Source organism: Schistocerca serialis, chromosome 9 (genome assembly GCF_023864345.2).
Source record: "Schistocerca serialis cubense isolate TAMUIC-IGC-003099 chromosome 9, iqSchSeri2.2, whole genome shotgun sequence".
In the NCBI taxonomy this organism is placed as follows: Eukaryota; Metazoa; Arthropoda; class Insecta; order Orthoptera; family Acrididae; genus Schistocerca; species Schistocerca serialis.
The window spans coordinates 14,360,585-14,648,942 of NC_064646.1; the positions used below are offsets into that span (position 1 = coordinate 14,360,585).

The window sequence follows — 288,358 nt, forward strand, 5'->3', positions numbered from 1 at the left end:
TCAAATACTGAAACTGCAGAAGAAAATTGTCAGAGACATGTACACTGCGCAGCAATACAGAGTCTTGTTGCCCATTATTTCAGAAACTACAAATCCTAACTATTCCCTCCATATACATTTATGAAATTACAATTTTCCTACATAACAGACAAAAATTATTTGAGGAGAATCATTTTAACCACACGTCTAACATGAGAAATAAAAATTTTATGCTACCTACACACCATTGAAATTATATGCACAGACTCCACAGTATATGGGGATGACAATATATGAGACCTTAATGGGCAAAAACATATTTAATATGAAGCCAGAGATCTTAAAAACAAGGCTACAGCAAATTCTGTTGGAGAAATGCAACAATTCAATAGAAGAATTCATAGAGGATGAAATGATAACTTGAGCAAGGGGAAATTAAGTGTTAATTTTATTTTTTATTATAGGTTATCTGTCTTGAACTGACTGCAATCTAATTAAAAATTAATTATTTACATTGCAGTCAGCTCAAGACAGATAACCTATAATAAATGATATTAACAGCTGCTGCGGAAGGTGACCACACAAATAAATGTTAATTTTATTGTAGGTATATATAACAAAACTGTGTTGTTATGCTGCTGTTTGTTAACATCAGCTGTTATATGTTTACACTGAAATTTCACCACAATTTTGACACATCTCCTGTACCTGAATCAAATGATTTAGATTATGTATGTTACAAGACTAATAAACCACAATTCACTAAACATGTGAGCTTGTGGTCAAAAGGCCTTCTTCTCAAATAGACAGAGAGAGAGAGAGAGAGAGAGAGAGAGTGAGAGAGTGAGAGAGTGAGGGGGGGAGGGGTGTCCACTTCAGGAGGCCTTTTGCCCAAAGACTCCCATGCTCACATGGGTTGGTTTGGGTTGTTTGGGAGAAGAGACCAAACTGCGAGGTCATCAGTCTCATGGGGTTAGGGAAGGACAGGGAAGGAAGTCGGCCATGCCCTTTCAAAGGAACCATCCTGATGCTCACATGTTTAGCAGTCTTTTTGTTGTGCCGGTCAGCAGTTCAACATCTCTATAAGGTGAGTACCAATCTATCCTTTTCATAATATTTTTGAACTTTAACTTTGAACAGCAATGTGGTATGCCAGTTTTTGTACATTCTTTGTTGAGTTCACAAACTGATCTGTCACACTCCAGTATTAAATAAGGGTTGCAAAACATTTTCATTGCTGAACAGTGCCCAGCTAGTGTTAAGAACAGTTATTCATTTCATCTCACCAACCATAATCCTGGCAGCAATTTATTACTTTATTACTATATCTTCGTCGTTTACCAGCCATGGCTGGACAGACTGCATCACAAGTACAATGTTCATCAACTAACATTTATACAACACCATATACAAACTTTATATTACAAATAAAAGAAAATATTTACGCAGTGCACAAAAACACATAGAACATAGAGAAAATGAAATATAACTAACAGGAAAGTAAAACTTCATAGCAGCAAATGAAAATACCATAAAGCAAAATGTTTACAAAACCATGTAGATCACACACATAAAGTTTCATTTTGGCAAAATACGTACTTTAAGTAAAATACAAAATTAAATGTGCAGTTAACTGAGAACATAAAAAGAAGATTAAATTTATGCGAAATTATATTTAAAACATAACAATATTTATTATTTTGTCCATTCACTAGAACCACTGTTGAAAAACTCTTCCAAAGAATATACTGGATGTTGTTTCAAGTCCTGAGCAATTTTTTTCCGAAATAGTTCAGGTGGCAGGGATTTCACTTCTGGGGGCAGTTGATTGCACATTTTTAGGGCGACTGTGGGAAAGCTATCTTGTGTGCTTGATAGGCGACACCTTGGCACTTCAATGTTCCTCTTACAGCGAGTGACATGATTATGTATTTCTTGTCTTATGCCAAATTTCCTTTGATTTTATTTTATATAAATGAGGCAGAAAAACACATACTGGCTAAAAACAGTCATTATGCCTAGCCTGGTGAAAATAGGCTTACAGTAGTCCAGTCTTTTGCTATAGAATATGATCCTGATGGCTTTTTTTTGTAATAGCAACACATCTTTGCAGCCTGAGGAGTGTCCCCACAACAACAGTCCATAGCTAATGTGGCTGTGGAAGAGTGCATGGTAGACTAATGTGAGAAACTGGTCAGTTATTTCCCTCTTCAGCTTCCTCAGGAGGTATATCACATGAGAAAGTTTGGTGCATACATATGCGGTGTGATCATTCATGGAGAGTTTGCTGTCAATCTTGAAGCCCAGTAGTCTGACAGTCTCCATGTTTTCTTGCTCTTCAATGTTGGTTAGACTGCATATCAAATGTTGGGTTTTTTCTTCATTGATCTTCATTTTATTTATGATGAACCATTCTTTTATTTCTTCAAACATCAAATTTGATGCACCAAGAGCTTCTGTGGCTGTATGTCCTTTGGCAACAAGGGTAGTGTCATCTGCAAACTGCAACATTTGACTATTACAGCTCGTATCATTGACATATATGAGGAATAGGAGAGGTCCTAAGACTGATCCTTGGGGCACTCCATGTTCCAGTTTTTGTTCGAGAGAAGTTATAGAAAGCTGACAGAATGCTGTCAAGGTAATGTGTCAGGTTTGTGGTCATCTTCTACATACATACATTGTGAATTATTACAAATCATGTGATTATGGTACAGGAGACACGTCCAAAATTACAAACTAGAATCTAACATTATTTTTTAAAACTATATTTAGTCTATGTAGCAGTATCTATATTTTATTATTTTCCAGCATAGGTAAATATCTTTCTTGATAATGGACAATTTGTTTTTTCTTTTTTACAATATAATGCTAATTTTCAGTTGGATTCTGCTCAAATTATCAGCTCATCTTCCATGAACTCTTCTAATGAGTAATAACATTTGTGTATAAGAATTTCATGTAACTTCTTTTTTAGTATCCCTAGATCAATGTTTAGAATGTTTTTGCCTTTAAGTTTGTTGTAGACCTTCATGCCCATATATTGTGGGGACTGAGCATACAATTTCGATCTATGGGCAGGAAGCATAAAATTGAAACTTCCTGGCAGGTTAAAACTGTGTGCCCGACCGAGACCCGAACTCGGGACCTTTGCCTTTCGCGGGCAAGTGCTCTACCAACTGAGCTACCGAAGCACGACTCACGCCCGGTATTCACAGCTTTACTTCTGCCAGTACCTCGTCTCCTACCTTCCAAACTTTACAGAAGCTCTCCTGCGAACCTTGCAGAACTAGCACTCCTGAAAGAAAGGATATTGCGGAGACATGGCTTAGCCACAGCCTGGGGGATGTTTCCAGAATGAGATTTTCACTCTGCAGCAGAGTGTGCGCTGATATGAAACTTCCTGGCAGATTAAAACTGTGTGCCCGACTGAGTGTGCACTGATATGAAACTTCCTGGCAGATTAAAACTGTGTGCTCGACTGAGACATGGCTTAGCCACAGCCTGGGCTGTGTACCGGGCGTGAGTCGTGCTTCGGTAGCTCACTTGGTAGAGCACTTGCCCGCGAAAGGCAAAGCTCCCGAGTTCGAGTCTCAGTCGGGCACACATTTTTAATCTGCCAGGAAGTTTCCTATCAGCGCACACTCTGCTGCAGAGTGAAAATCTCATTCTGGAAACATCCCCCAGGCTGTGGCTAAGCCATGTCTCCGCAATATCCTTTCTTTCAGGAGTGCTAGTTCTGCAAGGTTCGCAGGAGAGCTTCTGTAAAGTTTGGAAGGTAGGAGACGAGGTACTGGCAGAAGTAAAGCTGTGAGTACCGGGCGTGAGTCGTGCTTCGGTAGCTCAGTTGGTAGAGCACTTGCCCGCGAAAGGCAAAGGTCCCGAGTTCGAGTCTCGGTCGGGCACACAGTTTTAATCTGCCAGGAAGTTTCATATCAGTGCACACTCCACTGCAGAGTGAAAATCTCATTCTGGAAACATCCCCCAGGTTGTGGCTAAGCCATGTCTCCGCTATATCCTTTCTTTCAGGAGTGCTAGTTCTGCAAGGTTCGCAGGAGAGCTTCTGTAAAGTTTGGAAGGTAGGAGACGAGGTACTGGCAGAAGTAAAGCTGTGAGTACCGGGCGTGAGTTGTGCTTCAGTAGCTCAGTTGGTAGAGCACTTGCCCGCGAAAGGCAAAGGTCCCGAGTTCGAGTCTCGGTCGGGCACACAGTTTTAATCTGCCAGGAAGTTTCATATCAGCGCACACTCTGCTGCAGAGTGAAAATCTCATTCTGGAAGCATAAAATTATCTTTATTCCTTGTACTGTATGGATGATCAAATTGGTTTCTAATGAACAATTCCAGTTTGTTGTGTAAAAATACCATTAGCTCGTATATGTATAGGGAGGGGACAGTCAAAATTTTTAGTTTGTGTAATAATGGATGACATGATTCTCTTCGCTGTGCAGTGCACATATTTCTGATAATTTTCTTCTGGAGCTTCAGCACACGAGATATATTATTGGAGCTCCCCCAGAAAATAATGCCATATGTTATCACTGATTCAAAGTAACTTAGATATGCTACTTTGCGGGTGGACATATTAGTAGCACTTGATAAAACTACCCAGTTTGCTGCACAGGTACTCAATATGTGTGTTCCAGTTTAAATTCTTATCGAGGTGTAGACCTAGAAATTTGGCAGAATGCACTTCTGTTAATTCCTCACTTTTATGATTTATACTAATTTCCTGGTCTCTTGACTGTTTGGTTCTGAATTCAATCAAATTTGTTTTTGATATGTTAAGCTTCAGTCCATTTAACTGGAACCATGACTCTAGCCTATCTAATGTACCAGTGACTCTATAAGGAATCATTTCTGTTTCTTCGCTTTCTATCAAGACCGACGTGTCATCAGCAAACAGAACAGCTGGTGAATTTATGTTTAATGGTAAGTCGTTGATATACAATAGAAAGAGAATTGGACCGAGGATCAAACCTTGTGGGACACCCCGTGTTGTTGTTTTCCAGTCTGAATGGTAATTTACACCATCTGAAGAGATGATTGTTCTTTGTTTTCTATTAGATATGTAAGAAGTAAGCCATTGAAGTACTGCACCCTTAAGCCCATATTATTCTAGTTTGTGGATTAGCAAGGAATGATTTACGGAATCGAAAGCCTTTGTCAGGTCGCAGAAAATTCCGGCTACTTTACTTTTTTATCTAGAGCTGCACTAATTTTTTCTTTGAAATTATTTATGGCATCTGTTATTTTTTCCCTTGTTGGAAGCCAAACTGATTGCACAAAATAATCCCCTGTGATACAATAAAGTTTTGGATTTGGATAGCAACCACTTTCTCGAAAATTTTTGACAGCACTGGAAGGAGGCAGATAGGACAATAATTCCCCATATCTTCTCTTGACCCTTTCTTGAACTTTCAAACCAGTCACACACTTAGTAATCCTATTTGACACACAAGATACAGTGTGAGGAAAGACTTTAGTATGTTACATCTTCGTCAGCGAAGCGTGTAGGTATATATAGTGTTACTACAGCTGTTGGCCTCAGCTTAGTGTCTGTCTTGGCTATGATATTTTCACTATGTTGTTCATAGTAGTTCACTTGCATGCGTATTTCCAGAGTCCTTATTACATCTACTCCTACACTCCCCTTATTTTGATTTTTATTGTTGACTCTGTTTTCAGTTAAACATAAATCTTTTTTTTTTGCTGCAGTATAATTAAATCTCACTATATTTAACTCCAGCCTATTAATTTCTGTTTTTGAGTTCCCTGACCTACTTAACTGCTTAATGGATCTAATATTCCATGCACCAACTGTGACATCTCCTGGAAAGCCCAATAAAAGCTAAACTAAACGTATACCAGACTTGTAAATTTGAAGTATAATAAAAAAAGTACAAAACTAAATATATTTCTGTTGATAAAAACCATAGCTGATACAACTAATAGGTATACAACCTACAACTCATCAATATGATATATTTTTGTGTTAAATATGTAATAAAATATGTATTTTAGTATCAGAGAATAAGTACACAATGTAAAGACACTCTTTGTAACAATGGACATCTTATCTCATAGAGGTTAAAAAAAACTTGGTTGAAAGACCGAGGACTGCTTTTGTCTCTGCTGTTGAAGAATTAAGTCACTTAGCTGTTCTGATGCACTAGTATTCATTTTATAATTTGCAGTAAAAAGTGAATTTCCCTGTTCTTATTCAAAACCTCTCCCTCCCTGTGGAAATACTTAAGTGAAGGATAATTATTTAAAGTGCGTTATGTAGAAGATTGCCCACCCAGCTTTCTTTTGCCACAATGGCACACAGGTGGCCATAATGTTGAGCCTCACCCTCAACTTAGCATTATAAATACTTTCAATATTGATATAACAATGAAAATAATCAATTACTGATAATATAATGTAAACGGACAGATAAAAAAATCTACTCACCACGTGGTGGCAAGGGAACACACACATAAAGAATTTAACTTTTATAAGCTTTTGTAGCAAGTGGCTCCTCCTTCTGGTGGAAGAGTTGAAGGGGAATGAAGAGGGGTAGAAAGAAGGACTGGAGAGATTTAGGGAACGGTGTGCAGTTTAGAAAAGTCACCGAGAACCCCGGGTCAGGGAAGACTTTCTGGATGGGACAATAAGGAAAGGAAATAACTGATTATTTTCATCGTTATAACAATATTCAAAGTATTTATAATGTTAACTTGAGGGCGAAATCCAACATTTAGTATTTAATTAAATGTTAAGTAATGGCCACCTGTGTGCCATAATGACAAAAGAAAGCCAGGTGGGCAATCTTCTACATAACTCACCTTAAATACATTTCTGCAGGAAACTCCTCCAACAGCTCACAACAGTATCTCAGTACATTTTCTCTTTCATTTGATTCTTCTGTAAAAACCATTCCCTTTTTGGAATGAACAGCATGTATCATAACTATGACACTAGGGTAAAAAATTATCTACATCTTGAACAAAAGAATCTAAGTATGGTACAAAAAGGAGTACACTAATCTTGCTTAAAAATATTTAATGCTCTCCCTCAGGCAATAAAAATGTCAGTTACTGATCCACCTACTTTTAAAGATAAACTTAAACAATATCTTCTAAGTAAAACCATTTACTCATTGGACAAATTTATGTATGAGAATATGTGAATTGACTTTGATCTATTATAAGTCTGTTCAATGTAATTTTTTTTACAAAAACAATTCTTGTAAACATTTTTTCTATGTAATATATTATTCATTGTACAACCTATTATTATAAACAAATGTCTATAAATCTATGTACATGACACCTTCTACACCCAAGCGATTAATCGCTAATGGGACTACAGAGCACGAATGAAATAAATAAATTAATTAATTAAATAAATAAGACTTCAAATTTACAAGTCTGGTGTAGGTTTAATTTAATTTTTATTGGGTTTTCCAGGAGATGTCACAGTTGGTGCATGGAATATTAAATCCATTAAGCAGTTTCCTTCACATCCCGTCTGGTAAGTCTCCCCTGACCTGCGGTTTGTAAAAGTTAAATCCTTTTGTGTGTGTGTGTGTGTGTGTGTGTGTGTGTGTGTGTTTTCCCCTGGCACTGCTTGGTGAGTAAGATTTTTTAATCCATCCATTTATATTATATTTGAATATTGATAGTAATTTAGAAGTATTAATATTTTCAAGTTGATTTTATCAGAATTTTTACAGAATTGCATATGTAGATTTAACTGCAATAGACAACAAGCCTTAGGTTTGCCTTACAATACCTTTGAGTTTGCAATTAAATTTATTTCTGTCATGGAAATGCTTATCCTAAAGTGGAGCCAACTTGAAACTTCCTGGCAGATTAAAACTGTGTGCCCGATCGAGATTCGAACTCAGGACCTATGCCTTTCGCGGGCAAGTGCTCTACCATCTGAGCTACCAAAGCACGACTCACGCCCGGTACACAGCCCAGGCTGTGGCTAAGCCATGTCTCCGCAATATCCTTTCTTTCAGGAGTGCTGGTTCTTCAAGGTTCGCAGGAGAGCTTCTGTAAAGTTTGGAAGGTAGGAGACGAGGTACTGGCAGAAGTAAAGCTGTGAGTACCGGGCGTGAGTCGTGCTTCTGTAGCTCAGATGGTAGAGCACTTGCCCGCGAAAGGCAAAGGTCCCGAGTTCGAATCTCGGTTGGGCACACAGTTTTAATCTGCCAGGAAGTTTCATATCGGCGCACACTCCACTGCAGAGTGAAAATCTCATTCTGGAGCCAACTTATTCTCAATGAAAATTATGTATCACAAGTAAAAATCGTTATGCTACATAGGTGGTTATATCGTCTCTCTCTTCAGAACAATTAATTTGATGGGCAAAAGCAGTAATAGTTGCGTGCTACTTCTGACTATCTTTGAGCTAAATGCGAGTTTAAATAATATAATTCAACCATTAAAAACAAAACTGTACCCACTTCTATCAACATTTGTGCCTGTGTAGCAACCTTGATTATCATTGGCGTATATGTAAGCAGCAGTTACGAGCTTGCAGAATATATGCGACACCAACAATATATTAAATATATTCCTGACCACATCTTACATTTAAAAAATCAAAGAATTTTCATGCCGGAGAGAGAGAGAGAGAGAGAGAGAGAGAGAGAGAGAGAGAGAGAGAGAGAGAGACAACCCATAGGATGCTGGGTTTTGTTTCTCTGATGGTAATATCCTCCTAAGTATTCCCCATTCAGAAATACATATGGGGTACTATTATATCTCCAGAATATTTAATCCAAGAGGATGCCATATAGTAGAGTTTCATGTCCTGAGGAAATATAATGGCTGTAGTCTCCCCTTTCTTTCAGCTGTGCACAGAACCTAACTGCAGGCCACACCAATGCTTTGCGAGCATCAGTTGGCACCAGAAAAAGCACCGGTGCTCTGCTGTAGCAACTGTGGTGAGGGGGAAGGTGAAGGAGGCAGACACACTGTTGTGGCAGTGGTAGGAGAGGAACATAATGTGGCAGTGCTTAGCGAGGCAAGAATCTTCTTCTTGTTTGATGAATGGGCGCACATCAGGTGGAGTACCGGTATTTAAAAATAAATAATAAATAAAAAATAAATATAATAATTGTAATAATAATAATAATAACAATAATAATGCCAATTTTGTGTACAGACTAAAAGAATAGTTTTATTGTGCTCCTTATTTTTCACTAATTTACAACATTCTTTGTTTATCTTTGACATTGCTTTGAAGCCACTAATTTTCAGATGGAACAATTGTTCTGGCAGTTGCATTTTGAAGGATAGCTTCCAACAAAGCATCAGACAAACTAAAGCTTTTTTTTTTTTTTAAATTCATAGTTTCAAACATTTCTTCACAAACTAACATAGTTCCAAACATAGTAACACATTTCAGGGCAAGGGCATGCATCCTCGGTAATTGTTGATCAATGCCTTTATAAAATGAAATCGGATCACCATTGTAATGGTAATAGCAGTCTATCAAAATTGAATCACACTGTAATTTTATCAGCTCAACTTTGAGACTCAGTGCGGCACCCTCTGGGCGCACCGAAAAAGGAATCATAAAAACTTTGAGTGCAGGTTTTACTTGCTTTAATTCTTCAAATTCTTCATACAATGACTAACGCTTTTGTGTACTCACTGATATGCTCATAGGTACCTAAATTCAAAGATTTGAGAGAGGGCAAATTGTCCAAATTTCCTCCCTGAAGCTGACTTTTAAAAAGCAAAAGCTGCAATTTGAAACTTTCAATATAGTCACAAATAGTACCAATTAATTTATTTTTACCTTACAACGAGATATTTAAATCACATAAACACACCGTGATGTCTTTCCTGAAAGCTAGGTCAGAGATCCGTTGTTCATCATCCAAGTCTGACTGTGGAGAACCTTTCATATATGTGAATAGAGCTATTTCTTGTCTCAAATCGAAAAATATTGAGAATACTCTTGAGAAACTTAACCATCATGTGGCATAATAAAAAGGAGTGTCTTTGTGAATTGATTCAAGAGCCTTCAAAAAATCCTTTAAATTCACATGGATTCAAGCCTTGCTTTCTACAAAAATTCACAATTTTTGTAACTTTATCCATGATGGACCTAAACTTGTGGAAAATTTTTGCACCTAGATGTTCTTGATGCAAAAGGAATAGTATTGCCAAAATTGAAGGAAGCCCAGCTTCACACACTTTTTTTTTCATACTCCCTACAAAATCTACCCATTCTGACAACTCTGCAGGGCCTCCATCAGTTGCAACATTGTACAGGCAGTGCTTAAGTAACAGCTGCATATTGTTCAAAACCACCTCTACAGCCAGGAAAATATCTTCCCTGGTTTTGATACTTTTCAGAGAAATAACATCCACAAGTCCCTCAGAAACAGTGAACTCTTTTTTTGACACCTCTTATAAAAATTGCAAGTTGAGCTATGCTGTAACTGCCAGTGCTCTCATCAAGGGAAATTGAGTACTCTAGGAAGTTACATTTATCACGCAACTGCTCCTTTCATTCTGCGCCAATTTATTGTATGTTCAGACAAGCTTTACGGCTCAAATTTGGCCACTACAGATGGGCATATCACCTCTGAATACACTACAGAACACTCTTTTTACAAACTGGTCATCTGTAAAAGGTCTTCCACTTTTCACAATTTTAAGGGTAACAGTGTAGTTTGCCTCAAATGCACTTTCCAATGTGAAATTCAGCTCAGATGTCTGCGGGACAGCAACAGCAATTTAACTTTAAAATCTTACCACACAAAACAATCTCTTAATTTAGTTATCTAAAGAGAAATAGCACAAGTTTCTACAGATATGAGTACAATTACAAAAGGGTATATTTTTGTTTTCCTTTTAAAATGAACAGTATAAAGAGTCTCACCTCTTCAGATTGTGGCAATTCTGTTTTTAATTTAGTAATCAGTTCACTCCTCTTCAGTCCAACAATACCCTCATGTGTTGAGGAATGTTTTATCTTTGTAGTGACGGCGCACTGTCACTGCTTTCATACTTATGACAGAGTGGCATATTAAGCACAATTTCCCATCAGACTTTACAAGCAAATACGAATCTTCCCATTGGGCATTAAAAAATGGCACACCTAAATCTGAACGTTTTCTGCTCATGCTGAATGCTCGCAAGACAGATTAACAGTGTCCCATTTGATAATATTCTGAAAAGATACTTCTGTGCACCAAAGACAACACCAGAGAGAGCGTTGTGTGTCACACACATGCTGCTACAGCCACTATACTGGAGGGAAGATGGGAGGGAGGGAAAAAGCACTGGTCCTGCTCGACGTGGCACAGGGGCACGCAAGCACTAAGTCCTCGAGGTCTAGCACCTACAGAAAAGCCTGTCACCCCTCTTCAGGAACTGTGTGTTAGTCTGGCCCCTCCACAGAGACCCCTTCCATGTGGCTACACCGATATTATAGCTATCTGCATCAATGAGATACACAAGCCACTCCACCATGGCAAGACTCATGGTTCATGAGGGAGGACGTGGGGGAAGAGGCAAGTGTGTGACATGTTGTATTCATAAAATTACTGGATGAATAAATGCAGTACATTTCACACTTCAAAACAGTAATTTATTCATTTATTTGAAAACTAAATTAATCACGAGCTTACATTTATCAACAGTCACAACAATCTGGCACTGAAACAAATCTGCAGTTCACAAATTAATATTGTGGTTCATATTGTGTCATACAATCCATATAAAACAACAAAATAAATATCTGACAACGCATGTGTATTATTGGTCCTTTCTAAGAAGTTTCAACAATTAACAGCAGTTTTTATTTAAGTAGAACTAAAGCAGGTGAAACTATGAGTTGCAAACCAAATTTCTACAGAAACAGTTCAGTTACATGCAAAGCATATTGCAGAACATAACAGATCAGCTTTGACATGATATTTCTTTATAGATGTATGTTAATTAGCTACACTATTATGGTAAGATGCACTTAAGATGGACTGTGCAGTGCAATGACATATCACATCAAAACATGCAACATTTATTAAACTGTAGGAAAATATGAAATCCATACATAATAATATTTTACAGAGTTCCATGGAAAATCAACAGCAGTACCTTGGGAACTTTTACATTAAAGACATCTGGCAAACATATGAACCTCCAAAATATATTTTAAACAAAGCTAAAGCCAATCAATATAGTTGATTAAGTCACTTCAACATCAAGCACTCAACATCAGACAAATTATCTGCCGGACAGTTAATTTCTTATAATGGAAAATGTTTCTGGCTGTTGCATGCAGAACCTCAATCCAAAAAGGTGACAATTTTGATTGCCAACATATTTATAGAAATATGCCAGAAAGTAACACAGACTTTAAGACATAAGTAAAAGCGAAAAGCACAGCATGTACTTTAAAACACTAACTCATGGACAGAATTAAACAAATATTTAGAGCACATAATGGAAAAAGAAAAAGTATCAACTATTTCTCAGCACACATTACTTCTGCAACAAAATACACAGTCATTAAGAAGTTTTAATTCTTACATGCATAAAACACTGTACACACAATGCACATATCAGTTTATTTCACATGGCACAACCACTACTGGGTGGAATTCTCTCTCTCTCTCTCTCTCTCTCTCTCTCTCTCTCTCTCTCTCTCTCACACACACACACACACACACACAAACACACAAAGCTGACAAAGTCAGTCACATGAAACACACTGGTTAACAACTGGGCAAATATGATTAATTACACACTGCTAAAACTAAGACAATAGCTCCAGTCTAATGAGATAGTGCATGTGCTTAACATCTGGTGGAAATCTTCAAACATTTGCTGGTAAAAAAGTGTACAGGTGATACGAGCCTTCTAACCATTGGCATGTACAATATGAAATGCCAATAACTGAAATGGAAACATGAACTAGGATGACTGTTCAAATTGACATCGCCTCATCAAGAAAAGCAGCAAGTTCCCTAAGGTGAAGGACTCTACTACCAGTTGCTGAAGATGCAGAAGGAGGCCGCCCAGCATAACTGAAACAGACATATCAAACACATTGTTTTAAATACATAAAAACCAATGCATAATGCCCAGTTCCTGCAATATGTGGGAAGAGGACACACAGAAACCAGTAAAGGGAAGGCAATTGCAAAAAGTTAAAACTGTTAATTCAAACATCTTTTAATACCAAAACACTTACTAATTTCAATATAACCTTTTATCTATTTTTTTCCAAATATTGTAAATGCTACAGGAAAATTGAACCTTTTATCACTTTTAATCACATTTTTCTAACAAGTGTTTAGTGCAGGTAGTAGACACATCACTGCAACAGTATCACCAATATATCGAGTAAAATAGAGAAAGGGAACCACTAACATGTAGCTGAGTGTGGGGGAACAGAAACATACAACAGGTGTTTATACTAGCTTTAGAGCTCTTGTTCTTTCTCTAGCAGAAGTACACAAATCTGCATACACAACCACACAGACACCCAGACACCCAAATGTACACACCTGCAGTTGTAGCAGGTAAAATAAAGTATGCCACTTATTTGCAAATAAGACTAAAGTCCCTAACTGTATTAATCTGCACTTTTGAGATGAAGATTAAACCTAACTTTCCACTGCACCTCTCTGCCAAGGAAATTCTGAGACTGATAACACCATTTATGTGCTCTGACTCATCACATCACTAAAATAGTTGACATAAATCACACATTCAGGTTCAAATTGCATTAAATATCAACAGCAACCGCAAATACAGTTGTTCTCAGGACAGATGTAACAGCTTTGCCAATTCATAATTAAACTGTCACCTTCATCACAGGGAACTATTTGTCACATCTGTGCAAAAGGTCTCTGATTATTGCCTTTCAGTGAAGCTCAAGAACATGTCTGCTCATGCGTTCCCATTTAGTAGATCAGTTGTAATGAAACTTACACATATAACAAGAAACTCTGTAAAACACACACCATCAGAATGCAAGCTGGGGCTCATTTCATTGCTGTCTGGTCTGACATGTCACTGCATCAGAAATTACAGACATTACCCATGTCAGGTACAAAGAAAATGATATCCCTGGTAAGTTTACAACAAATTACTTCTATGAACACCTACACCTACATAATACTCTGTGCACTATATAGTGCTTGGTGTATGGTACCCAGTACCACCACTAGTCATTTCCTTTCCTGTTCCACACACAAATAGAGCTATGGGCAAATGCCTGTCTATATGAGTCCTATTTTTTCTTATCGTCTGGTCCATATGCAAAAAGTATGTTAGCATTAGTGGAACTGTTCTGCAATCAGCTTCAAATGCCAGTTCTCCAAATTTTTTCAATAGTGTTTCACAAACTTTACATTGTCTTTCATCCAGGGATTGACTTTACAAAGCATCTCCTAAATACTCACACATTGATCAAACTAATTGGTAACAAATCTAGCTCCCCGCCTCTGTATTGCTTTGATATCTTCCTTCAATCTGACCTGTTGCAGATCCCAAACACTCAAGCAGTACTCAAGAACAGGTTTTATTAGTGTTCTGTACGCATTCACCTCCTCATATGAACCACACTTTCATCAAATTCTCCCACTAAATCAAAGTTGAACATTCACCTTCCCTACAACCATCCTTATGTACTCATTCCATTTCGTATCTTTTGCAATGTTAATTGACCTGACTGCATGAAGCATCACACTATTAAAGCTGTATTCAAATATTATGGGAATGTTTTTTCCTACTCATATGCATTACCTCAAATTTTTCTACAGTTAGAGCAAGCCGCCATTCATGATACCAACCAGAAATTAAGTCTAAGTCATTGTGTGTGCTCCTACAGTCACTCCCAATGACACCTTCCAGCCGCAGATTGCTGCACACACTATCTGCCAAATCATTTATGTAGAGAGGTGACAACAACAGTCTTATTACAGTTCCCTGGGACACTCCTTATGATACCCTTGCCTCTGATGAACACTTGTCTCCGATGAATACTTGATGTCAAGGGCAATGTAATGGTTTCTATTACTTATGAAGTCTTCTAGTCATTAACAGCTCTGAGAACCTACTCTGTAAGCTTGTACCTTCCTTCACAGTTTGCAGTGGGGCTCTGTGTTGAACAATTTTTGGAAATCCAGGAATATGGAATCTGCCTGTTGACCTTCACGTAAGTTTCACAGGATATTGTGCGAGAAGAGAGCAAGCCAAGCTCTGCATGACCAAAGCTTTGTAAAACCGTGTTCATATGTGGACAGAATCTATTCCACTGGAAGGAAATTTATTATATTCAAACTCATAATATGTTAAAGAATTCTGCAACAAGTGCATGTTAGGGGTACAGGTCTGTAATTTTGTTGGTCCTTTCTTTTACCCTTCTTATAAACAAGAGTGACCTACACATTTTTTCCAGTGGCTTGTGACTTTAGGATGGGTGAGACTCTCATGATAAATGCAAAGGAAGTAAGGGGCCAATGCTGCACAGTACTCTCTGTAAAACTGAAATGAGATTCCATTTGGACCAGGCTCTTTTGTTTTAAACTCTTTCAGTTGCTTCTAAATGGCAGGGATCCTATTACTTTGTCGTCCCCATGGGAGTTGGTGTGATGGTCAAGCAATGGTATGTTTGTACAATCCTACTGTGCATGAATGATTTCTTAAACATGAAATTTAGAACTTCAGCTTTCCTTTTGCTGTCTTCTACTGCCACACCAGACTCGTCAATGAGTGGCTTGATTGAAGCCTTCAACCCACTTCGCAGTTCAACATAGGTCTAGAATTTTCTTGGGTTCCTGGCAAGATATTTTGCTAAGTTATGATGCTGGTAGTTCTAAGCTTCACTCCAATAGCTGAAAATATTCCTTCTTCTCCCCCTTTTGATACTTTCTACATTATATTGTGGTATTTGGATGGGGATTTTAAAGGTTTTTCCACAAATGAGGTAAGTGATGCACCATAGAAGCAAATATTGCAGAGTAGTTTTGTGTGTGCATGGAGAAACTATGTGCACAGAGAAGACATGAGTTGGATTGGTCTGTTCTTGTGTTACTTTGTTTTGCACATTGTTTGAGTTTCTAACAGTGTAAGTAATAAATAATTTACATGAACTCAAACCTAGTTTTTCCAACAAATTTTAGTGACTTGGTTGCAATCAAATGAATGAGTGACAATGCAGTTTTGACTGTCTATTTATATTAAGATGGACTATTCTGAGTGTTGCTTTGCTGCCAGTGGTACTGTGATGTCTGACTGAGTGGATTTTGAATCTATGTCAAGAATTCACATTTTAAAATTGATTAGCAGTAACAAAAAACACAAAAAGAAATTTTATATGTTGTAATGAAAGGAGAAGTATCCAATGTAATGAAGACTACTAGACAAAACAGGTTTGAATGTGGGGTACTGAGCTTTAATTCACAATGGATGGTTTATCTATGCATCAATTCTGATACATTATAACAGATTTGTTTGGTCTATTTTGGAATCCTGTGAAAAGCAAAACAAGGTGATAAAATATCTATAAATGACAGCTTTAGATAAAATCAAAGTAGCAAGTAAAAATATAACCTCTGCACCATTTAAAGCCATTAAATCTTTACACAAGATAATTTTGAAATCAGCTCCAAATGACAAAAAGAAAATGGAAACATTTGAGGGAATTTCTGGCTTTACTTTTCAATGAACAGCTGTCAAAATTGGATCTAAGAAGTCATTTATTGAAGCATCATTTTCAAAAGCGAGTTGGGAGCGATCTAATATATTATGTATTGATAACAGGATGTAAAATAGAATGGCTACGTAAATTCATTATTATGCAATGGAAAGTGCAAGTTAGAATATCAACAATATTATGAAAAGGATAGATTGCAATTCACTGTTAAGATGACATACAGAGTTGCAGACAAGCACAACAAAAAGATTGTTATACAATGAGCTGTGCTAATGCTAATAACAACTCACAATTCCAGTATGTGGCTGACAGGATAAAAGACAAATTGGGCACAAAACTTCTACTTTATGGTACTGGAAATGTAACAGGGTTTATGGAAAAAAAGGAAGCTTTACAAAAGAGCTGTGAAGTCACTGCCATTAAGAGTAACAAACATTACAGCAACGAAAAATCCAGAAACTCCATAACAAAGTAGCTGAAGACTCAAATAACAAAAACATGAAGTGCAGCTTGGGATCTAAACAGAACATATTTCAACTGTGGTTACAGCAGCCCCATATCAACTGATAATTACAAAAGCGAGGGAAGGAGATGCTTTAACTGCACCAAGTTTGGCCTTATCTCATCTGAATGCCCGAAGGAGAAGAATAGTCTAAAGATGGCAATGAAGGCATACACTGCTAAGTAGGGCAGCCTATTAATAACTTAAATTAAAAAATATCTGAGGAAGTAACTATAAGCTGACAGCATTAATTGACTGTACTATTCAATTTCTTACACAGTGTTTCTCACAAAATGGATGCTCCAAGATTGATAGATACAGAATTGTTTTTGACATGATTTGGGAAAAGCTCCCTTTCCACAAGGTTATTTTACAGATCCTGTTGAGATTGATGATGTGAAAATTGAAACATGGATTTATGTTTTCTCTAGAGACATTGTGAATTTAGAAATGGTAGCTGGTGAAGATTTTCTAGACCAAACTGAAATTTCAATAAACAAGGATGGAGTTACTATTAGGAAGTCAGAAGGCAAATCTCATCTCATGTGTATCAATACAGGAGATAAACCAGAATTTTATAACAAAAGCTCCTTTAGTGATGATGTGAAGGAACATACTGCAGATTTAATGAGTAATTACACCCAACAATGACCAGGTCTACTGCTGTTAGAATGATGACTGTTAAGAGAGAAAAGTAACCAATACATAGTGTATTTAAAAAAGAATGACCTGATTTTGGATTGTGGTAATTATGAAACATGGGACCTGCTGGAAAGGAAATGTGTGTTGTTTGAATGGTCATGCCCTAGAATTTCAGAAAATAAATGTTAGATGTCAGTCAATGTATCTTCTCAGTTTGCAGTCAATCAGAAGTAGTATGAGGTCCGCTCAACAGAAGGCATTTTGTGTGACACAGTTTGCAAAGAGTGAGTTAGTGATTTTGGTGCAGGGTACTTTTCATTGGCAGTTTGGCACTAATCTACCTGCACCCAAAAACATTCGTTGTTGGTGTCATCAATTTGGAGAGACAGGATGCTTGTGCAAAGGTAAATGTCCACAGTGACCTCGAACTTCTGATGACTTGGTGGAAAGAAATCAGCAAACGTTTAGTTTTTACCACAACTTCAGGAGTGCTCCAGTGATGTCATTTTCCAACAGGACCAAGCTGCATCTCACTCACAGAATAACATATGTCAGTTTCTAAATTACACTCTGTGTCAATGTTGGGTAGGGAACACGGGACACCAAGACTCTGCCCTGCATTCCTGGTCCCCAACATTACCAGGCACAACCCCATGCAATATTTTTTTTTCTTGTGGACATATTGAAGCAAAGTGTGTTCATCTCCCCTTTATCTTGTGACAAAAAAAATGAAGAACAGAACAGAACAACAGCCACCATAACTTCTGTAAAGGCAGATACACTGTGTAAAGTTTATGACAAATTTAGTTATTGTGCTGCTACTGCAGGACCAACAGAGCATTTGTAAAAGCATAACTAAAATTAAGATTTTCTGAGTATATTTCAATGTATTCCATGTTTGTAGTATGTTTTTCTCAATAAATATGGAATTTTGAAATCGGGCCTTTCTTTTTAAAACACACTGTATAATAGACTGAGCAGATTGCCACCAGGACCAAGAGACCCTTTTGATAACTACCCCCAGGTGTGGCTTGATCAAGGAACAATAGAACCTAGTTCATCTGAATATGATAGCCAGGTCATTGCTGTAAAAAAGAAAAATGCAGAGTATTTCCTCTGTATAGATCATAGTAAATTAAATAAAATTACAGTGAATGATTGTTACCCATTGCCTCTTATAGAAGAACCACAGATGAAGTACAAGATGCCTGTGTATTTTGCACACTGGACTCAATTTTTATGTTTATGATGAAGTGGAAGGCAACAGTATACTTCATTTGAGACAGTCAAAGCAAATCCAGTTCAAGAAAGTTCCATCTGTATTATCAATTATCACATTCACCTGCAGTTATCCATCTTTTTTTTTTTTTTTTTTTTTTTTTACATGGATGATATTCTAATACCAGGAAAGAATGAGGATGAGGCACTGTGGGGGCTTGGTGTAGTGTCAAAAATTGCAGCAGATATGGCTTGGAAATTAATTTTTCAAAATGCCAATTCTTGTATGTGTTTATACAGTATGAACAAATCTGACCTTCTCCTGAAAAGACAAAAGCTCTCTACAGCTTTCCAGCACTGAAATCTATTGCAGCAGTACAAAGTTTCCTGAGGTTAACAGGATCTTTTAAGAAGTTTCTCTCTAATTACTCTACGACTGCCAAATCTCTGAATGATTTACTGAGCAATGTTCAGGAATATAAGTTTGAAGAAAAGCAGAGACATCCTTTCATTGGATCCAGTTTTAAAAGTCTGGAAACTAAAATATGAAACTGAACAACACACATGCAAGCAAAGAACATTTTGGAGCTGCGTTATTACAAAAATCTCCAGATGATAAGTTCCATCCAGTCTGTTACATGGGTAAAAAAACACCTCAAGAGGAAATATATATTTATGAACTTAAAACCTTAGCTACTGTTAATATCTCAAGGGAATTTTGATGTTTTTACTAGGAATACATTTTAAAATTTAACAGACTGTGTCGCATTCTGAAATATCATGGATGAGGACAACTTGTCACCAAGAATAGCAAGATGGACTTCAGTGTTAGAAAAGTATTCCTAACACCATGGAATCTGGGTCTAGCATGACACATTTAAAAAATCTTAGAAATGTTCTCAATGTAACCACATGTACAAATTAATTTGTGATGTGAATGTAAAATGACTTGTTCCACATCATTACGATCTATCGTGCAGAATGATCCATGGAACATATAACTAGCTAAATCACTGTGTAAATGCACTGTTTGGTTTTGCAGATAGGTTAGTAGCTAGAATCCAGAAAGTTCAAGAGAAGAATGACGGTTTGGCAATGATCATGGACAGTCTCGGAGAATACCTTGTAAAAACTTTATTGAGAGAGGGAATTCTTTTCAAGTTCAGTGAGGGATGAGAGACTTAGAGACTCTAATACACAACATGAAATAATCAAGATTGCACCTGAGAAAGGACATTATGCTGTTAAACTGGAGAGGAAATAAAACATGATTATTATACACCAAAATTGAACGGCAAGGTGAAGAGCGACTTCTGATTGTGTAAAATGTTTAATTGTGAATAAGAAATCAAAAAGCAGAAGAGTTTCCTTTAACTCTTGTTCATAGAGATTGAGCCATTACATATTTATCATATGGATCATACTCCACCACTTCAGTTGACTAATGAAAGAGCCAAGCACTTTTTTAAGTATTATTGATGGACGAGAGCTATTGAAAAAGTAACTTACATTTTGCCGCTATACTGTGAGATGAGGTGTTGGAGTGGTGTAGGAGTGCCTACTGAATAATTATGCAATGGGTTGTGATAATTTGCAGTGCATGTTGCCTCTGCTTTGTTCACTGCAAATGTTTAAGACGTCTGCTGCAATAGACAGTGTAACTGTATCTGGCACGGGAATTCACTTACACAATATTCCTGGTTCCATTTATTGCTGTGTTGAATCTTGGCTGAACATATGTCCATGGACCTTGGTTCTTGTGTTCCTCTTGAGCCCAGCACAAAAGTGCATTTGGATACTTCGCACACTCATTCTTCACCAAGTCATAGGGGAAAGGGCATATCTGTAATTACAATACAAATAAATATTTTGTGATCTGAACTAGCTGTAAGAGTAATAGCCTAAAGTACAATTATGTGTAGTATTTATACAATTAAAATACCTGTTCAATCCTTGTAATGGCTATGTCATTGGTCAAAACTCTCTCATCACGAGCTTTTCGCAAGTCATAGAACACTTTGCCTGTGCAGAATATTAATTTCTTGACAGCATCTGCATTGTTGCTAGGGGCCCCGTTCTCTGGAATGACCCTGAAAATAAAAATAGTTTCAAAAAAGAGGATGAAGAAACAAATGTTAAACTATAATAAATGAAAACCATCTTCCTTGAATTTATAATTAGAGATCAGACTGAGGGAAATGGTTATTCGAAAAATCAGATAGGTAAATATGTAAGTAACACAAAATCTGAACAGCCTGAGTCTCACAGATTGGTGATTGTACGTACTTAACTGACAGTAGTATTCGTTACTTTAATGACAGTGTTATCCCCTCCCTATTGTATATTCTGAGAGGGAAATGATCTAGACACAAGGACAACTTAAATTGTCATTTGAATCACATAAAACCCTTTAATAAATATTAAATGCAGAGCATTTACAGTAATTCTTTACTTAAGTGATTATTCCTAAATTTTAAAACACCTGTGGGTAGATAATATTCTCCAAATGGCCAAATTCATTCAATTTCATCCCTGCTGCCATTTTGCTTCCACCCACCCACCTGCCCATTGAGGCCTAGCAAATGTTCTCAAGGGTGCATGACATTCACAATTATCTACAGTGAAAAGCAGTAGCTGATACAGAAGAACCTCAAGGAGGGGGTGCTAAAGACATCTTGAGCTGCCTTTAATTTTATCATAATAATCAAGTCACATGCAAAGTTTAAGAAAGTATTATTTAAACTGAATATACACATATACAAGACAATGTAATCATATGATATAAAAAAGTTACAAATGTGGTTCTCTTCCTTAAATGATGAATTCTATGCATCTATTCTTCTTGGCAAATTGGTTAATTACATCGTCAATAGGACAATCAAAGTCAGGGTGGGTGTTCAACAGAACTAAGTCATTAAGTCAATCCTCCTCAATCGTCAACCTCAGCCATGTCTCTGTATGCCGCACCGTTAAAAACTTCTTTCTACTGTAGCAATAGATGCAGGTAGACAAGCAAATATTTTGTACAGCGTGTGCAAAGTAGGAAAGTCAGATCTAGGATGAACAGTCAATGCTTGCATAGCAGAATCATGATCATTAAGGGTGTTTATGCTCATTTGCTTGTATTGAAGAATCTCTCCCATTAGTCTCTTTTTAATCACAAAGAGTGATTTTTCTTCAAAGAATAGTAGTTCAATTAAGCACTGATTCAATTCATGTGGCAGATCATTACCATCATGTTTCAGCAGTTATGAGGGCAAAAGTATGTCGAATTTAAATGATAAATATTTTCTTCAACAAAATGTTCTCTCATGTCAGTCGTCCCACGGTCCAGTGTTGGAAGGAAATTCTTCAGTCCTAATATTTCTGCTTCTGAATGTAAACTAGCCTCCTATTCAGCAAATAGTCCATATTTGTAACGCTATGTATCGAAGGTTGTCTGTACAAGAAAACAGTAGAATATTTGTGACTTTTCTTGAACAAGTGCCAGACAGAACAACATACCGAGATCACTAGAATGGCCACGACTTTTCTTGTAAGTATGTGTTAGCTATCTATGTGCCAGACAGAAATGTATAAATATTATGACGTGGATGTGTGTGCTACATAGGAAAGTACAACTATTCAGTAACTTGATTCAGTTGAGTCAACTGATGAAAGAAGTGAATGAATAGCGTGCGGACTGACTGGTGGGGGCAGCGTGGGTGGCAATGCGGGCGGCCCCACAAGGGGGTCGTGGTGACGACGACTGTAAATATGGAGGGAAGCAACAAATGGTTGTTAGTCCCTCCGTGTATCTGAATATGCAGGTATGACCCCCTGCCCTCCTCCCTCCTTCACCTTCTTCCTCTCTCTGTTAGAGTAAAAAAACTTCTATGTCTTGTACTAGATACATAAATGGATAACTAGCCTAGTAAAATTCAACTGTCAAAAATGAAACTAAGTACACAGCATAAAAGTTCAAATCACTACCTAACATACATAATTAGTAACATATGTTAGGAGATAGTGATGTCCTAGGTTCATTTGACACTGCAGATATTGGGTAGCTGTACAATCTTCAAGGAAGTGATGAACCACTGTTGTTCCTCCACAGACACACTGAGGATATTTACTGGTGTAGTGGAAATTCATGAGTTACTTTGCGATGTGCTATTCTGCTACAGCACAAGGCAATACCTTCTCCCCTTGAGCTTTGTAGCCAAGTCTGCCAGACCTTAGAGGTTTGTTTGATGGTTTCTTCAGGATGTGGCATCTGATGTGAGTCCATAAGTCAGCACTTAGAATATATATTTCACGCATTTCTATTCCCATTGCTTCTTTGGCTAGCTTGTCAATCAGCTGATTACTTGGAATGCTGATGTGACTTGGCAGCTAGAGAAAAATAGCTGACATACCTGTACTGCTGAGGGCATACAGTTTGTCATGGATGCAGGGACTAATGGGTGTTCTGGGCAGCAACTGTCTATTGTTTGCAGAACACTCAAAGAGTCACTGGATATAATGAAGTTCTGTTGAGGGAAAGTCAATATGTTTTGTGGTGCTCCAAGTATGGCTATTAACTTGGCGTATAAATACTGCACTTTCTTTGGTAGAGAATGTTGTTCTAGATTTCAGTTGTGTATTCATGAATAACCGATTCTTTCATTATCTTTGGTGCCATCTGTGTAAAGAAGATTAAAATGAGTATACTCTTGGATGACTGAATAAAATGCACAACGAGAAAAACTGGCAGTTCTTTTGTCTTTGGCATTGACCTTTATGTCCACCCTTCCTACTAGTTGGGAAACATACTGGGGATGCATTCACGGTCAAGAGTGTTATATATGGGTACTCAGAGCAAGCTGAAGATTTGGTCAGAGGTCTTCCAGTCTTACTGCTGTGGCTTACCCTTTTGTAAGACAGTTATTGAGTAATTGGGTCTTTGTATTGTGAAATTTGATTAATTGGGACTGCATAGTTAAATAAATTTTTTTTGTGTCATATTTTCAGTGTTGGTACTCCAACATCAACAAAAAGACAATCAGGTGAACTTGTCTGAAAAGCTCCAGTTGCCAACCCGATCTGATTATGATGACCAGGATCTAGTACTGATGGTGCTGCTGATCCATAAACAATACTTCCATAGTCCAAAAGGGATAAAGTTAGCACTTTATAAAATGATAATGAAACTGTTAGATATGGCACCCCAGGATCCATCAGCAAGGAAATGAGTACCAAATTTTTCCATGCAGGAAGTCTTGAGTTGGCGCATATGTAGAACCATGTTAAGTATATAATCAAAAAGAAGTTACTTCCAGTAACTGGGTTTCAAGGTATTGTCTGGATGATAATAGGCAGGCCATATTCTACAAAAGTCACAAATATTGATTTAGTTGGTTAGAAACAGGGAAACAGTCTCCACGATTTTGCATTCATTTTTGTGCCTTCTGCATAGCTATCTGTAGCTGGCACTCTGTTGTACATAACACTACTTGCTATAATATAAACAAAGATGACCAACATATAATACCAGTGTGATTATATGTCCCACTGCATTTACTATACCATTTACTGCAGCTGTAAAAAGTGTGGCACTTAAAAGTGATCCTTACTAAAACTGCACCTTCTTGCATGTATTGGTTACTAAGTGTGGAACCAACCTTGATTCTAAACAGTCTAAGAAATAAAAAAAAAACTTTGGATGAAGACTGGTAAATTTCCAAATGCAGAATAAAATGTGACACTATCATGTACATCTTGTGCAAATAAAAAAAAACTCTGTGATCATTTGTTGGTAGTTCACAAAGACCTTTTGCATCGCAACTCCAATCATATGAGATGATCTGTGGTAGTGTAAAATCTTTGGAATCTGCACTGGAATTGAAAAAGAAGATTTCCAGATTCCACACACACCAATGAAGCCACTCATTAACCATTCTTCCTAATAATTTTCCCAAGTTACTTGTTAGGTTGATCAGTTATGTAACTATTTTTAGTTTTGGGGTCTTGTCCTGGTAGGGGAAATTTGCTGCCTTGTCATATCTTGTGAAAAACTCTGTGGGACAGAGCTTTTAGTATTTTCACCAAGATGTTGAGACATTTAATTATGGATGTTGTCTGCTCCTGGGAACTTATCTCTACATTGCTTTAAAACATTATGTAGTTCCCAGACTGTAAAGTGTGCACTGCAGGTTGTCAAGTTTGTTAACATAAAAGATATAGAATTAAGTTCAGTTGAAAGTTGATGTTGAGTAAAATTAGTACGGTAATAGATGCCAACATTTCTGCATAATATATTGCTAAAATTTCAGGAATTTCACAGAACTTGCGTTAATTTCTCCTTCATCAAGGATTCCCTGGAGTCCGTTAGTGGACATCATGACACTAACCCACTGTAATTGGAACATCATCTGCGAAGCTGTGGTTTGTGCTTCCACAGAAGAAACATATCAATCCCAATATTCTTTTGCTTTTGCCCTTGACCTTTTAAAATTAAGTTTTAGGTAGAGTGGTGACACCTATGTCGTCATACAGCCCTTAATCATTCTATGATGGCATCTGCAATCTTCTTCCATCACCATGGAAAAGGTTTCCGTTTAGGAGGATGAGAATAGAATAGTATTATTGTGTTCACAGATTGACTGAATGTGTCTATTGCATCTTGTACTGTTTCTTTGAACCTTTTCTCTGTATTTGTTGTGGTGAAACCAGGGTTGCTAGCTGAAAGAAAAAAAATTGTCTGAATATAAAAGTTAATACAGTAGTCCATGAAAGTACTGCTTCGAATCTGTGTTTAAAATTTAACTTTAATAGGTGATACTGACATGTAGAAGAACAAATCTAATCTCAATGCTAATTATTTCATGTTGTGCAGGTGGGGTATCAAAACATACTTTCACGCAAATCATAAACAAATATTAATATTTTCTACAGAAAAATTATTGTGTGAGGGAGTTACATTCTTGCAAGAAGATATTGACTTCATTCTTCTCTTAGCCTCTTTTTAACAAACAAATTTAAGTGCCCCATGTTCTATTACATATATTTAGGTGCTACTAAACATTGTTCCTGTGTGAGAAATTCTGATTTGATTTGATTGTTTATTGGTCCAGTTTTATCATACAGCACAGATTGTACAATTGATATTGGACAGGTCAAAGATAAGTTATAATAATAAATAGTATTATCAAAATAGTAGACAAATTAAAAATAGGTACCTATTACAATTAATTTTGTTATGTATTCAGAAATTCTCTGACAGAACAGAAACAGTGCTTTATTAGAAATGCCTTTAGTTTAACTTTAAATATTGGATGAGTAGCATTTATGTTTCCTCTGGTATCTTATTGTGTAGTATTACACCAATGTTAATTATGCTCCTCTGATAGGTGGTTGTTCTGTGATATTTTTGATGTATATTTGATTTCCCTCTGGTACTATAGTTGTGTACATTTTTGTTCTGTAGCAGTTTGCCTGTTTTCAGGAGGTAGTCCCTAGTGAACACGATAGTTTCATAAATGAATAAACTTGGAACATTTAGAACATCAAGCTCAGTAAAATGGGATTTACAGGACTCCATCTTTTTAAGGCCACAAATTATTCTTAGAGCTCTTTTTTGCATTCTAAAAACCTTTACACTGTGAGTTGAGTACCCCCAGAAAACGATCCCATATCGGACTAGTGAGTGGAACTTTGTGCAGTATGCCTGCAGTACTGCTGTTTTGCTTGTTGTAGCCTTTAAAATTCTTAGGCCATAGCACACAGATGATAGTTTTCTAGACAAGTTATTTATACATGTGTCCCATTTTAAGTCTTGCTGAAACCATAGACCCAAAAATTTTGTGACGCTTACATTTTCTAGGGGATCATTTTTTAATTATGCTTGAATAGACATTTGATTAGGTGGTGGAATTAAATGAAAATTGACACACATAGTTTTTTCAGTATTTATAATGAGTTTGTTTTTTTGTGAATCACTCAGAAAGTCTTTTCATAGAACTTTCTGCTGTGGACTGCAAAGTTTCTGGACTGGATCCAGTGAGCAATATGATGATGTTGAAGGAGATATCAAGGTGTTAAGGTAATGACCACGGTTCTCTCTTCTAATCACCAATACTTTTATTACATGAACAAACGTACAGGTAGAAGACTAGGCGAGAACTGAGGTCCCGGAAGTATACAAAACAAAGATCAACTTGAAGACATAATACACATATGATGGTCTGGCCTATCAATCCGTGGATCGACGCCACATAGCCGCCCCCCCGCCCCTGCAGTATGGAGTACGTACTTGAAGGTGGTGGGGGGCGGGGGTTGGCAAGAGTTTAAGTGGGTTACAGTGAGTTCCTCCGCGTCTTAATGGCACGGGCCGTGTGGGTGTGGGAGGAGAGCATGGAGCAAATCCTGTAATGCTGATGCTGAAGTCTTGAAGCGACATCAATGGTCGTAGTCGTCGGCAGGTGTGGGAGCACTTGTGTGGAAGGGTGTCGTCGGCAGGGAACCTAATGATCACCTTTCCACTTGGCCTAACGTAAGCACGTAGGTTGCCACAAGTAGCACTTCGAGAGATTTTGAAATGCTTCACTACACATTTTGACATACCACCTAACAAGTCACACGAATCGTCACACGCAAGTAGCACTAATGCGGTATCACCATTAATGACAACAGATAAACCACAGATGTCATTAGGACAAACGTGGGTAGAGAGCTCATAAGTGGCACCTGCTAATGGAGAGGTATCCTGAACCAGTGGGGTGGGGAAAACCATAGCACGGTGAGGACGGTGTGCTGCGAGTAGAGAGGTGAGTGTCAGACGGTGAGGTCTGAGTGGGCATGGCCGGAACCTGCAGGCTGCACCGGTTAGAAGAGCAGCGTGGTGTGCTGTTGCACGAAGATGGAACTGTTATATTAGAGCCCTGGGAGCTGGGGCCTCTGCTATGGGAGCCGGGAGGCGGAAAACCCCAGAATGAGTGTGGGCTCATTGACGGGACCGGTGTAGGCATGAGTTTACGCGAATCATGAGTAGAGGAAGAAGGCCGAGGGTGGCCAGAGAGCATGGTCTCTTCAGCGGTGGGTGAGGTAGGGGAAAACTCGACATGAGCAGGTTTAACCCTGTTGAGGGAGACAGTAGTTACTGAGCCCTTAATTACGATGTCCATTGTGTTACTGGTTCATTTGACAACTCTGTACGGGCCTGTGTAAGGGAGCTGTAATGGTGCTTTTACAGCATAGTCGCGAAGGAACACAAATTCGCAAGTGTCGAGTGCCTTGGAAACATATGTGTGCGGCAAAGTGTGGCTGGAAGGGGACGGGGGTTGAAGCTTGTTACAGTGTAACCTAACCCGTTCTACCAAGGATGGCAGTTCGGACAGTTTGGCGACTGGAGTAGGAGCAACAAGTTCTCCTGGCAGTGTAAGGGATTGGCCATAGACGAACTCGGCCACTGAGCCTTTAAGGTCTTCCTTGAAAGTGGTCCCCAAACTGAATAAGGTGAATGGCAGGGCTTCTGTCCAAAGGAGGTCATGGCAATGTAGGGCCATCTTAAGTGTCCTATGCCAACGTTCCACGAGGCTTTGCTTTAGGGGTGGTATGCTGTTGAATGAATGTTCTTGATGTCTTGGAGACATGTTTCAGCATTGCTTGTTTAGCTGTAGTGTACTTCTTGTTCGGAGGAGGTGACTTAACAAGGTCATAAATTAAGTCGACACGGTCGTGGAGGTGGTTCATGAGGCATGTGTAACGGATGTTGTCATCAAGTGCACAGACACTGAAAGTTTGCTCGACCAGGTTGAACCAGAATTCTGGGTGAGCAGGTTTGAATGCCGGAAGTTTTGGTAGATTCAACGAACTGGCGGTCGAAGAATGCGGGCAGCCACTCGCGGATGCAGGAGTAGGCAAGTCAAAGTTAACTCTGTGTCATGAGGGCAGTAGAGAGGAAGCAGACGTGCCAGCTGTGTTCATAGTAGCTGGAGGGGAAGCGAAATCTATTAGCAGGAAGCCCGGCATGGAGCGAAGCGGGACCGGTTGTTGCAGCGGAAGGTCAAAGTGGTCACGACTGTTGCTCAACAGGTTATTATTATTATGCAATTGGTCCTTCACATCTGCAGCGAAATTGTCCATCACAGAGTCAGTGATGAGCTTGGTGGAACCTGACGCACTCAAATTACTGCACTGATGAACACTCGGAGTAACAGGCTGGCGAATGTCATTCATATAGTGTGCAATCGGCGCGGAGTGATACGCACGTCGAGCTTGCACATTCAAAAAGGCGTCCTGTTAAGGCACATTATGAAAACTCTGCTTCCCACTATTTACAGTACTTGCATTAAAGTTCGGTATCAGTGTGTAGTGGTTTCTTGTACTGCTGTGTGGCAAAAACTAAAGCGCTTCGGGGCTAACAAAGCCGGAGTCAGAGACCGCTGGCGACATGTTCAAGGCCACTGCACCTGACGAGGTCCCTGGGTTCTCGAGGCTATATGACTGTGGAAATTCACGTCAGGCACTGACTACAGCTGGCATGCTTGAATTTAGGTGCTGTTGCAGGTGAAAACCGGGCAGCAGTGGCGTGTTGTAGAAGGCCATTGTGTAGTAGACAAAGGCCCACGCGGAACGCGGAAGCCGGCGCGGTAGTCACTTTGTACTCAGTTCGACGGATTATTCGAACTTCGGGGTCACCACTGAAGGAGATATCAAGGTGGTAAGTTAATGACCACAGTTCTCTCTTCTAATCATTAATACTTTTATTACATGAACAAATGTACAGGTCGAAGACTAGGCAGGAACAGAGGTCCCGGAAGTATACAAAACAAAGATCAACTCGAAGACATATTACACATATGATGTTCTGGCCTATCGATCCATGGATCGACGTCACAGTGTCATCGGCAAACAGGATAGTTTTTGTGGGACTCATATATTCAACTATGTCGTCCACATAAATCAAGAAGAGTAGTGAACCTAAGATTGAGCCCTGCGCTACACCATATTTTATTGGTAATTCACTAGAAAAAAAAGAAGTTGTTTCTTGTTTTATTCATTTTGTTGAATTCATACTAAAGTGATACTTTCTGCCTGCAGTTTTTTAGGTGTGAACACAACCAGCTATGTGCTACACCTCTTAATCCTCGTCTTTCTACTTTTTCGAGGAGAATGTTATGGTGCACGACATCAAAGGTTTTTGATAGATCTAGAAAAGTACCTGCAACTAATTTATGTTGATCAAGGGATTTTAAAATGCAGTCTAAGAATTCGAAAATTGCTGTCTGTGTAGATTTAGACTTTCTAAAACCATTTCGTTGTACTGTAAGAGGTGCATATTTATTTATGAAACTTAAAAGCCTGTCATGGAAGAGTTTTTCTAGAATTTTTGAGAAGGAACTTAACTGTGTCATGGGTCAGTAGTTTGATATTTTTTCAGAAGAATTTTTTTGACAGTGGTGAAACTTTTGCTATTTTAAAAATATCTGGAAATACACCAGTTTTTAAAGACAGGTTGAAAATTTATGCCAAGGGGTTTGCTATGTGGTGAGCACATGCTTTTAATATGAAATGAGGTACTTTATCAAGACCACTTGACATTTTATTGCTTAATGATTTAATTTTACTTATAATTTCATTGGGGTTTGTTTCATAAACATACATAGAAGCATTCAAGATCACTGACTTGCTGGAGAAACTTTGTACTGGTCCTTGACAGTGTACTTGAGTGAGGTCTTCAGCTAGTGAAGTGAAGTATTCATTGAATTTTTCCACAACTGAATTTGGGTCTGTGGCTTTTGAGCCTTCTAATGTTAATGATACATTCTTATTCTTTGGAGCTGGACTACAAGTTTCTTTCTTTATAACTCTCCATGTGTATCTCATTTTGTTAGATGAGTTTCTTATCAAATTGTCATTCCATGTAATTTTTGCCTCTTTGACTACTCTACCATAGATTCTTGTGAAGGCTTTTGAATAACCTGCGAATTCTCAGGTTACTCTATATTTCTTACAACAGTACTGCAGAAATCTGTTTCTCTCACTGGAAATTTTTATGCCTTTAGTTACCCATTGCTTATTATTGTTAGGTTTTACTGTTTATACTACTTTTGGAAATGCTACATTAAAATAGTGAAGAAAGATGCTCTGAAAACTCATATACATGCTATCAACATTGTTCTGAGTGGCGATGCTTTCCCAGGTTTCCTTCGCCAGTAAAAGAGATTAAAAATTCTAATGTTATCTTCAGAAAAGGTTCTTTTTTCAACTACTTTTTCGGAACTACTACTACTACTTGTTGGCATTTCTATACACAGCAGCTGCGCCTCATGAACACTATAACACATGCTCAGTACTCTGCTCGTGAAACTGTAATTTGTATCTGATATGAATATTTGCTCAATAATGGAATTTGTGCATTCTGTTAATCTTGTTGGGCAGTGTATTGTGGGGATCATATTGAATGTGTTGGTCATATTTACCAAAGCATCTCTGCTGCTGAGGTCTTTTGAAAAATCAGTATTGAAATCCTCAAAAAGCACTATTTTCATATTTAGTGTACTGATCCTGTTCAGCAGAACCTCTAGTTTATTCATGAAGACTGGCAGGTTTCCATTTGGTGCTCTATATATGGTAATAACTATGAAATTAAGATCTGACAGTTTAATAATGGAAAGTTCAAAGTCTTTTTCAATTGGGTCAATATAACTTTTACTGACATCACAGAACTTTATTTGTTCTTTCACAAAGATAGCAAAGCCACCATGTTTGTAAAAATCTCAGCTAAAATGACTTGCTAATCTAAATCCTGAGATTGAGGTTACTTTTACTTTGTCATTTCATAGCCAATGTTCAGTAATGCAAATTATGTCTACATTTACTGCATACATGGAAATTTTATTTGTGAGTGACTGCACATTATGGTGCAGTATAGAAAAATCTGGGTATTTAGCAACTTTAGTTGAAACAGTTTCTGATTCTTTATCGAATGGCATTTCTAATACAGCACTTACCCTAAAAAATTTTCAGTATCTTTCTTGTGTGTGGCTTCTGTTTGCTGGTGGCAATCAGCAGGCGAGTTAACTTCTGGAGCTTGTATGAGTTTTGCTTCATCCACATCTGTCCTCTTCGGTTTAAACCATTTTGTAATTTTCGTTTGGCTGACAACTTTATTATTTGTTTCTCCCCTAATCGATTTAAACCACTTAGTAATTTGCGTTTGGTCGATGGAACAGCTTGTAACTCTTCTAAAGCAGTTCGTAATCTCCATGTGTTTGTCACTTATACTTTTTCCTTCACTCTTCTTCGAGATGTGAGTACATATTTTTTCGAAGCGTAATTTCTTTCCCGGCGTATTTAAATGAAGTCCATGGACTGTATGGAACCTTCGCTGCAATATGTTTATATCTACAATATCGACATTCTTAAAGTTAGTGCATATTTCAGTGATACGCTCGTTTGCAACATTAATTTCGCAGTTCACACACAACCAGGGTGGTAAATCATGACGATGTGGGATGTTCACCACGAGTACATTTGTGTGGGTTAAATTATTTAAACATTTTCTCATTTCTGTAATAACCTTGTATGTCTCGTTTCTATAGATGTCGTATGATGCTCCTATGAAAATAGTGAAATCATCTTTATCAAACTAGCTACGTCAGTTGATGTTGTTAGGTCCGTTATTTCACTCAATGGAGCCCCTGGCTTCATGAAACCAGATGCCTTGAAACTACCTGTTCTCGTCAACATTGCAGAAATTTCACAGTCGTGACTATCACCTAACACACAGATTGTTTTGTGTTTCACACTTTTTGTAACCAGAGGATTTAAGGTTCTTCTTCTCACCTGACTAGTGTTGTCTTTTTGCCACACGTGTTCTAAAGGTTCTTCAGTTTGCAGTTTCACTCGAGATACATTTTTCAACGTAGTTTCCTTTGTTGCATTGAAGTCTGTATTAGTGTAGGTGTTCGCACTTATTTTCGGAGTTTTTACAATATCTCCTGATGCAGTATTTTCACTGTTTGACCTACTTAAAACAAGCAACGGTATGCATACTTTGTTTTCCAACTTTTCAACCCTTTCCTACATGTTCACTGAATCCATGGCAGAAAGTGTTTTTTTTGCACTAAATTTTCACTGTCTTTCAAATCTTTTACCTTCTGAGTACACCTTCCTTCAGTCATTATCTTCCATTTTTCTGAGACCGAGTCTTCTTTTTTCATTAGCGTCTCACATTTTTCAGATTGTAGTTCACTTATTGCCACCTTTTGAGCATCGACTGTAAACTGTAGATTGGATATCCGTTCGTTCAACTTCAGTACTTCATTCATACAACTTGCACACATTTTCCTTTTACTACCGAAATTTATGTTCGACTTGGCTGCCATCTTTTCTTTCCTTTCCTTTGTTTATTCAAAAATTGTGTGTAATGCAGTAAACTACTGTCATCTTGATGTCCGAACTTCCCCAGAAAATTTCCAAGAAGGAGAAAAAAATTTTAAACACTTTAACAGGTGTTATCATCCAACAGAGCTGTAAATAAATTTAACATCATACTAATTCAGAGCCCTTTCCTGAACACACACTGATTGGCTTTTGATAAATGTGACACACATTTCTAAAATATAACAAGTAACAAATTTTCAGTTAAAATGTGTACGCCACTTCATTTAAAAAGATGTAAAGTTATCAAATATTACAAATAACAAAGGTAAACTATTATGAAATTATCTCCCCGCAGCAACAAGGAATACGACATTTTTTTGATCAGCATAAACAATGGATTCAATTACAAAATTCCCTTGCATACTTTTTGTTTATTACAATCAAGAAACTTATTTCCCCTTTTCTAGACTAATAAAATATGTATTTAATATACCTGAGAAATTGCGTTTCTTCAGTCATTTCATCAAAACTTGATCTGGCCTCAGGATGACGCAAAAGTGACTTTGGAGTCATCAAAATGAGGGGCTTGCGAAATGGAAGGGCTATCTGCCGACGGAGAATGTGGAAGTAGTTGGCTGGTGTTGAGCAGTTTGCAACCTGTTATAGGTGAAACAATATCCAGCTTTATATTTAAGGTCTGACACCATATATATAGAGGGAAACATTCCACGTGGGAAAAATATATATAAAAAACAAAGATGCTGTGACTTACCAAACGAGAAAGCGCTGGTAGATAGGCACAATAAAAAATACACGAACACACACACAAATTTCAAGCTTTTGCAACCCACGGTTGCTTCATCAGGAAAGGGGGACGGAGAGAGAAAGATGAAAGGATGTGGGTTTTAAGGGAGAGGGTAAGGAGTCATTCCAATCCCGGGAGCGGAAAGACTTACCTTAGGGGGAAAAAGGGACACACACACACACATGGATGGATGTGTGTGTGTGTGTGTGTGTGTACCTGTCCCTTTTTCCCCCTAAGGTAAGTCTTTCCAAAGAAACCACCCCCCCCCCCCCCCCCCCCCCCACTCACACACAAATTTGAAATAAGGTGAAGCAATGACTATGTGACAAGTTAGCATTGTGTGCTGGTGTGCTGAACTGTGGTCCAAACAAGGATCTTTAACTTTGACAGATAATGTACTATGAACTCTGCAATCCATGTGTTCCTTACAGACAGAATCAAGGTTTTAGCTTGTCATTCATTTATTTATTACGATATGGCACCGAGTCCAGAGTAGCAGGTATTTTTAACTTGTCATGAAATGTTCATCACAACATGTATTACACTAAAGTTAATAAAAATGTCATCTTTGAGGAAGTTAATTTATCTTTGTTAGTCTTGCACACTGGAGCATAAATACGAGGGCTATCCACAAAGTACATTACGTTTTGGAATTGAAAATAAATAAAGTATTTGAATTTTTTTTAATTATATACAGATGAAAGCCACACTCAAATACTACTTTTCTACATAGTTGCCATTTAAATTAAGGCACTTATCATAGCGATGGACGAGCTTGGAAATTCCTTCGTCGTAAAATTCGGCCGCCTGCGCCTTCAACCAAGTAATGACTGTCTTTTGGGACAGAAAAGGTGTGATTTTTGTGGATTTCCTGGAAAGAGGCAGTACAATAAACTCTCAAAGGTATTGCCAAACTCTGCACAACCTCAGAAGAGCAATACAAAACAAGCGCAGGGGAAGTTGGGCTCAAAGATCTTGGTGATTCACGACAACGCCTGGGCCCACACGGCAAATTCCACTCGTGAAGTTCTCGAATCTTTTAAGTGGTAGTTGTTTCCTCATCCGCCGTACAGTCCTGACCTGGCACTGAGCGACTTCCACTTATTCCCAGCAATGAAGATGTGGTTGGCTATGCAGCGTTTTGATGATGACGCACAGCTTTAAGAAGAGGTAACCACGTGGTTGAAGGCGCAGGCGGCCGAATTTTACGATGAAGGAATTTCCAAGCTCGTTCATCGCTACAATAAGTGCTTTAATTTAAATGGCAACCATGTAGAAAAGTAGTATTTAAGTGTGGCTTTCATCTGTATATAATAAAAAAAATTTCAAATACTTTATTTATTTTTAATTCCAAAACGTAATGTACTTTGTGGATAGCCTTCGTAGCAAGAAAGAAAATTAGCAAAATTTTTGCATACTGATCATTGAAAGTGTTTGTTTCATGATAGCAGCACTGAAGCAGAAGGAAGATTACCATTCCTGGACATCATGGTGAAGAGAAGAGCTGATGGTACCCTGAGCCACGGTGTGTACAGGAAGAAAACACACACTGACCTGTACCTGCATGCAGACAGCTGCCACCACCCTTCTCAGAGGAATGGAGTACTAAAAACACTAGAACACAGGGCACGCAGCATCTCATACGCAGAGAATCTGCCCCAGGAATTGGAACACCTCAAAACTGTGTTCCGAAAAAACGGGTACTTGGAATGGCAGATTAGATGCGCTCTCTGTCCCACCACCACAGCACAACCTGTGGAGACGCGTGAAGTTACGGAAGAAGAGGTAGCCACTGCCTTTATTCCGTACAATGGCGCACTATTGTGAAAATCGGCCGTATATTAAAGAAACACAGAGTTAAAATGATCTTCGGCTCGTCCAATAAAACACGGGCATTACTGAGAAGTGTGAAAGATGACAACAAGGAAGGCTGGCATATACCACATTCCCTGTGAGTGTGGGAAGACTTATATCGGACAAACAGTACGCACCATCAAAGATCGTTGCTGAGAACATCAAAGGCACACTCGACTGAAATATCCAAATAAGTCGGTGGTAGCAGAGCACTGTTTGTCCAAGAAACACGACATGGATTATGAGCGTTCAAGATCCTGGCTCAAATCTCTAAATATTGGGACGGTGTTATAAGGGAGGCTATCGAAATTTGCACCAGGGAAGATCTTATCAACCGAGATTGCGGCCACAATCTCAGCAAGGCTTGGGACCTGGCATTGAATGTAATTAAGAAGACTCTCAGGAAGAAGTATGAGCTGGCGACCAGGGCGGACGTAGCAAGCACATCGGCACTACGACAGATTCCGACGCTCATGTCTTTGCGACCGCCGGCGCGTGGGCTTGGACGGTGAAGAGAGCGGCCCGCAGGGGGAGGGGATTAAAATCGGCACCTGCCCTCAGGAGCTCAGTTCATCAGCGCACCTGACAATGGCAACATGTCTGACCGCTGAAATATTGTGCCCGTTGGACACTATGAACCGGCAGTATACCTGTGGACTGTTCGAGCAAGTCTTTAGTTCTCTGTTAGAAAGCTAACAAATCCAAATAAGCTTTTATTCTAGAGAAAATGCGTAATTTTTCATAATTTCAGAAGGAGAAGTTGGTAAGACATTCAAATGACTGGAATTTATAAAAGTTACTTTTTCAACCTACTGCTTTGATTTTTCTCTCGAACTGATCATCCCCATATTTTCTACTCCATTTAAGAAACAATTATCTAACTTTGCTGCTACCTGTCACTGATCACCTACAGCTCTTCCACTTAAATCAATAGTGATGTTATGTTCTGTGGCCTGTTGTCCTGTCTACATCCCATACAGACTTAAGTTTTGTGGGCATTACTCATTTCTGATACAGTGTACATTCCTTGATTTTTAATAGCTTTTCTTAGTGATTTTGAGTAGTTTTTGTAGTCCATGCCTACTGTAGGATCTTTATTTGTTCTCACCAACAAATACATCTCTCTTTTCTTTTCTGATTAGCTTATGTGAAAATTATTTTCAAATGATGATATGAATTTATCATGGAACAGATTAAATTTTACATGTGGCTCATTATAAATTTCATCTCAGGTCATCTCTTATAAAATATTCTTAGAAATATCTGCCCTGGAGTCAATTATTATCTCTGATTTCCACTGAGGAGTAGCTATACTGAAAAGCACTAACTTGTTCATCCAAACTAACTGCACCTCATGAGCAGAGACACCAGCTGTTACTGGGTATACATTTATTTTCTTCCTTTGAGCATCATCAAAGGAAACATCATCAACTAGTGTTCTATGGTCTTTATCCACTTGTGTTGGAAAATTAACTACTGAGATCACATTATAGGATGCAAATAAGGTTTCCAGACAATTTTTCATCTCAGAATCCTGTAGAAAATATACATTGAATTCACCGGGAGAATTTATTTTAATTCAGGTTTTACTCACAATCCAGTTGATATCATGTAACTGTCTAACACCAAACTCTTCACTTTCTGGTGGGAAATAATCCGAATCATCAGAAGACATCTGCAGGAACCTCTCAAGGCGAGCACTGGAATGCTCAGGCCCCTGAAACAAATGCAATACATTTAATCAAATAGGATAAATTCCAATGAGTCATATTAAAATTAAAATAACATTTTTTATCTTCTATGTGACATTCAGCAATAATAATAATAATAATAATAATAATAATTTATTAATAAGGTTAAAATATTCATTACACAGAAATTAATGACACATACAACACAGAACAAAATTATAAATGAAGAACAAAAAGGCTGCTGCAAAGGAGCATGAGGATGTAAAGAGCAACTGATAATAGTTGCAGAGGTGACATATCAAGCTAAAACTAAACAAAGGTCGCTACACTATGCATACATTGATTACCAAAAAGTTTTTGATAGTGTACCCCACTCATGGTTATTACAAATATTGGAAATATACAAAGTAGATCCTAAACTGATACAGTTCCCAAACATAGTAATGAAAAATTGGAAAACCACACTTAATATCTAAACAAATTCAAATAATATCACATCACAGCCAATACAGATTAAGTGTGGAATATACCAAGGAGACTCATGAAGTCCATTCTGGTTCTGCCTTGCTCTGAACCCACTATCCAACATGCTAAATAATACAAATTATGGATATATGAATATAATAGAGGGAAACATTCCACGTGGGAAAAATATATCTAAAAACACAGATGATGTGACTTACCGAACGAAAGTGCTGGCAGGTCGATAGACACACAAACAAACACAAAGATACACATGAAATTCAAGCTTTCGCAACAAACTGTTGCCTCATCAGGAAAGAGGGAAGGAGAGGGAAAGACAAAAGGATGTGGGTTTTAAGGGAGAGGGTAAGGAGTCATTCCAATCCTGGGAGTGGAAAGACTTACCTTAGGGGGAAAAAAGGGGTATACACTTGCACTCGCACACACACACATATCCATCCGCACATACACAGACACTTGTAAAGGCAAAGAGTTTGGGCCCAAACTCTTTGCCTTTACAAATGTCTGCTTGTGTCTGTGTATGTGCGGATGGATACGTGTGTGTGTGTGCGAGTGCAAGTGTATACCCCTTTTTTCCCCCTAAGGTAAGTCTTTCCGCTCGCGGGACTGGAATGACTCCTTACCCTCTCCCTTAAAACCCACATCCTTTCGTCTTTCCCTCTTCTTCCCTCTTTCCTGATGAGGCAACAGTTTGTTGCAAAAGCTTGAATTTCATGTGTATGTTTGTGTTTGTTTGTTTGTCTATCGACCTGCCAGCACTTTTGTTCGGTAAGTCACATCATCTGTGTTTTTAGATATAAATTATGGATATAATATTACTGGAACATACCAACACAAAATCACACATTTGCTGTACATGGATGATCTAAAACTACTGGCAGCAACAAATCAACAACTCAACCAATTACTAAAGATAATAGAAGTATTCAGTAATGATATAAATATGGTTTTTGGAACAGACAAATGTAAGAAAAATAGCATAGTCAAGGGAAAACACACTAAACAAGAAGATTACATATTGGATAACCACAGCAACTCCATAGAAGCGATGGAAAAAAACAGATGCCTCTAAATATCTAGGATACAGACAAAAAATAGGAATAGATAATACAAATATTAAAGAAGAACTAAAAGAAAAATATAGACAAAGACTAACAAAAATACTGAAAACAGAATTGACAGCAAGAAACAAGACAAAAGCTATAAATACTTATGCTATACCAATAGTGACCTACTCATTTGGAGTGGTGAAATTGAGTAACACTGACCTAGAAGCACTCAATACACTTACACGATCACAATGCCACAAATATTGAATACATCACATACATTCAGCAACAGAAAGATTCACATTAAGCAGAAAGGAAGGAGGAAGGGGATTTATCGACATAAAAAACCTACATTATGGACAGGTAGACAATTTAAGATAATTCTTTCTAGAACTAGCAGAAACTAGCAAAATACACAAGGCAATCACTCATATAAATACATCGGCTACACCACTGCAATTTCATAACCACTTCTACAACCCTTTAGATCACATAACATCAACAGATACGAAGAAGATAAATTGGAAAAAGAAAACACTTCATGGCAAGCACCTGTATCATCTAACACAGCCACACATCGATCAAGACGCATCCAACACATGGCTAAGAAAAGGCAATATATACAGTGAGACGGAAGGATTCATGATTGCAATACAGGATTAAACAATAAACACCAGATATTACAGCAAGCATATTATTAAAGATCCCAATACCACAACAGATAAATGCAGACTTTGCAAACAACAAACAGAAACAGTAGATCACATCACAAGTGGATGTACAATACTAGCAAATACAGAATACACCAGAAGACATGACAATGTAGCAAAAATAATACATCAACAACTTGCCATACAACATAAACTAATAAAACAACACGTTCCCACATACAAGTATGCACCACAAAATGTACTGGAGAGTGATGAATACAAATTATACTGGAACAGAACCATTATAACAGATAAAACAACATCACATAACAAACCTGACATCATACTCACCAATAAAAAGAAGAAATTAACACAACTAATCGAAATATCCAAACCCAATACAACAAATATACAGAAGAAAACAGGAGAAAAAATTGAAAAATACATCCAACTAGCTGAGGAAGTTAAGGACATGTGGCACCAGGATAAAGTTGACATTATACCAATTATACTATCAAGTACAGGAGTCATACCACACAGTACCACCAATACATCAACGCAATACAGCTACATCCAAACGTATATACAGGATGAGTCACCTAACGTTACCGCTGGATATATTTCATAAACAACATCAAATACTGACGAATCGATTCCACAGACCGAACGGGAGGAGAGGGGCTAGTGTAATTGTTTAATACAAACCATACAAAAATGCACGGAAGTATGTTTTTTAACACAAACCTACGTTTTTTTAAATGGAACCCCGTTAGTTTTGTTAGCACATCTGAACATATAAACAAATATGCAATCAGCGCCATTTGTTGCATTGTAAAATGTTAATTACATCCGGAGATATTGTAACCTAAAGTTGACGCTTGAAACCTCCGACGTTCAGTTGCGTGTTGTAACAAACACGGACCACGGTCGGCGAGCAGCTGCAACATACATCGCGTTTCTACAGAATGATCCACCAACGTTGCTCGAAAATGTCCCACTGGAAACGCGTCGACGTATGTGGTATCAGCATGATGGTGCACCTGCACATTCCGCAATTAACATTAGGCTGACCCTTGACAGGATGTTCGACGGGCGTTTCATAGGACGTGGAGGACGCATAAATTGGCCAGCCCATTCTCCTGATCTTACACCTCTGGACTTCTTTCTATGGGGTACTTTAAAGGAGAATGTGTACCGTGATGTGCCTACAACCCCAGAGGATATGAAACAATGTACTGTGGCAGCCTGCGGCGACATTACACCAGATGTACTGCGGCGTGTATGACGTTCATTACGCCAGAGATTGCAATTTTGTGCAGCAAATGATGGCCACCACATTGAACATCTATTGCCCTGACATGTCGGGACACACTCTATTCCACTCCGTAATTGAAAACAGAAACCACGTGTGTACGTGTACCCCACCCCTCATGGTAATGTACATGTGCGTCAGTGAAAAAGACCAATAAAAAGGTGTTAGCATGTGGTCGTAATGTTCTGTTCCAGTCTCTTCTGTACCTAAGGTCCATCACCGTTCCCTTTGGATCCCTACGTAATTCGGTGCTCTCCGATACACATGATCGAACAGCGGAGGAGTGGTACTCAAGCGTCAACTTTAGGTTACAATATCTCCGGATGTAACTAACATTTTACAATGCAACAAATGGCACTGATTACGTATTTGTTTATATGTTCAGATGTGCTAACAAAACTAATGGGGTTCCATTTAAAAAAACGTAGGTTTGTGTTAAAAAACATACTTCCGTGCATTTTTTTATGGTTTGTATTAACCAATTACACTAGCCCCTCTCCTCACGTTCGGTCTGTGGAATCGATTCGTCAGTATTTGATGTGGTTTAGGAAATATATCCAGCGGTAGTGTTAGGTGACTCACCCTGTATACAACTACAGAAATCTGTAATTATTGATACATGTTCAATTACCCAAAAGTTCCTAAATGCAATGTAACATATACCGACAGTTAAAAGGAAGTCACGCTTGATCAAGGTCCGCATCACTTTCCATTTTTAACCAGACATAACGTCTGAGAAAGGAAAGAAGTAATAATAATAATAATAATAATAATAATATATTTTCAAGCTCAGTCCAGAGATGGAATAAATTTCTACAACAGTTATTAGCAAAGCCCACATTGTTATATAATATGACACAATACAAGTAGACAGGCACACTCAGTGCTGCTTTTAGCCATTTTTGTGCACTTTTCAATAAACATTAATTTTAAGGCTATCAGAAGCAGCCATATTATCTCTGGCACTGTATCTACAGTTAATCTGCCAAATAAATTTACAGTTTCCCATGCAAAGTACTATGTGAAGTTTAAAGAAGTGGTGTTAGAGATAAGTAATGGAGGCAGAACCTTTAAATATGTTCACATTCTCCTAGCCCCTTCAGAGTACTTGGAAAATGTATGTAACAACAAATGAGTTCAAAAAATCCAGATAATCTTCTTGTTATGGTGTCAAGAAATATGTACTTTTAATATGGGTATCAGGGCATGGGAGATTTCATGACTATGAACAAGCATATAGTGCACCCAGACACATCACTGAAGTACACATAATGATATTGTGTGGCATTTCATCACACATTATTGCCACCCTCCTTTGAAGAGCCAAATCTCACTGCAAAATTAGAGAACCAAAAGTTGGACCACACAAAACAAGAATCTACACCAGGTGATGCATAAAAAAAACGCCACTGTGGGCATTATTCAAGTAAAACTGGAGGAAAGAGACTGCACTAACAAGAATAATGAATAGTACACTTCCCTATAGCAGAGGATCACAGCCACACGCTATGGCACAGTGCAGAGATGAAGGTACTTCATATCAATTTATAAACTTTGCACCATTCCATTGACACACGGAGTGAAGGAAAAATTACTTCTGTATGGCTCAGTACACATACTAATCTCTTATCTTATTCTCATGGCCCTTATTAGAGAGATATTGTGGGGCGGCAGGTGGTATAATTGTTAAATGTTCCTATTATTTATTTAATGCTGTTGTTTGCCGTTCTCAACACTGGCTCTCTAACTACAATATTGGCAACCAGAAAGTGAGTAGCAAAACGTGAAGCCTGTAATTAGAATTCCTAGTGCCCACTTCATCTGAGAAATACATTTATAGCTACAGCTTATAGCTCTGAGGAATTAGGAGATTGTCTGGGATTCATAATCTAAAACCATTCCCTCTAAATGTTCACTATATTCTGAAAGTCACAGACCAAAAAGCATCCACACAATCCAACTACCAGAGCAGTTCAGAGTCTAATGCGCTGAAGCAACTATAACTGTTCAAATTAAATGTTTAAGTGAATGCTCGCCATAATTTGATGATAATGTTCATCAAACGCCACGCTAATAATGGTAGAATGTCTGTCCTGCGGTGGCACGTGAAAGTACGACATACGCAAACTAAAGTTAGATCACTAACGTCATCCCAAAATTAACACTTCACTCGAAAATGATTTCATTGTTATGCGTATCCCGAGTAACTTATTACTGCATCCGAGGCTGTTTATATCAACGATACCAACGCGACGCGACTCCCGGCACAATATGATGGATGAAACAGAACTCTTGCAAGCTGCCTTCTCTGAATTTACTCAAAAAGAGTTCATGAGATCCATGTTAGTTCCCTTCGCATTTCCATTATATTTTTATATGGGCTGTACTGACATATTGTTGTTGTTGTTGACATTATGGTCTTCAGACCAAAGACTGAGTTGCAGGTTCAGTGGTCGAACCTGGGACTCCAGAGAGCGTCAAGGGGCAGTGCAGAGTGATACAGCAGTATTCAGTAGCATTACTTTATTTGGATGATTTATAGTATTCGATGGGTGCAGTGTAATGTTGGCGTGTCACACGCAGCTGTGCCTCGAGTCCAGCCAGCTAAGCAGACGCTTGGTATGCCAATGCCGCTGCTCCGTCATCAAGGCTGCTCAGCTGGAAGTCGGCCACGCTCTCCCCGGTCACCACCTGCCAATGCATCGCGTCTAGTGCTGCACTGCTTCCCACAACTCCAGAGACTCCTACAGTCCCTGGTCCTTGCCGCCCTCCGCCCCATTTGGCCTGGTCTGTCCGACCAGGGGACAAAGATGGATGTACTGGTCACCCGTGGCCCTCGAGCCGCTGCTGCTCCCAGGACAGAACCAGACTCGAACCCACGCACTCCTGGATGTGGTGCCACAACTTGCCGCTAGTGGTGCTTGCCACATGGCAACACTCGCCACCATCCCTGGCGCTGCTGCAGTGCTGCCGCACCTACCGCAGCGTACACCTCACCCGGACCCCGGTACGCCAGGTGGAAAGCGAGCGTGGCCCATAGACTGGAGTGAAACTGAGTCCTTCCTGGACCTGCTGAAGACCACTGTCACTGCCCTCATTCAAGCAGACCGTGTTATCTCAAAGTTCCAGGCTGCCGTTCCGTCCCATCCCGGTGTTGTGTCCCCAGAGGCGGAATATAGCCCGAACAAGTACATAGAATCAAAGAACAAGTTTATGTAGAATACTTATAACATTACTGCCAGACTGGCCCCCATAAGCGTAGACCACCACAGGTCCATCCCAACACTCAACTGACCTGGCACACTATCTCAAGCTAAAATTGCCCATCTATTTATACTGATTTTCTCCTCACTTCCGACGTAGTGTCAGATAGAGACAGAAACTATAACAGGAATAATTCCCACATATCAGCCACTTATAAATTGCCTCCTGGCTCTGGCCTAGTGCTCTGCCTCATACATCGCAATGCTTCAAATAATGCTGTGGTTTCCTGCCACGTTGTTGCACCACTCAAAAAATCATATGTGCAATACCGCCATCGCAGCTCCATGCCCACGAGTGCCATGTTTACCTTGCCTGGCCTGCTGGCTGTCGTCTGTTACCACATTCTGCCAGCTGCCCCAGATTTCATCGCCCAACTGCATCTTCATTGAACTTTGATAAAATTTCCCTTTCCCTCAACTAGAACTGACACTAGCTCAGCACACCCACCTCCTTTCAACAAGTTTTGTCCCAAATCGAGATAAAACGTATGTGGCCTGTGGCTGCATAAACATACCTTGTCCACAAAACTTACATTCTACAGACTAAAACTAATGAGGACATCAAAACATTAACTCTATACCTATACACTATTTACACTGGTTACCCAAGCCATAGGTAACTGATGTGTTGGTGCCTCCTCCACTGGTGTACGTTTCCACATTCTCCACAAAGTTATACCCGAGAAAAATAGAAAAATGTCACACGCTGTGGCTGAAATGCTCACTGTCATCATCCTGTTGCTCCAATGCTGTTGTAATGTTCGAACATGTACCAATACTTTATTAAACATGACTGATCCTTCCTGTGCATTAATAAAGGAATGTAATGTTTCCAAAAATTCTGGGTTTAACATGGAGTTCAAATATGTCAGATTCTGCACTAGTGATATCTCCAGAGCCCCTTCCAGGTAAAACAACATTCCCTGTGACAAGGTTAAAGCTGTTTCACCTGTAAATGACACTGGAAGACTGAAATCCTCCCCCACACAATGACAAAACTAAAACAACAAACAAGAAAAACTATTATCAGACCCACCAAAATGCGAGAAAAAGAGAGAGAGAGAAAAGAAAACACACACACAAAAACAAAATGCAAATTATCACTTGATACAAAAACATAAAATGTAAACATGCCATACAATATTACACGTACAATAATTTACTCCCTCCGTGACCATAACGCATACGGAACGTTATGCGCCCACTGTTGTTCTTCCGTCAAGACCTCCTTCTTCCGTTTGCTGTTTGCTTGCCTAGCCACTGCAATCAGGTCACTTCCTTGTAATTGAGGTAATCCATCCACCATTGTTTTAAAAGGCTTTACCCTACTCATGCGGATAATGGATGTTTTTATTGGCAGCTGCACTTTAACATTCACAGGCGAAGTAGTCTCCACGACCTGGTACTGTTTGTGGTACTTTGTCAAGAATTTTTTTCATCTTTCCCTTAGATGTATATGGATTCATGATTAATACCCATTGACCTACCTTGTACTGTGGTAAAGGTCCCAACTGCTTATTCGGTTCTTCCTGCCTCTCTAATGCTTTAGTATTGGCCTTCTGTACCCCCTTCCAGACTTCCCATATCGTTCATGCAAATTCCCTCACAGCGTCCCCTTTAGCTCCCGATTTCGGACATAGAATGTCAATGGCAATGGGATCTTTCTTCCACAGACCACCTCGAATGGTGACATTCCAACACTCGAATGTATTTTAGTGTTATAGCTCGATACCACGTATCATTCGCCTGTGGATGGAATGGACTGGTCCTTAATTTTTTAATTCTCACAACACAACTGTGACATTAATTCGGACATGACGTTCGTTCCCCAATTCATAATTATGGTGTCAGGCACACCAAACTTCAATAATGAGTTATTGACTAAAGCTTGTGCTACCATACTTGCCTGTTGGACTGGTACTGCAAACATGGCTAGAAAACGTGAAAATTGATCAAATATGTTGTTGTGGTCTTCAGTCCTGAGACTGGTTTGATGCAGTTCTCAATGCTACTCTATCCTGTGCAAGCTTCTTCATCTCCCAGTACCTACTGCAACCTACATCCTTCTGAATCTGCTTGGTGTATTCATCTCTTGGTCTCCCTCTATGATTTTTACCCTCCACACTGCTCTCCAGTGCTAAATTTGTGATCCCTTGATGCCTCAGGACATGTCCTACCAACCGATTCCTTCTTGTAGTCAAGTTGTGCCACAAACTTCTCTTCTCCCCAATCCTATTCAATACCTCCTCATTAGTCACATGATCTACCCACATAATCTTCAACATTCTTCTGTAACACCACATTTCAAAAGCTTCTATTCTCTTCTTGTCCAAACTATTTATTATCCATGTTTCACTTCCATACATGGCTACACTCCATACAAATATTTTCAGAAACGACTTCCTGGCACTTAAATTTATACTCGATGTTAACAAATTCCTCTTCTTCAGAAACGCTTTCCTTGCCATTGCCAGTCTACATTTTATATCCTCTCTACTTCGACCATCATCAGTTATTTTGCTCCCCAAATAGCAAAACTCCTTTACTACTTTAAGTGTCTCATTTCCTAATCTAATTCCCTCAGCATCACCCGACTTAATTTGACTGCATTCCATTATCCTCATTTTGCTTTTGTTGATGTTCATCTTATATCCTCCTTTCAAGACACTATCCATTCCGTTCAACTGCTCTCCCAAGTCCTTTGCTGTCTCTGACAGAATTACAATGTCATCGGCGAACCTCAAAGTTTTTATTTCTTATAGTTAAAACATAACGTTTCCCTGCCAGAGTTTTGTTCTATGGCTCGCAGATATTTAGACCAATTAACTCTAATGGTTGTGATGCCTCTGGTACCATTGCAATGGAATTCTTGCGCATGTCACATCCGCTCACTGCGCACACGGCACACAATTTCCTACGTATTGTTCCACATTCTTTCTCCGAGAGTGCCAAAAAATCGTTCTGCTACTCGTCTTCCCATTACTCGACAACCACCATGCCCCAAGAGCACATGATCATGGGCCTGCTTTAAGACTTCCTCTCTCAAACTCTTTGATACCACTACCTGTGGTCCACACCTGGTAACTCTACACAACAAATTTCCCTCCACAATGAAATGTGGTTGAGTTCTAAAATGCTGGCACTTCTCATCCTCTGCTTGTGCCCTTTTTCCATTCTGCGACACTCTTACTCATTACCTCTAATACGTCTAATTTGCGACTAATGCATCTGCATTCCCTTGTTTCTTCCCTGGCTTATGAATTACTTCAAAGTCAAACTCACTTAACTTTAGAGCCCACCGTGTTAGTCGACAAGAAGGATCCTTGAGTCCCAGTAACCATCTCAACACTGCACGATCTGTCGTGACCTTAAACTTCCTACCATAAAGGTAACAACGAAAATACTTTATGCCATATATTACAGTCAACATCTCCTTTTCTGTTGTGGAATAAATTCGCTCTGCCATATTTAAATGTCTAGAAGCATACGCCACCGGATGCTCCTGTCCATTCACCATTTGCCCCGAAACACATCCTACCCCACCATTTGAAGCATCCCATGACAAGATGATTTTTGGAAACATCACCACTGGACCAGAAACTAATCTCATCTTTAATTTATCGAAAGCTTCCTGACATTCCTCCGTCCACTGAAATTTAACCCCTTTCTTTAAAAGCTTTGTTAATGGCTCGGCTATTTTAGCAAAATCTTTTACAAATTTATGATAATATGAACATAACCTAATATACGATTGTAATTGCTTCATTGTACTTGGTGTCAGAAAATTTTGAACTGCCTCTGTTAACCAAGGATCGGGTTGAACCGCTTGTTCACTGATTACATGACCTAAATATTTGACCTGCGTTTGCGCAAAATCACATTTTTCTAAACTTAATGTCAACTGTGCTGACTGCAATCTTCTAAAGACTTATCTTAAACATGATACATGTTCTGTTATATATTTCAAAAATACTATAATGTCATCAAGATAAACCATACACAATGTGAACAGCATACATATATACTGATAGTGTCCCCCTGGAACAGTAAAAGCTGCCTTTGCTCTATCCTCTGGCACTACTTTCAACTAATGGTATCCACTCCGTAAATCCATCATCGTAAAATACTTACATTGTCCCATGTGTCCGTGATATTCGGAATTGGATATGCGTTCGAAATATTTTTTGCATTCAGAAACCTATAATCACAGCAAAACCTATATTTCCTTGTACCATCCACTAACTTCTTAGATACAAGAACTACATTGCTTGAATATGGACTATCGCTATGCTCTATGATTCTATCCTGTCGTAGTTGTTCTATAAACTCCTGTAGCAGCAGTTCCATATGATGTACTATCCTATATGGTTTCCTAAACACTGGTGTATTATCCTCCATTGGTATGTGATGCTTTGTAATCGGTGTTGCCGGTAACCTACCATCTGTTCCAAATAAATCGCTAAATGTCAATAACAATTCCTCCAACGCGACCCTGTCGTCTCCCTGCAAATTCTGTAATTTTCCCCTCAATTGCGTTACATCGATGTTTTGCTTATGGCTCACCACTAAATCCTCCCTATTGAGGTCATCTTCATCAAACACCCCCAATGTGGCCAATAACAACCCTTTCTATAAGCTAAAATACGCTCTGCCAATGTTATCTATACTTACAGGAACCCTATAATCTCCTTCCACACAACTTGCATGAGCTAAACTCCGCCGCACAAAACAGTTCACAATTTCCAACTCCTCATTACTGAAGGGTGACTCCACCATGTATGTTGTCTCCTTTGGCAACTCCATATTTATCGAAACCCAAACTATCATCCCTGTACTTACCAGTACGTTATCCTTTTGATTGACCTTTAATGAATCCATTCGCAGTTTAGCTGGCATCACCTCCATGTTAAGTGCACCTCACAACATACATCCATTTGCAACCATTTCCCCCATGTAAAACATTGTTCCACCGAGTTCCACTGTTTGTTCCCAAAGTCTATCTTTGACCGATGTTCGTTAAGGAAGTCCAGTCTGAGTATCACCAAATACCCCTCACCTACACATAGTAACACCTCTGCCTGCTCACTTAACTTAGTTCCTGCAATCACGAATTGAAGTACCGTCATACCCAATGACCCCACTTTATCACCTCCAACCCCATGTAACCTTTAAAGTGGTGGCTCAAGCCTTCTCCTGCTAACCAGGTCTAGATAATACCAGACACGTGTGCCCCCGTGTCAACCAGAAACCTTTGTCCCCTTCTGTTCACCATGCCTAATAAGCAGCATTCCATCTCTGCACCTACAAGCACGTTACCTAATTTCACTGGGACTGCTCTCCGACGGTTGAATCAATCCCGTTCTCGTTTAACGGCTGCTGTCACTAAGGTTCCCCCCTACTTTTACTCCTGTAGTTCACTGCTCGGTTACCTGTTTTCCCACATGAGTAACACCACAACTGACACTGACGTTGCCGCCTAATGTGCCCTACCTGGCCACAACCAAAACACTTAATTTCCGCTGCCAAGACACTATGCTCCACCCTTTGCTTCGTCACATAATCTACCTCCTCTAAGTATGTGGCAATCCTTAGAGCCGCCGCAAGATCACTGGAATTCTCCATTCTCACCCGATGTGATATCTCCGGCGGTACTCCCCACAAAAACACATCAATGCCCAGCTCTCAACCTCTTGTAACAGCACCCTATTAGTCTCCCCATTCTGTGACAGTTTGAATGTTTGTGCATTCAGTTTTCCAATCCTGTATGAGAAAACCTCCACAGTCTCATTTCTCCTCATAACTAACACACTTAACTTTTCACAAAAGAACCTGGTACTATTCTGTTTTTGGTACCTCTGGCATAACCCAGCCTCAAGCTCTGAGGATGTCCCCACATTGTTCAACGTTTCATGGTACAATATGTATGACTTGGCATCCCCTATTAAGTGTAACTTCACCACCTTCAACATTGCAACATCCGACCACCTATGAGCCTCGGCCATTGTGATAATGTCATTAAGGTATACTGACACATCCTCCATTGATTTACTCGGAAAGGGGTTAATCAATGCCGCGTCAAATGGTCTATGACACTCCATGACCTGTAATTTACTTTCACCCAACATCGCTTCCCCTACTCGCAATGCCTCAAATCTCCCTGCTAATTCTTCATAATTTTCTTTGTCACTTATCCTCATCTTTGACAATACCCGAATTTGCTCAGTTAGAACAGCTACAGCTTCCACTGTAGTTACTGCTGCAGCCTCTGCTGCTTGCCATGTTTCCACCATTTTTCCTTATAGCTCCACTGTTTCCATTAATTTCACTCTGCTACTCCTTAACTTAGTTTTTGCGGCGAATCATCATCCATCTACATTCTGAACAGCTGTGTGCCAAATGACTAAATCTCTTACAAATAAAACAATTCTTTGGCACCCACTTTGTACACGGTGATCTGTGGCCTGACAGGTTGCAAAAATTACAACGCTTAGGCGCTATGTCATCATGTCTCCCATTTCCCCTGAATCCACATAAATCTACAGGCTCCTCCGGCATTACAAAAGACACCTTTAAAGGGTCCATCCTAATTCATACTTAACCATTCAAAACTCAAAAGAATTACACAAATAATAAATCAAGTGTCACTCACCCATCCACATCGTGCTTGTGTGCAGGTGAACAGTACTACTTTCCTCCCTATACTGGTATGGACGAACACCTCCTGAACGACAAGACGTAACAAGAAGTGCATGACTACCCATCATGAATGCAACCAAACACCTCATCTACCCCTCTACACAGGCACACCTCAATGCTACTTGCTTGACATAAGATGTGGGAGGGAAAATCCGGTACAAGTGTTGTAACTGGCACCATTTCTGACACCACTGTTGCGGGATCGGTGGTCGAACCCGGGACTCCAGATGGCTGAGCTGAATCCGGGACCCATCGTGCCATATTTTGTGAGGAGGCTGAGCCAGTTCAAGAGCATCGAGGGGCAGTGCAGAGTGATACAGCGGTATTCGGTAGTATTACTTTATTCAGATAATTTACAGTATTCGATGGGTGCAGTGTACTGTTGGTATGCCACCTGCAGCTGTGCAGTGAGTCCAGCCAGCTCAGAAGACTCCTGGTATGAAGACACTGCTGCTCTGTCATCAAGGCCTCTCAGCTGGAAGTCAACCGCACTCTCCCAAGTCGCTGCCCACCAATTAGTCGTGTCTTGTGCTGCGCTGCTGCCCTTGATTCCGAAGACTGCTACAGTCCCTAGTCCTTGCCGCCCTCCACCCCGTTTGGCCTGCTCTGTCTGACCATGGGATGATGGTGGATGTACTGGTCACCCGTGGCCCTCAGGCCCCCACTGCTCCCAGGACAGGTCCGGACTCGAACCCGCGCCCTCCTGGATGCGGTGCCACAACTTGCCGCTAGTGGTGCTTGCCACATGGCAACACCCGCCACCGTACCTGGCGCTGCTGTGCCTCCCACAGCGTATGCTGCACCCGGACTCCAGTACGCCAGGTGGAAAGCGAATGTGGCCCATAGACTGGAGTGGAACTGAGCCCCTCCTGGACCCGCTGCACTCTGCTGTCACTGCTCTCTTTCAGGCAGACCGTGTGTTCTCAAAGTTCCAGGCTGCCATTCCATCCCACCCCGTTGTTGTGTGTCCCCAGAGGCAGAATATAGACCGAAAAAGTACATAGAAACAAAGCACAACTTTATGTAGAATACTTATAACATTGCTGCCAGACTGGCCCTTATAAGCGTAGACCAGCACAGGCCCGGCCCAACACTCAACTGATCTGGCACACACTATCTCAAGCTAAAATTGCTCATCTATTTATACTGGTTTTCCCCTCACTTCTGACAGAGTATCAGAGAGAGACAGAAATTTTGGCAGGGATAAATTCCCACACGTCAGCCACTTACAAACTGCCCTCCTGGCTCTGGCCTATTGCCCCATCTTATACATCGCAATATTTCAAGCAATGCTGTGGTTTCCTGCCTCATTGTTGCACCACTCAAAACAAATCGTGCACGCAATACCGCCGTCGCAGCTCCGCGCCCACGAGTGCCTTGTTTACTTTGCCTGACCTGCTGGCTGTCATGTGTTACCACACTCTGCAGTGGCCCCAGATTTCATCACCCAACCGTGCCTTCATTGAATTCTGATAAAATTTCCCTTTCCCTCGACTAGGTCTGACACTAGTGCAGCAACTGGTTTGATGTACCTCTCCATGCTACTCTGTCCTGTGCAAACTTCTTCATCTCCAAATAACTACTGCAACCTACATTCATTTGAATCTCCATATTGTATTCATCTCTCTGTCTCTCTCTACAATTTTTACTCCCAACACTTTCCTCCACCATCAATTGATGATCCCTCAATGTTGCAGCATGTGTCCTGTCAAGGTATCACTTCTTTTAGTCAAGCTATGAAGCTGTGCCACAAATTTCTTTTTCCCCCATTATATTCAATACCACCTCATTAGTTACACAATCTACCAACCTAAATCTTCAGGGTTCTTCTGTTGCAAGGCATTTCAAAAGCTATTGTCTTCTTGAATTAGATTTTCACTCTGCAGAGGAGTTTGCACTGATATGAAACTTCCTGGCAGATTAAAACTGTGTGCCGGACCGAGACTCGAACTCGGGACCTTTGCCCTTCACGGTCTCGAGTTCGAGTCTCGGTCTGGCACACAGTTTTAATCTGCCAGGAAGTTTCATATCAGCACACACTCTACTGTGGAGTGAAAATATCATTCTGGAAACATCCCCTAGGCTGTGGCATAGCCATGTCTCTGCAATATCCTTTCTTTCAGGAGTGCTAGTCCTGCATGGTTCACAGGAGAGCTTCTGTAAAGTTTGGAAGGTAGGAGACGAGGTACTGGTGGAAGTAAGACTGTGAGGATGAGACGTGAGTCATGCTTGGGTAGCTCAGTTGGTAGAGCACTTGCCCGTGAAAGGCAAAGGTCCCAAGTTCAAGTCTCGGCCCAGCACACAGTTTTAATCTGCCAGGAAGTTTCTTATTCCCTTCTTGTCTGAATTGTTTATCATCCACATTTAACTTCCCTACAATGCTACACTCTTGGCAAATACCTTCAGGAAACACTTTGTAATAAATCTCTAGCTAAAAATCTGATACAATTAATTAATTTCTTCAGCTTCATCATTATCGTAAATCAATATTTGTTGTTAATCTCCATTTGCTATTAACAAATTTCTCTTCTTAGAAATACTTTATTTTTCCATTGCCAGTCTACATTTTATATCCTCCCTACTTTTTCCATTATCAGTTATTTTACTACCCAAATAGTACAACCCATCTATTACTTTTAGTGTCTCATTTCCTACTCTAATTCCAATAGCAATATCTTCTGGTAAACCTTCCGGGATGTAAGGTCGTGGTCCATGAAACTCCTTCATGGACCACGACCTTACATCCCGGAAGGTTTACCAGAAGATATGTCATCCAGTCGTGAAAGCCTTCATACAATGCCTGATTTAATTCAATCACATTCCACTACCTTTGTTTTGCTTTTGTTGGTGTCCATCTCTTATCCTGCTTTCAAGACACAGCCTATTCTTTTCAACCGCTCTTACATCCACTTTGCTGTCTCTGACAGAATTATGTCATTGGCAAACCCTAAAGTTTTTATTTCTTCCCCCTTTGTCTTTAATTCATTCTACAACATTTTCTTAGATTTCCTTTAATGCTTGTGCTATGAACAGATTGAACAACATTGGAGACAGGCTACAACCCTGTCTCACTCTTCTCAACCAGTGCTTCCCTTTCATTTCTCCTGACTATTATAACTGCCGTCTGGTCTTGCACCCCGTATTTTACCCCTACCACCTTCAGACTGTCAACTTTGTCAAAAGCTTTCAACTAGTCTACAAAACCTCCTTTCCTTAACCTATATTAAGAGAACTCATATCATCAGTACTGCCTCATGTTTTTCTACATTTCTCCAGAATCCAAACTGATCTTCCCTGATGTCAGCTTCAAGTTTTTCCGTCTTCCATACATAACTCATGTCAGCTTTCTACAATCATGACTTGTTAAACTGAGGGTTCAGTAATATTCATTCCCACCAGCACCTGCTTTTTTTGAATTGGGTTACTGCATTCTTCTTGAAGTTGAGGGAATTTCGCCTGTCTCATACATCTTGCACACCAGATGGAATAGTTTTATCATGCTGGCTCTCTAAAAGATACCAGTAGCTCTGTTAGAATGTTGGATACTCCCTTTACTAGGAACTATCACTAGGAACCTAAAAATTGGCATTTGTGATAAAATTAACTGAAGCTTGTATTCTGTCTCAAAATGTGAAAAAGCAAATTTACGTAATAAATACTGAAACTTCCTGGCAGATTAAAACTGTGTTCCGGGCCGAGACTCGAACTCGCGACCTTCGCCTTTCACGGGCAAGTGCTCTACCATTTGAGCTGCCCAAGCTCAACTCATGACCTTTTCTCACAGCTTCTGTGAAGTTTGGAAGGTAAGCCATGTCTTCACATATCTTTTCTTCCAGGAGTGCTAGTTCTGCAAGATTCGCAGGAGAGCTTCTGTGAAGTTTGGAAGGTAGGAGATGAGGTACTAGCAGAATTAAAGCCATGAGGATGGCTCATTAGTTGTGCTTGGGTGGCTCAGATGGTAGAGCACTTGCCCGCGAAAGGCAAAGGTTCCGAGTTCGAGTCTCGGTCCGGCACACAATTTTAATCTGCCAGGAAGTTTCAAATCAGCATACACTCCACTGCAGAGTGAAAATTTCATTCTGGTAATAAATGCATTTCACAGTTAATTGTATCCATCTGAACTATTTTAGCACTGATAGGTTGAAACAACTTTATCTTCTGCATATAAGTATCAAAACAGTAACCAATTTTTGGTTTGGTGAAGCCCCATCAGATAAGATAATATGTGTAAAAACGCATTTGCAAAATAAACAGCAAGTCTCTATACAAACAAAGTGATGTACCAGTGCCCTCATAAGTTACTCTCTGAAGCCAAGTCAAGCAGTGTGTAGTTGATGATCTCTACTAGATACACACCGAGTATGGCTATGTACGACTCGTACAACAAAGAAATGCTTTAGTCTGTCTCCTAGGTAAAATTTATATTATGTGCAATTGCAGACACTTTAACGAGGAAATTTTGGATGTTACAGTTGTGTAACATACTGCAGAAGTTGGCCTGAACTACCTTGTCTACAATACTACCAACTTTGGCAAGCAATCATGCAATAGCTATTACCAAATGCATTATATATACTCAATTTTGATTTGCATTTGCACAGCTTCTTGCTTCTTTTCTTACTTTAAAATGAGTGAAGAGATTAATCCCCTCTTCATCACAGAGTTCAACTCTCATAACACCAGAAGGGACTGGCAATCCACATGACCATGTGGAACACAGAATGTGGGTGAAGGCTGGCAGTCCTGTGAGAGGGAGGTGGGAACTGTTCCCCCACACTACTCCACACCCTTTGAGCATTCCAAGTTGTCATCGTTCATGCTCGTGGCCACCTGTCACCTGTTTGTAGTTTCTACACTACAGTGACCAGAAAACAAAACCAGTCAATATATTTCGACCACACAGTCATCCTGAAGAACACAAGTAGAGTGACTTTCGGTTCTATTTCCCCTTTAGTTACCCTGTCAATTCTATCCATTTCATTGTCAATTGTGGTAATATGGGTCATGAAAGGGCATTGTAATTGTTAATCAGGGCTTACATGCTACATGTTTCAAATAAGTGTTTGGCATGTTCTGCAGTTACTGATCTGGGTGGCAAAATAAAAATAATGGCAAAAAAAGTTTAAATCAGAGTAGCACTCTGTTTACTAGTGAGAAAATGTTGCTGTCTCTCAACAGAAAAGCCTCTTGTTGAAAGCTTAAGTAGAGCCAAAAGAAGAAAACAAAAGACTACTCAAGAAAAAATACTGAAAGTTTTTGCAAAAGATATATTCCACTGAAAAGCTGTTTTCACAGAGAATAAAATCTATTTATTCCTTTTATTATTAATTTATTTTTAACGACTGTTTTTTAAATTTTTTTCATATCACTACTGAGGGGGACTAGCAATCCCGCACATCTATTTCTAAGGAGTATAAATGCTAATGGCTAAAACACCTGTGATGCATCTAAAACCATAACATCATTCATGCAAATGTTCTGAATTCCCAAACATTGGTATACAGTAATATTTATCTCTAAAATTCTACTTCGCGGACTGTTAATCCAACTATAGGAATATTTTTGTTTAGTCATTAACCATTTTAAGCATTTATTGCAACAATGAAATGAGTTTTATTCTGAATGTAATAGTTGCCTTTAAAAAAGAAACACACTGATTGAAACAAAAATTTAGTAAGCAAAATGTGTACTTCAGACAATAAGTAGGTTTCTACACTTTGTTTAATTAACTTAGAGCATTTCAGTATTTCATCAAGAAACATAAAATAACTAAAACCTACCATCCCTTCAAGACCGTGAGGTAGCAACATCACTAGTCCAGACTGTCGCACCCATTTTGCCTGACCCGATGATAGAAACTGGTCTATGATGCACTGTGCAGTATTGTTGAAATCTCCAAACTGAGCTTCCCAACAAACTAAGGCATTCGGATTTGTCATAGAATATCCCAGTTCAAAGCCTGAAATTACATTGTTTTAAAGATAAACAGAACAATGACAATTGATAAATTATAGACACAAATTATATTGCCAGCTCTAAGGGGTGATGGGGAAAGGGAGAGGCACAGAGGTGAGGGGGGGGGGGAGGGAGAGGTGGGGTGTGGGGAGGGAGAGGGGGTGTGTGGGGAAAGAGAGTTGGGGGTGGGGAGGGAGGTGTGGGGGTGGGGGGACAGGTGGGGGGTTGGGAGGGAGAGGTGGGGGTTGGGAGGGAGAGGTGGGGGTTGGGAGGGAGAGGTGGGGGTTGGGAGGGAGAGGTGGGGGTTGGGAGGGAGAGGTGGGGGTTGGGAGGGAGAGGTGGGGGTTGGGAGGGAGAGGTGGGGGTTGGGAGGGAGAGGTGGGGGTTGGGAGGGGGCAGGGAGAGGCAGAGTGGGGGTGGGCAGGGTGCAGGGAGAGGCGGAGGTGGAGAGTGGGGGGGAGGGAGAGGCGGAGGTGGAGAGTGGGGGGAGGGAGAGGCGGAGGTGGAGAGTGGGGGGAGGGAGAGGCGGAGGCGGTGGCGGAGAGTAGGGGGAGGGAGAGGCAGAGAGTAGGGGGAGGGAGAGGCGGAGAGTGGGGGGAGGGAGAGGCGGAGAGTGGGGGAGGGAGAGGCGGAGAGGTGGGGGGGGGGAGAGGCGGAGGTGGAGAGTCGGTGGGAGGGAGAGGCAGAGGGAGGGAGAGGTGGGGGGAGGGAGAGGCGAAGGCGGAGAGGCGGAGGTGGAGAAGCGGTGGCGGAGAGGTGGGGGGAGGGAGAGGCGGGAGGGAGAGGCGGAGGCGGAGGCGGAGAGGCGGAGGCGGAGAGGCAGAGAGGTGGAGGCGGAGAGGCAGATGCAGAGGCGGAGAGGCGGGAGGGAGAGCTGGAGAGTGGGGAGGGAGAGGCGGAGAGTGGGGAGGGAGAGGCGGAGAGTGGGGAGGGAGAGGCGGAGAGTGGGGAGGGAGAGGCGGAGAGTGGGGAGGGAGAGGCGGAGAGTGGGGAGGGAGAGGCGGAGAGTGGGGAGGGAGAGGCGGAGAGTGGGGAGGGAGAGGCGGAGAGAGAGTAGTGAAACAAAAAAATATATAATTAGTTATATTTGTTAACTATAGTGTTGCTGAGGGTAAGACTGGTCTACATAGGAGCTTGACAAAAAATTTTGTCATGCGTGATAATGTTCACTATGTGTGCTGCACAAATCTTGGTGGAGTTTTCTTTTACTAGAGAGCAGAGTCAGGATTACTGATCCTCTCAAGATTATCATTCACAATTCTATGTGCTAAGAAGACTGACGATGTAACATAAATTTTGAGAAAATTTTAACTTACCTAATACTGCAAACTCTGACAAAGAGCTATTACAAACAACATAAGAACCCTGGTCAGGGTAAAGGTAACATAGAGGCCTGTATGTAGCCTTATCTACTTTCCGGTGATGAAGTACATGGTGCCTGTGACTAAAAATAAAATAAAAAAGAAAAAAATTAAAAGTACATAGCAATTTTTTAGTATATTTGGTACTACTACTACTGCTACTACTAACAACAACATATCACACACAGCATCCCATAAATACCATTATGAAGGAGAGTTTTTAGGTATGTGGAACAAGAAAAGTTGAGCTGCTATACATTAATAGCCAGAGACAGCCACTGAGAGCAACTTAAATACACTATGAACAAACAACAACTAGTACTGACCTACTAATATTTTAGGAAAAAAGCAGTTGCTCTGAAAATACCATTGATTTTCTGTTATATTATTTCACTATTGTTTTGATGTGCTACATAAAACCATCTGCTACTTCGTATGTCATAGTTAATGTGCACACTGTAAAATGGAACTTACTCACAAATGTCCTGATAAATTATAGAAAGCTAATAACGTGCTCTTTTAATTTGTATTTTGATATCTTGTGTTTTTCAATTTCCTGTCGGATATCTATTCGCAATTTGTTAAAGGCTTTTGCATCAGAATATACGAATTCTTTCTGAATCCTAAAAGGGGCAAACAGGTTAAATGGAAATTATTTTTATTGCTTGTTTATGGCTGTAAATTATACAGCGCATACTAATTTCACTTTTATTATAAGACACACATTCTGTTATGAGTAAATGTACTGGCCCACAAGGGTTAAAATCTCTAAATTCCTGGAAGGGCTTCTGCAACATTTTCGGTTATCACCTTTACATGACGTTCTTAGAGCATGTGTTTGTTGAACAAATAATTTTTTTGTCTTAGCTAATTGTTCTGAACGTTAAGCCATGGAAATGAGGCAAGTGAAAGTATTCCAAGTAAGCTAGAAGTCCCATCTGTAGGTCAACTCAGCCACAGATTACTTTGTGCAAAGTAGGTAGGACTGAGCTATTTGATTAGCTCATTTATGTGCTTATGCCATCTCAGTATGTCTAGGTGGCCAGTGCAGACCTTGTGTTCTCACTTCCTGCATTGGCATGTTTCCTACATTGTGCTCTATTTTAAATTGGACAACCAACCTCTTAAAAGTTAAACAGTTTTATCACAAATGGACAAATAATGTGTGTCATCTACTGTTTATCTTCTGGTATAAATTATAAATTTGTAGCCCTCATGAAGTGGCTCTAATGCTGCAAAGGTAGATCACAAATAAAGATTTATCACACAGCTGAAGCATCCTTATTCATAATGGGTCAGTTCTACACCTGGTTGCCCACAAAATTTGCTACACTTCAATCTGTTACCCAACTTAATTCCTAGGAACTTCACCCATGGAATTTCATTTATGTATACCCACCAATCTCCCCACTTCTAGTACCTACAAGCCATCTTCTCTTGTCTAAAATTTTGTAGTGTGATTTTGTGTGTTTAAGAGCAAGGCTGCTTGCTGTAAACCACATGCATACCTGTTCCAGTAACCTCCCAGCTGTCTGATAAGAATATGTTTGAATCAGTCATCAGAACATTTTTTTCATCACAGCATTTGAAGACGCCTCCGACAGCTTTCATTAATAATTTGTGTAAAGCAAGAAGACAACTGGCTCAACTGACAAACCTTGCAGGAATCATTTTTAACGTATTCCCACTCCAAATTCCCGTAATTTCACTTGTTAATATGATTGACTGCTTTCTGTTGTTTGGCTATGTAGATCACAAAACCAATGAACAGGTACTTAGTCAAGTCAGGAAGGAAAGATTGTTATGGAACAACTTGACTAAAAGAAGGCAAAGATTGATGACACACATCCTGAGCTACCAAGGAAGAGATAATTTGGAAATGGAGAGAAGTACTGTGTATATAAATTTACATGAAGACTAAGTCTGCAGTAGTTACAGAGACTTGCAATGAAGAGATCTGGATAGGATAGACTAGCAAGGACAGCTGCATCAAGCCATTCTTCAGGCAGGATATCACCACCACCACCACCACCACCACCACCACCACGAACAGTAAAAATTTTAGCAACTAATCAATGACCTTGGCAATGTGACAGAAAATACCAAATTGGCAATTCTTGTTTGGTGGTGATGATGTTTAGCGATACTGTTGTCTACAAAAGGAGATTATGTATAAGACACTGGACAAGTCAGTTTGTAATACAGATGAAAGTGATTTCTATGCATACATATTTTAAATTACGAGTAATACACTTCGCACATTGAAGTATTTACACTAAAAAAATAAAGGTGTGTGTCACAAAGGAATTATCCACATGGGACAAAAAAGGCATATGTGACATACATGTATAGAAAAACAAATAATTACAATTTAAGAAAAATTGGATGATTTATTCAAAAGAGAGAGCTTCACAAATCTAGCAAGTTAGTAATGTGTTGTTCCAAGTCTGTCCCTTATGCAAGCAATTATTCAACATGGCACAGATTGACAGAGATGTTGGCTGTCCTCCTAAGGGATATAGTGCCAAATTCTGTCCAATTGGCGAGAGATCCAGCAACCTTGCTGGTGAAGGTAGGGTTTGGCAGGCACAAAGATGAGCAGTAGGAACTCTTACCATGTGCCATGGCCATTATCTTGCTGAAATGTTAGCCCAGGATGGCTTACCATGAAGAGCAACAAAACAGGGTGTAGAATATGTTGGTGTACCACTGTACTGTAAGGGTGGAACAGATGACAAACAAATGGATCCTGATATGAAAAGAATGGCACCCCAGACCATTACTGTTGGTTGGTGGGCTAAAAGGCAGGCCACAGGCAGTGTGGTATCCCACTACTGTCCATGGTGTCTACAAACACTACTTCAGACTGGAAATTCATTGACAGGAGTAGAATTATCTTCAGTGATGAGACCCACTTCAAAGTGAGCCATGATGAGCAGCAAAGATATGCAAAGTGCCGTTTTGGTACAGGGCTGTGTTGATTTTGATCACATTTAAGTTTTTTTTTCGTGTATAGTAAAGTGATCATAAATATGAAAATGTGTTCTCTCTTTTTTTGCAATCTATCGTCCTTATCTATTACACTTATTTTAAAGAATATTAGGTATTTCCATTATGTAAATACATAGGAAAGAATGATAAACAGAGCTCTTAAATACTGCAGCGTTTACAATTAGTCACTAGGTTTGCATACAAATATGATTCAATGGCCTTTTTGCAGTTTGAATGGGCTGGACGCCCTATTTACAGCAAGAATCAAAATAGGTATGAAATGCCTTATTTATTTTATCACTACAGCAGGATTTTAGTGAGCAACAAAGGTAGCAGGTCTTGCTCAACTTTGTTTATTCCATTTTACATTGCTTTGCAGCCACAGTCCTAAGAATTTGGTTTCTGTGCAGTTACCAATTGGTTTATTGTTGATATATAGAAATGGGATGTTGCAGGGATATCATTAATGCCTACAGTCCTTTTACTGCTTTTTTCGCTTCATCTTATGAGGCAGTGCTGACATACATTGACCTACTACTTGCATTTATTTTATATTCATTGGATTCAGTATTCTTATTTATGTTTGGTTTTTTTCATATCAGCAACAATATCAGTGAAAACATTTTAAATGTGTTGGCAATTATTAAAGGGTTTATTACTTTCTTATTTTCTTGTGACAGTATTGCATTTTTATGTGGTGCTCTGCTTTCACCAGATTCTTTTTTATAATACTCCACAGGCCTTCATTTCAGATGATGATTTTTTTCAAGTTTTTATGAAGTAGTTCCTTTTTCTGTCGTAAAATCCTTAGTCCCCTTGTGATCCAACTGTCTGTTCTGTAGTTGGCCCCTTATGGTTACAGTTTTCCATGTGAATGCAGTTTGAAAGAAATGGGATGTTTTTTTTAAAATAATGACGTAATATGGAAGTCACATCATTTTAGACATATTTCGCAATGGCAATATGTGCCAAAACAGCCTCTCATGAATGAAGATTAGTTATTATAAGCAACTATTCTGGCACAACTTCCTAATAAACGAAATAGCGCATTAATGAAGGTGCTGAATTTTTCCATGTAGATCATCGATTTTAAACCTTTGACCATTTTTCCTTGCTTAATAAGTTGCTGAGGTAGTTATGTTACCCTGACATGTGGTTCTTCAAGACCAGTTGTTAGCAATACTGCCTTTTATTTTCAAGCTTAGTAATTGAGATAGATCGTCACTAAAGTTTGCATAAAAATTTTTTTAGTGATGTTCTGTGTAAACTCTTCTTGACTAGAAACCAATCTGAAGTTATGCTGTTTATGTCATCTATACAGTGAGTCACAATCCTATCCTTTTGATAATATTGTTAATATTCCATCCTGGGCTTTCCATTGTTTGTTTGTACCTGAAGTTACATATTTCTCACTTCCATCATTACTATTTGAGATGAAATGAACATGAATATTGTCACATACTTTGACTTTCAGTTTATTTCTACTACATGTTGTAAATAATCTCTGCACCAGGGTAATGGAGTCTATAACATTTTCTGTTGGGGACCTGACACCTTTCAACACCATTATCTTGTAAATGTATTTACAAATCTTAAGTGAAGTACACCATTCAAAGGGCTGTTCAGTTCAGTACTCATTTATTCCACTTGTCCTGTATGCAGTTATTAACCTCCTCCCTTGTGTTGTGCATACAGTAATGTCATTCGACGTCAACAGTAATGTCATAACAACTTGTATCCAGTTAGGTGCATCTGCATGATTTCTGTGACTTTCAAATGATATTCTGCTATGTATGATACACCTGCAGAAATACTTTGAGTTTTTCCCTTTGTGTTGTCCAAGTTCCAGTTCTTAGGCTTCCATTAATTGTGTCATGCTGTGGCCCTAGTTATTATGCCACTACGTCTTTCACAGAACTTTACAACACTGGAAATCACAGGGTTTGGACATACAGTGCTTTGACTATACTGAATGCTTCCAGAAATTAGCCAAGCAAGTAATCTATTACTGGAAATATTCAGATGTAGATCATGTTGTTTCTGGTGTGACCAACAAAGTGCCATTGTATTCACCACCCCAATGTGTGATTGTCCCATCCCACTGAAATTCTCCTGAAGCTCTGCATTTACACATTTGAGAGCACCCTCCATCTAGGGCTTGTCAAAACACTCAAAGAGTGACACACTCTCCAACATTAGTGTGAGCAGAATTAACAGGAGCAGTATTCACGTTAAACATGCATGCATGCATCCTACATCACAAGTATACCCTGTGTGCAAAATACAACTGTAACAAGCTGGCAGAAAGACTTCATCTTGAGAATAATATTAACATAATGTCTCTGTTTTATTTAAATATGCTCAGTGTAACTATTGATGGACAGTAAATAAAAAGTACAACAAGATGTTCCACAAATCAGTGAATCAAGTCAAGGCAAATTCTGTCAGTCACTGAAGGTATTATCAATCATAAACTCTGTTGTGACTCGCCGATCTTTCAAGGTGCCGCCGCACAGTTATGCACGTCCTCTACATGCGGCGCTGTCTTCCAGCCATGCACCAGCAGCGCCACCTAAGTGGCCAGCCAGCCAGCAGCCGCTAGACTTGGACTCAGTTATGATTTGACTGTGAAAGTGTATAAACACCTTACTCTGTTTACTTGATCTGTGACTTTCATGTATTGCGTCTTCCTTGAAATATATTTGTTCAACTTGAAGTTATTACAATTGGCGACAAGGATGGGATTTTTCTCTTCCATCGTTGTTCCACTTGTTTCCCTGGCTACTTTAGAGCAACTATTGCGAGGTCTCATAGAACAGCAAACACTTCTCACAAATGCGATTCGTGATTTCGTCGCGACATCAAATGCGGGGCGTCTCTCGTCGTCATCTCTACCTACTTTTCCTCCTTACGACGAGATCGTCGAAGACTGGTCTGATTACGAAAAACGTCTTGGACAGCACTTCTTGGCATTTCATGTCACGGACGAACAAACATGTAAGTCTTAGTTCCTTTCCTGGATTTCACCTCAAATGTATCAGTTGTTGTCGAAATTGGCTCCTTTGAAAGATCCTGCGTCTTTGTCCTTTGCTGAAATGTGCTCACTTCCGTCTGTCTATTTTCAAAAGCAAATGCATGTGGTAGCCTCTCGTGTTGCCTTTTATCGTTGTCAAAAACAACTGAATCAATCCTATCATGCTTGGGCTGCCGAACTTCACGCCTCCAGTAGAAAGTGTCAATTTGTTACTGAAGTTCACAAAGAATCCTATGCCGATTCCATGGTATGGGATGCTATTATCCGATCGGCGCCCAACAAAGAAGTTAGGCAATGTGCCCTTCAGTTGGAAAATCCGACTCTAGTGAAGTCCTATCCATCGCTCAGTCTTTTGAAATTTCTCGCGCCGTTGGAGCGCAAATAGAGGCATGGGGCGACGTCGGGGAAATACAACCTCTGTGCGATGTTGACGAAGTGTGTGGCGCGTCCCCACCAGCTGACATGGCTGCAGTATGCTCCCAAGCACAGCTTCGGCCTAACCGTAAACAAACCTCTAAGAAATTGCAGCAAAACCCACAGCAACTTCCTTCATGTCCACGGTGTTTTACGAAACATTCACGAGAAGATTGTCCACAATGTTGCGCTGTGTGTCACAAATGAAAAAAAAAAAAAAAAAAAAAAAAAAAAAAAAAAAAAAAAAAAAAAAAAAAAAAGAGAGTTCATGTGTCATCCGTTTGCAAATCTGACTGCATACGTGATGGTCATGACCATGATGCTGATTCTGATTCTGTGTTGTCTGTCAACTGTACTTCTTCCCTTTCAGGGAAGTTATTCCTCACTGTCCAAATACTTGGTCGAGATGTTCGCATGCAGGTGGATACTGGTCCTGCTGCCACTATAATCAATTCTCAGAGGTATCTTCAGTTGGGTTCTCCAATCCTGTCACCTGTCACTAGGCAATTACGGACTTAACAATAAACAGAAGGTTTCTCTCTTGGGACAATTTGATGCCAAGGTATCTTACAAATCTGTCGTTCACACTGTTCCCATATTTGTGGTCGACCATAGTAATGCGGAGAATCTTTTTGGTTTCAATGCCTTTCGCGTGTTTGTGTTCTCCATTGATGACTCTGTCAATATCGTCTCTGATGCTATTCCTTATGCTCAACTGGATTCCTTGTCAACGACATTTTTGTTCCCTTTTTCTCCTGGGTTAGGCCGTGCAAACGACTCTGAAGCTCATATCATACTCAAACCCACTGCTCGGCCTAAGTTTTTTTAGGGCTCAGCCCATTCCTGTGGCCCTTCATGATCTGGTCAAATGGGAGCTGGATCATCTCACTGTTTCAAGGGTCTTGCTTCCTGTCACTTACAGTGAGTGGTCCTGTCCTGTCATTGTCGTTGCTAAGCCAAATGGTGATATTCATGTCTGTGGCGATTTCAAAGCCACTGTAAATGCTCAATGCCTTATCGACACTTACCCTATGCCTCGACCTGAAGAATTGTTCACTAAACTTGCTGGAGGCCAGTATTTTTCTAAACTTGACCTGTCAGCAGCTTATCATCAACTTCCTCTCGATGCTGCTTCCCAGCAGTTTCTGGTCCTTAACATGCCTTTCGGCCCCTATCAATACCAACGATTGCCATTCAGGGTTGACAGCGGCCCTGCTCTCTTTCAGTGATTCTTGGAACAATTATTGCTCACTGTCTCTGGGTGTATAAATTACCAGGACGACTTGTTGTCACTGGCTTCACCACTGACGAACATCTTCAAAATCTCTGCACACTTTTTCATGTCTTACAGATTGACGGTCTTAAGAGTAATATTCAGAAATCAAAATTTTTTCAGGCATCACATAATTGGGGTTTCAACTCTCTCGGGATGGTATTCGTCCACTTCAGCAAACTGTCGCTGCGATGGATGCCCTTCCTTGCCTTACATCTGTTAAGGAACTGCAGGCCTTCTTGGGGAAAATAGCATACTATCACAAGTTTTTACCGTATGCTGCCTTGATGGCTCAGCCGTTGCATCGCCTATTGCATCAAAATGTGCCTTTTCACTGGTCCACGTCAAGCGATGCGGCTTTCCAGAAATTAAAGACTATGCTGAAAAAGGCCCCATGCCTGGCTGCTTATTGACCTGGCCAACATCTTGTTCTTGCCACGGACGCCTCTCAATACGGGGTTGGTGCAGTCCTTGCGCACCATTTTTCTGATGGTTCTGAACAACCCATTGCTTATGCCTCCAAAACGCTCATGGATGCCCAACAAAAGTATTCTCAAACTGAAAAAGAAGCTTTGGCCATTATTTATGCTCTTCATAAGTTTGGTGTTTTTCTCTATAGATCCAAATTTCATCTTGTTACGGATCACAAACCACTTGTTTCCTTGTATCATCCATCAATGTCACTTCCCGACAAGGCTGCACACCACCTCCAGCGTTGGGCTCTTTACTTGTCTCGTTCCAATTATGAGATTCATGCAAATGCTGATGCACTGTCTCGCCTTCCCATGGGTCCTGATCTGGCATTCGATAGGGACGAACTTTCGTGTTTCCACCTGGATGTTGCCGAGCAGCAGATTGTGGACGGTTCCCCATCACCGGGGACTGGCTGGCGGCTGCTACGGGTTCTGACCCTACCCTCTCCCAGGTTTTACACTGTATTCAGAAGGGTTGGCCAGATCGTCCATCCGCTAAGACGGAACTACTACGCTTTGCCTCACGGCTAGGGATGGTGTTATCCTCCTTTCCACCGAAAACGCTTTGCCGCATGTTATGGTACCTGTGTCTTTGCGTGCTTCGGTCTTGCGCCTCCTTCACCAAGGGCACTGGGGTGTCTCTCACACGAAGTTGTCTTTGTCACTGTGACCTTCACCTGAGAAGCCCTGGGAGCGTTTCCATGCTGACTTCGCGGGACCTTTTTTAAGTACTTATTGGCTTCTCGTTATTGACGCCTACTCTAACTTTCCTTTCATTGTCCGTTGCACACCACCTACTACCGCGGTAACCACCAATGCTCTAGCTTGCATTTTCTCTTTGGAAGGCCTTCCCTCTACTCTTCTTACTGATAATGGTCCGCAATTTGCCTCTTCCGATTTTGCGGATTTTTGTGCCCGTCACGGCATCATGCATGTCACGGCCCCTCTGTTCCATCCCCAGTCAAATGGTGAGGCTGAACGACTGGTCCACACATTTAAGGCTCAAATGAGGAAACTCCTGACTTCTTCTGCTGCTGATGATGCACTTCTCCAATTTCTGGCTTCTTACCATTTCACCCCCATGGGCAACCACAGCCCGGCTGAGCTTTTACATGGCCAACAGCCCCGCACGCTACTTCATCTTCTGCGGCCTTCCACCTCACGGCCGCAAGTGCCTTCGCATGGCCGGTTCCTTGCCGGCGACCTTGTATGGGTACGGGGATATGGCAGGCAGCCAAAATGGAGTCCTGGCCACATCTTACGACACCATGGCCGACTCCTGTATGAAATCCAGACGGACACAGGTGTTGCGTGCGTCATTTGGACCAGCTTCGGCCTCGTGTGCTGGCAACGCTTGTTCCGGATGCCGTACACCACCTTCGGATCTACCTGACACTCGGAATACTGGAATCTCTCATTACTCACAATGCAGTCCTCTCACCATCATATCGGTGCCAGCACAAGAACTGACACCACCAGGAGACGTGCCCATGCAGGAACCAGGTGACCATCATCTGTCGGAGCAACTCTACTCGCCTCCTCCTCCTACAGACACGGACACATCGCCCATGTCTCCTGTTATAACAACCGGACTTGCCGCAATGGGCAGATTGGTGCACGGGGCCCCAGCAGATTCAACCCCCACGTGTCCTGACATCTCGACCCGCTATCATCGGGGACACTTCCGTCCGTACAGGAAGCCTCCTCCTCGAGACTTTATGGCCAGTCAAACAACACCTATGGACGTTAGCAATCTACAGGCCACCTCCATCAAGACCTGTGCAAAAAATTCAAAGGAGGGAAAAGTGTTGTGACTCGCCAATCTTTGAAAGTGCCGCCACGCAGTTACGCACGTCCTCTACATGCGGCGCTGTCTGCCAGCCAGCCAATGGCGGCTAGACTTGGACTCAGTTATGATTTGACTGTTAAAGTGTATACACATCTTACTCTGTATACTTGATCTGTGACTTTCATGTATTGCGTCTTCCTTGAAATATATTTGTTCAACTTGAAGTTATTACAAACTCACATACCTGAATGTGCCCCTCTCTACATCTTGTCCACTTAGGCGGACGTGGATTCCTTCCTTCAACAGAGAACCAAAAGCCATTGCTTCACCAAGAGCCCAATCAGCTTTTCTCGCCTTTACCATTTCCATTCGTGCTCTCAATATGCGTTCTAAACCTACAGCAGAAGAACATTAATGCAAAGATTGTGCTGTTTGATGCTTTCCTGATGATGTTTGTCTGCAACAAAAAGTAAAAAATAAAGAAAGAAAGGTAAAAAACTTTACAACAGAATACTGAATATGAAAGGACATAAGCTTCTTGTGCATTATATATGGGAAAAAGTTACTATTACATAACAAAGCCATGGCATAAATATAATAAAATTATTGCACTCTCTCTTTCATGATAAATGTTGACAGTAATATTATATTCCACATAAATGTGTATGAGGAGTGACCTGAATTCATTATATTCTAACAATATTTGTCCATGCAAATAAAAACTGGCTGTATTGAACTAGAGGACGACATAGAAAATCAGAACTAATGCCAAGAAACAGAGATTTTTGAAATGCAGAACTGAATGTTATACATAAACATTTTACTGTACCACTGGTTTATATATCTAAAGAGATAACTAAGTACACAACAGCCAGAACAGATACAGTCATATGTCATCTACATGGCATCGAACAGGTTTTGCATCTAGTCGATTACAATTTTGTAGGCTCAGTGGGTCTTATTATAAGACATTTGAATGACTTAATCATTTAATTTTGTATGTTCTGTGACGTGTGTATTGGCAATGAGGCATCAGATGATAGGCAAAAGTCCTAAACTCATCAGGTTAAGTGAATTTAACAAATAAAATGCTTAAAACAAACATATATTTGTTATAAGTGAGCTTTTGCCAGAAGGCCTTCTTCTAACACACACACACACACACACACACACACACACACACACACGTACACCCACTGTCTCTGGCCACCGAGGCTGGACTTTGAGCAACTGCATGTGACGGGAGAAGCAGTCTGGGTGGTAGGGGTTAGGACGAGGCTGCTGTGCAGAGGGGGAGGGGGAGCAGGGTAGGGGCGTAATATGGTAAAGTGCTGCTTGTGGGAGCATAAAGGGACAAACACAGATCTCCCATGCCTTCTCTCTCCAGTCACCGTCCACCTCCCAAAGTCCCAACATCCGACCACAAAGGAGCATTTGCCTCATGACTCAGTATCACCCAGGACTGGAGCAACTGAATCATATTCTCCACCAGGGTTTCGACTACCGCTTGTCATGCCCTAAAATGAGGACCATCCTACCCACTATCCTTCCCACCCCTCCCACAGTGGTATTCTGCTATCAAATGTGTGAAATCTTATGGGACTTAACTGCTAAGGTCATCAGTCCCTAAGCTTACACACTACTTAACCTAAATTATTCTAAGGACAAACACACACGCCCATGGCCGAGGGAGGATTCGAACCTCCGCTGGGACCAGCTGCACAGTCCATGACTGCAGCGCCTTAGACCACTCGGCTAATCCCGCGCAGCAGTATTCTGCTGTCCACTGAACCTACATAATATACTCGTCCATCTTTACACAACCCCTGCTCCCAATCCCTTACCTCATGGCTCATACCCCTGTAATAGACCTAGCTGCAACCACTGTGCTGCATTCACTGTAGGCTTGACAACCAACAAGCTGACTGTGCACATTAATGACCACCGACAAACTGGGTCCAATAAACAAGTGGACCACCCTGTTGCTGAACACTCTGCCAAAACATGATATCCTTAAACTCAATGACTGCTTCACAGCCTGTGCCATATGGATCCTTCCCACCAACACCAGCTTTTCTGAATTGTGCAGGTGAGAACTTTCCCTGCAATACATCCTACGTTCACATAACCCTACTGGCCTCAAACTTTGGTAGTCATTGTCCTCACCCATCCAGCCCCTTCCATGTTCCCATTACAGCACTATACAGCCGTCATCCCACCACCACCACCACCACCGCCACCCACCCAGTCTTTTAATTTCTCTCCTTTTCCACTCTATGACTTAGAGCACGTCAAAACGCTGCTCAGTCTTGCACACTTCTCGCTGAGTACGGGGCTCATTATCGCTGGCACAGGCGCGTGAGGTGGGGATGACTGATGTCACACTACAAAAATGAGCTTAGGCGAGGATTGTCGAATAGGACACGTGCTGGCCCGAGAGACTCGCTTTATTGTAACATATCGTTAGGCAGTAAATTATCATGGGACTAAACTCAGTACGAGTGGTTGCGGAACCAGGACCAGTGCAATAACTACCATCACAAAAGATGTGTTGGAGAAACTTGCTGATGGGACGTACATTCTGATAAATAAAGTGGGAGTAAGGAGTGGTAGTTCCAGTTGGGAAAAATTTAAGGTAATCCCTTCAATTATTACTAAGTAATTACAGAATAGAGCTTCTGAATTCGTGACATGATAGTATTTGATTAATCGAATCACTTCGTTTGTGTAGTATTTTTTAATGAATTGATACATTTGTTGTGTCTGTAAACAAAAAGAAAAATGGTCTTCATGAAACATACATGAAGGTGGTTATTAAGACTGTTTCAAGTGGTTGTTGAAAGAGATACACAGCTTCCAGTTGGTTACGTTAAGTGCCAAAATGGAAATTGTGGAGCATTGCTTGCTTACAAAGGAAGCACAACTGGAAGGAACATACATAAATGTAAGGATGATTGATGCTTGTCAAGCATTGCAGCTGCCAGTGCTGATAAAATATCTATTAGGGACAAATGTGTTTTAATGTGTGCAGCAGACCTCCGACCATTTCATATGGTAAGAGATGAAGGTTTCATAAGCTTAGCTCAAGAACTGATAAATACAGGAGCAAAATACGGACAAATCACCACCCAAGACGTGCTACCTTTCCCAAGGTCTGTAGCACGACATATTAAGAAATTGGCTGATCAAGTCAAGAGTGAACTTATTCCAGTAGTGAAAGACACAATTGGTAAAAACCAGTGTTCAATGACATGCAATCTGTGGACACAGTTATCATAAAACCCATTACCTGACTATCACATCCAACTGTATTGATGAGTCGACGGACAAATGGAAACTAAAAAACAGTGTACACTTAAGTATGAGGTTTCCTGATGTTGCCAAGACTGGTGAACATATCATTACAGAAATATATGAACAAATGTCAGAGTTGCAGAAAACGTCCTTGGAACTAAGACAGGTTACTTTTGTTACAGATCAGGGAGCTAACATCAAGAAAGCATGCAAACGACTCCCATGTGTGATGCACTGTATTAATACAGGACTGAGCCACACATTCAATGAACGTTTCTTAATGGATGAGATTCCTGCAGTGTATGACTCCATCCTAACTGTACGTAAACTAGTAGGCTTTATGAAACGATCTGGCTTAGTTGTGAGATTAGATAAACCTTACACTATGATGTAGAAACCAGGTGGAACAGTGTGTACATGATGTTAGACTCATTCCATTCACAGAAAGACCAAATAGAGATTGTTTTGAGTGATTAAAACAAACGCAAGATGAAGACATCATATCAGAATGTGACTATGGAAAGCGTTATTCAATTTTTGAAGGTTTTCAAAGAGGCTACGAACGATTTGGAAGGAGACAATGAGCCAACACTATCATTTGTAGTGCCATGGATTTTGAAACTGATAGGTCTCTGCGAAACTGGAGCTGACAATGTGACAATGTGTAAGCTAAATGAAAGGGCAGAACTGTTTATAAAACAGAAAGTACTAAATGAACTACATGACATTCATCATGTGGCAACGTTCTTGCATCCCTGTTTCAAGGAACTATTAGTTTTTCCTGAAGAAAGAAGAGAAAAAATTCATCAAGAAGTGCAAAAAATGTTAAATAATGTTGTTGACACAAACATAATCAAAGAAGTCGTGCCTTCTCCCACAAAAAAATTTCAAAAGTGGCGAACATCCACCTCAAAGTCGAAAGATGAGGTTGAGAAATATACGAATATGGAGAGTCCAAACGATGAGTTCACAGACCTTCTTTCATGGTGGAAAACAAATTCATGTGCCCTCTCAAAACTCAGCAAAGAGGTTTTCTGCATACCTGCCAGTAGTACCTCGAGTGAAAGAAATTTTAATAAGGCAGGGATGGTACTGGCTCAGAAAAGAAGTTTTCTAGATTCTGATCATGTTAATGATATTATCATCATCCATAACAATATGTTGTTGTTGTTGTTGTGGTCTTCAGTCCTGAGACTGGTTTGATGCAGCTCTCCATGCTACTCTATCCTGTGCAAGCTTCTTCATCTCCCAGTACCTACTGCAACCTACATCCTTCTGAATCTGCTTAGTGTATTCATCTCTTGGTCTCCCTCTACGATTTTTACCCTCCACGCTGCCCTCCAATGCTAAATTTGTGATCCCTTGATGCCTCAAAACATGTCCTACCAACCGATCCCTTCTTCTAGTCAAGTTGTGCCACAAACTTCTCTTCTCCCCAATCCTATTCAATACCTCCTCATTAGTTACGTGATCTACCCACCTTATCTTCAGCATTCTTCTGTAGCACCACATTTCGAAAGCTTCTATTCTCTTCTTGTCCAAACTGGTTATCGTCCATGTTTCACTTCCATACATGGCTACACTCCATACAAATACTTTCAGAAACGACTTCCTGACACTTAAATCTATACTCGATGTTAACAAATTTCTCTTCTTCAGAAACGATTTCCTTGCCATTGCCAGTCTACATTTTATATCCTCTCTACTTCGACCATCTTCAGTTATTTTACTCCCTAAATAGCAAAACTCCTTTACTACTTTAAGTGTCTCATTTCCTAATCTAATCCCCTCAGCATCACCCGATTTAATTTGACTACATTCCATTATCCTCGTTTTGCTTTTGTTGATGTTCATCTTATATCCTCCTTTCAGGACACTGTCCATTCCGTTCAACTGCTCTTCCAAGTCCTTTGCTGTCTCTGACAGAATTACAATGTCATCGGCGAACCTCAAAGTTTTTACTTCTTCTCCATGAATTTTAATACCTACTCCGAATTTTTCTTTTGTTTCCTTTACTGCTTGCTCAATATACAGATTGAATAACATCGGGGAGAGGCTACAACCCTGTCTCACTCCTTTCCCAACCACTGCTTCCCTTTCATGCCCCTTGACTCTTATAACTGCCATCTGGTTTCTGTACAAATTGTAAATAGCCTTTCGCTCCCTGTATTTTACCCCTGCCACCTTCAGAATTTGAAAGAGAGTATTCCAGTTAACGTTGTCAAAAGCTTTCTCTAAGTCTACAAATGCTAGAAACGTAGGTTTGCCTTTTCTTAATCTTTCTTCTAAGATAAGTCTTAAGGTTAGTATTGCCTCACGTGTTCCAACATTTCTACGGAATCCAAACTGATCTTCCCCGAGGTCCGCTTCTACCAGTTTTTCCATTCGTCTATAAAGAACTCGCGTTAGTATTTTGCAGCTGTGACTTATTAAACTGATAGTTCGGTAATTTTCACATCTGTCAACACCTGCTTTCTTTGGTATTGGAATTATTATATTCTTCTTGAAGTCTGTGGGTATTTCGCCTGTCTCATACATCCTGCTCACCAGATGGTAGAGTTTTGTCATGACTGGCTCTCCCGAGGCCATTAGTAGTTCTAATGGAATGTTGTCTACTCCCGGGGCCTTGTTTCGACTCAGGTCTTTCAGTGCTCTGTCAAACTCTTCACGCAGTATCTTATCTCCCATTTCATCTTCATCTACATCCTCTTCCATTTCCATAACATTGTCCTCAAGTACATCGCCCTTGTATAATAACAATAAGAGAACCAAATAAGCTAAATTTGAGGCACCGAAACAAAGGCAACTGACAACTGGTTTTCTGAGGTGTGTATGTAATCAAATATAATATTGAGGGGTGATAAGTAATGACTGCACAATTATGCAGTGGATATTACATACTTCATGCTAAGTAATGTAAATTATTGTATAACTATGGTACTAACAGGAGAACAGACTCAACTGCAGTGCAATATCTTTAGAAATGGGACTGCTGAATTAAGGTTTCAGATTAATTTGCAAAACTATAATGTACATCATTTGTTTTGACTATGTACACTTTCTTTTAATTACATCAATATAATAGAAGGAAACATTCCACGTGGGAAAAATTATATATAAAAACAAAGATGAGGTGACTTACCGAACAAAAGCGCTGGCAGGTCGATAGACACACAAACAAACACAAACATACACACAAAATTCAAGCTTTCGCAACAAACTGTTGCCTCATCAGGAAAGAGGGAAGGAGAGGGGAAGACGAAAGGAAGTGGGTTTTAAGGGAGAGGGTAAGGAGTCATTCCAATCCCGGGAGCGGAAAGACTTACCTTAGGGGGAAAAAAGGACAGGTATACACTAGCACACATGCACATATCCATCCACACATACAGACACAAGCAGACATATTTAAAGACCAAATATGTCTGCTTGTGTCTGTATGTGTGGATGGATATGTGCGTGTGTGCTAGTGTATACCTGTCCTTTTTTCCCCCTAAGGTAAGTCTTTCCGCTCCCAGGATTGGAATGACTCCTTACCCTCTCCCTTAAAACCCACTTCCTTTCGTCTTCCCCTCTCCTTCCCTCTTTCCTGATGAGGCAACAGTTTGTTGCGAAAGCTTGAATTTTGTGTGTATGTTTGTGTTTGTTTGTGTGTCTATCGACCTGCCAGCGCTTTTGTTCGGTAAGTCACCTCATCTTTGTTTTTATATATAATTCTTTTAATTACATGAATTTATAATTGTGTACTACGGTCATTTACATAGCTTGAGTAGAAGAAAATTGGTTGTGTATAAGAAACGACTTCTTCACTAAATAACAGATTAATTTCAACGTACTGTTTAGCAGGTGGATCAAATCCTCAGCTGCTGCTTTAAATCATTTTTCTTTTGGGTGCTACTGTACGACTGTCAGTACAACAGTCTTTGGTTGGTCAGTTAGTTAGTTAAATGTTTGATAAATCATTTGAATGTTTCTTTTATGGAAATGATGTGGAAAGAACATCTTTTTTCTCTGGCTACCACCTTTCCAATATACATTCATCAATGGAACAGAAGTTGTCCAGAAGAAGTGATTTTTAAGTTCAATTTAAAACTTACTTTGCTACCTGCCAGACATTTTATGTTATTGGGCAAGTGACCAAAGATATTTGTTGCTGCATACTGAACTCCTTTCTGAGCCACTGACAGCTTTAATAATGGGTAAGATCTTTTTTCCTTCTAGTGTCCTTCTCAAACTGTGATGGGCTGTTTATGACGAATGTCATTAACAAATATATGTATTTGACAGCGCAGCTAAAATGCCAACCCCCTTGAAGATTATTGTGCCTACATGATTTCTGTGAGTGAACATCACATATTATTTTTACTGCTCTCTTTTGTGGAATCAATACTTTCTTTCTAAGTGACGAGTTACCTCAGAACATCATTCCATAACGCATTTCTCTTTGTTGAGTTCAAGCACCGTAATCTTGAGTTTCTTTCAGCTTTAGCAACAGGTGGATCTGGCTTTTTGTAGTTTTTCTTATGTCCGTTGCTATGATTTGTATATTTTCAGTTAGAAAACACAGCATATAAAAATAAAATTGCAAGGCAGTGATGGTTAACAGAAGGGTATCAAATGATAACAAATGGTAATTACGTACAGCGATTAATACATTAAGCACCTATGACCTGAAGAATGGAACACCTCAAAAGGTGGTCGTTTCCTTCAAGCGTTCCAAGCATGTATCTAGAGCCTGCGAAAGACTGTTCGTAAGTCCAAAGCACCTGCTTTCTCGAATATTCTACCTGTACAGCATTGTTGCAAAAGTGAAATATCTTTTATAGAACTAGGGCCTACAATAAAATAAAAATGAAACATAAAAGTTACACAATTAGTTTTGATAGAAAAGTTACAAAATTAACTCAAACAGATAATATGTTAACCACCTTTCCCTAGTTGATGGCAATCTTTAATACTAACTGAGGTCGTAATAAATACAATGAACCGTATTAAGTCATCGAAGAGTGAAGAAACAGTGGAGTAATGAACCTGTAGCTAAGTAAAGAGGAAGAAATAAACACAAGCATAAAGGCAATAAACTTCAAAACTAATTCCACGAAAGGAAATCTTGCATATGCGCAGTTACACACAAAATAGGAAACATTTGTAAAATGAAATGTCACTCTAAAAACAACCACAAGTACAAAACACACACACACAAAATTCAACATTAATATCTATGGCAGGCAGGAAAGTGGGTGGCTAGTTTTCCTTGCTATTGCAAGAAATGACTTCATGTTAATGCTTAGCTTAAACCCCAAGATAATCTTATCTTCATGCAGAAAATATTTTACAGTCATCATCTCTTGCTTTATCATGTTGTTGTTGTTGTGGTCTTCAGTCCTGAGACTGGTTTGATGCAGCTCTCCATGCTACTCTATCCTGTGCAAGCTTTTTCATCTCCCAGTACCTACTGCAACCTACATCCTTCTGAATCTGCTTAGTGTATTCATCTCTTGGTCTCCCTCTACGATTTTTACCCTCCACGCTGCCCTCCAATACTAAATTGGTGATCCCTTGATGCCTCAGAACATGTCCCACCAACCGATCCCTTCTTCTGGTCAAGTTGTGCCACAAACTTCTCTTCTCCCCAATCCTATTCAATACTTCCTCATTAGTTATGTGATCTACCCATCTAATCTTCAGCATTCTTCTGTAGCACCACATTTCGAAAGCTTCTATTCTCTTCTTGTCCAAACTATTTATCGTCCATGTTTCACTTCCATACATGGCTACACTCCATACGAATACTTTCAGAAATGACTTCCTGACACTTAAATCAATACTGGATGTTAACAAATTTCTCTTTTTCAGAAATGCTTTCCTTGCCATTGCCAGCCTACATTTTATATCCTCTCTACTTCGACCATCATCAGTTATTTTGCTCCCCAAATAGCAAAACTCCTTTACTACTTTAAGTGCCTCATTTCCTAATCTAATTCCCTCAGCATCACCCGACTTAATTAGACTACATTCCATTATCCTTGTTTTGCTTTTGTTGATGTTCTTCTTATATCCTCCTTTCAAGACACTGTCCATTCCATTCAACTGTTCTTCCAAGTCCTTTGCTGTCTCTGACAGAATTACAATGTCATCGGCGAACCTCAAAGTTTTTATGTCTTCTCCATGAATTTTAATACCTACTCCGAATTTTTCTTTTGTTTCCTTTACTGCTTGCTCAATATACAGATTGAACAACATCGGGGAGAGGCTACAACCCTGTCTTACTCCCTTCCCAACCACTGCTTCCCTTTCATGTCCCTCGACTCTTACAACTGCCATCTGGCTTCTGTACAAATTGTAAATAGCCTTTCGCTCTCTGTATTTTACCCCTACCACCTTTAGAATTTGAAAGAGAGTATTCCAGTCAACATTGTCAAAAGCTTTCTCTAAGTCTACAAATGCTAGAAACGTAGGTTTGCCTTTCCTTAATCTTTCTTCTAAGATAAGTCGTAAGGTCAGTATTGCCTCACGTGTTCCAGTGTTTTTACGGAATCCAAACTGATCTTCCCCGAGGTTGGCTTCTACTAGTTTTTCCATTTGTCTGTAAAGAATTCGTGTTAGTATTTTGCAGCTGTGACTTATTAAGCTGATAGTTCGGTAATTTTCACATCTGTCAACACCTGCTTTCTTTGGGATTGGAATTATTATATTCTTCTTGAAGTCTGAGGGTATTTCGCCTGTTTCATACATCTTGCTCACCAGATGGTAGAGTTTTATCAGGACTGGCTCTCCCACGGCCGTCAGTGGTTCCAATGGAATATTGTCTACTCCGGGGGCCTTGTTTCGACTCAGGTCTTTCAGTGCTCTGTCAAACTCTTCACGCAGTATCATATCTCCCATTTCATCTTCATCTACATCCTCTTCCATTTCCATAATATTGTCCTCAAGTACATCGCCCTTGTATAGACCCTCTATATACTCCTTCCACCTTTCTGCTTTCCCTTCTTTGCTTAGAACTGGGTTTCCATCTGAGCTCTTGATATTCATACAAGTCGTTCTCTTATCTCCAAAGGTCTCTTTAATTTTCCTGTAGGCGGTATCTATCTTACCCCTAGTGAGATAGGCCTCTACATCCTTACATTTGTCCTCTAGCCATCCCTGCTTAGCCATTTTGCACTTCCTGTCAATCTCATTTTTGAGACGTTTGTATTCCTTTTTGCCTGTTTCACTTACTGCATTTTTATATTTTCTCCTTTCATCAATTAAATTCAATATTTCTTCTGTTACCCAATGATTTCTACTAGCCCTCGTCTTTTTACCTACTTGATCCTCTGCTGCCTTCACTACTTCATCCCTCAAAGCTACCCATTCTTCTTCTACTGTATTTATTTCCCCCATTCCTGTCAATTGCTCCCTTATGCTCTCCCTGAATCTCTGTACAACCTCTGGTTCTTTTAGTTTATCCAGGTCCCATCTCCTTAAATTCCCACCTTTTTGCAGTTTCTTCAGTTTTAATCTACAGGTCATAACCAATAGATTGCGGTCAGAGTCCACATCTGCCCCTGGAAATGTCTTACAATTTAAAACCTGGTTCCTAAATCTCTGTCTTACCAATATATAATCTATCTGATACCTTTTAGTATCTCCAGGGTTCTTCCATGTATACAACCTTCTTTCATGATTCTTAAACCAAGTGTTAGTTATGATTATGTTGTGCTCTGTGCAAAATTCGACCAGGCGGCTTCCTCTTTCATTTCTGTCCCCCAAGCCATATTCACCTACTATGTTTCCTTCTCTCCCTTTTCCTACACTCGAATTCCAGTCACCCATGACTATTAAATTTTCGTCTCCCTTCACAATCTGAATAATTTCTTTTATTTCATCATACATTTCTTCAATTTCTTCGTCATCTGCAGAGCTAGTTGGCATATAAACTTGTACTACTGTAGTAGGCGTGGGCTTCGTATCTATCTTGGCCACAATAAAGCGTTCACTATGCTGTTTGTTGTAGCTTACCCGCATTCCTATTTTCCTATTCATTATTAAACCTACTCCTGCATTACCCCTATTTGATTTTGTGTTTATAACCCTGTAGTCACCTGACCAGAAGTCTTGTTCCTCCTGCCACCGAACTTCACTGATTCCCACTATATCTAACTTCAACCTATCCATTTCCCTTTTTAAATTTTCTAACCTACCTGCCCGATTAAGGGATCTGACATTCCACGCTCCGATCCGTAGAACGCCAGTTTTCTTTCTCCTGATAACGACATCCTCTTGAGTAGTCCCCGCCTGGAGATCCGAATGGGGGACTATTTTACCTCTGGAATATTTTACCCAAGAGGACGCCATCATCATGTAATCATACAGTAAAGCTGCATGCCCTCGGGAAAAATTACGGCTGTAGTTTCCCCTTGCTTTCAGCCGTTCGCAGTACCAGCACAGCAAGGCCGTTTTGGTTATTGTTACAAGGCCAGATCAGTCAATCATCCAGACTGTTGCCCTTGCAACTACTGAAAAGGCTGCTGCCCCTCTTCAGGAACCACACGTTTGTCTGGCCTCTCAACAGATACCCCTCCGTTGTGGTTGCACCTACGGTACGGCTATCTGTATCGCTGAGGCACGCAAGCCTCCCCACCAACGGCAAGGTCCATGGTTCATGGGGGGTGCTTTATCATAAGGTTTAACAATTTCCCTTGTCGCCATTACATGACAGTTTCTGAGTAACCAGAACGCCGCCACTGATAGCACTTTTACAGGAAACTTTGGCAGCTTTACATTTATAATTACGTGGACTGGATTTGTTTGAATGTCTGTTTTGATTCATTTGACTAAAATGTGTCTTAAATCTCCCAAAATGCATTCATACATACCAGCACAACTGTGACATGTTACACACACATGTTCCTTATTAGTATACTTGTAACTCGGATTGCCGCACACGGTACGATCCACGTTTGGAACAGCCCCATGCGACCGGCGACACTGCAGGTGGCCAGCCAAGAGTGTCAGGTTGCATCATTATCAAGACTGCACTCCCGGAACATGATAATCTTGCAGGCAGCATTTTCACTGCTCAGTCCCGCTTACAAGAACAAGCGGGAATATGGCGACATCTGACGGCCTCTACTATGACTCAGCATCTCCACTGTATGGTAACAACTTTCCTTCTCATCGTATCATTACATTCCATCCTGGATTTTCCATTGTTTTATTTAAATTTTAAGAAGTCTGATTTCAGAAGTCTAATTTCAGAAGCACCCCTCCAACTTCCTGGAAGGTCACTGTACCAGAACTACTACTTTTACAAATCAAGCACTGGCCTTAGGTAATAAGCTTGCTATATATGAACTGTTTTATTCCACAATCTGTCAGCTGGTGTCCAACTGTTATGTTTGATATATTTTAACATTTAATTTCCCATTCATAAATGTCTCAGTTTGCCATGAAAATTCATTATACCTATCTCACTGTCTTAATTTATTTTGAAGCACTCCAACATTCCATTCATATCCATCATTCCTCTATATTAACTACAATCTTCAACTTCTTGTTTATTTCCTTATCTGGTGTCACAAAAAATTCTGTGATGTGATAAGTTGTCTTTTTATTCACAGCATTGCGAAGCAAGGGAGAAGGAAGATTTTGGTTTAACACCCTATCAACAGGGTTAACAAGACAAAGAAAAAGATCACATTGGAAAGAAATTGGCTACATCCTTTATGAAGGATCAGTTCTAGCGCTGACTAGGCTCCCATACATTTATCACAATGAAGATGATTGTTGTTTTATAGGAACTAAACTTTGAGATCATCAGGACCTCTATCCTAAGAAAACTCAGCTCTTTTCAATGTTCGAGGTCTGTTTACTATGGCCTGTTGCTGTGGTAAATTACTGGAATAAGGTGATAAAAAGAATGGGAGGTGTCAGTTTATGGAGGCTAAAACAGAAATAGTTTGGGGAGGGAGGATAATCACTGCAGGGAGGTGGAAAACTCGAGGAACAGTGAATTAGTACTTCACAGGTGATAAGTATCACGTCATTTATTTCCGACTCAGTTCCACAAATTCCCTTTTGATGGTTAATCTTAAACATTACTTTTGCACTGAAGGCTGCCCAGTTAACTTTTCTGTTGAGTGGTGGTTAAGAAAAGAGAGAGAGGGATCAAAGCTGCACAGAGCATTAGGGCTGCTCCAATGGCAAAAGGAGTGGTGGCTGTACTACATATTATAATGTCTATGATGGAATACACCGTGTAGGCTATGTTGAATTGCATTGGAGGTCCAATTTTAAGTAGCCCTAGAGCAAGCTTTGCAATTAATTTTCCAGTCAATAGACCAGTTCTGGACTTGTTTGTAAGGCCACAGAGTGGGTTCTTAGCATTATGATACACCCTGCAATAACAAGGGTAGGAGGAAATTGTTCTACTAGACCAGCTATATGTTGGAATGCTAGTTCCCTGTTTTGGGGAATGTAGATATGTATATTATACATACAGGTACCTGAAAACCAACAACTGCTTGGGTGGTGCTTTTCTAAGAGCCTTGTTTTCTTATTCATCACCAAGGCAGACAGGTAGGTCGTTAGCAATTAGAGACAAAATCAGTGTTCATGACAGCCATCAAAATTCCTTTGTAATAATGCCGTGGATGGAATTTTAGTATAATCTTCCGACAACAGTACAAAGAGAGGAAGAGCACAACCTGCAATAGGGATCAGTTTGTCTTGTCTTTCAATGGTATCTTTTAAGGTATGTAATCTCTTTTTCAATGCATCGAATGTAACATTACACACACTTTGAAATGACACTAACTTCTCATTAAATTCAGACTCTATATTGGTACACTTGTCCTCAATATCAAATTCTAATTTCTTGGTCAACCTCTGAAATTGATCATTCTGCTTTTTGTTAAAGTCTGTAAACATTTGATTCATCTGTACAGTTAAAGAATTACTTAATTCATTCATTAAATGTACTTGTAAATTTTCCACTTTATCATTTAACTTCTCAAATTTAGAATTTAAAGCTTCACCCTGTGCTTCTAGTTTCTCAAAAGCTTCACTCTGTGCTTCTATTGAACAGTTGAAATTACACTCTGTGCTTCTAACTTTAAATGAAAAGTAGTACTTACTTCATTTCTCAAAGAGTCAATCTGAGGAGTGGCGGCTACACTTTGCCCACCTATTTTTTCACTTAACGAAGAATTCTGAGCATCTAATTTGGTATTTAACTTAGTATTCACTGAGTCTAACTTCAGATTCAGTCCCTTAATTAAATTTGCTACTTCAGCCCAGTCTGGCATGAACTTAGTCACTGTCATCGTCATAGCTGGTTCTACAGCTTCTGTAGGTTGTTGTTCCTCCTCCATAGTCCTAATTTTCTTTGATCTTGTGATCATTAAAAAAAATCACCTCTGTGAATAATGACTACCCTAATTTACATTCGAATAGTTATTATCTTGAGCTCACCCGGCATAGGTTTGTAGGCTGCGTCGGTGAGGTGTATAAATGGCACCAGTGAAACACATGGGCACCGGCAGCATCATATGTTGCTTGCAGCATTGGTGGGCATGAAGTCAGCAACTCAAACAGCAACCAGCAATGATGGTGGGTTACTGTGACTACGTCAGCTGGTTACTGTGTGTGTGAGGATTGCTTCCTCCCCACAACCAAATCTTCTTAATCGAACCTTGCAGACCAATTTTTTCGTCTCATTATTATATGTTGCTATGGCAACTCTCAACTTTTGGTCATCTCAATCTTCTTAAAAAAAAATTCCTCCTTTTCATATCCTGCTCACTTTGGTCACCATGTTCTGGCAGTTTTAACATGAGAATTTACTTTAGCAGTAAACTGATCAATTACACAACAGCTATTGTACACTTCAAGTGGACAAAGCAACTATACACACTGAAATTCTCTCAATCCTTTGACACATGAATATTGACATTTAATAAGTTCCCATATGTCTTCTTAATGCTCGAAACAATAAATTACTTTTTAAATAAATACAGTTTCAAAATTATCTCCAGATTTCACAAGACAACTGTCCGGACCTTACGAAAGTAAGAGAATGAATAAGTAATTGTCTCTTCTGTTCTTTCAACAACATTCAAATGTTCACACAATAATGTTTGATGTCACACAGAGTACGGCGTGTTTATTCTTTGAGTTGGGCATATAACTTCTTAGGCGGGCTCGACGTCTACCTGCTCGCGCCGGTCATCCATCCAATACATGTCCGTCCTGCACACACATAATTGTGGTGCTGTAGACACAGTTCTACTTTACCACACTCATCTCTAAAATAACATGTGTTCAAGATGGTGGAAATACGAGGGTCTCTAGAATTTACCCCAAAATTCTCGTGGCACTACAATATGTCCCCAAGCTTATCAGAAGATTGATGCATCTCTGACTAAGCAGCATTTAACATACTGATCAAAAGGATGAACCTCATCTCTTCTAAGGCCACAACTTCACAAAAGTTTTTCAATGTGTTCAGTGAAGAAAATGGCTTTGTCAAAAAGAATTCTTCTTTGATCACACCAGATACTGGGAAGATTGCTTTTCTTCACCTGTTATCTGTCAACAAGGACAGGATCACCACAGGGACATAATTATCTATATCAAAACTTTTCTGCCTTCTCCTTGCACACATTTCAGCGCTGCCACCACTCTGTGCAAGTCTGAACCACTTCATTCCAGGTCATCTGGTTTGATGTAACTTACTCTTGTCAGAGGCTCTCCCCATCATCGATACCCCATCAAAACAATATCTACTTAACATACTAGCTGTTGAAGAGGACCACATATTATTTAAGTGAAAGTTGGGGGTTTGATGTATGATCTCAGGAATTCTTTGAAGCTGCTTAATTGAACAGTCAGATTCAGAGACAAAATATCTTACAAATTAATTTTACTTAACTACAGACCTGGATGAATTTCAAATTCTGCAGCATTTGGTGGTGGAGATGACATTTTCTTGCCAATGTGAATGAGTGTGTCTTCTTTGACACCTGTAGGAGATACTCTCATTGGATCTTTGCCCTCAAAGAACCCAGACCATGGAGAATCAAGCCAGTCCTTAAACTTGATGTGAGTCTCCTTTCTTGCATTTTCCAATGCTTCCTCACATATTTTTTCATACTTGTCATGAACATCCTGAAAGTAGGATTTACCACATTCCAAGTAAATACAACAAAACTAGGTTTATTTTTCAAAGCTACTGGTTATCACATGCTGGATCTTCATTATGTAATTTCACTACTACATTTGTGTAGCAGCTCAGTACACATGTTATAAGCAACTTACAAATATAAATTACAAATATAGTGAGAGGAAAATCAACACTGAAATGTTAGCAATAAATGAGATTGTAGACCTTCCAAATTAGACATGGAAAGGGCAGTCAACACAACACAGATTTAAAATGATTATCAATTGTTGCATATCACTGGTATATGACTTGGATCATTTCATACACAGCTGCAAAATTTACAGCAGAGAAGAATGACTGAGATTTAATAACTCACTGATGACAATCATTAGAAATAAAGTACAAGCTTGTATTGTAAAAATATGACTGGACGGGGATTTGAGCCTCTCTCTTCCAAAATGAGAGTCTGGTGGCCTATCCACAAGAGCACATCTCTTTGAGACCTTTTACAAAGAGTATTGAAGCTGTCAAGGATAGTGATACGAGTCTCACAATTTCTTATTCTCAGACTTCAATCTCTCTATCATCATCTTGGCCCTTATTGTCACTGGGGCACAGATGATGGGTGTAAGGAACAATACAGTATTCAAGGTACCTTTCCTAAAACTGCACTGCGAGTTTAGATGAATTCACAAGGAGACTGGAATGTAATTTTATCCAGAGTCTGCTGTACTCACCATCTCATTCAGCATTCTCTTATGTTAAAGTATATTTATTTCATAGTCACCTGCGTTCTGCACTTTGTTTCAGCTTTTGTGTGCAGCTCTTATTAGATTTCCAACACATATACCTTATGCTCTCCCTTCCAATATCCATTAGTTTTTATACATGTTGTATTTTTCCACATCTCCTTGAATTCTCACCATAAACCCGAGACATTAGGTTAATTCCTGCTTGTTGCTATTAGCATTTCACTCACCTGGCAGTATTATAACTAATACAGTTTAGAGAAAATACTTACCTTGACCTCTTCTGCTGTAACAACACCTTCATTTATTAGTTTATTTGCATATTTATCCAACACTGGTTTTGTTTTCTTGATCTTCTGGTACATTAGAGGTTGAGTGAACATTGGTTCATCAGCTTCATTGTGACCATTACGTCGGTAGCACACCTATCGCAGAAATGGTAGAACCACACAAGCCCAATAAACAGTTTGATAGAATTAAGGTATTACTAAGACAGAAGTAAAACAAGATTAATGGAATGCAGTCAAATTAAGTCAGATAATAATGAGGGAATTAGCAAATGAGAAACTAAAAGTAGTAGGAGAGTTTTCCTACTTGGGCAACAAAATAAATGATGATGGTTGAAGCAGAGAGGACATAAAATGCAGACTGGTAATAACAAGAAAATATTTTCTTAAGAGGAGACATTTGTTAAAATTTAATATAGATTTAAATGTCAGGATGTCTTTTCTGAAGGTATTTGTCTAAAATGTAGCCTTGCTTGGAAGTGAAATCTGAACAACAAACAGCTCACACAAAAAGAAAATAGAAGCTTCTAAAATGTGATGCTACAGAAGTTTAGATGAGAAGATCAAACAACTAATGAGGAGGTATTGGACTGAATTGGGGAAGAAAAAAATTTATGGTGCAGTTTGACTTAAAGAAGGGATTGGTTAACGGGACACATCCTGAGGCATAAAGAGTTCATCTTTTTGGTAATTTTTTTCTCTTTTATAAAAAGGCCAATAAGCAGGTTCAAATGAATGCAAGTTGTGATTATGACACAAAGGACATTAGCTCCCAGAGGGCAATGACTTGTCTCAATGGGGCGAATTGACAATTTGTGCTGGACTGGAATTTGAATCTGGGTCTCACAATTACTAGACAGATGCACTGACCACTACAACATCTGGACACACTGCAACTGCACGGACTACCCAAGCATGTCTCCCGTCAGAGCCAAATTCTCAACTTCACTACAGATGCAGTACCCTGCTCATTAGCCCCACTGCTTGCCAATTCCTGTAAGAATTTGAGCTTGGTGTGTTCTGCACTGAAGGGATCATTGGTGTCATTGCCTTAATTATATACGTTATGTCTGTTCTTTCAGATATGTCTGAAAGAACAGACATAACATATACAAGTTGCAGTAGTTACACAGAGATGAAGAGGCTTTCACTGGATAGACTATGGAATGCAGCATGCTTAATCCAAGTATTTAACAAGCTATAGCTAACTGTCATTACCTTATTATCATGACTGCACCTTAGGTGTACCTGTATTTATCAACTTTTCTGTCTGGCATTCTTATTATTGTAGATATAATTTCTCCAACCCTGAACATTGTGGGGAAATTGTTTTCACTTAAAGTTAAATATTTCAGGAGGTATCATGACTTGAAGACAACAAATTCATTATGATGCTCATGCGTCAAAACCAACAGCCTAGTCAGTTTTTCTGACCAATTGTTTCCGATTCAGAGAAAGTAATTGTTTTATCTTAAATATCCATATTTCAAAAGTTGTTAATGAGAGATGATTTCAAAACACCACCATTCTTATACCCTGTCAAGTTTCTAAAATCTGTTTTGATAATACTGAAACCCAAAATTTTATGAACATAGATATGTTCTTAGATGTCCCTTATTTTGGATTTCAAGGTAAATAGTTGAAATGTAAACATCTCTGAAATAATTTTACATGGCAACTCAATTGGAAGCCAGGAAAAGTTTCTCGTGCATCAGTTAATGATATTAAAAAAGTAGCATCTTGTGTTTTTGTAGAACACAAAAGATATAAATAGTCTGAGACGTGAAATCATTAGTTTTAAACATCCACACCACTATGATATTTTCTCTTTCATATTATTAATTGATATATCATTTTCATGTAATTGACAAAAAACCATGAAGTTATGAGTTGCTACTAAAGGGTAGTCATAAACAGCTGGAATTGAGAGCAGGCAACAGGCATTCACAAAGTGTATTCATGAGAACTACATCTACCTCTATACTCTACAAACCATCATGAGATGCACAGCAGAGGGTACATCCCACTGCACCAGTTATTAGAGTTTCTTCTTATTTAATTTACATATGAAGTGCAGGAAGAATGATTGTTTGAATGCCTCTGTGCATGCAGTAATTATTCCAATCTTATCTTCCCGGTCCCTATGTGAGCGATAAATAGGGGAGTGTAGTATAGTCCTGGAATCATCATTTAAAGCCAGTTCTTGAAACTTTGTTAACAGAATTTCTCAGGACAATTTATGTCTATCTTCAGGAGTCTTCCTGTCCAGTTCCTTCAGTATCTCTGACATCTCCCACAGATCAAACAAACCTGTGACCATTCGTGCTGCCCTTCTCTGTATATGTTCAATATCCCCCGTTATTCCTATCTCGTACGGTTCCCCCACACTTGATCAATATTCTAAAACCAGTTGCACATTTGATTTGTAAGCAATCTCTTTTGTAGGCTGGCTGTACTTCCCCAGTAATCTACCAAAAAAACAAGGTCTACAACCTGCTTTACCCACAATAGAGACTATGTGATCATTCCATTTCATATGCCCACAATGTGTTACACCCAGATATTTGTATAATCTGGCTAATTCCAGCAGTTACTCATTGCTATCATACTCATAGGATATTACCATTTTCGTTTTGTGAAACGCACAATTTTAGATTTCTGAACATTTATAGCAAGTTGCCAATCTTTGCACCACTTTGAAATCTTATCAACATCCGATAATATTTATGCAGCTTCTTTCAGATAGTATTTCATTATAAGTCACTGCATCACCAGCAAAAAATCTGAGGTTACTATTAATATTAACATGGGCAAGGCCAATTATAAGGGTGAACTTTTATGTGAACATTGTAAAGTGTATTGTGTAGAGATATTATAGAAGTTATTGATGGCTGTGTTAATGTAAAGACAACAGTGGGTGAGAATTAAATACTTTCCAGCATTATTTTATGTGCATGTATCAACCAGGGAACAATTACCATATTTGGCTAGTCAATATTATATATGTTGTGGGAATAAACTGCAAATAAATAGCAATGTTGTATGTCAGAGTTTTCAATTGACATACCTACAGTCCCATACCTCACTGCCCCACCACTGTTGAGATTTCAGATTTTCAGTCTAGATCACATAAGAAACAAATTGACCATCCACTTGCTCTGGCAGGCAACCCTCAACAGGGAGCAGTCACCAGACAGTGACAGCCATCACACCCTTACCTCTGGCACTAATGACTAGATGGCACTTCATTCAAGACATTTGCAGCAACCTTGCTCCAAGACAAATAGCTCCAAATTGCTTGCCAGTATCTGGCATCTGTGAAGGACAGTTGTGTCTGAGATAGTCTCATTAGTGGATCGAGTTCTCATACCAAGTGATCACAAGTACATCAACTGTGGAGCAAGCAGACAGGAAAGCCCTGGATTAAGAATGTTCAGTTTTGTTGACACAGATAAAGAATTACAGAAGTGGAGTTTTAATTCAGGTGATGAATCCATTATGGGTAGAATCCTAAGCAGTCTATCCTCCCAAAATGTTGTTGGTCTTAGACGTCAATACGAGTATAATGCAGCAACTGCACTTCCTGTACAGAAACCATATGATATTTTTAAATGAAATCATTGCTCCCACTTGACTAAGTTTTCATTATTTATTTAGCTCACTGTCATGATTTCAGCTGTAGAGCCATTTTCAAGTGTGAGATGAAAACTGAAAACAATAAAACATATGGGTAACATTTGATAAACACAATTTAAGGAACATTACTTCAGTCTTCACTTTGCACTTGCAAATGGCTCTATAGACAAAATAACAATCGTGAAATAAACAATAAAAACTTACATTCAAATGTTACCAATTATTTCATTTAAAAAATATGACCAAGGTTGCCAACCAAGGAGTAATCACACATATCATATCATGTCACATTTCCCTGTTCTAAAGCCTGCTGTGTACTAAAGCAAATGGAAGCGAACATGAGAGAAGGAGTGTAAAGCTTCATTTACACTGCAGCAAATGGAAGGAAACAAGCAAATATGCATTCACAGACAATTCACCAGAATTCATTTGTATCTGGCAACAAGCATTCACACTGGTGGGATTGGAGGTGAACATGAGAGAATGAACATAGCATGCCAATCCCATAAAGGTTTCACTTGACAGCACAATTTATAGTTGTGATGTAAATCTTTGTTATTGAGATAGTGTCATTTTGTGCAATGCTTTTAACAAATCAAGAAAAGCCGAGTGTGAAAATAAGTATGTAGGTGTCTGAATTTGTATGTAAGCATGAAACGCAAGGAGGTAATGCATTCAACAGTGAATTGAACCCCCAGCATTCTTTAGTATTATTAAAAAACTTTACGCATGTGTCAGTTGATGCCTTCACTGGCTCCTCATTACCAATGAGGAGAAAATTAAAAAGCTGCTGTTTGTTCACACTCACCCACAGTTTACACCAGGGAGAATTCCCATTTGCTTGTGTTCACTCTGGTGTAAACCAGGTTTAAGAGAGCAATTCATTAGTGCTCTCTGCCATTTGTTTCAATTATCAGCTGCCTTTTCCACAAGCATTTTAATGTTTTTGAATGAAAAGGAACACAACAGAACAAGCATTTAATCAAACACTTCCAAAAATTGAGATTATGCATTTGGTACTAAATTGTTTCTCATTGCACTAAAGGGTAAAAAACATTACAGACAGGATTTGTTTCACTTATGAAGTAAATAATGTTACATACTAGAAAAGATTAGGAATCATGTGACTAAACTATTGCAGAAAAAGCAGACATGGTTGACAGCAAATGAACTATGGGCCAAACACATCCAAATGTCATTTTCTCACACCTGCCTACCAATTACATGTGAGGGAATACAGTTTTCACAGGTGTTCCTTTGCTCAATGTTAACTAGGCTTAAAATACCCTTGCAGTAAAGACAACATTCACAGAATTTAAAGACTGAAATGTAATGCAGAATAATCTCTTAAATGTGATCAGTAACCTAAGTGTGGTCAAGTATTAACACATTACTCATGAAAGACATTATTTCAGTATAAATTGATGAAGAGTTTGCTATTAATGATGTCCCACAGATATTCAAAAGCATACGGGACAATCTGCTTCATGGCAACTTCACTTTCAACAGTGCTTTTGTTTCATTTGAAGAGTGAAAGACATAAGACAATGATAAGAAGAACAAATAAATGCAAACGATGTTAAACCACACTGACAGTCATTTGCAAGAAAATTCATTTCAGAAAATGAATGTGAAAATGGCAGTCCTGGTCCTCAATCACTCTGTTATGTGGCTTTCAGATCTTATCAATTTGATGTTTTGAATAGCAGGGCAGCATTTTCCTGTAACTCATACAGATGAGCATTACCAGACCACACAACTTGGAGCACAACGACTGTGTAAACTATGAGAATGCATGAATCTGGGAGTTTAGTAGAAAGCTTAAAGCTTTTATTGCAATACAGTCACCATTCAAATGTTAACTTGTAAGAACTGTTTGTAAGTGTACTTTTAATTAATTTCATGTTTTTTTCCACAGATAACTGTAAGGAGTATCACTGCAGTAGAAACAAATTTTGTTTGTAAAATTACAAGAGCTAATCTGCATTTATCAATTGAAAACCTGAGAAAAATTGCTCAGGAGAAACCACAGTCAATCTTCAGCTACATTCTTCTGCAGAACGAATGCAGCACTCAGCCTGAGCTGAGTTCTGCTAATCAGCTACAAACCTACCCTCATGAGACTGCACCAAAGAAATAGCAATGTCAGTTCCTTGACACATATAGGTCAATGAGCATTGTAGCATCACCTACAATATCAGTCACCTGGTTGACACAAGCACTCAGGTGATTAGTTTTTGGTGATATGCAGGCATTTAAGCTGCCTCACTGTCATATTAGTAGATTGGGGATGGGATTAATAAAGTCTATGAGAACTTACCCTGTTGAACTAATGATCAATGGAAAAAAATATGAGCTTGAGATAGAAGCAGTGAAGAAATGTGGACAGGATTTTCATGTCATCTCAGGTAGCTATTTTCTGCACCATTTTCAGGGTGCTGATGATCAATCGTGAACTGTTGAACTCCATGAAGTAATTCATCATTTGAAAACACACGACAGGAGCAAGGTACCCTGAGGAAATGCCCTATTCACTGAGATTCTAGTGAACCCTAGATCTGTGTGCTAAAAGCCAATGCCCCTGTAACCACGTGTGGGGGTAGGATGACAGTCAAAATACGAGAGCCTAACAGAACTATCTTTCTGATTGACCCGCTCAACCAGAATGAAGTCTTATCAATTTCAGGTTCATGTGAATCATTGCCTCTGTAAACCTGAGACTGAATAGTAAACTATGTGCCCCAGCTTGCACAGATAATTTCAGTACGAGAGATGATGTACCATGCGAGACTGTACTGGGCAGCATACAGATGATAGTTAATGATGAACTACCTTTGACAGGAGGAAAACAAATTCAAAAGAGCAGAAAACAGAAGTCATTTCCCCATGAGAAAAGTTTACAGTCATGCAACCCATTAGAAATCACTTACAGGAGAAATTGGCACACTCGCCAGTATCTGATCAAAGCCTTATCCAGTACTAGAAGAGTTTCCTGACCACAGACCTAACATACTGCAAAATTGCAACTTGGAGCATTAGACAGGTAGTGCAAAAACCCTATTAACCCATAGCATTTGCATTTAGTTGTAGAAGAGTATTCAGCAACAGCTCAATAGTGGAATTATTTAACCTTTCTCAAATCTATGGGCTTCACCTATAGCAAATGTGGCCAAGAAGTCTTAATGGTGAAAAATCCTGCTGCTTACACATTGATATGTGAATGGTAAATGAAGTCACAATATCTGACACATACCCGCTGCCTCGTATAGGTGAAACCCAGGACATGTCACAGAACTGCAAATATGCAGGTTGGGGCAAAAGCCATCGCAACTTTTTTTTGTTCTTGCTGATATGTTAGTGGATTGCAAACTGGTATTTGTTGCATGGGCGTTATGCAGGCATATTACGTATTCACAACAACAGATGGCACTGTGATTGCTGACAGTAGCACAGAGAGCATTGTGAAATCAGATGTGTGGCGAGTGTTGTGTGAGATGGAAGTAACTTGTGTTGAGCAATGTTCATACAGCAAAACAGCCTTTCACTGACGGAGAAATGCGAGATAATGTCACAGTGAATTGGTGGAAGACCTTGGGAATAATGCCTTCCCATACCATGCAGTGGAATGGTGGGTACAAATGTTTCAGCAAGGACATGTGGCAACCAGTGATCAGCAATGCTCTTGACTACCTCTCATTGGCTGGATTGAAGTGGTGTGACTTGGGTTTTCAGTTCGCAGTGATAAACAGAGAAACTTCACACGGTAAGGACAGAAAAGTTTCAGTTAGTGTGCAGGGCTGTATTCTACCAGTCTTCAGACAGAGAACAACAACAACAACAACAACAACAACAACAACAACAAATACAAATACCCTACATGTAGTGAACTGATTACAACTGTTCAGAAATTAGTGTTAGAAGTTCAAACATTCTTCTTCTTCTTCTTCTTCTTCTTCTTCTTCGCCTTTTCCTGTCTGTCTATGGGATCAATGTTGTTTTATGGGCTATGGTAATGATAGTGACACTGTGTGGCCAGACACCATTCCTGGCACCACCACTTCCAGGGGATGGAAAATTACACTCCAACTGCCTGCATCTAGAGTACATTTCTTGCTAAAGTGTGGGAATGTCTTCTAAGTGTCTGACAGGACATGGGTACAAGCTCAGTATTTACCTAGTTATGTTTGAGAAACTGCCTAGAAACCACATCCAGATTGCCTGGCTTACCAGCCCTCATTGTTAACCTGTGAAATAGGTTCAGTCTGGGGAGGGGCTGCCTCCCCAAATCGTGGACACTGTGCTTTAGTGCATGTAGCTATCTGCATGAGTTGTTACTTCAAACATTAAGTTCAATTAACAATTAATTTACAAAGCAACTGCAAAAGCAACCGACATTGAATGTTTATGCTTATCAAAATTTGAGTCCCAATTAAATCTCAAATGTTGTGACATATATAAATGGATGAAGAGAGACATCTTCACACTTTATCAAGTAAAGCATTAGTACTAATGTGAGCTCTAAAGTTATATTCCTCTACCGCCAATGTACTTGGCTATAATGTTAATGAACAGAAATAAGTTGGGGTTGGGGAGGAGGGGGGGGGGGGGGGAGACAAGCAAAAGTTGTATCTATTAAATCAATCATGCAGATGCATACAATGAACTTTTGCTGCCACTGCTGAAACTTTATTAACATGTAATGCAAATTTTGCATTTGTATCAAATTTGTTGCAGTGGAATGCACTTTATTTCCTAGAGAGAAAGGTGACTATGTTCATCTGTATCATCACCATACACAAATCAATTAAATGTAACTTGTTGTTTACTGCAAACATATCAGCAAATATGGATTTTCCAACTTTTTTTAGAAATACGACAGATGATTCACACAACTTACAATATCAATAACAACATCTTTGTGGAATGTTGCTCTCCACTCTGCAGCAATTTTAGACACATGTATGACAGCTTCAGGGTCATCCGAGTTGACATGGAAGATAGGTGCATTCACCACTTTGGCAACATCTGTAACGTAATTTAACAGTTACACTTAGTATGCATTATACACACCACTAGTGCATACACATAACCAAAAGTAACAGAATACAAACCAGTGCAGTATGGGGATGAGCGTGAATGCCTTGGGTCAGTGGTGAAACCAATCTGATTGTTGAGTACAATATGAATGGTACCATGTGTTGTGTAATCAGGCAAATCAGACAAGTGGAAAGTCTCATACACTATGCCTTGACCACAGAATGCAGCATCGCCATGTAACAGTATGGACATAACCTATTACAGGAATGTAACACATATTTTCTCATTAATTTTTTTAATTAAAAGATATACAGTTATCTGCAGCAAAAGATAACAGTGATGAACCCTACAACTATTTAAAAACAGACAAAATCAAAAACAACATTATGTAAATCAACATCCGAGTATCTTCATAACCAAAGAGAATAGACATGAAATAACATTCCATAATACTTCAGCAATCAAAAGTTCTCTTACCTTCTTTCCTTCTCCATCACCACGGTAGAACTGTTCAGCACGAGTCTTCCCCTGAACAACAGGATCCACAGCCTCAAGATGGGATGGATTGGCTACCACAGCTAGTCGCATATTTTTGTTAGTCACACGGTTCAAACGTTCAATGTAAGTACCCAAATGATATTTGACATCACCTGACCCCTAAAATTAGAAGCAGTCTCACTGCATGAGCTATGTACCATGTACTAAATTAGTCCACTTTTGCCATAAATGAAAGGCAACAAGCAGAATTTCAAAAAAGCTACTCAAAGCAATTACATATGCTTAATTAGTACTACAGATTAATTCTACATTTTCTGCTGGATACCAAGCTTGACATGTAAATTGCATTTTAGGGCAAATATCAACAACAGGTGAGAGGTAACACTAACAACCAGTCTCAAAAATTAGAGAAATATGACAGTAGTACCAAAAAAAAAAAAAAAAAAAAAAAAACTAAAGTTACTTTAAAATGGTTTACTGTACAAGATAAATAAACTGTGAATCAACTAATATTGCCAGTAAAACTGAGCACTGGATGGGGGAGGGGGGGAGGGGCAGTGACAGTAGGGGGGGGGGGGGGGGTAGGACAGTAGGGAAGCATTTGGGGGGAGGAGGGGGGTGCACACCAGAGTTGCTGTGAAATATCAAGAGAGGAAAAAGGAAACAAAACAGAGTCTGAACATCAAAAGGAAAAGCATCCTTTGTAGCAAACAATGGGAATCTGACATGAAATATAATAATATGAAATGGACAGATTGCTACTCACCAGACAGGAGGCATTTAGTGACAGAAGGGTACATTGAAAGAAGACTGCTCAATATTATCAGCTGTCAGACTAACAAGGTGAGGTCCCCAGTGGTAGGGTTGACTTTCTGAAATCATCTATATGGTGATGTAGATTAAGATACCAGGTATCATAACCTGCAGACATTCACCCTGGTGGGCTCTTGTTTGTAAGTAATCAACAGAAAAAAACTGAATTTTGTGCAACAGTAGTGTTGAAATAGTAATATTGTATGGACTGGTTGTGTGATGTAATGGACAGCGTAAGATCTTCACATGCAGAAGGTCAGGGGTTTGAATATTGTTGGGTGCATGAAATTTTTTTATTTTTAAATCTTTATCAAATATACTTTGATTACTGGTATTAATTTAATTGGTTTAAAGGTTATTTTTATTTCTATTCCTTTGTTATCGTTTTAACCATCATAGCAAATTCTTCATTTCCTCTCATTTTTCTTCCTGTCTTTCTTCCCACTTGAAATCTTTGTTCATGTGATTTTAATTAATCAAAAAACGGAAATACCAGGATGTAATGTAACAATATTATGAACAGGAAAGTTGCTACTTACCATACAGCAGAGATGCTGAGTCACAGATAGGCACAATAAGCAGATTTTCCAATTAAAGCTTTTGGCCATTAAGGCCTCCATCAACAATAGACGACAGATACAGATATGCTCACACAAATGCAGCTCACACACACAACACCAATCTCAGGCAACTGAAACCACACTCAATCATGTTGTGTGCTTTTAGTTGCCCAAGACTGCAGTCGTGTGTGTGAGTTGCATTTGCATGAGTGTGTGTATGTGTGTCTGTCATCTATTGTTGACAGTGGTGTTAATTAATTTTATAAATTAATTTCAATTTAATCTCTTATTTTATCATCTCATTTTTCCACCCATGTTATTGCATTCATTATTTCTACTCCTTCCTCATTTTGCTCGATTTCATTTCACTTATAATCCTTTCTTTCATTTAAATCTTCATTCGCATTATTTTTTTCATAGTAAGTAGGCATTTAAGTTATTTTTGTAAGATGATTACCATCTACAAAAGTACACATTTGGACAGAAAACACATATTTTTGACACCATTGCACAGTCAATAAAAACAGATCATTTCATATTTTGTTTTTCAAGCTGATGTGGCATTTTCAAATATTTAAATATTTTAAGGGATAAATATAATTAAATTCTGATTGGAAAAATAATGATATAAAGAAAAAATGAGAGCAAGTGAAAAAACTGATATGACAATTAAAACGATATAACAAAGGAATAGACATAATAAATTACATTCAAACCACTTAACTGAATACCAATAATGATCACAGTAATTTTGATAAAGATTTAAAAGACATAACAAGATTCAAGACCATGAACTTCCGCATGTGAAATTCTTACACTATCCATTACATCACCCAACAATACTACTACTTTAACACTATTGAAAGTCACACAAAACTCCGTCTATTACTTGCAAACAAGGGCCCACCAGAGTGAATCGCTGCAGGGTGTGATAGCTGGAATCTTAACCTTATCACTGTATGGATCATTTCAAAAAGTAGATCCCACTGTTGGGGACCTCTCTTTGCAAGTTGCTCTTCAGGTGTAGACAAAAGACTCTCACACGCATACATGCACGCACGCATGCACGCACACCCGCGCGCGCACACACACACACACACACACACACACACACACACACACACACACACACACACACACACACACAACCCACTGTTCTGGTTGCTGAGGCTGGACTGCAGACTGCGACTGCACCCAATGGGAGAAGCAATCTGTAGGTGATGGGGATAAGCAGGAGGCTGGGGTGGGAAGAAGAGGGGGAGAGTTAGCCGGGGGAAGGGGTAGTGCTGATTGTGGGAGCAAGCACAGATGTGGTGGGGATAGGGTAGGGCTGCTAGGTGCAGTCAGGAGGTTTCAAAGCAGGTGGGGGGGGGGGGGAGTAGAGAAGTGGAGAAAGACTGGGTGTACTGGTGGAAAGAAGGCTATTTAGTGGTTGAGAGGTATCCCCTTCCCTGTTCCCTTTCCAACATTACACAGCTGCCTATTCTACCAAACCACCCATTTTTCCCCTCTTCCCCAGCAGTTCTTTTCCACCCCCCACCCCCAACAATACCTCCTGACTATGACCGGCAGCCCTGCTCCATTCTCACTACATCCGTACATGCTCCCACAAGCAGCACTAAACCTCCCTCCACCCCTACCATGCTATCCCTCCCCCTCCCTACCTCAGCCTCCTACTTACACCTGCCACTAGCAGGTGCAGTTAAAATCTACTCTGGCCTCAGCAGCCAGAGGCAGTGGTGGTTCTCTCTCTCTCTCTCTCTCTCTCTCTCTCTCTCTCTCTCTCTCTGTGTGTGTGTGTGTGTGTGTGTGTGCTTGTGTGTGTGTGTGTGTGTGTGTGTGTGTGTGTGTTTCTACTTCAGAAGACCTTTTGACTGAAAGCTTAAATGTATAGCAGTCTTTTGTTGTGATTTCCTAAAAGTCTCTTCTATATGGTAAGTAGCAATCTATCCTTTTCATAATATTGTCATTATTCTATCCTGGACTTTCCATTGTTTGATGTGCAGAACAAGCTAAAAACACCTCAACAATGGAAGATTGTACAATGTTAAGAAGTCATTGTTTTGTACCTTTCAGTTTGGCAACCTACTCAGCAGCCTATTTTCATCACCTCTGTATAAAGTGTCCAGTTTCTAAGGTGCTGGAGCTAAAGACCATTGTGTAGCACATCATAATTGTTAACATTCTACCGCACACCCCTATGGCTGGTGCCACTTCTCTGCTCCAATCGCCATCATCATCTGTCTTGATTTTCGTCAATATTCATATTTTTTCTTTCCATTGTCTCCTCCTCTTCATCTGGCCATTTTGGATTGATGGTGACCCCTTTTCTTGTGATGGGGTGGTATCCAACATAGTATCCTATTTGGTACCCTGTCTTCCTTTATCCTGTTTACATGGGCAAATCAGACTGGCTGTTTTCTTGCATGTTGTTACAGATATATCTATCCATTTTCATCCTTTGATGGATTAAGTCATATTTTTATCCTAACCATCCTAATACAGCTTGAACTTCACCTTTAGTAATCCATTTCAGTGGCCAGCAGTTCATTCTGATTTCTATTTTGCTAATGTATCAGGCTTGTGTTCCATACAAAACTATGATCTGAATTATAGCCTTATACATTCTACTCTTTGTTGTTGTTCTTATCTTCCCATTCCATAGAACAGAATTCATTATGTTTGTACAGTTTGTCCTTTATTAATCCTGCTAGTGCTTTCATCATGACTCATATTACTTCATGTTCATCTTCCTGTCAGCCTTACTGAATTCCTCTTTAACACTAAACTGGCAGAGTTTCTGACATTCCTGAAACTGCAGAAAGGGGTCATTTTGAGACAGTGTAAAATAGTTTCCTATTCACCTTAACCAAGTAATTTACTTTAGTGTACATTAATCTGTAATCTTTTGTGAGTTATTATAATAATGTGGCAGAACTGCCAGAAAATATTAATATCTTTGGTTTTTTGTACTTCGTTTTACTTACTTTGGTTGTTGACTAGTTGGTGTGAGACATTCGTCATGACTATTACCGTGATTGTTGAAAACTATTTCTGTGTGTTTTGATTTATCTTGTGCCAATAAAAATATTACATAGTGAAAGTAAATGGTGTTTTCTGTGTTATAAGAATAACACTCGCCATACTGGTGACCTCCGACACTCAACGTATGTCCGATTCGACAATGTGGCCGTTTACTTCGACATCTCCACATCATTCACCATCCACTCCTGTCAGACTACAACATGATACTAAGATGCCTCTACACTGCCTTTCCACGGTTTCCTATGCACAACGCCACCAACAACTGGGATAAAATTGGAAGATAAGTACAACGCCGTGGAGTTTTCTCTGTCATCAACAATGCCATTGTGGACTCTTTCAACATCGTCAGTGATGTCACCTGCTATGAAATCTTTTTCTACGTTCGTCTATAACAATCCAATCATGAGTGCTCTGCCTAAATTTGTGACTCACAGTGTGTCAAATGTACAACCTCCTGTGACATGTAGTGTGCAACAGTGCCCCAACACTATGAACCTCACAGACTTTTCGAGCCCACAGATCACTTGGAGCTCCCCATATATTGCTGATAAATCGGTTTTGGACACATTTTCTCCACACCCACTACAAGACTCACTACAAAAACAGATGGGTACAAATTTCAGTGACAACAATTACTGGTTGGACAGTTGTCCCGCCCCGACTGTTTCCGCAGCCCCGGCTGCGCCTGCCGTGCCTCCTGCACCAGCTGTGTTTAAACCAGCTGCTGCGAGTGACAGCTTCAGAAACACTCCGCCACTCCCGTCTGCTTCATAAACACTCCGCCACTCCCGTCCGCTGTGCTATCAAGTCTATTACATCCATAACACAAGAGTGAGAAAATTCTTAAACTACCAAGGTTCACGATGGACAATCCGCATACATGGTTTATTTTGGCAGAGACTATATTCACCGCCCTAAACAATGATTCAGACAGTGCTAAATTTATTGCACTTATTAATCCCCTAGGGGAACATGCTGAGTGGGTACAGGACTTACTGTTGGCGGCCCCCGCAAATCGTTACGCACTGGCAAAACAACAGATCTGCGAACGTCTAGCTAAGACTACGCAACAGTCTGTTTTATACATACTGCAAGATGTACATCTCGAAGACTCGACTCCTTCACAACTGTGGCGATGTATCAGAGCAGTCTTCAATAGCAAAACTATGCCAGATGAAGCTTTACTTTCTTTCTGGGTTGCAAAGCTGCCGCAAGCTATCCAACTACAGCTCCTATCACACGATCAGGAACGTCTACAAGCGAAATTATTGCTGACCGATGTCACACATAAGATAATCAACAAAAGAAAGTTATCTACATGGGCCTCCCTCCATATTACACCTCTCCCGTGTGGCAGCGGTCGATCTTTCCTAAACAACAGACAGAGTACACTGGCTGAGCACCAGATTCCACACCGTCCTTCACCATCCCATACCACAGCTTCAAGTGACGTCCTTCACCCGGTAACAACACAGGATCAGCAAGTTTATCCTCTCTGCTGGTATCACTCTGTTTACGGTAATACAGCCAGGAATCGCCGTTCACCCTGTGCAATGCGCCCAAACACGCACGGCGGGCCACTATAGGCGCACCGGTCCGCACTGTGACGTCAAGCTGCCTAACAGATCACAGGCTAGTACTTCTGAATTATTCTCTCAGACGTTTGTATATCCAAGATATAGCTTCTCAGAAATGGTTTTTAGTGGACACTGGTGCCGATGTGAGTGTCATTCCATGTTTAATGGTCACTTCTACAATCAGGCATTTGCCTCAACAAATCAGAGCAGCCAACAATTCCTCATTAAAGGTTTATGGTGTAACGCAACTTCGCATTTACTTCGATGATACACATAATTATGAATGGACATTTTCGGTAGTAGGAATCGACAAGCCAGTATTAGGATTGGACTTCTTAACTGCTCATAGCTTTTCTTTGGACTTAATTACACCTGCCCTCTGCTCAGTGGATTTTAAACAAAAATTTTCGGCGAGATTTTCCCCATCCACGCCGACAGAATGCAGCTCGAATACGTCCTGTCAACAAGACAAAGAGACATTTTCTATTCTATCTGAGGAGGTCAAAGCTGCCGTAGTGAACTTAGTTACGCAATGCCTTGAAATCGACCAACTGTTCGAAGACAATGCAAAGCTACTTCAACGTTGTGGTGTCCTGACTGATGAATTGCGTGGGTTTAGAGAGGAGATCGAGATTAAAAGTAATAACACACACGAAACTACATGGGACCTGCATACTGCACCGCTGTTTATACGCAGCCACAGCAGCACCTGCCACGACCTGGACAGCAAAGACGGCAAACCAGCCAGCAACCCCCCACCCTGCGCTTCACCATACGCCTTTCATCAAAACACAGAGGCAACAGCTGTTACAGGTGACACCGCGCATGCGCGCGCAACGATTCCTTCATGCAGTAACACCATAGTCAATGGAACCCCGCCGACTGTCACACAGCGCAGCTCCATGGACAACACTGCAGCTTTCACTGAACTACCATTCAATGATAATGTATTTCAGGTTAGTTCCCTTTCATACTTACCACGCACCGACGATAACATCGCTCCTTCCTGCGTCCCTCCACGTATTTCGGCCACATCTATTCACAAAATCAAGGTCATTACTACGGGCGTCTGTCACAGGCTTAACACAACTGAGGGACCGCCTGTCCGTTCTCGCCCCCGACGCCTCAATGCAAAAAAAATTACCGCTGCCAAAGAATGTATTAATGAACTTTTACACTCAGGTATAGTCCGCCCCTCAGACAGTGCATGGTCTTCCCCAATACATGTCGTTCCCAAAAAGGACAATTCCTTTTGACTCTGTGGAGACTATAGGCATTTGAACGCCAGAACAATACTTGATAATTACACTGTCCCACACCTCCACGATTTTTCACAATCCATGTTCGGTGCCAATTTTTTCTCTGTGTTAGACTGCAAAAAGGCATACCATCAGATTCTGATGCACCCAGATGATATCCCCAAAACCGCTATCATCACCCCATTTGGACTATATGAATATTTGTTTATGCCTTATGGATTGAAGAACGCCGCCCAGACCTGGCAAAGATTCATCGACACCATTCTACGTGGCCTTAATTTTTGCTGTGCCTACCTAGATGACATTATTATTTTCTCCACAACTGCCAAGGAACACAAACAACACTTCCAACAGGTTTTTGATAGATTGGCACGACACGGAGTTGAGATTAATCATGACAAATCCCAACTGGAGAAGCCAGAGGTTATTTTCCTGGGACATTTGGTCAATAATGAGGGCATTCATCCCACCTCAGATATAGAGTACTACAAATACTTGACCTTCCCTTCCCTCAAACCTATAAAGAGTTACGTAGATACCTCAGAATGGTAAATTTTCTTAGACTCCACATTCCACATGTGGCATCTCTTCAAGCCCCTCTCACTGAGGCCTTAAAGGGAAAGAATACCACAGGTGACAGACACATAGAATGGGTTCAGATCATGCAGCGAGCCTTCGACTCGCTTAACTACGCCTTGGTGAACGCTATTACCCTGTCTCAGTCTCACCCTGATGCTTCCCTGGCAATAACCACAGACACTAGCGATAATGCCATTGGCGCAGTTTTGCATCAGACCCTACCAACAGGTACCACACCGCTGGGTTTCTTTTCAAAAAAGCTCACCGAAACGCAAAGAAAGTGGTCCGCATTTGATCGTGAACTTAATGCCATTTATGAGGCCATAAAGTACTTTCGTACAGATATTGAAGCCCGACTTGTGACAGTTTACACAGATCACAAGCCCCTTGTTGAGGCTCTCCGCAAACCAGCATTAGAGGTACTACCCAGAAGGTTTCGCCATATGGATTTGGTATTACAATATGTTTCAGACTTTCAATATAGGGGTAATAACAATGTTGCAGCAGACTACCTGTCACGCATGTCCTCCCTGAAGACAGCTATTGATCCTCACCTTACGTTTTCCACAACCTCGATCGCATGCTACCCCTCCGGTTTTCATCCACCCACACCTCAGTTCTTGAAACTATGTGATGCTTAGAGAAGATGCCATGTGTCCACCCCTTGCTCCACCCTACACTGGCCCATACCGGGTCCTGTCACACTCTGAAAATACTTATACGATCCTCTTTAAGAACAAACTATCTGTCGTGTCCATTGAGTGCTTGAAACCAGCATGGATCCTTAACGACACCGACATACACGATAATGAATTTGTTTTGCAGGAAACTTCAGAGGCCTGTCCTCTCCCTTCTCCACAAGCTAATCAAACACTCTCTGCAAGTCAAGGCCCCCCTCTTCTATACTTCACCTCCGAGTGCCAGCAGTAATGAACTAGTGTTTCAAGTGAACTTGAGTGACTATGATGTGGACTCTATAAAAATACAACTTGTGGACACTTTTCTTTTTTTATTTGAAATTCAAAACAATTCTGTGCCATCTGACCAGAAAGACATTAAGCTATTACAGTGCTTCAATGTGGCTCCGGGTACTTCACAAAATGACATTTCAGCCTATGTAGACTCCAATAATGTTTTATTTATAAGAGTAACCCCCCTTCTCCTTCATCTTCCCCGAATCCTCCTACCCCTATTGCTATCACCCGTGCTGGCCGCACTGTACGGCCACCTCTCAGACTTCAAGATTACGTCATGCCTTAAATGTTCACCTTCCCTTTACCACTTACTCCTCATCACTCCTCCTATGCACTCCGCGCTCCTTGAGGGGGGGGGGGGGGGGGGGGCTCTGTGGCAGAACTGCCAGAAAATATTAATATCTTTGCTTTTTTGTACTTCATTTTACTTACTTTGGTTGTTGACTAGCTGGTGTGAGACATTCGTCATGACTGTTACTGTGATTGTTGAAAACTATTGCTTTGTGTTTTGATTTATCTAGTGCCGATAAAAATATTACATAGTGAAAGTATATGGTGTTTTCTGTGTTATAAGTATAGCTCTCGCTGTAATAATTATGTTACACGCTAATTTATATATTACTTACTTATTTCAACAAATCTTACTTATTAATATTGCTCATGCTAACAAGCTTCCCGAACAGTAATAATTAACTATCTGTGTAAGATTCTAGGCATATTTAGTATATACAGTCCATATTATACTCACATGTGTTTTACACACAAATTTGTTGTTTTTTACTCAAGTCACTGGAATCTGCTACACACACCACAGGTGATTTCTGTTTTATGTGCACGGCTTTGTGACACTTTATGCAGTTGTCGCTAGTCTTGTTGCCTTCACAGAGGCCAGTTTGGCACTTCTTTCACTTCACAGATGATTTTAGTCCCATGGCCTTTCGTTCTATCTTTCTTTTGTTCCTTTGAGTTCATTCACCTGCTGAAATATGAATTACCTCTTTTCCATGTTCTTGTTCATTGCTATTTTGTAGAAGACCCACGCATTTATTGGTGTGTGTGTGTGTGTGTGTGTGTGTGTGTGTGTGTGTGTCGGGGCTTCGGGGCTTATGGGCACTCAACGTCGAGGTCATCAGCACCCTGACACACATTAAAACAAACAAATGTGGACAAATTTAGTAAAATGGAAGCATACTTGCAAAGAAAGTGGGAAAAGATGAAAAATGATGTATAAGAAAATCAAACATAAGGAAAACAAGAAAGGAGCATCAAGGATGCCACAGGAAATTGTCACTGGGCGAGCCAGTCACCCTGTGAACACATTGAGACCTTCTCCCCCTAAAATTTTGGTAGAAACATTGGACAAGTCTCAGAACCTAAAAACTTTAACCACATTGGTTTGAGTATTTCCTTAAAGAGATGGCAGATCTGCCGGCAAGTCAGCCATGGCACACTGGTCAGAAAATAAAACGCAATCCAATAAAATGTGGTGCATTGTGACCTCCATGCCACAAGTACGACACATTGGAGGGTCCTCTTGCCAGAGCGGGAAGCCAGGCGTCATAGGACTGTGGCCTATCCGAAGCAGAGTGAGGAGAACCTCATCCCATCTACGTGGCTGGAAGGAAGTACAACACACATGCGTTGTGAGCTTGACTAAACGGAGCTTATTGTCAGTCATTTCCAGCACTCATCTTCCCACCGACGCATGACTCGTGAGCTCAACAGTGAGGTGAGTGCATGCAGGGGGATGGCACACTGAAATACTTGCAGATTGAGACACACCTCCTTGGCTGCGAGATCTGCCTTTTGTTCCCAGCAATGCCAATGTGCCCTGGAAACCAACAGAAAGCCACCTCCTTCCTCAGTCATTGTAGATGTAGGAGGGCATCCTGGATGGTCTGGGCTATTTTATCCGCTGGATACAAATGTTGCAAAGAGTGAAGGGCACTTGGTGAATCAGAACAGACAAGAAATTTAGGATGGGAGGAGCGTCTCATCTGCTCCAGTGCCCACAAGACCGCAGACAATTCTGCATCAAAGGCAGTAAAGGCTTCAGGCAATTGGACCTTGAGGAGACAATCCGGAAAAACAACAGAGCAACCAATGTAATCCGCCTGTTTCAACCCATCCGTAAAAACAGCTACATATCCATGGTGCTGAGATAAAAATGGCAAAAAAATTTGCATTAAAAACAGAAGCAGGAGTGCAATCTCTCCTGTACCACGCAAAATCTAAAATCACTCTGGGCCTCTCCAGTAACCAGGGTGGCAGGCAGTTCAAACCCTGGATTTGGGGCCGTACGGGCTCCACACCAAGGGACTCCAACACATGCTGCACACGGATCCCAAACGGCATCATGGGCTCGGGGACTGTGGGAAAAAAGATGGTCCAGAGGTGGATGAGCAACAATATGGTGAGCGGCTGAGGTTGGATCTGCAAGAAACTTACACACCTGGTTCACCAGGAGGAGATGCCACTGGATGATAAGTGGCAGTTCCCAGGTCTCAGCACAGACGCTGCGTATGGGACTGTTCCGATAAGCACCCGTGGCCAGTCAAATCCCTGCATGGTGGACAGTGTCAAGGACCCGCAAATAAGAGGGCCTCGCTGACTGATACACCGTGCACCCTTAGTCCAGCCGCAAGCACATAAAAGCCCAATAAAACTGGAGGAGATGCACCCTGTCTGCTCCCCAGGACCTGTGGCTGGGGCAATTGAAGATGTTCAGTGACTTCAGGGTTCTGGCTTTCAAGTCTCGCAGGTGTGGCAACCATGACAATCAGGAGTCAAAAATGAGGCTCAGAAACCACACTGTGTCTCTAAAATGAGGGGTAGTGTTCCCTATATGCCAGGCAGGCAAATTAAAAGGACAACGAGAATGATTAAAATGAACACACACACACAAACACACACACACACACACACACACACACACACACACACTTATCGGCAGAGAACTGACAACCTGTCTTTGCAGCCCACTCCTCTAACCACTGCACTGTAAGTTGCAACTGATAGCTCACCATTGCAACACTGGAGGAGGAACAGAAAACAGCAAAGTCATCCACAAATAAGGGGCACTGTACTGGACTCCTTACTGTAGATGTTATTCTGTTGATGGCTAGGGCAAAGAGGCTAACACTTAAAACACTGCCCTGGGGGACACCATTCTCCTGCTCAAATTGATCAGACAGTGTGTAACCAACTCGGGTCCGAAGAAACTGCTGAGACAGAAAAGACTGAATGAAAATGGGGAGGTGGCCATGAACTCCCCATTGATGAAGTTGTGTGAGAATACAGTGTCTCCAAGCAGCATCGTACACCTTACTGATATAAAAAAATATGCCAATACAGTCATGCTGACGAAGGAAAGCCTGCTGAATAGCTGCTTCTAGGAGGGTCAGGTTGTCGCCCGTGGACCAAAATTTTCAAAATCCACACTGAGAGTGGCTAAGGAGTTGCCTGGTCTCTAAAAGCCAGACCAGACAACAGTTAACCATCCTTTCCAGGGTCTTTCCTGCCTTGCATTGGCAGCAGTTTGTGCAAAATGCTCGGCCAGCATCTGAGCAATGTTTCTAAGTGTTGTTTGGAGGCACCCCTGGTTCAACACTGCAGCTATCATCTGTGTTTACCGAAAATCCTCCGGATGGCTTCCCATACTTTTCAGAAACAAGTGGAATGATTGATGGAGTTCAGGAACTCATGCCATGGCTACTTTTTGCTCTCTTTAATGACACAGTGAGCCTTGGCTCTCGTGATTCGGAAGGATGGGAGATTGTCCACTGTTGGGCAGCATTTAAACCATCGAAGAGCCGCACGGATGGCTAAATGGCACTCTTCTGTCCACCAAGGGACAGGTCACCTCTGAAGAGGACCGAAAAACATTGGCATGGATAGATCACTTGCGTGATGTGATCCATCGATTTCTGGACACTGTCACAGAGTTCAAACATGGCCAACTGGCCAACCAGTGTCCAGTTAGCCCTGCGAATCATACACGTTGGTGGCTTCTGTTCCAGCAGCACACCACTGAATAGCTGAAGGTGGATCGGGAAGTGGCCACTGGAATGAAGGTTGTCAATGACCGCCCAGTAACAGAGTTGGCGAGGGCTGGAGGGCAGAGAGATGGGTTGATGGCTGAGAATGCCCCAGTAGCAGCACAGAAATGAGTTGGAGTACCAGCATTTAGGAGGCACAGCTCTCAAGATGTCAGGAGGCTCTCCAAAACTCAACCCCGACGGCAAGTAGACGTTGAGCCCCTCAGGACACGGTGGGGATTGAAGTCTCCCAGGAGGAGAAATGGTTGGGGGTGTTGCGCGATAAGACCTGTGAGAGCCTCAGAGTCTACTGTATCCAGTGGAGGTAAAGAGAACACACTGTAAGCTGCTGACATGCAGCAATTTCAACTGCAACTGCTTGCAGGTTGGTATCCAGGGGAAAAGCAGAGGAGTGGTGCCCATTATTGACAAACACAGCAACCCCTCCTTTGGCTCTTTCCCCAGTCAGGTCATCTTTGCAATATAGGGTATAGCCCCATAGCGCAGGGGCATCAGATGCTTTAAAATGTGTTTACTGCAAACACAAGCACAGAGAGTGTTGCTGCATTAGGAGTCTCAGCTCCTCCATGTGCATACTGAATCCATTCATGTTCCACTGTAAAATGGGAGCCATCTACCAGGGGGGGTAGTACTTTCATCCTGACTTTCTGATGGAGAGGGGAGCTCACAATGGATGGAGGCTCAGGTTTGGAGCAAGATGGTTGTCCGAATCTGACATTGAGCTCCATAGCCTTTAAAGAAGAATTGACAGATGTCAGAGAGGTCAATGTTGACATCATCAGGCTGTTTTCTGCCCAGTTTATTGGCAGCATGTCCAAAATACTGTAGAAGACACACACTGACCATCTCTTACGTGTATCCTTTGTAGCGTATTTAGATGCCATTTAATCAACTACATCCATCCCATACTTTGTTGCATTTTATAAGGGTAAGGTGCCAGGTTTCTGCTTCAGGAGGCAATGGACTCAGAAGAATGATATTTTTATTTTTATTTTCATGGTATACAGACATGGTGCAGTCTATGTTGCCAATCTGTCACAGAATATTGGGCAGAGTACTTCAGCATTTGCCTTTCTTACTTTCATGATAGTTCTTGTTCAGTGCATCAACTAATGAAGTTTTCTAATATTATCTATCTTAAGTTTTCTTTTAAACAATGGAAAATCCAGTTAGGAATATCAACAATGTAGGAAAATATAGATTTCTACTTACAATAAAGACAACATGCTAAGTAGAAATCTGTCTTTTCCTACATTGTTGTTAAGTTTTCTTTTCTTTGAGCTGCTTAGCAAGATGAAGGCACATGAAAAAAATGTTTGTCATCATGTTTCTTCCTTGATTTGGAAATGGTTCCAGGAGACTTAGAATGACTTACTCACTGAATGACTGCTTCTCTCTATGCATGTCCGCTTTCCTGAGATATGGCAAAGCATTACATATATATTCTGTTGGGACATAGGCAACAATCCAGAATTTGATATCATTGTCAGATGTGTTAGACCTGAATTGAAAGAACCTGCATCTTGTTTTGCTCAGTAACAGCTGCTTGACAATGATTATTTTTCTCCTCTGCAGTAAGAATGAATACAGTTTTTAATTAATTTTCCCCACATTTCAGATACAAGAGCAAAATTGTTGGCCAACAGGCTTTCAACCTGTGTTGATTTTTCATGGAAATGAAGAAATCTGAGGAGCACCTGAAATCCATCCCTTGGTACAATGTCCTTGAAGAAAGTAGGGCCCTAAGAATGCGACTGAAGATCACCCGCAGACATACCTTTTGTACAAATGACACCCCAAGCCGATATCAGGGCTATCAATTTTTCCAGTTCATCAAGTCATACTGTCCAATCATTGTTTGTAGTACTTTTTGAGCATTTATTACATGTCTTTGTTAACAAGACATAGCATTATGCCAACAACAACAAGACAGAAAACAGTGATGACAGAGTTGTCTATTTCTTGTGAAGCATAACCAGTGGGGCCTCTCTCATCTTTAGAAAATCCACAGTCAGTCTCCTTCCACAAGATGAAAAATTGGTGATCTCCCACTCGGTTCCATCCCCAGTCAGCAAATTTTTAAAGGAATTCAACTGGGTATGCTGTGATGGTTGAGGTGAGGATCATCTAAATCCTCCTCCATTAATCCTTCCCCATTCACAATGTCTTCATCTTCAACCTCACTTGCATCTGGTATGAAATCCTTATCTTAACCACTGAAGACAGTTTCCAATTCAGTGTCAAAATTCTTTAAGAAATGGGAGACATGCTTGAAAAGTTCTTCAAAGTATTTTATGTGAATGTCATGAAGTAAACTGCGGCAGATTGGAAAGCACACATGCCGAGATGCACCAATGAGCAGCAACAGCTCTGCATGATAGCCGATAGCTGTCATTTCATATTTACATATTTTCAGAAGAGAAATTACATTTGTGTCAAACTGACCTCTTCCACAGTTCTAGGTACATCAAATGAAATGTCCAAGAAAATATAAATATTTTGTAAATTGCCATACATCATTGAACAGAGGAGATAAAATTAGGGAAAGCCATAGAATTTCATGAACGAAGTAAAAAAAAAACTGGATGTGACATTGAAGAAGAAAGTATGACAGGGGTCACTGTGACCCCTTCCACCATTCTAGTGTTAAGCTTTCTAGTCATATTGTTAAGATCTTCTTCATCTTATGTTAGTACAATCTGGTCATTCACAAAATATAAGCTAAATAACTTGCTGACCTCTAACATAACTCTCATAACCTGGCATTTTATAAGCCAAGCTTCCCTGTAATGAAAAGCATGCACTCTGTTGCAGTTTTGTTGAGTTTTAATGAAATCATCCAATGTAATCTTTAACAGCCCCAGCGACATTTATTGTGTCAGAAACAACACAAGCATAACATTTTACATGAGAATTTTAGGACGGAAACATACAGAAAAATTAGGGTTGGCAACTAAGTGGGAGATGAATAATGAGTGATGCACAGATACACTTATTTCTCATTTAATTCCACTAGCTTTCAAACTAATTTGAAATTTCTGTCATAATTACCCCACCCCTCCCACTCCCAACTGACCACACCACTGCATATGTGCCGGTGCACAAACAAGTATACATTTGTGCACGTGTACACAGTGTCCCAGAAGTGTTGAAATGAACTTTGAGGGATTTTAGAGGGTGTCTTGAGCAACAAATTAAGGATGGGAAGCCATGCCTTGAAAAGTCATCCAACAACATTGTAGAGAATCTTAGTTATAGGCACCGGTGCCTGCCGATAGGCCTCCCTTCGGCAGCAAATGTGAATTTTCGCTGATGGACTGTAGGCAGAACATCTCAAAATGTTTGTTATTCAGTGCTCGCAACTGAATGCAATGATTGCCAGTGGAGAGATTGGCCTTGTCTCTGATGAATGAAATGCTCTGTTGCCTTTGTGGATGATGGTTTCGGACACAACTTTCGATCTGCAGTTTATTTTTCTCCTGTATACCAAAAAACACTGAAGATTTAGAGGGTTCCAGGAGCAAAATAAACTGTGGATCAAAACCTGTGTCCGAAACTGTCATCAACTGGGGTAACAATTATTGCACATAGGGGACAAGGCCTTTCTAAGCAGCAGCTAGCTCCATCACGGCAATCAGTTGCAAACAATGAAAAACCACAATCCGAGACATCTGCCTAAGGTACATCAGCATATAAAGTTATGTTTGTTGCTGAATGGGTGGCACAATGGCAGAGGGGAGCCTATAACTTTGACGCACTATAGCGTCGTTGGATAACACTTCCACAGCTGGGTTCCTGTCTGATTTGTTCCTCAAAATACCCCTCTCCAACCCTCTGAAGTTTGTCGAAATATTTCTGGGGCACCCTGTAAAACTAAAATAACTAATGCTTTTTTCTTGAAATATGAATAGCGCTCCCCTCACTTCCCAGAATATTAATGTCTACAACAGTCTACAGTCTCAGTATGGCAACACAATGTCAGAAGAATCTTTTTGACTACGTGCATCATCTTTCTCTTTATTTTCTACAAAGCTAGAAGGTCTTGGGTGAAGTATAAACAATGGGAGAATTAAAAATAACCATCACTATAAATTGTTGACGTGTTGAGTGGCAGACTGACAGTTAAACAAGATCAAGGTTATCCAAAAACTTAAACTATGAGTTTGAGTGCCCCCCCTCCCCCCTCCCCTCCCCTGTGTGTGCGCTCAGACACGCGCGCGCGCGCGTGCACACACACACACACACACACACACACACACGAGAGGGAGTGAGGAGGGGGGGGGGAGTGGGAGCAGAGAGAGAGAGAGAGAGAGAGAGAGAGAGAGAGAGAGAGAGAGAGAGAGAGTCCTACTGCAAGTGAGACTCCAGCACTGGGACAACACAATAGGAAAATACATCTATTGTAGTGTCTGCCTCCACACTGAGTGGTCACTGCAGCAGACTGCCTTGCGAGGGGCCCAGGTTCGATTTCTGGCCTGGTCGAGATCTTCTCCAATGTGTTGTATAGTCTACATCATCATTTCAGCCCCATCGATATGCAAGTCATGAAGTGGTATCAGCTAAAAAGACTTGCACCTGGCGACTGGTCTACCTGACAGGAGGCCCTAGCCACATGAACATTTCATTTCATCTACTTTATGGTACATAAATTTGAGCTGCTTGTATAAACACAGCAACAACTGATTTACACCACAATTGGTGGACAAAAGACTGGCTAGCCCTACTTTAAAATACCTTATCCAATTCCAAGAAAATATGAAATAATAATTACTTACGTCATCTTCAGATTCCAGAGCAGCAAACTGGGTAAAAATATGTTCCAGTGGCTTCCGACAAACATTGGCCAAAACATTCAGACGACCTCTGTGAGACATGCCCATTACAACAGATTCTATACCATACTCTGTTGAGTGATCAATAATCTGCTTCATGGCTGGTACCAAGATTTCACAACCCTCCAAACCAAATCGTTTTTCACTTGACCACTTTCTTGCCAGAAATGCTTCAAGTCTGAGATAAAAACATAAAATGGCAATGATTTAATTTCCTCCAAATTATTCTTTTAAAAACAAAATTATCACTTACAGATTATATTTAAAAACACAGCTCATATAAATGAAATCCTGGATATATCACGGAACTGGAAATACGAGGTTTGCAGGAAAGTCATTGCAACTTTTTTTGCCTTGCTAATTAGTGAGTGGATCACAAACTGGTATTTGTTGCAGGCATATTTATGTATTCACAACAGATGGCTCTGTGATTGCTGGCAGTAGCACAAAGTGCACTGCAAAATCCACTGTAGGGTGTGTGTCATGCAAAATGGAAGTAACCTGCCTTGAGCAGTGTGCATAGAGCAAGATAGCCATTGGCTGATGAAGAAATGCGAGAGAATGTCACAATGACTAGGTGGAAGGCCCTTGGAAATAATGTCTTTCCATACCATACAGTGGTATGGTGGGTACAAAAAGTTTCAGTAAGGATGTGTGGTAATCACTGATCAGCCATAGTTGGGATGACTGAAGTGATACATGCTGTCATAGAGCAGCTCCTGGAGGAAGACAAATGATGGATTCCAATGGCGTTAGAGAGGGCAAGCGGTATCGAGAAAGGCACCATCCATGGGATATTGTGGACAGAGCTTCAACTGTGAAAATTACATTGTGGTGGGTATGAACTGACATAAGTCCAATAGTGAATGCAATACACAATATGCTCCAACCACCTCACAAGCTGGTAACAGGATGGTGACCATTCCTTGTCACGAATAATAGCTATCGATGAATGTTGGGGCAGGGCATACGAGCCAGAACTCAAACATCAGTCCACAGAGTGACAACATGTTGGATCATCAAGATGACAGAAGTTCTGTCAGAATCCTTGCGATGTGAAATTGATATTGATCGCAACATTTGATGCCAGGAGAGTCATTGTGTGTCACTTTGTTCCACATGGCAGAACAGTGAGTGCGAAGTACTACAGGAACTTTGTGGTGTAACAGGTATGATGAGGCATTCAGGAGAAACATCCAGATCTTATGGACAGTGCAGTAACACCGCATGACAATGCAAAACCACAGAAAGCAGAGTGTGTGCAGCGTCAACTGTGATGCTGTCAATGGGAAGAATTGGAGCACCTGTCATACTCTCCTGACCTTTCACCTTGTGACTTATCTTAAATGACTGATATATGAACCATTACCTGTTAGGCGGACTGCAACATGAGAGGACACTGAAAATGCTGTAGGACAACATATGACCCAATTCAGACATGCTGCAGAAATGTAGACGCAGATGGTATTCATCATCTCCCCCTTATTGGCAGCATGTGGTGGACTTTGCAGGACACTACTTTTATGACCTTTAAATCCAGTCAACTGAATGTGTGCTGTGCTATAATCATTTTGCACCATGAAACCATTAACATCCTGTACACTACTGTAATACGTATGTGAGGCGCAACGTTTACATGTTCTTCACTTTCCACACATTAAGTTCCCACCTCAGCCTTTCATCTGTCAGTCAAATTTTCCAACCATGATTGTATCTGCAAAAATGTTAACCCTCGTATTTTACTACTCTGGATACGAAATCAGGCTAGCATCAGATTCTTATTGTGTCCCAAGACAGACCGAAAACTGCTTTCTTTAGTACGCCTTTTGGCTTAAAGAATGTACCTGCTACATTTCAGCAGTTTGAAGATTTGTTAACAGGATTGAAACTAACTATGTGTTTGGTTTATTTATACAATATTATTGACTCTATATAATAGAAGGAAACATTCCAAGTGGGAAAAATTTTACAAAGATGAGGTGACTTACCGAACGAAAGCGCTGGCAGGTCGATAGACACACAAACAAACACAAACATACACACAAAATTCAAGCTTTCGCAACAAACTGTTGCCTCATCAGGAAAGAGGGAAGGAGAGGGGAAGACGAAAGGAAGTGGGTTTTAAGGGAGAGGGTAAGGAGTCATTCCAATCCCGGGAGCGGAAAGACTTACCTTAGGGGGAAAAAAGGACAGGTATACACTCGCACACACGCACATATGGATATGTGCGTGTGTGCGAGTGTATACCTGTCCTTTTTTCCCCCTAAGGTAAGTCTTTCCGCTCCCAGGATTGGAATGACTCCTTACCCTCTCCCTTAAAACCCACTTCCTTTCGTCTTCCCCTCTCCTTCCCTCTTTCCTGATGAGGCAACAGTTTGTTGCGAAAGCTTGAATTTTGTGTGTATGTTTGTGTTTGTTTGTGTGTCTATCGACCTGCCAGCACTTTCGTTCGGTAAGTCACCTCATCTTTGTTTTTATATATAATATTATTGACTCTCATATACAATCTAAGAACACGCTGAACAGCTAAGAAGTCTGTTGTTACAATTACAAGGGGCACATTTGAGTCTGAAGTTGGAAAAATGTTCTTTTGCACAATCACAGATCAGTACCTAGGTCATGATATTAGCTCAACTGCGGTGAAACCAAATGTGTTGGCAGAAGTGCCAACACCTTGTTACTAGAGGAGGCCGAAATGTGCACGTTTTAGCTCACACAGGCTGGCATGAGGAGGAAAGAACTATACTGATGTGAGGTCTGGAACATGACAAGGAATTAGAATTCAGAAAGTGGACGTAATTAGTCTGATACATAACTTTAATCCATTAATGATGAACGTCACTCTTGATGGTACATGATTCACAATATTATCAGTTCAGAATACATTCTTGAAGAATATGGCGCCTTGCTAGGTTTTAGCAAATGACCTAGCTGAAGACTATGCTAAACTGTCGTCTTGGCAAATGAGAGCATATGTAGACAGTGAACCATCACTAGCAAAGTCGGCTGTACAACTCTAGACTAGACCTGCCGTGTGGCAGCGCTCGGTCTGCAATTCACTGATAGTGGCGACACGCGGGTCCGACGAATACTAACGGACCGCGGCCGATTTAAAGACTACCACCTAGCAAGTGTGGTGTCTGGCGGTGACACCACACCAGACCTGTCACTTGCCAAAGTGGTAGACAATTTTTCTGCACTAACCTGAAGGAATTGCAGAGCTTTCTTAGTAGATTGTAAATTATTAATTACTATTGCTCTGTCAAGGATTACACTACAGTGACTAAACCTCTGACTAAATTTGGGGGGAGGAGGGGGGGGGGGAGGAAAAGAAGAATATCTTTAATATACTACAGAGTATGAGATAGCTACATGGCAGATTAAAGAGGTTTCCACAAGTTCTCCCCTACTAATACACCCAGATTTTGAAAAGCCATTCATATCATCTTGTGATGCATCCAACTTTGCTGTGGGATGTGTTTTAAGTCAGAAACAGGGTACAGAAGAGAAATACACTGGTTACACATCTCACCAACTTAATACAGCAGACATTAATTACAGCACAATGGAGGTGGAATTATTAGCCCTCGTGTTTGGGATAAATTAGTTCAAAGCAATTGGTATTCAGGAAAATAAGTTGCTACAGACCGTGCATCCCTTCTGTGGCTGTTAAATCTGAAGGGCCCAAATAGATATTTGATGTGATAGATGTGTGAGTATGATTATGATATGCATCATAACACAGATGCGTTGAGCCAAAAGGTCCTTATGATGCAAGCAGATGAGATGCTTATTGCAGGAGCTGCAAGAAGCTCAATAGCAGGTTACAGACTGCTGGCAGTATGATACTCTCCTGGATTTCAAAGAGTAACCAACTGTCTCCACATTCTCCATCCCACAGTTTCCAACCCTCTGTCCTATCATCTCCTCCCAATTCACATTCCCTCACCATCACTGCATGCTGCTCTGTGCCTCTGTGCCAATGCATCCACCAGTCTTTACCCCTTTTGCACTCTTTGCCCACTCCCTTCTCCCCCCCCCCCCCCCCCCCCCGCCCTCCCCCACCTCCCCACGTTACATCTGGCAGCCTTATCCTGCCACCATCTAGTAGCTGCACTCTCTGCCAAGCAATGCTGACTCCACCCCTCCCCCCCTCCATTCTGTTATCCCTCCCCTTTTTCTGACCCACTCCGAATTGCTGCTTCCATTTAACATGACACAGTTGCATTCTGGTTGGAGCAGTCAATGACTGCATTCGTGTGAATGAGCTGTGTTTGCTTGTGTGAATGTGTATGTTTTGTTGCTTCCTGAAGAAGATTTCAGCTGAAAGCTCATGTGTAATAGTCTTTTAGTTGTGCCTGACCACTACTCAACATGTCATGTTTACAGTGAGTAGCACTCTATCCTTTTTACAATATTGTTGATATTCCAACCTGGACATTCCATTGTTCAGTTTTAAATTCATTTTTTGTCCCTGCCAGACCCCCTTTGAAATGCATCACCATGGTAACTGGATGGTGCCATTAATGTCACTGATACTCATCCATCACAATCAAATTCAATCAATCTGTTTATAGCCCATGAGGAGGGACAAATTAACTTAGGTTGTGCTGTTACTCATGTTAATGGAAGGTATTACCAGAGCTATACTAACCGAATGCCGCCTAGCTCTGCATCTCCTCTCCTACTTTGCTTTTGGTATAGTTATTGTGAGTGAAGCTGAGACTACAGGCTTACAGAAACTTCAACTTTGTTAGTAGTACACATTCTTTAAAAAATTGAAAAACAATAATTACCTATCAAGCACAGTTTTGCTTGTGACCTCTTGCAAAAAGAGGTAACCGGAATTGAAAGCTTGTGTGTACAGCGCAATTAACAGATCTTGCATCCGCAGATCGTGGTCTAGCGGCTAGCATAGCTGCCTCTGGATCATGGGGTCTCAGGTTCGATTCCCGGCCAGGTTGGGGATTTTTCTCTGCCCGGGGCCTGGGTGTTTGTGTTGTCATCATCATCATCATCATCATCATCTGTGACCATGGCTAATTTGGATTGTGTAATAATTGGACTGTAGAAAAACTGGGACTTTGTACAGATGCTGATAACCATGCAGATGAGCACCCCACAAACCAAACACCATCATCCAACAGATCTTGCATACTTGAGCATCAATTGTGGAGGTATTATTGAGATTCCATAACCTTGATGGTATTTTGCACTTCCTCTAAAGGTACAACATGACAGATTGTACAAAAACTTTTTAAGTTACGTTCTTCTGTTGTAAATATACTGTTGTCAAAATTGAATGAAGTGTGTCAGTCTTCTTCTGTTCTTACTTACACAATACTTGTCTTTCACCAGTGTTTTACTTGAACTCCAACTGGCCAGAACTTATGAATTAAAACCATCTGACAAGGACACGTAACATCACACTTAGCCATAAGATTAAATTGTCTATTTGTGTATTAATGTTTATTGTTACAATATGAATGTTTCCTGATAAATTTGGTAATTGAGTGGTATGTCTGCAGACAAAAACTTCGATTTCTTCTCTGTTTAGTGATTGTAGACTACCAAGTGCCAAGTACAATGTGAGAATTCCCCTACTCACTAATAGGTACAGCATTATGTTGCTGCCCAGGTAGCCTAGGACAATATTCTAGAGTTTACTGTGTGAGCTTTGAGATTGTATGTTTTCTATACAAAGTGTTGCGAGTGATAACTGAAGCTGACATTCATTTCATGTCTGTCACTTGGTTTGCAGTCTTGTGCTATACAATTTAACTATGTATTTTGAGAGCCTTGGCTAAAAATTGTCACGGAACACTGGTACAGTAACAAGAGAGAAGACGTTTTAATTTCAAGGGATAATCCACAACCACAGGTAGAGAGCAAAACTGAAAGTTTATTGGATCAGTATTGCTAGAAGTAGCCAGTATAATATGTAAGTCTATTAACTGTAATTTAAAAGTTAAAAAGTCAAAAACTGAAATGTTAATTGCTGATGAAATAATGCCATTTCCAAAATAAACTCTCTCACTATATAGTGCATCCCCCATAGCTTGAAGTCCTCTATCAGGGCAACCCACCTTTCCGAGCAGGTGTCTGGTGTTCTTTTGCAGACACTGTGAGCCACCAGACCTGTGAAATTAATGACTGTACAGGCATCCACCCCTTTGGAGGGGTTGGTAACTATTTATTACTGACATTGAATTGTAAAATGTTTTTCCTTCTCTCATGTTAGAAGTTGTGTCTATTTACGGGACGGTGTCACTCAAGAGGATGCAAGCAGAGCACAGATTCCAGTCTTAGCTCTCTCTCTGCCTTTAGACTCTGTTGTGACAACATGCAACATTCTTCCGCTCCTAAAATTCTGCTACAACCCAAGCTGATGGTAGTCTGTTCACCTTCTTCAAGCACATCCTTCATACCCAAGTACTGAATTATAGTGAGCTTTTACCTAAATCATCCCCCCATGAACCATGGACCTTGCCGTTGGTGGGGAGGCTTGCGTGCCTCAGCGATACAGATAGCCGTACCGTAGGTGCAACCACAACGGAGGGGTATCTGTTGAGAGGCCAGACAAACGTGTGGTTCCTGAAGAGGGGCAGCAGCCTTTTCAGTAGTTGCAAGGGCAACAGTCTGGATGATTGACTGAGCTGGCCTTGTAACAATAACCAAAACGGCATTGCCGTGCCGGTACTGCGAACGGCTGAAAGCAAGGGGAAACTACAGCCGTAATTTTTCCCGAGGGCATGCAGCTTTACTGTATGATTACATGATGATGGCGTCCTCTTGGGTAAAATATTCCGGAGGTAAAATAGTCCCCCATTCGGATCTCCGGGCGGGGACTACTCAAGAGGATGTCGTTATCAGGAGAAAGAAAACTGGCGTTCTACGGATCGGAGCGTGGAATGTCAGATCCCTTAATCGGGCAGGTAGGTTAGAAAATTTAAAAAGGGAAATGGATAGGTTGAAGTTAGATATAGTGGGAATTAGTGAAGTTCGGTGGCAGGAGGAACAAGACTTCTGGTCAGGTGACTACAGGGTTATAAACACAAAATCAAATAGGGGTAATGCAGGAGTAGGTTTAATAATGAATAGGAAAATAGGAATGCGGGTAAGCTACTACAAACAGCATAGTGAACGCATTATTATGGCCAAGATAGATACGAAGCCCACACCTACTACAGTAGTACAAGTTTATATGCCAACTAGCTCTGCAGATGACGAAGAAATAGAAGAAATGTATGATGAAATAAAAGAAATTATTCAGATTGTGAAGGGAGACGAAAATTTAATAGTCATGGGTGACTGGAATTCGAGTGTAGGAAAAGGGAGAGAAGGAAACATAGTAGGTGAATATGGATTGGGGGACAGAAATGAAAGAGGAAGCTGCCTGGTAGAATTTTGCACAGAGCATAACATAATCATAACTAACACTTGGTTTAAGAATCATGAAAGAAGGTTGTATACATGGAAGAACCCTGGAGATACTAAAAGGTATCAGATAGATTATATAATGGTAAGACAGAGATTTAGGAACCAGGTTTTAAATTGTAAGACATTTCCAGGGGCAGATGTGGACTCTGACCACAGTCTATTGGTTATGACCTGTAGACTAAAACTGAAGAAACTGCAAAAAGGTGGGAATTTAAGGAGATGGGACCTGGATAAACTAAAAGAACCAGAGGTTGTACAGAGATTCAGGGAGAGCATAAGGGAGCAATTGACAGGAATGGGGGAAATAAATACAGTAGAAGAAGAATGGGTAGCTTTGAGGGATGAAGTAGTGAAGGCAGCAGAGGATCAAGTAGGTAAAAAGACGAGGGCTAGTAGAAATCCTTGGGTAACAGAAGAAATATTGAATTTAATTGATGAAAGGAGAAAATATAAAAATGCAGTAAGTGAAACAGGCAAAAAGGAATACAAACGTCTCAAAAATGAGATCGACAGGAAGTGCAAAATGGCTAAGCAGGGATGGCTAGAGGACAAATGTAAGGATGTAGAGGCCTATCTCACTAGGGGTAAGATAGATACCGCCTACAGGAAAATTAAAGAGACCTTTGGAGATAAGAGAACGACTTGTATGAATATCAAGAGCTCAGATGGAAACCCAGTTCTAAGCAAAGAAGGGAAAGCAGAAAGGTGGAAGGAGTATATAGAGGGTCTATACAAGGGCGATGTACTTGAGGACAATATTATGGAAATGGAAGAGGATGTAGATGAAGATGAAATGGGAGATATGATACTGCGTGAAGAGTTTGACAGAGCACTGAAAGACCTGAGTCGAAACAAAGCCCCCGGAGTAGACAATATTCCATTGGAACTACTGACGGCCGTGGGAGAGCCAGTCCTGACAAAACTCTACCATCTGGTGAGGAAGATGTATGAGACAGGCGAAATACCCTCAGACTTCAAGAAGAATATAATAATTCCAATCCCAAAGAAAGCAGGTGTTGACAGATGTGAAAATTACCGAACTATCAGCTTAATAAGTCACAGCTGCAAAATACTAACACGAATTCTTTACATGTTGTTGTTGTTGTTGTTGTGGTCTTCAGTCCTAAGACTGGTTTGATGCAGCTCTCCATGCTACTCTATCCTGTGCAAGCTTTTTCATCTCCCAGTACCTACTGCAACCTACATCCTTCTGAATCTGCTTAGTGTATTCATCTCTTGGTCTCCCTCTACGATTTTTACCCTCCACGCTGCCCTCCAATACTAAATTGGTGATCCCTTGATGCCTCAGAACATGTCCTACCAACCGATCCCTTCTTCTGGTCAAGTTGTGCCACAAACTTCTCTTCTCCCCAATCCTATTCAATACTTCCTCATTAGTTATGTGATCTACCCATCTAATCTTTAGCATTCTTCTGTAGCACCACATTTCGAAAGCTTCTATTCTCTTCTTGTCCAAACTATTTATCGTCCATGTTTCACTTCCATACATGGCTACACTCCATACGAATACTTTCAGAAATGACTTCCTGACACTTAAATCAATACTGGATGTTAACAAATTTCTCTTCTTCAGAAACGCTTTCCTTGCCATTGCCAGCCTACATTTTATATCCTCTCTACTTCGACCATCATCAGTTATTTTGCTCCCCAAATAGCAAAACTCCTTTACTACTTTAAGTGCCTCATTTCCTAACCTAATTCCCTCAGCATCACCCGACTTAATTAGACTACATTCCATTATCCTTGTTTTGCTTTTGTTGATGTTCATCTTATATCCTCCTTTCAAGACACTGTCCATTCCATTCAACTGCTCTTCCAAGTCCTTTGCTGTCTCTGACAGAATTACAATGTCATCAGCGAACCTCAAAGTTTTTATTTCTTCTCCATGAATTTTAATACCTACTCCGAATTTTTCTTTTGTTTCCTTTACTGCTTGCTCAATATACAGATTGAACAGCATCGGGGAGAGGCTACAACCCTGTCTTACTCCCTTCCCAACCACTGCTTCCCTTTCATGCCCCTCGACTCTTATAACTGCCATCTGGTTTCTGTACAAATTGTAAATAGCCTTTCGCTCCCTGTATTTTACCCCTGCCACCTTTAGAATTTGAAAGAGAGTATTCCAGTCAACATTGTCAAAAGCTTTCTCTAAGTCTACAAATGCTAGAAACGTAGGTTTGCCTTTCCTTAATCTTTCTTCTAAGATAAGTCGTAAGGTCAGTATTGCCTCACGTGTTCCAGTGTTTCTACGGAATCCAAACTGATCTTCCCCGAGGTTGGCTTCTACTAGTTTTTCCATTCGTCTGTAAAGAATTCGTGTTAGTATTTTGCAGCTGTGACTTATTAAGCTGATAGTTCGGTAATTTTCACATCTGTCAACACCTGCTTTCTTTGGGATTGGAATTATTATATTCTTCTTGAAGTCTGAGGGTATTTCGCCTGTTTCATACATCTTGCTCACCAGATGGTAGAGTTTTGTCAGGACTGGCTCTCCCACGGCCGTCAGTAGTTCCAATGGAATATTGTCTACTCCGGGGGCCTTGTTTCGACTCAGGTCTTTCAGTGCTCTGTCAAACTCTTCACGCAGTATCGTATCTCCCATTTCATCTTCATCTACATCCTCTTCCATTTCCATAATATTGTCCTCAAGTACATCGCCCTTGTATAGACCCTCTATATACTCCTTCCACCTTTCTGCTTTCCCTTCTTTGCTTAGAACTGGGTTTCCATCTGAGCTCTTGATATTCATACAAGTCGTTCTCTTATCTCCAAAGGTCTCTTTAATTTTCCTGTAGGCGGTATCTATCTTACCCCTAGTGAGATAGGCCTCTATATCCTTACATTTGTCCTCTAGCCATCCCTGCTTAGCCATTTTGCACTTCCTGTCGATCTCATTTTTGAGACGTTTGTATTCCTTTTTGCCTGTTTCACTTACTGCATTTTTATATTTTCTCCTTTCATCAATTAAATTCAATATTTCTTCTGTTACCCAAGGATTTCTACTAGCCCTTGTCTTTTTACCTACTTGATCCTCTGCTGCTGTCACTACTTCATCCCTCAAAGCTACCCATTCTTCTTCTACTGTATTTAATTCCCCCATTCCTGTCAATTGCTCCCTTATGCTCTCCCTGAATCTCTGTACAACCTCTGGTTCTTTTAGTTTATCCAGGTCCCATCTCCTTAAATTCCCACCTTTTTGCAGTTTCTTCAGTTTTAATCTACAGGTCATAACCAATAGATTGTGGTCAGAGTCCACATCTGCCCCTGGAAATGTCTTACAATTTAAAACCTGGTTCCTAAATCTCTGTCTTACCATTATATAATCTATCTGATACCTTTTAGTATCTCCAGGGTTCTTCCATGTATACAACCTTCTTTCATGATTCTTAAACCAAGTGTTAGCTATGATTATGTTGTGCTCTGTGCAAAATTCGACCAGGCGGCTTCCTCTTTCATTTCTGTCCCCCAATCCATATTCACCTACTATGTTTCCTTCTCTCCCTTTTCCTACACTCGAATTCCAGTCACCCATGACTATTAAATTTTCGTCTCCCTTCACAATCTGAATAATTTCTTTTATTTCATCATACATTTCTTCAATTTCTTCATCATCTGCAGAGCTAGTTGGCATATAAACTTGTACTACTGTAGTAGGTGTGGGCTTCGTATCTATCTTGGCCACAATAATGCGTTCACTATGCTGTTTGTAGTAGCTTACCCGCATTCCTATTTTCCTATTCATTATTAAACCTACTCCTGCATTACCCCTATTTGATTTTGTGTTTATAACCCTGTAGTCACCTGACCAGAAGTCTTGTTCCTCCTGCCACCGAACTTCACTAATTCCCACTATATCTAACTTCAACCTATCCATTTCCCTTTTTAAATTTTCTAACCTACCTGCCCGATTAAGGGATCTGACATTCCACGCTCCGATCCGTAGAACGCCAGTTTTCTTTCTCCTGATAACGACATCCTCTTGAGTAGTCCCCGCCCGGAGATCCGAATGGGGGACTATTTTACCTCCGGAATATTTTACCCAAGAGGACGCCATCATCATGTAATCATACAGTAAAGCTGCATGCCCTCGGGAAAAATTACGGCTGTAGTTTCCCCTTGCTTTCAGCCGTTCGCAGTACCAGCACAGCAAGGCCGTTTTGGTTATTGTTACAAGGCCAGATCAGTCAATCATCCAGATTGTTGCCCTTGCAACTACTGAAAAGGCTGCTGCCCCTCTTCAGGAACCACACGTTTGTCTGGCCTCTCAACAGATACCCCTCCGTTGTGGTTGCACCTACGGTACGGCTATCTGTATCGCTGAGGCACGCAAGCCTCCCCACCAACGGCAAGGTCCATGGTTCATTGGGGGGGGATTCTTTACAGACGAATGGAAAAACTAGTAGAAGCCAACCTCGGGGAAGATCAGTTTGGATTCCGTAGAAACACTGGAACACATGAGGCAATACTGACCTTACGACTTATCTTGGAAGAAAGATTAAGGAAAGGCAAACCTACGTTTCTAGCATTTGTAGACTTAGAGAAAGCTTTTGACAATGTTGACTGGAATACTCTCTTTCAAATTCTAAAGGTGGCAGGGGTAAAATACAGGGAGCGAAAGGCTATTTACAATTTGTACAGAAACCAGATGGCAGTTATAAGAGTCGAGGGACATGAAAGGGAAGCAGTGGTTGGGAAGGGAGTAAGACAGGGTTGTAGCCTCTCCCCGATGTTGTTCAATCTGTATATTGAGCAAGCAGTAAAGGAAACAAAAGAAAAATTCGGAGTAGGTATTAAAATTCATGGAGAAGAAATAAAAACTTTGAGGTTCGCCGATGACATTGTAATTCTGTCAGAGACAGCAAAGGACTTGGAAGAGCAGTTGAATGGAATGGACAGTGTCTTGAAAGGAAGATATAAGATGAACATCAACAAAAGCAAAACAAGGATAATGGAATGTAGTCTAATTAAGTCGGGTGATGCTGAGGGAATTAGATTAGGAAATGAGGCACTTAAAGTAGTAAAGGAGTTTTGCTATTTGGGGAGCAAAATAACTGATGATGGTCGAAGTAGAGAGGATATAAAATGTAGGCTGGCAATGGCAAGGAAAGCGTTTCTGAAGAAGAGAAATTTGTTAACATCCAGTATTGATTTAAGTGTCAGGAAGTCATTTCTGAAAGTATTTGTATGGAGTGTAGCCATGTATGGAAGTGAAACATGGACGATAAATAGTTTGGACAAGAAGAGAATAGAAGCTTTCGAAATGTCGTGCTACAGAAGAATGCTGAAGATTAGATGGGTAGATCACATAACTAATGAGGAAGTATTGAATAGGATTGGGGAGAAGAGAAGTTTGTGGCGCAACTTGACCAGAAGAAGGGATCGGTTGGTAGGACATGTTCTGAGGCATCAAGGGATCACCAATTTAGTATTGGAGGGCAGCGTGGAGGGTAAAAATCGTAGAGGGAGACCAAGAGATGAATACACTAAGCAGATTCAGAAGGATGTAGGTTGCAGTAGGTACTGGGAGATGAAAAAGCTTGCACAGGATAGAGTAGCATGGAGAGCTGCATCAAACCAGTCTCAGGACTGAAGACCACAACAACAACAACAACCTAAATCATTGCCTATCATTCATAAAAGCTACCCTCCTTAGATGCCAACTCCTCAGTCCTACCTTTGGTCTCTGTAGTACATCTTGGAAGAAAGATGTCAGTTTATGTGAAACCCTGTTGGTAAATTTGGAGCATCTGTTTTCGGAGAAGACTGAGCAACCATCAGATATCTTGTGTAGGGCTAAAGAGAATAATATAGGAGACCTTAAGGAACATACAGGTCTTTTCCCTTGCTCAGTATGAAAGTGGAATACGAAAGGAAATCTGTAATACTCATACGATTCAGTCATGTATTGTCCAACAGCCTGCAGAGAATGCATGTAAATATGGATAGACAGGTATTATCCCCAATACATCATGTGCGATTGAACTACCAATGAGCTCTCAACTCATGTGAATCAACACGACTAAACGCTGTCCTGTTTCAGATCCTGCAACAGCAGCTGCTGCTGTTGCCACTGTTGCTCCTCCTCCTCCTCTTTCTGTTGTTATATCATTCCCTTCTTCAGTTACAGGTGACCTTTCAATTGCACAACATTTCAGTTTTAATATGCGAATTGGCAGTTTGTACATGAAAGTTCCTATTTCTATAAAAAAGATAAAAAAAATTGTAAACTGTTTACTAACCCAGTTGCTCGTGTCAGTCTTGCAAGTATAAGCCTCTTTTCATCATTTGTTATTTCCATCACTCCAGGTGTTTCCAATTTTTGACGTATCCAGTTGCACTGCTCCAAGGAATTTATGAACATGAATTCCACACCTATGTGGTGGCAGTAAGTGTTTTCAAGTCTTCTCAGAATTTCCCGCAAAGGAAGAGCTTTCTCCTTGCCACCTATGAATGTAGTTGCTGGCAACTTGAAAATGCGGTCCATGTCAGCCTCCTCTGCACAAAATGAGTCGCTTTGATGATTGGTGTTACAAAGAAACAAATTCAGTGTTATCTTGAGACTACACTTAAATTTAATATTCACAGTGTTCATTATCACATATTTAATGTTCACCACTTTCAACCTCACCATCATATTTCATGGCTATCATACAACTTTTTTAATCTGTTTTACACTTATCACAAGATGTAGCAACTGTTATTTGATGGTTAAAAAAGTCTAAACAATTAAATAAAATGTTGTTTGTGTGTACTGGAAAGGGTATTTTGAAGCAGAACTGTACCATATTCAACAGCAAGATAAAGTCTGAAACTTATAACATGATATCATCCATGTGTTTGCAAACCCAAGCCATGCCAGTTCCATAATAACCTTCATGCTACATTTCTGAGCTACTTCCACACAATATTAAAAGCAACTGAACACCAATGATTTCATGAAGATTTTATAACAGTACTGCACAAGTATGTATTTAAATTATCTAGTTATTGAGAAAATTGCTACAGGCAAGACGTGTAGTGATGGAAGGAAATGATGTACGGAGGAGTCATTCTTAATTGATGGCTCAAATGGCTCTGAGCACTATGCGACTAAACTTCTGAGGTCATCAGTCGCCTAGAACTTAGAACTAATTAAACCTAACTAACCTAAGGACATCACACACATCCATGCCCAAGGCAGGATTCGAACCTGCGACCGTAGCGGTCGTTCGGCTCCAGACTGTAGTGCCTAGAACCGCACGGCCACTCTGGCCTGCATTTCTTAATTGACCTTTGTAAATGCTTTCTTTCATTGACACCACACTGCAGATCTTGAGATTAAGCAGTTCTTTCTTTCTTCCCTAAACAACACATTACAATACAAAAATTTCAAAATCAAAAACAAAAGAACTGCTGGAAGCAACTGGTAATGAAAATCAGCTGCAGATTACTATGATTTAAAAATTGCAAGTCAATATTAACCCATATATCCCCAAAAAAAGGAAAATGTGCTCCATAATTATCTGGTGAGGGGGCGAGGCAGAGAGAGAGAGAGAGAGAGAGAGAGAGAGAGAGAGAGAGAGAGAGAGAGAGAGAGAGAGAGAGAGAGAGGGGCAAGAGAGAGACAGAGAGAGGGGGGGGGCAAGAGAGATGGGGGGCAAGTGAGAGAGAGATGGGGGGCAAGTGAAAGAGAGATGGGGGGCAAGTGAGAGATGGGGGGCAAGTGAGAGAGAGATGGGGGCAAGAGAGAGGGGGGGCAAGAGAGATAGTGAGGGGGGCAAGAGAGAGAGAGAGAGGGGGGGCAGGAGAGAGAGTGAGGGGGGGCAGGAGAGAGAGTGAGGGGGGGCAGGAGAGAGAGTGAGGGGGGGCAGGAGAGAGAGTGAGGGGGGGCAGGAGAGAGAGTGAGGGGGGGCAGGAGAGTGAGGGGGGGCAGGAGAGTGAGGGGCGCAGGAGAGAGAGTGAGGGGGGCAGGAGAGAGAGTGAGGGGGGCAGGAGAGAGAGTGAGGGGGGCAGGAGAGAGAGTGAGGGGGGCAGGAGAGAGAGTGAGGGGGGCAGGAGAGAGAGTGACGGGGGCAGGAGAGAGAGTGAGGGGGGCAGGAGAGAGAGTGAGGGGGGCAGGAGAGAGAGTGAGGGGGGGCAGGAGAGAGAGTGAGGGGGGCAGGAGAGAGAGTGAGGGGGGCAGGAGAGAGAGAGAGAGGGGGGCAGGAGGGAGAGAGGGGTGCAGGAGAGAGAGGGGGGCCGGAGGGAGAGAGGGGTGCAGGAGAGAGAGTGAGGGGGGCAGGAGAGAGAGTGAGGGGGGCAGGAGAGAGAGTGAGGGGGGGCAGGAGAGAGAGTGAGGGGGGGCAGGAGAGAGAGAGAGGGGGGCAGGAGAGAGAGAGAGAGGGGCAGGAGAGAGAGAGAGGGGGGCAGGAGAGAGAGAGGGGGGGCAGGAGAGAGAGAGGGGGGCAGGAGAGAGAGAGGGGGGCAGGAGAGAGAGGGGGCAGGAGAGAGAGGGGGGCAGGAGAGAGAGGGGGGGCAGGAGAGAGAGAGGGGGGGCAGGAGAGAGAGAGGGGGGCAGGAGAGAGAGAGGGGGGCAGGAGAGAGAGAGGGGGGCAGGAGAGAGAGGGGGGGGCAGGAGAGAGAGAGGGGGGCAGGAGAGAGAGAGGGGGGGCAGGAGAGAGAGAGGGGGGCAGGAGAGAGAGGGGGGGCAGGAGAGAGAGGGGGGGCAGGAGAGAGAGAGGGGGGGCAGGAGAGAGAGAGGGGGGCAGGAGAGAGAGAGGGGGGGCAGGAGAGAGAGAGGGGGGGCAGGAGAGAGAGAGGGGGGGCAGGAGAGAGAGAGGGGGCAGGAGAGAGAGAGGGGGCAGGAGAGAGAGAGGGGGCAGGAGAGAGAGAGGGGGCAGGAGAGAGAGAGGGGGCAGGAGAGAGAGGGGGGGCAGGAGAGAGAGGGGGCAGGAGAGAGAGGGGGCAGGAGAGAGAGGGGGCAGGAGAGAGAGGGGGCAGGAGAGAGAGAGAAGGGGCAGGAGAGAGAGAGGGGGGCAGGAGAGAGAGAGGGGGCAGGAGAGAGAGAGGGGGGGATCAGGAGAGAGAGGGGGGGCAGGAGAGAGAGAGAGGGAGGCAGGAAAGGGGGGAGGGGGAGAAAGAGAGAGAGAGAGAGAGAGAGAGAGAGAGAGAGAGAGAGAGAGAGAGAGAGAGAAAGAGAGAGAGAGAGAGAGAGAAAGAGAGATTTAAATTGAGGTGACAGTTTTGAACCACAATTTAATGTACTACATATAGGTTTCCCATGGGCTACAGCAAATTATGACTGTTTTCATAAGGCATCAATTGCTTTCAACAATAATTAGTGATAAATAGATGATGTCCAATTTATTAGTGTGCAACACTGAAGTCATTAATATGGTTCATGCGAAGCTATATAACATTTTTAAATTACAATAAATCCCTTTAATACAAATTTGTACAAATATAATAAACACAGAAATTGGTATAAACACACATAATAATCTTACAGTATATTACATGCCTACATCTAAATGTGATTCATACTATTACTCACCATATAGCAGAGATGCTGAGTTGCAGATAGTCACAACAAAAAGATTTTCACACACACACACACACACACACACACACACACACACACACACACACACGCACACGCACACGAACGCGCACGCGCGCAAACGTAAATGCAACTCACACACACAACTGCAGTCTCGGGCAACTGAAACCACACTGTGAGCAGCAGTGCCAGTGCATGACAAGAGTGGCAACTGGGGTGGGGGAAAGGAGGAGGCTGGGGCAGGGGGGGTGGGTATAGTATGGTGAGGATGGCTGACAGTGAAGTGCTGCAGGTTGGGCAGCAGGCAGGGGAGAAATATTTATTTCTCTCCTTGCCCCCACCAAGTTGCCACTCCATCATGTACTGGTGCTGTTGCTTGCAGTGTGGTTTCAGTCGCCTGAGAATGCAGTCGGTTGTGAGAGTTGTGTTTGCGTGAGTGTGAGTGTGTGTGTGCCTGTGCGTGTGTATGTGTTTACTGTTGACAAAGGTCATTGGCTGAAAGCTTTAAGTGTGAAAATATTTTTGTTGTGCCTATCTGTGACTCAGCATTGGCGCTATAATATTGTAACATTCCATCCTGGATTTTTCATTGTTCAATTCATACTATTTACGTACGTATCTAAAATAGGGTAAGGGCCACAATTTGCCTTATCATCAAGATATGCAATAACACAAAAAACCAAAAAGTCTAACACAATCAAAGTGAATCTTTGAACTTGCATAAAATAATGTTACTGATTTCCAGGAAACAGTCCTCATTTCACAACCATGTGATTAAAAGTTGTAAGAATTATTTTCATTAAGCAAAAAAAAACTTGCGAGATTTGCTTCATATATGCGTGCTCTACTGAAAAATACGTCTGAGTTCTATTCAGAACTGCCTCCAACATACACTACCCATGAAATGGTGCTATGTCTAACACATCAGCAGAATGTAGTGGTGAACCATTCGCATAAGTAAATCCCTTGCAGCATGAAATAAAATGTCACCGAGCCCATCAGTTGATGAAGTATGATGTCAATGCAGCAAGTATTCATTATGTGAGCAAAACTTTCCCAACAGAATTAACTATTTCTTCTACAAAGTTCAACCATCTAACAAACAGTGTTTAAAGAACCTCTTTTCACTATTGTTAAGGCATTAAACTTAGATTACAGCTAATCAGTAGATTCTAATGTACTGGGAAGTAAATCTGTTATTTGTACTGAAGCCTTTGAATGATTGTTGGCAGGAATTTGGGTGAATTTATTTGTTGCCCAAACAATGCATTAGCTTGTCCTTAAGATGTTTGAGGAGGACCAATTTTCTTCAAAATTTTTGTCATAACGTAAGAATAGGCTATTGCCTAAAATGTTTTCATCAAGATATTTTCTTATTTTTCCACTGATCATAACCTAATGGTCTGAGCCACTAAATTACACAGAACCCCAAATCCAAGAAATTTGACTTTTCCCACAACATTCAAGCAGATATGACTAGCCAGGTAACCCACGGGCCACAAAAGTCTATTTCAGAGTTAGAACACACTGAGAAGTGCCCTTCCACTGCTCACAAACTAATGACTTTATTTGCATCACTTCTTTTATGTGCTTCTGAAGTAGCATGGCCACATTAAATCCTGTTGTTTCCATCAAGACGAGTCTCACAGGAAGTTGTCTGCATCAGTTGACAATGAAGTCCCGTGGTTGGTTCAATAAGAATTCTTAAAGAATGCAGCAATCATTATTATCAGTTATTTTCATCATACAAATTACCTCAAGCATCTTGTAGTTAGAATTACTGTCTGCTAATGCTTGGATCCTAGATTTTCTTCCCATTAACAACTTCAGATATTTCTATGGTGGAAAAGTCTGGAGTGGGGTCCACTCAGCCTCATATGGCTGAGTAAGAAGCTGCTTGAGTAAATAAGCAATAAAACTGACAACTGAGCTTCCAAAATGACATCAAATCTGAAAACCTTTACCTTACTGGAAGCCAAAAAATATTTATTTATTTAACTTATATTACAATTCAGTGTTTCTATAACAACATCAACCCAAGGATCTGCAACTCCTCTGAAATGTGTGATGGAATGCTGAAAATGGTGGGATAGTGCCCTGTTCAAACCTAACCTCATTTCAAACTTCCTGGTAGATTAAAACTGTGTGCTGGATTGGGACAAACGTGGGACCTATACCTATTCCAGGCACAAAAGATAAAGTTCCCGAGATCAAGTCTTGGTCCAGCACACAGTTTTAATCTGTCAGGAAATTTCATATGAGCACACACTCTGTTGCAGAGTAAAAGTTTCATTCTCATCATCCTTATTTTGTTCCTCATTTACTTATTCTGGCAGAAAAAAACTTGTATGATACTGGCTGACTGACACACACACGCACACGCACACACACGCACACACACACACACACACACACACACACACACACACACACACACACACACACACACGAATAATGTATATCACATAATTCTATTAATGTAGTGGCTTGATGATCATGAATGCTTATCTCGTTTTTTAAAAAGAAAAGAGAGTTTGTATGCACTCCTGCAGTTACACAGCATATTCTGTCCATTTCATTTTTTGAACAAAAAGACTGTCACAAATATTTATACAGGGTGTTACAAAAAGGTACGGCCAAACTTTCAGGAAACATTCCTCACACACAAAGAAAGAAAATATGTTATGTGGACATGTGTCCGGAAACGCTTACTTTCCATGTTAGAGCTCATTTTATTACTTCTCTTCAAATCACATTAATCATGGAATGGAAACACACAGCAACAGAACGTACCAGCGTGACTTCAAACACTTTGTTACAGGAAATGTTCAAAATGTCCTCCGTTAGCGAGGATACATGCATCCACCCTCCATCACATGGAATCCCTGATGCACTGATGCAGCCCTGGAGAATGGCGTATTGTATCACAGCCATCCACAATACGAGCACGAAGAGTCTCTACATTTGGTACCGGGGTTGCGTAGACAAGAGCTTTCAAATGCCCCCATAAATGAAAGTCAAGAGGGTTGAGGTCAGGAGAGCGTGGAGGCCATGGAATTGGTCCACCTCTACCAATCCATCGGTCACCGAATCTGTTGTTGAGAAGCGTACGAACACTTCGACTGAAATGTGCAGGAGCTCCAGCGTGCATGAACCACGTGTTGTGTTGTACTTGTAAAGGCACATGTTCTAGCAGCACAGGTGGAGTATCCCATATGAAATCATGATAACGTGCTCCATTGAGAGTAGGTGGAAGAACATGGGGCACAATCAAGACATCACCAACAATGCCAGCCAAAACATTCACAGAAAATCTGTGTTGATGCGTGATTGCACAATTGCGTGCAGTTTCTCGTCAGCCCACACATGTTGATTGTGAAAATTTACAATTTGATCACGTTGGAATGAAGCCTCATCTGTAAAGAGAACATTTGCATTGAAATGAGGATTGACACATTGTTGGATGAACCATTCGCAGAAGTGTACCCGTGGAGGCCAATCAGCTGCTGATAGTGCCTGCACACGCTGTACATGGTACGGAAACAACTAGTTCTCCCGTAGCACTCTCCATACAGTGACGTGGTCAACGTTACCTTGTACAGCAACAACTTCTCTGACGCTGACATTAGGGTTATCGTCAACTGCAAGAAGAATTGCCTCATCCATTGCAGGTGTCCTCATTGTTCTAGGTCTTCCCCAGTCACGAGTCATAGGCTGGAATGTCCCGTGCTCCCTAAGACGCCGATCAATTGCTTCAAACGTCCTCCTGTCGGGACACCTTCATTCTGGAAATCTGTCTCGATACAAACGTACCGCGCCATGGCTATTGCCCCATGCTAATCCATACATCAAATGGGCATCTGCCAACTCCGCATTTGCAAACATTGCACTGACTGCAAAACCACGTTCGTGATGAACACTAACCTACTAATGCTACGTACTGATATACTGTAGAGGAATGAGTCGCATGTCAACGCAAGCACCGAAGTCAACATTACCTTCCTTCAATTGGGCCAACTGGCAGTGAATCAAGGAAGTACAGTACATACTGACGAAACTAAAATGAGCTCTAACATGGAAATTAAGCATTTCCGGACACATGTCCACATAACATCTTTTCTTTATTTGTATGTGAGGAATGTTTCCTGAAAGTTTGGCCGTACCTTTTTGTAACATCCTGTATTTCTGGGAACTGCTTACATGGATCGTCTGCCTTCCTCTTTGAAGGTCATGTACATTTAATTACTCAGTGACTAATTTTAACAACAGTGGGAAAAAACCTTATTTTGATAGTCAGTCTGGTGCAAAAAGCCACATCATACAAAATACACAGCCAATTTTAAAAACTCAAATTTTCAACACAACAAAAAATAACTCTTTTATATGGCTCACAGATCTTGGCTATGGCACAAAGTGGCCAGTCAAGACTGTTGATTAAATGGGAGTGCATAACATTGAGAAAAAGTTTGTGCAACACAATGGTTTATGGACAAGAGTGCCTACAATGTAATGAATAACAGTACAGAAACAAATTCAAGAATATCACCAGTTTGAAACAGAAGATCTATTTCCTAAGGACATATATGTGGAACAAACTAATCAATTAAAGGCCCTCACAAGCTCCACAACTCCACAGAAAAAATGAAACATTTTTAAAAATGCCCAAAGGACCTACAGCAAGTTGTATCCTACAGCTCAGATTGTACACCAATACCATGGATTCAGAATGAAACAATAACCTATGAGTGTTGAATGAAAGGTAATGCCTCCACCTTCGGTAATTGGGTTTGCGTGGGAACATTTTAATAAATCAAATGCAGACATAATTACTTAGAATGTGATCTTTAGTTACCAATATTCACTTTTCCACAATCATCAGCAAATTGGATACATTTCTGCCAACGATGAACGAGTTTTCTGAATCTGTCACACAAGAAGTCAACACACTGTTTCCGCAACCACAGTCTCACAGTTCCCTCAATGTCATCATCAGCAGCATAATGATGTCCCTGTAGATCGTCTTTCATTATCGGGAACAGATGAAAGTCAGACAGTGCTAAATCTGGACTGTCTGGAGGATGCTGTACAGTGGTGAGATTCAGTCTCTGAAGTTCTGCTGTGGTGACACATGAAGTGTGTGGTTTGACATTGACATGCTGCAGGAAAACATTTCCCTTTTCCTTTCGGACCCTTGTTAGTCGTTGTTTTAGAGTTCGCAGCATTGTGATACAACACACCGAATTTATTGTTGTTCCACAATCAAGGAAATCAACATGGATAACACCATCTGCATCCCAGAATACTGTGGCCATTACTTTTCCAGCTGAGGGCTGTGTCTTGAATTTCTTTTTCTGGGGCGAGTCTTTGTGTCGATACTCCATAGACTGGCGTTTCGTCTCTGGGTCATAATTTCAGGAGTTAGCATCCGGGGTACCCATCGTGCACAGATCTTCCAACAGCCAAGCAAAGCAATAATGTGACACACACATTCTTGTGAAATGCCGATTGTGCTTGCAGTTTCTCTCTGAGTGATACGACGATCATCCTGAATCAAACTGTCAACATTTTGCTTGTGAAACTCAGTTGTTGCTGTCACACGACGTCCAAGTCTTTGTCTGTCACACGGGTCAGATGTTCCCACCCCAACATCTTTAAACTGCAGCTTTAAACTCACAGTACTCACATCAACACAATCACCATAAACTGCTTTCTTTCTCTGATGAATCTCCTTTGGGGTGACACCTTCTGCTGTCAAGAATTCAATGAGTGCACATTGATTGACCGTCTGCGCAGGGTTCCATACTTTACACTGTAATAACACAACCATTAAATGCTAAAGCTTCCTGAAAACTGGAGCTATAGAGAAGAGGCTACAAAACAAGCCAGTACTGCTGCATACCAATTCTGCCAACTGTTGAAGAGTTACGGATGTGGAGGGGTTGCTTTTCAGTCAACCCTCATAGAAGATAGGGAGAGTGTCTGCTAGAGGAAAGAAAGAAATACTGTCAAAACGTAGCTCATATAGGCTTAATTCAAATGTACAATAGCCTATTTTTATGGAAGAATGTTAGCAATTACAATAAAATACAAATATATATTAGAGAATAATACTTTGCTGAAGCAAAATCCTAAACTCCATAACATTCCATTATCTTACCAAAGCTGTAGTGGCTGTACAGCAATTCTGGAGGAGTTTTGTCATCCAGGTCTGCACTTGAGATTTCCAGGGGATCCAGCTTGGCGATGTGATGACCTCGAATCTGGTAACACAATGTGGAGGGCAGCAAACCACTGAAGACATTACTTATCAAATACTTAAAATTGGCCATCAAATCACCCCATCTATTAAGAAATTTTGAGAATGGCCACATACTTCAGTCCTAATGCTTAAAAATCAGCACTTAGAATTTTCAGATCTTATAAACAACAAATAATTGTAAATACTTGAAAAAATTAAATGAATATAGCAATCTTTAACAAAATGTCAACCCTAACAAACTCAAAGCATGAAAATCTACAGAAATGATCTGTCACCAATATCTGTAGGTCTTGCAAAACTGTGCATATGCTTGATCACAAACTTCAAGTTTTCTGTAAGTTTCCATGCAGAAATTTTATGCAACTGTTGACTATTGTAATCACCCAATAGACTTGGCAGTAGAGGTTTCTTTGTAAATGACGACAGAAGTGGAGTGTTCATGTATCAGCTGCTTAGTGAATGTATCAGATTAATGCACTTGTAGTGCCGATGAGGTCGACACCAGCACCGATCTGAGCATCATCTTTGAACTAAGCTAAACATTATCTTTGTGCAGTTCCGCCATGTCAGTTCTCTGTAAGCCTTTTATGTGTTTAGGTGAATAAATGAACTACTGCAAAATGGGAGTGTTGTTTGGTGTAACCGACCCAAACTTCCTCCTCACTGGTGACCCCAAGTTTTAACGTCTTCCGCTTTCCGCCATTTTACTGTGTCCGCGACCTCCGCGTCAGTTATTTTCGCATGTATTACATCGACACAGCATTCAAACAATGACTTTGGCCCAGCGCCTAATGCCGGATTTTGTGATCGACATGCATCGTGTTGCGGGCAATGTACACCTGCCAGGACTGCAACATGATGCCTCTCACTCGATGATTACACCGATTTCGCCGGACGTTTTTGAGCCTGCAACAATTAGTGAGGTTAGGAGTGTGCATGACTCCGGCTATCAAACACCTTTGTTCCCACCACATGTGCCCTCCCTCATCAACTGTGCAGTTACCCCTTATGGATCTCCGTGCAGTGTGGGACCAATGCCGATTTCTGCAAATGCTTCATTGGACAACCTACCACCACCAGGACAATGATTTGCTATACCGCAATCCATGCCATGCCTCGCGGATACCTGCCACATGGCCAGAACTGCTTCGTTCACAGGTCAACCTCCTCAGCATCCGGCCATGCCAGCGCCTGCCTCGGTTCAGCATCAGCACATGCCTTCCTACTTCGATACCTCGGCCTGCAACACGAACAATAATTTGTTATCTGTGCCTGACCTCCACCTCCGTCCCACTGCTATGCCTCAGTGTTTTTTGGCGTGACATTCACCTTATCTGCACGCCGTTTTGAGTGGAGTGACTATGAACAGAGAACATTCACACATTCCGTCCCACGTTCGACATCATTTCCCACACTGTGCTTCTGGACAACCCGCACCTCGGCAGCCTCCCTGCAACACAGGTGGCCCTGGCCCTGATCATACGTCGAGCTATCTGCAGACTAACACGCGTTCTCAAACTTCAAACTTTTTCTCACCTGTCGCCCGCGCGCCAGCTCCAGTCGAGCTTCCGCTACCATTCTCGGCACATCTCGGTGCCTCATTTGTGTCGGTCTTCCGTGATGCATCAATCAGAACACACCCGCAATGTGTGGAGTTTCCACAACTGCAATCAACACATTATGGTGTCTCACCCATGTCGGCCTTCCGTGTTGCGATGGATTGTGACATGTTGTGGTTGAGCACCTTCACGCTGCCACCCGAACAGCCGTCGTTGCCACATCCCCTGGAGGCACACTCTCCTGGAATACTACAGCAACAACAGCTCGTTTCAGGCAGTGCCGCGATGAACTCAACTCATCCTGTTCTTCCGAACATTCTGCAATGCTTACCGACGCTGTCGCCGTTTAATCCCGACAAAGCTACAACCTGGTTCAAAATTGCGGACTAAGTGTTCAACCATTACAAATTCGATGAGTCAACCAGGTTTCGGTGTCTCTTCCATATACAATCTTCTTTCATGTTTCCTAAACCAGGTCATCATCATTGCTGTCCATTGTCATCCATCATAAACAGTTTCCAGGCCCAGGTTGAGTCTGTCTGGAACATAAGACTAACCATCTAGTCCTGTTTTACCACCATTATTCTGTGTTCACTCTGGTCCAGTCCTCACCTCTTTTTCAATACACTCCTCCACACCTTTCAGCCATCCATCCCTTGGTCTTCCTCTTAGTGATTTCCTCTGCATCTTCATTTCATGTATCTTCTTGAAAAATCCTCTTTTTTTATGTTCTCTTTAAATGTCCATATCATCTCATGCTTGATGTTCCTTAAACCAAGTGCAGCAATAATTAAATTATGTTCTGTGCAGAATTCTACCAGGTGGCTTTCTCTTTCATTCATTTCCCATACTATTCTTCCTTTTCCTACTATATAATTCGTCACCCATCACAATTAAATTTTCAGCTGCTTGACTATTTGAATAATTTCATTTACCTCATCATACATTCTCTCTCTCTCGTGCTCATCTGTGCATCTAGTCGGCCTATAAAATTGTACTACTGCGAAAGGTGTTGGCTTCGTGTTTGTCTTGGCCCTTTTTTTAATTTTTTTTTTCATGCACACCCATGTTAGAACCTTAGAGCACTAAGACAAAAAAGTGGTTAAAAGTGACTACATGTTAAGCCCAATCAACGGAAGGAAGGGCAGCTAAAAACAAGGACTTCCTCTTTCAGAAAGGTCGACAAAACATACTGTAGAGACAATGGAGGTCCTGCACCATAGAGACAACAGAGGTCCTGAAATAAAGCTTAAATGCCCTTGCCATATTGTTATGACAGATGAAAAATAAAACGCAGTCGACAGCCTGCGTGTCTTTCACTAAAATGCCCGATAACTAAGACAGCAAACATACATTACAACATAAGTGTTAAAAAAGGGCATTTGGTCAGGAACTGGCAAACTGTCAAAGGTTAATGACAAGGGGCACAAAGTGGTGGGGGATCACCACTTAACAAATGGTGATGGTTGAAACGATGGTGCCCAATACATAACCTAGCTAAAATGATCTCCTCATGGTGAGAGGGTCAAGAGGTGGTCAGCGAAGCCACTGGGAGAGGCTTAATTTACCAGAGCTTGTTCCCATGAAAGGAAGGCCAGTGGTGACACCACCTGCTGAAAAATGGCAGCATGGAGATCATCAGAAGGAATGGAAGAAGTAACGGGCTGAGGTAGGAGGACTGCAGCCTTGGCAGCAGTGACCAATGTGACCAGGAACCCAGTGGCTCCCTCAAGAGTGAGCAAGTGGAAGGTTTCTTCGACCCATTGCAGTAAAGGATGGACTGTGTACAGCACACAAAGGCTCTGGATGGCACAGACAATCAAAGCAGATGACAACTGAAAAGCCTGTGCCATCGGATGTACTGCGTGGCCTGATGCAGGGCAAAGAGCTCTGCTGTAAATACTGAGCAGTGTTCTGAGCTGATATGAAATATGGTCAGTGCTAATGATGAAGGCACAATCAATATCATCATCAGTCTGAGAACCATTAGTGTACACAAAAGTACTATCGTGAAATTATGTGTGAAGGTTGAGAAACTTACAGCAATAGATCAAATCTGGAGTAGTGTCCTTAGAAAGCAAGCGAAGTACAAGCTGAACACGGGCTGCCACGTGAAGGCCAGGCGGTGAAGGGTTTACACCTACTGGGAAAGTGGCAAGTAGTGTGAAGTTAATCTGCTGTAGCAAAAGACGAAAGCAAACTCCAGGGGGTAACAGAGAAGAGGGACACACCCCATACTGGTGGTCGAAGGGACTTGAAGAAGGAGGCATAGCATTGGTGGCTGGGCATAGCAGACAAATGGCGTGCATAACTGCTGAGGAGAACATCACATCAGTATGATTGTGGTAGTTCAGCAGCTTCTGCATAGACTCTCAACCAAGCTGGTGTTTTAAAGACACCAGTGGCCAAATGTATGCCATGATGGTAGACTGTATTTAGATGGTGTAAGATGGACATATGTGTAGAGGCATAAACAAAACACCCATGGTCTAGTTTGAGGGACTGGGTACAGCGGGCTGCCAGGTAAGCATGTGGGAGGACCAAGGAAGTTTCCTATCAAGCATTTTTTTAGTTTCAGCAGATGTAAGAGCAAGAGGCCCAAGATAAAAAGATGATTAAAGAAACCCATTGTGCCACCAGAAATTCATACAAACAGTTTTGTCAGTTGAAAAGTGAAGGCCATTGTTGACACTCCATGAGTAAAAATGATCGAGACATCGCTGAAGGCGCTGCTCAAGGACACAAGCCTGGAGAACTGCAATAGATTGCAAAATCATCAACAAAAAGGGAGCCAAAGACACTCAGTAGGAGTCGGGCCATAATGGGGTCAACGGCAAGAGCAAAGAGACGACGTTCAAGACAGAGCCCACCCTGTTTTCCTGAATAAAGGTGTCCAACAAGGCAGAACCTGCACATACCTTGAAAATTCCTGAAGGAAATGGTGGAGGTGGCCTTGGAAGCTCCACATGTAGAGGTATGGAGGATACCAGTCCCCCAGCAGGTGTTGTAGACTTCCTCCAAATAAAAAAAACATGGCCACAGTCTGGTATTTCCACAGAAAACCGTTCATAGTTTTGGTTGACAAAGTGACAAGATGGTCAACTGCATAAGGGCATGCTTTAAATCCACATTGTGCAGTGATTAGTAAACTGTGAGACTCTAGCCACCATACCAACTGGGCATGTTCCATCACTCTGCAAACACAGCTGATGAGAGAAAGGGGGTAGTAGCCAGAAGGAACCTGTTTGTCTTTACCAGGCTAAAGCATGGGTATGACAGTGGCTTCACACTGGCATCTGGGAAATGTGCCATCCATCCAGATGTATGAAGGAGAAAGTGCTTGCCCACAAGAGAAAGGTGCTGCAACATTTGAATGTTATCATCATCTGGCCCTTGGGCAGAAGATCAGGAGGACATGAGAACATGATCTAGCTCTCACATAATAAAGATGGCATCATAGCATTCATGATTCTGAGAGGAGAACGTTATCAGCCGAGCCTCCTACACTCATTTCTGATCTGATTGATTGGTTGATAAATTGAGAGAGTTTATGGGACCAAACAGTGAGGTCATCAGTCCCGCAATTCCGGAGTTACTTACAGAACAAAGAGGGTCCACTAAAAGTGGACAAATCCAGTCAGGGGAGTCAAATTATAAAATAATCAAGTTAAAGCACACACAGTAGAAGGCATAAGAGGTGAGACCAAATCTAAAATCTGGAAAAAAGGGCACCTTTCGTTGGGGGAGTGGTCATGGGATCCCAGACCGAGAAGACATGAAGAAAGGTCCCAACCACAACCACCCTGCCCCTGCTCCAGGAGTAAAGCAAATCCATATATCTGTAAATAAAAACCACTTTCACAGAGAAAACTGAGGACCAGTTCAAGCATCCGTGAATCATCTGCTAATATTACAATTAAGGAATCTGGAAGACTACTTAGTATAAAGAGCCAAAAGATGAGGACATTCCACCAATATGTGGGATACCATCAGTCTGGCTCCACTACCACATTGTTGCAATGGTTCGTTACGAGGAGGAAACAATGGGTGAGCCTGGTATGACCAATGCGTAGGTGGACTCCTTCCAAGAGGAGTGGAAGGAAGTACGCCAAACTGTGATAGACTCCCAGATTGTGCAGAGTTTATTACTATGAGCAGTAGCGTACCAGCTGTCGTTCCACTTTTGACCAAAGAGAGATTTGACATAGATCCGCATATCCACAGCTGGAATCATGAAAGGGAATGGGAGGGTAAGTACCTGCTTCTCCAGCCAAATGGTCAGCCAGTTCATTCCCTGGGATGCCCACATTACTTGGGAACCACAAAGACAACTGACCAGGCAGCATCAACTGATAGCCTGCAGGCTGCTCATTGAGTCAGGACAAATTAAAACACTGTGGAAAGACGCCTGAGAAACAAAACAGAGGGCTCTGTAAATGGCTAGGAGCTCTGCTGTGAACACACTACAAGATCCCGGCAATAAATGGTGTACTAAGCCAGTAGGAGACATAAAAGTGAACCGTATTTACTCGAATCTAAGCCGCACTTTTTTTCCAGTTTTTGTAATCCAAAAACCTGCCTGCGGCTTAGAATTGAGTGCAAAGTAAGCGGAAGTTCTGAAAAATGTTGGTAGGTGCCACCACAACTAACTTCTGCCATCGAATTATGTAGCGCTACACAGGCATGCTTTGCAGGCACAAAGATAAATACTGGCGAAAAAACCTCTGCGTCAGTAAACAAAATAAATAAATAAATAAATAAATAAAAGGTGGAAGACAAGTTTTTTTTCACTGCCCCGAGTGTCAACCACTGCATTTTCATACATTATCCAACGAAGTAAATACAAATTCTGTATTGTTCATCTTCGAATGTAGCAGCATTTCAATGTACTACGAAAATCCGACTGGTAAGATTGTTTGGGATGTTTGTCAATATGGCCAACTCTATGTTCTGAATTTTTTCCTACCTGTGACAAGAGATCGTTGCTAATAAGGACTTTTATGAATTGTGAATCACATGCAGTATTCTCTTCACCATAAGAATAATACTGTACTAACATAAACATTTTGCCATGTATTCTTTCATGTTTGCTGCTATCTCATTTAAATCCTGTCTGCCTAATAAACTACGAAACTAGAGTGAGACAACAGCAAACGCAGAATAATATATATATCATGTCATGTTTATATTCGTACTGTTCTTATGCCTAATAGTGATACAGTCAGAAATGAAGCACGGCAATTGACAAGATTTTTAAATCTAAGATGACTAATTTCTGTGCAGAATGTAATGTACTACAGAGGCGTCTGCAAAGATTTTCAACCAGAGAAAAATTTTCACTAAACTCTCGTTCAGAACATCATCTATCATATGCCGTCTATTATTTGGTTCTTGTTGATCATTATCAAAGAAAGCAGCAGTGTAAGTAACAGCAAATAGCAAGCAGAGTCTTGCCATTGTTTTGCTAATGAGATGATTCCTCCCCCCCCCCCCTTCGTTTTTTTTTTTTTTAAACTGTAAGCAGTGGTAGCACGCACAAAAGCAAGCCATGCCGCGAGCGGCGACAGGTCACAGACACTCATTATCAGAATGCGACAAACAATGCATGACGCAGTACAGTAATGCATTTTCAGCTTAGAGTGACGTAAACACCTATAAGAAAGAGAACGGCACTTACCAGATCAAAGAAAAATAAGCAATCAATTCAAACCTGACACATAGCAATGGCTACATGGTAAAGCTTAACTGCTAAGCTTAAGACTCGAACCAAACTACTGTAGCTGTATTGTCAGTCATTCGACCTAAATTGTGTCTCATATTACAGTGGACCATCTTTGGTTCAATTTGGATGTGCGGCCTAAAACTTTTTTCTCCATTGGAATTTCGAGTCTCAAATTTCAGTGCGGCTTAGATTCGGGAAAAATTTTTTTCCTTGATTTTGAGTCTCATTTTTCAGGTGTGGCTTAGATTCGAGTGCGACTTAGATTCGAGTAAATAGGTATCTCACCTTATTGATTGTCTTAGAACCATCAGTGTAGAAGTTGGTGGCACCCAAGAACTCTGTAAGGATGGCACGTACAAGACGCTGGAAAACCATAGGGGCGACAGAGACCTTAGGAACCTGGAATAGATCGATCTTAATCTGTGATCTAGGTACCATCCAAGGGGATGGAGGTGGGGTATTGGAGGAAAGACACAGGGTGCATTCCAGTGAGTGGAGATCCCAACAGAAGGAGACACATGCCCACCCATGGGCAGTTGTCAGGAGGAGACATCCCCCATTTGCAAAGAGGACAGGATACATGGGACGGCCAGGGAACTGGCGAATAGCAGTTGCATAAGAAACCAGAGTTGGCTCCGTTGTATGTGTACAGGGGGAATCCCCACTTCTGTGAGGAGATTGTCATCAGGACTAGCGCAAAAGGCACTAATAGCCAGACACACCCCACAATGGTGAACAGGATCAAGTAGTTGCAGAGTGGAAGGAGCTGCTGAGCCATAAACTTGACTATCACATTCTAGACTGGACAAGAGCAGAGCATGGTAAAGATGGAGAAGAACGGTATGGTTTGCACTAGAAGATGTATGGCCTAGTAGTGGAGAGCATTAAGCTTCCGCATGCATGTAGTCTTCAGATGGCGAATATGGGGCAGCCATGTCAGGTTTTCATCAAAAATAAGGCCCAATAAATGGGACTGTGCTGCAATATCGAGGAGCTGGTAACCTGAATAAAGTTCCAGATCAGGGTGTACTTTGGATCGCCAACAAAAATGCATAACCTGCCTTTTGGAGGGAGAAAACTGGAAGCCACGGCAGATGGTCCATGCAGAGCCCCATCAGATGGTGCTTTGGAGCCAGCATTCAGCAGATGCTACCAAATGGAAGCTGCACCAGATGCAAAAGTCATCGACATACAACGCCGGGGTAACCACAGTCCCAACAAAAGTTACCAGCCCATTGATGGCTATGAGGAAGAGTGTGACACACTTAGAACAGAACCCTGTGGGATATCATTCTCCTGAATCTGAGGGGCATGGAGTGAAGTGCCAACCTGAACACGGAAGAGAGACTGAGATAAAAACTCATACATAAAAATCGTAAGAGGGTCATGGAAGCCCCAGTCATGGAGGGTAGCTAAAATCTGATGGTGCCAAGCCATGTTGTAAGCCTTATATAGGTCAAAAAAGACCATGACAAGGTGTCGGCAGTTAGTGAAAGCCTGTCAGATTGCTGTTTCCAATATGAGTAAATGGTCAGTTGGAGATCATCCTGCCCAGAACCCTCACTGACAATGGGACAAAAGGCCCCAAGATTCAAGTACCCAATGTAATCTGAAGCAAACCATCCTCTCGAGCAGTTTACAAAGTACATTCCTCAGGCTAATTGGGGGGTAGCTGTCGAGAGAAATTGGGCTCATTTCCAGTGGAGGGAGGCAGTGTGATAGTGGGTGGAGCTCAAAATCTCCACAAAATAGCAGCCCAAGGTGTTGGGGATAGTAATAGAGTCCACAATGAATCATCTGCTGCGGTCAGGCCAGAAAGTGGGGAATGGACTTTGATCCCAGAGAGCCATCGGAGGTTGGCCCACATGACAGAAGAGGGAGTGGAACTGTTAAAAGAACTAGTAAGTGAAATACAGCTAACTTCCTTGTTATCCTGAAGAATGTGACAACACTACACATGCAACTGTTTATAACAAATGCCAAGAGGACACCTCTCCAACAGGTTCTGGGAGAGCCCCAAAACAGATGGTGTGCATTAAACTCACCGAGCAGCAAAAAGGGGTGAGGGAGTTGTCCAATAAGCTGGAGAAACTCTGCCCTGGTGAGACCTAATGGTACAACGGAAAACGTGTAGCGAGGAAGGAAAATGTAGACTGCAACAGGTTGCAGTCGGGTGTTCAGTGCAATGGTTTGACTATGAACATCATCCAAGATGAGCAACATTACTCCCCCAGGAGATGCAATGCCATCTTCAGGGGGAAGGTGAAAGCAGACTGGAAAGAAATGCAAGAGGTTAAAGTGGTTGTGAGGAAGCTATTTTGTTTCCTGGAGGCAAAAAACAGTTGATGCTGCAATTTCAAGAGCAGCCATAGTTCTTCCTTGTTGGCTCTAATGCCATGAACATACCATTGGAGGAGAGTCATGGTGGGAATAGGGAGAACGGAAAAAATGAAGGGTTGTCATCTCAGCAGCTGTGAATGGTCAGCCTTCAAAGACTCACTGCTATGAAGTGCAGGGGCAGTAGGATCCTGCTCCTTGAGATCTAAAGAGGCATCAGCAATCTCCCTCAGTCAGCCTGTGGATTTCAGAGCATAAAAATGGATGGCAGTGCACATCAGCGAAATGGAGGTCGGCTGGGTGAGGGTATCATGCGGAGACACTGTTGAAGGCAATCTTCTAGTCGTCAAAGGGGAAGATCTTCTGTCTTTGTTTGATTTCTTGGAGCCTCTGCAGTTGGCAGATGAAGATTTAGATGTTTGCTGACAAAAGGGACATAAAAAGTTTTCACAGGACTATTCCTTCTGTCCTTTCTGGTCTGCTGGTTGAGCAGCAAGCGATTTCACAGCCGGAGGTGAAAATTTGGTCACTTGTTGCACAGCTGTAGCAGGAGGAGACGGGAATGCTACCGTCACAATGGGCGATTTTACAACAATGGTGCTGAATTTGAGATTGCAAGTCTGTGTGGTCATGTCCTTTGTGGGGTGAGGCCTATCAAGAACAGTGCTGTAAGTGCCGGATGGTAAAACACAGGGCTTTCAACTAGCCAATAACTTGTGAGCAACAGGGTAAGGCACTTTTTCCTTCAATTGTATTTCCTGGACAGTCCACTCATCAAGAGACAGGGTATATTCTCAGGATGAGGCTGCGTGGTTGCCATTGCAATTGATACAGCAGGGAGGAGGAGGTGGGCAATCACCATTGTGAGCATCCCTCCCACAAGTAACACATCTGACCATGTTTCGACAGGGCATTCAAGTGTGATGGTAATGTTGACACTGGAGGCAGCACATCGGGTTCAGTATGTGTGGTCAGACCATGATGACTTCATAGCCTGCTTTGATCCGTGATGGAAACACTACTCTATCGAACATGAGGAAAAAACTGCATGGAGGCACTAAGAAGGCATAAACCTTTTCCATCAGCCAATGGACTGCAGTGACACCCTGATCAGAGAGGTAAGTTTGGATGTCTCCCTTGGTCAGAGCATTGAGCAGCCTAGTGGAGATAATACTACACAAAGAATTCAGCATTCGATGGGCCTCAACAAGAACAGGATAGACATGGAGGAGTGAAGCTCCAAGCAGTTGTTGTGCTTGAGAATCAAAATTAGTCTTCAAAAGCAATGTGTGCAAACAAGAGCAAGATTTTAAAGGGGCTGAATTGCATCAACACCTTTCTGAATTATAAATGGATTAACCATGGCAAAACACTGGCCATCTTCAGTATGTGAAACCACAAAGAACTGAGCTGGGAGAGTCTGACTCTTTAGTCTCATTCTGTTTACGCTTAGTAGACATCTAATGAAGGGGCAATTGGCTCATTGTGAGAAAATGCCCCATGATTGTCAGCATCTCAGATGGCACGCTTCTTTCAACTGGGGGGGGGGGGGGGGGGGGTGTCACTTGTCTTAGGTGATTGGCCACACCTCAAGTCACTTCTGACAGAGGGACCAATTGGCAATTTGAGAAAGTAACAGCTCAGGTAATCACCTCTCCCTGGGCCTGGCCTGTACCAGGGGGTACATGCAAACTCTACCTGTCAACCCAGGGCTGGCAATTACGTGTTACTCAGTTACTTGTTACACATCAGATGCATGGGCTGGCCTTCAGGAGTGCACAGGGATGAAGATGAAATAAAGAGGAACCTCAAACGTCAAAGCATAGCACGAATAGGAGATGTAGAACAAAGAAAAAACTGTGGAAAGGACTGTTCTGATATCAAGCTACTGAAAATTCAGAACACATTCTCAGAAATATCCCACACATGTTCCCCAAGGGAGGGGAAAGAGAATAGCAGGCGGGTAGACATGTAGAACAGAAGGAAAAGGTGCTACAAAGTCTGGGGCCTCCATGGTAGCCAAGCACGAACTCACCGAAGGGTGGTGAGCCCCTGGGGGTCTGTGTTGGCTATGATAAGGTTTAAACTGTCCTGTTATATTAGTTTACATGCATTTCTATTTCATTATTCATTATTAAGGCCAACTATTTCATTTCCATTATTTGACTTTGGGTTGATAACCATGTATTGGCCTGACCAGAAGTCAGGTTCTTCCAGTTACCAAACTCCACTAATTCCCACCGTAGTAACTAAGTAATACACAAGACTGGTCCAAGTAACACAAATACGGCTTTATCATGAATCTCTGAACAATAACAGGAAACAGACACTTGTGGATCCCAACGTAACAAAACATAATACACTGATTTGAATAGTACACAGTTACTGCTACTCTGCACCTATAAATGCGTGAGCTGCTGACAGATGGCATGGCAGAGACCACACCAGCCTTCAGCAGCTGACCCTTGCTGATACAGTTGGGCAATTCAAACAAACAAACACACACACACACACACACACACACACACACACACACACACACTAGTCACAGGATACAGCACTCCTTGATTGAAGTGGGTGCCCAGGCGACAGCAGAGACGCCAGCAGCCTGACAATACACACATCTATCAAATTTGGAGTGGCAGCAGCTGGTGTCGATGGAGGGGGCAGGACGATGTGCCTGTCAGGCACTGGAGCATAGGGCCAGAATGCATGCACACCCAAGGGCAGTGAGCCCACGCAGCACCCGATGACAGCACTGGAGAAGATGGTGCCATCACCAGCTCCACATCATCAGCAGGCAGGTCCCAGTGTGGGGGAGAAGGGTAAACTGACACCTGGCAGTGGGAAGCAGGAACAACTGGATGCAGACAGATGGAAGGCAACCAAATGGACAAGGGTGCCTCCAGAGCAGATGACAAAAGACTCAAGGTGGAGGGCAGCGGGGCGGGCTGCCATTATAAGGACAGCACCTGCAGGCCAGTAGCAGCAAGCGGGGGTGCAACTGATCAAAGTGGTGCACCATCGGCCATACAGACGTCACACAGACAGTGTCCCTGGCAGCAGACAACAGTGGCCGGTATCCACTTGGGCCAGCAAACAAACACTCATTCTCACACCTCGCCACAAAGTGGCTGGATGAATCTGACCTTGGCAGGTGCAGCCCAGGCCGAAGGTGGAGGAGCATGTGTGGCTGGCAGCCACACATGCTCCCCCATAGGCAAGAAGCGATAGGTGCTCAGAAGACACAGACGGGCATAGTCTGGCAAAGAATCCACACAAACTTTTTAATTTGGAACTTGAATATACACACTAGACGTTCCAGCTCATCACTTGACTGAGGGTGAAATGATGGAGCCATAGCATGATGAATGCCATGATGGAAACAAAACAATTGAAAGGCGTGAGAAACAAACAGAGGCCCATATTGGAAATTAAGGTACAAGGCAACCCCCTAAATATAAAAAAGCCCTCAAAAGCAAACTAATTGTGACCTTAGCCAATGTCGCCAGACACTGGAGAATTTAAGGATACTGGGAAAAGGAATCCACAACCAAACACCAACAGGAGTTCAAGAAGCAACCAGCAAAGTCAATATGAATGCTTTTCCATGGCTGGCGTGGAGTGGGCCATAGGAACAGGGACACCCTGGGAGCTGCCTATTGTCAGGCACACGGCTCAGTCAGTGTGTGTGTTTGTGTGTGTGTGTGTGTGTGTGTGTGTGTGTGTGTGTGTGTGTGTGTGTTTTGGGGCTTACAGGTGCTCAGCGTCGAGGTCATCAGCAACCTGACACACATTTAAAGAAACGAATGTGGGCAAATTAAGTAAAATGGAAGCATACACGCAAAGAAAGTGGGGAAAGATAAAAAATGATGAATAAGAAAATTAAATGTAAGGAAAACGAGAAAGGAGCATTAAGGATGCCACAGGCAATTGTCACTGGCTGGCCATTTACGTAAACTATGGGCGCACCAGTCATCCTGTGAACAAATTAACACTCTCTCCCTAAAATCTTGGTAAAAACATTCAGGGTGTCTACATGGACAAGGAAAAATAATTCCCGGATTTTTCCTGGATTTTCCGGTTGAAAATACACTTTCTCCCGGGTAAAAATACACTTTTTCCGTGTTAAGTGGCAGTATACTTTTTCCCGGCACTTATCAATCCTTTTATGGTTTATGGTTTTATACACCGGCGTAAAATTTCCTGGCGCTTTAGAAAATGAAACTCAGGGGAAAAAAACACGTTTTGGAAAGATCCTTGATGTGCAGCAACATTCCGTGCATATTTCCGTGTTACGAAGGTATAAATTCGAATTCCACCGAGCAAGGTGGCGCAGTGGTTAGCACACTGGACTCGCATTTGGGAGGACGACAGTTCAATCCTGCATCCGGCCATCCTGATTTAGGTTTTCCGTGATTTCCCTAAGTCGCTCCAGGCAAATGCCGGGATGGTTCCTTTGACAGGGCACGGCCGACTTCCTTCCCTATCGTTCCCTAAACCGATGATACCGATGACCACGCAGTTTGGTCTCTTCCCCCAAAACAACCCAATCGAATTCCACCAAACACCGCATGTTACTTTCTGAAGCATTAAAATCGAGTTTGCGACGTGCTTTTGTAACCAGTCACAGCTCATGTCACATGACCTCGCCAGCTGATGACAGCATTTGACACGTGGTGTAGTCAGCCAATAGCAAGATCACTCTTAAGTAGCACGAACACACAAATACGAAAAATTAATGGCTTAAATTAATGTACAATTGTTGCTACAAGAAAATCAAAGCTATCACATATAATATTGGTCTCTAAGATTAATAAGCTGCAAGAGAAGCTAAGCTTCCACATATATTGTTGATCTTTTTTGCGCGTCATACATCACATAAATGTGCCAGTAAAATTTTTTAATAACGACGTAAATGTCTGATCTTCTGGGCTTGAAACTCTTCATATGGTTGTCCCCAAAGAGTTGATTTTTAAATGAGAGTCAAATGCTCTGTGATTTAAGAAATTCGTCGTACACTCTCTCACATAGTTTATCTTACATAAAAGGAAATTTACTTTGAAAGTAACGCTTTTCAAAGCAATATTCGCAATATTTTTCTGTGACCTATTAGAAAGGTACATTTCAGCAGTCGCCAGAGAGTGCCAGATAACAGGCGCAGCTACGATGATGCAGGAAGCCTGCATGTTCGTGCGTGTGAAACATTAAAAGATCTTCCATTAAAACGATTCTAATGTAAAAAACTGTCACGTCATGCTCATTGGAGGCAATTTGTTGTTAAGAAGCACTGCACAGTCTTCCTAAAGCCTTTGACACACTTTGCTGTTGGCAGACGCCTGTATGAGCACTGTGTTTTGTTGTTGTATATGGCGCATTTTCTTTGCGACTTAAGTTTTATTTTCGTTCTTTTCCCTCGTTCATGTTTTGTTGCTGCAGTATTATTCTGCAGAAGCAGGATACAGTAAATTTTTTTGTCAGAGTATTGGTTCTTACCAGTCAAAATCACAAAACATTTAACTGAAAACTAAAACAATGAAAAATTCCCGGAATTCAGAAAGATTCCCGGGTTTTTCCCGGTTTTCTCCCGGATGAAAAAATTCCCGGGTTTCTCCCGGTTGTCCCGGGTCGTAGACACCCTGAACATTGGACAAGTCACAGAACTTTAAAACTTTAACCACATTTCTTTGAGTATTTCCTAAAAGAGATGGCACATCCACCAGCAAGTCAGCTGCATTGCAATACAACGTGGTGCACAGTGACCTGGACGCCACTAGTACCACGCATTGGAGGGTCCTCTCGCCAGAGCAGGAAGCCATGCATCATAGGACCGTGGCCTATCTGAAGCCAAGTGAGGAGAACCTCATCCCGTCTACAGAGCTGGAAAGAAGTACCACACACACACACACACACACACACACACACACACACACACACACACATTGTGGGCTTGACTAAAGGGAGCTTATTGTCAGTCATTTCCAGCCACTCTTCCTCCCACCGACACACAACACATGAGCTCAATAGCAAGGTGAATGCGTGCAGGGGGATGGCATACTGAAATACTTGCAGATTAAGGCACGCCTCCTTGGCTGCAAGATCTGCCCTTTTGTTCCCAGCTCACAAGCTGTGACAAAATGTACAATTTCATCATGAATCCCTGGCCAAAAAACATGTTTACTAGTTAACAGTTTACTGCATGAAACTCCCAATGGCCCTGGCAGAGGAGACGTAGAACTTCATGCCTAATGCAGTGGGAATGACTACTCTGGGAGAGAGGTCTTTCATGGACAACAGCAAAACACTAGCAAAAACAGAGAGAGGATACCATAAGGAAAAACAGCTGTTCAGGGGGCCCAAAGCCTGACCCAGCAGTTTAGCTAGCCAACTCTGAACAAACCAAACCATCTGGCAGAGAACAGGGTCAGTGGCAAAGGTGCTGCTATACATGAGCTCATAATTGGGAAACCATCTACTGTGGCCTGTATTTCAATATCAAGATGGAAACAAAGCAATTCTTCATTATCAAAGTTGGGATTAGGCCACAGGAAGTAGGTACAAGGTATCCGCATTGCCATGTTTAGAGGTACGTTGACGATGGATTTTGTAATTATAGTGGGACAAGAACAACACCCAGCATTGTAGTGGTGTGCTGCCTTGTCAGGCAAGGAAGTGTGAGGTTTAAACAAGGAAACCAAGGGTTTATGATCAATAATAAGGTGAAACTTTGAGCCATACAAAAGACATGAAATTTCCGGAGAGCACAGACTACAGTGAGAGCCCCTTTTTGCACATAAGAGTCGCACTGCTGGGCCAAGGTGAGAGACAGAGGCAAAAGCAACTGGTCGGTCAGAGCTGTTGGCATATCAGTGTGCTAGGACCATACCAAGGCTGTACTGAGAGGCGTCAGTCATAAAAACTATGTGATGATCTGGAGTGAATGTAGCATGTTTGCAGTCTGGGCTCCAACAAAAAGGTACATTCTTGCATAACAAGGCATGCAAATGGCGGGCCAATATGGCCACCCCTGGCAGGAATTTATGGTAGCAGGCCATCATTCCTAGGAAGGCCTAAAGCTCCTTCAAGGATGAAGGGCAAGACATAGATGTATCAGCAGAGATGTGACCTCCCATAGAGTGGACCCCATCCTGCAAGACCTTGAACCACAAATAAACAATGGAAGGCTGAAAAAACAGATTTCGTGAAGTTACACCGTAAGCCTGCAGACTGTAAAACAGAAAACAAAGTGCACAAATTTTTCAAGTGATCAGCCGTGGAGGAGACCATGACAATATCATCCAGATAATGTTCCCAGGACAGACATAGTCAATGGCTCTATAAATTGTCGGGAAATAGCAGGGGTACTAATCACACCAAAAGGAAGGTGAAAATATTGACAAAGTCCAAAAGGAGTATTCTAAACCAGAACTCACAGAGACTTTTCATCCACAGGAACCTGCAGATACACTTCAGACACCCAATATTTTTGCAAACAGTTCCTCCCAGCACGGGAAATGATATGTATCCACCATTGAATGTGCATTGACAATAGTGCTGATGTCACAAAAGAGGTGAAGTTTCCCTGATGGCTTCCAAACTACAACTAACAGAAATTCATATTCACTAGCCATAACAAGTTGCACTACCTCTGATATTGAATCTGTCCAATTCTGCTTTCCATTGATCTTTCAGGGTTACAGGAATAGGAAGCACAAGACAAAAATCAGGCCAAGCCGTGGATTTCTGAGAAATGTGAGTAGAAAGATAAGTAGCATAGCCTATACCTTCTGAAAACAAGTCCAAAAACTCCTCACACAGTGTTGCCAACTAAGAACATGGTACCCAATTGAACACAAGGTGAACTGCACCAGTAAGAGAAAATACATCTGTGTGAATGTGTCCATCCTGAACAAGTTTACAACACCGGCATCAGCATTCACCAAAAATGTAATGGAACAAACCATGACTTGTAAGAGACAGATGCTGTAAATTGTCCCAACAGTGCAAGATTCTTTTTGTTGTAACTACCAGCTTCTGCATGGTGGTGAGCCTAAACCCACACATGTATGAGAATTCAATAAAGTCACTGCAGCATCTGTGTCAACCCGCAGCAGGATCACTTGGCAAAAAACACTTAACTTGATAAACAACTTGGGAGAAGTCACAAGCAGCATTGGAGTCTCACAGTTTATGTCCACGTCCCTACCCCAAGCAACCTGTGGCGAATGACACATGGAGGTGATGTGGCCTTTCTTCTGGCAAGCATTACAAGTAGCCCAGTACTTAGGGTGTGCTGAACATTTGTGTTGGACAAAACAGAAGGGAAAAGATGGAAAACAGAGAACACTGACATTGGCATTGGCATTTTGGCTGTTGTGGCTGCTTGGACCAGCCTTGCTCAGCTCAGCAATGGGCCCACATATTTACTGCTGCCACTGCCACTTCCTCATGTAAGCTATCTGTCATCATAGAGGGCACATCTTTTGTCACTACTGTTACATTGCTCCATGCTTCAATTTGGTCACCAGCTGCCCAAGAAATTTCAAATGATTGTGCTATTTTCACAAAGTAAAGCCATCTGGCACCCTTCCTTGTCCAGGGCTAAACAGATAATTGCTTCATGCACCATAGAGTCTGCATAAGAGTCATTATGGGTATCAGTTATGGCTAAGACTGTGAAGTTCAGCTGCCTAGGCCCTGGTTTGGTTTCTTGTGGCAGAATTCAACTGACGCTGCAATCAATGCATTCATTTGCGATGGTAGTTGGACAAACTGCAAATGTGATCAATAGTAGGAGCTGCCAATTTTTGTAAAGGGGCAAGCCGACACAATAATTGATACACCTTGGCTGGAACACACAAGAGGAAAACAGCTTTGCACAAATTCGAGTCTGTAATCGAAATATGCTGTTTGAGTCTTTTTTCATAAGTGTTCCAATCCTCAGCTGAATCATCGTATGGAGAAAAAGTGGGTGGATGGACCAGTGAAATGGTACCCTGTTTGTTAATGGAAGCTGAAAAGGTGGTCACAGCCAAAGTAAGCTGTTTAATCAGGGTTGCTAGCACAGCATCCATAATGAACAAACCTAATGAAACTAAACTTAAAGATTGCACACACTCCAAATTTGTCACCAGTCGTGTAGTAACCAAGTAGTACATGAGACTGGACCAAGTAACACAAATATGACATTATTCATTAAACTTTGAACATTGGTGGAGAACAGATTCTTGTGGATCTCTGTGTAACAAGACATGATACACTGATGTGAATGGTACACTGGAAGGACATAAGAGAGAAACAGCTCACACTGCTCTGCACATATATATATGCGCATGAGTCGCTGGCAGACGGCATGATACCTCGCCGTTCACATGCCTTATCATCATTCAGTGAAAGTGCATTTCCAAGACTGAAATATATGGTACAAACATCCATTTATAACAGTGGAGATAAATAACTATCCTCAAATTATTGAGCTATCTCCCTCCTTCCCATGTCAAAGAATTTTTGAGAAATCCCCTTACAACAGAATACTCAACCATCTTTATGAGAATAACCTTTAACATTTCGGTTTGGCTTCCATGAAGGCATTTACATGGAAAAAGCAATATACAATCTCACAAACTCAATTCCAGTGTAACTAAACAAGTACAATTACACTGTTGGCAAGGCTTTTGACTGTATAGAATTGTAGATCATAAAATTGTACTAAGGAAATCAAATGGTGGGTCATTAAAGGCAATTAAATGTGAGGTGTGTCAAGACTTGGTGCTTGGCCCATTCCTGTTTTTGCTCTACATAAATGATTTACCTCAGACACTGGAGGACTCTTCAAAAGATATAATGTTTGCTGGTGAAAAGTATATTGAAAAGGGGTTCAAAGCACATTGCTAACACACTCAGTCTAGTGAATAGTGGAATAGTCTTGCAACTTGTTCACAGCTTAACCCTTCATTATATAATGTAATCATATAGGTAAAAATCTACTCACCAAGTGGTGGCAGGAAAACACACACAAAAGAGAAGGTTACACTATTGCAAGCTTTCAGGGCCAGTGGCTCCTTCTTCTGGTGGAAGGGTTAAAGGGAAAGGAAGAGGGGTGAAGGAAAATGATTGGAGAGGTTTAGCAAAAGGGGTAGATTTCAGAAAAGTCACCCACAACTATGCATCAGGGGAAACTTACCGGACAAGATGAGATGGAAAAACTGACTATTGGGGACTGCACTGGACAAGATTTGAATACCAGAGACAGGTCAGAAAATGAAATATGTAGAAAACTAAAACTTAGTAAAGAAAGGGGTAGTGACTGAAGAATGCTGAGACAGAAGAAAGCAACATAAATTAAGGCCAGATGGGTGGCGACAACCAAGCACATTTGTAGTGCTAGTTCCCACCTACAGAGTTCTGAGAAACTGGTGTCTGGGGGAAGCATCCAGATGGTGCATGTTGTAAAACAGGTACTGATGTCACTACTATCATGTTGTAGAGTATATTATGCTTGGTGAGTAGATTTTTACCTACTCGATTACATTATATTGTCAAAAATTGATTATTTTCATTGTTATTAAATTCTCATTATGTAATTCCAAACAAATCAAAACTATTTACAGGTGCTGTAACAGAAGAAGACATCAATGGACATTCAGTAGATGATGGTCCTTGTATGGATTTCCTGAGCAGCCCAATGTACAATAAACTGATGTAGCAACAGCTTGTGGATAAGTTAACAAGAAAATGTCCTTCCCTGGACCATACACACATATATATATATATATATAAGATTTCTCATTGTCTGCAGGAGAGGACACAGCTGCAGCTGGTAGTGGACCGATAAGGTTGATATGTACATGATGAAATCTTCATTGTGGAATGTTGAACTTGCCTAGTGGAGGGGAGGTGTGGCGGCCGATTTTGTTGCATTGACAGGAGACGCAGTTGCGTGCCCAGGTCTGACCGTCCCGTTTAATATTTTTCCAAATGAAACACTCAGATACGAGCTGTGTGGTGGCACGGACGCCAGGGTGAGCGATGGCACGGACACCAGGGTGAGCGAGGTTATGCAAGGTGTCGAAGGCTTGCCGGCGCAATGTGGGCAGGAGCAACAGCCGCAGGGTGCCGGTAGAAGAATCACAACACACCTCATCCAAAACACCAGGGAACTCGGCTTTGATAAACACAAGATATGTTTGAGGATCTGCGAGGAGAGCTTGATATTCCTCGTCAGAGGCCTGGAGAGCGGCCAGGTTGGATACGTTGATGATGTGTGAGACAGTACTCATCCGCAACAAAATATCAGTGGGGATGTTTTCTGTGCCTGTGATGTAGCAAATGTATGTTGTGAATTGTGAGACTAAATCAAAGTGTGGAAACACGGAGGGGGTGGGTCCTCGGGAGGGTTGTAGAAAGCGTCTACTAGTGGTTTGTGATCAGTAAGGATGAAGAAAGAACGGCCCTCGATGTCGGGGCGAAAGTGTTCGATGGCTTCATCAACTGCCAGATGTTCCCTATCAAAAGCTTAATATTTCTTCTGAGCTGTAGACAGTTTTTTTAGAGAAGAAATAAAGGGAAGAAACCATGTCACCTTTGCGTTGCTGTAGTACTGCCCCCACCCCGATGTCACTGGTGTCTGTAGTGATGAACAATTCGGCCGACAGGTCAGGATGGGCAAGTGTCACGACATGAGCTAAGGAAGTTTTTAGAGCCTTGAAGGCCTCCAGCATAGGTTCAGTCCAGCGTTTAAGGCCTGAAGTCTCTTTGTCCAACTGCGAGCCTGTCAGCGGGGCCTGCAAGGCGGCGGCAGAAGGCAGATGCCGACAGTAGTAATTTATTGTACCCCAGAAATATCAGAGTTCTTTGTAAGTAGCCGGAGGTGGCAGTAACACGATGGCCTGCACGTGGGATTTGGGAGGCTGTATTCCATGTTTGGAGACGGTGCTACCCAAAAATGTGACAGAAGACTGGCGCAGTTGGAATTTGTCTTTGTTGATCTCGACACTGTTGGAGTTCAAGGTCTGGAGGACCCTGGGTAAATGATTTTCGTGTTCTCGTGTTCCTCAGCTGAGTTGCTGAAAATGAGTATGTCATCCATATATGCAAAGCAAAGCTCGAAATATTGTAAGATTGAGTTGATGATATGTTGCCATGTTTGTGCCATGTTTTTCAGGCCGAATGGCATGAAGTTGTATTGGAACAAACCAAGCAGTGTGATAATAGCTGTCTTTGGAATGTCTTCTGGTGCTACAGGAATCTGGGGATAGGGACGTTTACAGTCAATAACACTGAAGATTGCGGCGCCTGATAACATATGAGTGAAGTCGTTTATGTTTGGCGCTGGCTAATTGTCCATGACAGTACGAGTGTGTAACTACGAGTGTGTAACCGTCTGTAGTCGCTGCACATTCGGAAAGAACTGTCACATTTGGTGACAAGATGAAACAGTGAAGACCAGTTGCTGTCCAATGGTTACATGATACCTGCCTCCAAAATTTCGTTAATTTGCTGCCGGGCCAAGTGCAACTTAATGGGGTTGAGGCGTCTAACCTTGTGCCTGATAGGAGGCCCAGCAGTGGTAATTATCTTATGTGCCATTCTGTCAGCAACGGAAGAAACTGAGAACTGCACACAAGACTGAGCAACATTCTGATGGGAAGTTTTTGGACGAGTGGGGCGCAACGAGGCGCAACCGTTAGCGCAAGTAGACAAATGCAGCACGAAAGTCACATGCGTATTAAGTGAGCGCCGTGTGTGCTTGTTTGGAGAGATCAGCTGTGCGCACAGTGCAGAGCAGGTCAGGACGCACAGCGACTGTCTGTTGTCAGCCTTGCCTTGGGTAACTGGCGCAGGCAAGAGAGGCGTTGGCGTTGGCGTCGTGCGGGGAACAGCGATGGCCACCGACTAACATGGGTGGCGTGTGAGAGAGGGAGAATGTTTATCAGCACGCGGGGTGGCTGCCTGTGTGGTGGGTGTGGTTGTACTGTGAAATTGACTGTCATTAGAAGCACTGTTCGAAACACTTGGCACTGAACATGGCGAGCGCGTCGGGGGTGCGATGTCTACCAGGCGCGAAGTGTCACATGCAATTAATGTTTTTGGGCAAACCTGATGAGTGTCCAAGCTGGTGTCTGCTGGAGAAACACTATTAGGTGGTGGCACTGTGGACTGCAGTTTCAGCACAGAGGTACGAGCCGCGACAAGCTCGGTGTAAGTGTGTGCTATTCATTGTTTCAGCTTGTCATTTTCCCGGCGCAGTTTTGCTGCCGAGTCGTATTCTGACAGCAGGTTAGTGACGCAAATCACAATGTCGCCCATGAGGGTGGAGCTCTCACGTACTAACTCACATGTTGCAAGAGAAACAGAATGTGCAACATAAGTGCGGGAGCACGAGATCTGAGTGTTAGTGGGATGATGTAGCACTGAGCCCTGAACCACGTTTGGAGAGTGTTTGTAATGTGACAAAAAATCCATACCAAGAATTGGTTCATCGATGTCGGCAATGTAGGAAGTCCATGGAAAACACAGAGAAGGAGATAGGTGCACCGTAACTTTGACAGAGCCTGAGGTTTGTAATGTTGATGCGTTGACAGCTCGTAGAAGTAACCTTGTTGGTGAAAAGGCAGGAGGAGCCAACAATGTGGGTATGATAGACACATCAGCACCTGTGTTGGCTAGGAAGATGAGCTGTGATGAAATGTCAATCATGTACAAATGACCGCTCAGCCGGGTGGACGAGTGGATGGAGTGCAATGTGAGGTTCCCTGCAGGACTCGGCATCTTCTAGATCCTGCGGTCAGCATTTGGGTGCTGGCAAAGTAATCAACACTTCCTGGCATCATCACCAAAAAACTTGTGGTACCAACAATACGGATAATCCGGACATGGTAGTGGTGACAACTGTGGCAGCGGAGGAGGTTTGTCCTCATTGATTTGTTCCGGGATGTATACTGGCAGGTATGGTGCGTGAGCAATTCTTGAGTGCTCGGATGGAGGAGAGAGCAAGCAGATACTGCCAGGCAGCGTAGACGGTGATGGAGTGGGCTCTGCCTCTGCCTGCAGACGGCCGGTAAACAGCAGCAGTTGTGCCAACCAGTGGTGAGTGGTGTGCTGGTTGGTGATGTCGTAGCAGTGTATACAGCTTGTCTGTGATGCAAAGATGAGAGCCGATTGACTTGAAGAAGTGCAATAGCAGGTGAATCTGTAGGTTGGTAGGTAACTTGGTGGACCATACCGCCCACAGAATAACATCCAGCATCATATGTTCACTCACAAGTAATCGAAGGTGGCGCCAGAGTTATGATGGAGTTCGGTCCCCCACGAGCTCCTCGTACAAGATCTTGATTAATTCTTGTGGTGAGCAGGCAAGTTGGTCCAATATTGTTTTCTTTGTGAACTCATACTTTGGTAGAGGCAGTGGCAAGACAAGTAGATCACAAATTAAATCCGAGTGATCATGGAGGTGTGTGACGAGACATAGGAATTTAGAGTTGTCGGACAACTACCCCCATTAAATTCCACATAGAGATATATTTCATAGTCAGTCATAAATGTGTACAGGACAGAACTAAAAACTAACATTGAGGCTCGGCAGAGCAATAAGAGTCCGAAGATGGTGTTAATCATGATCGATACGACCTATTGGCGCCACAAGGGGTCTAAACAGATAGAGACATAGGCAGCCTGATAAAATTGGAAAAAAAAATTATGATATAATTATAAATTAACAATTTTTGGATTTTTCTTTACTTGTACTGTGAAAACTTACCAAATTACTTTCTTTTGGAGCAATGGGAATTACCATATAAGATTTGATGAGTGATCTTGCAAGTATCAAAATATGTGACGTAAATGGGTGTATCTTTTGGGTGCACTGACTTAGAAGCTTAAATTTTCACACTGCCAAGGGATCACAGACATTAGTATGTGACCAATTTCAAAGTGATATGTCTTTCGATTCCTGAGAAAAATAGGTCTTAACAGTCAGACAGACGGATGGCAAAGTGATCCAATAATTGTTCTGTTTTTACCAACTGAGGTACAGAACCCTAAGAAGGAGCATAAAGTTAGAAAGAATAGACATAATAAGACAGAACCACAACATAATACCACAACCAAATACAATTTAAAAATGGATTGTGAGTACAACATAAGACAAAATTTGACTATCACATTTTTTTCCAAAAATGCTCCATAGTCCAAGAGGTTACTGGGGTACTGGTGTACAGGGAAAAAAGACTAGAACCAGATATGACAACTGCAAGTAATTTCAGTAAAACTGCACATTGTTACCCATCCTGTTCTGCCAAATGATGACCTGTGTTGGGGCACATGGTAATCTTCATATTTGTTGTGAAGATCTGTATGCATTATTCCTAGAGAATGTAATTCTGCCACCAAGCGGCCTCATGCATAAATGTTACATAATGAAGACACCAAAATTACGAGCAATCAGTAAGAATTTTGTTCCACATTTTGACTATATTAACTGTGTAATTTCATTAATTTCAAACTAGAATGGCCTGCAATGTTCAAACAAAGACTGGCATTGAGTGATTTTTTTACATATCATGAAAGTATTACTCTTTCAAAATTTTACTTTAAATCTTGTATTTGAAGCTGATGAAATCTGCAGCCCACTGACAAGCATGATTATTTTAATGTAAAATGAAAGAAATTGCTTACAATATACTTAATATAGGACAAAAATATGAAAAATTAGAAATTTAACACTTGCACAGTGCACAGACTTATTCTTCACATTTTTGTGTGCACACTTAAGCAAACTTTCATACAAGCTGTGCTGTTATAGTATTTTTCTTGTTAACCTTGAACGCACAGCAATGCAATCATTAGCAGTGCTCAAAACAGACAACACAAATGCAGAATCCCCACTCAATCAATAGCGATAGCTTCTAGCAAGCACAAATTAAGTGCCCCATTGTCACCCAACACTCAAAACAATGTTCCAAAGCAAAAAATATAAGAAAACTTGGGTAAATGACAGCATACTTACACACACACACACACACACACACATTAATTTACTACAACATACAACAGACCCTAACACTGTAACACAGAAAGCAACACACAGTTAAAAATGTTGCTGTTATTTTTTGAGCAAACAACTGGATAAACACGAGGGTATCACTCACCATGAAGTAGTTGTAGCAATAATGATTATCGAAGTACAAAAGGCAACTAAACAAGTCCAAGGATTTAAATGTTCAGCACAATATATAAAGAGGCAGTAATGCTATACCCTACTGAGGAACTAGAAACATTTAGCCCTGGAGAGTAGCATTTGTAAGAACTGTGGCTCTGGTTTAGAAGAATAGTTCACCATACACTTGACAAATATTTATCTAGGAGAACAGTTCATGACAGGATGGTCCCCTCAATGGTATATAGTGTAATGCAACAGACAAACATTTGCCTACTGTAACACACAGTACATCTCATTACTTAATGTCACGATACACTGTTGTGTTATTACATGGTCATATATCTATGGTCATGTCTTGATTTTCAACTTAGGCTAGTTATTGTTTAATAACATTTGAGGCAATACATAAAATACTTTAATAGAATTTTTGCTCAAGTATTATAAAGCAATGAAATATTTATTCATTATGAACATGTGTTAATTCCTATGTTTAAAAACAAGGTGGAGTAGTGTATTTTGTGTAAAATAACCTGAACTGATGAATGGAGTAACCCATGTTGTAGTGAAATAAAAAAATTAATTCTAATGAAAATATAATACAGTAATATTAATTGTCACAAACAGTCATCACATAATATTCAACACTCCAAGCCTTTATATTTTATGAAATTACTTATGAAAATTACGTTTATGTTTTATGCTGAGTGTAATGTCACACCCGAATAATTTTGTTTAAGTTTTTCTCTATTGTAAATTATACAAATTACTAAAAACAAAACTTAAGTACCAAGCATGGTTGAGATGTCATTTAAGTGATGGCAGCTGCAGCCGCATGACAGTAGTCAGTGTTAACAAATGGAGATCAGGGAGTAACAGAGGTTTTGCAATGCAGTGCCAGTAGTCAGTATTATGGAAAGGAATTCAGGGTGATGTATTGATTAGTCCAAGTTTGATTAAATTGCAGTTCAAAAGATGGACTGAATAAATGAACAAATTATCTGGTACATAGTGTTGCACTTTTTATTTTAAAAAGTTATCCTCCACCTAATTGTAAGTTAAATACTAACACTGTTAGCAGCAAAGAACAAGATTTTCTGCAGTGAATAGATATGGAAAATATATTTCAACAACTAATTCTAACAGCTTAGTATGGACCTCAACTGTAGCATTTGTTGTTCTAAGAACTACATGATTTGCAATACACCACAATTAGTATCCGAGGCTCGACACGTAAGTCACTGAAATGGCATCAAATAAAAATACTTGCATCAGGCAGCCCAAAAACCTCAGATGAGGTCTCCCGGCAAAAAATTCGATATGATTATTCCATATCTGAGGCACGCTCAATCTAAATTGTATACTTTTTCTGGCACCACGCGCCATGGAATTTGAATCCCCGCCAGATGTCATGGGCATCGAAGACCCCTAGAGGTCTCCGCACCATCGCGCCATAAGCTGTGGCGGTGCGCGCATCTTGGGCTGCATTTAGTGTGAGGGTGCCACAGTGGAACAGGTGGTTCCAGAGGCCAATAGCGGTGTCCCCGATAGAGTATTTAAGCGCCTGCCTCTCCCTCAGCCAGCGACTCTAATCATTGTGAGAGTCTCGACACATTGCCTCGACAACAGACAGTGTGTTTATCGTTCTTTGTTTTCATTCCTAGTGGACATCTTGGATTCGTTTGGTTGTCTCTGTCACACTGTTGCTTCTTGCGTGTTGTCGTCGTAAGGTCTCTCTCCATCGTTGTTTCGTATCCGTCCTTTCTGTTCGTTTGTTTGTTCGCGGGCTGCTCTCTGTTTGGTCCCGCCACGCTTTCTTGGCCACCCCACGACCATTCTGGTTTCAGTCACAACAGGTTACAACATTTTTATTATTTAATTCAACTGCATGAGGACAGGAATGTTAGAACAGTCACTGTAATGAAAAAAACACTGCTGCATAACAGGTGTGAACAAAGCATAGTGCTACAGATAGGAACATGCTAATGAAATTTGTTTGGCTCTCTAAAGGGCAGCAGATTATTATTGAAAGATTAGCAGAACATTATCGAAGGATCTCTCATGAAACCCAAAGAGATCCTGGTCTTATGTAAAGGCTGTTAGTGGTACCAAAGATAATGTCCAGACACTCGTGGATGAGACAGGAACTAAAATAAGGTACCAAAGCAAAATCATAAACCCTGAACTCAGTTTACAAATGAAATCCAAAGGTATTACACCAGTTTAATTCTCTCACCACTGCAAAGATGGGCATCAGTCATGTTACGAAACAACTGAAATTGCTAAATCTGTACAAAGCTCCAGGAGCTGGTGGAATCGGATTCTATACCAAATTTGTGGGCACATTAGCCCTCTTAACCATAGTCCGCCACAGAACCCTCAAATAACAAACTGTGCTCAGTAATTGGAAGAAAGCACAGATAACACATGTTTACAAAATGGAGAGAAGCTGTGATCCACAAAACTATCATCCAATAGCCTCAACATCCATTTGTTGTAGAATCTTAGAATATAATGAACTATCTCTACAGTTTCCTCTAGCTCACAGTAAACAACATGCAGATCCTCTTCAAACGTGAGGAACAGAGCATCAATGCCTTTTAAACAGCAACTGATTGGGGCCAACGTACATGAAATTCATCACTAATGGAAGTATGACACTGACAAAATTCTGCAAACACATTGTTAACAGTTTTTGTCTGAAGGTGAGCAATTATCAAAGGTTGCCCAAATTAATATGAGACACTGTTGAGTTAGGGCTTTATAAAAATCAGACATTCATCCAATGAGAACCTTGTCCAGTTTCCATTTTTCCACAGCATTCTTTTTAAAAAGTTCTCAGTATAAACGCACTACTCAGTCAACTCCCGAGCTGCCACTGTTTTAACAATAACAAATGACATATTTCAAAACTGTGTGCACTCTGGTATGCCATATGTGCAGATGGATACAAAGGAGTCAGCTCAGAACATTGACAATGTCTGATGATAAGTGTTAGTCTCCACCTGCTGTGGAGACCCACTTCTACTTTGGCGTCAAGGCTTGGTGGTGTCTTGAAAGTCACAGTGCAAAGGGTACAGATGATCATGTTGACACCAGAACAATTGAAGAATACATAATAACTGACATTCTGAAAAGTAAAATCAGTACAGTGTATATACATGTTTTGATCTGCCTTTAAGCTACAAGTTGAGCAAGATCTGTATCACGTGCAATTGTTAATGAAATTGTATAGAGAAAACATTGTGATTATAATACAGAAGAGTTATTGAAAAAGTGATTACATCATTGTAGTAGCTTAAATAGATGGGAGCCCAGTTTCAGCACCCACCCACTGCAAAAAGTAATGTCACTCATCACGGTCTAGTGGCACTGCATATTGCATCCACTGCAGCAAATAACTTTAATGGCGACAGCAAAATACTTGTACGGTAAAAGGTGGGCAACAGATCATGCATGGGGTGTAACACATCATAATCAAAACCTCATCCACCTATTACACTGCAGTTCATACCTTTAAGACCTTAGCACTGAACGTTGACTAGAGTAGGGGTTTGGGATCTTGGGTGGCTAGGAAGGTTTCCTCTTGATGGTGCATAAAAAGACTGATATATGGGGTGTGGCACCCAAGTGTCAGTGACTGTTCTATAGATTTTTGTTGTGTATCTTGCCCTCAAAGAAGTAGTAGTAATGGCTAAGTACATACTTAGTCAGATGTATAAGGAAAGATCTTGTAGGTTTGGTGTTGGCATGACAATGGGAGAACTAATGTCTGACAGCAGCAAACCCAGTGGCATGAGTGTATGTTGATGTTGTAAAATAACAGACTGCAACTCAAATCTTTAGGTATAAGATACAGTTCATTGTCAAGATAAATAACTGTTAATGTATTATGCAATACACAGCCTATAATGTATTAATAGACACAGTGTATCTTGTATTATTAAACTCTTGATTATCCACAAGTGGATTATCTGTGACCTATTACTTGCACTTTTTTCCACTGCAAAGTTAACTGTTACTTGAAAACTATTCACACTCTATGTCAACCTTGATGTCACATGTGAAATTATTCTTATTAATCTTTTTCATTGCAATTAATGCACAATGTGCAGTCCAGTAATAATTACAGTTGTTTACATTGTCATAATATTATTTAAGTGACTGAGGTTGTGTTTGCACAGGTCAGATAAAACAAATTTCAGTTTTCAAAGTGTCCAGATTCAGTCAGGATTTTGTATTAATACTTGTTAATGAAAAATTATGAAGTTACAAATAAATTGCTATACTTTCTGCAGCACTGGAATACAATGTGTAAAATCAGTTATCAGTAATGGACACCTGGAACTGATCAAGTTCAGTATAAATTTTCAATGAAATATTTTCTGCTCTAAAAGATTAAATAATTACTTGAAAATGATCATATTTAATGTTGAGTTTAATGCAAAACATAAAATCTGAAATGAGTAATGTTTGACAGTTGGATACCATTTCAATGCAAAAGATTGGTTGCGTCAACAGGGGCTACTAGGGATCCTGATGGTAATGTGTGTTCACAGATGAGAGGCAATGAAGAAGTGGTTTACACCTCAATGTAGAAACAGTGAAATGAGTTGGGGTGTTGGTCAACAACAACCAAGATTCCCTTTGTGGGAACCCAGTACCAGCAAAACTACAATTGGGCATTCAGGGTAGTTAGTTTTGTGGATTTTGGGAAGCATGTAGAAGATGAGAGTGCTGGAGGTATTTGGGGTGCAGACATTTTATCTTCCAGTTCATACTTCCATCCAGCTGTCATCTTCCCCCAATCCTCCAAACCACCCCCCGGGTAGCTTACAAAAACTACTCACCTCTAACCTGGCCTCATTCTCCTACTCTATGTTCATCATGACCTTGATGGAGCCTAAGTTTGCAGGAAGAATGATCAAATTCCAGTCCATTTTGCAGGTGTAAATAACTGTTCTTTCCACTGTATAGAGTTGTGTGTTCTTGGAAACATTCCTTGGAAAGGAGAGTGATTGCAAGTCAGAGGCAAGGAATTTTTTGAAGGTAATCATTGTTTGATTTACTAGGAGTGGGGGAGGGTCACATCTGCATGGTGTTAAGAACTGACACAGGCAATGTCCATTGTTGGCCAGAGGCTAGTTCCCCAAATGTGGGGAAAGGTCTAGATATTTCAGGAGGGATTGGCTGTTAAGCTGAAACAGGATCACTACAGCAGCACATAAAAGTACAACAATCATGCAGTTGGAAGATCCTGATAAAAGCTTTACTAGTCTTCACCTGAGTCTGTAACTAGTTATGCTTTTTTGCCACCAACCCCTCTGTCTGAAACTAACCACTAACCAACATTGAATGTTGCCTGTGTCAGTTTATGCCTCCATCCACATGTGAGCCTCCCTAACTCCTATTAAACCAGTCCTAGATTACCTTATAGAAATTTGTTTTCACCAACTTGCCCTCACTCTCCTTCCTTAGGACCCTGTCCATGAACACAAAACCTTCAGTAATGGAAAGAACAGATATTTACACCCTTAAAACAGAAAGTAATTTGATCGTTCTTCGTGCACACATAGGCTCCACCAGTGTCATGATGAACCTAGGCTAGGAGGTTAAGGTCAGATTGGAGGTAAGTAGTTTTTGTAAGGTAAGCATGGGGCACTTTGGGAAGTAGGGGAAGGTCACAATTGGATAGAAATATGAACTGGTGCATACAATGTCTGTAACGAATGCTATTCAATAGTGTGTCTACTTTTTAAAAATATATTTCTAGTGAGTTTCTCTGACATTTCCTAACAGCATAACAAACTTTTATTTATCATTAGATGCCAGTGACTAAACAGAAGTGTAACTTGTGGATGACAAAAGGTGAAAGTACCTCATAGAAAGCAAAACCATTCAGTTACAGTAAAAGGTTATGACTACCATTAAGTGAGATAATCATGAAATCATACTGGCAGACTAATCCCAAATGGGTGAAACCATCAGCAGGGATGCTTATGCTACACTAATGAACAAACTGGAAGGTGTTAGCCATGTAAAATGTTGACATCTAGCTAAGAAGAAAGTTCTCTTAGACCAATAAGCAAAAATGTCTCTTACAGCTGCTGCTAAACTGAAAGCTATTTGTTTGGAAAGAATGAAGATTATGGTTTAATATCCTGTCGATAATGAAGTCATAAGAGATATAGCACAAGCTGACACTGGAGAAGGTATGAGCCCATGTCCTTTGCAAAGGACACTGCCTTAACCAATTTAGGGAAACCACAGAAAACCTAAGTCAGGAGGATGGTCAGATGGCAATTTGATCAGTCGTGTCCCTGAATGTAAGTCCAGTGTCTTATTACTAGATCATCTTGTTTGGCAATTTCCTTTAACTGCTTCCACATCTAATCTATTGATTGGGTTTGGCTCCCTGTGATTATTTTTTTCCTCTCAAACCTGAAGAAGCACTTGGGTTTACGAAGATCCACGTAAAATAACGAAGCTGAGCTTGTAAGAGACTTACTATGCATAGTTGGACAAATTTTATTTTACTGGATTATTAAAAAGTTGTCGTCTTTGGAGTAATTACATTGGTTTATAAGATGATAACGTTGCAAAGTTTCAAAAAATGTCACAGTAAGTAAATAAATTCTCACATTTTGCACTTTGTCACGTACAATGACAACAGAAACTGGAGACACTGCGTGTGGTAATCAAAATTCAGCTCAAGGCTAAATAAAGATTCTTTGAAGACAACTGAGTTGATCAAGAACAGATGCAAAAGAACAGATGATGAGATGGAATGCACAATAAAGGGTAAACAATGGCACCATTATTGTTCCTACTTTTTAGTGTTTATTAATATTTTCCTATTATTCAAGTTGTAATTCTTTATTTTTCATTTAAAGGCTGTGACTCAGTTATTTATATTGGCAGCTGCTTAAAAAAGTCTTCAATTAGTGAGATCTCCACCTCTAAATAAACAAAATCTGAATTTCATCAGTTAGACTGCTATGCTGCTTTTATTAATTTCACGTATAGTGGCAGTCAGTCATGAGCACACACAAAGGAGAACTTTGACAGTGCTGTGGAGGAACAAGCCCCACCTCTCTATCACAGGTGCAACATTCCTAGACCTGTTTTTTGTGCTTCTACAGATGCAGGACTTAGATATAGCGAAAGCTATTGCCAAACCTTCTTGAGATTGTGGGAGCCAAATTCTAACCATATAATGGACCCAGAGTAGCTTCTTCACTCTTTTCAAAATAGGAAAATCAGCAAAGTGTGACACAAAGCAAAGTGGAGTGCACAAAAGTATTTTGTAATGACTACCGTAATTGTTTGCTGAAGTTGGCAGTGCCATACACAAAGTAGTACTGATCCAACCTCTACCAATATCTTACTTAATAATAGCTCAAATTACACACCCCTCCCCTCCAACCTAAAACTGCCACTTTAAAAGTGTCTGCACTGTATTAGTTTCTGTTTTGACTAAGACTCCCAGAAAGTATTCTATTTGTTATTTACACTATTTGTGTTTTTATTGTTAAGTAGTCTGCATCACAACAGTACAATACACACATTTATAAACATGGTTTCTTATTACACTATCCAACTGGCCAGCTGCCAGTTAGAGGACAAGTCTTAACACTACAGCAATGATTACTTTGGATAAGTGAATTTCTTCTTTCCCAGCACAATGATCACAAGAACTAACTAATAAAAAAATACATGTGCAATTCTTCCAAAGCAGCTGATGCTGAATCCTAGTGGCATACCTGGTATGAACGGATGATTGCCTGTACAGCCAAGTGGTCATCAATTATCTTTTCATTGAGTTGTCCATCAAGAGCGGGTACTGATGCTCCTAAATAAGGAGCGAGGCTCATTATAGGAACCTGGTTCTTGGCTAGAGGTGCTAGTGAAGGTGGAGGATGGTATGCTTCACCTGGTGCAGCACCTGCTGAGGTGCTTCGGAAAAATGTATCCCATGACTGGAAATATTAAACATATCACATCTCAGTAAACAGATATATGAAGATTTTTAACAATTATTTATAGCCAGAAGTATTAATTAAATCTGAGAAATAAATATGTGTAAAGACACCTGGATAAAGAGAAACATTATTTTATAAGTTGCTAATACATACAAGTGCAATGGTGATTTACTTTAGTAGTATAATGTTCAAAACTTGTGACATAAAAATTTTCAAAGCCAGAATTTCACTTGCAAGCAAAATACCTTTAGTGAAAATCACTTTCTAATCAACAGGCTGTGAGCCAATAAAATAATACTATCCTCAATCTGGAGTTTGGTTGGAACACCAGAGTGTTTTACTAGGCAAGGTCCAACTGGAATTACTATGCCTTTCCCTTACTCCAACATTTGAATTGACTTACCAAGTGAAATGTGACAGACCAGAAAACACTATAGGAAAATGATTGATGCCGGGACCAATGTGGATTCCATTACACAGGTTGTGGTTATAATTAATGTTTTGTAAATAACTTTCAACATTAGCATACTTAACTTCACTAGAATATATGTTTACAACTGTCGTTATTATTAGAACAGGCTTTCTGACAAACATCAAATTATCATTGTTCTTAAGTGAATATACTTTCAAAGAAAATTCCAGATTGATTTCACATCAGTTCCTCAAACCACACAAACTGTTTATCCTGAAACAACGACTGCTTAATGTCAATTACCAAAACAAGACTCTGAAAATAGCAATATTAAAGATCATATTGTAACTAAAACAGAAATTCAAACTTTTTTAAGTCTAATGGTTCAAAGATTTACTAAATTATGTATTAAAATATGTATCTGCATTAATGTTATTTACATGAAACATAGCAATACTTTTCAATAACCAAACTGTGTATCAAAATTCTTACAGAATTCTAATTGTTGCCAGAAAATACATTTACTGCCATGTCAATAATGTCACATGAAATTATCACTGTCACCTATCACATGTAGCTGTATGCCTAAGCCCACATGGCTAAATTGGCTCAATATCTATCAGTTTGTCTCGCTAGGGAACTGTTATACAAATCTGTCAAAAGTGAGCAATGCGTAACAGGGGGAAGGCAACCTCTCACCAACAGCAGACTGATGCCTGGAGCATAGAAAATATTACAGAAAACAGCATTCACACTAGCTTCTGAGCACTAGCTATTTTCTAGCAGTAGCGCACACATTTACATAAACAATCACAGAAACCCAAACACACATTCCAGTGGCCACAGCAAGATTTATTAGACAGACTAGTCTTGCTGGCCATAGGAGGGTGACTGCGTGTGTGTGTGTGTGTGTGTGTGTGTGTGTGTGTGTGTGTGTGTGTGTGTCGGGGGGTTCCTCTTTCTCCATGAGGTTGGTGTTGTATTATCAGTTGTGGAAAGTGGATGGCTGATGCTCTTCCTGATCCCCCCCGTGACAAAATCTGTATACACCATCTGTCTGTGTCTAGAGTAAATCTCATATTCAAATGTCATAAAATTTTCTTAAATGTTTGCATAAAATGTTTCTGAGGTGGGAGGTGGATACTAGACTGGTATTCACCTAGTGGATGTAGAAAACCATCTAAACTCCACATACAGGTTGGTCAGATTACCAGCCCTTATTAACCCATGAGGTGGATTGATACAGAATTGTCTTTTTTTTTCCTGTATCCTGTGAGCAGCTCCTTAACACATGTGGTTATCCAAGTGGGTCGAACATCCTACTTGCATTATTACAAAATTTATTGAAGGACACAGCGCACTTTCTCAGTTCTATATTACGTGAAAATCGTCACTTTTCTTCCCTCCACTATATTTTGTGTATGTTTTACAGTTTTTCGCTGGTAATGCAGAAACTTAGCAATTTACAAGTATTTTGAACAACTCAGGATGTCTCAATGTTCATAGGAAACAACACAAAAAATGGATGCCCGACGTTTTCTAAAACACTTCCTCAAATTCCTACCATTTAATTCCACAATACATACTTTAGTGCCCCCAGAATTTTATGAAAGTCTGGAGCCACTTGTGTTCCAGACGTTTCGAACACGTGTTATTTTAAAACATGTCATAAGGATGAGCATGGGATACTGCACCCACTTATTGTTTGTGCAGGCGAAACTGGAAGGGAGATAATTCGTCGGCGCTGGCAGGTGTTCAGCGCGACCTGCCAAGAATAAGCAAATATGGCCCGGAAGATCCATGGCAGGCTGCAAAGAGTAATGTAGCATTGTATTGTTAAAAAACTAATGGAGAGACTCGAAATAGTGACTGTTTATTAGACATTGAACTGCTGTTGAGAATACATGGACTGGACATGGATAGTCAGCCACGATAAAAGCTTATGTATTAATTGTGTTCAAAAATGTGTAATTAACTGACTCTGGGTGCCCAGTAATGTGTGGACTTACGTCATAAAGTTTAGTTGTTTTTTTGTACAAAGTGGAAATAAATATGTTCTGGTGCATTGAATGATATTCCAAGAGTAGCGTATTTTTTAAATAAGAATAGAGAGAGCAAGAGAGTGAAAATTTCCCCTTCCTAGCAGTGAAATCTTTGGAGAAGCGTCTGGTGCTATCAGAAGGCATCGGCGCTGCAAGAAAGCAGAACCAGCATTCTTCAACAAGTAAGTCCACGAAATGCTTAAGCTGTATAGAGAGAGCTTACATTACACCGGGCCACCACAAGAACGTGGCGACCGTGACAGGACCTGAGAAAGAAGGGGAAATATTAAAAAAAAAAAAAAAAAAAAAAAAAAAAAAAAAAAAAAAAAAAAAAAAAAAAAAAAAATGTTGTGAGTTGCCATAGCAACCGATAACAGTGAGACAGTGAGGCTGAAGAGCGATTCCACGATACTTATCCACTTATCCAGAAATATCGTGTTGATAAATGGTGAAATGATTAAGGGAATCAAGAAAATCGCACAAAGCTGCAATTAGTCTCAAATTGCCGACGCCACCATCTACAAACGCTGACACTGTCGCACACTAACGCCGATGCAGCTATACACCAAAGCTGACGCTGACGTACACCAATGCTGACGTCACATCACACCAATGCCAACGCAGCTGTCCACAAAAACCGATGCCGCCGTCTACCTACGCCAACGCCGCCGTACACCAACGCCGACATCGCATCACACCAATGCCGACACAGCCGTCCACGAAAGCCGACGATGTCATCCACCTACGCCGGGTGAGCTACTACTGACCTTTGATTGTTTGTGAAGTGTGGGGAGTTGTGGAAATAAGCAAGTGTACCTTTAAGGATAACTAGATTAAAGGCAAAACAAAACACAATGGAAAAAGAACATCAATCTGTAGAGTCTGTTGTGGCTATGGGAATTGAAAAACAGGGGCCAGATTTAGGCGAATTAATGAGGTTTATCAAAGCGCAGTTTGAACCACAAAACAGGACGAACTGAAGGCAGAATTAAACTCTAAGTTAGATCTGCAAAACACAAAACTAGAGGCTCAAGTTAATATCCAAAGTAATCAGATACAAGAACTGAAAAAAGAATTGAAAAAAGAATTGTCTGATTCCCTTAGTGAACAGACATATTTTATTTAAGGATTTAGAACAAAGAAATGAAGCTCATCTAAAAGGGTTAGTTCAAAAATTAGAATATGATGTAGACTGTAAATGTAGTAATTTGGAAACACAATTTAACGAAAAATACGACTCTTTGAAAAATGTATGTAATGTTACATTTCATGTGGTCAAACAAGAATTAACTACGCTAAAAACCAATGTCCAGAAACAAGATAAGTTGCTCCCCCTAGTACAGGCACAAATTTCAGGGGTCAAATCACTGGTGGAACTTCAAAGAAAAGTTAATGACTGCAGAGCTTATAACTTTGAAAGGCTTAGAAGAACAAGTAGAAGAATTAATAGGATGAAAGGTTGAAGAGAAACTAAGTGTTGATATCTCTTCACCTATAGTAACTTCCGATTTAGATAACACCACCAAGAAAGACTTGGAAACGTTGAGCAAAGAATTCAAGCTCATGCAGGAGAAACTAGAGAAATGCACAGTTTCCCAAAATATTATATTAAATACGAACATGATAACTGATTTGCAATGGGGATCAAATTCAGGCTTGTCAAGACAGTTTCCTAAATTCAAACCAGACGGGGAGGTACACCCCACCCATTTCTTAAAACGATTTAACCAAGCCATACCACTGAAAAAAGAAACACACAATTTTTTTCTGAAATACGTAGGACCTTATCGCATTCAATCAATAGTACACCAAAAAACCCTATGTTTAGTAGATCCTGTGACAGGAGAGGAAAAGGGAATGTATAATGCTAAGGATATAAAACGATATGTGCAAAACCCCCAGGGATGTTGACGTTCTGTGTCAACGGGTGGAGTGACATCCGCTGGTTCCCGAGTTGGGTTCGGTGTTACTTCTACATTAGTTTTCCTACACCGAACTCCCTTCAAATCTTCGACTATCCTGTAATCTATTCATAAGCCTCAAGCTATCCTATCATATTAGTATTAAAAGAGACCAATTATGACTGATTGAAGGAGTCACAATAAACAGTAACCTCTAAGCATGAGGTAAAACCAACAGGGTAACATTCTAACAGGAGATATAATATGATGGTACTGGTTAGGAAGAATGATACCTAGATGTCATAAACTGAACATGTGTATGAAATATAGAGTGAAGTGACTAACTCAACAACTATTTGATTATAGTGTATATAATTTCTATCTTTATAGAATGTTTTATATTTTTTGTAAAGTGTGATGTGATTGGGGAGGGTTTACATCTAATTTTGAAATGGGTGGGTAGCATAGGCACAGACACGACCTACGCACCACACCCTTCACCTTCATACAACCCTTGCAAACAAGTGTGACTCGTTCTTCATCATTTGCCGTTCCATAGGAGTCTTTTCTTCGGGGACTTCAAAGGTGATGATGAGAATGTCCGTTCTGCAGGAGACGCCGAACATCATACCTCCTCTGGCTTCTCACGTAAGTACTGGCGAAGTGTGGATCCAGGGGAAGGGGGGTACGAAGGGTTTCATGTCTTTGGGGCTCTCTTCTTTCTTTCTTCGATCTTAGCAACCAATTCTTTCATTTCCTTTCTTACTTCTCTTAAGAGTACCAATCTATCTTTCCCTCTGTCCACATTCATATACTTCTATCACTGAAGTCCTTCTCTTTTTCATGATTTCTATAAATCTTCAACTAAGAACCTTAGTTGACCAAAGAATCAGGACGCACGATCACACTTCCACACTCAAACAATTAAATACAAAGACACAGACAAGTAATACACAGGGAGATGTAATAACCGTCACAGATAAGGGGGGAAGTAGTTCTCAGGAAGGGCTTGAGCACATGTCCTAAGTAATGACAGTCGCACATCTCAAGTGAAATGGTATGTAAGCTTAAACCAAAGGAACAAGGGGGGACGAAGTGTATATCCATCTGTGTTCATAGCTATAGTAATACAAAGTAATATGAATGGAGATAAAAAGAAATAGATATTAAGCCAGAGGTATTGAGTCAAATAAGTTGCTGATGAATAATAGGATTGTGCAGACCGAATAGCCCAATGACAAGAAATAAAGTTACAACCATGGACGAAACATATTTAGTTATTAAGGCTAAATAAGTGAGTTGTAAGCAATGAACAAGCGAAGAATTTACGCAGGTAGGCTGAAGGACTCAGGAGGAGGAAAGGAGAGGTAGATAGAAATTTTACCAGGAAATTTTAAATAAAATAGTGTGCAGAGGAGTACAAAAGAGGCAAGACTATGAATCATTGTTAGAGAAGATAAGGAGGACGCATCCGACATAGATGAAATGAGAGAAAAAGAGGCAGGTAGGCAGACCCAGAGGAGGTTGACCTATACTGTGCGGGCAGGGGCACCAAAAAGGGGATTGACCTGTACCATAGTTTAGTATAAATGGAAGGGGTGTACCTACCCAAGGATGAGGAAGAAGATGTTTTCATAGTATCAACCCTTACATAGATTGGAACCCAAAGGGAAAGGGTGGTATAGTGACCTGAGATTGTAGTGGAAAGTTTCTCCTGGTAAATTTGAATCCTAAAATTTTTTAAATAGAAAAGATGAATCCTGCGCAAGCAGATAGAAAAAAGAGAAAATCCCCAGTACAACTAATTTTTCTCAGACCCGGAAAACCGGTGGTTATCATTGCAACAGCTTCTTAAAAAAGAGTAAAGACTCTACTCAGAATAATGCCTGAACTTTGAAACTGCCTAAGGAGATGGATTTATTTTGGCTCAATCCTGGAAGCAAGAGTAGATAAATCTATTGGAAATAGCTAATACTTGTTGTACTATTAGTTTATCATACTACTATGTCTATGAAAGTTATTACCAACAGTTTAATGAAATACCGGAAATGAAAGAGTGTTTTTGTACCTAATGTTTTGATATAGTACAAAGTAACAAGATAAGTGATTAGAAAAAAAAATTATTAAAATATATGTTGTGTGCAAAATAACGAGTGTTCGAGCTAAGGGGAGGGATATGTAGCGCCCCCAGAATTTTACGAAAGTCTGGAGCCACTTGTATTCCAGACATTTCGAACACACATTATTTTAAAGCAGGGCATAAGGATGAGCATGGGATACTGCACCCATTTATTGTTTGTGCAGGCGAAACTGGAAGGGAGATAATTCGTCGGCACTGGCAAGAGTTCAGTGCGACCTGCCAAGAATAAGCAAATACGGCCCGGAAGATCCATGGCCTGCTGCAAAGAGTAATGTAGCATTTTATTATTAAAAAACAAATGGAGAGACTCGAAATAGTGACTGTTTATTAGACGTTGAACTGCTGTTGAGAGTACGTGGACTGGACGTGGATAGTCAGCCACGATAAAAGCTATGTATTAATTGTGTTCAAAAATGTGTAATTAACTGACTCTGGGTGCCCAGTAATGTGTGGGCTTACGTCATAAGTTCAGTTGTTTTTTGTACAAAGTGGAAATAAATATGTTCTGGTGCATTGAATGATATTCCAAGAGTAGCATATTTTTTAAATAAGAATAGAGAGAGCGAGAGATTGAAAATTTCCCCTTCCTAGCAATGAAATCTTTGGAGAAGCGTCTGGTGCTAATAGAAGACATCAGCGCTGCAAGAAAGCAGAACCAGCATTCTTCAACAAGTAAGTCCACGAAATGCTTAAGCTGTATAGAGAGAGCTTAACATTACACCGGGCCACCACAATACACGAAGGACACCAAATTTTTACCATATATGTGTGTCTGCACCTACACTCCAACCAGACAACAACCACAGAACACCTGCATCTCTCAGGTGGCCAGCCTCAAGTACAGTTCATTTCTTTCGCAGACATCTCAAAATCAGCTTAACAATAACAGTTCTGGGTAGTAAACCAGCACAACCACAACAACAACAACAACAACAACAATGGTTTTTTATCGCCAAGAACTCAGGACGCTACCATCCAGGGAGTTTACTCTTGCCGTCGCGTGGTGTTCCAACTGACAACAGGAGGCACAGCCAGCATGTGACTATGTACCTCAGCAAGTCACAGTCCTGAAAATAATCCACACTGTATACCTTCACCTTGGTGCTACTCAGGCCAGTGCATGGAACTTGAGAGAAGCCGGTACCACCAGGAGGTATGCTGGGCAATTGTGCCGACTGCTCCACAATTTCTCATTTGGAGTAACTCCTGACCAGACCCACAATGCTGATCCTTGATGGATCTTTACATCAAGGCAAACTCAGCTTACAGGTTTAGGCTTCCTGCTATGCCTTACTGCTTAGCCTTAAGCCTTCATCATGCACCTTCCAACAAACTTACTTGACAGTGTTCTCTCTCCCCGTAACTCATATCAGAGCTATACAGCAATCAGCAATGTTATCTCTTCTTTTAATGGCATGCAGAATAAACAAGTTGTTATTTCCATCCCACTTGACTTTTGTTAAGGCTTCTTTCCCAAGGGAGACACTCCTTCGAGAATTGGACTTAACTCTTCTTCGCAACATCCATTTTCTGACATCGGTGATGCCATTCCATATTTTTCAGTGTCTCGTTTCCATGTTGATCTGTCCATTGTCATTATTGGCACTGATGGTAACAGAATTCTTTGCACCATTTCTACATCCACATACATACTCTGCCAGCCACCATATGGTGTGTTGCGGAGGGGACCTTCTACCACTGCTTGTCATTTCCTGTCCTGCTCCACTCACAAATAGAGCAAGGGAAAAATGACTGTCTCTGTGCCTCTGTACAAGCCTTAATTTCTTTTACATTATGTTCGTGGTCCTTGCGGAAAATGTATCCTGGCAGCAGTAGAATCATTCTGCAGCTAGCTTCAAATGCCAATTTTCTAAATTTTCTCAATAGTGTTCTGCAAAACAAACACTGCCTTCCCTACAGGAATTTCCATGTCAGTTCAGAAAGCATCTCTGTAACCCTTGCATGACGACTGACTCAGATGGTAACAAATCTAGCAGCCCGCGGCCGAACAGTTTTGATATCTTCTTTTAATCCAACCTGTTGGGAACCCTAAACACTCCAGCAGAACTCAAGAATGGGCTGGACTAGTGTTTTATATGTGGTCATGCACATAAACCACACCTTCTTAAAAGTCTCCCAATAAAATGAAGTTGACCATTTGCATTCGTTACAATCCTTACAAACTTGTACCATTTCATATCACTTTGTAATGTTAGGCCTAGATATTTAATCGACCTGACTGTCAAGTAGCACATTACTGATGCTGTATTTGAACATCACATGACCGTTTTTCCTACTCACCTGCATTAACTGACATGTTCCTACATAGCTACCTGCCTTTCATCACAACAACTAGATATTTTGTCAAAGTCACTCAATGACAACACCTCCCCATACACCACAGTGTCATTATCAAACAGCCACAGTTTGCTGCTCACCCTGTCCATCAGGTCATTTATGTACACAGAGGGTAATAGCAGTCCTATCACAATTCCGTGGGGCACTCCTGGTGATACCCTTGTCTCTGATGAACACTCATCGTCAAGAACACACTGGGTTCTATTACTTGTGAAGGCTTTGAGCCAATCACATATCTGGGAACTTATTCATATTTATTTATTTATTTCCTGTTCCAGTGATCCATGTTGTGACAGTATCACAGGATATGGAACATGTCAGAAATCTGTGGTAGCACATAAAAACAAAACGATTTCACGTTACAGTGAACAGTAACTTAGGTTCTATTACAGAAAATCAATTATCAGAGATAAATAAATATACAAAATAATAAGTGTTACAGAAAATAAATATTGCAAAATATGTGTTTACAATAAACAATAGTCAAGATTATAAATGTAGATTTGGGCACGTATTTGCATTTAACAATACAAGAAATGCTAAACATTGTAGTTCAGGAACTCTTCTATCATATAAAATGATCCTTGTAATAGGAACTGCCTTAAAGTTTTTTTCAACAAGAGCTCATCTTCTAACAAACAGTTCTTGAAGGCATACTCATACCTTCATTCAGAGCCTGCAGTGGGGCACAGTACCAAACACTTTTTGGAAATCTAGAACACGGAATATGCCTCTTGCCCTTAATCCATAGTTTGCAAGACACCATCTGAGAAAAGGGCAAGTGTGTTTTGCATGAGTGATGCTTTCTAAAACCACGCTGATTTGTGGACAATCTTTTCTGTCTCACAGTATATTCAAACTGTGAATATGTTCAAGAATTCTGCAACAAACCAATTTTAAGGATATTTGTCTGTAATTTTGCAGGTCCAGGCTTTTACCATTTTTATATACAGGAGTCATCTGCACCTTTTTCCAGTGGCTTGGGGCTCTGTCCTGGGTGATAGATTTGAGATAAATGCATACTAAGGGGCAATGCCCTGCAGAGTGCTCTTTGTAAAGCTGAATTGGGATAGCATACAGATCTGGCAATTTATATGCTTTCAACGCATTCAGCTGTTTCTCTAAACCAGGAATGCTTATTACTATGTCCTCCATACAGGAATGCGATGGTCACTTGACAGTAAATTTGTATGATCCTCCTGCGTGAATGGTTTCTTAAATGAGAAATTTAAAACTTCAGCTTTTCTTTTGCTATCTCCTGTTACCACACTACATTGGTCGACAAGTGACTGGACAGAAGCTTTCGACCCACTTAGCAGTTCTACATAGGACCAGAATCTTCTTGGGTTCTTGGCAAGATCTTTTGCTAAGGTATTACAGTGGTAGTTGATATATATGCTCCATACATTATCCTTTTCACAGACTAATGAAACCCTGCAAACTTTTGCCTGTCGTCATTTGCGCATCCTCTTTTGAACCAAGAGGGGAAGAGTCTTAGCTCCCTCAGAATTTTCCAAATTTTGTTATTAAACCACATTTCATCTTTTCTGTTCTCAATCCACTTACTCCATATTTCTCCAGAGCACAATTTACAATCTGTGTAAACTTTGCCCATAATTATTGTGTTCACTATATTGGAACCCACTTATGTCCCATCATTATCTAAGTGAGATCCCAACAACTCTATCTGTTCCTTCTAACAAAAATAGCCTTCTAACACTCTTGGTTCATTTATTAACTTCAGTAATCGCTGTCGCTATGATGACTTCATAATCACTAATACTTGCCTCTATACTGACACCATCAATAAAGTCAGGTCTGTTTGTAGCTACAAGGTCTAAAATATTTTCATTGTGTGTAGGCTATCTAAATAGCTGCTGAAGATAGTTTTCAGATAACTGTGTTCAAAAGTCCTTCACAAGACTGCCTACCTGTGCCCCCTGCAATGAATCCACAGACATCTCAGTCTATACTTGTTAGGTTAAAGTTGCCTCCACTTAATATTATATGATCAGAGTGTAGACCTTCTTGGAATGGCACAAACTATGGCAGCAGTGCATAAAACATTGAACAGTTAACTTGATTTCACCCAGACATGTTACAAGTCTCCAGATAACTTCACAGCCACACTCAAATTCAACCTCAAAACAGATAATATTTTTGTCGACTGCAATGAACACAATCCCTTTGACTGTGTCTAATCTCTCTTCAATATATGTTCCATGACTCGCTAAATATTTCTTAACCCTCTTAACAGAATGGGTGACGATCACAGCATTCCAGTCTCATCTGCCTACTTGATACTGTTTCCTGTTGCATCTGCAAACTGCATCCATGGCAGACCCTCTACTTGAAGGTAGCACACTGCCACAGACTTCATTTTCCATGGGACTCCAGCTCAATTCTGCTGTATCGGCCCCTGTGCAGCTGGCCTCCAGGGTTGATTGTCTCTGGGGCTCCGAGGGTCAACAGCAGCCTGCAGAGCCCCAATGGCCCGCAGTGGCTCGAACTCAGTGAACTACTTCAATCTGCCACCTTTCTCAACCCACACTAAGTATGTGAAGGAGATAAAATTTTTTACCATATGTGTGTGCCTACACTGACTGGGCAACAACTGCAGCACACCACCTCTCGCAGGTGACAGCGAGGTGGCATAGTGGTTAACATACTAGACTCGCACCCAGAAGGACAATGGTTCAAACCCGTGTCCGGCCACCCTGATTTAGGATTTCCACGATTTCCCTAAATCACTTTAGGCAAATGCCAGGATGATTCCTTTGAAAGGGCACAGGTGACTTTCTTCCCTATCCTTCCCTAATCCAATGGGACCGATGACCTCGCTGTTTGGTCCCCTTCACTAAATCAATCAACCAACCTCCCAGATGACCTAGCTGCAGGCGTAGTACATTTCTGGCACAGACATCTGCAAGCCAGCACAACAATGAGAATAACGACAACAACAACAAACACAATGTGGCTTGATGTTGTTATTGTTGTTGTTGTTGTGGTCTTCAGTCCTGAGACTGGTTTGATGCAGCTCTCCATGCTACTCTATCCCGTGCAAGCTTCTTCATCTCGCAGTACTTACTGCAACCTACATTCTTCTGAATCTGCTTTGTGTATTCATCTCTTGGTCTCTCTTGTAATGGTACTTGAATTACACAACCATTACGGACCTCACCTGAACCTCTCGATACCAGCAATATTCTACTGTGTTTCTGTAGAAGTAGTTAACACATTTATGAGACAACATTCAGATTTGATTTCATTTGTGATACATCGATATGTTTACATTGCAATGATATTATTCTTATGTGTATTCTTTCTTTTGTCACTATGATCTTTCACGTACTTGTAACTCAGATTTTTGGGTGTGTAAGCGATTGTTAGTTAGTTGTTAAGTTGTTAGAGAGTCGGACGTGGAAAAAGTCAAGTGTTGGACGTCATGTGGGAAAAACGCATAACGTAGTCCGCTTATAAAATGTGAACTTTAACAGTGACTGTGACAGAGATGTTTTCAATTATGTTTTGTATTGTGAAGTGATGTTTTGTGTTTACATGATATTGCAATAAAAGCAATTAAAAGGAAGTGTAACTTAATTTCGGAGTGCTGATTAATTTTTTACATCACCATCGTCCAGCAAAAGTGTAATCTTCAAGGATGGTTTGTGAAGCGCATCTACATAACTTTTGAATATAGCAGAATAAAATCTAGGCTTCTTTGCATCCGAGCTTGGAATCATAACCACATAGATTTTCAATGATTTAGCCATGATTTTACGACGAGACCTGCGTGGGAAACACAAAAAGATGAGTGCCTAGTTTTTTTATTATTACATGAAATGACTATTAACTGTGCTCTAATGACACCTGCCACATAATATGACTGATGTTGCCCGAAAATTTGTTCAGTAATGTGAGCACCACCACAATTGTTATTAAAATTTTGACCTTTGTTGTGGTAGGGTTGTTATACCCTCTATGATTTTTACCCTCCACGCTGCCCTCCAATGCTAAATTTGTGATCCCTTGATGCCTCAGAACATGTCCTACCAACCAGTCCCTTCTTCTAATCAAGTTGTGCCACAAACTCCTCTTCTCCCCAATTCTATTCAAGACCTCCTCATTAGTTATGTGATCTACCCATATAATCTTCAGCATTCTTCTTTAGCACCACATTTTGAAAGCTTCTATTCTCTCCTTGTCCAAACTATTTATCATCCATGTTTCACTTCCATACATGGCTACACGCCATACAAATACTTTCAGAAACGACTTCCTGACTCTTAAATCTATACTCGATGTTAACAAATTTCTCTTCTTCAGAAAGGCTTTCCTCACCATTGCCAGTCTACATTTTATATCCTCTCTACTTCGACCATCATCAGTTATTTTGCTCCCCAAATAGCAAATTTCCTTTACTACTTTAAGTGTCTCATTTCCTAATCTAATTCCCTCAGCATCACCCGGCTTAATTTGACTACATTCGATTATTCTCATTTTGCTTTTGTTGATGTTCATCTTATACCCTCCTTTCAAGACACTGTCCATTCCATTCAACTGTTCTTCCAAGTCCTTTGCTGTCTCTGACAGAATTACAATGTCATCGGCGAACCTCAAAGTTTTTATTTCTTCTCCATGGATTTAATACCTACTCCAAATTTTTCTTTTGTTTCCTTTACTGCTTGCTCAATATACAGATTGAATAACATTGGGGAGAGGCTACAACCCTGTCTCACTCCCTTCCCAACCACTGCTTCCCTTTCATGCCCCTCGACTCTTGTAACTGCCATGTGGTTTCTGTACAAATTGTAAATAGCCTTTCGCTCCCTGTATTTTACCCCTGCCACCTTTAGAACTTTAAAGAGAGTATTCCAGTCAACATTGTCAAAAGTTTTACCGCTGGGAATTCAGGATGTTACCACTGTAGGAACTACTCTTATCGCACATGGGACTATTTCCCTCAGCACTATATACCTCTGCCTCAGCAGTACTTAGGCTGGAACACGACCTCCGAGAAGCTGGTCACTGTTGAGAGACCACTCTGCAGTTCCTCATTTGGAACAGCTCCCAACCAGTGTGCCGATCCTGGATGGACCTTCACATCCAGGTGAACCTGACTTGAGGAGATAGGCTTCATGCTATGGCTCACTGTGTTAGGGTTTCATTATGCACCTTCCAATGAAGTTACTTGATAGTGTTACCTTTCCTTGTAACTCCAATCAGAGTTGTGCAGTAATAGGTAATGTTACCTCTTCTTGTAATGGTATCCCAAATAACAAGGTATAATTTCCAATCCACTTGATTGCTGTTATTTTCGGAGTGCACCACACATGCTGGACAGTTTGTAGTTGCAGAAAAGCACAACACAAAGAGGATGTCTGATCACAGTGTAGGTACATACACTGCAGTATGTATGCCATGAACTGCAGCACTAGATCTATCATTTCTACACATTATGAAGCAGAAAAATATTATTAGATTCTATAGTTTAATTTTAGAATTTTTTCTTAGTTAAACATTTAATTCCTCTGTAATTAAGTTGAAACTGCATTTAAGTTTAGACCTACACTACTAGATAGGTATAGATTAGGGGCAGCCAAGATTCCAGCTCACAGGCCATGCCATAGCACTTAGCCTCGTTGCACATTTCCCTAATCACCATGCTGCACTGTCTGAACAGGAGGAGGGGAAAGAGATGGGAAACTGTGAACATGCCACATTTAAATGCCAGTACAGTAACACTGTGTATTTTATATTTAAGTTCTCAACAATGTAGATAAAAAAACAAATTTCAAGTATTAGTTAATTATTTTTGGTGTACTGAAGCCTAATTTTTATCTGGTACAAACTGTTGGCATACAGACGGATGCAGAGAATTACACAGATTTTTGCACTCAAGCTGCCATGTCATCACAACTTACAGAGTTTCATAATCGAAAAGAGGCCTTTCACACAAATATGTCAATTGAAACAATGTAGCACTTTTGCAACTGCATTATGGACATGGGCCAACAGCCTTGCCACATCCGGTGATGCCTAAGGGCTGAGGGTAACACTGCAGCCGGGCAGTACCATTGGGCTTTCAAGGACTATTCGGACGGTGTTTGATTTCATTTTTAAGTATGGACACATGAAAATTCTTACCTGAGAAAAGCAGTCTAGACATCCTGGACAGTTTTGAGGTAAAAGGATTGGTCATTAAAATGGGAATTGCCTTACAGAACAATCAGTTACATCTGCACATGCACAGGCAGCAAATTGTCTTTTGTTGTTGGTTTTTTGGGGAAGGAGACCAGACAGCGAGGTCATCGGTCAAATTGTCTCAAAAACTGATGTAAGATTGATAGAGTCCTCAAAATGTTTATGAAGCTGTCCTTGTAATTTTTTTCAAAACAGTAGTGAGCTTTAGGGAACTGGCTTGTGTCTGTCAAACTGTGTCTCTTCTATAATGCAATTTTCTTTTTAAATGCATACCCATCAAATCTGAAAGAAGTTCTTTCTCACCTTGCAGTGTCTTACTGTGGGCAGTGTGTAGTGAAGTCCACTCAAAAGGCGAGGTCTGCCATCCATTCCAAATGTTCTAATTTTCATCCAGCACTCCTTTTCCCTTCATAAACTCAACAACAGTGAGTTTTATATCAAAAAACCATTCCAGTAATGTCTGCTGAATTAACCAATATAAAACTTCCTGGCAGATTAAAACTGTGTGCCGGACTGAGATTCTAACTTGGGACCTTTGCCTTTCGCAGGCAAGTCCTCTACCAACTGAGCTACCCAAGCACGACTCACGCCCCGTCCTCACAGCTTTACTTCTGCCAGTACCTCGTCTCCTACCTTCCAAACTTAGCAGAAGCTCTCCTGCGAACCTTGCAGAACTAGCACTCCTGAAAGAAAGGATATTGCAGAGACATGGCTTAGCCACAGCCTGGGGGATGTTTCCAGAGTGAGATTTTCACTCTGCAGTGGAGTGTGCGCTGATACGAAACTTCCTGGCCAAGTTCAAGTCTCGGTCCGGCACACAGTTTTAATCTGCCGGGAAGTTTCGTATCAGCGCACACTCCGCTGCAGAGTGAAAATCTCATTCTGTTAACCAATATACTTTCCAACAATAAAGTCTCTGTACTCTTCATTCAGTTCCATTGAAAACTGTTTCACTGACATCATAATAATGCATGTGACTCCATACATTCTACTATTCATAACATCAATGCCACATGCCTGCAAATCTACCTTCATCTTCTTGATGTACTGAACAATAAATCCCATCTGTCAATCACTGCAATGTTTTACTCTTTCATTGTCAACTAAATCTTTAAATTCTTTGTGCGTTGTACAGTAATATCATTTTGAAACAAACTGCATAATGTTTACTGAGAATTCTCATCCCTCTCCTCTGTAATCCTGTGAATGAGCTGTGTGTGCTTGATACTGCCTGTTGGGTAGATATTACATATATGGTTTAGGATTCTTATCTAAAAGAATTTTCCCCATAGTCAGTCATTCCTTCTCATCCCATTTGGTAAGTCTCCCCAGCGTGGGGTTCTGGATGACTTTTCCGTTAACTCAGCTCATTTCCTAAACATCACCAGCCCTTTTCCTTCATCCCTCTTTCTTTCCCTTCAGCCCTTCCAGCAGAAGTACGTAGTCACTGGCTTCTAAAGCTAGCACATTTCCACAACTTATGCACCTTTTCTCATGCCATCACATGGCGAATAGACCTTTTTAACAACTGAATTATATTAGATTTTCAAAAAATGATTTTTCATTAAAATATGAAAAGCATAGATTGCTACTCACCACATAGAGCATGCATTGATTGGCAGACAAGCACATTCAAAAGGGCTCTCAGATATAATTCACTATTGGACTCAGCCCATCATAGATGTAGACACAACAAAACACATACACACCTGCACAAAATGGTCACTGTTGTCTCCAGTGCTAACACCCATCTGTGACTGTATCCAAGGGGAGCAGTGATCTTTGCTGGGGTGGGTAGTGAGGGTGCACAAGAGACTTGGGGCAGGGAGGGTGAGAGGCATCAGACTAGAGGTAAGCGAAGATGCTAGTCCTGCCTGTGGGAGTATACTGGGACATGGTATGGATAAGCTAGTGGACTGTTAGGTGCACCAGTGGGAGGCTGTAAGATGTGCTGTGAGGACCAAAAGCGGGAGAGGAAAGAAGCAGAAAAGGGAAAAGGACTATCGATGTGCACTGGGCATATAGAAGGGTGAATGAGACTGGAATTGGAATAGGGAAGAAGAAGGCAGGGAGAGGATAGGGACTGATGAAGTTTGAGGCAGGGGAGGGATTATAGGAACAAACAATATACTGCTGGGAGAGTTCCCGTCAGTGCAGTTCAGAAAGTTTCAACACTCATACGGAATGATAAGTACATTAACAAATTCGATCTTCAAACATAAATCAGTAATAAGATAACTCTGAGAAGCCAGCTGAGATTTAGAGAGACACATCTTGAAAGAAGAAGCAGCAGAAATAAATGTGTTCAAAAACAAGGTATATGCGGTAACAGAACAAGTATGAAGTGGTTCAAGGAAACAAACAGGGGGAACAGATGAAAGACTATTGAAGGAAACCAAAAATGAGGCTTTGAAAATGCCACCTGGTCCTTAACTGGCCATAATGAAAGGGGAGAGAGAAAAAAAATTACTTAAAGTATTCAAAAATATATAAAAAAAACTTACAAGATTAAATAACTTTAAAAGTCTGGTACCACAGCTACCCAGAGGAGAATACTAAATTCTCAGATGCGTTCAATACCACTTCATCAACTCACAACCAAACTATTACCGTCCAATCCAACCTAGATCGTTACAGATCAGTCTTTCACCACAACTTACATTCCAAGAATTGATACGGACTAAAAAAAATATTGTCAGTGTTCTGTTCTCCTTCTGCTGCCCACTTGTGGCATCACATGCTACATCATCATCATGTTATGAGATGATGATGATGATAGCTGATATTGGTAGGTTGCATACAAATGTACAGGGTGGTTATAATGAAACTTTCACTACTTGGGACCATTCCCACTACAAACAAGTTATTGTAGGACAATGGAACATTTTTAAGGGGATACAGAAGAGAAATAATAAATAAACCACTGAAGAAACACATTAAAAATTTCCACAAGAGGGTGACATTTGTTAATTGCTTATCATGTTTACATTCCAGTTTACAAATACTGCTCAATGTGATGGCCATCTGCATCCAGAACAGTCTGGAACTGCACTAGAAATACCATTTCACAATTGTTCACTGCATATTTAAGAGATTAAGTATCATTTGCTATTTAATGAGAGTGCTTGAAAACTTGTTATAAGGATTGTCTAATGAATATTTATTATGCTAATATATATTCTATTCTGAAGTATGGGATCACTTTCTGGGGTAACTCACCATCCTGCCTAAAACCCTTCAGGATGCAAGAAAGGATAATGAGAATCATGGCTGGAATAAAAAGGAACACACCCAAAGACCACTATTTAAAAGGACAGGGATTCCTCTTCTCCCATGTACTTAAATCTTTGTAAGTGCAATGTTTACTAAGAAATATGCAATAGCAGATCCTACTGCTCTCCTCAAAAATGAAGATCTGCATCGATGTAACACATGACAGAACACTGACTTTCACATGCTTAAAATAAAAACCAGTTTGTTCAAAAGGGGACATTACACTATGGTACAATTATTTACAGTCAGTAAGTTGCCAAAAGCAATTACAGTAATAAGTAATCTAAAAAATTTAAAACAGTATTAAAAGAATATCTATTAATGCATGCTTCTATAGTCTGGAAGAGTTTCTCCAAAATCTTTGAGAGCTCAGGAAAGTCAACGTTATGTGTATAAGCCACATTCTTTATAACTTACAAAAATATCATGTAAATATGAGTACTATGTGTAGCTTGTAAAGACTTAAATTGTGTGTTTTGGGATCATGGTGCATTTTTTTTTTTTTTTTTTTTTACTGTTATATTTAGCTTGTCCCCTCCCTAAAACCCCAAATTTCCCATGGTTGTCCCATTAGTTTGATTGTATTTTAGGAGGGAGATGTTATTGTCTTATTTTATACGTATTCTCATGTTTGTTGCTATGTGCATGTAGTGGCATCATAGGTGCCATATTGGAGACGCTTAGAATAGCCATTTCCACCACATTGATGAAGTCATGGGTCAAAGCAGACGGGTGGAATTGCACACTTCCATAATACTGTCACCATAACAGTACCAGTTCTTAAATGGCAAGTCATGACACTAACACTATGCACTAACAATAGAAATCCGGCAGTGCAAAGCCTGAACATCATTCCTACAAAGTTGGCTAAGACACATGGTAAATAGTTTTCTATCTACAATGGTTCAAATAGCACAAGTTTAATTATAACCACCCTGTATATATGCTACAGGCAATACATATTTTTAGGCTTCATCACTGAAGACAGTACTGACTAGAAACAATCCCCAATGCATAGGTGTGTTAATAGGTCATCAATTTACCTCAGTGGTTGGCAGGAACCCGCTCATGATCAGCTCACTGGCTTCATGAAACACAGCTCGTATCTCATGTTCAGCCACTTTCTCCCAATGCCACCACATCCTTTACCTCAACAGGAAGGCCATTGTATATAGGAATACAGGGCAGTATGCCACTGATGGAATGATGCTGGCCTTTTGGCAGCTAACTGGTAACATCCTTCAACAGCTACGACATTCAGTAAGATCCAGCACAGAAAGGAGGTCAGCATTGGTCATAATGTCACCTGTCTTTCATTGCATTGCCATCACAGTCATGGGGCACAATCATTCCTATGGAACCGAACATGATTCTGTAAGATGTTTCTTGCACTTCAGTAAATGGAAAGGATTGTCAAAAAATGCCCAGTGGACAAATTCAAAAGTTGGAAGATATAACGAAAGAAAATCTACGCAAAGAACTAAGAGTCCTGCAGATGTCTACAAATTCGAAATTCATGTAAAATCAAATGGAAATATTACTAAGAAATAAAAAGTGATGTACTAATATCATTATATTTGCAGAAATGTAATTTTAGCAACAACATTCATTAATTTATGGAAAGGGAAACAATATTAAACACGGACATGAAATGGTGCTAACAGCATACAAAAACAGAATTAGTGCATTTAAAAAAACTGTGGTGACTTATAGCTATTCCAAATAAAATGTCTTTCAACAATTTCAAATCAAATAACAGTTTGAGAACAAAATAAAAAAAGAAGAGAAGATTCAAGTTCAGAGCAACAATATCACTACTATGAAAAGACTATATATATCAACAGTACAATGCATTGGTTAATGTACATACCAGGCACTATAATAGTAAGCATATGCTAAAGAATATTAGTTGAACATTTTTTATGTTTTTCCCCCTCTTAATGAACAAGATACAAAATGCAAAAAAACTGTTGGGAGTAAGACAGAGACAAAATGAGAGGCCCAGTTAATGCTAGAAGGAGAGAGCATTGGACGAACTTTAAGACAATATAATTGACATAACGCAATATCCTTCACTGGCATATTAACAATTTGTATCATTTCAAAATACAAACATAACAGAACTATAAATTAGTTATGATCAAATGAGGTGGTGCTGACCTAAGATTCTGGAGACTGAAGTTTAAGCTCTTTCCAGCATCCTGATTTAGATTTCCCTAAATAACTCCAGACAAATGTCACAATGGTTCCTTCAACAAGGCCACAAACAACAACTGTCCTTTCCTCGATAAACACATATGAGTATGTTTTCAATGTAAAATGATCCTTGAATGAGTATATTACTAATACGAAAATATGACAAAATTTGTATATATAATACAGAAAATAAAAGCTAAGTAGTATAGGACATTATAAAACATGAAACTGGAAAATGCATACACAAGGCTAGTCAGTTTTTCAAACAGACCAGAGTTGGGACAAGGAACATAGCAGCATACTCACGGTCCATAAATCACCGGTAGCTGTCCTTGGAGTGAATACAAAAGAAAAACAAGCAGTGTTTTACATTGTAAGTTATCTGGAGTAAATTGTGTTTAAATCAAAGAAAATTATACATTAGGGACCAACTGAATGAGGTAGTGCGGTTAAGACACTTGTCTCATATGAGAGAGCTCTCTTCGGCCATCGTCATTTAGGTTTTCTGAGGGTTTCCTAATTCATTTCAGGTAAATGCCAGGATGATTCCCTCAAGGCCATGGCCAACCATGTGTCCTATCCTCACAAAAGTATACTCATATATTCTGTATGTAAGTATATTTTGAGCTATTTATTTTCATTCTGTTATGAAGACAATTCCTATTTCAGTGTAAGAGAGCTCTGGATGGATGAACAAATAAAATATAATAATGCACAAATGAAATATAGTGTAGGAGTAGAACGACTGAAAACCTTCAGGAATTGGCAAATTATGTAAATGACTATTTTTCTGGTATTGTCGAGAAGCTGCAACAATATCTTCCTAAAACAGTGCAACACTGACAATCACTTACACAGCAAACAAAGTGATGATGAGACAGTACCCTCACTGTAACAGATAAACACCAGAATTCCTATTAGACAAAGAAAATGAAACCCTCAAAGATGTTTATGGTTAAGCACTATGTGGTGCATTAACATTCAACATAAAGAAAATAAACAGTATGCACTTCAGCAAAAAGAGGGAAAAACAACTCTGTCACATTACGCGTAGATGAGAAATCTATAGATTGTGCTTGTTATCCAAAATTTTCAGGGATGAATACCGATTGTTAGTGAACACTGAAAGAACACACAAAGCTACTAGGGAAAAAACCAGCATGTTGTGTTCATGGGGTGCTATGTAACAGACAATCTCTTGTGGTGACATACTATTTCAACAAACTCACTATGAAATTCTTTTCTGGGGACTGAAGACATGAAATATGGTCACAATTTTTAGACTGCAGAAAAGAGCTTAAGTTACATATTGCCCACCCCCATGAAATCTCGCTTGTGGTGACAGAATGATCTGTACGACACCTAAAGTCTACATTAGGAAATGTGAAATGTGTTTTATTCATCTCATAATGTACACAATTCCAGAACATATGTCTGATGTACAGGAGACATGTCAAGGTTACAATTGGCTTATTTAAAATTTTGTCACACTTACAATAATACTTTGTGGAGAGTTTACTTTCTTGAAATTCGTCAAATTTACAGGATTTACATCTACTATAACTATCATAAATTTTTATTCCATTTTAGGGATCAAGCTCAAAGTATCACTTTGTCCTTCATGAAATCTTCCACAGAGTAGTAGCATCGTTCAATAAGAAAATCATGTAACTTGCTTTTTAAAATATTTATCTCCATATTCATTATGTCTCACCCTTTTATTGTGTTGTGTATTTTCATGGCTATATACTGAGGAGTTTGAGCACACAGTTTTAAGCGATGAGAGACGAGCATATAGTTCTCTTTATGTCTTGTGTCATGTTGTTGTAGTGGTCTTCAGTCCTGAGACTGGTTTGATGCAGCTCTCCATGCTACTCTATCCTGTGCAAGTTTCTTCATCTCCCAGTACCTACTGCAACCTACATCCTTCTGAATCTGCTTGGTGTATTCATCTCTTGGTCTCCCTCTACGATTTCTACCCTCCACGCTGCCCTCCAATACTAAATTGGAGATCCCTTGATGCCTCAGAACATGTCCTACCAACCGATCCCTTCTTCTAGTCAAGTTGTGCCACAAACTTCTCTTCTCCCCAATCCTATTCAACACCTCCTCATTAGTTATGTAATCTATCCATCTAATCTTCAGCATTCTTCTGTAGCACCACATTTCGAAAGCTTCTATTCTCTTCATGTCTAAACTGTTTGTTGTCCATGTTTCACTTCCATACACGGCTACACTCCATACAAATACTTTCAGAAACGACTTCCTAACACTTAAATCAATACTCGATGTTATTAAATTTCTCTTCTTCAGAAACGCTTTCCTTCCCATTGCCAGTCTACATTTTATATCCTCTCTACTTCGACCATCATCAGTTATTTTGCAAAACTCCTTTACTACTTTAAGTGTCTCATTTCCTAATCTAATTCCCTCAGCATCACCCGACTTAATTCGTCTACATTCCATTATCCTCATTTTGCTTTTGTTGATGTTCATCTTATATCCTCCCTTCAAGACGCCATCCATTCCGTTCAACTGCTGTTCCAAGTCCTTTCCTGTGTCTGACAGAATTATAATGTCATCGGCGAACCTCAAAGTTTTTATTTCTGCTCCATGGATTTTAATACCTACTCCGAATTTTTCTTTTGTTTCCTTTACTGCTTGCTCAATATACAGATTGAATAACATCGGGGAGAGGCTACAACCCTGTCTCACTCCCTTCCCAACCACTGCTTCCCTTTCATGCCCCTCAACTCTTATAACTGCCATTTGGTTTCTATACAAATTGTAAATAGCCTTTCATTCCCTATATTTTACCCCTGCCACCTTCAGAATTTGAAAGAGAGTATTCCAGTGAACATTGTCAAAAGCTTTCTCTAAGTCTACAAATGCTAGAAATGTAGGTTTGCCTTTCCTTAATCTAGCTTCTAAGATAAGCCGTAGGGTCAGTATTGCCTCATGTGTTCCAATATTTCTACGGAATCCAAACTGATCTTCCCCAAGGTTGGCTTCTACTAATTTTTCCATTCGTCTGTAAAGAATTTGCGTTAGTATTTTGCAGCCGTGACTTATTAAACTGATAGTTCAGTAATTTTCACATCTGTCAGCACCTGCTTTCTTTGGGATTGGGATTATTATATTCTTCTTGAAGTCTGAGGGTATTTCGCCTGTCTCATACATCTTGCTCACCAGATGGTAGAGTTTTGTCAGGACTGGCACTCCCAAGCCCATCAGTAGTTCTAATGGAATGTTGTCTACTCCCGGGGCCTTGTTTCGCCTTAGGTCTTTCAGTGCTCTGTCGAACTCTTCACACAGTATCATATCTCCCATTTCATCTTCATCTACATCCTCTTCTATTTCGATAATATTGTCCTCAAGTACATTGCCCTTGTATAGACCCTCTATATACTCCTTCCACCTTTCTGCTTTCCCTTCTTTGCTTAGGACTGGGTTTCCATGTGAGCTCTTGATATTCATACAAGTGGTTCTCTTTTCTCCAAAGGTCTCTTTAATTTTCCTGTAGGCAGTATCTATCTTACCCCTAGTGATATATGCCTCTACATCCTTACATTTATCCTCTAGCCATCCCTGCTTAGCTATTTTGCACTTCCTGTCGATCTCATTTTTGAGATGTTTGTATTCCTTTTTCCCTGCTTCATTTACTGCATTTTTATATTTTCTCCTTTCATCAAATAAATTCAATATTTCTTCTGTTACCCAAGGATTTCTACTAGCCCTCGTCTTTTTACCTACTAGGTCCTCTGCTGCCTTCACTACTTCATCTCTCAAAGCTACCCATTCTTCGTCTACTGTATTTCTTTCCGCCATTCCTGCCATTTGTTCCCTTACACTCTCCCTGAAACTCTGTACAACCTCTGGTTCTTTCAGTTTATCCAGGTCCCATCTCCTTAAATTCCCACCTTTTTGCAGTTTCTTCAGTTTTAATCTACAGTTCATAACCAATAGATTGTGGTCAGAGTCCACATCTGCCCCTGGAAATGGCTTACAATTTAAAACCTGGTTCCTAAATCTCTGTCTTACCATTATATAATCTATCTGATATCTTTTAGTATCTCCAAGGTTCTTCCATGTACACAACCTCCTTTCATGATTCTTGAACCAAGTGTTAGCTATGATTAAGTTATGCTCTGCACAAAATTCTACCAGGCGGCTTCCTCTTTCATTTCTTACCCCCCAATCCATATTCACCTACTACGTTTCCTTCTCTCCCTTTTCCTACTACCGAATTCCAGTCACCCATGACTATTAAATTTTTGTCTCCCTTCACTACCTGAATAATTTCTTTTATTTCATCATACATTTCTTCAATTTCTTCGTCATCTGCAGAGCTAGTTGGCATATAAACTTGTACTACTGTAGTACGTGTGGGCTTCGTGTTTATCTTGACCACAATAATGCGTTCACTATGCTGTTTGTAGTAGCTTACCCGCATTCCTATTTTTTTATTCATTATTAAACCTACTCCTGCATTACCCCTATTTGACTTTGTATTTATAACCCTGTATTCGCCTGACCAAAAGTCTTTTCCTCCTGCCACCGAACTTCACTAATTCCCACTATATCTAACTTTAACCTATCCATTTCCCTTTTTAAATTTTCTAACCTACCTGCCCAATTAGGGATCTGTCATTCCACACTCCGATCCGTAGAATGCCAGTTTTCTATCTCCTGATAATGACGTCCTCCTGAGTAGTCCCCGCCCGGAGATCCGAATGGGGGACTATTTTACCTCCGGAATACTTTACCAAAGAGGACGCCATCATCATTAACCGTACAGTAAAGCTGCATGCCCTCGGAAAAAATTACGGCTGTAGTTTCCCCTTGCTATCAACCGTTCGCAGTACCACACAGCAAGGCCGTTTTGGTTAATGTTGCGAGGCCAGATCAGTCAATCATCCAGACTGTTGCCCCTGCAACTACTGAAAAGGCTGCTGCCCCTCTTCAGGAGCCATGCGTTTGTCTGGCCTCTCAACAGATACCCCTCCGTTGTGGTTGCACCTACGGTACGGCTATCTGTATCGCTGAGGCACGCAAGCCTCCCCACCAACGGCAAGGTCCATGGTTACGGCAAGGTCCATGGTTCATGGGGGGGGGGGGTCTTGTGTCATATGAGTGTTCAAAATGAGTTTTTTTTCAATAGATCAGCTCTGCTGCATAGGAAAAGAACCACCTCAAAGATGTATAAAGAGGGGACAGTTAATATTTTGAGGTCTTTAAATAATGGTCGACATGATGCCCTCGGCTGTACTGAGCACATGCTGCGAATGATTCTTTTTCAAAACCTTAAAATTCGCGTGAAGGGACAATTTGGTTGTGAGTGTGTGAAGCCAACAAATGTGAAAGCAGAAATCTGGATGTGGTAACAAATTGACCAACAGTGAAGCCTTATGTTTATGTCCACACCATATTGAAAAATGTAAAACGGGAGGGCGGGTGCTGGCTCCAAGTTACATTTACCAAAAAAGAGGCCATAGAATTATAGTTCAAAGTAGTAATCAGGCCCACTGTAAAGAACTATTTAAAAAACTGGTTTCCCTGCTGCAAAAAGTGAGTGCATCTACCAAACTTTTTTGGAAATCAGAGAAAATATTACTAAGTATTTCACTATTAGTTCAACATATAATCATGGAACAAGAGCCAGTATACTGGGCATATATTTGTCATGGAAAAACAAACAAAAAAAAACTCAAAACAGCATTTTCTATAAGAGAATAAAATTGATAAATTGTCCAAGGAAATGTAAAAGATTACTAGTATACATCTGTTCAGAAACGCAGCTAAAACAGTCTTCATAAGTAACATATACCACAATCAGATTACTTAGAGTGTTCTGAGCAGTGATTAATAAAGAAAGGAGACAACTACAACAACATTGTCACATTATAGTACATGATCACTATGCAATGCTTTTACAAGAATATCATGTGACAATACCTACAGTGATGATATTAAGTCTTGTTATTATCCTGCACTCAACATCTCACTCATTATTGGGGGAGGGGGGGGGGGGGGAGGGGAGTGCTGAGTTTTTCGAGCAAACTGATGGGAGGAAGACAAGCATTGGTGTATGTTTCTGCATCTGGAGACAGTTTCCCGAACAGACTGGAGGGAGCGCAAAGGGCACTGCAGTGTTTTCACAGTCCAGGAGTCATCAGCAGGTGTTGTCAGTATGCACCTTGATGCATGCAAACTGTGTTTTATATTATAAGTTATCTGACAAAAACTGCATGTAAATCATAGTACAATGTACAACAGGAGCCAAATGAACGAGGCAGTTCAGTTGTTATGACACTGACCGACCTCATATTTGGTAGGTTGGAGTTTGCTCTGGCCAATCATCCTGGTTTAGGGTTTCGTAACTCATTTCCAGAATATGCCAGAATGAGTCCTTCATAAAGGCAAGGACTGGCCATCTGTCATATCCTCACAAAAAATTTATTTATGTATTTTATGTTTAAGACATTTTCATTGTATTAGTATAACAAACCAACCACTGAGAGATGGTCCCTGGAGAATAAATAAGTCAAATGTATGACATTTCTTACTATATACCTACATTTGCTTCCCCACTAAATTAGCTGAACAGCAGAAATGCAAGATCCAGCAAATAAGTAGAACTCGTAAAGCCTACAAATGGGACAGCAATACTTACCACATGAACACTTTTAGGGTCAGTTAACCAAGCATTGTACATTTCTTCCACATATACTGATGAAGTTCCATTGAGAAATGGTTCTGGTGCAACAGATGCACTGTAATTTCGGATGCTGGTAACTGACAGTGAGCTTGTAGCACTTCCTGAACGCAACAGCCACGCTGCATATCTTTCAGGTCCTGCAGCCCGTGGAATTAGTGGTGTGAGAGGTAACAGATTTATTAATACTGATCTCGCACGATGCATCTTGTTTGCCTGAAAAATGGAAGTAAAAAGAAAAATATTGCCTCTCGGATACGGCAAACGAATATGAAACATTAACTTATTCGTGTACGAGTAGTTTGTCCCAATAGCACATGGCAGTTGCAGCCGAGAGGGGTTGTAAGCAGTAAGAAAGAGGGTGTGCTTTCTACTTCTAAACAGACACGAATCGTATTCGGCACAGCGCACAAGTCAGAATATTTCATGAATCAAACACTTACAGAAAAACAAATGACACTGACATATGACAGTCGCGAAATACTAATTCTTTGATTAGTATTTTATTGTTTACGTTACAGTCTATGACACTCTGTCACGTATTAGTCACTAAACGTCGGCTGCACTTCAATTCCGACAGTTCACACAGTGCGCTTAAGCGCGATAAGGAACACCGGCGTTGCATCACCTTGTCATTGTCAGGTTGGAGGCAGCCAATGGCTGGATGGCACCAGGTAGCCAATGACAACCTGTTAACGGGATGACGTCTAAATGCCGGAAAATACGAATAGCCCGCATCGTGTGAACAGTCTTTTCATCATTTCCTGCTTTATGACTAGTTTTTGACGAAATTACCTTCATACGCGGGAAAGTGCGAAGTGCTAGCTTTGTTTCGATTGCCCTTCCTTCACTCTCTGTGTTATTGTCATCACATCTATCATCATTATCGCTCAGCTGCCATCCACTGCTAAAGACAAGCCTCCTCTCGAATTTTCCACGTTTTACAGTCGTCAACGATGCACATTCTCGCTGCTCCTGCATAGTTTCTAGTATCATCTATTGTTTCCACACTGCTTTAGACCGTTTTGTCGGTCTTGGAAGCCAGCAAAGAACTTTCTTGGCCTATCTACCACGCACGCATTCGCGAGGCTAGTAGTAGTAGTAGTAGTATTAGTGGTCGTAGTTTTATTTACCGGTAGATCTCTTTTATGAAGATACTGGTCATGCCTTGGTATTATAATTTAAGAAACAATAAAAATTAAGTAATTCACATATACAGACTTACAGGTCTAGAAACACAAGGGTGGGACAGGTAGTTGGAACAATCCTTGCATTTACTGAAATAATTTAGGGAAACAACGGATAACCTAAATCAGGATGGCTGGATGAAGACTGGAGCCTCCACTCTCCCAGATACAGGGCCACTCTGTTTAAAGTAGTGCTACCTCATTCGTTTTACCCCTAGTGTACAATACTGTTTTACAAATTAGTTATTTAATAATAATAAAAAGTAAACACTACACTTAATTCAAAAAATGTTCAAATGTGTGTGAAATCTTATGGGAATTAACTTCTAAGGTCATCAGTCCCTAAACTTACTCACTACTTAACCTAAATTAGCCTAAGCACAAACACACACACCCATGTCCGAGGGAGGACTCGAATCTCCGTCGGGACCAGCCGCACTTAATTCATTTCTCAGTCCCAATAACTTCAGATTCTACGCACATTGTTTCATACCATTACACATACTATCAGCTGATGCCAGGACCATTTTGTACACCGCAACTTCTCATTTGCTAGCCTGAAAAACTGATAAGTGTCCCTCTATAACGAGTCAGATATTGGGCTCAAAAAGAGGATAAGGTGTTAGTATTATGCACTGCATAGCTCTAGGAGTAAGTTTTTCAGGAAAAGGAAAAAAATATAGTGTGAAAGTCTTACGTTGAATGTTGGATGTTTTATTGTCGTTATGATTATTTGTGTTACATTTTTTATAAAACCCCCACTCTGTGTTATCGAAGTAATGCTTCAGTGTATAGAATGTTTGGATTAACAGATACTTCTTAACTGACTTTTTAAAATAGGTTTGTTTTAGCAGTTTCTTTCAACTCCCTTGGAAATTTATTGTACAGGTTTATTCCTTGGCAGAAAATGCTGTTTTGAGTGAGTCGCTTGAGTGAGTTGCTTAGTTGGTAGAGCACTTGCCCGCGAAATGCAAAGGTCCCGACGTCTTGTCTTTGTCCGGCACACAGTTTTAATCTGGCAGAGTGAAAGTTTCAGTCTCGAAATACGCCCCAGGCTATGGCTAAACCATGTCTCCCCGCAACATCAGTTATTCGAGGATTGCTAGTTCTGCATGTTTCACAGGGGAACTTCTGTGAAGTTTGGAGGGTAGGAGACAAGGTCCCGGCGAAAGTAAAATTGTTGGGAGTCGTAAGTCCTGTTTGGGTAGCTCAGTTGGTAGAGCACTTGCCAACGAAAGGCAAAGGTCCCGACGTCGTGTCTCTGTCCGGCACACATTTTTAATCTGTCTGGAAATGTCATGACCAAAGATATCCCTAAACGTTTTCCTTTATCACTTTAATGTGATTTCTCTTACTGATTGTTGGTATGCAGTAGAATAATAATGGAACACACAGACCACCAAAAATGGTTCTGACAAGACTTTCTCCATTGCAACACTTTTAAATTTCAATAGAGTACTTGTTTCTATGCACATGATCATGTTTACCATGGAACATATTTTTCACTTTGGTAAACCTTACTTTTCCAGAGTAATTTTTGTTATTTAAGAAAAAGCCTTCAGCACACAAAAATTGAGTGTTATAATTTAAAAATGGAATATGAAAAAAACTTGTATTATTGGGCTAGGTAGAGGAGAAAATCAGAGAAGTTTTCCAAGCTACAAGGCTCCGCCCTCCTTTCTTGGAGTGAAGATGCCATCGCAGCTAAAAACTTAGATATTATCTTTGCTTAAATATTACTCTAAGAAGCGATTAAAACTGTTTGCATGGTTGCCATCTAACACATCAAAAATTACAATTCCCTGCATTAGGTATATTGCCTTCACTATCTAATTATTGATTGCTGCCTCGCGATGTGTTTCTTTGTTGATTTTCGCATCGGGGTTCGCAGAATTTTGCAAGTGAAGCTCTACACGATGAACATTACCTTTGTGGTAATGTCTCGCGTTGTCGAGCTTTTCGCAGACACTCACGCGCTGACTATACACTTGGCGAATTGTGCAGTTCTTCCTCCAGTCTTTTATATGTCTTCCAGTAACCAAAGCTGCTAAGTGACCCAGACTGACGAAAAAGCGCGACAATTCGTCGAATGTGGGTTGTGTGAACGGTCTCTTCCGAGCGTGAATTGAGGTTGTGACTTTTCGGGAACTGATCGCCGCCCGTGTAACGTAGGCAAATGATATTGGATCTTCTCATCTTTTTAAGCACATTTCATTACATTTATTTATGTTTAGCGTCGGCAGCCAATCATTGTACCAGGCACTGATCAACTCTCTGAGTTTCATAACTTTTTTCTAAAGATGTCACTTCTCTGTACAGCTGTGTCGTCTGGGAACAGTTTCATAGGGTTTTAGACGATATCTATCGGGTGCTTTGTACGAGGTGTTAGAAAAAAAAAGTGATCCAGGAGCACTGGTCACAACTAGGGGAAAAGTTCCTGTAATTATATGCCCAGAAACCAATACCTGTTGAGATACAGACCGTTTTACTTTGGACGAGTAATGTGTAGAATTCGGTGGTGTAGGTCGTCTTATTACTGTAGTTCTTTGCGCATTTCTGAATGGTTGTAACACGTTGTAGTCTGCAGGACACTAATGGTGGCGCTGATATCACTTACAGGAGAGCAAACGATCTTGTTCTAAGTTCTAGGGGACTGATGACCTTAGAAGTCCCATAGTGCTCAGAGCCATTTGAACATTTTTTTTCTATTTTTTTCTGCCCTTGCACTACCTTAATAGGACAAGGTTCTGATTTATCCGATTGCAGTCTTTCTCGGCGTATTCCACTGGTGAATTCTTCTCGGGTAATCAATCGAGTGGTGGCGTCGTCTTGTTGCAACGTTTCAATGAGTTTCGTATCCATCATCTTCGCCATTGAAACGTTGCGGCAAGCCTACGTCACCACTCGGCTGATAACCCGAGAAGAATTCATCAAGGTTCTGATTTGGTGCAGCGTGAACAAACTGTACTGTAGACAGTGCAATGAAGGCCTGCTATTCCACGAGGAAACTGACAGATATGATGCTCTGTTATGATTTAGCCGACGGCAGTAATCACCTGTTCCGTGAACTACAGTGGGCGGACAAAAATATCGACACACCAAAAACACAACACATTACCATGCCTAATACGGTGTAGGAAGCCCGTTGGCATTCAAAATAGCTTCCAGTCGTCTCGGTATGGGTAAATACAGATCCTGCATGGTTTGCAAGGGAATCTCATACCATTCTTCCTGCAAAATAGTGGCAAGCTTAGGTATCGATGAGGGAGGTGGATAGCGATCGTGCTATCTTCTCTCCACAGTAGACCACAATGGCTCAATAATACTGAGGTCTGGTGACTGTGGTGCCTAGGGAAGATGCGATAATTTGTCTTCGACCTCACAAAACAAGTCCTGGATGGTGCGAGCTGTGTGAATAGGGGCTCTGCCGTTCTGGAAAACTGTATAACCACTGAAGAACAAACGTTTTATCATGAGATGGTCGTGATTGGCCAAAATGGTTGCGTAATGCTTGGCAGTAATGACACGTTGCAGTGCGACCACGGGGCTCACAAAACACTACAATATGGCTACCCAGATCATCGCCGAATCCCCGCCATGTTTCGTTCTTGGAACGTAAACTCGGCCAGAAGTTGGAAATACCGTGAAAAAAAGACTAATCCAACCAGATAACTTTCTTCCGTTGCTCCATAGCCCAGGATTTGCGGCTTCCTGTTACGGGCATCTACATCTAGATCTGTATCTATAGTCTGCAAACCATTGTGAGCTGCATGGCAGAGGGTACATCTCATTGTACCAGTTATTAGGGTTTCTCCCCGTTGCATTCTCGTATGAAGCGCAAGAAGAATTATTGTTTGAACGCCTCTGTGCGTGCAGTAATTATTCTAATCTTATCTTCGCGATCTCTATGTGAGCGATACGTAGAGGGTTGTAGTCTATCCCTTGAGTATCATTTAAAGCCGGTTCTGGAAACTTTGTTAATAGACTTTCTCAGAATAGTTTACGTCTATCTTCAAGACTCTTCCAGTTCAGTTCCCTCAATATCTCTGTGACACTCTCTCACAGATTAAACAAACCTGCCCTTCTCTGTATACGTTCGATATCCCTGTTAGTCCTATCTGGTACGGATCCCACACACGTGAACAACATTCTATAACCTGTCGCACGAGTGATTTGTAACCATTTGCATCACTCATGAATGGTTTTCAAATTCCAGTTCGCCTAGCAATTTCCCACTTCTGGACCTCATTTCGTATTATTTTGGTGCTGAGAGAGTTCGCGAATGAGATTTTCAGCTCGGCCGTAACTTTTGCTGCTGTCATCCACTCTATTTTTCGTTGCAATCATCTTCAATGACCGTCTGTCACGATCGCTCAACACAGACTTCCGTTCGCGTTGTGACTTAGAGGGTGTTGTTTCTTCGTTTTTCCCTCTTTACGGCATAAATATTCGATACATTACCTGTTCATATACCATTACTTACAAGGGGAGGCCGCCAATTGTGAAATTCAGATTCGATTCATACTGCGCATAATAAGAGCTCATGGCCAGAGTTGTAACGTGGCAAAGCACCAAGATGCACTTCTCAGCCGTTGTCGAGAAAACCGACAGTTAAAAAGAAACCGTTGCGGTGAAATACTCTCTACGATTAATAATTTTCTACAGCGTTGTGGCGCAGCGGTAAATACTCGGGTTTGTAATCCGAATGGTCGTCGGATCGAATGTCGCGCCATGCAACTTTTTTTTTTAGTATTTGTTTTTTGTAATTCAAATGTGTATATATTTACACACACATATATATATAATTCCCGGCAATCAGTTGCAACAATTATGCATATAATAAGTTGTTGAAAGTCGTTTGTCGTGGAAAAACTGGCGACTTCGAACATGATTATGTTTTCCGCAAACAAAGTTGTATTTCACAAATGTTATTAATTGTCTTCATAATGTTTACCACGTATAGTTAACGGAAGACGTAGAAACGATATTCCGAAACGAATACGTATAGCGTTATGTCAAACGTTCGAATTAGAATATAGACCCCACGAACACATTTTGCTGTGGCAGGTATGAAATATAAACTCCGTTACTCGCTCGTTACACTTGATGGACAGATGTTGAATGGGCCGAAACGAGCCGCCGCATAACAGCGTAGTTGCCTGCTAACTTCGAAAGAAGGTAGATGCGGTCCCTAGCGCAACTTGTAACATCGCCGAAAATCAGTGCGGGCGTGAGAGCTTTGGTACACCCTGTTAAACAAACGGAAAAATGGAGGCGGTACAATTGGAGAGCGATCCGCCTTCACCAACATACATAAGCAATTCATTAATTCGCGGCATGCGAATATATATTATATATTTAATTACAAAAAACTAATAATAAAAAAAGTTGCATGCCGCGGGATTCGATCCGGTGACCTTCAGATTACGAACCAGAGCGCTTACCGCTGCGCCATGACGCTGTGGTATTATCGTTAACCGTAGAGAGTATTTCACCACAACAGTTTCTTTTAACTGTCGGTTTTCTCGACAACAGCTGAGAAGTGCATCTTGGTGCTTTGCCACGTTACAACTCTGGCCATGAGCTTTTATTATGCACAGTATGAATCGAATTTGAATTTCACAATTGGCGGCCTCCCCTTGTTAGTCTCTCTTGGTTACGGAAGCACAAACCATACGAGCACCAACAATTTGCCCACGTTCGAATTCACCTACCCCGAAATAATTCACTGTACTCGCAGCTACACAAAACATTATTCTGATCACGACTGCGCTTGAAACGTATTGAGGACACTGAAGTGGTGCCGTTCGTAGCCAATCCTGCAGAACAGTGTAGCCTGCAGACTTGTGTAGCATCTGCATTTACATTCGAGCATGCATTTCTCGCGGGGTTCCCATCTTTTCGTCCAACCTCCGTACACGCAGAACATCATTCACAAAGCGCCATTGGATCTGCAAGCATGTTCAGTAGGCTGTTCCAGTACCTCGCAGATTGTGGATCATTCGTAGCACGGACAAATGACCTCAGTAGGCATCGCACAATACGCACGCCGGAGATGGATGAACAGGTACGAGGCCTGCCCAAGAAATTCCAGAACTTTGTCCACAAAATTTTTCTACACTTATCTTTTCTTATTGTGCATGGTGTCCTTCAAAATAATCCCCTCCACCGTTTGTACACCGCTCCCAACCCCGTTTCCACTTCCAGAACAGTCTTGGTACGCCTCTTGATAAATAGCGCGAAGCGCCCTCTGCGAATTTTATTTTACCTCGTCTGTCGTTGCAGAACTTAATCCTTTGAACGGAATTTTCAACTCTGTAAATAAAAAAAACGTCCGCACGGATCAGGTCTGAAGGGATCGGAAGGTGAGGCAGTACAGTGATTTCGTTTTTTGTGCAATAATCACGCACCAACAGGGTTGAATGTGCGGTGGCGTTATCGTGACGCAAGAGATATGAATTACCTCGACACATTTCAGGCCGTTTCCTTCTCACATTTTCTCGCAGGCGTCGCAACACGTCCCGATAGTACCATCGATTAACAGTTTGTCCATTTGTCACGAATTCATGATGAACTTATCCTCCAAACTCAAAGAAAACTATCAGCATGGCCTTGACATTTGACCTGACCCGACTAACATTTTTTGGTCTTCGAGAATCTTCCCCGACCAATTGTGAACACTGAACCTCGGTCTCAGCATCATAACCTAGGACCCACATCTCATCACCAGTTATGATTCTCTTAAGGCACATCTCGTTCTCATTTGCGCGATCCAAGAGCTCTTCATAGATTGCGAGGCGAAGGTCTTTCTGGTCTTGACTTATGAGTCGCGGCGCGAACCTGACGGCAACACAGTGCATTCCAAGACGCTCTGTCAGGATTCCATGAGACGATCCAACAAATATGTTACGTTCTTCTGCAATCTCTCGGACAGTCAGTGTCCGATTGGTACGCAAAATTTCTTTGACGCTCCTGACATGAGCGTCGTCGGTAGACGTCGAAGGGCGTCCTGAACGAGGGTCATCTTTAACATCCGTTCGACCATTTTTAAACCGTGTGAACAATTCGGCTTAAGCACTCATCATCGTAGGCTTCCTGCATCATTTGATGTGTCTCTGTAAAGGTTTACTTGAGTTTCACGCAAAACTTAATGCTGTTGCTTTGCTCCTCTAAGTCTGCCACCTCCAAATTTGCAAAATGTGCGACACAACCATCTACTCGATACATCACTGAACAATAACTAACGGACATACAACAATGAAACTTCCGGCAAGTACGTATTAATCTCAGGCGTGTGCAGGGATGCCAATCGCATTTCGCCTCGACACACAATTGGCGCGAAATTACGAATGCCCCGGAAACAAGTATTCGAAGAACTGGAGTTGCTGTAGGTATCAATCATACCCTTGCATGGTCAGTTCTGCACTAGCACTTGCAAGCATGTAAGGTCTTCGACCAAAAGAGCATTTTGCCCGGTCACAGTTCTGCCAATTTCACTCGTGCACCCCAAATGCTACGAAATTTTTATTCTAAACCGAATTTTGGAGTTACGGTTCGTACAAGTGCCTAAAAGACATTGTAATATAGTTGTTTTTTTAAATTTTATCCGTATTTTGCAGCTTAAAATGTGACTGTATTAATAACATTGGAGGTATGAATTAAACAACGCCTTCAGTCACAACTTTTTCGTGTTTTATTAACTACACGATGCATGTCGGACCCTGTGGTTCCATCGTCAGGTGTAATTTGTGTTAATACATGTTTTATTTCTTCTCCTGAATGAGGTGAAATGGATATTCCTGTCACGAAAAGGTTTAATGTTAGGTTATGAATTTAGTAAGTCGAACGCGGAAAATATGTGCAAAATAGTGGAAAATGAACAGTATAAACTTACCACATCATCAAAGGAAATCATTTTTAACGTTCTGGTATCGGCAAACATTCTTTTCTCCGTCGTTTTAGTTCATTCTGGATGTATATATGCACACACATGTTTATAAACACTTCACAGATGTTTTTGTACATCTTTGACAACACCATGTACAGAAACATCTGTGAAGTATTTATAAAAATGTGTGCGCAAATGTACACCCTAAATTTAGTGACATGTACTAAAACGACGGAGAAAAGAATGTTTGCCGGTACTAAAACGTTAAAAATGATTTCCTTGGATTATGTTCATTTTCCACTATTTTGCACAAATTTTCCGCGTTCGACTTACGAAATTCATAACATAACGTTAAACCTTTTCGTGACAGGAATATGCATTTCACCTCATTCAGGAGAAGAAATAAAACATGTATTAAGACAAATTACACCTGACGATGGACCCACAGGGTCCGAAATGCATCGTGTAGTTAATAAAAAGTTGTGACTGAAGACGTTGTTTAATTCATACCTCCAATAGTTGATTTTCTTTATTAAAAGCTACAATGAATCTGAAATAATACTGTCACCAGTAAGTAATTTGTTACATCCTTTCTCAATTCCACTGGGCAAGTATTCAAAGAGCGTCGAAGTTTCCAGTATTGGAATTTGATTATCTGAATATGTATACTGCCAGCATTGCATTAATATCAACCTTTTTTAGGATAAAGTGAGCTGCTGTGAACCACAAATCTACTTTTAATTAATTAAATAATTCTTATTTACTCTCACATACATTTTATCCTTCCCCATATAATAGAAACATCTAACGTAAATAACCAATATGTGCTCATAACATCATGAGCAAAACCTTTATACACCGATTTCGCCACTGTAGCAGAATAAACCATATTCCAAACAACGTGTTTTGGAGACATCCTTCAGTGCAGTGCGCCATTGACGCTACATATTTTCGTAATACATGGACCAATTTCTGTTGCCACCTGCTAGCAGAGACTCCGCTGGAAACGACAGGAAAGAGTATCCGAATAAATGGTTTGTTTCATTAAAGGCTTTTCATAGGTTTTCAGAAACAGTCCTCGGACTTTACACTCAGAAAACCGCATTAGTGTTGTAACAGTCCAGTTACATACGTCTGTTCTTTATGCGCAAAAATACCAATTTCAAATGGAAAAGAGAGGATAATAAATCTTGCACTGTTGCTGAGTGATGGGAGAAGGGCGACAAGCGGAAAAAATCCTTTCACAAGAATGAAAAATGTTCCTGCCAAGGTACAAAAAAAGGCTAGTATGTCCTTAGCAGAGTTTGGGATGTTAATGGAGGGAAGTAACTTTTCGCCTTATCATGCAGCTTCAAAGAAGTGTAAATCAAAACTTCTTGACATATTCACGCTTTTTTACTTGTTAGTATTAGTACCGATGTCATGTTATATAATACATAGCATAAAGTAAAGTAACATGATACATGATGTCACATCATACCACTGAAAATTAATTATAACAGTCTAGATCGTAAGGAACATTTATTCAAAGATGATCGGTACCGATCGTTACATGATCATCTTCAGATCTAGCCATTTTTATGGACAATGGCTGTCTATGGAGCAGGAACCGCTGAACGACAATAGCCAACTGTTCGATTAGTACATGATCGTCTTCAGACTTTTTTATGGACAGTGGTTGTGTATGGACAGGGACCGCTGAACGACAATAGTCACCTGCAGCTGACGACCGTCATTCAGAGGTTCCTGCTCCAGCCGTCATTCAGAGGTTCCTGCTCCATCCGCAGCCATTGTCCATCAAAATGGCTACGTCTGAAGATGATCAAGTAATGATCGAAAACGGTCACCTTTCAATAAATGTGTCTTGCGATCCAGACTGTTATAATTATTTTCAAAGGTTATAGTTGGATCGCTGATACGTCCAATACTGTTTTCAAAAATTATCGTGTCATATAACATGACACATGCCATCATGGCACCCAGCGCGACATTTGTCATTTGGTGCAATATGACACAATGTGTCATTAAAGTTTAGGAGACATTCATCCCCAGTCGAGGATACTTCCTATTTTAGATGCATCCCCACTCTCTGGTGCTTCCTATTGCAGATGCATCCCACGATCTAGAAACACATAAATTTGCATTTATTTGTTCTTACACCCCTCACCACATATGTAACAGGGGTGAGTTTGGGAAAGAAATGGTCCTTTCAGGGGGAAAAAAATTAAATCCTACACCCAAAATCAAAAAAGTGTTCTAGTGTCCTTCCCAGGAACAATCCACCACCAGAAATTTTATCGGCCCCACAAAAACATTTTTAGCTATTACATGTACTCTCTTCAACCATATGATATTATATATTGTGAATCATCTGTATTTTGGGCACTGGATTGGGAACCTTAGCCTATAAATTTCAAGATGCAGTGTGCCCACACCTTGCATCCAGTGGAGTTTACTGCACTGGGGTAGTAGGGCTAAATTCGTAAAAAAGAGCAAGTATGGCAAGATGATTTGATTTAAATGTCTTTGAAGCTGTCAGATAAATGGAAAAGATTGTTCCCTTCTTTTATATCCCTAACTCTACCCAATATATAATTCGCCTTTATAGTGCTATGATAGGAGCATTTTCATTCTGGGTCCCAACTTTTACTCTACCATAATTTTGACATTAGACCGGGAAAGCTCGGCAACCGACATACATGTTAGTTGACTACGGCGACGACTTCTCCGAATTATGTAACTTGAGTTGGGCATCCTCTACAGTTACCTGCCTGATATGGATGAACCTGTCTAGTAGAGCCAACTGTCTCCTCAAAGGTCACAAACCTCATCACTAAGTCAAGGTCACATGCCTGCAGGAGGTTTTCGTTTTATTTTTTAAATATTTATTATTATTGTTATTTTGTTAGCATGTTTTATATTTTTTAATTTTTTAAAATTTTGTTCAGTTTTTAATTTTTTTGTTCTATAGTCACACACATTTTATTCATACATGCATGAGACAATACACAGATACATAAAAACTAATCATAAATACTTCATATAGTGCACAAAATAATAGCAAACATAAATACGATACCGCACGAAATATTAAATACTGTGCACAGTTTATGATAATAATGTATGCATTTAGTTTATTTCACGTAGATAAGCTCATGCCAAGAGCATACTACATAGATGAACTTACTTAAAAGCTTACTATATCACAAATTAAACGATTCCCACAACGTATAACAAACTATGGAAAACCATGCATCTTATTCTTATCTCTTATCTTAAAATTGTTGTCACTGTTTGAAGTACGCAATAATTTTTCTGACGTAACTACAAGCGCCGGAAAGGAGATGAAGAACGCAAGAGAAGAGCAGGCGGTGAAACGACGTCGACCAATGGTGTGCTGATTAGGACCGCACCACGACAGGAGCGGCCTCTACAAGAGGATAATATAAGCTCCGCGCCTACCAGCCTCGGCCGGACATTAGTGGACAGTATTCGCAGAGTTTTAGTGCGGCTTAGCAGAGAACGCTACGCTAGAAGTTATTAGTGATCCACAAACTGTATGGATTGGGGCTAAGACATGAAACAGGAAGCCGCCTGGTAGAATTTTGTGCAGAGCACAACTTAATCATAGCTAACACTTGGTTCAAGAATCATGACAGAATGTTGTATACATGGAAGAACCCTGGAGATACTAAAAGGTATCAGATAGATTATATAATGGTAAGACAGAGATTTAGGAACCAGGTTTTAAATTGTAAGACATTTCCAGGGGCAGATGTGGACTCTGACCACAATCTATTGGTTATGACCTGTAGATTAAAACTGAAGAAACTGCAAAAAGGTGGGAATTTAAGGAGATGGGACCTGGATAAACTGAAAGAACCAGAGGTTGTACAGAGTTTCAGGGAGAGCATAAGGGAACAATTGACAGGAATGGGGGAAAGAAATACAGTAGAAGAAGAATGGGTAGCTTTGAGAGATGAAGTAGTGATGGCAGCAGAGGATCAAGTAGGTAAAAAAACGAGGGCTAGTAGTAATCCTTGGGTAACAGAAGAAATATTGAATTTAATTGATGAAAGGAGAAAATATAAAAATGCAGTAAATGAAGCAGGCAAATATAAGGATGTAGAGGCTTATCTCACTAGGGGTAAGATAGATACTGCCTACAGGAAAATTAAAGAGACCTTTGGAAATAAGAGAACCACTTGTATGAACATCAAGAGCTCAGATGGAAACCCAGTTCTAAGCAAAGAAGGGAAACAGAAAGGTGGAAGGAGTATATAGAGGGTCTATACAAGGGCGATGTACTTGAGGACAATATTATGGAAATGGAAGAGGATGTAGATGAAGATGAAATGGGAGATACGATACTGCGTGAAGAGTTTGACAGAGCACTGAAAGACCTGAGTCGAAACAAGGCCCCCGGAGTAGACAACATTCCATTGGAACTACTGACGGCCTTGGGAGAGCCAGTCCTGACTAAACTCTACCATCTGGTGAGCAAGATGTATGAAACAGGCGAAATACCCCCAGACTTCAAGAAGAATATAATAATTCCAATCCCAAAGAAAGCAGGTGTGGACAGATGTGAGAATTACCGAACAATCAGTTTAATAAGCCACAGCTGCAAAATACTAACACGAATTCTTTACAGACGAATGGAAAAACTAGTAGAAGCCGACCTCGGGGAAGATCAGTTTGGATTCCGTAGAAATATTGGAACACGTGAGGCAATACTGACCTTACGACTTATCTTAGAAGAAAGATTAAGGAAAGGCAAACCTACGTTTCTAGCATTTGTAGACTTAGAGAAAGCTTTTGACAATGTTGACTGGAATACTCTCTTTCACATTCTAACGGTGGCAGGGGTAAAATACAGGGAGCGAAAGGCTATTTACAATTTGTACAGAAACCAGATGGCAGTTATAAGAGTCGAGGGACATGAAACGGAAGCAGTGGTTGGGAAGGGAGTAAGACAGGGTTGTAGCCTCTCCCCGATGTTATTCAATCTGTATATTGAGCAAGCAATAAAGGAAACAAAAGAAAAATTCGGAGTAGGTATTAAAATTCATGGAGAAGAAATAAAAACTTTGAGGTTCGCCGATGACATTGTAATTCTGTCAGAGACAGCAAAGGACTTGGAAGAGCAGTTGAACGGAATGGATGGTGTCTTGAAGGGAGGATATAAGATGAACATCAACAAAAACTAAACAAGGATAATGGAATGTAGTCGAATTAAGTCGGGTGATGCTGAGGGTATTAGATTAGGTAATGAGACGCTTAAAGTAGAAAAGGAGTTTTGCTACTTGGGGAGCAAAATAACTGATGATTGTCGAAGTAGAGAGGATATAAAATGTAGACTGGCAATGGCAAGGAAAGCGTTTCTGAAGAAGAGAAATTTGTTAACATCGAGTATAGATTTAAGTGTCAGGAAGTCATTTCTGAAAGTATTTGTATGGAGTGTAGCCATGTATGGAAGTGAAACATGGACGGTAAATAGTTTGGACAAGAAGAGAATAGAAGCTTTCGAAATGTGGTGCTACAGAAGAATGCTGAAGATTAGATGGGTAGATCACATAACTAATGAGGAGGTACTGAATAGGATTGGGGAGAAGAGGAGTTTGTGGCACAACTTGACCAGAAGAAGGGATCGGTTGGTAGGACATGTTCTGAGGCATCAAGGGATCACCAATTTAGTATTGGAGGGCAGCGTGGAGGGTAAAAATCGTAGGGGGAGACCAAGAGATGAATACACTAAGCAGATTCAGAAGGATGTAGGTTGCAGTAGGTACTGGGAGATGAAGAAGCTTGCACAGGATAGAGTAGCATGGAGAGCTGCATCAAACCAGTCTCAGGACTGAAGACCACAACAACAACAACAAACTGTGTGTCAAACTTGCATGAACATTATATATAACAAAGTACTCGGATTTATGTTGCATGTCGCCCATCGCTAGCGACACCATTGTTATTTCAAAGTATTGTCAATCTGCTTTATTGAAATAAAACTACTAATGTTATTTTCTTGAATTGTTGTGTAGCATTCCGAGAACGCAGCATCCGTTAGGCACCCTATAAGAGGCGAGTGAGCAGGACCCTGCAATTATAAAAACTGAAAATTAAGCAACCGCCCCTAGAAAAACTCAGGTAAATAATTTTGGTGCAAAATGTTGCAACAACCAGTCCAAATAAAGTATGAGTATGACTGGCGACTGGCTAGAATAAGCAGAAAAACTGTGAAACAATGTACAGTATGCTGGTTAAAATATCAGTTTTTCAATCCTGTACGAAAACACAAAGTTAAGCTTGTTTTATCCGAAAATAGTTGTTTTTTAAGAAAATCAGTAAAACATTTTATATTCGTTAGAAATAAGGTGACCTTTTTTCTAAAAATTACTTTTATAGCAATTTTCGGGTTGGTTTAATTTCCTGTGTGGTCATCGATAAAGCTATCAATATTCGACCAAACGGTATACCATTTTGTACAGGGCTGTGCATAATTCTGGCTTGGCAGATGCATTTTTTTGCACGTTCGAATATTTTTCGATGAACAAATTTTTAACGTATAAACAACTAAACGACAATCAACTGTAATAACCAGTTATTTAAATTACATATCGGAAGGCAAGCACTGGCAGAGAAGTTTCTACTTAATAGGATATCCTTTTCACATCTTCCTTTGCAATTCCAAAGGAATTTATTCACTGGAATACTATTCATAGCGCCTCCGTCCCTGTACTGTTGATTAGTCGTAGAACATGTTCGCTCTCTGTCTACATGCCCAACTGTTCTATTGTCTCCCATGAAGTGCGCCTACATTTAGACGGCGCATCACTAACGGACAATCCATACATCTATTGCGATATAATGTGCACACTATACCAAAAATGGTAGGACTGTTTGCGTGTATATACCGATGGTTCCAAATTCAGAGAAGAAGAAAACGCGGGATGCATCTTTCTATGTCCACAAATACACGTCACAAAAATGTTTCAACTGACGGAAGAAACTATCATTTTTTGTCAGGAAGCTGTAGCTGTACTACGAGTGCGTACTGAAAAGTAATATCTCCGAATTTTTGTGTGAAAATTCTTAAAACTTTTTAAATAAAACAAACGTTATTTACATTCGACATATTTATTCTTCGTGTCTACATATTTGCAGTCCTCTGCCTCTAGAGGGCTCCGAAATTGTAGGTGTAACATGGCGGTGCGTGACGTAACAATTTCAATGCGTGAAAAAAAAAATGCTGTATTAGAGTTATGCATTCAATGAGTTCGTCCACTTACGGAGCACCCCTCTTTGAGCACGACAATGCCAGACTGGACTCGAGCGTTTCGACAGCTACAACAATCCGACGCCTTGGGTTCACCGTCACTGGTTGTCTTGCATATAGTCCCGATTTAGCCCCATCCGATTTTCGTCTATTTCTAAAACTTAAATAACACATTCGAGGGCTTCACTTTGATAGTGATGAAGCGACGCAAGCAGAGGTTAGGTTGTGCTTCCGTTGACAAAGTCCAACATTCTACAGTGATGGTATCAAAGGTCTCTCGTTGAGAGAAATGTGTTCGTCAGCGTGACTATACTGAGAAATAAATGTATAGACATGAAGAATAAAGATGTAGAATGTTAACAAGGCATTTTTTAAAAAATAAAGCCTAAAGAGTTTCCACATTAAAAATTCGAAGGCATTACTTTTCAGCACGCTTTCGTAGAAACCTTAATATATGTCAGTTCCATTCATGTTTCCAAGGTTCTAATTTTATCTGATTTTAGTCAATTTTATAGTGTCTAAGGCACAAAAAGTGGTATCGAGAAACCAACAACCTCACCTTTTCAATGATTTGGCAGAGCATCCAGTGCGAAACCGGAAAATAGACGATAGAATTCGTATGGGTTAAATCTGACTGCGGCATGATTCATAATGAAGAAGACGATATTCATGCTGAAGAAGCCACAAATCCGGAATTTCCCCCGACCTCAAACTTTCGCCGTCTGGCCGCACAGAGCACCTTCGACGAGTGCCAAGAGGACTGGAATCTGTCTCGGTCGTCTGGGGAAACTACTACGCCTGTATGTAGCCTAACATCCCACGTACATCCCATGCTTTCGTGATGTCCGCATAACCAGATGGCTGTATCTACAGTCTGCCTATGTCATTCACCCAAGGAAGTTTACCGACGCACCTTCACCGCGTTGGAATTACTTCAAGCCCGTTATGAGACTACACTAACACTACAGAAGTTAATTAGTTGCATGCTCCATAGATCATTTTGCGCGACAGATCGTAACGAGTGGAATTAGTCATTTTATATTCACGATGCAAATTAAGTTTGTACACATGGCTACATTCTGAACATTTCTATAGTGAAAAATGGAAGTGGCACAAACAATCGCTTTTTTAACAATTACGTCGTCTGACATTAGAGCCAGCGAGAGTCGCCGTTTTTATTTCTCTGAATAACCGCACGTACTAATGAGCTTTTTAAATTTTTACAAGCAGTCAAGATATCTCTGTAGTAATAGTGCAGTACTGGGAACTATGTTAATCGTTGTTTCACGTTAATGTGTATTTTATATGTACAGTTATTTCAATTTAGTCTCTGAACATTTGTTTCTCCAGTGCTCCTCTTCATTTCCTTGAGGTGCCAGAACAATTAATTGTGTCAACCTACCACCTTTTACACAATATGTCCAACACCTTTGTTAAACTTGTACTTGTATCTTTAGTTACATTTGTGCCACTATACCGTCGTTAATCGTTAATGTCGTTATACTGTACTTCCATCTTTTCCTTTAAAGTACTAAACCCTATTGTAAAATATCTTACATGCATGTCAATCAACAGCAGGCTTCTAAAGCTCTTGGTTATTTTTGTATCACTTAACCCTCATATTATCTCTTCAGTTTATGTTTTGTATTGTATGTCAGTAATTTACCTTTTAGCTGGCTATCTGGTGTGAACTCAAGAACATCCTGCAGAAGCCTGTTTAGGGAACTAGGGATACTAACTACTGCTTCCCAATATATTTATTCCTTAATGAAATTTGTCATTAAAAATGTATCACTTTTTCAAACTAACAGCTCAATTCATGGAATCAATACTAGAAATAAGAATAATCATTACAAGGATTTAAAGTCACTTAGTCTTGTACAAAAAGGTGTGCATTATTCAGGAACACACATTTTCAATAACTTGCCAGCTGCCATAAAAAGCTTAACTACCAATGAAATTCAGTTTAAGAGAAGCCTAAAGGATTTATTGGTGGCCAGCTCCTTCTACTCCACTGATGAATTTCTTAGTAAAACCAACTGATTTTTATATAAGTACAACATAACTTCTGCACAATTTCAGTGCAGTAATGTGTTCATTGAAAATTTGTGTGTGTGTGTGTGTGTGTGTGTGTGTGTGTGTGTGTGTTTGTGTGTGTGTGTGTGTGTGTGTGTGTGTGTGTGTGTGTGTGTTTTAGTATAATCTAACTTCTGCACCATTTCAGTGCAGTAATGTGTTCATTGTAAATAAGTATTACAGTAGTTGTATTACCTTATAAATAAATAAAAAACTTTTTTATTTTAAATTCAGTGCATTAGTATTTGTAAAATGACTCATAGTGTTCATTAAAAAATGACGATCATTCCACTTGGGACCTGTGAAATGGTACATTAGCTTATTTGTTTTAGTTGTAAATATTTGTCATGTATTGTTGTTTTTCTGACATGTTCCACATCCTGGAGGACCTCCTCACTACGGATCAATTGGAATGAAAGTAAATCTAATCTAATCTAAAATCTAATCTAGCTGCCGAAGGCCGGATAAAAAACTAAATAAATAAATAAGACAAATATTTACTCCTTAGAGTATCATTTTGAGTTCAGTTGTTTCGTTAGCGGCGCCCGTAGCGGCGGAACAGATGTTAAGTTTATGGCCCAGCTGCGGTTTTTATTTTGGTAGTTTAACTTTTTCAGGTTTTTTTATTGAGGCCCCTTAGCGCGGCGATTCACCCGAGACGAAGTATAAGTAGTACACTATTACTCAACTGCGCTCAAGAATGGATCCAGTCTTAAATAACATTTAAAAAAACTCAATCTTCATTTTAAGAAAAGGGAGATGCCATAGTATTTCTCTGACCCAGTTAGCAGCACAGTATGTCTCTGGTACTTCTACAACCACTTCATACCTTTCCTGTCTGTCCCCAAACTGTTTCACAGATTCGGTCTACAGTACAGAGCGCATCACGGCGGTGAACTTCGGCTGGAAGGGCAGATGTAAACACCGTTATCAAAGGCCCGGTAAATGGTCTGATTAAACTGATTTACCAGCGTAGTCTCTCTTATCTGTACAAGGCCACACATGTGGCGTACTAATCTTATATCATCTGAATTGTTGTTGCGCTTCTAAGAATTTTCTCTCGGTCAATCGGTTGACTGTATGGATGTCTGCGTTGTTGTGTTTATGTTGCGCTATTTCGGTCATCAACCTTACGGCCAGTCTGGTACAATCGTTTGTTACTGTTGTCTGCCAGCTTCTTCTTCATTTCATCATAACTGCTGCAAATTTCATCATACATTATGTAGTCATATCTAGACTCGTCAGTGAGATTCTTTTCTTCCACTGTCTCTTCAACTTCGGTTCACAACAACGACTTACGCACATTGATGAATCAAAACATTATGCTTACCTGTTTAATACCGTGTTAGTCCACTTTCGGAACGCAGTACGATACTGAACGAGGTGGCGCAGTGGTTAGCATGCTGGAATCGCATTCCGGAGGACGACGGTTCAAAATCGGCGTCCGGGCATCCTGAATTATGCTTTCCGTGATTTCCCTAAACCGCTTCAGGCAAAGGCCGGGATGGTTCGTTTGAAAGGACATGGCCGAGTTCCTTCCCTAATCCGATGGGACCGATGACTTAGCTGTTTGGTCCCCTCCCCCAAATCAGCCAATTTCAATACGGCAGCGATTCTGGATGGCGTGGATCTCATAAGTCCGTAGTAAGTCTCCGGATTGTATGTGGCACCAGATGTCTATACACGGATCACGTAGTTACCCTTAACTACGGGCAGGAGGTTTGTGGACGCGAAGCTGTTGCCCTCTAGTGTCCCATATGTGTTCCATCGGGTTAAGAGCAGGCGACTCTGATGGCCAAGACGTCAATGTGAGCTCACTATCAAGCTCTTCAAACTACTGTAGCGGATTCTTGTCTAGTGAAACAGACAGTTATCCCATTGGAAGATGCCATAGCTGTTAGGTAAGACATCAAATTCAAAAATGATTCAAATGGCTCTGAGCACTATGGGACTTAACATCTGAGGTCATCAGTCCCCTCGAAACTTAGAACTACTTAAACCTACCTAACCTAAGGTCATCACACACATCCATGCCCGAGGCAGGATTTGAACCTGCGACCGTAGCAGTCGCGCGGTTCCAGACTGTAGCGCCTAGAACCTCTCGGCCACTCCGGCCAGCTAAGACATCAAGTACGAAGGTATATAAACTGCCCAGTCACATTAATGTGACCATCTGTCAAAAGCCTGAATAACCAACTTTTACACCGCAGACCATTGTGAGATGTCCAGAAAGAGAGTTAATGAGGTTGTGGAAAGAACCGATAGGTATGTGGAGCCACACTGAATCCACTACCATGGCCAGCTATGCTAGGTTTCTTGGTAGTGGATCGACAGTGAGAATAGCCTTATCGAGGTGGTCCCACAAATTCTCGACTGGGGTGAAATCCGAGGAGCTCGGGGGCCAGGAGAGTACAGTAGACTTAGCATGGTGCTCTTTGAACCACGCACATACACGGCAAACTGTGGAACGTTTAGAATAGTACTGCTGATAAATGCCATTGTGGCGAGGAAAAACAAACTACATGTTGCAGTAGACATGGTCTGGAAGGATAGTTGTGTACTTGTGTTGATCCATGGGTCCTTCCACCCAGGGAACGCCACTAAAATATTTCCCAGACTACAATATTCCCTCCTCCAGTCTCGACCTTTCTGATGATTGTTACGGTGTGTTTGCTTTCAGACATTTCAAGTCATACACACCGATTGACATCTTTCTGATGGAGCATAAAACGTGATTCATCAGAAAATGCCAGCTGTTGCCACTTGTTGGACGTCCAGTTGCGTTATTGGGAAGAAAATACCAGTCCTCATTACTGATGAAAAGCACCCAGCATAGGTGTATGAATCAGGCACCTACTGCAGAGGCCCATATGCAGCAAACATTTGACGAACAGTCATTGAGGAGACACTGTTGGTAGCCACTTGGTTCATCTGGGCGGTCCGTTGCTCAACAGTTGCACATGTATTCTCCCAAACACTTCCCTGCAGCCATCATTTCACCACTGTCATGTATGGCCCATGGTGAATCGAAGTTGCCTCAGTGTTGGGTTTCGGATAGCGCAGTTTTTCCATGCATGGTATACTTTAACAGCTGCACCATGCAAACAGTTTACAAACTGCGTTGTTTTGGAAATTTTTCCATCCTTGGCCCAAAGCCAATTATCATACCCTTTTGGATGTCACATAAATTGCTCCATTTCTGCAGCATGACAAAAGAACTGTTTCCACATCCCCTCAACACCTTTCACTGCTGGTACTGCCACCTGCTGTCAGTGAGTGGTTATTGCATGTCGACGTCGAATACAGGAGGTGGTCACATTAATGTGACTGGACCATGTAGATGATCTTGAATAATTTTCGTGTAATCCACATTTGATATGATACCCTTGAAGGTTGATTGATTGATTGATTTTTATTGCCCAAAAACAAAACATTTACAGGAATGTAAAGCTTGTATAAGCAATGTCAATAAATGTACAAACAACAATGACAATAAGTACACAAATAATCTATGTTAGAAATTATGCTCACAGAAATCTTCCATTGTATAAAAACAATTTTGAATTAATAAAGTTCTTACAAATATCTTAATTTTTTTCAGCTCCAGACTTTTAACTGACTCTGGTAGTTTATTAAATAGCTTTACAGATGTGTGTTTGAAGCTGTTTAGAATTTTGGTATATGAGCAGTAGTCTTTTCTTACATCATTACAGTGTCGTGTGTTATAACAATGTACATCAGAATTCAGATCAAAACTAGACAAGTTCTTTTTAATGCACAGGAGACATTGAAAGATGTATATACATGGCAAGGTCATAATACTAAGTTTAATAAATAATTCTCTACAATGAGTTCTAGGTGTACTTTAATATCAGTCTGACAGCTTTTTTCTGGGCTGCAAATAAATGTTTTGAGTAGCAATTATTTCCCCACAAGATTGTCCCATACGTCAAATGAGAGCCATGGAAGATCAGGTGAATTTCTTCCAGCACGTTTCGAGCAGCTGTTTGCCTGAACAAGAGCATATCTGGACACAACCATCGACCTGGTTTACCAAGATACATGTTTCCAATGATCCTCGACCCAATCTCGCATCTCGTGCCCCCTATAGCCATAACTAATGACGCTGTTGGGTCAAAATTGGAACAAGTATGTGTTGTCTGCTGTGGAATTCCATGTTCCGTCAATGTGTGCTGAACGGTACAACCTGAAACACTTGTGCCTGCACTAACACTGTATTAACATAACGAGGCATCTTGAGTAGGATGACCTCCTCAACGCCAATCAACATGGATTTCGAAAACATCGATCATTTGAGACACAACTCGCACTTTTCTCGCATGATGTAGTGAAAGCTTTGGATCAAGGCAACCAAATAGACGCAGTGTTTCTTGATTTCCGAAAAGCATTTGAATCAGTACCGCACCTATGCTTATTATCAAAAGTATGATGATATGGGATATCAAGTGAAATTTGTGACTGCATTGAGGACTTTTTGGTATTGAGGATACACATGTTATTTTCGATGGAGAGTCTTCGTCAGATGTAGTCGCGAGTGTGCCCACAGGAAGTATGTTGAGACCCTTGCTGCTCATGTTGTATATTAATGATCTTGCAGACAATATTAATAGCAAAATCAGGCTTTTTGCAGATGATGCAGTTATCTGTAATGAAATATATCTGAGAGAAGCTTCATAAACAATCAGTCAGCTCTTGATAAGATTTCAAAGTGGTGCAGAGATTGGGAACTTGTTCTGGACGTTGAGAAATGTAAAAGTTTGCACTTCACAAAACGAAAAAACGTAGTATCCTAGGGCTACGTAGTATCTTAGGAGTACAACATCAATGAGTCACTGTCGGAATCAGCCAAATCATACAAATACCTGTGTGTAACACTTTGTAGGGATATGAAACGGAATGATCACATAGGTTCAGTCGTGGGTAAAGCAGGTGGCAGACTTCGGTTTCTTGATGGAATACTGGGGAAGTGCAAAAAGTCTACAAAAGAGATGCTTACAGATCACTCGTGCAACCAGTTCTAGAATAATGCTCAAGTGTGAGGGACCCGTACCAGATAGGAGTAACAGGGAATATTGAACGTATACAGAGAAGAGCAGTACGAATGGTCACAGCTTTGTTTGATCCGTGGGAGAGTGTCAAAGAGATACTGAAGGAACTGAACCAGCACACTCTTGAAGACAGACGTAAATTATCTCTAGAAAAGTATATTAACAAACTTTCAGGAACTGGGTTTAAAAGATTTCTCTACGGATGTACTACAACGCTCTATGTATCGCTGACAGAGGGATCATGAGGATAAGAGCAGAATAATTACTGCATGCACAGAGGCATTCAATCATTCTTCTCGCGTTCCATACGCGAATGGAACACGAAGGAACCCTAATAACCAGAACAATGGCATGTGTCCTCTGCCATGGGCGACGCGGTGGTTTGCAGAGTATAGATGCAGATGTAGATATTCCGTTGTTAGATCCGCCAGAGATCACCATCCATCTCGCTTTACAGGACGGGTACACCACCAAACTCCACGTTGTGTGATGAGGCCTACTCGTATTTTCACTGTCCTTCAAACACTTTACATAGTTCCTCACGACAGTAGCATAGGAACAGCAGTCTAACTTTGCCGTTTCTGAGACACCCGTTCCCAGGCACCAAACTGTAACAAGTCGCTTACGTCAGTGGATTTGAGTTTACTTTACAAACACCATTCGTATAACAGTTTGAAGCTACACAAAACATTCAAATCACAGTTCTACCTTTCACACAAATTATCCCTTTTCTGGAGACACAAGTTTGATTGATTTTTAAGATTAATTGATAACATATCCGGTTTTCGAGTAATTTGGTCGCAGTCTTATAATTCAGCTGTTGTTGTTGTGGTCTTCAGTCCTAAGACTAGTTTGATGCAGCTCTCCATGCTAATCTATCTTGTGCAAGCTTCTTCATCTCCCAGTACCTACTGCAACCTACACCCTTCTGAATCTGCTTAGTGTATTCATCTCTTGGTCTCCCTCTACGATTATTTCCCTCCACGCTGCCCTCCAACAATACTAAATTGGTGATCCCTTGATGCCTCAGAACATGTCCTAACAACTGATACCTTCTTCTGAATATGTTAAAATTACGCTGAAAGATCAAGTCCGTTGGTACTGGAATTTTTTTAGAAAAATAATTTAGTATTATATTTATCACTTTTGCTGGCGGGAAAGTTTCTGAAGTGGTAAAATGGTACACAGAAAATTTTTACTTGTTGATAATGAAATTATATTCCTCCAACCAGCATCAGATTCCAATCCGACCGACGAGAACGTTGACCGGCAGCATTGGTTAGAGGCAGTGACCGATCTTAAAATTACGCAGCTTACGTAATTACCTTGCCCGGATACTGGTAGAAAAGACCGGTTAAAGAGATCTCAAGGACGCTGAAATAAAAGTTTGATAAATCAAATGATTGAACACTAGTAGCGTTCGGCTGTGGCCACCAAACAGTTCGTCGGTAACTCTCCTTCGCTGCAGCCTGAAAATGTTCTAAAATGTAACATCATAAACTGAGATTGGCATTAATGGAAGAGGAAAGTAGGTTCTTAATTGAAACACGGCTATTGTAATTAAATTAACGTAATTATTTAGCCGAAAGTAACAGACACGAGAGCGACACTTACATTTTGTGAAACAGCCATCGAAAACAAAGGAGAGAGAGAGCTCACAGCTCCTGCTTTTATACAATCCGAAAACAAGTTACGGCGACTGCCTTCAACTTGCTTTTCGATGTATAAACATTTCTCTGGAACACTGATTATCGGAACAGCAAAAAAATAAATAAATAAATAAATAAATAAATTATAAAAACCATTCCTTACATTAAATCGAGACGTTTTCTCCTTACTTTACAGATTTATTTAAACAGAGAAAATGTGTTCTTAATATATTTTAGCCTCAATTAAACAACGAGGGCATTTTCTATCAACTATTCAAAAAGCAACATTTCAATATATGTAAGCGAAATTTTAAATGTTTCAAATAAATCTCACTGCCCACAGTATCTTGCTATACTTTTCCCGTCTCTAAGCCGGCCTGCTGGGCGAGCGGTTCTAGGCGCTTCAGTCTGGAACTGCGCGACTGCTACGGTAGCAGCTTCGAATCCTGCCTTGGGCATGGATGTGTATGATGTCCTTAAGTTAGTTACGTTTAAGTAGTTCTAAGTTCTAGGGGACTGATGACCTCAGATGTTAAGTCCCATAGCGCTCAGAGCCATTTGAACCATTTTGAACCCATCTCTAAACAAATAAGTTAAATCTTATTAAATGTAAACTTCTACAGAACATGAGAGGTGATAATTTATTTTTAAATATCTCACCAAAAAATAAAGTTACTTATTAATTCTTTTGTTGTTTGCAGCTACATGTCTCACAAGAAATCCCCATGCAACAGTACTCTAGCACAGTGAGTGCGGAACTTTGAGAATTAATTGAGGCGTTGCAATTGTTGAAAATGTTCCAAAATAAAATGATTCAGCCTAAAAGCGTGTGGTACTTATTACTTTGCAATGGAAGGAGAACGGCGCTCTAAGAGTTTGTTGCGTCTCTGACACGAAGCGACAGTTCTTTGACTACACTCTTTGGTTTGTCTTCTTGTCATTGGCTGTTAGTCTGTGGTGGAGCCATTGTCCCGAATACAATGTGGACTGACACACGAAGTTCGTTAATGATGAAGATAAGCACAAAATAGTTCCCGAACGCACAACGTTGAAGTTGGGGTCACCACTGTGGGTTTTACATGGCATTGAACTGTAATAACACACTTTCAGGATCGAAACGACATTTATTTCGTCACTTGACAGAGCGAACACAGAAAGGTGTTTGTCGAACATAGCACTAGAACAACAAAGACAAGAAGACAATACCAAAGATCTTAGTCAAAGAACTATCGCTTCGCATTAGAGACACCACAGAACCCCCGCTTTGCCGTGCTCCACACCGATGGGGGGGGGGGGGGGGGGGCTCAGCCCTCTGTGGCATCTCTGACGTGAAGCAGAAGTTCTTGAAGTTCTTTGACTCTGCGATGTTTCAACTGGGCACCTGCCAGTCATCTTCAGGTGAGCCATCAAACACTGACAAAGATGCTTCTTTTTTCTTTATTGCGATTTCATTCCCTTGCCACATATGGGCAGGGGAGGGCTGACAGCGGCACAATCCACCACTCTTCAACTGAGTGATACATTTAATAGCAAAATGAAAACAAGATACATAAAACGTGATAAAGGGGTACATAAGAACATAGTAAGGGGATACAGTGGGGGTTAATATACACTTACACTGAGACATTCATGTGGGACAATAAAAAAGTCCACATAAAATTAAAAAAACACAGTTGGCGATTTGTGAAGCATGTACAAAACACTGAAGTCTCAAGCACAAGTTAAAGGTCGGCCACAGTGTTAAGATATGCCATAACGACGACACTTAAAAATTCACTGCATAAGCTGGAGCATACATGACGAGGAGTAAAACTTGCCTGGAGGGACCTGCTGAGGGAGGGGAGGCCTGAGAGGAGGGGAAAAAATGGACAGGAGGGGACAGAGGGGGTGGGGGCTGGAGAGGGTGGGAGGAAAAGGAAGGGGGTCGGGGTGCACCAAGGGGCAGGAGACAGGTGGGTGGGAGATGGAGAGGGAAGGAAAGTCAGGAGGGAGCAAAGGGATGCACTGGAAAGGGAGGGGTGGAGGAGGGAGGAAAAAACCGCTCAGGGGAAGGGAAGAGAAGGGGAGAGGGAGCCCTGAGCAGGGGGAGGGGGAAGGTGGTGTTAGAGTTGCTGGGAGGGATCGATATCAGGCTGAAGCTCGTCATCAGGAAGACGTTCTCTGCTCCATGTTATACTGCACACTGACAGAATTGTCACGCTCGCATCAGAGTCACAGTGACAGAAGGACCGTACTGCCCGGCGGCAGTGCCCTCGCTGGTGGAACTACGAGGATCAACTGTCTTTGGCGTTGCCGCTCATTGCACTCATTGGAGTACTCTGGCGTCTTCATCTGGAGCAAATCTCAGAGGTTACGGTATACCATGCATTATCCAGATGGTAACCAGTGTCATAATTCATTAGATTTTCTGTGGTATTTATTCCAATGGAGTCTTTTATACTGGAACCCCAAAAAGATGTTTCTATGGCCAAAATTTAAGTTTTGTCATACTCCATTGAGTGTCTGTTGGAGATAAAATGTTCCACAACTGCAGACTTGTTGGGTTATGGAATGTGAGTGCAACATTTATGTTCTGTGCAATGTTCCTCCACTGTGTGTGTTGTTTGCCCTACACTGGCCATACCACACTGGCAAGGTATTTTGTAAATTCTCACCCTCCGCAATGACAAGTTAGCCTTCACTGATCCCAGCGAATCTGTGACATTCGCCATGACTATCTCAATGCAGGATCATGCTCTGCTTGTAAAGCTGTATTACAAGAATGATGACTATGTACACATTACTCTGCAGAAGTTCCGGACACTGAAGGGTTTTAAAAAAAGGCATTGGTCCAATGACTGCTGTGGGTCTGGAGAAAATGATTCAGAAATTTGAAAAGACAGGTTCTTTTGGTGTGCAACCTGGTAGAGGGAGGAAACGAATTGATTCAACATCAGTGGAAGCAGTGGCCACGGCAATGCAGGAGGAGACGAGTGGTGCTGTGCAAACATGTAGTACATGGAGAATTGCCTGTACATTGGACAGACCGAAGGGTGCAGTGCATACAATCCTACGAAACATCCTTCTTTGCTATCCATTCAAAATTACCCATGAGCATGAGTTTCTTCCTGTTGACCTGCCAGCAAGAGAGACCTTCTCTTTAGAATTTCTTGCTCACATGGAAGTGGACAGTGATTGGCCCTGGAAGATTTTGTGGACAAACAAAGCCCACTTCCATCTGAAAGGATAAGTCAACACACAGAACTGTCAAACATGGGCAACAGAAAATCCACAAAAAAATCTACTAGTACCACTTCATCTTGAAAAGGTCACTGTGGTGCAGGTTTACAGCATCATTTATCATAGGACCATATTTTTTTGAAGAGACAGGTGCTTCCGCTCCTGTTACCTGTACTGTCACTGGTAAGTGCTACGAGTGCCTTTTGCGCAACCAACTCATTCCACCTTTCCGACAGCGTGGATGTGTGGATGGAATCGTTTTTGTGCAAGATGGTGCACTTCCGCACATTGCAAATCTAGTTAAGCAACTGCTGAAGCGCCATTTCAGAAATGCTAGAATTGTCAGCCACAATTTCCCTACAGACTGGCCATCCTGATTACTTGGTCTTAATCCGTGTGACTTATGGCTGTGGGACTACCTGAAAGATGTTGTGTTCAGTGTTCTGACTGCAAACTTGGCTGCACTGAATGCATGCATTGCGCAACACATTCTGAACCTGACCCCGGAAACACTTTGATCAATTGTGGAACATGCTGTTTCTCGATTTCAACTTGTTGCAGAAAATAGTGGACAGCATATTGAATGCATTTTGCACCAGTCACATGGAAATTTATAATCCGATTTGATTTTGATTGATGCTTATTATGCAATTTTTGGCCTCAGAACAACTAAAAACCAACGTGATTGATGCTTTTTATGCAGTTTTTGGCCTCAGGACAATTAAAAATTGACGTGACTGATGATTTTTATGCAGTTTTTGGCCTCAGGACAATTAAAAACCGATCCGATGTGATATGACCTTGCCGTGGTGGATGAGCTTACATAAGTAACAGTATCACAGCTGTACACCCATAACGCTGAGTAGTACAGTTCGTTTAATATCAAACGTACACCTTAGGCATTGTTGCATGATTCATTTGTCATTTGTATTCGACCACTATTAAATTATGATGCTCATAGTACCATTTATTGCTACATTTGTAACTATTTATATTTCCTCTGCCATATGTTTTCCACCTTCTCCGATAATATTCTGTTGCAATTTGACATCATTCTGACCAGTGGTGTTATTTCTACAGTGGTTTGAAAGTTTAGCTTTAATTATAAACACCCTGTATTTCTGCTAATAAGACAGTCTATCTGCCCTTCAGAAAATGGCAAATGAGTGTGCAAGACGAAAAATCTTGCTACACAATCTGAAAGTTGAGTACCAGCTTTCAAAGAAAAATATTCTTCAAATGAAATTGGTTTGACAAAGTTTCGTGAATTTCATCCAAAGGCATGTGTTACTGTACGCAGTTGCGGAATGTGTAAGTATGTACATGCATTTATTACGAAAATGTAAAATTGATAATACAGGTTGCAATTGTAAAAGAACCATACACAGAATTTCTACAGAAACATGTTTGCAGTCTAGAAAATGAGGAATGCTTGCTGCGGTACTGTTCTCAATGTGCTAAAGGATGTGAAATGCATATTTTTTACGGGAGCTGGCATTCTTGCAAGATAATGAAAATGCTATTTTCAAGTAATGGAATTGATCAACCAACAATGGACACATTGATGAAGACAGTTGAGGAATTTCTTAAATATCCCATCCAAAAATTTCAGAACTTGACACATCATTACATAGCGAAACCTCAGGGTAGCTACTTACAATTGAGAGTGAAAACACTTCCTGATACTTTATGAATCAGTGCATTTTGCAGAAAACTATACATGTTTACTTCAGGATATTGCACAAATATTTCACTGGCCAAACATTCGAGTTACCCTGCATCCTTTTGCTGTGTTAAGTCAGTGTCATCGTGTTGTGCAAGTGACTGTTTGCAGCATAACACACACACACTATGTTTTCAAGAACTCTCTCACATATATAGTGGAACAAATACCACATATCCAACATATAATTTTCTTCTATGATGGCAGTTCAGAACAATATAAAAATTTTAAGAACTTTGTAAATTTATGCCATCACAAGCAAGATCATGGGGTAACTGCAGAGTGGAAGTTGCCACTAGTTAAGGGAAAAATGTACGTGGTCAGAGCTGGAATTACTATTAATCATTTAGCCACAAGAGCGAATTTACAGCATCCACATGACAATCATATTAAGTACAAAAGTTGTGTTCATGTTTGCCAACACATGTTCTGGGGATACAAGCATTTTATATTACTACAGAGGAGATAACAAAATTGACAAATATGTTAAAAAAAACCGATATGAAACCATTTCTATCATACCTGGTACAAGAGTTAATTTCTTTCTTTCTTTCTTTCTTTTTTCTTCAAACCACTGGTATGCATTCGTACAAATTCACATTGGACTTAAAAAAAAAAAATTCTCTATCGCTACTAAAGAAGAAATGTTAATCACAGATATCTATGGCAGCTAATAGTAGCTTGGAAAAGCTTTGCATATAAGTAAAGAACATAGAGACACAAAGGTCAAATTCATAAGACAAAATGGACATTTCTCATTTTATTTGTGGCCACTTCATACTGATGTTTGTGGTATCCCTTATGAAAATATTTGAATGACATCACCTGCTACTAGTACAACTACAGGGACCGTGCAATTGCATACTTTCTAATCATATACAATTTTCTCAAATGATAACAAGTTTAAAAGAATAAACACTTTTTAGAATTTTATAGATGTTTTTAACGTGAACTGATAGTCATTTGTTGTGAACTAGCTAAGAGTCAGAAAATTAAATTAATGCCTATACTTATATTATTTTCAGATTTACATGATTTAACAGAACAAACAGTCTCTTGATTTTTTTTTGAACAATTATGATAATAGGCATTATGTGAAGCAAAAATTGGGATGGTGAAATGTGACAAAAAATTTTTAAAAACACTAAAATTCACAAAAAACCTTTATACATTATTTTCATCACAAATCTATAAACATTTGTACGTATAATTCTGCATTGTAGTAATTTTGTACCACACATGATTCTTTTATCTTTCCAATGACACCAAATGGAATAAAACTGATCCACAAATAAAAAAAATTATAGTGCCTACAAACTTTTAATCCACATTTCCTACCTGCTACTTTGTGAAAATGAACTGCATTTCAAAAATACAGCCTAACCACAATTTTGATCCAAAAATTGGTTAAAAATATTTAACCATCTTTCATTATGTATTTTTACCATAAATACAACAATTTTTCTTTATTTTGGATGATTTAACATGAAATGAGCCTAAATGAAGAGGTACTTCCTCATGCTTTAACAGTTCACAGTTGTATTTCTGAAAAACGGGCTTAAGTCTAGACACAAGGTTTAGTTGGGAAAGAACAAAACTAATTAAGTATGATAGTGAAATGAGTTTAAAAGAATCTAAGGTTGCTGTCAATGGTATGCAGAAGTACAGCAAAGGCCGCCACTTTTCCAGGTGTTCCATCTGTAAGAAATCCTGGTTTGCTGGAAGCAAACTGAAATTGGCACAGTTTTATAGTTCACATACTTGTGTGTCTTTAAGTGCAGATGCCACTTAATATCCCACGAACTGGACATATCTAAACAAACTAAAGTTAATTTGAATCAATTTTTTATGGACATGTGTATGTATGTGTGTAGAGGTGTGCCTCAGATGAAATGAGAAACTTAGTGGTGAAATAGTAATTGGGGAGCAAGGAGAAAGGTAGATGGGTAACGGAGGTGAACATTCTGACTTTCGCCAAACTTGAAAATGCCTGAAAGACTGTCGACCACAAATAGACTTTTAAGGATTCTATATGCAGCATTTCATCTTAACTTGGTCTCTGAAGGAGAACACCCTACTCCTCCTTGTTGGCTAAAAACAAAATAAGACTTAATATTGGCATTCCAATAAGGGAATTGATGAATGACAATCCATATGTGACAATGGACCTGGGCCAACTTGACTGGCTGGTACAACAAGCAATAGCTTCACAGGGGTGTGTAGTGGGCCCTGTCTGTGTCTTACCTGCACATTAGCAGAGTAGTCAGCCTCCGCACTTTCTCAACCTGTAACCTATCTGCAATTACCTGCAGTGCAGCTCTTACGTGTTGTTCACCACCCTGCACATTCTGTACCTCTAAAAAAGTATAAGAGTAATGCTTCGAAGTGAAGGTTTGCCACTACCAAAGAAAGTAACAAATTTCTAATAAAAATGAAGTATATTCTTGAGGCACAGTGGCCTCTATAAATGTTTTTACAAAGTTCCATGAAAACCACAATGTCTGTATTGTGTGACTTTGTGTCCAGTATGATGGCAGTCTTGAGGCTATGCCCCTTTGTGTGATGCTTACATTATTCGTACAGCCTTCTGTCCAGTTTGAATCTATAATGAACCTTGTCACAATTAGGCTAATCCCGAATGTGTTCTAGGAGTATAATGCTCTTTCTGCCACATAGTTCTTCCCAACACAATGACAGGATATTTTCCAAAGGAACAATATGTAACTACAGAGTCCTGCCCCACTGAAGCTCCGTAATACAAATTGGTAGCTGTTGTAACCAACAGGTTATCATCAATCACTGCTTGACAACAAAAGAGAAATACAGCAGTAGGAGCAAGCACAGCAGCTACCCAGTGGTGCCTGGGTTGTTGCACAGAATAAGCTTTGCTATGTGAACTACCTTCAATCTATGCCTCTGTCATCACTGCAGACCAAATAAAACTTTAATTTACTGTTGTTGTTGTTGTGATCTTCAGTCCTGAGACTGGTTTGATGCGGCTCTCCATGTTACCCTATCCTGTGCAAGCTGCTTCATCTCCCAGTACATACTGCAGCCTACATCCTTCTGAATCTGTTTAGTTTATTCATCTCTTGGTCTCCCTCTACGATTTTTACCCTCCACGCTATCCTCCAATGCTAAATTTGTGATCCCTTGATGCCTCAGAACATGTCCTACCAACTGATCCCTTCTTCTAGTTAAGTTGTGCCGCAAACTCCTTTTCTCCCCAATTATATTCAGTACCTCCAAATTTGTTATGTGATCTACCCATCTAATCTTCAGCATTCTTCTGTAGCACCACATTTCGAAAGCTTCTATTCTCTTCTTGTCTAAACTACTTATCGTCCATGTTTCACTTCCATACATGGCTACACTCCATACAAATACTTTCAGAAACGACTTCCTGACACTTAAATCTATACCCGATGTTAACAAATTTCTCTTCTTCAGAAATGCTTTCCTTGCTATTGCCAGTCTACATTTTATATCCCTCTACTTCGACCATCATCAGTTATTTTTCTCCCCAAATAGCAAAACTCCTTTACTACTTTAAGTGTCTTATTTCTCAATCTAATTCCCTCAGCATTACCCGACTTAATTTGACTACATTCCATTATCCTCATTTTGCTTTTGTTGATGTTCATCTTATATCCTCCCTTCAATACACCATCTATTCCGTTCAACTGCTCTTCCAAGTCCTTTGCTGTCTCTGACAGAATTACAATGTCATCAGCGAACCTCAAAGTTTTTATTTCTGCTCCATGGAGTTTAATACCTACTCCGAATTTTTCTTTTCTTTCCTTTATTGCTTGCTCAATATACACATTGAGTAACATTGTGGAGAGGCTACAACCCTGTCTCACTCCCTTCCCAACCACTGCTTCCCTTTCACGTCCCTCGACTCTTATAACTGCCATCTGGTTTCTGTACAAATTGTAAACAGCCTTTTGTTCCCTGTATTCTACCCCTGCCACCTTCAGAATTTGAAAGAGAGTATTCCAATCAACATTGTCAATTTACTGTTATAAAATTGCAAAACTTACATGAAAGTTACTTCGCACATTTTAGCTCTGTTTGAGCAAAACACAAAGCTTATTTATGAGATTAGGGCTAGCAACACTAATGCTCATCTGTCCTGAGCTGTTCCTGTCTTGCTTCTGGTGTGGAACAAGTGTAGATTTATGCTCTTCCCACATGTGTTCTGTAATGGAACCAAGTAAAATTCAGTCACCTCTGTCTTGTAATTTTTCTCCTTTGGACTAGCGTCCTGTTCCAAAGTGACATGTTAGTCAAGCTTCTCCTTCTGGCTGTTGAGGCTGCGAAATTAAGGTAATAGAAAAAGGCTTTTACTAAATGATAAAAGCCTTCCTTCAATTAACTGTATATATATTTTCTCAGCTCCTTATACAGGTGTAACTAATTTCACAAGGCAATATCTCATCTTCTGCTGTACAATTAATTAATGATAAGAGAATAATACAATTTCCACTGCTTTTTATAACATCTTGCATATTATTCATGGCTGGCATTCGATGGTCATAGCACATCTTTGGGCTGTACATTCTGAGAGTAGCCCACCCCTCTCTCCTTCCCTCGGCAAGTTGTGCCATCCTGTTCATCATTCAGCCCAGCTGAAATGCTGCAGCCATGAAACCCACAATAAGTGCAAATAACAGCATACCATTTCCTACACAATGGGCTATTCTTGCCTTAATTCAAAAATAAAATGATAACTGAACTTCATGATCACCTTTCTTCATGTAGAAGGGCATAGGTGTGTCCTATAATTTCCCCTAGAATGATGTGCCACATCTCATTCCAGTTTGCCACCAAAACTCCAAGTCTGAACAATGGTGTACCTGCCGCCCTTCCCTCACTCTGCGCCACTGTGACGCCAGCCACCAGCTTTTCTGTGAAACTGAACATGCTTGTAAGTAACACATTCTTACTGGCTCCCTAGCATTTGAATTATGGAATTATAACCATATATAATTTTTACTGCTGCTTCCTGTTTTACCTTAATTTCTTACCAACAGAACTATTTTATCTGTGCTGGAGTGTGCTGATAGGACCAGTCCATCTTCCCTAATGTGGAGGGGTATCCACCTACCGATACTGCATTTCAGTTTTGGTCCACCTCTTCCGTGACTGTGTTCCTCCAGCTCCCTGTTCCTGCAGGTCACTATACGCCCACGCCAACAACTGATTCAGCTCAGTCCATAAGTATTTGGCACTGCCAATCCCACAATCTGTGCCAATTCACCTCACACCTGGTATCAAACTAAATTCTGATTTACCCTTGCTATAACATCTGTTTTGTTGCTCGTACAGCAACCCCCTTTAGTTCTCCAAAAAGCAATTGCTCTTATTTACATATGTTACAGATTACTATGCTAGGGTGTGAGCACTCATACTCATCACATTGCCACATTTCACATGGCAGGTGCACAGATCTATATCATATGGGGCACATGAGCTGCCATCAAACAGTTGCTGCATGGTTCGAGGCAGTGCAAGACTTTTCTTGATAATTACTTATTTGAATGTGTGTGGAGAAAGCAGAACCAAACAAATTAGATTTATTTTTGTGCTTCTTGAGGGCTGTTGCCTTGGTTGTGTGCTTTCTTTTCATTTGTAGTTCTTATTCCTACCATGAGCAGTAATTCTATTAATAATATTTGTTGCCACAAATATCTAACTGTTTATCCTGATTATGTTACAAAGTTGTGGTTAGACTGGAACATGACAGTTGTTTCAGTTACCAAAGCCAATGAATGTGAAAGCTGAAAAAGCCTAGTTGTGGTGTCAGATTGATCTGTGACTTAGCGCAAGGTCTAGATTAGGTTGGCATGAGGCAGTTCGACTCACTAAAATTAGCTTAATTCCTTTGTTGTCACAAATATTTCATTGTGTCTTTCTGAATGTGTCATCAATTTTGAGGATGTGGTTAGGTCGAGGCCTAATAGCACACCTTAAATTGCTGGAATGGAAACAGGCAGCAATTAAATTTACAATCTTGCTTGTCACAGATATTTCACACTTTCTTCCAAGTAAATGATGATTCCTGAGATTTTGGTATACTGATGTGAGAATGTAACAATATTCCTTCATCTCTTGCTTCCAAAAATATCCTCTGGTGCTCTTTCATTAGCTGCCTCGAACCACTGGCTGACACACCCTGTTTCATTTCCATCATGGTTCACGGTAAGCTCTGACAACATTGTTGCATAAAACGCATAGGCTAAGTATGCCACTAGCTGTGTACTAGATGTATACTGAAATACCTCTTCAGAATGGTGTATAATTTTAAAGATAGCCTCTGTTGGATGCATCAGTGCACATCAATTTACAGTTGAAGTCCACTCATGAGGAAGGTTTCATGGAGGTTGGGGGGAACAAATTGATTCAATGCATGTGTCACATGTGACTGACTTACATCCAGGTAGTATTTATCGACAACAATTTTCTTTGCTTTTTATTTGTGAAGAGACAACAAAGCTTTATACAATATTAATTTGCATATAAATGACGTATTTACTAGAACAGAGATCTGACATGAATTTTCTAAATAATTTCACTTTCAAATGACGGTCACATACACCCTCACCCCTGCTTTCAGCTTCTTGTTTTGCAACTGCAAATTTACAATAGGGTGTTCAGTTCTGCTTCATGAATCTTTTAATGGTTGACACTTTTCATCAGTAATGACTTCAGTGCCAGAAAATAGTTAAATTATTGTTTAGTAAATCAAAAAATTCAAATGGAAGTTAAGTAGCTTTTCAGTAGGTGTTTAATAACATTATGCAGCCTATAGCACATCTGTATATCAATTTACCTCGCAATTTAAACTAATATAACAATTTAAGCAGAGACTGAATGGGTTCAGAAACACAAATGTGATTGTTTTTTCAGCTGCACATTGCCATGCCCTACCAAACTGGTCATATGCAAATTAAGTACAAAAGGCAAACAACGATGATCAAAACATCTGCAGCCAATTTAAGAACACTACATTCGTGGATATAAGTGAACTTGTAAAAATATAGTTCACACAACTCACAGTCCCCATCAGAACAGATTAGGTAGTAAATTCATTACTTGCAGGATTTTAGAAATAGTAGGTAAAAGATTAAGCTTGAAGGATATTATCTTGGAACCCATAACTCTCAAGAAGAAAAGTGAAGTGTTTAATTCTATAAATAAGAAGTGTACGGTAACATAAGTGATATCTTTCAAGACCAGAAGTGAATCATGTGGCTCTATTGCACATGAACTAGAAAATGAAAAAACGGAACCAGCCAATGATCCTCAAGAAATTAAGGAAATCTGTGGAAATGATGGGGTGTAAGAAGCCAACAACAGCACCATTAATGAGGAAGGCAGAGGCAGAAAGCACTCAAAAGTCAACAAGATAAAAGAAGACCTCACGTACATAGATGATTTTTTTTAGGGACAAAATCTCTCCAAACAAAGCTGAGGTAAGTGATGTAATAAAAATGCCCATAGGAAACCTGGTTGTTAATTTAAAATCCAGTAGACAAATAAATTGCAGTGACAAGTATCTCTCTTTATACCACAAGAATGTCCAGTCAGTCACAAACAAGGTTTTAGACACTGAGGTTTAGCTAAATGCTGAACTGCATTATGTCAGTGTTCTGTACCTCTCAGAACACTGCTTAAAGGTTGGCCAGATTGATTCATTTTCAACACTAGGCTACACACTTGCAAATTACTCCTGGAGAAGAAATCACAAAAATGGAGGTATTGCTGTTTTAATTAGAAGTGGACTGAAATACAGAACCATTGAGTTTTCAGTACCTCAATGCAGAAAGAGACTTTGAAGCAACCGTCATAGAAATTAGTGGTAACTTCATGCCCAATCTAAAACTGAACATGGACTATTCATATTATCACACTAATCAATTAAGAATATTAAACAACATAGAAGCCTACATCTCTTGGAATACATAACTCATATTTGAAAAAAAGCAGACAAAGCACCTTCTTTTCCTGTACTCTTGAGTTGTCATGTGTAGCTATCACTCTCCAAATGGTAACTTTGAGGCATTTCTCAATAAAGTTGCAACATTACTAATTAGGCATGTAGGCACAATATCGATAGTACTATGTCAGTATTTCAACATTGACTTTCTGGCAATAAGCAGGAGAAAATAACTGTTGCTCAACTTAACAGATACTTTCAATTCAAAACAAGCAATAACAACCCCAATAAGGCTTACAAAAACTTCTGCCACTACTCTGGATTCTGGATCAAACATTTATTAATACAATCTATACTGCATGCCTAATGTGAGGCATAAAAATCTCGAGCAACATGAAAAGAGAACTGCTCAGTTACAGACAGAGCCACAATGTATCCCTCTCCTTAACAGTTATATTACAAAAGATATTTAGATACACAGAAAAGTCACATGTTAGGCAGAAATAATGGCCAATGATAAATTTACATCAGAGAGAGAAAATGAAAGCACACCATCAGGAGCAGGAACGAAACAGTAAAAATGAAAATAAATTACATTATCTATTGATTCTTCCCCCCCATGAACCATGGACCTTGCCGTTGGTGGGGAGGCATGGACCTTGCCGTTGGTGGGGAGGCTTGCGTGCCTCAACGATACAGATAGCCATACCGTAGGTGCAACCACAATGGAGGGGTATCTGTTGACAGGCCAGATAAATGTGTGGTTCCTGAAGAGGGGCAGCAGCCTTTTCAGTAGTTGCAGGGCCAACAGTCTGGATGATTGACTGATCTGGCCTTGTAACATTAACCAAAATGGCCTTGCTGTTCTGGTACTGCGAACGACTGAAAGCAAGGGGAAACTACAGCCGTAATTTTTCCCAAGGGCATGCAGCTTTACTGTATGATTAAATGATGATGGCGTCCTCTTGGGTAAAATATTCCGGAGGTAAAATAGTCCCCCATTCGGATCTCCGGGCGGGGGCTACTCAAGAGGACGTTGTTATCAGGAGAAAGAAAACTGGCGTTCTACGGATGGAATGTCAGATCCCTTAATCGGGCAGGTAGGTTAGAAAATTTAAAAAGGGAAATGGATAGGTTAAAGTTAGATATAGTGGGAATTACTGAAGATCAGTGGCAGGCGGAACAAGACATCTGGTCAGGTGAATACAGCGTTATAAATACAAAATCAAATAGGGGTAATGGAGGAGTGGGTTTAATAATGAATAAAATAATATGTGTACGGGTAAGCTACTACAAACAGCATAGTAAACGCATTATTGTTGCCAAGATAGACACGAAGCCCACACCTACTATAGTAGTACAAGTTTATATGCCAACTAGCTCTGCAGATGACAAAGAAATTGATGAAATGTATGATGAGATAAAAGAAATTATTCAGGTAGTGAAGGGAGATGAAAATTTAATAGTCATGGGTGACTGGAATTCGACAGTAGGAAAAGGGAGAGAAGGAAACATAGTAGGTGAATATGGATTGGTGCTAAGAAATGAAAGAGGAAGCCGCCTGGTAGAATTTTGCGCAGAGCATAACTTAATCGTAGCTAATACTTGGTTTAAGAATCATAAAAGAAGGTTGTATACATGGAAGAACCCTGGAGATACTAAAAGGTATCAGATAGATTATATAATGGTAAGACAGAGATTTAGGAACCAGGTTTTATATTGTAAGACATTTCCAGGGGCAGATGTGGACTCTGACCACAATCTACTGGTTATGAACTGTAGATTAAAACTGAAGAAACTGCAAAAAGGTGGGAATTTAAGGAGATGAGACCGGGATAAACTGAAAGAACCAGAGATTGTACAGAGTTTCAGGGAGAGCATAAGGGAACAATTGACAGGAATGGGGGAAAGAAATACAGTAGAAGAAGAATGGGTAGCTTTGAGGGATGAAATAGTGAAGGCAGCAGAGGATCAAATAGGTAAAAAGATGAGTGCTAGTAGAAACCCTTGGTTAACAGAAGAAATATTGAATTTAATTGATGAAAGGAGAAAATATAAAAATGCAGTAAATGAAGCAGGCAAAAAGGAATACAAACGTCTCAAAAATGATATCGACAGGATGTGTAAAATGGCTAAGCAGGGATGGCTAGAGGACAAATGTAAGGATGTAGAGGCTTATCTCACAAGGGGTAAGATAGATACTGCTTACAGGAAAATTAAAGAGACCTTTGGAGAAAAGAGAAGCACTTGCATGAATATCAAGAGCTCAGATGGAACCCCAGTTCTAAGAAAAGAAGGGAAAGCAGAAAGGTTGGAAGAAGTATATAGAGGGCCTATACAAGAGCGATCTACTTGAGGACAATATTATGGAAATGGAAGAGGATGTAGATGAAGATGAAATGGGAGATATGATATTGCGTGAAGAATTTGACAGGGCACTGAAAGACCTGAGTCAAAACAAGGCCCCGGGAGTAGACAACCTTGGGAGAGCCAGTCCTGACAAAACTCTACCATCTGGTGAGTAAGATGTATGAGACAGGCGAAATACCCTCAGACTTCAAGAAGAATATAATAATCGCAATCCCAAAGAAAGCAGGTGTTGACAGATGTGAAAATTACCGAACTATCAGTTTAATAAGTCACAGCTGCAAAATACTAACGCGAATTCTTTACAGATGAATGGAAACACTGATAGAAGCCGATCTCGGGGAAGATCAGTTTGGATTCCGTAGAAATGTTCGAACACATGAGGCAATACTGACCCTACGACTTATCTTAGAAGAAAGATTAAAGAAAGGCAAACCTACATTTCTAGCATTTGTAGACTTAGAGAAAGTTTTTGACAATTTTGATTGGAATACTCTCTTTCAAATTCTGAAGGTGGCAGGAGTAAAATACAGGGAGCAAAAGGCTATTTACAATTTGTACAGAAAGCAGATTGCAGTTATAAGAGTCGAGGGACATGAAAGGGAAGCAGTGGTTGGGAAAGGAGTGAGACAGGGTTGTAGCCTATCCCCGATGTTATTCAATCTGTATATTGACCAAGCAATAAAGGAAACAAAAGAAAAGTTCGGAGTAGGTATTAAAATCCATGGAGAAGAAATAAAAACTTTGAGGTTCGCCGATGACATTGTAATTCTGTCAGAGACAGCAAAGGACTTGGAAGAGCAGTTGAACAGAATGGACAGTGTCTTGAAAGGAGGGTATAAGATGAACATCAACAAAAGCAAAATGAGGATAATGGAATGTAGTCAAATTAACTCGGGTAATGCTGAGGGAATTAGATTAGGAAATGAGACACTTAAAGTAGTAAAGGAGTTTTGCTATTTGGGGAGCAAAATAACTGATGATGGTCGAAGTAGAGAGGATATAAAATGTAGACTGGCAATGGCAAGGAAAGCGTTTCTTAAGAAGAGAAATTTGTTAACATCGAGTATAGATTTAAGTGTCAGGAAGTCGTTTCTCAAAGTATTTGTATTGAGTGTAGCCATGTATGGAAGTGAAACGTGGACGATAAATAGCTTTGACAAGAAGAGAATAGAAGCTTTCGAAATGTGGTGCTACAGAAGAATGCTGAAGATTAGATGGGTAGATCACATAACTAATGAGGAGGTATTGAATAAAATTGTGGAGAAGAGGAGCTTGTGACACAACTTGACTAGAAGAAGGGATCGGTTGGTAGAACATCAAGGGATCACCAATTTAGTATTGGAGGGCAGCGTGGAGGGTAAAAATCGTAGAGGGAGACCAAGAGATGAATACAATAAGCAGATTCAGAAGGATGTAGGTTGCAGTAGGTACTGGGAGATGAAGAAGCTTGCACAGGATAGGGTAGCATGGAGAGCCGCATCAAACCAGTCTCAGGACTGAAGACCACAACAACAACAATCTATTGATTGCTACATATTAAGTTATTCACGATTGATTCCACATTTTTAGATTTCTGCAAGGCTTTTGACACCATTCCTCACAAGAGACTTCTAATCAAATTGTGTGCCTATGGTAAACGATTTTAGGTCTTTATGTAAATTGTGCTTGTTCCTAGTAGTGATACTATGTGTTGAGCTATTGGTTGGAGACAGAGACATATTATTTGCAACAAATTTCAGTAAAGAATATACATACTGAGCAGCAGTGGTTAGAATACCTAGTTCTTGGTACAGCTTTCTACATGATGTTTAAGCCGCAAATGAGAGTTATTACACAGTTTGGCATTATAGAAAGTTTTGTTTGGTTTGATGAGTTACCCAAAATGTGATCCCATATGACATAGCAGAATGAAAGTAAGCAAAGTGTGCAAGTTTTTTGTATTTACATCTCCTACATCTTACATCATTCACATTGCAACTACAGACTTGTTCAGGTGCTTCAGCAATTCTGTGGTATGCCCATCCCAACTGAATTTATTATCAAGTTGTAATTCCATAAATTTAGCACTGTCAACCTCTTTCATCTGCATGTCCTCATATGTTATACACATACTGGAAGGAAATCCCCTACATGTTCTGAACTGCATATAGTGGGTCTTTTCAAAGTTTAAGTGACAGTGAATTAACTTTAAACCACTCTGACTTTCGCGGGCAAGTGCTAGAGTGCTAGAGCACTTGCCTGCAAAATGCAAAGGTCCCAGGTGCAAGTCTCAGTCCAGCACACAGTTTTAATCTGCCAGGAAGTTTCATATCAGTGCACACTCTCTGCCGCAGAGTGAAAATTTCATTCAGGAAACACCCCCCCCCCCCCCAAGCTGTGGCTATATGCAGTATCCTTGCTTCCAGGAGTGCTTGTTCTGCAAGGTTTACAGGAGAGCTTCTGTGAAATTTGGGAGGTAGGAGACGAGTTTTAATCTGCCAGAATGTTTCAGGTCTAGTATGCACATCCCCAGATAAATAGGTTTTGTAAACTCTGCTGCAGTCTTCATCATCTCCACAGCAACAAAGTTCTTATTGAATATTGTGACCCATTTAAAATTTGGTCTGGCCATGTATTTTCTTACACCATAACGTCCATCCAATCCAGTTCTGAGCAAAACTTCACATCGCTCCCTCAAATTCTCCATTGTTTTGCGAAAATTGAATTATTCATTAATTTATAAAAATCTTTCTCGAAGTCACACATTACCAAACCTCAGCAGGACTGCTTGAAGGAGATAGCCTAGGTGATTCTAACAAGCTCCATCCCCAAGCTGAGATACTGCTGGAGATTATGATAGGAACTATTTGCTCTGGACACAGTGGCAAATCTAAGTGCACGTCATACAAACTAATAGGGTATGTGAGTTCTGCCTCCATCACATACCGTATATCAGAACCAGCTTCCACACCCTCCATGATATTTCCGCCTAATTCCTTGAATTCGTCTTCGGTCATACATCAAAACTCAACAATAGGCAGTGATTATTGCATGGCTTGCCCTTATAAGTTATTTACTTCTAACTACCTTATGTAACTCCAGTCAAGGGATGCATTGAACCTGTCACGCATCCGTGGGTTATTTGCCTTCGCATGCCTATGGACACACTGACAAAGTCCCCTACAGATCCCTCACTCAAAAAAAAGAAGCATGTCAGCCTCAGTCAATAATTCAATGCTGCACCTCATTTTCTTGAGCATTGCATCGCAAGACATCCCAGGTGCTACGTAATAAAAGGTGGGGTCCAGAGAAATGTGGTCATGCATAGCCAGGGATTTCTTGAAAACAAGCGAGCGAGTGTCCATGCACCACCATGCGTACTTTCCTAAAGAGGAAATGTTAAGCTCGAGTGATGTGTATATCACCCCAAGGTAGAGTTTCTGGGATGGCGCCTGCATAAAACATGGCATGTTAAGGAAGCGGAGTGTAATTCTCGACATCAATCGTTTGGAGGAAGAAATGTATTTCTCAAGGCTCCCAGGTAGGAACTGACCCGATTTTTCTCCCAGCCGAAGTCAGCCAAGCGCTCAGCTAGAAAGTCGGCGTCACACCCACTTAAATTATGGAGGAAAACGGGTATGTGCCTTGGTAACTGGTACTTCAAACTGCATGTATTGCGAGCGGCGCCATAGAACTTCCCTGTAAGATGGCAGTGGTCTCTAAGAGGAGTTTCCGCTTTTCTATCTAACAGCAGCCCACAAATAAGACAGTCAACTGCGTTATTGTGCGAAGAGCGACACGGGAACTTTCTTATTTGAAACGCGCGGCACACAGCGCCTGTTACTCATTGTTACAATCAAAAGTGCGAGACTTAACTTTTTTAAAGGTTAGTTTAGTAGTGATCATGCAGTGGGCAAGAGAGGAGCGCGGGTTCGCCGTTGCGGCCTACTTTTCGAATGGACGTTTGGTCATCAGAACTCAGCATGTATTCAAGAAACAGTTCAACATCGCGCCTGCCGATGGTGGTCCTGATGGGAAATCAATTGTTACGTGGGTAGACACCTTTATGGATACTGGAAGTGTGCATAAAAAGAAATCAGGACCTTTTAGAACCACCAGAACGACTGAAAACATCGAGAGGGCAAGGCTGTCGATTTTGAATTCCCTCAAGCGATCTGCGCGCAAACATGCAGCTGCCCTTGCAATTTCTGAATGCACAGTGAGACGAATTCTTCATGGAGAATGACAATTTCATTCGTATAAACTGTCAGTGGTGCACACACTTCATCCACGTGATTTTGTTTCACGAAAAAATACGTGTGAAGCCCTGATCGATGGGCTGTCTCATGATGCCTTAGTGTTATTCAGCAACGAGGCATAAAATATGCGGTATTGGAGTGACTTGAGCCCCCGAGAACGTCATGAGCAGCCCCTGCATACAGAACATGTGACTGTTTGGTCTGCACTATCTAAAGTCGGCATAACTGGGCTACGGTTTTTCGAAGAGAACGATAAGGAAGGCAGTGACGCTCACTTCTGAGCGTTATGTTCAGATGATTGAACAGTTTTTTCTTCCAGAACTTGAAGAAATGGATCTGGGCGACGTTCGGTACCAACAAGATAGCGCCACAGCTCACACGGCATGAACATCAATGACCATGTTGCGTGAACACTTCCCCTATCGTCTCATCTTCTTGAGGAGCGATCTCCAGTGGCCAGTGCACTCGCCAGATTTAGCGCTATGCGACTCTTTCTTATGGGGCTCCTTGGCGTATACCAATCGTCCACAGGCCCTGGCTGAGGAACAAAATGATATTCGTGTTGGTATTGTCAACATCGCCAGAGACATGACGGAAAAAGTGGATCGAAACTTCCGATTTCGACTTTCCAAATGCATTGGGCAGAACAGAGTCCACCTTCCAGATATCATTTTCGAATCTTAAGGGAACAAAACTTTAGATGTTACTCTTTGTACAGAAAAAAGAATAAATGGATAATAAAAGTTTCTCGAGTTTCCGGCTGCATGAAGTGGTTTGAAATCCACAAGCTTTCAGCCGAGTACTCCTCGGCCATTGCCAAATGGTGACTGTCTTCTGGTTGCGGCTGCCGTCCTTATATAGCAGCGCTGCCTTCTGTGAAGTCCATGGTACCCACTCCAGCATCATATATGGTAATGTTTGCTTTGTGTGGCCGCTGCACTTGTTTCAACCTTCCGATGGCCAGGTCCCACGCTGTGCTTAGCTGCAGGCTGCCGTCTTTATTGAGTGTGTTGTCACAAATTTCTATTTTGATCGCTTCTTTTATTACGCTATGCCAAAAACTGTTAGTCCATGCGATAGTAGATGTCGCATCGAATGCAATAAAATGGCCGTTTTCTAATGCATGCTCTGCTACTGCTAATTTCTTTGGGTACTGTAGACAAAAACATATCTCGTGTTTTACACAGCGCTGTTCAACGGTATGCACAGTCTGTCCGATGTAGAACTGTCCACACCTACATGGTATTTTATATAGTCCTGGCGTTCTGAAGCCTATTTCGTCTTTCATAGGCCTCAAGAGTTGTCGAATTTTTGCTGGAGCATGAAGACCGAATCGATTTTATGCCTCTTTAGGAGCTGGCTTATCTTTCCTGTTATTGAGTTACAGAACGGAAAGAATGCAAACTTCATCGAGTCCTCGGAGTCTTTCGGCTTAGGTACGTATTTTCGTAAAGATAGCTTGCGAAATCTGGTGGTTGTTGTAGCCATTTCCCTTGAATACTTTCCGTAAGTGGCTCTGCATGTGGGTGTGGACAGTTCTACATCGCAAAATTTGCACAGTACACTCATTACCACTCCTCAGATTCAATATTAGAATTATGGCGTTACCTTATTCACAGACACCCTGCGCACACTTGAAATTGAATAACTGAATGACGATGTATTGATTGTGATTATTCAGTTACATACAGCTGGTGCACTGAAAGAGACAAACAGAAGCCTACTGTACGTTTGGAATAAAGCATCTTTTGCATTCAGTCTCACAGCAGGTTTCTACATAACATGATACGCCTTTCTGAAAATTCAGCTTCCGCACACACGTTATAGGACCTAAACGTGCCTGTATCATTAAGTCACCGTTACTCGCACTTGTAACAAACAAAATCTTTGTATGATGCTCTAACAGACTCTTTTGTTTTTTCGCAACAAACTCAGTTTTTGCCAGCTGCAAGAAAAGATCCGTCTCGCGGTGATCCTCCTCCTGCTCCAAAGTGTTAAAAAGGTACGGTACTTAGCAACAGGGACTTAAAAATGTGCTTAGACTAGAACAGTTTTGCGGTTTTTCCACCCATCTGCTTGGCCCAATGGACGTAATTTAGTATATATTGAGCTCGCAATGATTCCTTAGTCAGAGGAAATTTGTATGATCTGGGTGGGGGTAGGTTGCTATGTATGCATCGAATGCACTGACACAAACCCTGACCTGGTGGTCTGGAATATATAGAAGACGTCACTATGTGTTGGCTAGATTTACAAGTATAAAAAATAGGAAAAGTTTTCATGGAAGTGCTGAAATCGATAAAATAAAAAAAAGAGGGTAGGTCCTTTTTAGATTGTAATTACATCCTTTATTCATCAACAAATATGTGATGGCGGGAGGCTTTTTTGCTATTGGTGTGAGTGTGGATGTGTCATATATTTTTTTATACACATATAAATGGTAGTCAGAAATTTTATGCTGCTTGAAGGTAAAGGTACTGTGGCTTACGATCCAACAATAGCCAGATGTTTGTGGGAAGTAAAAAAATTACGGATGTCCAGTCATAAGGGGAGGATAGATTTGATGTTGTGAATTGTGATTTCAACGCATTGAGAAGCATATCCAAATGTAAGGGGTGATAGATTCATTACATAAACAGCTGCACAATGCGAGAGTTCAACTGGACCTGCTATAGTGTACAGACAGGATGGGCAATATGACTGTAACAAAATGGATACACAGAACGCCCCCTCATCGGCTCCCCTATGCATATCCTCACGTTTTCCTCGTTACATAAAGACTGTGAGTTGATTACAGTACGTCAACCCGTATCAGTGATGTCTTTCCAACCCTTTCGTCCATGAGAGTGCTGTTGATTGTCACATAGTGCCAGCCACCTGTGCTTTTAGAGCACTTGTTTGAGAGAGTCTTGGCATGATGCAGCACCTTCCAGAACCTCTGACTGGAAGACTTAAACGTCAAATAATTTCCAAGAACTGGAGAGAATTGAGATATGTGGCCAGTGTGAGTGTGGAAATACCATCATTTTCTCAGGTGCTGTACACATATAAATGATAACTGCACTGCTTGTCTGAAATGTGTATATGTTGCAAAATAAAGCTACTGTGGCTCATGTTCAGGCATGTGCAGAGAAAATGACTGTGTGACCTATCATGAGGGAGGTATAAATTCAGCACATCGATAGCCATAAGACTATGAGAGAGATTTTACGTGGAAAGATATGTGCGCTATAGATATTGAAATTTCAATGTGAGATTCCTTCCAGAACCACAGACATTTCCAGTACATCGATTGGTGTCAGCCTGCAGCAGCAATCGTAATATTCAATTGTAGTTACACTGATAAATATGTGCCTGGTTCCCAATAATCTTGTGAGTCTGCAGATGGCTGCAGAAAACATAGCAGCAAGCAAGCAGCTCAGGACCAGAAACAGTGTCTCAGTGGACGCCATTGTTCCGGGCTGGGGGCTGCCCATCTTTAGTACACCAGTTCGGAGAGTTCAAGAAAGCTTCCGGTCTGCTGCAGCTTATGACGATTGGGCTCACAGCTCCCCCTGGATGGATTAATAATGAACTAATACCCAGTTTGCATTGAGCCAACTTTGGACACGAGTGGGTTGCATGTATACTCTGTGGACCTAGGAGAAGATTCAATGTGACGAGTGTTTGCACTGGCAGCATTGATAGCATCCAATCTCCTACCACTCAGGTTCTCCAGGGGTATGGCCCTCCAAAGGCGGCAGGCCTCTTCTGGCTACGACAATGGGCTGCATTTATGGTGGTAGTTTCCTCCAGTATCTGAGTGTTGGCACTGTTGTGCGGTATTGTGCATGTGGGCGTGTGGAAGGTGAGAATGTGGGTTGTGACAGTGTTTTCAATGATCCCAGTCATCTAGCTGTGGATGGATTGTGTTTCTCAATACATTGCAGCGGTGTTGTGTTACTATCCTATCACACAGTAGACCCTCTCCTCCCTCCTCCTTCGTCGTGATGTAACTGAGAGAACCAGTCAGCTTAGGAATTCTATAGTACTTTTAAAAAAGAAAATACACTTAGTGGAGCTGTAATGGTCAGGAACTCTATAACTGTGACGGTATAAATTCACATCAAAATCTGAAATTCCAACTATCATTTCATACATCATCACTTCCAGTCGTAGCGTCAGATAATAATAGTTTTGGATTATTTAATGAATTTTCTCGTCAAAAACGTAACACTGTTGTTCATGCAGGCAAACTACTGTCCAGTGTCGATCTATTTTATTTTCCGCTAGTTCTAAACTGCTTGAAGCAAATTGTTTTGACCCCAATATTAACGATTTAATTTATATTTCCTGTGGCACATCTTCTGAAGTACCATTTTTGACATATTCAAAATGAAATATTCCGCACCAGATTTCATAACTCCTGAAGCAGAAGAAAAGTGTACCAGAGTCCATGGTAGAATGAAATATCTCTTGCTAGTTCCCATGTCATCTGCAAAGCAAACTACAGGTCTCACTCTCTCTCTCTCTCTCTCTCTATTTTTATGAAACGATATTTTTTAAAGTGTATTTCGAGTCGGCCTGCTACTAATTTTGTGACATCATCAATCTGTGTGTGTGAAATAGCTACCGTGTCCTCCTTATATCCCAAACATCACGATGGAAATTAATTATTTATTAACTTCAGTTGTGTTTCTGGATCAATTCCCTGACAGATATTTGCTTTGGAAGGATCTCATGTGCGCCGGTATCCGACACGTTGATTCATGCATACAGGCCACTTGAGATGGATGTAGGTGCTGACAGGAAGGATTAGCATATGCCCAAGCGTGTCGTTACTTCTCAGTTTCTCGCCGGTGCAGTGCGGCCCAGCAGCCGACGAGGGACTTGGACTGCAAGGTGGGGGAAGCCTGCGTGAGTGGCGAGACGCGAGATCGTTTTTCAGGTATGTTTAAGTGGTCTGTGACGGTGCAATTATGTGTTTCCCTATGTGATCGGAACGAAAAAAGCGCCGCAGTTGTTAAATATTCCATACACTGTAATTGGTTTCCTGATAAATTCTTCAAACCAACTATGTTCCATATACCACCTTCTATCCCATTAATTTTTGTAAATAAAAAATATTCCACACATTGTTTAAAATGTGTAAGCAATATTCCATACAATGCAATCGATCAATCAGTATTTCCAGAAGGGTGGAGGGAGACAAGGAAAAATGAGGGATATCGATTTAATTAATTAATTAATTAGGCAGTCAGACTGATAGACAGGGAGGGGCTATTTGCATAACCTGAAGCAGCTCATGAATACAGGAAGTTACACAATTGAGTTATCTTGCCAATTTTTTTAATCAATTAAATTAGTTAGTCAATTAATTTGATATCAGAAGTGTTGCTCGCCTTCCAAGATGGTGGGAGAATTAGGGGTGACATGGAAAACCACTTAATCAAACAGTAGGTTAAAGACCTGTCAATCAAAAGGATGGATTATCCCCAGGTGATCATAAATCATTTAGCTGAACAGTAGGTTGAAGTCATAAATCAATCAAGTTTGCCCCTGAATGTAGGCAACCTGCACTAACAAATTGTCCTGATAGTGGTGTTGCCCTACTACTAGTGATGACTGAAAAATAAGAACATGGCCACGAACTTTCGTGCGATTCTGTCCAGCACGATTTCACAACATAAACTGCAAGTTCGCCATGACACTGCACATTTCTGACTGTCCTCACCGTCCGCCTGCAACTATCAATATCGCCCTCGCATAACACTTCACAGAACAGTCCTGCATGTTACATTTACTTGTAGTGCCAGCGTGTTACACGTAAGTGTTACAAAGACAATATAAATATGCATGAAACATTTGTATACTCAGTAAAAAGGAGATTCTTGTAGCAATACAAATAACATAAAACATAGCAACATTTATTATTACACAGCAAAACAAAAAAAAATACTGTAAATCGTCACTTACAGAGCAAATAAAGCAGAAGAAAAGAAAAAAGGTAAAAGAAAAAACCTATTACAGCAATATCTTCACAATAGGCTTGTGGGCTCTGGACCCTCCCATATGTGAACTTTCGAGGAAATTGTACAGACTGTGACATGTCACTGCACTGTATTTAGAAAGCGGGTGCACACAAAGAAACAGCACGAAGTGTTCCGACGCAGAGCAGAAAATTTATATACAGGTGTAGCAGAGTAACTGTTCCTTATTCTCTGCTGCCATAGAGGACAAAAATGTAAACATTACTTAAATACAGCGTCTGTAAATTCTTCGTTTTCTGTACAAAAGCCAGTGCTCATCACTCTGAGTGTAGATGTTTTTGCTTCAGCTTTTATTCTTACCACAGAAACAATGAACTGCTGAAGTCAGTTTGTTACTATTAGTCACAAAATATCTTCTATGAAATTTGTTTGCTTATTTTCGGGTATTAAAATACATAATAATGTTTTTTCTACGAATGTGGAGAAAGACAAGCTTTCTAGTTACAAAAGTGATACAGAAAGCTAAATTTGCTCCCTCCAGTACGTATTTTCTTCCGAGCACATTTTCTGCATTCACATCTATTATTTCCACACAATTTTTCAATTAAATTAGAATAGATTATGGTAGCTACAAATTTAAACAACATTTATAAATATTCATGGAAGTATATTTTGTCTTTGCAGCTAAGTGAAAGGCAGATTTTTTTTAGCGTTTCGCTTCTTTTATTTATGAAACATCTTCAGTTGCCTATCATACATGTCTGTTTTTATGTATGCAATACATGCATTATGTAGTAGTTACAAGTATGTTACTATGTTACGTTTCCCCATGTTTTTCTCTTGTTTTTCAAGTTAGGAAGAGGTTTTGCAGCACACGTTTCGTGAGGTTAAATTATCATTTCGTGTAACTTACGAAATCCAATGTAGCTTGTTCATGTTTGTCGTCCTTTTGCAAATACGGAACATGCCTCCATGAATTTTGAAGCAACTAAGGAACGACGGAAAATGGAATTTCTAAAAACGTATTTGCAATTTTGATTGTATTTAAGTATTGTATAATAATCTCACAGAAAGAAAACAATATCACACTTGAATTATGTACTCTGGTTCAGATCATGCTCTAATCTTCACACTCGTTTGCAATTAATTCCTTGCAGCACTTTTGTTACAATACGCAGCTTCCTTCATCCCAGTGCAAATTCAAAATGACACATTACTGGACGTTGTTTGTTAAGAAAACTGTCTAATTTTATGTCCTCTGTTATTTCAGGAAACTTGAAACAGCTACTGTGATAGACCTTGTATAATGTTCTATTACAATGAAAACTATTTGGCATGTAGAAAAACTGAAAACTGTCCTAGACGATGCCTCCGATTTCTCACTGCGTTTTTGAAAGTACTAACACACCAGTCAGATGAATCATGAATGAGTATACAAATGTTAAATATACTGAGAAAGAATACTAGCGCCACGATGCTTTCATGGAGTAGGAAATCGAAAAAATAGTAATACTGATTTGAAAAGTAGTGATGACGACAGTTACAAGGAGCCCAAGACCACCACAGCTAGAGAACTGGATGATAGCTCAACCATGACCTACACAGCAAGGAAGAAAAATGATACAACTGACAAACTTAGAAGTTCATCTTCAGAGGCTACACAATAATAAATTATTTTAAAATGTATGTTTGCTCCAATTTTTTTTTCATTGGTTTAGTTTACTTTCAGGTCACTTTAAAACAAAAGGCCAAGTATGATTCAGATTTGTACATTAATGAAATATCTGGTGCCGGCAGTGGTGCGATATGGCATATTCTGTCCCCACTCGTTTCCTGGCGTGTCCACACATTTCAGTTAATAGGCATCAGCGCACTCGCATGTAAACCTCCACGAGTGCGCACCCTGTGGCATGTTTATAACCTACTTGTCTACAACACTATCAACGGTGCTTTGCAAACCTTTCGTTCAGGAAATGTTTGTAACACGGCATCAAAGTCCAGTTGCTTTGCCAAATTATATTCAGCTGCCAAAGTTCCTAAATCTATCGTTGATTCATAGTTGATCTGAAACAACTTTCAACATGAGCTAAGGTGCTCCATGACCTTTATGCTTCAGCTACGCTCACTGGAAACGTGTAGAAGAATTACATAGCCATACATATATTAAGAAATAAGCTTAAAATTTTAAAGTTTCATCTAAAATCTTCACTGTTTCATATCGGGTTTTCAAGTTAGACACTAGATTGTCAATAATGAAATGAAGTACATTTAGCTCGAATAAATCTTCTGAATTCACACCTGTCACTTCACTTCTGATTTCATCATTATATGATTTCCTCTGGAAATTCAGGGTTTATGTTAACTGCACTAGCAATAGAATTAGATCAGGGAGAACGGCGTCCCAATTTTCGCGAAGATGTTTTAAGTCAATCCATAAGCTCTCAAAGTGTCTTATCTCAACATCAATGGTAATATTTCGAGCTTGTCTAGTTTGCATCTGTAGTCAGCTGGTACCAGCAACTTTAGCTAAATTGATACCATAATTAAACACTTGAATGATTTCACATAATCCAAAACACTTCGTACCACAGCATGTGTTTCAGCTGACAAATTTATCTTACAGAGAGTTTCAACAGCAATGGCAACCTTATACAAGTGAGTATAGTTGCTATTGCAGCATCAACCCGAGCACTCCAAATATAAGACCTTCCAAAACACTGTTTCAGAACTTCTCATCGTTGTGAACTGCTGCTGAACAGGTTGTAAGTTAGCTGAATCATTTCGAAAAGAGTATCTGGTTCATGAAACTCTCCGCTGTATGTACTCTACATAAGGCCGAGACAAGCACATAGAGAAAATTTTGTAACATTATTTCACTGAAAATATTTGTCTGAGCTCCTTTACAAGAACGACTAATACTATCGGTACTTCCGTTATCGTAACCTTTTAAACAGTATTCACTAATAGGAGTGAGTGTTTCACAAGTGTTGATCGAAAAAAGTGTGCAATAGCAACTCTAGTTTTCTAATTACAGTTCACAAACTTCAAATCGCATTCATTTATTTCAGATTCACCAATTTCGTTATTAAAGTAAATATAACGTAGGATGAATGTTGTTTGTTCAGGATGATTTGAAACAGGGGTTGCATCAACAATAACTCAATAAACAGGAGTTGCATCAACAATAATTCAATAATACTTATTATCTTCTCTCGGCTCCATGATGGCCTCCTGACTTGATGGGCACAACTAGAAATAAATTTACTCTGAGTGTCATACGACAGATAATGCGCTTGTAAACGCTTTCCAGCTTCTTGTCGAGCTCTGACCTTGCTAATGTGTTTTGCAAGAAATGGATCATTGGGCCTCAAGAGCTCTAACATTCCGAGGAAATTTCCAGTATTTGTGCCTCTAGTTTTCTGAGCTGGTCCTCTGGAGGCCAAGCCGTTTTAACGAAGAAATACTGTCATATCAAGTAACATTGGAGTGGCCTTGTAAGTTGGCTGTTCTACAGAAGAACGAAAGAACATTACCTCTTTATTTGCAAGCATCAGCATGGACAGTGTACCTCTTCCATGTCGTTTAATTTCTTCACTTTTACGATTCTGCCAGGGCAGGCCACTCTTGAACGCAAAATATTTTCTGTATACTCGTTTTTAGTGCAAAACCACCTTGTGATGGAATCAAAAGTGTCTTGTCTCTGATTGTTGCAGGAAATTCTACCAAATTATAACGACGTTTTGCGCCTGTTGACGTGTAGGTTTGTTGGGGAGTGTGTTGGTGGGATTTCCAACAACACTGAAAGAAAGCGAATTTTCGATCCCATCAAAATATAGTTTTAGTGTACGATGTCTAAAGGAAATATTGGGAATTCAAGATTAAACATGAAACAGAATGGTATGCAAGGCTTGTATGACTCATAAAACTGAAGAACTGAAGTGAAAAAGACGATTGGTTCTGCTGGTGCTGGAGTAATGTTCTTCCATTACGATGCAAAATTTATTTTACGATCGCAGACTCCCTTGAGGCCTTGGGCCCTGGGGATTTTGTCCACTTCTCGTCGGCCTGCGTGAAAATACTGGGAAACTGTTTTACACATAGTGGATGAAGGGCTTAAGGAAAACCACGAAAGACTGCTTGCGCCACGAAACTGACCTTTGCGGTGAATAGCGTGTCGACAGAGAAGGAAAGTAATCCCGGTTACATCTTGTGCCAGGTAGAAATCTACCATGCGCATAGCGTTAACTTGTGTTGCCATTGCATAAAATTCAAAATCGCTGGCCAGTCTCAAAAATACCGCTAGATATGTAAAATATCGTTCACTAAATATCCGATAGATGTTGCTAAAGTTACTTAATGGCAAAGATAATATCGAGGGGCTGGAAATTATATCAATTTTCAGCTCTTGTTATTGCCAGACAATAATGTATTACTAGATATTTTTTAACCATTCTATTTTGCTTTTATTCTAGCGATATTTTACAAACTTGATACGAAAGACTAAAAATACATTTATTTATTGATATACAGTACAAAAAGTGCGTTATCATTTTTAACAACAAAATTAATTCTAACGCATGCACAGTTACAGAAATACGAAAAAATTAAATTCATGAACTATGCCCATAAACGTTCAACTCAACGAAAATTGCAAATTTTTGTGTCTCATGCTTTCGATCTGCAGAGACAAAATAAAAAATAAACTTTTAGCTATTAAAATTTTCTAGTTAAAATTATGTACATAAGGTTATTAATAAAATAAAATTATACACTGTGACATTTTAAACATGGTGCATTGAAAGCCCAGATGAAGGACTCATAACTCCAAAGTTTGTTATAAGACCAACCTTCAAACCGCGAAAAAAATCGAGTGCTCCATATAAAAAGGTAAATTCCAACAAAAAGATGCACAGAACAGCTAATTTTTGCGATTTTACGCTAGTCCCATAGCAAAAGTTGTTGGCGATGATGAATACATTGACTGGACTATCGATGTACCATGTGACGGTGTATAGATTACGCGACGATTTCATAAAAGAAAATATAATTATTAGCTAGATGCTTTTTCCTAAATTTCAGAGTCATAGAAGAAGTATCCAGGATCATCAGTTGCGCTAACTGGAGAAGAAGTTGAAGCCTCTACAGTTTCTGTCAGTTTCTCCTTGCCGACTTGGTCAATGACATCTTCTGGGAGATCATAAGGCGAGCAGTTCTTGTTTTTAATCTTGAGTGGGTTTCTGATGACAAGATAATTTCTAATTTGTTCAGAGAGTCTGTTCTAAAATTTATTTTTCACAGTATTCATGGAGCTAAACACCCCTTTTTACTTCGGCGTTAAAATATGGTAAGTGCAGAACAGCTATGGCGAAACCATTTAAATCCTGGAAGCTTTTTACTCCAATCGCTTTTTTTATGTTCGTCTACTTTAGCTCAAAAGTTAATAGTGTCCCCCTTTAGCGGATCCCAATCAACCAAATGAATAGTTTGCCACTACTGCAGGATTTTGTCAATATTTTCATGAGAGTATCCCATTTCCTGTATAAGGTTAAGTAAAGGAGTGTCTTTTGATTGTTTCAAAGTTTTTCCTCGCTCGAGAGTGTCATTTTTTCTAAATCTTTGTAATTGACTGGAAATTGTTTTTGGGTTTTTTCTCCAAACTTCGCATTAAAATGACTACACCATTTTTTTTATTTCTGCAGTACTGACATGATTTACTGGAAGTTGCTGCACATATGACTCAAAAAGATATCCGAAGTAGGGCACGGGTTTGAGGTGGTCTCTGATTTTGAAATTTGTGTAGTCTTTGCAGGTTGTTGCTGCCATCGGCAGCAGAATTCTCTGGCAGACTGAATCAAAAAACTTAACAGTTTTACGGGGTTTGCTTTTTCACTCTCAGAGATTCATGAAGAATAGTTTTCAAAAAGTACATATAGAGGTGATTCTGTTCATCTGAGTACATATTATAAAGCATCTTCTCTGTGTAACATCGATTTTTAGTGGTCATGAAATGCAATTTTAATTCACCCCACTGCGATAAAATTCTTACTATAGCCTGTTCGATAGATAGCCATCGTGTGTCAATATTTTTAATGGTGCATCATCGCAATTAATTAGCTCAAAAACATTTTCATTCTCTACTAGCTATTACCCGCTGCTTCGGCCGCATACCAGTAGTTTTGTTGTGGTGGGTAATAGTGAGGAAATAAGCTGGTAATTTTACGAGATGTCTGCGTATATAGTGGTGTAGCGAAGACGTATAAAAAATTTATGCCCTGCCGGTATTTAGCTACATAATGAATGTGTTTCTATTGTTTTGCTGTATGTCAAATCAGAAAGCATGTGTTATATTTTCTAAATATATTTTTAAAAAAAGCCTCGATTCATTATATTCGTGCTGAAGGAGAGTTTTTAGGTTTTTCTATGGTTCGCCTGGTACGGGACGAAAGAGTTTGCCACCAGAGCAACACACACCAACCGTTTCTCCTCTCCATTTTAACGCGTTATGGTGCCTGCATTTTTTATCCACCCCCCTATGACAACGAATTTATGATTAACATAGTCAGTTAATAGATCATAATCAAATGCAGACTCACCAAGAGCCTCGCACGTTCCTCGTGTAAAAGGTACGTCGTACAGCCTTTAAATGATTCCGCCGTTGCGAGTCTTCAAGCGTCTTGGAAGCTGTAAGAGACGCGTGACGCCTCAACGTCTAAAATGCGACAGGCACTGACGGCTAAAGCCAGAGATAAGTTCAGCTGAAATTTTTACGAATGACCTAACGGTGTTCAGAAAGGATACGCTAAGCACAGTTGGCGGTGGCCTGTTTGTTAATGTTAGAAGTAGCGAAATGGAAGTAGAGTGTTCCGGTGAGTTAGTACGGATAGAGGTCGTTACCGATCTCCCAACACAGATGATACAACTGCTGAAAGGTTCAAAGAAGACTAGAGTCTAATTTCAAACAATAGGCAATTTTCCTATGTTAAAAATATGGTTCAGATTGATTAAAATTCTTCTGGGTATTACGCCGCGTCATTGCTAAAAACTAACAACAATAATAAACTAAAACCGACGTTTCGGCCGAATTGCAACGGCCTTCCTCAGGGCACGATAGAGGCCGTTGAAATTCGACCGAAACGTCGGTTTTAGTTTCTTATTGTTGTTAGTTTTTAGCAATGACGCGGCATAATACCCAGAAGAATTTTAATCACTATGCCACCGGCCGCGGAAGCCTACGTTCTTATATGGTTCAGATTGTTGTTATTCTGATTATAACATTTAAATAGCATTTACGGTCAATATTCTCACAATAATGTCACTGCTTAAAATCATTCAATATCAATATCTGGTCATGTGATCGAAAACGCCCTTTTGTTGGCTGACGCCCTGGTGACGTCACAGGCTAGGAGTAAGACGAAGCTACATTTGTGGTACGGGAGCGTTAGCCGACGTTACGAGGTTTTTACATACTTTTACTGCAAACAGTTTAGGTAATTAGTGATGGAAAACGCAGTTACAACTTTTAAGTAACAGTAGAAAGGAATTTTGTGAACGCTGGTACTGGAAGCCTTGCGAAAGTGGATCATGCATATTCCACACATTTAGAGCGGCGATATTTGCAGCGACGGCCATTCTTTTCGCTGCTCCCTCTGACATCATTAAACTCGCTCATGATCGTCGACTATCAGTCATGAGTTATGACGCAAAGCACAAAAAAATTATTCGGTGGTAAAACTTAGTGCTAATATTCAGCTGTAGTGCAGTAGGTCACATGTATCGTATCCTGCCCACTCGTCTAATATAGGGTACCTAGGAAGCTGCTTTCTCGGACAGCTAGACAATTCAAGCAAAACTTATTAATGGAGTTTATTACAGCAAGTTAAATTGACAATACTTAACTTTGCGTATACACAAAGAGGGGTCGCAAGCAAATGGCGACTTGCAAATAGTCAATGTCCTTTGGTATGTACAATGTCAATGCAAGCAAAACAGTTCAGTCATTGCTAAAGCGTTTGGATGACGACTCATCTCCTGGTGCCCCAGCGGCTAAGCGAAGCTGCGCTTATATTCTTTTCAGATTAGTTTACACGACGACATTGGGTTGCACCACTCGTTCCGTTGGAATGAGTTGCACGCAAGTGGTTTCATATATGACTGTAGACAGGGCGACACCAGTATACACTTCAGTTTCGTCGTTTTGTGGGTCCCTGAGTCGTGTCTGAAATGAAAGTTTTGGCAGATGCACGTCGCACGAGTTGTGATGGAGTTAAAGCTTGTTGCGTGGAATCGCTGCATAAGAAAAAAATAAAAAAGGAATTTCGATTCCTGACTGGATGAAGAAAAGACGTCAGCTCGGTTGCTCAGCATCCTTGCTGAAAAAATTTATAACGGAAGACCCACGAAGTTCTTTTAATTATCTTAGAATGTCACCAGAACTGTTCACGTTTCTTCAAAACAGAGTTAATTATGCAATAAGGAATAAAGGTACTGTGATACATGAAGCGCTGTCGCCATAGCTGAAATTACATATCATATTGCGTGCATTACAATCGAGAACACGCGGTGGTTTAAGTTGGTGATGACGCTTTTTCGTTAACACCAACAATTATTAACATTACTAGTAATAATTATTAACATTAACAGCAATAATTATTCGAAGCAGGCCGCATTAAGGAAAGAATGGTTTGCAAACTACTCTCTTGAAGATAGATCTGAACAGAGGCAGTATTTCAAAATTCTAACATATGTGAATGGGGAGCACTGCAGCGACGTTTTAAATAGATGAATATTGAATAAAGAATGCAGCTTCTTGAATTTGTATAGCCTTCCCTCCTGTCGACAATATCGCTTAACAAAGAGTTGGGCAAATCGAACGAATGGGATTTCAGTCTCGAAGACTAGAGCATTGCCGCAGCTAGAATTACACTTGCTTGTATTTTTCTTAATTCTGTTGTATATGTGCTCCTAACTCAATAAATTTTGCCCTGCAGCTCAGATATTGTCAAAGCATCTTATGTTATGATCGCACATGATGGTCTCAGCGGCAGCAATATGTTGCTTATTTGTGTAATCGGTATCACTGAAATCCAACAAACACCTATGCAAAGCATAGATATCCAAAAAGCGAACATTATTCTCCGTTCCCCACTTCATATTTCACTTTGTCTACACTCTACGAACACACATAACCTCAAAAACTCATGCAACTAGTGTCGCCAAAGTTCGAACACGCCGAAAGTGTTTAGTTTCACCAACGAGTTGCGCAAACGCGCGGCGCGCATGCGCAGTGGCCGGTAGCGCAGTTGCTTGCAACCTAGTGTCGTCGTGTAAACTAGGCTTTCGTGTCGGGACCGCTCCTGTCGTGGTGTCGTCCTAGTGAGCGTACTATTGGCTGATGTCGTCTCACAGCCCTCTCTGCTGTTACGTTCCCGGCTGACGTGCTGGTGCTTGATGTTACGCCGGAACGAAATGTAGGAATCCTGGAAGGATCATACTTTTCTTTTCTTTTTTAAGTTTTACATGAAATTCGAAAATGGCGTTAACAAGAACTGATTGTAGCAGTTGCTTCTATTGTGGGATGTATTGTATATAGTTTCACATTAGTCTTAGTCTGAGAAACGGACAACAGAGGATAAATGCATTTACTTACGACCAAACAATTCACTTTTTTGGAAAGCATTGCTAGTAGAGAAGATATAGCCATACATCCACTGTACAACGAGATGTAGACCGATGAGGTTTTACAGAGAGATATAAAGCGTGCACAACATGCAGGTGGCACAAACGAAAGAGCTGCAATGTTACTGAGTGTAAAGTAACGTCAGCTTCTGAATCAGACTTACTTTATCTTCATGTAAGATGATGAAACTACAAAAGTTTAAAAACTAAGGATCATAGCTACACAGTACGAAGATAAAAACATGGTTTCTATTAAAGTAAAATGTGTGTGACCACATTAACTAGAAAATATCTTTTTGGATGTGACTTGTGAGAACAGCGGTTGCAAATTTAAGCGCATGTAAACACGAAGGAAAACGCAAAAATATTCTCTTTCTGTTCGGTGTGGTGAAGTCTTGTAATTGTGATTTGGTTTTGCATCAGGCGACTGTTGAATCGTTTTACAAATAAGTTAAAATTTTCTTTCGGGTTGGATTGGAACTAGCGATCGATGGACAGCGTCTTATAAAATTCGATGGTCTACCGCTCCAACAACTTTTTTTTTTGTTCGTTGCATGCCGTTGATTCCGTTTTTTGTTGCAGAGGGCAGCTAACCCTCTGACCAAACACGCTGAGCTATCGTGCCGGCATGCAACTGAGCTACCGAATAATTCAGGTTTAGTTAGATAAAACGACAATTTTCACTAGAAGTGTAAGTTCCTTGAATGACGCTATCCTTCATTGTAACAGTGGGAGAGCATATCTCGGAGATAAGCTGATGTTAACTGCACAATGCAACACAGTTTTAAGTAAGTTAGTGAACTTGTGTGACGATATGGTGGCAATTTGCCGTTACAGTGCAACCACATTTTACGCATCTTCTCATTTCCTGGAAGACTCAAAGACAACTTTCCAGCAGTTTTTGTAGACGTATTTGCACAGTATGGTACTACGCACCATTTGTAATCCATTTTTCGAAACGTAAATCCTAGAACAAAATATCACTGTGGATTATTAGCACTATGAGAGTAGGAGCAGCGAGTTAGCCAGTGACGTCACAGGCATCATACGGATGCGTTTTAGCAGGCGTTCAAATTATTTGAATTTCATTTCCGTTTTTATGAAAGAATACTGAAATACAAGAGGAAAAAAAGCGTTAGGAGCATAAAATGACAGAATTAATCATTTAAGACAATTTCCAGGAAACACTCTATTATAGTTGGTGGTGACTTCAATTTACTCTTGATATGTCGGCGAAAATACACGTTTAAATCCGGAGGTAAGCATAAAACATCATTCAAAATTGTGATAAACGCATTCTCCGAAAATTATTTCGAGTAGTTAGTTCATGAGCCCACTCGAAAAGCAAACGATCACAAAAACGCACTTGATCTCTTAGCAACACATAATCATGAGCTAATAACGAGTAGCTAAACGGTTATAGAGATTAGTGAATACAGGGTTGTGGTGGCAAGACTGAATATTGTAACTTCACAACATTCCTAAAATAAACGAAAACTATAGCTGTTCAAAAAAGCAGATAAAAATTCTCTTGGCTTCTTCCTGCGAGACAGTCTTCATTCCTTCCAAATTAACAATGTATATGTAGACTAGAGGTGGCTTGAATTCAAAGAAATAGTACCGACAGCAACTGAGAGATTTGTGCCAAAGAAATTAACAAACGATGGGGCTGATCCTCCTTGGAGCACAAAACAGACCAGAACACTGTTGCAGAAACGATGAAAAAATCATGCCAAATTTAAACGTATACAAATTCCTCAGAAGCTCGAAATTTACCGCGGACTTCAATGTGAGATCTTATAATAGTTTCCACGTCGAAACTTTGTTTCCAAACGTGGCAAAAATCCAAAGTGACTCTGGTCGTATATACAATATACCAGTGGCAAGAAACAAGTCAATGCCTTCTCTGCGCGATAACAATGGAAATACTATCGATGACAGTACTGCCAAAGTAGAGTTACTAAGCACAGCCTTCCGAAATTCTTTCACCAAAGAAGACGAAGTAAATATTCAGAATCCGAATCAAGAACAGTTGTCAACATGAGCAACTTACAAGTAGATATTCTCTGAGCAGTGAAGCAACTTAAATCACTTCATAAAAGCAAGTCCTCCGGTCCAGACTGTATACCAATTAGGTACCTTTCGGAGTATACTGATGCAGTAGCTCCGTATTTAACAATCTTAAGCAACCGCTCGCTCGACGGAAGATCCGTTCCCAAAGACTGGAAAGTTGCACAGGTCACACCAATTTTCAAGAAAGGCAGCGGAAGTAATCCATTAAATTACAGGCTCATATCATTAACGTCGATACGCAGCAGGATTTTGGAACACATTTGTGTTCTCACATATGAATTACCTCCAAGAGAAAGGTCTATTGACACACAGTCAACACGGATTTATAAAACAACGTTCTTGTGAAACACAACTAGCTCTTTACTCGCAGGAAATGTTGAGTGCTATTGACAAGGGATTTCAAATTGATTCCATATTTCTAGATTTCCAGAACGCTTTTGACAATGTACTTCACACGCGGCTTGTCGTCAAATTACATGCTTATGGAATACCGTCTCAGTTATGTGACTGGATTCGTGATTTCCTGTCAGAGAGGTCACAGCTCGTAGTAACTGACGGAAAGTCATCGAGTCAAACAGAATTGATTTCTGGTGTTCTCCAAGGTAGTGTATAGTTCAAATGGTTCAAATGGCTCTGAGCACTACGGGACTTAACTTCTGAGGTCATCAGTCCCCTAGAACTTAGAAGTACTTAAACCAAACTAACCTAAGGACATCACACACATCCATGCCCGAGGCAGGATTCGAACCTGCGACCGTAGCGGTAGCGCGGTTCCGAACTAAAGCGCTTAGAACCGCTCGGCCACACCGGCCGGCTAATGTATTGTCGCTCTGCTGTTCCTTATCTATATAAACTATTTAGGAGACAATCTGAGGAGCCATCTAAGGTTGTTTGCAGGTGATGCTGTCGTTTTTGACTAGTAAAGTCATCAGAAAATCTAAACGAACTGCAAAACGATTTAAAAAAGATTTCTGTATGGTGGGAAAATTGGAAATTGACCCTAAATAATGAAAAGTGTGAGGTTATCCACATGAGTGCTAAAAGGAATCCGTTAAACTTCGGTTACACGCAGAATCAGTCAAATCTAAAGGCCGTAGGAATTAGATATTCTCGGAATATTGATCCTACATCTCAAAAATCTCCCTTCAACAGCAATAAATGTCCTCAGAAATATCTATAACTCCTGCCTGAACCTCTCTTTCCCACAGTTTGGGAAGTAGCAAAACTTGTAAGCATTCCCAAATCTGGAAAAATCTCCTGTTCTCTCAAAAGTACCAGCCGATATCCTTACTTAGTTTTTTAGGCAAACACCTAGAGTGAATCAACTTACATCTCCTCCAAACCTTCCTCATAGAACTCCACATACTGATTCCTGAGCAGTTCGGGTTTCCTGCAGGTCATAGCAGCATACACCAGGCAACCCGACTGGTGGAAGAAGTCACGGCACTGGCGAGTAGTTGCTAGACATTGAGAAGACTTTTGACAGCGCCTGGCACAAAGTCTCTTGCCCAAAACTAGCCGACTATAAGGTGCCCAGACATCCAATATAGACCCTAACTCACTCTTCAGGGTAGTACCTTTTATGCAGCAACAGAAAACACATTGAGGCCGGTGTACGCCAAGGCTCTGTTCTTGGGCCGGGTTCTGAACCTGCTGTTCACAAATTACATCCCCAAACACCTAGGGCAACGAGATTCCATTGTTCGCTGATGATACACAAATTTACAAATCTGGCCCAAACTTTAATTACATGTGATGTCACTACAAAGGCACATTAAGGAGATCACTCAGCCGTGCAATCTTTGGAAAATTAAAATTAATCCAACCAAATGCCAAGCAATAATGTTCAATTCCAAAAGATGTCCACCACTCCGTCAGATAAACCTCGACGGAATGGACATTCCTTGGATGAACTCTATGAAATATTTATAGCTTGAAATTGTCAATGACTTAACCCGGAATACACACATAACAAACGCATGTAGTAAAGATGGTGGCAGAAACGTACAGCTCCACCCCCTCCTCAAAGACGATGATCACAAGACCAGAGCCAAACTCCTTTTACACAAAACCGTTATCCTCCCTGTCGTCCTCTATGGGTCGGAAGTTTGGAGCATGACCACATCCTAAAAAGATCCAACGTTTGCAGAAGCGGATCCTGCAGCTAACTGCAGACTCACCTCGGTACCTGCCAAACACCCACATAGACTGCGATCTAAACATGCACAAAATTACCACCATCATAAAAGACTGAGCCACCAACTTCTTCGAAAAGTCTCAATTATCAGCACATGCACTCATATCTGCGCTAGGCGAAATATTGCTTACAGGAGACCAATGAGCACACTGATTAGACACTTCGACTATCGATCAACACATCACACCTACATGCAAACGTAAATCCAAATACTAGTGAAACATAATTCCGACATTCAACACACAAATTACAAACACAAAGTTGTACTATCCAACAATGACCCCATAACATCCTAATTTCAGACAGGAGGCGGAGGAAGTACACCTGATCCTTCAAATGTATTTGGGTGATCGAACACCCAGTTCGAACAGACTACGGGCAGAATAGATGAAGATGATATAGGATCACGTAAACCATAGAAGCAAGAACAAGGCCAGAGGGGCGTCTGGAAGAAGAAGTAGCAACTCATCTCCATGAACGTAAAAGGTATGTTTCGTTGTGAATGTTAAAATGAGTCTAAAATCAGCAAAGAAACTCGCGAAACGAACTACAATCGGCGCAGTGGTTGAGGAAATACGACGCAGGCACGCGATTATACTCGTAATCAGTTCCATTTCAATTTAAACAAGTAAGGCTACAATTCATTTCTCGTCCAAGAGCATTTTCGACGACAGGACTACGCCTCTGCTACTGTGAGCCGCACATGTTACATTGCTCTGAGATTTTATTATTATGTCTTGAAATTAATAGCAAACGGGATACAACTTTAAATATATTTTGCTATTAGTGCCAGCACTAAATGTTCGAAAGCATCCCTCCCTCAGCCGCTTGGAGCGCTAGCATCGCTGCAGCTGTCGAAAGGTTGTATTATTTTGTCTTAGCGTTTTGTTTGTTTGATAGAATATTCCTGGTACCGGGGATTCCCGTTACTTTTGATTCGATGTTAAAGTTACTCCTACCCAGCCGCTTGGAGCGCTAGCATCACTGCAGCTGCCGAAATCTCGTATTATTTTGTACTATAGAGTTTCGTTAATGTCTGACAGAATAGTCCTGGCACCGGAGATCCAGTGGTATTTGATTCGATGTTAAAGTTATCAGTATTAGAAGTTGAAAGTCGGATAAACGCATGAAAGTAATAATAATATTGTAATTATTTAATTACGTTTCGTTAGTCGTACATTTTTAATTTCTGAATTAAGAAACCTTGCGTCTGTTTATCCCATAAAAGGTCACCAGAAGCCGCTAAAATTTTTTTGCCGCTAAAATCACAATTTTGTGTGCTAAAAGTTAATAAAATCCTCTAGTTCCGGCGACTTCGCCGTCATCTGCTAAATGCCGGTCGACACAGTCCCAACGTTGTCCGCTGAGCGACAAAGCGACAAGCGTGTGGCGAAACGTTGCGGCGTAGTGACGCTAGATGGTGTGGAAGTCTCGAACGCGGTAGGCAGAACGCGGATCCAGCTCCACTCAGTTTTAATTTTAGCGATAGCCATTCGACGGAATCTGCTGGCGATTTGTATTCATAAATGAACCTTTCAAATCACCGTGAAAACTGATCCTACAAACACATTTTTATTTCAGATTCTGAATGTGTATGCATGGCGCTGTAAATCAAACCTTTTTAAATGGTAATTTTTCGGAGGTCAGAACACATCAGTAAACCAGGGTGGAGTCTTGGTGAAAACAGGACCGCAACAGCTGCTGTCTTCTTAAAGACGATGGGAGTGTACAAATGTGAATTATACACCTCCTCATTTTCAAATATGTGAACGTGAATTGTACTTTTTTGAAACCCGAAGCTTTTTTTGGGAAACAGCGCTACTTCTCATCCTTCAAATTCTGAGGCACAAACTAATAATTTTCTATTTCTCATCAGAGTTGTACTTAGGTAATCCTGCGCCCTTGGTAAAACTGCCAAAAGATTCCCGCCCCTCCCGATCCCATAAAAAAATTTAACAAATTTTATGATTCCTGCAACTGAATTCACAAGTTACTGCAGTCACGGACATTGCCATCCTTGTCATAAATATACTCATACCTATTTCGACAATTGTATAAGCATCTTTTAGTCCATACTTAGAGAAAACCGTCGAAATATCTAAAGGGGAAGCTGTGTAAATGCTCTTCATCGACTCTTTTACTGAACCTGATAAAGCTACATTGGTAACTAGCTCTGTTCTATTAATCTCTTTACTATATTTTGCACCAAAGTCAGCTACATATTTGCCGAAGTGGGAAACAGAACTACTATTTAGGGCGTTTCCTTGCAGGAAATTAAAGTCAGGTGAAATAGTATGAGTATTTGAGATGTGTTTTCTATAACACTTGTTAATCTATCAAATAAGTTGGAGCACTCTAGCTCAAACAGTTTCTCCTTCGTGTCGCGTAGGATTGTGGACGTATATGCTGCAGACTCGCTGCTGGCACTTGATAAAATGTACCCTCTAATTACTGGTACATTTAAGCTGCGACAGCTCTGACCACCCCCCTGCGGTTCGCTCGGCCGCATGTGAACCATACCACCAAAGGAGCACGAGTGGCAGACACAGGGAAAGAGTGTGTATAGTGAGGTTTGATACAAGAACTACACGAGTTATATGCTTACCGTAGCACAGTTATTAACAAAGAAACTTAAGATTTTGGAAGTTTAAGTGACTTTCATTCGCGCATGGACAACAACTTATCTAAAAAATAACTAAGGCCTACTTCCAGCAGTCGCTGACAAATGCAAGAGCAGATATTTCGTTACAAGAGGATTCAGCTCAGATGGACGTAGTCAAAGACGCCCATAGCCGGGAGTGGGGTGGTGTGGGCGAAGGGGAGGGTAGTTGTGGCCCCTCCCGCCTCTAGTAGTCAGCTGTTTTTCTTTCATATGTCGAGTGCTACCGTCAAAGGATTTCACATTGATTCCGTATTTCTAGATTTGGAAATCTAGGGCTTTCGAGTCCGTACCTCATAAGCGACTTGTAATTAAATTGCGTGCTTATGGAAAATTGTCTCAGTTTCACTTGTCAGAGAGGCCACACTTCGTAGTAACTAACGGGAAATCATGGAGTTTCTGGCGTTCTCGAAGGTAGTGTTACATGCTCTCTGCTGTTCCTTACCTACACACATCAAAAAAAGTTTTGCATCACCCCAGTTCCCAGAACTCCTGAAGACAGACGTTGACTGTGGATATTGTATCATAGACACAGTCCCTTTGACTGTTCAGTGGTGTCACTAAACCCGACCAAAGATGTAAACAACTATGCATGAGCAGCGCCTATTAGACGGAGGGGTTCCGACAGCCAATCATTTCCAGTCATTCCACCAGGAAGGAGGTATACGGCTCGTGTTGTCTGTATTTCAACCATGCCTAGACGGTCAATCCCGCAGTACGATCGCGTCCGCATTGTTACTTTGTGCGAGGAAGGGCTCTCAACAAGGGAAGTGTCCAGGCGCCCGGGAGTGAACCAAAGCGACGTTGTTCGGACACGGAGGAGGTACAGAGGGACAGGAACTGTCGATGACATGACTCGCTCAGGCCGCCTAAGTGGATGGAGTGGGTGGATGACCGCTACATATGGATTATGGCTCGGAGGAACCCTGACAGCAACACCATGTTGAATAATGCTTTTCGCGCAGCCACAGGACGTTGTGTTACGACTCAAACTGTGCGCAATAGGCTGCATGATGCGCAACTTCACTCCCGACGTCCATGGCGAAGTCCATCTTTGCAACCTCGACACCATGCAGCGCGGTAGAGATGGGCCCAACAACATGCCGAATGGACCACTCAGGATTGGCATCACGTTCTCTTTACCGATGAGTGTCGCATATGCCTTCAATCAGACAACCGTCGGAGACGTGTTTGGAGGCAACTCGGTCAGGCTGAACGCCTTAGACATACTGTCCAGCGAATGCAGCATGGTGGAGGTGCCCTGCTGTTTTGGGGTGGCATGTGGGACCGACGTACGCCGTTGGTGGTCATAGAATGCGCCTTACGGCTGTACGATACGTGAATGCCATCCTCCGACCGTTAGTGCAACCATATCGGCAGCATATTGGCGAGGCATTCGTCTTCATGGACAACAATTCGCGCCCCCATCGTGCACATCTTGTGAATGACTTCCTTCAGGATAACGACATCGCTCGACTAGAGTGGCCAGCATGTTCCCATCGAACATGCCTGGAATGGACGACGTGACCCACCAACCACTCTGAGAGATCTATGCCGAATCGCCGTTGAGGAGTGGGACAATCTGGGCCAACAGTGCCTTGATGAACTTGTGGATAGTATGCCACGACGAATACAGCCATGCAGCAATGCAAGAGGACATGATACTGGGTATTAGAGGTACCGACGGGTACAGCAATCTGGGCCACCACCTCTGAAGCTCTCGCTGTATTGTGGTACAAAATGCAATGTGTGGTTTTCATGAGGAATAAAAAGGACGGACATTATGTTTATGTTGATCTCTATTCCAATTTTCTGTACAGGTGCCGGAACTCTCGGAACCGAAGTGATGTAAAACATTTTTTGATGTGTGTATATAGCCGGCGAAGTGGCTCTGTGGTTCTAGGCGCTGCAGTCTGGAACCGCGAGACCGCTACGGTCGCAGGTTCGAATCCTGCCTCGGGCATGGATGTGTGTGATGTCCTTAGGTTAGTTAGGTTTAACTAGTTCTAAGTTCTAGGGGACTAATGACCTCAGAAGTTGAGTCCCATAGTGCTCAGAGCCATTTGAACCATTTTTGATGTGTGTATATAAACAATTTAGGATACAAACTGAACAGCAGTCTTAGGTTGTTTGCAGATGATGCTATCGTATACCACCTAGTAAAGTCATCAGAAGATCAAGACAAATTGGAAAATGATTTAGAAAAGGTATCTGTATGGCATGACAATTGACAGTTCACCCTAAATAATGAAAAGTTTAAGGTCATCCACATGAGTGTTAGCTTCGGTTACACGATACATCAATCAAATCGGAAGTTGGTAAATTCTACTAAATACTTAGGAATTACAATTACGAACAACTTAAATAGGAAAGAAAACAGAAAATGTTGTGGGGAAGCCGAACCAAAGACTGCGTTTTATCGCAGAACACTTAAAAGATGCAACACATCTACTAAAGAGACTACCTGCACTGTGCTTGTCCGTCCTCTTTTGGAATACAGCTTCGAGGTGTTGGATCCTTACCAGATAGGATTAACGTAGTACAACGAGAAAGGTCAAGGATGAGCAGCATGTTTTGTATTATCACGAAATATGGGAGAGAGTGTTACTGAAATGATACAGGATTTGGGGTGGACATCGTAAAAACAAAGGCGTTTTTCGTTGCGGAGGAATCTTCTCAAGAAATTTCAATCACTACCTGTCTCCTCCGAATGCGAAAATTTTTTGTTGACGCCGACCTACATAGGGAGAAACGATCGTCATAATAAAAAAGGGGAAATCGGAGCACGCACAGAAAGATATAGGTGTTCGTTTTTTCCACCTGCTATTCGTGAACGGAATAATAGAGAATTATTGTGAATGTGGTTCGATGAACCCTCTACCAGCCACTTAAGTGTGATTTGCAGACTATTGATGTAGATGTAGAAGGAAATGATTTACAAGCCGGTATTTCGCAGATTTTTAACAAGGTCGAAACTGAAACTTCTTATAACTGCTTACAAGTCCGAAATATTAAAAAAAGGTTTATTTTTACATTATTTTTTATTTACAGAATAGATTGTACCAACTAAAACATGGGAACAGTAGAAATACTGGCTAGAGGGGCAAGAAAATTTCGTATCTTCTCCACCTTCTTTGCTTGTTCCCTCGACGGTAGCGTCTCGCTACAATTCCCAGTCGGCAGAAATTGGAAGCCGTGAGTCAAATAGCATATAACTGCTTCAGCGCCCTCTCTCAGTCCTTTGAAATCACACAATACCGCAACGAAGTAGCACCGAGATCTCCGTTGTTGGACATGGGGGAGCTACACTATGTGATCAAAAGTATCCGGACACCTGGCTGAAAATGACTTACAAGTTCGTGGCGTAATGCTGGAATACAGTATAGTGTTGGCCCAACCTTAGCCTTGACGACAGCTTCCATTCTCACAGGCATACGTTCAATCAGGTGCTGGAACGTTTCTTGGGGAATGGCAGCCCATTCTTTACGGAGTGCTGCATTGAGGAGAGGTATCAGTGTCGATCGTGAGGCATGGCACGAAGTCGACGTTCCAAAACACACCAAAGGTGTTCTATATGATTGAGGTCAGGACTTTGTACAGGCCAGTCCATTACAGGGACGTTATTGTCGTGTAGCTACTCCGCCACAGGTCTTGAATTATGAACAGGTGCTCGATCGTGTTGAAATATGCAATCGCCATCCCCGAATTGTTCTTCAACAGTGGGAAGCAAGAAGGTGCTTAAAACATCAGTGTAAGCCTGTGCTGTGACAGTGCCACGCAAAACAACAAGGGGTGCAAGCCCCCTCCATGAAAAACACGACCACACCATAACACCATCGCCTCCGAATTTTACTGTTGGCACTACACACGCTCGCAGGTGACGTTCACCGGCATTCACCAAACCCAAAGCCTGCCATCGGATCGCCACATTGTGTACCGTCATTCGTCACTCCACACAACATTTTTCCACTGTTCAATCGTCCAATGTTTACGCTCCTTACACCAATCGAGGCGTCGTTTGGCATTTACTAGCGTGATGTGTGGCTTATGAGCAGCCGCTCGAACATGAAATCCAAGTTTTCTCACTCCCCGCCAAACTGTCATAGTACTTGTAGTGGATCCTGATGCAGTTTGGAATTCCTGTGTGATGGTCTGGATAGACGTTTGCCTATTACGCATTACGACCCTCTTCAACTGTCGGCGGTCTCTGTCACTCAATATACGAGATCGGCATGTACGCTTTAGTGCTGTACATGTCGCTTCACGTTTCCACTTCACAATCAAATCGGAAACAGTGGACCTATGGATGTTTAGCAGCGTGAAATCTCACATACAGACGTATGACACACGTGACACCCAGTCACCTGACCACGTCCGAAGACCGTGAGTACCGCGGAGCGCCCCATTCTGCTCTCTCACGATGTCTAATGACTACTGAGGTCGCTGATATGGAGTGCCTTGCACTAGGTGGCAGCACAATGCACCTAATATGAAAAACGTATGTTTTTGTGAGTGTCTGGATACTTTTGATCACATAGTGTATGTATGCGGCAGCTATGTGAAACAAGCGCAAGTTAACAATAGACGCCTGCAGTGCTTCTTTTCTAAAAAAAAGTTTGAGGTACTCTGACATGGGATATAATGCAGCGAAAATTAGTTACAATAACTGAAGCATGGGATACGACCCGTCTGCTTTTAGCCATGACGTCATCAACATGTCGAACAAAAAAAAAAAAAAAAAAAAAAAAAAAAAAAGTTTCGGACTCTTCAGTTGATTTTGCTCAAATGAAGCAGACGATACCGAGGAACACACAAACATACAAGAGAATGTGGTATCAAACATTTCAGTTTACATCACCTCAAATGAAGCATGCAATTTGAGCGTATGCATATCCGTTTAGCACTACCATCGCCCACATGCTTGTCGAAGTGGCTGCCAGCGATTCAGTTGTCGAGAATGGATGCCGCAGCTTCGAAATGCTTGAAACAGCCAACGACATCGATTTTCCCACCAAAAACTGCAGTGGTGTCATTCGTATTGCAATTACCAACACGAAAAAATGAAATAAAAAATTTACGTCCGTGAAATATATCTTTGGCACTCTTCCAAGTTCTCAACATTGTAAAAAAATTACTTTGTCGACGAAAAAGTTTAGGGGTACCCATCCCCCAGCGTTCCCCCAGGAAAACAGCACTGGACGCCTGTATTTCGCTCGGTAGCAGTCACTTCGACAAAAGTGTGTGTTTACAATCTCAGGCAGACGGAAAGGCTTCTTCTCGTAGGCAGATGACAGGAACGCGAGAAGTAGAAGAACTCACGTACGTCAGCGGGTTGGTTCTTAACCGATTTTCTTTCTTTCCTCGTCAGTTTTTGCGCCCCTGTAAGGCCCAACCATGCCAGGCCCTCAGTAAGGCCCCGGTTCTCATACTCCTACTCGAAAAAGACGAACCAATTGACCTATTCTAACCACACACACACCACGAAGGAATTATCCAAATGGGACGGAAATTGGTAGATGTGATATACATGCAACACAAACAAATGATTACAATTTCAGAGAGAAATGGATGATTTGTTCAAGAGAAAGAGCTTCAGAAATTGAGGAAGTCAATAAAGAGTACGAACATGCGAGGGGCCGGGGCAAACAGTGTATTTAACACTAAATTCTTCTAGAATTTTCGTTTGGAAATGATGCTCTAAGGCCCCCCCCCCCCTTTTCTAACTCCGACTTTTGCTGTTGCACATGGATTAAGAAGAAACGCGAACTGACTGTAATCGACAATGCAAGTGGAGTAGAAAAGAATATGGCACCTGCAATAATTTAATTTGATAAAAATTAACTTGATAAAGGAAAGTTTCATTAACGTAGTGAGAAATGAAAGGGTTGCTCTACCGAACTACAGAATGAAAGTTCTGTCCAAAATAACAACTTGATTTATCATACTAAACTCAAAATAATAAACAAAACATATGAAACATTTACAAAACATCAAATTGGATACTCAAATAAGTGCTGTGAAGGTGAAGTTGTCCATAAACTAGCTTGTGACATTTATGACCAAGTGGTATGTGGAGCCAATTCCTTGCAACTCAAATCTTAAGAGAAACACCCAGCCAACCCTACATTAATTGCTGCTACAGTAGTGAGAACTCAGACAATGAAAACCCAAGACAGAACCACGTTAGAAGAGACGGGAACAGGCGCGCTCTGCTGAGCTCTGATTGTCACATAGCAAAATTCCCTAAACTGCCGGTGCTGCGGACAAACATTACCAAGCTGTCTTCTTAACTGCAAGGACAAGATCTGGCGTACCGGAGGCGATGGCTGGTTGCTTCGACGTCCCGTCGGGGTGATGATAATGTCGCGAGTATAGCCCGAAACAAATTATCCTGGTCTGGTTGTTCCAGACTAAAGTCTTCCTAGCAACACAAATGCGCCTCTGAGGGAGACGAAGAAGGCTCGCTACACAATCACTGACGGTACAGAGATTAATTTTAACAAGCAAAGTCACACAGTAGCTCCGATACAGTCAAATTTAGCCAAAACTGCTCAAGACGGACAACATAGACCGCTTCTACGCAGAACGCTCAATTGCCAACTGTACTCGGAAAGTTACGTCGAAGTCGAAACTTCAGCAATTTCGTCAAGCAGTTACAAATGGTTCAAATGGCTCTGAGCACTATGGGACTTAACATCTATGGTCATCAGTCCCCTAGAACTTAGAACTACTTAAACCTAACTAACCTAAGGACAGCACACAACACCCAGTCATCACGAGGCAGAGAAAATCCCTGACCCCGCCGGGAATCGAACCCGGGAACCCGGGCTCAAGCAGTTACAATTAAATGAAAGTATATTAGACAGCCAACGGAAGGCAGGGTGTCCAGAGCAGCGAGAGCTCAGTCTTGTAACCTACTCCGACCGAAAAGCGAGACTCCACTACCAAGAGCACCCGTATAAGCCGAACACAGAACACTACTGCCCCCACCACAGTGGCCGTGGCTAAACGTGCCAATCAGCAACTCGAAAACCGGTGGAAAATTCCACTCTATTGCCGAAGCACTACTATTCCACCAATGGAGATACTTGGCGCCAATTTCTGCGATGATTTTGCTACGTCACGGAGCCATCCCCTGATCAAGCCAATTACACTTATGATTTTGCAGAGAACGCGGGAATTTGTCCGCCAAGACTGCTTGGAAACACAAGTCATTCCCACACCTCGCTGGTAGCCCGCCAGAAAGTGTTTTCACTAAGTTTCTGCGAAGTAACGGAATCTCTAGCCCAGCCGCCCCTTCTGGCCCCTCTGTGCGTGTCGCTCCCGCTCTTATGACAACGTCGACGTCTGGACAGCATCCACTCGCTCCCTCACACCAGTCTGCATAACCCTTTCGAGATCAGCAGTACCTGCCTGTCACCGGACCACCCGGGTGACGAGAGACGCTGCGTGGGAAGTCCGCATGTGAAGGAATAGCAGCTTTTCACCACATGCAATTGGAGAGGAAAATATTCATATCTTCTGAGTTCTCAATACTAGCCTTGTAATGACCATACTCGGCTACACTCCCCCAAATCGAATTACTCAGAGTAAGATACAAATATGAGAGTCACTGTGTGCATCGTAAAGGCATGCCACCTCTCAAACATTTCTCGCCAATATGCAAGCATTTAATCAGTTTTGTATTGAATGACGTCCTGAGGGATATCGTGCCAAAATCTGTCCGAGTGGCGCGATAGATCGTCAAAATCGCGAGCTGGTTGGAGGGCCCTGCCCATAATGCTCCAAGCGTTTTCTTTGGAGAGAGACCCGGCAACTTTGCTGACTAAGATAGGGTTTGGCAAACACGGACACAAAACAGAAGAAACTGTCGCCGTATGCGGGCGGGCATTATCTTGCTGAAATGTATGCCCATAGTGGCCTGCCATGAAGTGCAACAAAACAGGACACAGAATATGGTCGACATACCGCTGTGCAATAAGGGGGCCGCGGATGACAACCAAAGAGGTCCTGCTATGAGAAGAGATGGCACTCCAGGCCATCACTCTTGGTAATAGGGTCGTATGGCGGGCGACAGTCAGGTTCTTTTCCCATTGTTGTCCGCGACGTCTACAGGCGCGTCTTCGCTGGGCATCGCGGCTCAGCTCAAAGTGGGAAGACAATTCTGCTCCAGGTAATGAGATTCAAGGCCGAAGAAGTGTCTGCAGACGCCCCGGACAGCGATGAAGTGCTATTCTCACTGTCTCCCGCCATACGGCCCGACAACCAGGAGTGGGGTGCCATTCATTTTGATTGCAATACCCCTTTGGTTGTTATCTGAGACACGGATTACAGCACAGCCGTACGTCGACAATATTCTTCCATCCGTTTTGTTGCCCTGCATGGCCAACACCGACTCTATAGAAGGCCCTGGCGCTACGTCATCAGTCGTTAGTGACGTCACAACGCCTAGGCATGCCACATGGCGTATGATCGTAGTGTTGGTTGTGCAGTGCCGTTCCTTTTGTGTTACTTATTGTGTTTTTTCGACAACAGCAGTTCTAGTGAGAGTTTTCACCATGGTGTACAAGTGTTGTGTTCCTCGCCGTAAAGGGAATTGTCCAAATGGACCTACGGTCCAAGTGTTTTCGTTTCCTAACGACGAAGACCTTCGTCGCAAGTGGATTGCCGCCATTCACAGGGATGCATTTTTAACAACCAAATATTCCAAAGTAAGTAAAACCGATAGTTTTCCATGTTTTCAGTTTTTATAGTTCTTTATTCTTTATTTATACCTTTTGAAGACCTGTACGATATTGTACCCAGGCACCACTACTGGTTTTGTGTCGTCAGTCTTACGTAGTAAACGAATTTTGACCGGTCAGTTCAGCAACTAGTATTCACACTTGAATAGGCGAAATCGCGTTTTCTACATTATTTTTTATTTACTCGAAGGAACGATTTATTTGACCTGCATGTAGGCAAAGACTGCTTTTCAGAGTAAAGATCATACAGGTAGCTATGTTGTGACAAGTCAGGTTTTAGCAAAGATTTCCACTGGAAATAATAGTACGATGTGTAAACTCGGAGTTATGAGCTCTAATACAATCGAATTAGTGTTCAACTTCAGTCATTATTTTCGAAATTATTTACAGGTATGTGAACTACATTTTCCAAAAGAGAATTCAGTAATACTGCACTATGAGCTTCATTTGTAGCTTTACGATAGTAAGAAAATCTTTCTTCTAAATAAAACTACAGAATCCAAAACAATACCAAACATTTTGTCCAAAATTAAGAGATTTATAGTGATAAGCACGCCCATGCGTTTCTGCCTGCAACAGACCTGGCGTTCGCCGTGCCTAGCTGACGTGACGTCACGAACAAGTGCCGAGGCCTTCCTTTGAGTCGTGTTGGCATGGCACGCCATTCTCGGCTTACATTTCAGCAAGGTAATGCCCGCCCGCACACGGCAAGAGTTTCTATAGCTTGTCCTTGAACTTGCCAAACCCTACCTTGGCCAGCAAGTTCACCGGGTCTCTCCCAGACTGAGAACGTTTGGAGCATCATAGGCAGCGCCCTCCAACCAGTTTGGGATTCTGACGATGTAAAGCGCCAATTGGACAGAATTTGGCACGATAGCACGATATCCATTAGGTGGACATCCAACAACTCTATCATTCAGTGTCGAGCCGAATAACTGCTTGCATAATACCCAGAGCTGGACTAATGCCTCAGTGATTTGCTCAGTTTTTGAAGCTCTTTGTCTCAAATAAATCATCCAGATTTCTCTGAAACTCCAATTATTTGTTCGTCTGTAAATACACACCACCTTTATCGATTTCCGTCCAATTAGGATAATTCCTTTGGGATGCAACTTTCTTTTTTTATAAGGCACACGTTTCATAACGTCTACTGTTCGGATATGTGAAAGAAAGAGTGGTGTCATGGATTTCTAAGAGAACGTGTCTTTTTACGCCTAGGTAGGAAAAGCTCGAGCATCTTTTGATGTTTTGGAGTAGCGCAGAATATCCTTTCTCCGCTATTAGTAGTAGAACCCACGTCTCTATACAGTAAGTCAAATGTTCAACCGAAACGTTAGTAACATTGTGTGTGTCCACAGCCGGCTTAAGGCTCAAGCGACGCAAGCCGCCACTCGGGCGGCCAAGCTGAGAATGGTGCCAAAGGCGCCACAAGTATAACATCTCTAAACAGGTCGTATCACAATTAGTAGCGGCCGCTTGGTGCGCCAAACTGAGAGGTGTGCCAACGGCGCCCAAGTGCAAGCTTTGTATAGAGTGCATTTCACAGTGAGTAGCGAAGACTGACACAGGTGAAAGAGTACTCGGGGAAAGGGGAGGAGGCGCCAAATAATAAGTCGGTGGTGTCCAAAAATGTTTTCGAACGGGCCCTGGGTGTGCCCCAGGAAACTGTAATAGGACCAGTTAATATTCTTGATATACATAAACGAACTACCAAAAGAAATGTCAGGCTGTTTGTTGTCGCCTGTAGGGAGACATCGTCCTTGAACGATTGTTACAAAAAAAGAGGGGACAAAATTTTTACTTATTTTCTGTATTATCTGATAGCTCCCTTTAGATTTGGCTAAACGCAAGATAATTCCTTTAACAAGTAGAAAGAAGCCGATAGCAAACGATTACCAGATTAGTGATAAATATTTGATCCACTTCACAGAGGATATAGTTAATTTGTCACAGAGAGAAAAGTGCAATGGCATGGTTGGCTGACGTAACAGTGTTCGCTCAATATGAGCAGGAATTCAGTTTGGTGTTTAATGAAATGGGAAGCGTGCTAGCTGATGATTATATGCTCTGTTCAGTGACACGGAAGTGACCACCTATCGCCGGCCGGAGTGACCTAGCGGTTCTAGGCGCTACAGTCTGGAACGGCGCGAACGCTACGGTCGCAGGTTCGAATCCTGCCTCGGGCACGGATGTTTGTGATGTCCTTAGGTTAGTTAGGTTTAAGTAGTTCTAAGTTCTAGGGGACTGATGACCTCAGCAGTTAAGTCCCATAGTGCTCAGAGCCATTTGAACCATTTGGGGCCGGCCGAAGTGGCCGAGCGGTTAAAGGCGCTACAGTCTGGAACCGCACGACCGCTACGGTCGCAGGTTCGAATCCTGCCTCGGGCATGGATGTGTGTGATGTCCTTAGGTTAGTTAGGTTTAAGTAGCTCTAGGTTCTAGGGGACTTATGACCACAGCAGTTGAGTCCCATAGTGCTCAGAGCCATTTGAACCATTTGAACCAGTTGGCCACCTATCAAAAGTCTTTTTTGCAGCGCGTACCGGTTCTGTGATGTACCGACAGGGATGTGGGCCAATGTTGGCAGTTCGGTTGTAGCGTCAGCGCCAGCTGACATGCCTGCAAGCTGCTTCGACTCCTCCTAGCGCGTGTTTAGCGCCAAGTGCTTGAACAGACAACCTGCTGGAAAGAAGTATGGAACCAGGATTCGGTTCTGGAGTGGGGGAGGCACAAATTTTTACTATCTGTCCCTTTCCCCCTCCAAATATAACTTTCCGTTGCCCACATTGTTAATTTCCCACATATGCCTATGATTTTGATAATTAACAAAACTTTTTGATATAGTCATAATAATTCATCTACATCAGTGGTTAGTACAATGCTTTTTTGGGAGGGGGATCATGACACCCTGCCCCCCCCCCCTATCCCCCACCCCACCTTGTCCTCTCGCTATGGATCCGCAGCTGACTGTCAAGCAGGATTCATTGCCTCACACAGTTTGTGGCATACCTCTAATTTGTCATCATGCGTACGAACTTCTGCACCGACTAGAAGACCTTATTCCTTCTAACAAGAGTCCATTAGCGGTGTCCCTAGCCAGAGCTAATAATCGTCCCATGAAAAATTCTGCGGAGCGCTGACTTCTTAACCCAGTTACGAGGGACTGTATGGTATGAGTTCTCACCCGCTGTTGTTGTCTGTCATGGAACTGACGAGTGATTTGCTGCTCCGCTGTTGAAATTCGCGTTAGTCGACTGCGACTCCTGTCGTCCATACGAGATGTGTGAGAAAAGTAGTGAGACTAACAACACTGCGAGCGATCTGGCAATGCTGTGTTGTTTTGAAACTTCCTGGCAGATTAAAACTGTGTGCCGGACCGAGACTCGAACTCGGGACCTTTGCCTTTCGCGGGCAAGTGCTCTACCAACTGAGCTACCGAAGCACGACTCACGCCCCGTCCTCACAGTTTTACATCTGCCAGTGCCTCGTTTCCTACCTTCCAAACTTTACAGAAGTTCTGCAAACCTTGCAGAACTAGCACTCCTGAAAGAAGGGATATTGCGGAGACATGGCTTAGCCACAGCCTGGGGGATGTTTCTAGAGTGAAATTTTCACTCTACAGCGGAGTGTGTGCTGATATCAAGTGGTAGAGCACTTGTCCGCGAAAGGCAAAGGTCCCGATTTCGAGTCTCGGTCCGGCACACGGTTTTAATGTACCAGGAAGTTTCATATCAGCGCACACTCCGCTGTAGAGTGAAAATTTCATCCTACTGTATTGTTCTACTTGTGTAGATCGGTGTGTTCATCCCTTCCAGATGTTCAGTACAAGTTTCAGTCTCGTACGGCGATCTCGTTATTTCTGAGAGTACCATTAGTAAAGTTTTGCTTTTACTGTGTGTTACGAAACGGAACAGCGGAATTTAGAGCAAGTTTTCTGATAAACTTGGAGAATCCACGAGTGTGACCTTCTGAAAAGTTGAAACAATACTATGGGGAACATTCCTCGCCAAGATCACAAGTTTTCCGATGGCACAAATCATTTTTCGAAGGCCGAGGACTCGGTGAAGATGAAGGTCGCTTAGGGAGACCTTCAACTTAAAGAAAGAACGAAAACGTCCAACGTGTGCGTGCTCTTGTGAGATCAGACCGACGTTTAACAATATGGATAATGGGTGACCTGTTAAACACTTTCACCTTAACTTCAAAATTTGACCGAAGTTTTGCACATGCGAAAGGTTATATATATATATATATATATATATATATATATATATATATATATATATATATATATATATAATTTATCAGATGAATATTTTTTGTTAGAGCATGATTCTTTCTCTCAGGAATATTATCTTTTCTTATCACTTTTACTTACGTGCATAAGTAAATATGAAACGGGTTCTTAAAGGGCCGCTGTTATTCATGTATCAACTTTAGATTTTGAACGTGATGACTAAAATATAGTTGCCGTTAGCTGAATTGAATGTAATTATGTTAATTTCTATTTATTGATTGCAAAGCAAGGCTCGAGAGAATTTCGATTGTGGCCGTGGAGTGGCCAAGATAAAACTTACTGAACTCATGGAATCTGTATAATTTAAAAAATGAACTTTAACGTTAAATTAATTATCTGTTGCAATTTAGAAAGGTTCTTACAACGAAATCTCTCGCATTTACATTTACTGTTAACACCTCGAAAAATAAATTAATACTTGGGCGCCTAATGGCCGACCAGAGGCTGCATCGGAAGATGAGCTTCCCGCAGCGCAAGTTACTGAAAAAATGCTTATTAAAACAATTAGCCGCTGCGACCATTTGAGGTGACAACTATTACAAAGAAATTCATTTTGTGATAACAATAATTAGTTTATTTTAGCAGAATACAGAATAACTTACATAAAATATGTGTAGCCAGTCAATGGCTGCCTTCCGTATCGCGAAACAAAACAGTGTGTGTACCACAAAGTACGTGCGTCCTCGTCGGCCGTAAAATCGCATCTCTTAGCGATCCTTTTTTGTTTTCATATACATGTTTTAAATAAAGATGCTACTTTTAAATTATCGCTGCATATCAGTTTTTTTTTCAAGAACATTAACTGTATCTTTTATACTAATTAGTTCATAAAATACGTTAAGTGTTTGCAAATAATTTTTAGTTCACCCTTAACACTTCACAATATTGTTCACTGCTTACAACCGATAAAAATATCAATATTTATGTGACGTACCGTCACAAGAGGATTCCCAATGACCACGAATGGTTCAGTCGTGTGCTCACGGGTGATGAATCTTGGATTTTTGAGTGCGAACCTAAGACAAAGCGGCAAAGTGAGGAGTGGCACAACGAAAGATATCCTCGACCGGAAAGACCCGAATGAGCAAACCAAATATCAAAAAGGACATCATTTTGGGACTCTGGAGAACATTCAGAAGAATTTGACCGACATGTTAAAGGCCCAACCAGTTGAAGCCTTTCAGCGCTGCTACCAAGACTTGAAACAACGACTCCGCCGGTGTACAGTTGACGAAAGGAAGTACTTAGAAGGGGATAATATTGTTGTTTGAAAAAATAAAACTTTTGGTAGATAAAAAAATCAGTGTCATTAGTTTTCTCACACACCTTGTACGCTATTGACCATGCCAACTGACTATAGTTGTGGCGGTTTCCCCGAATCGAGGTAGCCAAGATACGCACTTGACACAGTGGCAGATGAAAATCTCAGTGCCTACAAGAACTCAAAGGATAAGGTGTCGCATGCATCATGCATCCACGATCTAGTAGCGATCAAATACGTTTTCATTGTGCGCCTTGCACAACCTGCGCACATCTGTCACATTGATGATTAGTACAAGATCTGACCACAGTCACGTGGCGTGTCGAACCACTGCACTCACCGCTCTCTTTCCAGCACAGCCGCTATCTCCGTTGGATTGTTAATGCGTATACGTCCTTACTAATCCCTTCCAAAATAGTACTTTTAGTTTCAAAATAAATTTAAATTTATTGATTTCACATGTCAGCAGTGACATACACTGAAGTGGCAAAGAAACTGGTACAGGGATGCGTATTCAAATACAAAGATATGTAAACAGACAGAACACGGTGCTACGGTCGGCAGCGCCTATATAAGACAAAAAGTGTCTGGCGCACTTTTTAGACCTGTTACTGCTGCTGCATTGGCAGGTTATCAAGATTTAAGTGGGTTAGAACGTGGTGCTATAGTCGGCGCACGAGCGATGGGACACACCATCTCCGAGGTAGCGCTGAAGTGGGGATTTTCCGTGCGACCATTTCACGAGTGTACGGTGTATATAAGGAATCCGGTAAAACATCAAATCTCCGACATCGCTGCGCCCGGAAAAATATCCTACAAGAACGGGACCAACGACGACTGAAGAGAATCGTTCAGCGTGACATAAGTGCAACCCTTCCGCAAACTGCTGCAGATTTCAATTCTGGGCCATCAAAAAGTACCAGCGTGTGAACCATTCAACGAAACATTATCGATATGGGCTTTCGAAGCAGAAGGCCTACTCGTGTAACCTTGATGACTGCGTGACACAAAGCTTTACGCCGCTCCTGGACCCGTCAACACTGACAGCGGACTGTTGATGACTGGAGACATGTTGCCTGTTTGGACGAGTCTGGTATCAAATTGTATCGAGCGGATGGACGTGTATGGGTATGGAGACAACCTCCTGAATCCATGGACGCTGCATGTCAGCAGGGGTCTGATCAAGCTGGTGGAGGCTCTGTAATGGTGTGGGGCGTGTGCAGTTGCAGTGATATAGGACCCGTGATACGTCTAGATACGACTCTGAAAGGTGACGCGTGCGTAAGCATCCTGTCTGATCACCTGCATCCATTCATGCCCATTGTGCATTCCGATGGACTTGGGCAATTCCAGCAGGACAACGCGACACCCTACACGTCCAGAATTGCTACGGAGTGGCTCCAGGAACAATCTTCTGAGTTTAAACACTTCCGCTGACCACCAAACTCCTCAGACATGAACATTATTGAGCATATCTCTAATGCCTTGCAACTTACTGTTCAGAAGAGATCTCCACCCCCTCATACTCTTACAGATTTATGGACAGTCCTGTAGGATTCATGGTATCAATTCCTTCCAGTGCTACTTCAGACATTAGTTAAGTCCATTCGACTTCGTGTTACGGCACTTCTGCGTATTTGTGGAGGCCCTAGACAATATTAGGCAAGTGTATCAGTTTCTTTGGCTCTTCATTGTGGAAGGGGTTTCTTCCAAGAAAATGATGATTAGGGACCCTAGGCGGGTCAGCCAAATGTCGGGGGGGCTTTAACAAGATTGCTTTTACTTGTTCACTTTCCCTACTGGATCGGGTCGTTGGCTCTGGCTGAAGGCCTATTATGAGACCCAACCTGTTAATTAAAACTGCCCCTTCACTAATTTTGATTAATATTTAATCACTAAATAGTGTTCAGGGAACTGATCACTACTAAACAAACAAGGATAGCATTGAACACATTTATTGAACAACAGTCTTGCTAACATCAACCTGAACTATGACATACATTTAAAAGTGATAAAATTAAGCTAGTAATGGCAATGGCCCTTAAATTCCAAAACTAACTCTTAAGGTCGGATAACGCATCTGTATTTGTTATTTTCTACTCTCTCCCCTTGGCAGACGGCATAAAATACGCCAGACAAACCTACTGCAATTAACAAATTCTCAATAAGAGCGTGGCTGGAAAACTGAGCTCTGGTAATCACAGGGGTGCATAATATCGGATTAAATGCCGAAACTGAGCATCACGTTGCCAAATGCATCAGCGTGGACAGGTCAGCAAGCTGCGGATGGCGTCTGTTGTCGTCGACAAGCCTCAATTGTAACAAAAATGAATTTATTTTCCGCGAACAGGCTTCCTGTTCGTAAACTCCTATTCAAAAGCTAATTCTGCATTCTTTCCAATCTTCTCGCACTCTTTAAGACGGGACTCACCAGCCCAAAGGCGGACTCCAGTAATGTCTTTAATAAAGTGTGGCTCAAGGAAATTGCTCTGCTCCTGTCTGCTTCCTGTGAGATAGTATTCCCAACCGTAATTAGCGGAATCAGCCTGTCTCTAACAGTAAAACATGACAGTACCCCTAACTGAATACTAGTTTCAGTTGTAGCTGGCAGACTTATTCAAAGTTCTGCACAGCACACTGAAAAGAATTTACTCTCCTACAGCAGAGCCGAAAGCACGACGTAGGCTCGCTACAGGAGCTAAGACGCTTCTCCCCGATAACAGCTCCAAAAGCTTCCCTCTGCAAACATCAGCACCCCCACGCTATTTTTCGAGCTGGCCAGTCCCGTGGCACTAGACCAGCACAGTTCGCTCCCACTACTATTTCCTGGCTTCTTCCAGCCAATTAAAACATTCTGCTCCTTACTGCGCCTAGAATGTTCTGGAACAAACTGAAACTCCGTTCAAAATTGAACCCACCAATCGTGTCTCTCTGTTCGCCCTCACGCGGGAAAAGGTCATTGCACTAGCTTAACCGCGTTTCTTAGAAAGCCCCAGAAAACGTTAAGACTCGCGGGAAGGCTCCCTTAGGCGCCAGCTCATCTCGACATAGTGGCGTCGGCGTAACGTCCAGCGCCAACGAGGCGCCGTTCCTCGAAGGCCTGTCTCTGTTATGCGCGCAATTGGTGCCTACCTGCTCCGGCGGCGTGTCTCCCCCAGTGGGACGCTTTCGCATGCCGACTCGTAATGGTCGATTGTAAACTTCCGCACCCCTCTGCCCTGCCTTTGAGCAGTGCCGCTCGTCCGCTCCAGCCAAACTCCGTGAAAATATCACCTGAGCCCCGACTTCATGCAACATGCGAATTTCTTAAAGTTAATACGCGTCTTACGCCGTCTGATACTCCCTATATTAATTTCAATAGGCTGATTGCCTGATAAATGACATAATAACCGATATCCAACTCGTCTTTGCAACAATTATTATATTACAGTAAGGTGCAAAATACTGCTACCTTACAATTGTAATACTCCATGACGTAAAACTGACGTGTTCAGAGCATTGTCCTGCATGTTGTTGTAAGAAGCGTGAAGATTTCCCTAAATGAGTCATAAGAAATTATAAAATAATACTTATTTGATGTTTAGATACAGTCAAATGAAATTTATACCTGTGTTTTGGACTTCTAATTTACATCTCAGCTTCACTAAATTTACCAGACATGCAGGTTCTTCCCAAAGGTCGGCTTCTTCCAATTTTTCCATTCTTCTAAAAATAATTCATATCAGTGTTCTGCAAGCATGACTTTTTAAATGTGCGAAGTTACAAGCTGACCGGCTTGTCTCATTTCAGTTTGATACTAAATTCATCTGCCGCTTGTCACGACTGCTGGTAGGCAGGACAGCCGAAGGCAGGACACTTTAGTTCCATCACGCTAGAAGTCTCATGACGCTATTTAATGCAGTGGTTATCGGTCGAGGCTTTGAGTTCTATTCTGAGAATGGATGGGAACCGCTCAGTTCGCGCAGAACTCTGAAAGCGACAGGGAAACCAAATTATGAAATTTATACCTGTGTTTTGGACGTCTAATTTACATCTCAGCTTCACTAAATTTACCAGACATGCAGGTTCTTCCCAAAGGTCGGCTTCTTCCAATTTTTCCATTCTTCTAAAAATAATTCATATCAGTGTTCTGCAAGCATGACTTTTTAAATGTGCGAAGTTACAAGCTGACCGGCTTGTCTCATTTCAGTTTGATACTAAATTCATCTGCCGCTTGTCACGACTGCTGGTAGGCAGGACAGCCGAAGGCAGGACACTTTAGTTCCATCACGCTAGAAGTCTCATGACGCTATTTAATGCAGTGGTTATCGGTCGAGGTTTGAGTTCTATTCTGAGAATGGATGGGAACCGCTCAGTTCGCGCAGAACTCTGAAAGCGACAGGGAAACCAAAAGGCATTCAGAGCCTCTGTTCCAGATTACTCGTGGCCAGGAGACTACCTCGGAGAGCTCGTCGAACTCCGCAGTCAATTACACTAAGGTGAGGTTCGTTGTATTCGACACGGTTCGGCTCTGCAGAAGGCTGAGTGTGGCAGTCTCACGTGCTGGCTGCTGTCACCGTGGTTAGGCTTCTGGAAATTCAGAAGTGTATAAAAGAATCATGAAAGAAGGTTGTATACATGGAAGAACCCTGGAGATAGTAAAAGGTATCAGATAGATTATATAATGGTAAGACAGAGATTTAGGAACCAGGTTTTAAATTGTAAGACATTTCCAGGGGCAGATGTGGACTCTGACCACAATCTATTGGTTATGACCTGTAGATTAAAACTGAAGAAACTGCAAAAAGGTGGGAATTTAAGGACATGGGACCTGGATAAACTAAAAGAACCAGAGGTTGTACAGAGATTCAGGGAGAGCATAAGGGAGCAATTGACAGGAATGGGGGAAATAAATACAGTAGAAGAAGAATGGGTAGCTTTGAGGGATGAAGTAGTGAAGGCAGCAGAGGATCAAGTAGGTAAAAAGACGAGGGCTAGTAGAAATCCTTGGGTAACAGAAGAAATATTGAATTTAATTGATGAAAGGAGAAAATATAAAAATGCAGTAAGTGAAACAGGCAAAAAGGAATACAAACGTCTGAAAAATGAGATCGACAGGAAGTGCAAAATGGCTAAGCAGGGATGGCTAGAGGACAAATGTAAGGATGTAGAGGCCTATCTCACTAGGGGTAAGATAGATACCGCCTACAGGAAAATTAAAGAGACCTTTGGAGATAAGAGAACGACTTGTATGAATATCAAGAGCTCAGATGGAAACCCAGTTCTAAGCAAAGAAGGGAAAGCAGAAAGGTGGAAGGAGTATATAGAGGGTCTATACAAGGGCGATGTACTTGAGGACAATATTATGGAAATGGAAGAGGATGTAGATGAAGATGAAATGGGAGATACGATACTGCGTGAAGAGTTTGACAGAGCACTGAAAGACCTGAGTCGAAACAAGGCCCCCGGAGTAGACAATATTCCATTGGAACTACTGACGGCCGTGGGAGAGCCAGTCCTGACAAAACTCTACCATCTGGTGAGCAAGATGTATGAAACAGGCGAAATACCCTCAGACTTCAAGAAGAATATAATAATTCCAATCCCAAAGAAAGCAGGTGTTGACAGATGTGAAAATTACCGAACTATCAGGTTAATAAGTCACAGCTGCAAAATACTAACACGAATTCTGTACAGACGAATGGAAAAACTAGTAGAAGCCAACCTCGGGGAAGATCAGTTTGGATTCCGTAGAAACACTGGAACACGTGAGGCAATACTGACCTTACGACTTATCTTAGAAGAAAGATTAAGGAAAGGCAAACCTACGTTTCTAGCATTTGTAGACTTAGAGAAAGCTTTTGACAATGTTGACTGGAATACTCTCTTTCAAATTCTAAAGGTGGCAGGGGTAAAATACAGGGAGCGAAAGGCTATTTACAATTTGTACAGAAACCAGATGGCAGTTATAAGAGTCGAGGGACATGAAAGGGAAGCAGTGGTTGGGAAGGGAGTAAGACAGGGTTGTAGCCTCTCACCGATGTTGTTCAATCTGTATATTGAGCAAGCAGTAAAGGAAACAAAAGAAAAATTCGGAGTAGGTATTAAAATTCATGGAGAAGAAATAAAAACTTTGAGGTTCGCCGATGACATTGTAATTCTGTCAGAGACAGCAAAGGACTTGGAACAGCAGTTGAATGGAATGGACAGTGTCTTGAAAGGAGGATATAAGATGAACATCAACAAAAGCAAAACAAGGATAATGGAATGTAGTCTAATTAAGTCGGGTGATGCTGAGGGAATTAGATTAGGAAATGAGGCACTTAAAGTAGTAAAGGAGTTTTGCTATTTGGGGAGCAAAATAACTGATGATGGTCGAAGTAGAGAGGATATAAAATGTAGACTTGCAATGGCAAGGAAAGCGTTTCTGAAGAAGAGAAATTTGTTAACATCCAGTATTGATTTAAGTGTCAGGAAGTCATTTCTGAAAGTATTCGTATGGAGTGTAGCCATGTATGGAAGTGAAACATGGACGATAAATAGTTTAGACAAGAAGAGAATAGAAGCTTTCCAAATGTGGTGCTACAGAAGAATGCTGAAGATTAGATGGGTAGATCATGTAACTAATGAGGAAGTATTGAATAGGATTGGGGAGAAGAGAAGTTTGTGGCACAACTTGACCAGAAGAAGGGATCGGTTGGTAGGGCATGTTCTGAGGCATCAAGGGATCACCAATTTAGTATTGGAGGGCAGCGTGGAGGGTAAAAATCGTAGAGGGAGACCACGAGATGAATACACTAAGGAGATTCAGAAGGATGTAGGTTGCAGTAGGTACTGGGAGATGAAAAAGCTTGCACAGGATAGAGTAGCATGGAGAGCTGCATCAAACCAGTCTCAGGACTGAAGACCACAACAACAACATAAACGAAGCACTGATTCGTCCATCACCTACTGACGTCAGACGAGAATTTCTAGAGCAAACTGGTGGGGAAGATGTGCTCTGATTTGCCCGTGTCTGGAGACATCCTGTGGTGGGAATTTATTAAACGTAGCAGTTTTCGCGCTGTTGGCGGAAAACAGGAACCTTTTTCCGCATTGGCGATTGCGGCTGGAACGGCACAAGCAGCAGAGACACGTGAAGGTAGAAGCTTTTTATGTGGATGTGGAAGGTGAAAGGTCGCTTGTTTTATACGTCGAGGATTCCGAATTCAGACGGTGGATGGGACTCCACGGTGTCCGAGTCGTGAGGAGCGAGATTCTGGTTCTTCACGTGCGACCACGCACGTCCGCCACAGCAGAGTGGTGAGAGTATGCATCAGTACTGGCGATAGGTCGATAGGTGAGCTTTGATGTTGGCAAAGGGGACGTAACGTTGCAATGATAGTATAGTTTCCAATTATTATTCAATCAACCATTGGAGTAACTAAAATATTTCGTGGGTTGCATTCGTATTACTGACTGAATGTGCAGCTGGGACACAGTTGTGCTCTCCTAATTGCTTCACACCTTTATTGCAATCACCTTTTCAAACAGTTACTGGGTCTTATGCTATGCCATTGCTTTTAATCTAATAAAACATCAATTGAACTATATTTGTATTTCATTTCAAGTAACTTGTAGTTCCCTTCAGTTAATTATTATTATCTGTCGACTGAGTAAAAATAGTTATTCAGTAGGATTTTATAACAATTCCTCACCTTAGGATTCCATGTTAGGTCTTTTTCAGATGGCTATTCCATTGTGCAATTAAAATTTAACATCGAGTCTTAAGGTGTGTGTCTGACGAAGTCTGGGCAGTTCCATAACTCCGGTACGATTTCACATCCACACACTGCGGGGTTTTTCAAACTGATGGTTTAAACTAAACTAAACCCCGTCCGAACAGGCCTTGGAAGGGCCAGCGGTACCGACCGGCCGCCGTGTCATCCTCAGTCCACAGACGTCACTAGATGTAGATGTGGAGGGGCATGTGGTCAGAACAACTCTCTCCCTGCCGTATGTCAGTTTACGAGACCGGAGCCCCTACTTCTCAATCTAGTAGCTCCTCAGTTTACCTCACAAGGGCTGAGTGCACTCCCCTTGCCAACAGCGCTCGGCAGACCCGGACGGTCACCCATCCAAGTGCCAGCCCAGCCCGACAGCGCTTTAACTTCGGTGATCTGACGGGAACCGGTGTTACCACTGCGGCAAGGCCGTTGGCTAACTGAGAGTTCGGTAATTGAAACTGTCACATTCTTCTTGAAGACTGAGCGTATTTCGGTTGCCTCATACGCACACCAAGTGCAATAGTTTTATCATGGCAGGCTCTCCCAGTTATCTGAATAAGTCTGAGGGAACATCGTCTACTCCAGGGGTCGAGTTTCGACTTAGGTCAACAGTTCACAGTATTTCAGTTTTTGCGTGTTTTGGCATTAAGTACACTATTGGCTATTAAAAGTGCTACACCACGAAGATGACGTGCTACAGACGCGAAATTTAACCGGCAGGAAGAAGATGCTGTGATATGCAAATGATTAGCTTTTCAGAGCATTCGCACAAGGTTGCCGCCGGTGGCGACACCTACAACGTGCTGACACGAGGAAAGTTTCCAACCGATTTCTCATACACAAACAGCAGCTGACCGGCGTTGCCTGGTGAAACGATGTTGTGATGCCTCGTGTAAGGATGAGAAATGCATACCATCACGTTTCCGACTTTGATAAAGGTCGGATTGTAGCCTATCGCGATTGCGATTTATCGTATCGCGACATTGTTGCTCGCGTTGGTCGAGATCCAATGACTGTTAGCAGAATATGGAATCGGTGGGTTCAGGAGGGTAATACGGAACACCGTGTTGGATTCCAACGGCCTCGTATCACAAGCATTCGAGATGACAGGCATCTTATCCGCATGGCTATAACGGATCGTGCAGCCACGTCTCGATCCCTGAGTCAACAGATGGAGACGTTTGCAAGACAACAACCATCTGCAAGAACAGTTCGACGACGTTCGCAGCAGTATGGACTATCAGCTCGGAGACCATGGCTGCGGTTACCCTTGACGCTGCATCACAGACAGGAGCGCGTGCGATGGTGTACTCAACGACGAACCTGGGTGCACAAATAGCAAAAGGTCATTTTTTCGGATGAATCCAGGTTCTGTTTACAGCATCATGATGGTCGTATCCGTGTTTGGCGACATCGCGGTGAACGCACATTGGAAGCGTGTATTCGTCATCGCCATACTGGCGTATCGCCCGGCGTGATGGTATGGGTGCCATTGGTTACACGTCTCGGTCACCTCTTGTTCGCATTGACGGCACTTTGAACAGTGGACGTAACATTTCAGTGGCTCTACCCTTCATTCGATCCCTGCGAAACCCTACATTTCAGCAGGATAATGCACCACCGCATGTTGCAGGTCCTGTACGGGCCTTTCTGGATACAGAAAATGTTAGACTGCTACCCTGGCCAGCACATTCTCCAGATCTCTCACCAATTGAAAACGTATGGTCAATGGTGGCCGAGCAACTGGCTCGTCACAATACGCCAGTCACTATTCTTGATGAACTGTGGTATCGTGTTGAAGCTGCATGGGCGTTTGTATCTGTACACGCCATCCAAGCTCTGTTTGACTCAATGCCCAGGCGTATCACGGCCGTTATTACGGTCAGAGGTGGTTGTTGTGGGTACTGATTTCTCAGTATCTATGCACCCAAATTGAATGAAAATGTAATCACATATTAGTTCTAGTATAATATACTTGTCCAATGGATACCCGTTTACCATCTGCATTTCTTCTTGGTGTAGCTATTTTAATGGCCAGTAGTGTACTTTTACTGAGTACTGACAGTG

General features: G+C 40.9%; 1 protein-coding gene and 1 pseudogene across 1 annotated transcript; both read right to left on the reverse strand.

Moving 5' to 3' along the window:
• Window positions 1-12,598: 12,598 nt before the first annotated feature.
• Window positions 12,599-197,609, reverse strand: LOC126419242 (2-oxoglutarate dehydrogenase complex component E1-like). Its single transcript, XM_050086387.1, has 19 exons — window positions 197,478-197,609; window positions 196,993-197,250; window positions 169,575-169,790; window positions 135,936-136,038; window positions 126,501-126,756; window positions 112,744-112,978; window positions 95,083-95,262; window positions 94,680-94,860; window positions 94,466-94,593; window positions 85,918-86,070; window positions 84,673-84,901; window positions 68,706-68,856; window positions 58,443-58,570; window positions 56,952-57,130; window positions 37,622-37,744; window positions 33,862-34,025; window positions 20,962-21,109; window positions 20,708-20,862; window positions 12,599-13,019 (listed from the first exon to the last, which is right to left on the reverse strand). The coding sequence occupies exons 2-19, from the start codon at window positions 197,239-197,241 to the stop codon at window positions 12,920-12,922; spliced, it is 3,078 nt and encodes a 1,025-aa protein (XP_049942344.1). The 5' UTR covers window positions 197,242-197,250; window positions 197,478-197,609; the 3' UTR covers window positions 12,599-12,919.
• An 88,996-nt stretch (window positions 197,610-286,605) lies between these two features.
• On the reverse strand, window positions 286,606-286,725 carry LOC126420304 (5S ribosomal RNA; annotated as a pseudogene).
• Between the last annotated feature and the right edge of the window lie 1,633 nt (window positions 286,726-288,358).

Coding starts and splice junctions, on each gene's coding strand:
- LOC126419242 (XM_050086387.1), bottom strand. CDS start 197,241: ATGCATCGTGCGAGATCAGTATTAATAAATCTGTTACCTCTCACACCA. Junction 112,979..126,500: donor AGACTGACACGAGCAACTGG/GTTAGTAAACAG, acceptor TTTTTATCTCAG/ACTTGAAGCATTTCTGGCAA. Junction 68,857..84,672: donor AGAATTTGAAATTCATCCAG/GTCTGTAGTTAA, acceptor CTTCTGCTGTAG/GTTTAGAACGCATATTGAGA.